Source organism: Bos indicus, chromosome 17, assembly GCF_029378745.1.
Source record: "Bos indicus isolate NIAB-ARS_2022 breed Sahiwal x Tharparkar chromosome 17, NIAB-ARS_B.indTharparkar_mat_pri_1.0, whole genome shotgun sequence".
In the NCBI taxonomy this organism is placed as follows: domain Eukaryota; kingdom Metazoa; phylum Chordata; class Mammalia; order Artiodactyla; family Bovidae; genus Bos; species Bos indicus.
The window spans coordinates 263,628-507,420 of record NC_091776.1 but is presented as its reverse complement, the minus strand read 5'-3'; the positions used below and the strand labels follow the sequence as shown (position 1 = coordinate 507,420).

At 39.9% G+C, this 243,793-nt stretch overlaps 1 protein-coding gene and 1 pseudogene across 3 annotated transcripts; one reads left to right on the top strand and one right to left on the bottom strand.

The window, feature by feature from the left end:
* Positions 1 to 4,050: 4,050 nt before the first annotated feature.
* Positions 4,051 to 177,063, bottom strand: KLHL2 (kelch like family member 2). Of its 3 annotated transcripts, XM_019977499.2 has the most exons (15): positions 176,805 to 177,063; positions 163,454 to 163,579; positions 133,954 to 134,060; positions 112,084 to 112,205; positions 84,190 to 84,352; positions 36,914 to 37,023; positions 28,799 to 28,915; positions 27,447 to 27,596; positions 21,374 to 21,491; positions 11,720 to 11,917; positions 11,230 to 11,331; positions 9,827 to 9,955; positions 9,050 to 9,190; positions 6,792 to 6,935; positions 4,051 to 5,172 (listed from the first exon to the last, which is right to left on the bottom strand). In XM_019977499.2, exons 1-15 carry the CDS (start codon positions 176,828 to 176,830, stop codon positions 5,144 to 5,146), a joined length of 1,782 nt encoding a protein of 593 aa, XP_019833058.1. In that variant the 5' UTR covers positions 176,831 to 177,063; the 3' UTR covers positions 4,051 to 5,143. The 3 variants fall into 3 exon arrangements, with proteins under 3 accessions (XP_019833058.1, XP_070625044.1, XP_070625045.1); XM_070768943.1 differs by lacking the exon at positions 163,454 to 163,579; XM_070768944.1 differs by lacking the exons at positions 133,954 to 134,060; positions 163,454 to 163,579; positions 176,805 to 177,063 and adding an exon at positions 130,854 to 130,963.
* Positions 177,064 to 201,192: 24,129 nt separating this feature from the next.
* On the top strand, positions 201,193 to 201,568 carry LOC109571042 (large ribosomal subunit protein P1 pseudogene; annotated as a pseudogene).
* Positions 201,569 to 243,793: the final 42,225 nt, after the last annotated feature.

The window sequence follows — 243,793 nt, the reverse complement described above, 5'->3', positions numbered from 1 at the left end:
TTTTCACTCTCCACTTTCACTTTCATCAAGAGGCTTTTTAGTTCCTCTTCACTTTCTGCCCTAAGGGTGGTGTCATCTGCATATCTGAGGTTACTGATATTTCTCCTGGCAATCTTGTTTCCAGCTTGTGTTTCTTCCAGTCCAGCATTTCTCATGATGTACTCTGCATATAGGTTAAATAAGCAGGGTGACAATATACAGCCTTGACGTACTCCTTTTCCTATTTGGAACTTATTACATTAAAGATATATTATTTTTGATATTAGAGAAGATGCAAGTATGTGAAAGGGTCAAATGATTACTTTAAATCTTGGAGATTTAAAACTGAAAGGAAACATAGATATAACTCCAAAAAACAAAACAGAACAGAAATATGCTCAACCCAGTTCCTTCCAGTGAAGAATTGGGAGGCTTCTTCAAACAGAAGGTAAGCTCAAACAGGGGCTTTGTATCAACCTAGAGGGGTGGGATGAGGAGGGAGATGGGAGGGAGGTCCAAAAGGGAGGGGATATATCTATGGCTGATTCATGTTAAGGTTTGAAAGAAAACAACAAAATTCTGTAAGGCAATTATCTTTCAATAAAAAAATAAATTAAAAAAAAAAGAAATGGGCAGTTCGGAGAACTTCAACAATAGTGGTAATTTATTGAAACACATCCCTTTGCTGACAAAGGTCCATATAGTCAAAGCTTTGGTTTTCCCAGCAGTCATGTACAGCTGTCAGAGTTGGACCATAAAGAAGGTTGAATGCGGAAGAATTGATTGCTTTCGAACTGTGGTATTGGAGAAGACTCTTGAGAGTCCCTTGGACTGTAAGGAGATCAAACCAATCAATCCTAAAGGAAAGCAACCCTGAATATTCATTGGAAGGCTGATGCTGAAGCTCAACTTTGGCCACTTGATATCGAGAACTGACTCATTGGAAAAGACTCTGATGCTCGGAAAGATTAAAAGCAGGAGAAGGGGACAACAGAGGATGAGATGGTTGGATGGCATCACTGACTCAATGGACATGATCGGATCAGATCAGTCGCTCAGTCGTGTCCGACTCTTTGCGACCCCATGAATTGCAGCACGCCAGGCCTCCCTGACCAACACCAACTCCCGGACTTCAATCAGACTCACGTCCATCGAGTCAGTGATGCCATCCAGCCATCTGATCCTCTGTCGTCCCCTTCTCCTCCTGCCCCCAATCCTCCCAGCATTAGAGTCAACTCTTCGCATGAGGTGGCCAAAGTACTGGAGTTTCAGCTTTAGCATCATTCCTTCCAAAGAAATCCCAGGGCTGATCTCCTTCAGAATGGACTGGTTGGATCTCCTTGTGGTCCAAGGGACTCTGAGTTTGAGCTAATTCCAGATGTGGAGGAGTGCTGATAGAGAAAAGCCTGGTGTGCTGCAGTCCAGGGAGTCTCAAAGAGTCAGATACAATTTAACTGCTGAACAACATGGAGGGTCTTTGGTATTTCAAGCACACTACTATCCATCATTTCTTTCAAACTCCACAATAACCTTGTAAGTGATACACTTTCATTGTTTTGTTGTTGTTGTTGTTGTTATTCAGTTGTGTCCACTTCTTTGGATCACAGAGAAAGCAAGGGAATTCCAGAAAAACATCTGCTTCACCGTCTACACTAAAACTTTTGACTGTGTGGATCACAACAAACTGGAAAATTCTTGAAAGAGATAGGAGTACCAGTCCACCTTACCTGTCTCCTGAGAAACCTGTATGTGGATTAAGAGGCAATAGTTAGAACTGGACATGGAACAGACTGGTTCAAAACTGGGAAAGGAGTATAACATGGCTATATATTATCACCCTGCTTATTTAACTTATATGCAGAGTCCATCATGCGAAATGCCAGGCTGGATGAATCACAATCTGGAATCAAGACTGCTGGAAAAAATATCAACAATCTCAGATATGCAGATGAAACCACTCTAATGGCAGAAAGTGAAGAGGAACTACAGAGCCTCTTGAGGGTGAAAGAGGACAGTGAAGAAGCTGGTCTGAAACTCAACATTAAAAAAAACTAAGATACAGATACTTATGTTGCCATTTTAGAGAGCACAAAATAAGGGTCAGAGGTTAAGAAATGTGTTTAAAGTTACAATTAGCAACTGACAGATAAGTTAATTGCTCAGTTGTTGGGACTCTTTTGTGACCCCACAGACTGTAGCCTGCCAGGCTCCTTTGTCCATGGAATTTTCCAGGTAAGAACACTGGAGTGGGTTGCCTTTCCCTTCTCTAGGGGATCTTCCCCACCCAGGGATTGAACCCAGGTCTCCTGCATTGCAGGCAGTTTCTTTACCATTTGAGCCACCAGAAGAGCCAGTAACTGAAAGAAGGGGATGCAAACTCAGAGCCATCTGATTCCTATGCCCATGAGCCCTGCAACACTTACACTGCTTTTTTTCCCTTTAGAATTGTGAAGCCAGAATTAGAATGCCAGAAACTTGATTCAAAGTGTGATTCTACAGTACCATCTAGCCTTCTCTCCGAAATCAGACACAGTCAGCCATATAAACCAGTAGGAGGGAATCTGTTCAACAAACTGAAACAACAGGCAGGCTAATCCATTATATCACTATGTACTATGCTAACTCATCTACAGCTGAGATTATAAATACATGGGCCCTTAGGCTATCTTTAGGGATGGTAATAAAAACCCGGAATCATATACCAGAGTTCATGGGAAGGGAAGTGAAAATATACACATCATTTATCTAAACCCAAATCATCACTGCTTTTAGTTACGAAGGTGCAGAGTCAAGTGGAGCAAGGAGCAGAGTTGCTTTAAAATGTATTTTCATGGAACTAGCCTTGAACTCTGCTCATATCTGGTGGTTCTCCTGGCAGGATAAGACTTCTGACCTCTTTTCTGGACAATAATCAAACAAGCCAGGAACACTTGTATAAGCTTGAAGAGAACAAAACAAGATGTTTCAAACTGGAGAGATAAAGACTGGCATAGAGGGGAGGGGAATAAATTCAAATCCTTTGAAATCAAGAGTTATGAATCTAGTTACTAAACCTTGGCAAACTGTTTTATGGTATAGCTGTAGAGCTTATTAAATATTTAAGGAGAGAAAAGATAAAGAGGTATCTGACATGCTAAGTATTTAGAACTTTGTCACCCTAGGAGATTGTATTTTAAGAAAAGCTTTAAAAATTTTTCGATAAATCGTTAATTGACTAATTCATGGAATATTAGTGTTTGGAAGTGATCAGGAGAGATGACTCTTTTTTTGGTGCCACTGTCTGAAGTACTTAACAGTGCTCCAAGTTCATTAGATCCTCAACATGTTTGTTGACTACGGATGTGCATGGAGCAACACTAATGCAGAAATTTATTTTCATAAGGTGAGCATAGGCTTTTGCTTTTCCTAATTATTTATAATTCCACTTACAATGGAAAATTCAACTAAGTTGGTAATAATAAAATAAAGGTGGTTCTATGTTTAAATGCGACTCTATTAACTACACAGAACTTTCATCACAGGTATAATTCTCTCCTCTTATTGACTGTTCTGGCAAGAGCTCAGGTCTACTACCTTCTAAATCCCCGAGGAACAGCCACCATATCCCATCACCCCATCCCATCTCCTCCTCCTGTGTTCAGCACCTCAGGTATCCACCCAACTTCCCTATGTCCATTTCCTCAATTCCTTCAATTTGGTATCAAAACCACAATTTATTTCTCAGTTGTGTCAGAGTAGATATTTTTCCTTTGGCTTCCTTTTGATTCAGTGCTATTTCTTTTACTTTTATCTTGTGTCCTGCCCATATTAGGGAGAGAACACTATGAAAACTTTCAGTTTTACCAATCCTTGGGAGATGTTCTCCTTGATAATTAAGGTAGTTTTTTCTTGGAGAACAGTTTTCAGTGACTTTAGTTCAGTGACTTAACTGACTTGCCCTGTAGGTTTCTTTGACAACAAATTTTAAATACTGATTTATGAAGTAGAAAATGCAAATTTTATAAAAGAATACAAGAAGTGAACAGGCAACTTTCTTAATAACAAACTAGATAAAAATCAAGGACAACGTGAAACAAATAATATACAAACTTTTATTCAAAGTTAATTCAATAAAGACATATTTTGGTCATTTTGAAGGTGAGATTAATTGAAGATCTCAGAAAAACTATCTTATCAATGCATATGGCTACTCACAGAAAGTTCTCTCTTCTGTTAATAGCAGCTAAATTTATACACACACAGAAAAAATCCTTAAGAGCATGCAAATTCAGTTGAATTCCATACATTCATTATATTCATCAAAAACCTGCAATAATGTTCATGCCAAAGTGTTAAGAAAAAAAATTTGAAATTCACACCAAAACATGACCAATATTAAACCAAAGAAAATAATAAATAAGCATAATTTATATTTTATTTTAAAAAGTTTGGCATCACACAAGTATTCAAGAGTGTTACACCATGTTCATTCCTCAGAAGTGGCATTTTAAAGTGTTAAGCATTGTTAAATATCAAAAAATACAACTCTGTTTTACAATGTAGTACTGGCATAATTCAAAGTACTGTGCCAATTATAAATAGTATAATCAAGTTTCAAACATCTTTTCAAACATATTTAAAGGAAAGCATATAGACATACATTTATATGCATACAATTTATTATACTCATGTAATCAAACATATTTTATAAAAGCAAATGGTTTTATCCCTCAACTAGTTTATATACTTACACAGAGTTTAATACCTGTTCAAAGATTTTCAGTTCCTGTGCATACAGATTTTCAGAAGAAGGAATAAAGATAAAATTTAATTTTACAAGAACACATATTACTTTATCCCCCTTCACAAAATAATCCATAGTTATTCAAGGTTGATAACTACTCTTTGTGAAAGCAACTGTTGTCCAAAGACTACAGAATAATACTGCAATCCAAGTTTCTTATTAAAATTCAGTCAGCTGCTGCTCACTGCAGAAAAAGCCTACACGGTGCATCTACCAAAAATAATCTTCAGTATCTGAGGCCTAGAGAGGCAGATGATCTTATCCTCTGCAGAGACTTAACGTGCAGCTACAAGTGGAGAAGTACTAGACTCTCAGTAACTTCAGAAGTACTTGTTGAAGTCTGCTTCTCATGTGTAAATGCGCCGAAAATGTCCTTTAGGCTCATAATGGTTTATCAATAACTGTGACCCCTGAACAAAGAAACAAAAAAAATAAAACTGAAGTCACAGGAAGCATTCTCTGAGAATATCTTGAATTTTTTTATGTTATAACTTAAGTGACAAGGACTGAACAGATCATGATGTTTCAAAATCTCTAAGAAACTTTAATATTACTATCATTTTAATCTAAATGACAATGAAATCTTTGTTTAAAAATTATGTACCAAAACTATGTCAGACTATTTAATCCAGAACTCATCTTTTGCTCTTCACAGTTATATAATGAAGGGAAAACAATTTTACTCAAGAAATACTAAGATCCACCTAATACTAAAAGGGACACAAAGAAATTTGTGAGAGTGATGAATATTCATTATCTTGATTGTCGTGATGGTTTCATACATATGTCAAAACTAATAAAATTGTACACTTTAAATATAAGCTATTTATTCTATATCAGTTATATCTCACTAAAGCTGTTTTAAAAAATTTTACATAATTTTGATGAATGCTATCCTGGAAGCTTACTGTATATAGTTCTATTACATGTTGTTTTGGATGATACATAAATAACAGTGATGGTTAATTAGTATAAATTTCTTTTTTCTCCAGTAGTAAATCAGTATTAGAATGTTACTGAAACATTCTAATATTTAAGGCAATATAAATATAGATACCAGAAAATTCATATGCAATAGTTTTAAAGGCTCATATTATAAGAGTATTACCATTTTTCTTATGAAGAGAATGGACCAAAATGATTATTTTATAATTCAATCAGTGCTGTGCTTAAAAAAAATTACTCTGTAGCCTCACCATAATACCATCACATGGAGCCCTGCAAAGGGAGATTTCTTTTAGCATGCGTGACGAGTTGCTCAGTCACGTCTTGACCCTTTGAGACCCTTTAGACTCAGCCGATCAGGCTCCTCTGTCCATGGGATTTTTCAGACAATAATACTGAAGTGGGTTGCCATTTCCTCCTCCAGGGGGATTTTCCCAACCCAGGGATCGAAACTGTTTCCTGCATTGCAGGCAGATTGTTTACCCCGTGAGCTATCGGGGAAGCTCCCATATCTTTTAGATATCTGAGTAATTAAAGCCTTGCTACATAGTTAATTCCCTTCTACAATGGAAATATTTGTAATTTTGAATACAAATGACCGCTGCTGCTACTGCTGCTAAGTCGCTTCAGTTGTGTCCGACTTTGTGCAACCCCATAGACAGCAGCCCACCAGGCTCTGCCGTCCCTGGGATTCTCCAGGCAAGAACACTGGAGTGGGTTGCCATTTCCTTCTCCATTGTGTGAAAGTGAAAAGTGAAAGTGAAGTCACTCAGTTGTGTTCGACTCGTAGCGACCCCATGGACTGCAGCCCACCAGACTCCTCCATCCATGGGATTTTCTAGGCAAGAGTACTGGAGTGGCTTGCCATTGCCTTCTCCGAATACAAATGACTACACAATGACAAAAGAATATTAGTACCTTATTTTAGAAAATACATATCTGACATTAATTATTTTGAGAATAAGAAGTAAGATATACTTTGAGAAAAGACTTTCTTCTTATATGAGAAAACCATTCTTAATGGAAAAATCATAATGATTTTGTATTATAATAGAAGACTGTAAGAAAACTGAACAATCATTACCTGCATAACTTCTCCCTGTGCTCATACAAGATGATACAACTGTCCATTTATCAGTTGTTGGGTTATAATATTCTACTGATGCCAAGTTACAGGAACCATCATCCCCTCCAACTACGTATAACAGACCATTAACTGCACAAACTCCTTTAAAAAAATTAAACAGAGAGAAAACAATTATTTAAAAAATTCGGATGACTATAAATGGCTCTGAACGTGTCTGGTCAAGTGATCCAGATATACTTACTTCTGTGTAAGAGGCAGGAAAAGAAGATGGGGGAAGCTGAAAAGAATTCCTTTATGCAAGGAATTTCTCTAATATCAACTGTAAGCTTCTATTCAAGTTACTTATACAGCAGTTGCTCTATATATGCATTATTTCACTTAATCTTCACAATAACCTTTATAGGCCAGAAACTATTTTATTTCCCACTTTATTAAAAACAGTAGAAAATTTAAAAGTCAAAGAAGTTTAGTAATTCTCCCAAAGTCAGCTTCTAAGGAAATCTTAAGGAAAAAGAGAAAATAATAAATATATATATTCGTAGAAGGTAAAAATGATTCTGAATTTTATTATACTGACTAGCTAATTATTTTATCTTCTTTAAAGGGAGAACAGTATTATTTATTTATTATGAGAATACTATGTTTTGTTCTTTTTTGGAAAAATTCAAAACCCCTAGAAAAGTACAAAGAAGAAAAGACCACCACTAATCTTATACCACTTGGAATCCCGATCACTGAAATTTTGGCTCTTTTCTATGCATATATTCTCAGACTCTTTTTTAACCCCAAAGTAGTTCATGCTACATAAGCTACTTTTTACACACTCACACCAAACAATATATACCTGGATATTTCCTCAAGTTAATAAATACAGATTTATATTATTTTTAACGGCTGCACGGTATTCCATGTATGCTGCTGCTGCTGCTGCTAAATCGCTTCAGTCGTGGCCAACTCTGTGCGACGCCATAGACGGCAGCCCACCAGGCTACCCCGTCCCTGGGATTCTCCAGGCAAGAACACTGGAGTGGGTGGCCATTTCCTTCTCTAATGCATGAAAGTGAAAAGTGAAAGTGAAGTCGCTCAGTTGTGTCCGACTCTTCGCGACCCCATGGACTGCAGTCTACCAGGCTCCTCCATCCGTGGGATTTTCCAGGCAAGAGCACTGGAGTGGGGGGCCATTGCCTTCTCTGATTCCATGTATGATACTACCATAATTCATTTGTCTTTTATTTTCAGCTTTCTTGCTCTTGTTGCAAATAAATTTCCTAATCCAGGAAGCACAAGCACATATGCTTTTGTAACTTCACATGTGCTAGGGCCCAGATTTGTGGGGTTTTACTAGTTTTGGACTATCCATAGCTGAGAGAGCTTTAGTACTTCACCTAGTACCACTGACTGGATGAAGTACAAGAGGTCAAGTGAATTATATATTTTGTTCTGCTGAGTGAGTTCTTGGAGTCCCACATACTTATCTTCCTTAGTGATCCCATTTAAAGTAAAGAGAAATAGGAAGAGCATTTCTGGGGTGATGGAGGGTGCATCTTGCAACATCAATCAATGGTACACAGTGATTCTGAGAATCATCAGGATTATTTTGGATTATAGGACCTGGCATGAAGACAATGGCATTTTTAAGAAGATGAGCATTTCCCCAAAAGACTATCTAGCTATCCTGAGTCTATTTTCCTATTTCCTATTTCTATTTCCCTTCCATGGATTTTCTTTTTAAGATAGTACTTCCCTGGTCTTGAAGACCTCAGGTTTCTTAAAATTGCTGTCGTTGTTGTTTTAGCTTTTCCATTCTCTAGAAACCCTGAACTGTATTAAATTGTGGTTGCCTTCTTTAGGCTTCCCCTCCAGATTCAGATAAACAACCAGCTTTTTAATCTGGTATAAGTATTTACTTAACTAGACTAAAGTCCCTGAAAACTGGACTCCAAAATATGATACAGGCAGACATTCAAAAATGTCTGTGGTACAAAAGAATGAATTCAAGTATCACATAGAGTTCTTTTTCTAACTTAGTATTTATGGTCATCACCAAAAGGTAAGCTCTGATGGAAGGATGACATTAAACCGCATGCCTCACATCATGCTTGGCATTTACTGCCTATGATCATTGTGAGTTTCTGCCTTTACAGGGCAAATCTATTAGGAACTCAGATCAGTAGAAGAACAACGGAAATACACAGTGATATCAGTAAAACTCTGAATACAATTCAATACAAATTTCATAATCTTAAATTAGATACCTGCATTTCTTCTGCACATGTTCATATCTGCAACCTGTCTCCATGTGTTGGTGGCAGGATCATACACTTCAACACTTTTTCGTACTAAAGGGCCATCATGACCCCCTACAGCATACAATAAGTTGTTTAACACACCAACACCTATAAAACACACAAAACCAACCTATAGTAGTAGAGTAAAAGGGTCGGGAAATTTGTAACATTTTAGGGTTTATTCAAATGACTTGTAAATAAAATTTCTGAAATTATTCATATTAAAAATCAAGATTAAAGCATTCAACCTAGAAAACAGAAATGAAAATAATTACAAATGAGAATCTTAGTAAGAACTATTGTTATGGTCAAATACAATAAAAATAATGTCTAGGTGAAAACAGAGGGAAGTCCTTTACAACAAAACCCTTTGAAAACAACTTTCATGATAAAAGGAAATCAGTATTAAGAGTATTAAATCTGTAAGAAATGGATATGAAGGGAGTTGATTATTAAGCAAGTTCTCCAATAAGCACTAAAAACAAAAACCTAAAAGTAATGCCAAACAATATGAATAATTAAATGAAACTGAAGAAGCCTTTAATATAGCACATGAGAAATTTTACAAAGTGAATTTAAGTGCATCTACCTACCACTCCACCTGTATAATGCAAAAGACATTTTAACAGTGTCACTAGAATCAGTATACACTTTCTGATAATATAAAGAGATGTCATTATTTCACTTGTTTAATTCTTTTCCATCATTTTTGTGTTTCAATTGCTGAATGAGGTTCCTATTCACCTGCTCCACTCCGTCTAGTGCTCATTTCCGCTATATAGGTCCACTCATTTGCCGTGGCACTGTAGCATTCTACTGTGCTGAGACACTGACGTGAAGCTCCATCATAACCCCCAACAGCATAGAGCAGACCTAAACATGGAATCACAAAGAAAGTCAAATTCATAAACAGCTATTTTTCCAAGTCATGAAATGTTGAATTTTCCTCCATGGTAGCAGAGTTGACCTTTAAAGTATTACTGATTTTTATGAACTATTTAAAATCTTGCCTAATGGTGATAGGTGGAGTTACCAAATCACATTATAAAGATCTGTAGAATATACATGATATTAATTTAACACTTTCATCAATAATCTGACAGAAAAGAAAGTACATTTATTATATCTTTGGATAACACTAACTGCTAAGTGAACAATATCCTAGAAAACCAAATTAAATAGCAAAGTTATCTTGTATGTGTGCGTGTGTGCTCAGTTGTGTTTGACTCTTACAACCTCATGGACTGTAGCCCGTCAAGCTCCTCTGTCCATGGGATTTCCCAGGCAAGAATACTGGAGTGGGTTGCCATTTTAAAAAAGTAATATTAGGAGTCAGTACAGTATACAATGAAATTATTATTTGCTAATAAAAAGAAATGAGGTATTGGTAAATGCTAAAGCACGAATAAATCCTGAACATTATGCCAAGTCAAAGAAGCCAGCTGCAAAAGGACAACATACTCTATAATTTCATTAATATGAAAATGTCCATAAGTGGAAAATTTATACAGAGGCAGGAATGTAGGGTAGTGTTTGCCAAGGGCTGGGAGGATATGGATGATAACTGAGGGCAATAGGGTTGCTTTGGGGGTAATAAAAATGTTCTAAAATGAACTGTTATGACAGATGCACACCAAATTGTACACTTTACTGAGTGAAATGTATTGTATGTGAATTAAAATACAATACATCTGGTTTAAAAAAAAAGTCAGTGCAGAGAATTATACCCACCATGGAGAGGTAGGTGGGAAGCCACAAATCTGCCCAACAAGTAAAAAAAACTCATACTTACAGCGCTAATTCTTTGGGGGAACAAAGTAGCATATACACAAATAACTGTGGCAACCCATCACTTAAAAGTTAAACAGCCCTTCTCTAGATGTAAAACTTCATATTCATGCCATCTGGTTTGCTTCCCAAATGATTATACTAAGATCAGTTAATAATTTTACATACGTTATACAAAGAGATGAGAAAAAGAGGGAGGGAGGACAGAGAGAGGCCAGGGGGCAGGCAAAAAAGGACGACTAACATTTCATAATAACCACTGTATGTTTCCCTTTTAAAATCATTTGCTTGCCCATTTAGAAAACTGGGGTCTGGGTTACTGGAAGAAACACTCTTAACCACCAGAAGGTTGCCCGCACCTCCAACAACACCGACACCCACACTGCTCCTCCTGGTGTTCATGGGAGCCACGTGGAACCACTCGTTGGACTTGATGTTGTATGCTTCCACGGAGGACAGCCCTGTAATGAACAAAGCACAATGTGCTTCATCTCCTCCTCAGGTTCCTTATATACACATTAGGGAAATACTTCAGTTGCATTAAAATGGGCTAACATCCAATTATATGATGAAGAGAATTAATTTCTTTTCTAGAGAACACCTACACAAGCGACTGACATTCACTGGCTTTTTAAACTTGAGAAGATGACTGATACTGAAGCATGAGAAAAACATATACTCAGCACTCTTAACATCATTTAAAGGAATTCTGGATGGAAATTTTAAACTTATGGTTATAATACCTAGTAAAACACTCAACTCACTCCTAACTATGCCAGGCCTTGTTCCATAAATATGATTGCTATGTTAATTTCTAACAGTAATTTAGAAAAGATGAAAGAAAATTGCCTGTACTCCCGTCAAAGCCTCCCACCGCATATAACAGTCCATTCAACACAGCAGCCCCCAGAGTGCTTCTCCGGTCTCGCATGTTAGCAACGCTGGTCCACTGATCTTTCACAGGGTCATAAGAATCCACAGTGCGGACCCTCAAGGAACCATTAAAGCCACCAACAGCAAAAACGAGTCCGGCCATGTAAACCATCCCTGCAAAAGAAAAAAAGCAGTTAATAGTGAGTGTGCAACTCAACTGCTGCTGCTGCTGCTGCTGCTAAGTCACTTCAGTTGTGTTTGACTCTGTGCGACCCCATAGACAGCAGCCCACCAGGCTCCCCCATCCCTGGGATTCTCCAGGCAAGAACACTGCCACCACCTAAAGACTGCATTCCAAACAGTCTAAAACTGTTGTCAGATTTTAAGTTCCCCTAAGGAGAAGCTTGGCTGAATAGGTCCTAAGAAACACTATTCATTAGTGAGAATACAGAACAATAACTAGATTGTGCTCCTTTCTGCTATGAAAAAATGCAATGGCATGGGGTGAGGTATTACTTTGACTCCTGACTTTTTCAAAGATATACACAGACTTAAACAATGAGCAAGAATTTTCCAACCAACTGAACATGTTTATATTTAATTTGCATAATGTGCTTCTAGTTTATCATGTTAGTGGGCTAAATCTGGGGTTAGCAAATTATAGCCAGTAGGCTATTTCAGTAGAAGCTCACTGAGCTGAGAATGATTTTTACATTTTTAAATGGTTGAAAAGCAGTCAAGAAGAAAAGAATATTTCATGATACACAAAAAGTTACATAAAATTAAAATTTTAGTATCCATAAATAAAGTTTTATTGGAACACAGCTCCAGACATTCATCATGCTGCTTTCAACTATGGTGGCACTTGATTAGTTGTGACAAAGATTATATAACCCACAAAGCCACAAATATCTGCTCTCTGGTCCTTTAAGAAAAAGTTTGCTAGCCCCTGGGCTAGTGAGGTGCTGGGGGTCCCTAGGTGGAGAAACTAAATTGCAGACTCTGGATTTCACCACTTCTTCACCTTCCCAAACTTTTTCGTGCTGCTGTCCTGTTCTGAGAAGCTCCTCTTCAAGTTGGAAATCCCAATGAAAGTTACATATTTTCTATGAGGCCTTCCCCAAACCACTAATCCTGAAGGGATTATCACTAACTCCTGAACCACCAGAGCAAATAACATCTATTTCAAGGTCAATAAATCTTACACATTTTGCAGTATCATTGTAAAACATTCTTCAAAATATCTGATCAAGTGCTCTTCAAAAGGGCATGAAAATACAGACAGACTATGGAACTGTCACAAGTCAGAAGAGATTAAGAAAACATGACAACTAAATGCAATATTACAAGGATCAAAATGGCAAAGCAGGAGGAAATGGAGCTCATCTCACCCACAAATGCATCAAACATGCATCTACATGTGGAACAACTCTCACAGAAAACTGACTGGAAACTGGCAAGAGATCTCTTTTACAACCAAAGCTGCAAGGAAGGTTTCCATGTAACCAAGGAGGATGGGGGGGAAAAAAGGCATTCAGAACAGGCCTAGCACACCTGAGAGGGAGCTGTAAAGAAGGAAAGGTTCACATGGGCAGGACCTCGTCCTAGGGAGCCCCCCTTGCTTGCTGCAAGGTCTGCTAGGACAAAGAGAGGGGCTGGAGGTGTTACAGATGTGGGTTCCTGGACTCTCTAAGCAACAGAAATTGATAAGAGGCCAGATCAGGAATTCACGCAGGCCTGAATATGTGGGATATGTGCTTAGCAAAAGGGAGCAAAAACAAATAACAGGTTTCCTTGCTCACTCCCTGAAGAGAGGAGAGCTGATTTCTTAAATGGTGTGAAGGTGAGAGAGGATTGGTGGGCTGCACAGGGCATGTGACTTAGATGGTCTGCCCACCCCTTGGTAGTGTTGTGCACAGGACCCTGCTTTTGCTCCCAGCATGTCAGACGTGGCAGTTGTGTTTTAGCCTTGTTCATAAGTGCCCTGACTATGCATGTGTGAAGTGGGCTTCCCTCATAGCTCAGTCAGTAAAGAATCTGCCTGCAATGCAGGAGACCTGGGTTCTATTCCTGGGTCAGGAACATCTCCTGGAGAAGAAAATGGCAACCCACTTCAATATTCTTTCCTGGAGAATGCAGGAGGAGCCTGTTAGGCTTCAGTCCATGGGGTCGCAAGAGTTGGACATGACTTAGCAACTAAACTACCACCAGAGTTTCTTTATATTCTGCTGCTAAGGGTGTTTCCAGATATAAGGACTACAGAAAAGGATGCCATGTCCCAGGTCCCAGTCTGTCTCAAAGTGGCCTGGTCTTTGCTCTTGAGGAGTGTATGGGTGCTGGTTTACTAGCAATCAGAGCAGAGACACCCTGGAGCTGATCACTGCAACCTCACCATGCTTCCCTGTCTAAATTAAAATGCACAATGGGTGGGGATGCCAGTACACACAGCAGCTAGATGCTGAATCTTGGGCAGATGGGCCCAGGTTGAGGACTCAGTCTATCTGCACGGAAACAGCTTGGAGGGCCTTGTGTATGGCCTTATTGAATCTCAGAGCCCACTGTCAGTACTCACACAGTGAGGGCAGGTCCAGCCCCAGCGGATACTCTTGGTGTATACACTGGGTGACACCACAGAAACACATGAAACAGAAACAGTCCCTGGGGAGGAGTACATAGGGGTTCCTTTTCTGGATGGAGCACTCTGGTTCTGCCCATCTGACACTGAAGCTTGGAGCCAGATCTAAAGCAGATAGGTCCTGGGAGAGGCCTGTCACAGAGGCAGCCCAAGTATCAGCAGCAGCACAACCATCTTGATTCCTGCAGCTACAGCACCCTGGCCCCAAGCACCAGCCTACCCCATACCACACACCATAGCCTAGCAATAGATCTGGGATGAACGCCATGGAGAAAGGGACATGACCATGGGCTGTTTCTAGGCAGAACCACAAATGACTGCACAGGGGTTCACACTGTGACTGTATGATCCTCACTTGCTTCTAGAGCTCACTTCCTTTGGGACAGAGCAAGGGCAACGGTGCCATATTGAGCCTGAGACTCAGGGCTTCTACTCAAACAACGGGGAGGGGGGCAGATCCAGCCCCTGACAAGGCTGTGATAGCCAAGAAGAAAAGAGGAGGCCCCACTCAACATCTAGAGCAGGTTCTGGACACAACAACTCCAATCACATCTCCTTATCAAGGGTTAACAGCCAGCACATTCTGAGGAGAGATGTGGCTGGCATACAGACCAGAAACAGCCCTCACACCAAAAGTATTGGACTTACACAGTCTACACAGGGATTTGACAGCTCTCTGTGTACGTGCTTCATTGCGTTCGACTCTTAGTGACTCCACAGATTACAGCCCACCAGGCTCCTTTGTCCATGGGATTTTCCCAGCAAGAATACAGGAATGGGTTGCCATTTCCTTTTAGGGGATCTTCCCAAGCCAGGGATTGAACCTGAGTCTCCTGCATGGCAGGCAGATTCTTTACTGCTGAGCCACTGGGGAAATCCTAATAAGTACATACCTATCAATAATTACTTCAAATGTCAATGGGCTAATCAAAAGACATATAGATTGGCAGACTGAATGACAACAATAAAAAATATAACAAGAAATTACACTGTATTGCCTACAAAGAGACCCACTTCAGTGTGAGGGACACAGAGATTTAAAGCGAAAAGATGAAAAAAGATACTTCATGCAAATGGAAATGACAAGAAAGGAGAGGTTGTAATACTCATATAAGACAAAATAGACTTTAAAAGTTCTAACAAAAGACACAGAAGGACATTATTTAATAATAAAGGGATCAATATTGGAAGAGGATACATGTACCCAATATAAAATTAAAAAAAAAAAATACTAACAGGCATAAACGAAGAAATTGACAGGAATATAATAATAGTAGGAAAATTTAATACCCCACTGCTATCAATGGACAGACATTCCAGACAAAAAAATTAAGGAAAGAGGGACCATAAATAATACAACACATTAGTTGGATTTAACTGATATCTATAGGACACTACATCCAAAAATACCCAAGATATACATTACATTTTTTTGAAGTGTGCACAGACCATTCTCTAGGATACACCATACACTAGGTCACAAAACAAGCCTCAACAAATTTAAGAGGACAGAAATTATTTCATGTATCTTTTCCGACCACAATAGTGTAAAACTAGAAATCAACTACAGAAAGAAAACAGAGGAAAAAACATATGGAGATGAAACAACATGCTACTAAAAAACCAATGGGTCAATGATGGACTCAATTAAGAAATCAGAAAATGCCTTGACTTCAAAGGACAATGATAACAGAACCTTACATCCTATGGGATGAAGTAAAAGCAGTTCTACAAGAGAAGTTCATAGCTATAAAGGCATTCCTCAAGGAAAAATTCAAACAGCCTAACCTACCAACTAAAAGAATTAGGACAAGAAGAATAAACAAAACTCAAGGTTAGCAGAAAGAAAAACAACAAATGTTAGAGAGGAAATAAAGAAAATGAAGATTAAAAAGAAAAACAACAGAAAAGATCAATAAAGCCAAGAGCTGGTTTTTAGAAAAGATAAGCAAAAATCAACAAACCTCTAGTTAGGCTCCACAAGAAGAGAGCAAATCCAAATAAACAAAGAAGAAAAGAAGAGAAATAACCACCACAGAAATACAAAAAAATAAAATAAAATCATTAGAATACTGTGAACACTTACATAATGACAAACTGGACAGCCTAGAAGAAATGGAAAAGTTTCAAGAAACGTGTTGCTGTTTAGTCGGTAAGTCATGTCCAACTCTGGTGGACTATATGTAGCCCACCAGGTTACTCTGTCCATGAGATTTCCCAAGCAAGAATACTGGAGTGGGCTGCCATTTCCTTCTCCAGGGGATCTTCCCAACACAAGGACTGAACCCACGTCTCCTGTATTACAGGAGGATTCTTTACCACTGAGCCACCTGGAAAGCTCAGCCAAAACTGAAGGAACAGATAACAATAGAATCTGTAATAAAAACAACTCCCTGCAAGCAAAAGTCCAGGACCATACAGCTTATCTGTGTTCCTCAAACTATTTCAAAGTGAGGAATACTTCCAAAGTTATCCTATGAGGGCACCATCATCCTGATACCAAAACTAGACAAAGATACTACAAAAAAGAGAAAACTACAGACCAGTATCTCTGAAGAATATCGATGCAAAATTATTCAACAGAATATTAGCAAACCAAATCCAGCAATACAGAGAAAGGATCATATTGATGTTGCATTCATTCCAGGTTAAAAAAGATGGTTCAAGATAAGTAAATCAATCAATATGATACACCATTTAACAAAAGGAACCAAAAAAACTAGATGATCATATCAACAGACACAAAGAAAGTATTTAATAAAATTCAACATCTACTCATGACAAAAAAATCTCATTAAAGTGGGTATAAAGGGAACATATCTCAAAATAATAAAAGTCATTTATGACAAATCCATAGCAAACATAATACTCAACAGTGAAAAGCTGGAAAACTTACTGCTAAATTCAGGAAGAAGACAAGGATGCCCACTTTTACTGCTTCTGCTCAATACTATATTGGAAGTCCTAGTCTTATCAGTCTGACAAGAAATAAAATGTATCCAAATAGGAAGAAAAGAGGTAGAACTGTCATTATTTGCACATGATGTGACATTCTCTATAGAGAACTCTTAAGACTCCACAAACAACTATTAGAACTATTAAATAAACTCAACAACATGGCAGGATACAAGATTAATACACAGAAATCTGTTGCATTCCTTTACACAAACAATGAAACATCAGAAAAACAAAGTTTAAAAGATAAGTCCCATTTGAAATTCCAACAACCTAGGAATAAGCGTAACCAAGGAGGTGGAAGATCTATATGCTGAAAACTATAAAACAACAATGAAGGAAACTGGAGATGATTCAGAATTGGAAAGAAATCTCTTGCTCTTACAAAAATAATATTGCTAAAATGACCATACAATTTACAGGTTAAATGCAATCTGTAATACTCAGGACAGTTTTCAGAGACTAGAACAAACAATACTAAAACTTATATGGAACCATAAATGACCCAGAAATGCCAAAGAAATACTGAGGAAAAAGAATAAAGCTGGAGGTATAACTCTTCTAGACATCACACAAAACTACAAAGCTACAGTAAACAAAACACTATGGTAATGGTAAAAAACAGACATATAGATCAATGGAAGAGAACAGAGAGCCCAGAAAAAGCCACATACCTATGGTCAATTAATCCAACAAAGGAGACAAGACAAAGCAATAGAAAAGAGACAGTCTCTTCAACAAGTAGTGTTGGGAAAGCTAAACAGCCACATGTAAATCAATGAAATTAGAACACTCCCTCATATCACCTACAAAAATAAACAAAAATGGTTTAAAACCAAAATGTAAGACATGTTATGCCTAGAAGAAAAAACAGGCAAAACATTCTTAGAAATAAATCACAGCAACATTTTCTTAGAGCAGTCTCCCAAGGCAAAAGAAATAAGAGCAAATAACAACAACAGGACCTCAGTTCAGTTCAGTTCACTCGCTCAGTTGTGTCCGACTCTTTGCGACCCCATGAATCGCAGCACTCCCTGTCCATCACCAGCACGACCCCATGAATCGCCAGGCCTCCCTGTCCATCACCAACTCCCGGACTTCACTCAGACTCATGTCCATCGAGTCATTGATGCCATCCAGCCATCTCATCCTCTGTCGTCCCCTTCTCCTCCTGCCCCCAATCCCTCCCAGCATCAGGGTCTTTTCCAATGAGTCAACTCTCTTTGCATGAGGTGGCCAAAACTTAAAAATTTTGATTTTTAAGGAATCAAAGGAAACCATCACAAACACAATCACAGCAAAGAAAACCATCAACGAAATGAAAAGGCAACCTATGGAATGGGAGAAAACATTTCCAAATGATGCAACTGACAAGGGGTTAATATCTCAAATATACAAACCACTCATACAAGTCAATACAAAAAGAAAAAAAAAAATCAACCCAATCAGAAAATGGGCAGAAGACCTAAACAGACATTTCTCCAAAGATAAATAGATGGTCAACAGGCACATGAAAAGATGTTCAACATCTGAGATTATCAGAGAGATGCAAATCAAAACCACAGTGAAGTATTACCTCACAGTGGTCAGATGGCTTCATCAAAATATCTACAAATGATAAATGCTGGAAAGGATGTGAAGAAAAGGGAACCTTCCTACACTATTGGTGGGAATGTAAATTGGTACAGCCACTGTGGAAAATGGTATGGAGTTTTCTTTGAAAAACTAAAAATGCAAACTACAATATGATCCAGCAATCCCCATCCTGGGCATATATCTGGAAAAGATGAAAATTGTGATTTGTAAAGGTACATGCACTCAGTGCTCAGAGTAGCACTATTTACAATAGCAAAGACATGGAAACAAACCAAGTGTCCACCAACAGATGATTGGTTTAATGTGTGTTACATATACAGTGGAATATTACTCTGTCATAACAAAGAACGAAATACTAGCATTTGCAGCAACATGGATGAACCTAGATAATATCATACAGAGGTAAGTCAGAAGACAAATACTACGTGACATCACATATGTGGAGTCTAAAACATGATACAAACAAATCTACATACAAAACAGATTCACAGACACAGAAAACAAACTTATGGCTACCAAAGGGGAAACGGGGAAAGGGATAAATTAGAAGTGTGGGATTAACACATACATACTACTACACATAAGGTAGATAAGCAACAAGGATTTACTGTATTCAATGTCTTGCAATAATGTATAATGGAAAATAGTCTTAAGATAAACATAAGTGAATCATTTTGCTGTATACCTGAAACTAACACAATATTGTAAATCAACTATATTTACTTCAATTATAAATACATGCATGCATGCAATGTGAGGTCTTGATTTACTTCAATTATAAATACATGCATGCATGCAATGTGAGGTCTTGAAACAGAATAGAAACATTAACACAAAAAATTGTAAAATACAGTAAGCCTGTAGCTTAGGTAATAGTAATATACCAATACTGATTTCTTAAGTTTTGAGAACTATCACAGCTATATATTAATACTATGAATTATACACACAAATAATTTTTAAGTAAGACTTTTCTATACAAGAAAGAAATCCATAAGCACAAGGACAAAAGTCTAATGGTACAGGAACACATAGAAAGTAATAGTGTTACATGGCAAAAATAACACAAAAATAATGCAAATAAAGTCAAAAGATTAATACAAATAAATATTCACACCGCAACTGACAGGAAAAAAGGGCCACTCTCCTTAACATATCAAATCAATAATAAAACAATGGCAAAAATCATGAAACCATGAACTGACCATTTAGAAAGATGTTTAACTTTCCTCAAAATAGAAGTACAAACTAGATGTGAAAGAATTTTTCACCTACCAGCTTGCAAAACTCAAACATTTAATTATAAGGTGTTACAGGGGCTCCCCTGATAGCTCAGTTGGTAGAGAATCCACCTGAAATGCAGGAGACCCCATTTTGATTTGTGGGTTGGGAAGATCCCCTGGAGAAGGGATAGGCTACCCACTCTAGTATTCTTGGGCTTCCCTTGTGGCTCAGCTGGTAAAGAATCCACCTGCAATGCGGGAGATTTGGGTTCAATCCCTGGGTTCGGAAGCCTGGAGAATTCCATGGACTATATATAGTCCATGGGGTTGCAAAGAGTTGGACACGACTGAGTGACTTTCACTTTCATAGGGTATGTAGGGAAATTAGTACCTTCATATTTACTGTTAGTGGAAGTAATAATTAGCATATCTTAAGATACCTTTTTAATAATTATTCCATTTCTAGAGTTTTATCCAACTTAAATCTATTAGCACACATACATAATGATATATGTATAAGGAATTGCAGCACTGTTCATAAAGATTAAAAACAATTTTAAGGTTCAATTAAAAACTAGTAAAAATTATACTACATCCAGAACCCCTCCTCCCACATACTAGACACCTATAAAGGAATGAGTTAAATCTATCATCTTATATAACAAGCTCCAGGATGTACTGTTAAAGGACTACCATAATAGAAATGTTCTGTTACGCTTACAACTCATTTTGCTATGAGAGACATGAATTTACAGATCCAGGTTTGAGTCTCAGAAAGAATTCTTAGAAACTGCAAACGTCTTTTTCTGATTGCAGTTTTGGCTAAACTAAGGTCCATTTCAACAAATGCTTGAAAAGCAGATGGCCTGGAAGAAAGCAACTGTGGCTTATAGCTAAGTTAGGAATTTCTTAGCAATAAGTGTCCCAAGCTAAAGAACTGCTTCTCAATACTTCAATAAAGGTAACTAGGAAAATATCCAGCAAATTGTTAGCTACTCCACCTTACATAAGAATCAGAAAAATATGTAAATTAAAGAAAGAAGCTGCTAACTTCATCAATGTCTTGTGAGTTGTATGAGGCTCCTGAATCACTGTTTAATCACATAGCTATTTTAATCAAAGTTTTTCCAATAAAGATTCTTCTAGTTAGTAAGATAAGACCTGAGAGGAAACTCCCAATGACCCAGCAATAGGGAAATGATCACAATGCATCATGCTTACCTGCCCTACATCTCCTAGAAGGCAATTCTGCTACTTGGTGCCATCTCTCTTCTTTGAAGTCATAGCATTCCACACTTCGAATAGCCTTTGGTGCTTGGCCCCCAACCACCACCATTAACTGGAAGGGCAGAAGTATAAGCACTTGAACAAATAACTACTGCATACTCAGGGATTTAAAATGTCTTACTGACACAAAGACAATGACATGGAGAGTATTAGGATGAAGATGGTAGGGTGAGCTGGGGGAAAACAACCACCTAATAAACATTTAATAAACATCACCAAGGAGGCACACATATGTTAGAACTACAATTCTATTTTCTAGCACATTTAGTCAAAAATAAGGATATCAGAAACTAAAATAAGTTTCTGATCCTTCAAGCAAAAGCAGTATTTAAGCCAAAAACAGCAGGCAATCAGCACTGGCAAGGCTGCAGTATGTCATAGGGCTTGCTAAAAACTAGATCCCAGCTTTGTAATGACTAGGGATTAGATCTCCACAACCTAGGAGAGCAGACAAAAGTGAAATTTATGTTAGTGGGTAGATGAGGTGAAGAGGACAGTATGGTATTAAAAGAAAGATGGAAGAAGAAAAAAAAAAAAAACTACTGAAAAAGGAGCACTAATTAAATTTAAATTCACGAGAGAGTACAGATTCCTAGATATCAAGTAAAGAGATCTCCATGGATGTCCCACAAATAAAACAAACAAGAGGCCAGATAATGGAGATACTAGAAATCATAACAAATGAATGAGCAGAGAATAAGTGAGTTCAACTCAATTCACCAACTATTCATTAAGTGTCTATCATCTGTGTTTAATCAGAACTGTGCTAAGGTGTTCTACATAAGAAATATAAGACATGGTCTCTATCCCTAAGAGCTTATAGATTTCACTAGGGAGACAAGATTCTAAAGTAGTTCAAGAATAATATACAATTATATATGATTATAGACATTAACTGCTATTCCTGATCAGAAATGTAGCCATAATTTAGTAAAAACTTCCTGGAGCGGGGAGAACCTTTAGAGATAGATGGGACTTAGCAATCAATGTGTTTGTCTTTTAATGAGCATAAATGAGCACACTGAGTACTCTTTGGATAGCTGTCAATTCAGAAGAATGTAAAAGTTAATGATGTCACAATTAGAACACTGTAAAGAACGGCAGGGACATTTCAAGCAGAAAGTTAGATAAGCACAGGAAAAAGAATGTTCAAAAGAAACACAAACTCAAACAGAAGATGGACTGTTTCATAGACACAAAAAGGGGAAGTTTGCACCGTGACTGAGCAATGGTCTACTTGTACTTAAAACTATAGAAAAGATGGGTACACAGAAATCAAAGTAAGTCCTATTTCCAAAAAGAAGCTTATTCTAGTAATTTACAGGAAAGGAGAAAGAATTTTAAAGGTCTTAAAAAGAAGATCGGATACAGCACAAATATATAAGATTTTTCAGACCTGTCATTCCCCTAGTGTTGAATGCAAATAAATAAAAGGCAGAATTAACGAAGAAAATCTGCATTACCCTTCCTTACTATTCTTAAAGGAAAAAGAGGAGGGGGAGAAGTTGTGAAATCACAGAGGTGCAACAGACAGTAAGATCAATCCTGTATCTAGGGATCTATAGAAGATCTATCTGTGCTTAAACTTTTAAACTCTGCCCAGCAGTTACACAATAGTTAGAAGAGGCTTGGTTAACATCTGATGAAGATCAGTTAAAAAAAAATCTCTAAAGGGAATACTTTTCAAAAAATCCTTGAGAAACATAATAGTTGAATAGATTTCATGATTTGCAACTATGAATCTTATGATTTCCATGCAACATTTCACTTCTTGTAGATCAAAATGGGAAGGGAAAATGTGCTACTGATTACAGAGAAAGGTAGTAATATCTGTCCTTTACTCGCCCAAGAGAAGTAAAATGGGTTGAGGATTTGGAACTCCAAAAATCAGAGATAACCAGGAAAGGAAGAATGTATAATGGGAAGACGAGAGCAGGGATATTTGTATGAGATCAAGAGACAGTGCCACTACCAACAAAAATGTGTCATGACTCTGACATCCCAATTGTTTTTAAGAGACAGCTGGTTTCACATGAGAAACACCATACTTATGCTGCTGCTGCTAAGTCACTTCAGTCGTGTCCGACTCTGTGCGACCCCATAGATGGCGGCCCATCAGGCTCCCCCGTCCCTGAGATTCTCCAGGCAAGAACAGTGGAGTGGGTTGCCATTTCCTTCTCCAATGCATGAAACTGAAAAGTGAAAGTGAAGTCGCTCAGTCGTGTCCGACACTCAGCGACCCCATGGACTGCAGCCTACCAGGCTCCTCCGTCCATAGGATTTTCCAGGCAAGAGTACTGGAGTGGGGTGCCATTGCCTTCTCCGACTTATTATGCTAATATAAAGGAATTGAAAACTATGAAGACATGTGTATGGAAAAGTTAAATATGACATATTTAAGGAAGGTAAGAAGTAGGGAGTTAGTTATACAAAATCAAGTGAGCATTCTGAAATGTAGATCAATTAAACTTTGTTCTTTCATTTTCTTCACCTATTAAATATTAGTTTAGTTTAAATTGCCTCCTGAAATATCAAATTTAGATATCCTGGGTAAAATAAGGAAAAATAGAAATAACATGATAGCATTTACAAAAATACAGATTCCAAATAAAAAAAGAAGCTAACAATAACATGTGGTGTTATAGTTAACCCTAGTGGTCCAGTGGTTATTGTTAAGCCTTGTCGTCCAGTGGTTAAGAATCTTCATTGCAATCCAGGGGATGTGGGTTTGATCCCTGGTCAGGGAACTAAAGTCCCATACGCTAAGAAGCAACTAAGCCCACACAACACAACTACTGACAAACAGTGGAAACACTGACAGACTTATTTTGGGGGGCTCCAAAATCAATGCAGATACTGACCACAGCCATGAAATTAAAAGACGCTTGCTCCTTGGAAGAAAAGTTATGACCAACCTCGATAGCATATTAAGAAGCAGAGACTTTGCCAACAAAGGTCCGTCTCGTCAAGGCTATGGTTTTTCCAGTGGTCATATATGGATGTGAGAGTTGGACTATAAAGAAACCTGAGCACCAAAGAATTGATGTTTTTGAAATGTGGTGTTGGAGAAAACTCTTGAGAGTCCCTTGGACTGCACAGCGATCCAACCAGTCCATCCTAAAGGAAAGCAGTCCTGAATATTCACTGGAAGGACTGATGCTGAAGCTGAAACTCCAATACTTTGGCCACCTGATGCGAAGAACTGACTCATCTGAAAAGACCCTGATGCTGTGAAAAATTGAAGGCGGGAGGAGAAGGGGACGACAGAGGATGAGATGGTTAGATGTCATCACCGACTCAATGGACATGAGCTTGAGTAAACTCCAGGAGTTGGTGATGGACAGGGAGGCCTGGCGTGCTGCAGTCCATGGAGTAACAAAGAATCAGACACAACTGAGAGACTGAACTAAACAATAACATATAGTAGCAAAACATACACAGTTTTTCATTATACTGTCCAAATCCATGAGTGCCTTACACAACCCCAAGATAGTTTACTGAAGATACAAAACTAATGTCTGAGTTATAAAAAGATTTATCTTATGCAAGTACGTGTGAGTCCACAGAATCAGAGACTAATAGGTCACTGTCATAGTAGAAATATTATCTGTTATTCCAGGACTGCTACCACATTTTGTCTGATGTGTCTTATTGTGATTATAATAAAGTGCGTCATTACTGTTAATCATGTTGCCTCATTCTTAACTATCTAGTTAGAATTAATCTTGAATATAGACCCTCTAAGCATCCAGTAGAAGCACTTTTCAAAACTATGTGCAGATAAATAAACTTTCAGGAGAGACTATGCAAATACAAAACTAGCAGCAGTATATCTCCCTGCTACCTGTCAGGTCTGCCACCCTACTCTCCAGTCACCCTGAGAGAGCAGAAGAGAACCTTCATGGATTGGCATACCCACCATGAAATCAAAGCTAAAGAACTGAGAAATCCAAAGTTTAATACAGTTGGGAGGGCCATCCAAACCCATTGGCAGAGAAGAGCCCAGAGACAGTGTCAACTGAACAGATGATCACAAAAGAGAAAATAATTGACAGGATTTCACCAAGAACTCTTTAGAATGTTTTTAAAAGTAGCATGCTTATTACAGAAATTAGAAGAGAATTAGTTTTCACTCTAAAGGTTAAGGCATAGCTAAAGACAGCAAAGCTAAAGATGCCAGCTAAGGGAATATACAGGTTAAGAAGAGACCTTTTAAAAATATGAAATGTTTAAAAAGTATTAAAGATAAGACAAACCTTTTAGAAGGAAGTTACAAAGACCAGCATAAAAGAAATAATAATTCAAATGGGCTAAGGCTATAGATGGCTTTTATAAATCTGTATTTTTTGGTAAGAACAAAAACTGACACCAAACAATATGGACAGATATGAAGTAATGAAGACTTAATAGAGATGACTTCTTATAAAAGGAGGTAAAAGGTATTTGGAAAATGTAAACACTTATAAAATCAGCAGACCCAGATGGCATGCATACTAAGGTATTAAGGGAACTAGCTAATGTACTTACTGAGCCACTTACAATTATTTTTGAAAAATCTTGGAGAACTGAGGAGAGATCAGAAAATTTAAAAACGGCAAATACCAATTTTCAAAATAGGGTAGGAAGTGAGTGCCTTGTAAATATCTTTTAAGTGACAATAATTTTCACTAAAACTTTAGAATATTTTGAGAAAAGCATTCAAATTTCTAGGAGCCTATGAAAATGATGAGTAACACACAGAGGGACATTAAAAAAAAAATCATGCTAAATTTGAATCTATATGATCCTAGATCTCATCAGATGCTATTTGCCAAATTACTTGTTTTGGTTTAGATAATAAACACAATAATATGGACTGACACTATAAATGGACTATAAATGGACTATATTGCTAAGTGGGTATTTCTAATGAGGAATCACCAGGAAGAGTACTGAAGTCCATTTTAAATTAAAATATTTACTAATAATTTAGAAAAAAGGAGGGAGTAGCACTGGTAAAATATAGTCAATTCTAAATTGAGAACTCTTAACACTGGGCAAAACAGAAAAACACTACTAATATGAATTTGAAGCAATTAAAATGTAGGCTCAAAAAAAAAAAAAAACTTTGAAAAAATACTAAATAAAAGTATTAAAGTGAAAGAATATAAAAGATATAATTTAATGGAAATATAAAAACAACTAAAGATGATGTAAGAAAACAGTAGACAACAGATTAATTATAATTTCTTAATCCATCATTGCCCCCAAACACACGAGAGCTAGAAATCAATACATAAATAAAAGTATTATATTATGTATGGATCATTTTGATCAACCATACACAAAATGGTGCTTAAAGTGCTGGCCTCCTAGTACTATAAAGATGCACACAGAGCAGAAGAAACTGCAAACAGAAAGACAGAAATGAGGGGTTATTTGTAAAGAAAATTTAATCAGTAAGAAATGAATGGCTTCAACTAAAAAGATAAAGGTAGAATACAAACTTTCACATAGGAAATTTAGGAACACTGGAGATCTGGGAAGACATCTGGGAAATCTACACTGAAATGGCTATGTATGATGTGTGAGTGAACCATCAAACTGTGTACTATTTGTACACAACAGACAATAGGAGGCAACAAAAGGAACAAGCTAGCATCCTTAGTTGTAAGCAATTCTGTGAAACTACTCAGTTTTCACTTATCACCCAAATATGTAGCTTACAAAGAAATCTTTAGATCTACATACTCTGATTATCTTCTCTGCTGTTAACTAGAGCTGAAGAAACTCAGAAGGGATAAATACCAGTGGCCTCTGTTCCAGAAGAGCAGTATCATGTGGTTTGTAAAGATTAAATGAGTCAAACAACACCCACCCTCCACAGACAAAATCAAAAAAGAAGTTGAATTACATATACTACAATGAATTCCTGGATACATGGAAATTCAGATGAGTAAAATAAATTAAGAGCCTCATTATGGGCCTTTCAGATGAGATAGTAACAGATAAGAACAGCAGATCCTACTTTGGGAAGGTTCATGGGTGTCCTCAATCGGGTCCGGATGCTCTTCATTAATATACGCTGCTCTGTAGGTAGCAGATGGTACTTCATAGCTTCAATGAGGTAATCTTTGCAAGCACTGCTATTCTTCACCAGTGCTTCTTCCTCAACCCTCTGAAAGAAGAAATCAGACTCACCCTATGAGGGGATAGCTAATTCATGATAAAATGACAAAGAAACAAGAATAAGAAAAAAGAATAACTATCTTCTGATTCAATCTAAAAGTTTCAGAGGCAAGCTTATAAATATCACTAAAAAAATGCTTGACTATCTGGTCTACAGAGAAAAATATATAAATAATAAAGAAGAACTGCAATGAAAATCATATACTTCAATGTCAGTTATAGAATAATCTTTAGTAGTACTATGTTCATCTATTTGTTATCTTTAAGCCAAATTAAGAAATAGTTTAGGCCAAACAGTAAGAAAAATTAGAAAATTGAGATAATGAGTCCTTCAAGCAGGGGACGTAATATTATAAAGACAACCTTTTAAAACTTGAAAAAAAAAAATCCAGTAAAGGGATTCAAAATACTTTATAACAATGTACCTATACCACAAATAAATCTTGTCCCTCCTATCCCTATCCTCAAGTGCAGGATAGGTTTCTTGTTTTCTTTTTTTTTCTGTTCGTTTTCTTAAAGGCAGAGTACCAGTGATTACACATATGACAACAAGTAAACAAGCTTCAAACAATTCTAAAATGTTCAGATCTAATGCTAATAAAGAAATGTTTCTTCATATTGATAAATGGCAGAAACTAACACAACACTGTAAAGCAATTATCCTCCAGCTAAAAACAAATAATTAAAAAAAAAGTTTCACTGGATGGCTTTAATTATAAATTAAAATGTTGAAATGACCCTAATATAAAGGAATGCTAATAATACAACAGTAAATTTAAAATTTTTCAGAGACTACTAAAGATCCATTTATTGCTATTTGTTTCAAATAACCTGGTTTTCTTCAGCTTAGAATTCCATTCTATTCCATTCCATTCACTAATTAGAGGAGGCTATTAGAAGGAAGGCAAAAGAGATGCAGAAATGACACAGAACTACAGATGTGGTTTCTGCATGTACTCACATCACCACAGACAATGCTTCCACAAGCTCCAGTACTTGCTTATGCAAACCAGATACTGGGGAGAAGCAAACTTTAAGACCAGGAAGCAGCCCAAGAGGTAGCAGTTGCCAAGGACATCAGGCATATTTACTGCCCTATGCCCAGTTGCCACTGTGTAACAAGAATCTACACACTGTTGCCCCAGGGACATGGTGCTAGTGCATACTTATGTGTTATGCAAATACTTTTACCTGAACTAAATATTCCCGAGGAAGCAAAGGTAACCGTACATGTTCCATCAGCCGAGCCATAAATTCTTGCCTTACATCCTTGTCATGATTCACCCAAGCTATTACTGCTTCAAATACCTTGCAGAGAATATGAAGGAAAGAAAAGTAATGAGTTATGTACCAAGGTGTCTGAATAAAATATAAGGAGATTACATTTTATATAACACTCTTGCTAAGACATCCAGGTTTTATCAATGGTTGAAGTTTTTCAAATCATGACTATGCTTTTGCTGTTCAGTTACTCAGTTGTGCCCAACTCTTGTGACCCCATGGACTGCAGCACGCCAGGCCTCACTGTCCTTCGCCGTCTCCCCAAGTGTAAGCTGCAGGGGCCAGTCTAGAGGAAGAGGCTCAGTGTGGAACCTGTTAAACTTTGCTCAAACTCATGTCCATTGAGTCAGTGATGCCATCCAACCATCTCATTCTCTGTCATCCCCTTCTTCTCCTGCCTGCAATCTTTCCCAGTATCAGGATCTTTCCCAGTGAGCTGGTGCTTCATATCAGGTGGATGGCCAAAATACTGGTGCTTCAGCATCAGTCTTTCCAATGAATATTCAGGGTTGATTTCCTTTAGGATAGAATGGTTTGACCTCCTTGCTCTCCAAGGGACTCTCAAGTCTTCCCCAACACCACAATTAGAAAGTATCATTTCCTCAGTGCTCAGCTTTTCTATGGTCCAACTCTCACATCCATACATGACTACTGGAAAAACCATAGCCTTGACTAGATGGACCTTTGTTAACAAAATAATGTCTCTGCTTTTTAATATGCTGTTTAGGTTTATCATAGCTTTCCTTCCAAGAAGCAAGCATCTTTTAATTTCATGGTTGCAGTCACTGTCTGCAGTGATTTTGGAGCCCAAGAAAATGAAATGTCCCTGTTTTCACTTCTTCCCCATCTATTTCCCATGAAATGATGGGAATGGTCGCCATGATTTTAGTTTTATGAACGCTGAGTTTTAAGCCAGTTTTCACTCTAGCACCACTCTATCCATGCAGCCACTGAGAGGGTAAAAGGCAGGAAGGCCAGGGGTCTCCAAACTAAGGAAATAGCCTGCAAGTGTCAGACATTTTTATCTCTCTTAAGCGGCAGGAGGAAACAAACTATCAATATTTTTTCCTTCTCTATACAAATTTAAAAGGAGGTTTCTCTTAAAATACTGTGTTGCCATAATGATACCTGGTTTCACCTGAAGTTAACTATTCTCAAACCTAGAAATAGCCAATGCCTTTTACTTATGGAAATGTTTGTCTTAAGCTATGGCAATGGCACCCCACTCCAGTACTCTTGCCTGGAAAATCCCATGGATGGAGGAGCCTGGTAGGCTGCAGTCCATGGGGTCTCGAAGAGTCGGACACGACTGAGTGACTTCACTTTCACATTTTCACTTTTATGCATTGGAGAAGGAAATGGCAACCCACTCCACTGTTCTTGCCTGGAGAATCCCAGGGGCAGGAGAGCCTGGTGGGCTGACGTCTATGGGGTCACACAGAATCGGACATGACTGAAGTGATGCAGCAGCAGCAGCAGCAGCAGCAGCATGCTAATGTACTATGCATTTACCCCCAAACTCTGTCTTCAAGTTGGTTCCGCCTGTTGGCTCAGAACTTACTTGACAAACCAGTATGTTATACTCAGATGTTGTTTCCCTAATCTATATAAATGAAACTATTTGTATGGTGATCTGCCCTTCTTCAAGATTCAAATTAATCATTTTATGGCCCAGGATGAAACATTTGGTGCCAAGATTATCCCAAAATACATCTTATGGGTGAGGGGCCTGGTGCCATGCTGAGTTTTAAGACATTCCTTTCTTTCATTAACAGACTGCTAGTGACTATATAACATCCAACTGAAGACTAGCTGGGGGGTACTCTTTCTGCCCCCTTGTGATGCCTATGTCAGAAGCTTTCCCTATCTCCTTTATACTTTAATAAAAAACTTTATTACACAAAAGCTTTGAGCAATCAAGCCTCGTCTCTGGCCCCAGATTGAATTCTTCTCCTCCAGTGGCCAAGAATCCCGGAGTCTTGCATGATTCAACAACAACCTTTCACCACTGATGGACATTCAGGTTGTTTCCAAATCTTGGTTATAGTCAAAAATGTTACAGACAAAGGGGAATGTAGATATTCCAAGACTGTTTTCATTTCCTTTGGATATATACTCAGAAGTGGGACAGCTGGATCATATGATAGATCTACTTTTAATTAAGTATGTACTTTAATAACTAAGCTTAGTACTTTTACATATTTAGTGAGTACTTTTTGCTGGGTAGATAGAGTGCCTGATTAACTATGGAATGAGGTTCGTGACATCGTACAGGAGACAGGGATCAAGACCATCGCCATGGAAAAGAAATGCAAAAAAGCAAAATGGCTGCCTGGGGAGGCCTTACAAATAGCTATGAAAAGAAGAGAAGTGAAAAGCAAAGGAGCAAAGGAAAGATTTAAGCATCTGAATGCAGAGTTCCAAAGAATAGCAAGACGAGATAAGAAAGCCTTCTTCAGCAATCAATGCAAAGAAATAGAGGAAAACAACAAAAAAGGAAAGGAAAAAAACAAAAGAATGGGAGAGACTAGAGATCTCTTCAAGAAAATTAGAGATACCAAGGGAACATTTTGTGCAAAGATGGGCTCGATAAAGGACAGAAATGGTATGGACCTAACAGAAGCAGAAGATATTAAGAAGAGATGCCAAGAATACACAGAAGAACTATACAAAAAAGATCTTCACAACCCAGATAATCACGATGGTGTGATCACTGACCTAGAGCCAGACATCCTGGAATGTGAAGTCAAGTGGGCCTTAGAAAGCATCACTACAAACAAAGCTAGTGGAGGTGATGGAATTCCAGTTGAGCTCTTTCAAATCCTGAAAGATGATTCTGTGAAAGTGTTGCACTCAATATGCCAGCAAATTTGGAAAACTCAGCAGTGGCCACAGGACTGGAAAAGGTCAGTTTTCATTCCAATCCCAAAGAAAGGCAATGCCAAAGAATGCTCAAACTACTGCACAATTGCACTCATCTCACACGCTAGTAAAGTAATGCTCAAAATTCTCCAAGCCAAGCTTCAGCAATATGTGAACCGTGAACTTCCAGATGTTCAAGCTGGTTTTAGAAAAGGCAGAGGAACCAGAGATCAAATTGCCAACATCCGCTGGATCATGGAAAAAAGAGAGTTCAAGAAAAACATCTATTTCTGCTTTATTGACTCTGCCAAAGCCTTTGACTGTGTGGATCACAAGAAACTGTGGAAAATTCTGAAAGAGATGGGAATGCCAGACCACCTGATCTGCCTCTTGAGAAATTTGTATGCAGGTCAGGAAGCAACGGTTAGAACTGGACATTGAACAACACACTGGTTCCAAATAGGAAAAGGAATACGTCAAGGCTGTATATTGTCACCCTGCTTATTTAACTTCTATGCAGAGTATATCATGAGAAACGCTGGGCTGGAAGAAACACAATCTGGAATCAAGACTGCCAGGAGAAATATCAATAACCTCAGATATGCAGATGACACCACCCTTATGGGAGAAAGTGAAGAGGAACTAAAGAGCCTCTTGATGAAAGTAAAGTGGAGAGTGAAAAAGTTGGCTTAAAGCTCAACATTCAGAAAACGAAGATCATGGCATCTGGTCCCATCATTTCATGGGAAATAGATGGGGAAACAGTGGAAACAGTGTCAGACTTTATTTTTCTGGGCTCCAAAATCACTGCAGATGGTGACTGCAGCCATGAAATTAAAAGACGCTTACTCCTTGGAAGGAAAGTTATGACCAAGCTAGATAGCATATTCAAAAGCAGAGACATTACTTTGCCAACAAAGGTCCATCTAGTCAGGGCTATGGTTTTTCCTGTGGTCATGTATGGATGTGAGAGTTGGACTGTGAAGAAAGCTGAGCGCCGAAGAATTGATGCTTTTGAACTGTGGTGTTGGAGAAGACTCTTGAGAGTCCCTTGGACTGCAAAGAGATCCAACCAGTCCATTCTGAAGGAGATCAGCCCTGGGATTTCTTTGGAAGGAATGATGCTGAAGTTGAAACTCCAGTACTTTGGCCACCTCATGCGAAGAGGATTCATTGGAAAAGACTATGATGCTGGGAGGGATTGGGGGCAGGAGGAGAAGGGGACGACAGAGGATGAGATGGCTGGATGGCATCACTGATTCGATGGATGTGAGTCTGGGTGAACTCCGGGATTTGGTGATGGACAGGGAGGCCTGGCGTGCTGCAATTAATGGGGTCGCGAAGAGTTGGACATGACTGAGCAACTGAACTGAACTCACCAAGTACATTATCTAATCTTCTTGAACTTCAGTAACAGAGGTGATAATTTGAAGATATATGACCTAATTCATTGTTGACAACCTTTCCAAACTGAACTTGCTTCTACTAGATTAAAATCTAAAGTCCCTTTTGAATAAAGCACCCAAAATAATAAAGCAAAGTGATACCTGTAATAACAATCATCTACTCTTAGCATTTTTGGTTTTCCTCTGGGTTTGCAAAATGCTGGACCACATACTTCTAAATAATCTGCAGAACAGATTAACTTTCTTTCATCATAATAGTAGAATGTATTAAATGTGATATTTAAAATTTTAAAAATCTAAATAATGACATTAAACATATACCTATGAAAAAGTTAATGAGCTATTAAGAAGATGGTATTTAACCACATAATTTCCTTCCAGATTGATGAGAATATAACCCAATAATCTTTAAAGGGTTATAGAAAATGTTTGATGATATGTAAATGAATAACTGGAGAGCAAAAATTAGGTTATTGTACTGCAAGTATAGAGCAAGACACTAAAAATAATCTACACTATAATTAACATGCTTCTTCAATTCATTCAGTCCACAAGTACCTTTATGTGCCAGATGCTAGAGATTAAGAGGGTCTTGCCAATTTTATCTGCTATTTCTTGGTTCTGTTCTCTCTTCTCCACCTCTCTTTCTGCCACCCTACACCAAACAGATCTTACTGCACACTGGTAACTTCAGCATCCTCCCATCTGATCCTCACCCAACTTCTGATCTATTATGTATATCACCATTTTAGAGTTAGTCTCTAAAAATGGTCCCTAGTAAAACCATTTCTCTAGTATCCGTACCTTATATAGTAACCTCACACACAGGAATCTAAGTTGGCCCCGAGAAACCAACAGGGAAGGTTGTGGAGGCAGTATTATGGAGTCATATTTGTTCTGGTGTCTTGAAATGCTCCTTTGAGGGGAAGCCAGATGTCATGTAAGAAGTCTGATTACTGGTGGTGAGATGCCATGAGAGATCCAAGCCAGTTACAAAGAATAAGTGGGTAGAACAATACCAGCCAACAATCGGCCCAAGAGCCAGACAAGTGAGTGAAGAAACTATCCTGGGTGTTCCAGACACATAAGATGCCACGTGCAAAGGGACTGAAGCCTCAGGAATGTGGCTCCAGTTAGAACCATGCCACCTGTCAAGACAACCCAGCTGAAGCCCCAGGCCCTGTAGAGCAGAGACAAACTGTCCCCATGTGCCCTGGATGAATTCTGTTTGCAGATTGTGAGCCTAAGAAAATGGTCGGTGAGGTTGTTATATAGTAGTAGAAAACCAGAATAGTATCCATGACATGTTTGCCGCTAAGTCGCTTCAGTCGTGTCCGACTCTGTGTGACCCCATAGACGGCAGCCCACCAGGCTCCCCTCTCCCTGGGATTCTCCAGGCAAGAACACTGGAGTGGGTTGCCATTTCCTTCTCCAATGCATGAAAGTGAAAAGTGAAAGTGAAGTCACTCAGTCGTGTCTGACTCTTCTCGACCCCATGGAGCACAGCCTACCAGGCTCCTCTGCCCATGGGATTTTCCAGGCAAGAGTACTGGAGTGCGTTGCCATCGCCTTCTCCAATGACATATCTACAGAGTAGGTATTATGGCATTCTCCTACTGCTAAGAACTCTTCAGATGCTCTTTATCACCAAGATAAAGTCAATTTTCTTTAACAAGGCTCAGGAAGTATTTTATGTCATCTCCCATCTTTTCTCTAGTCACTGTGCCTACACACACACACTCTGGGCCTACACACACACGCACACACCGTACCTACACACACTCACACTCCGTGCCTGCACACACACACACACACACACACTCCATGCCTGCACATACACACACTCCGTGCCTACACACACACACTCTCTGTGCCTACACACACACACTCTCTCCGTGCCTACACACACACACACTCTCTGTGCCTACACACACACATTCCGTGCCTACACACACACACTCTCTGTGTCTACACACACACACACACACTCCGTGCCTACACACACATACACTGTGCCTACACACATACACGCACACAATCTGTGCCTATACACACACACACACACACACACACACACTCTCTGTGTCTACACCCACACACACCACTCTGTGCCTACACATGCACACTCTCTGTGCCCACACACACACACTCTGCCCACACACACACACAAACTCTGTGGCCATACATACACACTCTCTGTGCCTACACACACAAACTCCATAGTGCATGTGCACTATGCTGCTGCTAAGTTGCTCCAGTCGTGTCTGACCCTGTGTGACCCCAGAGATGGCAGCTCACCAGGCTCCCCCATTCCTGGGATTCTCCAGGCAAGAACACTGGAGCGGGTTGCCATTTCCTTCTCCAATGCATGAAAGTGAAAAGTGAAAGTGAAGTCGCTCAGTTGTGTCCGACTCTTCGCAACCCCATGGACTGCAGCCTACCAGGCTCCTCCGTCCATGGGATTTTCCAGGCAAGAGTACTGGAGTGGGGTGCCATTGCCTTCTCTGGTATAGACACTACAGTATAAACTATAAAGATACACTATAAACTCTAATCTTACTAAACCAACCAAATGCAATCAATCTTTCACATCTCTTTATATTTGCATATTCTTTTCCCTCTACCTGGGCTTCCCTTTTCACTCCCACCCATCCTATTTCCCTGGAAAACTCATACTCACTTTAAAAAAACTCAGATCATACACTGGAGTCATGCTAAATGCCAATCTTTATCCAAGGAATGACTACATGCTCCTATTGGATCTTATACAGCATTCTGTGATCATGTATTACCTCACTGGTTGTTCTGCTGGTCATAACTAAAGAATTTTATGTTGTCAATCTTCTTATATCCAGAATTCCATAGCAATATCTGGTACACAGTAGAAACTCAACACACATCTATTAAACATGAATAGCAGTGTCTTCCTCTATATTTCTGGGATGTTAAAAGATTATACATTTCACGACATTCATGTATTTTTTCATTTGGTAACTATTATGAGAAATGTGTCTTGCCCCCAAGCAGGATGAATATCCTTGAGGAAGAGAACTAAAGTTTATACAACAAAGCATATAAAAGAAAAACTAAAGTTTTACTTCATCCAAACACAGCCTGTGCATAAACTTCCGTGCCCTGATTTGCACAAGGTATAAACCCTATCCAAAGAATAAAAGCCACTGAGAAGCTTCTCTCTCCACAGATATGAAAGGTGCAGGTGGCTGACAGAGGCGACTTCCAATTTGGAGAGACAGGCTATACAGCCAGACAAAGGAACTGCAGATGGCTCTGTAAGGGGAGGGGGGAGAAAACGCAGGGAGAATACTGTGTAAGCTGCAGGGCCCAGTCTAAGGGAAGAAGCTCAGTGTGGAACCAGTTAAACTTTGCCACCTGGGTGTCTTCCAACTCACAAGATGATGAATTCAGTTTGGTTCGAGAATATTATGTTTTAGATCACAATTATTCCAGGTATCTATCTAAGCTGTGAGAAGAAATCCAGTTCCCAAAATGTCCTTTGTTTCAGATAGTTTAATGTGTGCAAGCTCTTACTGTGGGGTCCAGTACAAAACTTCAGTGTCTAAACAGTTAGGGAAGCTCCTATGGAATGAGAAGACAGTCATTTACACAACCAACAAGTCAACTAACTGAGTTTCTCAACTTCTGATCAAAGATAACTGGCTGTCACAAAACAAAGCAAAAAAAGGAAAAAGGAAAAATACTATATCACTGTACACCAGAAAAAGAAAAATACACGTACCTTCTCTTCTGAAGAAATGGTAAGTTTGTCACTTGAGATTAAGCTGCACACTTGTTCAATGCCAAGGTTGAGAAATTCTTCACTGAGCACGACATCTGCAAAATGTTGCTCTGTTTGGAGGTTACAAAGAGAATTGATTCTATTATCATAGTTTCAAACTACTTAGAGAAGAAGAGGTTTTTCTTAATCTAACCTATGAATGAGAAAACCAAGTGCATTTCATAAGTGAGAACTAGTAATTAGTAACAACTCAAACAAACTCAGTGGCAGCCCGGGCAAGAAGGCTGTCTGACTGTACACTCAGATGGACTATTTTTATTTTATTCAGTTCAGTTCAGTTGCTCAGTTGTGTCTGACTCTTTGCTACCCCATGAATTGCAGCATGCCAGGCCTCCCTGTCCATCACCAACTCCTGGAGTTCACCCAGACTCATGTCCATCGAGTCAGTGATGCCATCCAGCCATCTCATCCTCTGTCGTCCCCTTCTCCTCCTGCCCCAATCCCTCCCAGCATCAAAGTCTTTTCCAATAAGTCAACACTTAGCATAAAGTGGCCAAAGTACTGGAGTTTCACCTTTAGCATCATTCCTTCCAAAGAAATCCCAGGGCTGATCTCCTTCAGAATGGACTGGTTGGATCTCCTTGCAGTCCAAGGGACTCGGCAAGAGTCTTCTCCAACATCATAGTTTAAAAGCATCAATTCTTCGGCGTTCAGCCTTCTTCACAGTCCAACTCTCACATCCATACATGACCACTGGAAAAACCATAGCCTTGACTAGACAGACCTTTGTTGGCAAAGTAATGTCTCTGCTTTTGAATATGCTATCTAGCTTGGTCATAACTTTCCTTCCAAGGAGTAAGCGTCTTTTAATTTCATGGCTGCAGTCACCATCTGCAGTGATTTTGGGGCCCCCCAAAAAAACAAAGTCTGACACTGTTTCTACTGTTTCCCCATCTATTTCTCATGAAATGATGGGACCAGATGCCATGATCTTCGTTTTCTGCATGTTGAGCTTTAAGCCAACGTATTGACTCTCCTCTTTCACTTTCATCAAGAGGCTTTTGAGTTCCTCTTCACTTTCTCCCATAAGGGTGATGTCATCTGCATATCTGAGGTTATTGATATTTCTCCCGGCAATCTTGATTCCAGATTGTGTTTCTTCCAGCCCAGCGTTTCTCATGATGTACTCTGCATAGAAGTTAAATAAGCAGGGTGACAATATACAGCCTTGACGTACTCCTTTTCCTATTTGGAACCAGTCTGTTGTTCCATTCCAGGTCTAACTGTTGCTTCCTGACCTGCATATAGGTTTCTCAAGAGGCAGGCCAGGTGGTCTGGTATTCCCATCTCTTTCAGAATTTTCCACAGTTTATTGTGATACACACAGTCAAAGGCTTTGGCATAATCAAGAAAGCAGAAATAGATGTTTTTCTGGAACTCTCTTGCTTTTTCCATGATCCAGTGGATGTTGGCAATTTGATATCTGGTTCCTCTGCCTTTTCTAAAACCAGCTTGAACATCTGCAAGTTCATGCTTCACATATTGCTGAAGCCTGGCTTGGAAAATTTTTAGCATTACTTTACTAGCGTGTGAGATGAGTGCAATTGTGCAGTAGTTTGAGCATTCTTTGGCATTGCCTTTCTTTGGGATTGGAATGAAAACTGATCTTTTCCAGTCCTGTTGCCACTAGGGAGTATTTTAGAGTTAAACATCTATTCCTTATGTGTTAATAAGACTATCAGTATTGAAATTTGTAAAACCTTTTGTAAAATCAAATGAACAGCATGATGTATTACACATTTGAATGTATTATGTAAAATATCAGAGGGCTTTAGAACATAATGATGTAAGGAGAGGAAGCTGCTTTATTTAAAAACTAAAGACTAAACTAAACAAACACATCTTAAAAGCTCATCAGTCTGAATATAAGACCATTATTTAAAAAAACAGATTTAGTTTATGATATAGATAGCTCTGGGCTATCCTGGTGACTCAGATGGTAAAGAGTCTGACTGCAATGCAAGGGACCCAGGTTAGATCCCAGGGTTGGGAAGATCCCCTGGAGGAGAGCATGGAAACCCATTGCAGTATTCTTGCCTGGAGAACCCCATGGACAGAGGAGCCTGGCGGGCTATAGTCTATGGGGTTGAAAGAGTCAGATAAAATGGAGTGACTGTCCTTTGGACTGCAAGGAGATCCAACCAGTCCATTCTGAAGGAGATCAGCCCTGGGATTTCTTTGGAAGGAATGATGCTAAAGCTGAAACTCCAGTACTTTGGCCACCTCATGTGAAGAGCTGACTCACTGGAAAAGACTCTGATGCTGGGAGGGATTGGGGGCAGGAGGAGAAGGGGACGACAGAGGATGAGATGGCTGGATGGCATCACTGACTCGATGGACATGAGTCTGAGTGAAGTCCGGGCATTGGTGATGGACAGGGAGGCCTGGCGTGCTGCGATTCATGGGGTCGCAAAGAGTCGGACACGACTGAGTGACTTAACTGAACTGAACACTTTTACTTTCATAGATAACTCTGAATACTATGTAAGCAACTTATTTGGGGATCAAGTTATATACTATTTTATATCCTCACCTCCATTCCAGAAACCAGTGAGATTAACAATTCTTAAAAAACCAAAAAAAAAACCACCCAAACAAAAAAACACCTTTCTTTGAGTGAAGAGAGGGGAAGAGAGAACTATTAACACAACCAGTAACTTAAAAACTTAAAAGTAAATAAATAAATAATCATTTACAAAGTATCCTTTCCTCCACACCCAGCTCTCATTTTAAAGTGTGAACTCACAAGTAAATGTGGTTTTCAAATCCCAGCTCTGCCATTTGCTAGCTTGTAAAACCCTGGGCATGTTTTGTAATTTCTTTAAGTCTTGGCTTCCTCAACTGTAAAATGGGGATAATAAAAATACTTTACATAAGAAAGAATGCTGTGAGAATTAAATACCTTAATAGCTTATAAATAAGCATCTATAAAAGAAATGGCAACCCACTCCAGTATTCTTGCCTGGAAAATTCCATGGACAGAGGAGCCTGGCTGGGCTATATACAGTCAAAGGGATCGCAAAGAGTCAGATAACAACTGAGCATGCACACATGCATATGGTAAATGGTAAAGGTCCGATAATTCAGCTCCTACTGTATTGTGATACCTATGTTCTAAAGTAAAAATCTGCCAGGAATTGTAGGTATTTTCTAGGTCTTTACAATTAATTGTATTCTACTAGCAATTTATTTCAAAGGTTTTTTTAAAGAAGATTCAAGTACATGTTTTAACATACCATAAAAATGAATAGTTGGCTTCCCTTGTAGAAAACACAGGGCAAACCATGTCCCCAAGACTGAAGACATTAAAAGGAGAATACAGGGAAGTGCAGTTGATTGGAGCAGAGACTCACAAGTGGAAACCGTATGGGAACTGGTGCAAGTGTAGGAAAATCTCAGTGTGGAAATTTAAGCATTAAAAACACCATGGGGACCCAGTCACAGGGGGATTCTACAATACCGGGAGATTTCCTCCAGAAGCTCAAACGTTTCCACAGTAAATATGAGACAAGAACCACCTGTAGCTTCTGTAGGGAGAGGAGAAATGAAACGATTTTGAAATACCCAATGTATTGTGTTCTTAATGTTACCGAATCGCTAAGTCTGTGGGTCTGATGCACAGAGACACCTATCAATACTAAAACATTAAGAGTTTGGAACAAAGAAAGGTTTATTACAGATTCATACAGGGAGATGGGTGGCTCACACCCTAAGAACCACAAAGTTACTGAAAGCTTTTAGCAAGCCCCTTTAAAAGCAAAAACTGAGGGATGGGTAGTTAGTTGTTGCAAACTTCTTGGTGTCAGATCCTTTGCTCTTGAGGTCAGGTCATTGTCCGGTAACAATTTTCCTGTAAATGTCTACCAAACGAATGTTATTTGTTTATTGTTAACAGAATAATGTTACTCTGTCCTGACGATAGCAAAGTCCCAAAGCACAACTTTCACCCTCCAAGGTCACAATCATGGCTAAGAGGAGGCAGAGCTCAGCTACAGCTCCTCAGGGCCAGGTTCCCCACACACTGCCCACCTGTCACCCCTGAGGGAGCCGGGCATCCAACCCATCTGGCCCTCAGTGTCCTCAGGCTGCCCAAGTAGGGGAGACCAGGTCTCACAGACTGTGACCCAGACAAACGGACACTGCTATTAGGTCACAGACGGGTTCACTGCTGCCTCAAGGCCTGGGCCTCGGCGTGGAGGGGCTGAGTGAGGGCTCTGGAGCCCTGCAGGACAGAGTGTCCAGGTTGCTCCCTGGGCCCACCTGCTCACCCGTTGGCCCAAGGCTGGGTAAGCTAGAGGGCCTCCAGGAGAAGGCCTGAATCTCTTACCTCACTCTTCACCTGATGACCACCACACCACTGAACCTGGCTGAATCGCTTCCCTAATGGTCCCTCATTGACAGTTCCTTGTGGGCAGGGCCCACTGTGCTGCTGACCAATAGCTGGGCAGGACAGTTGGTTGCTTGGGGTGGGGAGGGGGCAGTGAGGTGGCACCAACAAATGGCTGAGTAAGACCTGTTGCCTAGTAACAGGGTGGGGAATAATGACAACAGCAATGGCTGCCTGCTAAGGCCTGTGCTCATTCTGATCTGTTACATTAACAAGATCTGCCCTCAGGAGAATCCAGTTAACCAGAGCCTAACTGACTGAAGTTAGAGAAACACCCAACTCCAGCCCACTCTGCCCAACCAGTTCCACCTAGGAGGGAGAAAGAAACCAGAGAAACACTTGTGAAGCTTAGTCCAGAGCCAAAAGCTCACTAACAAACCCTTCTAGTCATATATAGAAGGGTTCTTTCCCCACATCTCACTGCCAGATCTCTAAAGGCCTGTTTATAGCAGTTCACTGGGTACGTCACAAATGGCTATCAAGAGAAGAATTATGAGGCATTCCAAAAGGCAACTTGAAGAGACAGACCAAGCATCGGAACCAGATATGGCAGGGATGCTGCATTTATCAAACTGGGAACTTAAAACACAATTTAACAACTATGATAAATTCAGGGTTTCCCTGCTGGCTCAGACGGTAAAGAGTCTGCCTGTAATTCAAGAGACCTGGGTTCAATCCCTGGGTTGGGAAGATCACCTGGAGAAGGAAATGGCAACCTACTCTAGTATTCTTGCCTGGACAATTCCACGGACAGAGGAGCCTGGTGAGCTACAGTCCATGTAGTCTCAAGAGTTGGACACGACTGAGTGACTAACACTTTAACTTTCACTATCATGATAAATATGCTCAGGGCTCTACTGGATAAAGTAGACAGCATGAAAGAATAGATGTGTAATGTAAACAGAGAGATGGAAATGTCTAAGAAAAAAATGAACAAGAAATGCTAGAAAACAAAAACACTATAAGAAAAATGAAGAATGTCCTTGATGAGCTTATCAGTAGACTAGACAGGGCTGAGAAAAGAACCTGTGCCTTTGAGGATAATGGTGGATACATGTCATTATACATTGTCAAAACTCACAGAATATACAACACAAAGAGCAAACCATAATAAATACTATGGTCTTCAGTTAATAATAATGTATCAATACTGGCTCAGAATCTATAACAAATACACCACACTAATGTAAGATGTTGAAAATAGCAGAGGCTGTAAGAAGAGAGAGCACACAGGAAGAACTCTGCTCTGCCCCTCTCTGTCTATAAACCTACAACTGCTCTAACAAATTTTACTGAAAAAAGAGTGCACTAATAAAGAAAAACAGAAATGAATACTTTGTAACTGAATCTGTAATAAATCAAAAGTCAATGGAAGAAAGTAAAATTGGTATGTGAAAGACTACAAACTAAAGATTAAACTTAAATACCCAATTTGAAGAGATACCTAGTCTTTATAGCATATTACTTCACAACAGTACTTCAACACCTAGCATGAAATATTTAATAGGGTTAAAGATTTTAATAAACCATCATGATTAATTACAAAGATCATTTCTACACCTAAAATAAAATCCTAATTTTCATGATCTCAAAAGAAACTGACACAAAAAAATTACTTCAGAAGTTTTTATACTTTCTTTTTAAAGAAATAAGGAAAACCTTTTTTCAGTGGTTGGATCTGTGTTTCAAAGAAAAAAAAAGCACAAAGAGATCCTTTGTATTTAAAGTTCCCAAATAAATTCATTTTAGCGGAAATCTGGCAAATAGCATATAAACTCATATAAACTTTAAAATGCTTGTGATAACAAATTTGAAGTTCAAAGATAAATGTGTTAACAGCTACTGAATAAAAGACAAGTGAATATAAGCCTCTCTACTTCCTAATCATAAAATATTTCACTTCCAAATACAGGTCTGTAGTGATTTTACACTAAGTTCCTTTTATAATTTTAAAATCTGAATCAAAGAAAGAGGTTACCTCTACATACTTTTGACATGGGAAAAAATCCCTAATGAAAGTGAAAGTGAAGTTGCTCAGTCGTGTCCAACTCTTTGTGACCCCATGGATTGTAGTCTATCAGGCTCCTCCGTCCATGGGATTTTCCAGGCAAGAGTGCTGGAGTGGATTGCCATTTGCTTCTCTGGGGATCTTCCCGACCCAGGAATCGAACCTGGGTCTCCCACATTGCAGGCAGACGCTTTACTGTCTGAGCCACCATGGGAAAAAATCCCTAATAGTAACAAATATATTACTTTTCCAAATCATGACTGTACGGGTTACTCTAGCCTCTGCCTCACCAATCAAAACAATGGACTTGCTAAAAAATAAACCAGGTGACTTTTTAAAAATAAATAACTATTCATTAATAAATTTTGAAGCAAGGGCACTAGTAACCTATCCAAAGTCAAGTTTGGGCTCTGAATTCATCATGTACTCTTCATTAGTAGTACCCAAGACAGTCTGGTCATAGTGAAGAGTGCCGACAAAATGTGGTCCACTGGAGAAGGAAATGGCAGCCCAGTCTAACATTCTTACATCGAGAACCCCATGGACACTATGAAAAGGCAAAAAGATATTTCAACGCAATATGAGTCTCCCCACCCCAGTTGGAAGGTGTCCAATATGCCACTGGAGGGCTTCCCTGGTGGCTCAGAGGGTAAAGCACCTGCCTGCAATGTGGGAGACCCGGGTTCAATCCCTGGGTCGGGAAGTTCCCCTGGAGAAGGAAATGGCAACCCACTCTAGTATTCTTGCCTGGAGAATCCCATGGATGGAAGAGCCTGATGGGCTACAGTCACAAAGAGTTTGACACGACTGAGCGAGCTCACTTCACTTCACTTCAAGTAAGAATGAAGTGGCTAGGCCAAAGCGGAAACAACAGTCAGCTGTGGATGTATCTGGTGGTGAAAGTAAAGTCTGATGTCGTAAAGAACAAAACTGCATAAGAACCTGGAATGTTAGGTCCATGAATCACGGTAAATTGGCTGTGGTCAAGCAGGAGATGAATGAACATCAACATCTTAGGAATCAGTGAACTAAGGACAGGAATGGGCAACTTTTATAATAATTCAGATGACTATTATATCTATTATTGTGGGTAAGAATCTCTTAGAAGAAATGGAGTAGCCCTCATAGTCAACAAGAGTCAGAAAGGCAGTACTTGGCTGCAATCCCCGTTCGCAAGGCAAACCATTCAACAACACAGTGTGTATTAAGCCACTTCAGTCATGTCCTTTCGATGCTATGAACTATACCCTGCCAGGCTCCTCTGTCCATAGGATTCTCTAGGCAAGAATACTGCAATGGGTCTATGCCCTAACCACTGATGCCAGAGAAGCTGAAGCTGATCGGTTTTATGAAGACCTACAACACATACTAGAACACCAAAAAAGATTCATCAAAAGATTCCTACAAGAGTAGGAAGTTAAGAGATACCCACAACATGCAAGTTTGGCCTTGGAGTACAAAATTAAGCAGTGCAAAGGCTAACAGTACTGTCAAGAGAACACACTGGTCATAGTAAACAACCACTCTACACATGGACATCACCAGATGGTCAATACTGAAATCAGACTGATCATGTTCTTTGCTGCCAAAGATGGAGAAGCTCAGCAAAAAGAGCTGACTGTGGCTCAGATCATGAGCTCCTTATTGCAAAATTCAGGCCTAAATTGAAGAAAGTAGGGAAAACCATCAGGGCATTCAGGTAGGAGCTAAGTCAAATCCCCTATGATTATACAGTGGAGGTGACAAACAGATTCAAGGGACTAGATCGGACAGACAGAGTGCCTGAAGACCTATGCATAGAGGTTCATGACACTGTACAGGAGGTGGTGACCAAAGAAAAAGATATGCAAGAAGGCAGAGTGGATGTCTGAGGAGGCTCTACAAATAGCTGAGAAAAAAGAAGTGAAAGGCAAGGGAGAAGGGGAAAGAAAAGAAGTGAAAAGCAAAGGAGAAGGGGAAAGATATACCCAAATGAACAAAGAGTTCCAGAGAACAACAAGAAGAGGTAAGAAGGCCTTTTTAAATAAACAGGGCAAAAAACAGACGAAAACAATGGAATGGGAAGACTAGAGATCTCTTCAAGAAAATTAGAGATATCAAAGTGTCACGCGAGTGTATGTTCCTCGGTTCTTTGTCTCGTCACAACAAAGATTTGGAGCAACGGACATTAAAGCCCTCGGTGCATCACAGCTCTTGGGTCTTGGACAAACAGTGCTACAGCTCTTAGGCAAATCAGTGTTACAGCTCTATTTTATTTAGAAGATAGCAGGAGAGTGAGAGAGAGAGAGAAAAAGAGAGAGAGAAGAGCGCACGTACGCAGGAGAGAGAGGGTCCATGAGAGAGCGCTTTGGCTCCTCCTTTTATATATTTTTTTTCCTCCACCTGGGCCTGCCCTATGCAAATTGGGCTTAGCCAGGAGTGCTATTTGTTCTGCCTGAAGTCTTCACTCTGGTCCTTGGACCTCCCTTTGACCTTCCTTGTCTTTTAGCCACCACCATTTTGGACTCCTTTTCCCTATTCTACCTACCTAACATTCCCCCCTCAAGAGATGGGAGGCCCAATTCTTTGGGAATAGGGGCGTCGAGGTCTTTCTGGCTACTTCCTGCTGAACTGGGGCGGCGAGGGGTATTGGGCCTCCCCCTCTTGCTAGTCTCAAGCCTCAGATTACCCCCTCGTGAAGGCTCACCTCCCACAGCTCCCGAGCTGTCTGGTGCTCCTTCCTCGTACCCAAACGTGCCCCCATATCCGGGAGCACCTCCTCCACAAAAGCCAGCTCGAGTACGTCCCTTAGTTGAAACTGGAGGAGAATTCGGACCAACCTGGGTCCATAAGCCCTTCTTCCTCTTAGAACTAAGGCAGATCAAACAAGACCTGGGAAGTTATACAGATGACCCAGGCAAATATATAGATACATTCCAACATATTACCTTGGCCTTTGACTTGATGTGGAAAGACATCATGGTCATATTTAGTCAAACTTTATCTGATCCTGAACATACCAGGGTCTTAAAGGAAGCCCGGAGGTATGCAACAGGGCTCCACATGTCCAGTGATAGATACCCAGTAGGGGAAACTGCAGTCCCCTCGTCTGATCCTAATTGGAATTATAATGACCCTGAGCACATCTGGGAAAGAGATAATTTTCTAATCTGTGTGAAGGCAGGACTGAAAGCAGCCCAACAAAAAGTAATTAGCTATGCCTGGGTCTCAGCAATAACTCAGGAGCCCAATGAGAACCCCACTGCCTTTCTGGAGAGGCTAAAGGAGGCACTCCAAAAGTTTACCAACCTGGACTTAGACTCTTACGAGGGACAGGTGATTTTAAAGGACAAATTCCTGTCCCAATGTGCATCAGATATCAGAATTAAGTTATAGCAGCTACAACAGCAGGACCCTGCTGCCTCTTTAGATGAGATGGTCCAGACAGCCACCAATACCTTTTATAACAGAGAACAGGAGAGGGAGGCCAAGGCCCAGGAGAAGGAGAGAAAGAAAGAGACAAGGCATGCCCAGATGCTGGCCGCCCTCCAGAGAAGCCCTATGGCAAACCCCGAGTCCTTGAGGGACAAGGCACAAGACACATGCCTGATCTGAAGACAGGCGGGGCATTGGGCCAAAGAGTGTCCAAACCGTGACAAGTCTCCTAGAACGGTTTGCCACAAATGCCATCAACTGGGACATTGGGCGGCACTCTGTCCTCGGGACCCAAGAGCCTCAAGGTCAAGCACCAAGCCTACCCTCACGATGGTTCAAGAGGACTGAAGCGGCCCACTCCAGCCAGCCCGCCTGTCACAGATAACCATCACAGGGCTGGAGCCGAGGGTGCAACTGGATGTGGCAGGTAGGTCCAAGAATTTCTTGGTTGACACAGGGGCTACCTACTCTGTCTTGATCTCGTACTCCGGAGCCTTCTCCTCCCAAACCTGTACCATTTTGGGTGCTACAGGAAAAGCAACTACTAAAAGATTCACCCGAGCACTTCTTTGTTGCTGGGATGGACAAATATTTTCCCACCAGCTTCTGGTGGTCCCTGAGTGTCCTATCCCCTTATTGGGAAGAGATATACTCACTAAACTGGGGACCACCCTTGTGATGGGAAGTTTTTCAGCCCCTAGAGCTCTACAGCTCCTGGTTACTACTGAAGAACCCATTACACCTTCAATAGAGAAGGACCAAAACCTATGGGAAGACAAAATTAACCCCCAGGTGTGGGATCAGGGGATTCCTGGACGAGCCCACCAAGCTGAACCGGTCATCATTGTCCTCCAAGATCCTACTCGGTTTCCTAACCGGAAACAATATCCTCTCAAAAGAGAGGCTCGGGAGGGACTACAGCCTTTAATAAATAAATTCCTTGCTTGTGGGCTACTGGTCCCTACCAGTTCACCATGTAACACCCCAGTCCTTTCAGTAAAGAAAAAAGACGGAACCTGGTGAATGGTTCAAGATCTCCAGATCATAAATGAAGCTGTAGTTCCCCTCCATTCCACAGTACCCAATCCCTATGTAATCTTGGGAGAAATCCCACCCAGTGCCAAGTGGTTTACTGTCTTGGATCTCAAAGATGCATTTTTTTACATACCACTGGCTAAAGAATCCCAATACCTTTTTGCCTATGAGTGGGAAGCCCCAGGAGAAAAACACCAACAGATGACTTGGACAGTATTACCTCAGGGGTTCAGAGATAGCCCCCACCTGTTTGGACAGGCCCTTAGCCGGGATCTCCTAGATCTGGACCTGGGACCTAATGGGAAAATATTACAATATGTAGATGACCTACTAATCTGCTCTCCAGATGAGAAAAGTGCCCAACAACATGCAATTCAGGTTCTAAACTTCTTGGCAGAAAGGGGATATAAAGTCTCCTGTGCTAAGGCACAGATGGTCGAGACAAAGGTCACTTACCTGGGAGTTCATATTACACACGTGTCCAGGAGGCTATCCTCTGATGGGGTACCAGGAATCCTCCAGTTGCCCTCCCCCACTACTCGAAAACAACTGCGAGCTTTCCTGGGGCAAACTGGTTATTGTAGAATCTGGATACCCAACTATGGTCTAATTGCCCAGCCTTTATATGAAAGCTTAAAGGGACGAGATGATTCAATCCCACTGATGTGGGGAACTCCTCAAAAGGAGGCAGAGGCTACACTAAAACAGGCCTTAACTCAGGCACCTGCCTTGAGGTTGCCAGACCCAGAAAAAGCATTCCAACTCTATATCCATGAAAGAGAGGGAATAGCCTTAGGAGTGTTAACTCAAAGGTTGGGATCTGAGCCCCAGCCTGCAGCTTACTTATCCAAGAGGCTCGATCCAACTTCCCAAGGTTGGCCCCCCTGCCTTTGAAATCTTGCAGCTATTGCAATCATGATAGAAGATGCTTTAAAACTCTCCTTTGGGGGCAAACTATTTTTTACCAGCCACCAAGTAAAACAACTCCTAAGTGGGAGAGGCCACTTATGGATGTCTGATCAAAGAATCCTCAGCTATCAAGTAATGCTGATGGAAAATCCAGGCCTCACTATATCCCCTTGTGAGGTTCTTAACCCAGCCACCCTCCTACCTACCCCTGAGGGCTCTCTCCCGTTTCACTCTTGTCTAGAAACCTTGGACCACTGAACAAAACCCCAAGAGGGATTGTCAGAAGATCCTCTAATCAATCCTGAGGAAATCTGGTACACTGATGGAAGCAGCTTTGTCTTGGATGGAAAAAGAAGAGCCGGGTATGCAGTAGTCTCCAATTTTGAGAACACAGAGGCTAAGCCTCTGCCACCAGGTACTTCAGCCCAATTAGCTGAGCCCATAGCCCTGACTCGAGCTTTAGAGCTGGGAAAAGGAAAAAGGATAGCCATTTACACTGACTCCAAGTATGCCTTTCTGGTGCTACATGCACATGTGGCTGTTTGGAAAGAAAGGGGCCACTTGACCACCCAAGGGTCCCCAATCAAATATGGTGATCAGATTCTTCGACTCTTGGAGGCAGTCCATCTGCCCACTGAGGTTTCAGTCTCCCACTGTAAAGGACACCAAAAAGGGAACACGGAAGTGGCACGAGGGAACCAAGCAGCTGATCGGGCAGCTAGGAGAGCAGTATTACAGAACCATGACCTAACAGGGATTGCCACCTTAGTTCCACAGACTAATTTGCCAGAAACTCCTTCATATACTGAAGGTGAGACTCTTAAAGCTAAGAGCGAGGGCTTTCAAGAAGATCATATGGGGTGGTTCCAAAAGGAGGGACTCCTTTTTCTGCCTGGAAACCTCCAATGGAAGTTGGTTAACTCCTTACATGCCACTACTCATTTAGGAGAAAAGGCCCTCCAAATATTACTAGAAAGGTCCTTCAGAGGAACAGGCCTCCAAACAACTATAAGACAGGTGGTCTCCTCTTGTCCCATTTGCCAAATAAACAATCCCCAAGGAGCTCGAAGACCCCAGCTGGCCCAGCCCATCCAACGACGTGGGGCCTACCCAGGAGAGGACTGGCAGATGGACTTCACCCAGATGCCAGTTTCTCAAGGGTATAAATACCTATTAGTTATGATAGATACATTCACAGGATGGATTGAAGGCTTTCCCACCTGGACTGAGAAGGCTGAGGCGGTGGTAAAAAAACTGCTCCATGAAATCATTCCAAGATTTGGTCTGCCCAGGTCATTACAAAGTGACAATGGGACATCATCTACTTCTATGGTCACCCAAGGAGTCTCGAAAGCATTGGGCATTACTTACTATCTCCATTGTGCCTGGAGGCCTCAATCTTCAGGAAAAGTAGAAAGAGCCAATCAATTCTTAAAATCATCGATAAAAAAGATAACCCAGGAGACCTCCCTGGGATGGAAGGAGGCTTTACCAATAGCTCTCCTCCACACCTGCATTGCCCCTAAGGAACAGGTTGGTCTTAGTCCTTATCAGATGCTATGTGGGAGACCTTTTGTTTATGTCAATGACCTCTTCCTAGATCCAGAGGTTCAGACCCTCCAGTCTTATACCATGGCCACTGGGCAATTCCAACAGGATATACGCTTGTGGGGGTATGAACCAGGACCCAAAAGATTCTAAAGAGTCACCACTATATGCTCCAGGAACTCAAGTCCTAATTAAAGTCTGGAAAGATGGGTCCCCAAAGGCTCAACTCCAGCCCACATGGAAGGGCCCCTACCCTGTAATACTTTCTACCCCCACAGCAGTCAAGGTACCAGGAAATGACTCCTGGATCCACTACTCACGAGTCAAGCCGTGGAAGAAAACAGAAGAGAACACTCGATACACCTGGGAGCCCCTGGGAGATCTCAAAACCTATTCAAAACTACCAATGAGTGCCATTCTAATGAAAACCCCCAAAATATGGTTTCTGGGGATAAGATTTCTCAGGATAACTCTAAGGAGCCAACACAGCTTGACAGAGACCGTACTCCAAGATAGACAGGAGATAGATCTTCTGATCCCTGAACAAGGAGGGACTTGAGCTATCCTGGCGATGTGAATTTAAAATTGACCAATGCCCCCACTAGTCCTTGTCATGCTATATTGATGATGCTTATGATTATTCTATGTACTGGCAATTGTATAACCTGTTTTGTCTCTGCCCAGGTCAACCAGCTACAACATGCAGTGTCAGTTCAACAAAGATATAAAACTACAGCTGACCACGGAAAACATCACACACCCTTGGACACCGCTATAAGGACTCTGAGGATTGAGACTAGCAAGAAGGAGAGGCCCAATACCCCTCGCCACCACAGTTCAGCAGGAAGTAGCCAAAAAGACCTCGACGCCCCTATTCCCAAAGAATTGGGCCTTCCATCTCTTGAGGGGGGAATGTTAGGTAGGTAGAATAGGGAAAAGGAGTCCAAAATGGTGGTGGCTAAAAGACATGGAAGGTCAAAGGAAGGTCCGAGGACCAGAGTGAAAACTTCAGGCAGAACAAACAGCACTCCTGGCTAAGCCCAATTTGCATAGGGCAGGCCCAGGTGGAGGAAAAAACATATAAAAGGAGGAGCCAAAGTGCTTTCCCTCGGACTCTATCTCCCACGTGCGCGCACGCTCTTTCTTTCTTTCTCTCTCTCATTCTCCTGCTATCTTCTAAATAAAATAGAGCTGTAACACTGATTTGCCTAAGAGCTGTAGCACGGTTTGTCCAAGACCCGAGAGCTGTGACATGCCGAGGGCTTTAATGTCCGTCACTCCAAATCTTTGTTGTGACGAGACAAAGAACTGAGGAACATACACTCGCGTGACAAAAGGAACATTTCATGCAAGGATGCGCACAATAAAGGATAGAAATGGAAAGGACATTAACAGAAGCAGAAGCGATTAAGAAGAGGTGGCAGGAATACACAGATGAACTATACAAGAAATGAGCTGGATAACCACAATGCTGTGGTCACTCACCTAGAGCTGGACATCTTGGAATGTGAAGTCATAGGCCTCAGAAAGCTTTACTATGAACAAAGCTAGTAGAGGTGATGGAATTCTAGCTAAGCTATTAAAATTCCTAAAAGAAGATGCAGTTAAAGGGCTGCACTCAATATCCTAGCAAATTTGGAAAATGTAGCAGTGGCTACAGGACTGGAAAAGGTCAGTTTTCATTCCAATCTTAAAGAAGGGCAATGCTAAAGAATGTTCCAACTGCCATACAATTGTGCTCTGTCAGGAGGCGCATTAGGCATTACTGACAAAATGGAGGCACGGTCCCCAGCCCCCTCTCCTCATTCCGCAGGCACAGATTCCAGGATGAAGGAGTTAGGCCTTGTAATTCTGACTTGTCTTTTCCTCTCCTCGGCTGAGTAGACCGAAAAGGAATACTAAAGTGCTTATTGTTCTTGAGAGGAGCATGAGAAGGCACAAAGCCTTCTGCAGCATTGATAATTGATAATAATTCATAAAGTTAATCATTGACATTTGTTCAAGGACTTTTACAAAAGAGTGTTCCAGGATAAGCACATAGGCCATAGCTTGAGGCCATGGGAGGGATTACTATCTGAAGCTTATTTGTGAGGAAAATGTTTATGGCAAAGGAGTTTACTGAATTTAGGGCTTAGAAATAATTAAAATACTTAGAAGTTAAAGATTTAAGGAATGTTGTAAAGTTAGCATATTTTACTATAGCTTATAGAAGTTAGGAATTTTTAGAGACACTATAGCTAGAAGCCTTTTTTAAGAGATAGTGAGCTCAGGATGTTAGGGGCGAACAGGACTTAGGAAGATAAGTAGTAAACTGAGGAATGTAGCATGAGTTACAATGTAATCACAAGTTAACTATAGGACACATTAGAAGAGGTAGATAATAGATGATAAGGCTGATTCCCAGAGAATCACTGAAGCAGGAACTCTGTTTGAAGAGCAACAGCGATTTATGGATATAATAAATCTGGGAGAGGGGGAACTGAAAATGTCAAACCTCTGGCCTAAAGTTTTTGTAAAAGTATAAAAGAGAATCTTAAACTTGAAATAAACAGGCAGTCCATAGAAAAATGAGAGGCTGTCTCATCGCTGACACCATTAATCTTTTCAGGTTGAATCCCTGGCTACTGGAGTTGGACTCCAGCAGTGCTCATTTCAGATGCTAGCAAGATTATGCTCAAAATCCTTCAAGCTAGGCTTCAGCAGTATGCAAACCCAGAACTTCCACATGTTTGGAAGTTCTGGAAGCAGGGTTTGGAAGAAACAGAGGGATGAGAGATCAAATTGACAACATTCATTTGATCATGGAGAAAGTAAGAGAATTCCAGAAAAAACATCTACCTCTGCTTCATTGACTACACTAAAGCCTTTGACTGTGTGGATCACAATAAACTATGGAAAATTCTTAAAGAGATGGGAATACCAGACCACCTGACCTGTCTCCTGAGAAACCTGTATGAGAGTCAAGAAGCAACAGTTAGGACTGGACATGCAACAGTGGACTTGTTCAAAATTGGGAAAGGAGAATGACAAGGCTGTATATCATCACCTTGCTTATTTAACTTATATGCAAAGTACATCATGAAAAGCTGCAGGTTGGATGAATCACAAACTGGAATCAAGACTGCCAGGAGAAATATCAAAAACTTCAACACGCAGAGGATATCAATCTGATGACAAAAAGTGAAGAGGAACTAAAGAGTTTCTTGATGAAAGTGAAAGAGGAGAGTGAAAAGCTAGCTTAAAACTCAGCATTCAAAAAATGAAGATCATGGCATTGGTCCCATCACTTCATGGCAAGAGAATGGAAAAAAGTGGAAATACTGACAGATTTTATTTTCTTGGACTCCAAAATCACTGTGAACAGTGATTACAGCCAAGAAATTAAAAGATGCTTGTCCCTTGGAAGGAAAGCTATGACAAACCTAGGAGTGTATTAAAAGGCAGAGACATTACTTTACCAACAAATGTCTGTATAGTCAAAGCTATGGTTTTTCCAGTAGTCATGTAGAGATGTGAGTTGAACCATAAAGGATGAGCACCAAAGAACTGATGCTTTTGAACTGTGGTTTTGGAGAAGATTCTTGAGAGTCCCTTGGACTGCAAGGAGGTCAAACAAGTCAATCCTAAAGGAAATCAACCCTGAATATTCATTGCAAGAACTGATGCTAAAGCTGAAGCTCCAATACTCTGGCCACCAGATGCAAAGAGCTGACTCACTGGAAAAGATTCTGATGCTGGGAAAGATCAAAGGCAAGAGGAGAAGAGGGTGGTAGATGATTAGATGGTTAGATAGCATCATGGGCTCAATGGACATGAATTTGAGCAAGTTTTGAATTGTGGTGTTGGAGAAGATTCTTGAGAGTTCCCTGGACTACAAGGAGATGGAAACAGTCCATCCTAAAGGAGATCAGTCCTGGGTGTTCATTGGAGGGACTGATGTTGAAGGTGAAACTCTAATACTTTGGCCACCTGATGTGGAGAGCTGACTCATTTGAAAAGATCCTGATGCTGGGAAAGATTGAGGGCAGGAGGAGAAGGGGACGACAGAGGATGAGATGGTTGGATGACATCACTGACACAATGGACATGGGTTTGGGTGGACTCCGGGAGTTGGTGATGGACAGGGAGGCCTAGCATGCTGCAGTTCATGGGGTCGCAAAGAGTTGGACACGACTGAGTGACTGAACTGAACTGAACTCTATTTGACAGTATCAGTCTTCAAATGTTCTGCTGTATTAATTGGCAGGCAGCATGACAGAACTCTTTGTGAAATACACCACATGTGCCCAGAAACACTAGAATACTGGTGTAGTCACTGAAAGGCACTCTGGGACACTTTAAATGTCTTTGGTTACAAAAGTTTGTCCTGTGAAAAATATTTTTAATTTAATGTCATTTAATGTGAGGATTTACTGATCTTTCCCACTAAACTTGAAGATTCCACTTACCTACCTACAGCAATTTACACAATTTGTCTTGCCTGATCATCCCACAGGCCAACAGGACTTGGGGATATCCTAGGGCCACTATCCCGGACACAATCTTCACTAAACTGTTTCCAAAACAGCTTATACTTGACATTGCCAATAATCTGCTACTTTATATATTCTGAAGCCTTGGTCTCCAGTTCCTATCGGGATTTTTTGTTGTTCCTCATTTGTGCTTTGAAGTCCTTTTTTTTTTTTTTAAATATTTGTTTATTTTTGGCTGTGTTGGGTCTTTGTTTCTGTGCAGGCTTTTCTCTAGTTGCAGTCCACAGACTTCTCATGTTTGGGCTCTAGGGTGTGTGGGCTTCAGTAGTTATGGCTCCTGTGCTCTAGAGCACAGACTCAATAGCTGTGACACACAGGCTTAGATCTCCAAAGCATAGGATCTTCCTGGACTAGGGATTGAACCTGTGTCTCCTGCACTGACAGGTGAATTCTTTATCACTGAGGTGCCAGGGAATCTCCATATTGTTTCTTATCAGGCCATGTTTGCTCTGGATGATCCTACCAACCTTAAAAGTTTAACCAATTTATTCAGTATCAAGCTAAAAACATTGAAAGCATCCATTCTTTATGATGTGATGGTATTAATAAGGACTTCAGCTGAAAGTGAAGCTCCAATACATCAGCCATCTGATGTGAAGAACCGAATCATTGGAAAAGAGCCCAATGCTGGGAAAGATTGAAGGCAGGAGGAGAAAGGGATGACAAGAGGACGAGATGTTGGATGGCATCACCAACTCAAAGGACATGAGTTTGAGCAAGCTTAAGGAGATGGTGAGGGACACGGAAACCTGGTGTGCTGCAGTCCATGGGGTCGCAAAGAGTTGGACACGACTGAACAACTACAAATGTACTATTGGAGTTGGTTGGGTAGTATTTTGCTGAGGATTTTTACATCTATGTTCATCAGTGATTTTGGTCTGTACTTCTCTTTTTTGTGTGTGATATCTTTGTCTGGTTTTGGTTTCAGGTGCCCTCACAGGATGACTTTAGAAGTGTTCCTTCCTCTGCAATTTTCTGGAACAGCTTGAGAAAGACAGGTGTTAACTCTTCTCTAAGTGTTTTATAGAATTCACCTATAACGCCATATGGTCCTGGACTTTTGTTTTCTAGAAGTTTTAAAAATACTGATTCAATGTCATTACTTGTAATTGACCTGTTCATATCTTCTATTTTTCCCTTGTTCAGTCTTGAGAGATTATACTTTTATAAGAACGTCTGCATTTCTTCTAGGTTGTCCACTGGATTGTCATATAGTTCCTTGAGGTAGCCTCATAATGATTTTTTTGCATTTCTGTGGTGCTGGTTGTAACTTCTCCTTTTTCATGTCTGATTTCATTGATCTGGGTCCCTTCTCTTTTTTTCTTGATGAGTCTGGCTAAAGATTTATCAGTTTTGTTTGCTTTTTCAAAGAACCAGCTTTAGTTTCATTGATCTTTTCTATTTTTTTCCTTTAGCCTCTATTTTATTTATTTCTGCTCTAAACTTTATGATTTCTTTCCTTCTACTAACTTTGGGTTTTGTATGTTTTTCTTTTTCTAGTTCCTTTAGGTGTAAGATTGGGTTGCTTATTTGAAACTTTTCTTGTTTCTTGGGGTAAGATTGTATTGCTATGAACTTTCCTTTAGAATTGCTTTTGCTGTTTCCCACAGGTCCTGGATCACTGTGTGTTCATTTTCACTTGTCTTCAGATATATTTTTTTAAATTTCATCTTTGATTTCTTCACTGATCCATTGATCGTTTAGCAGCTTACCATTTAGCCTCCATATGTTTACATTTTTTAGTTTTTTCCCCTGTAGTTAACTTCTAATGTCATAGTATTGAGGTCAGAAAAGATAAGGAGATAAAAGATCTGTACTTGGAAAACTATAAGACACAGATGAAATAAATGAAAGGCAACACAAACAGATGAAAGATATGCCATGATCGTGAATTGGAAGAATAGTGCTAAAATGACCATACTACGCAAGGCAATCCACAGAGTCAATGCAATCCCTATCAAAACAAAAGGGCATTTTTCACAGAACTAGAATAAATAATTTTAAAATTTCTATAGAAACCCAAAAGACCTCCAAATAGCCAAAACCATCTTGAGAAAGAAGAACAGAGCTCAAAGAATAATGTTCCCTGGTTTCAGACCACACTACAAAGCTACAGCAATCAAAATGGTATGCTAATGGCACAACACACAGAGATCAATGGAACAGAAGAGAGGGCACAGAAACCCACACACTGATGGCAATTAATCTATGACAGAGGCAGGAATAAACAATGGGGAAAAGACAGTCTCTTCAATAAGTGCTTCTGGGAAAATTAGACAGCTACATGTAAAAGAATAAAATTAACACTCTCTAACACCACATACAAAAATAAACTCAAAATAGATTAAAGATCTAAATGTAAGAAACGACACTATAAAACTACTAAAACAAAATAGGCAGATTACTCTTTGACATAAATGGCAGCAATATTTCTTTTTTGATCTGTCTCCTAAAGCAAAGGAAGCAAAAGCAAAAACAAAAGGGACATAATTAAACTTGAAAGCTTCTGGACAGCAAATGAGACCATCAACAAACTAAAAAACAACCTTCTGAGTAGGAGAAAACATTTGCAAATAATATGATCAATAAGGGGTTAATATCCAACATATATAAACAGTTGATACAAGTCAACATCAAAAAGACAAATCCAATTAAAAATGGGCAGAAAAACTGAACATTTTTCCAAAGAAGACATACAGGTGGTCAATAAACACATTAAAAATACCCAACAGTGCTAATCATCAGGAAATGCAAATCAAAACCACAATGAAGTATCAGCTCACACTAGTCAGAAAGACTATCATTAAAAAAGAACACAAATAACAAATGTTGGCAAGGATGTAGAGATAAAGGAATCCTTGCTCACTGTTGGTGGAATGTAAATTGTATATTGGTGCAGCCACTGTGAAAAACAGTATGGAGGTTTTGCAAAAAATTAAAAAGAGAACTACCATATGACCTACCATAGGACCTAGCAATTCTGCTCCTCGGTAAAGATCAAAAAAAAAACAAAACAAAAAACAAACCTCAAGAACACTCATTTGAAAAGATCCATGCACCCCAATGTTCAAGAGTGCATCATTTACAATTGCCAAGGTATGGAAGTGACCTAAGTGTCCATCAACAGATGAATGGATGAATATGTGGGGTGTGTATATATATATCTATATATTTGTATGTATACACACACACACACAATGGAATTTACTCAGTCATAAAAAAGAATGAAAAATTTCCATCTGCAGCAAAATGAATAGACCTGAAAGGCATTATGCTTAGTAAAGTAAGTCAGAGGAAGATAAATTTTATATGATTATCACTTATATGTGGAATCTAAAACATACAACGAACTAGTGAATAAAACAAAAAGCAACAGACTCACAGATTTAGAGAACAATCTAGTGGTTATCAGAGGGGAGAGAAAACAGGGGAAGGGTAGGGAGAAAAAGGTTATTATATAAAATCATTTGTGGGAAACTTTTTGTATGTGTGTGTGAATGTGCACATGTGTGTTACTTACAGTTTTATTTTATTACAGCAAAAGGATAGCGATTAACATCAGCCAAAGGAAAAAGCATATAGGGAAGAGTCCAGAAAACTAAATTCAGAGCTTCCAGTTGTCTTTTTCATAGAATCAAGACAGCATGATTCTCCTGGTAATGTGAAAAAAGCATGAACTGTTGCCAAACAGGAAACCCAACCAAGCCTTGGTGTCAAGAGCCTTAAATATCTTGCATGCATAGTTGCCTGCCCATCAGGGCTGATCTGACCACCTCAGCTTCCAATCCTGAGGAAATCAAGCTGCAGGACTGAAAGCCCACACCCTTCATTAAGTTGTGGGTGTGGCTCTGAGGCCCCAGGCAAAGTTGCATAATTACTATCTGACTATCTAATTACATAATTACTATCACAAGGCCTTGGAGTAAACGAAGACATTCCTATCAGCATAACATTCCAAGGGTCTAGAGATTACCTCCTAGAAACCGAGGCAAAGAAGAGATATTTCTCTGCCTGAGGTTCGAATCTTTACTGCACAGGCTGTACCTGGCCTTTACCCAAGGCTCTTTCAGAGCAAAATATATTTGTCTGGGAATCTACTTTCAGTATAGCATTTATAGGACATAACAACAGTAAAAAACAAGCCTATCTTATAAAGCCATTACATACATTTTCGTATTTTTATACCAACTTCTTTGATCTACCTCTATTTGTACTTCATAATAAACTTAGCTGATGGTTAGCTGAATCAGTTTTCCCTCAAACTACTCATTTGCCATCACTTGATGATATCTCTTGGCTCATTGTTGAACATTATGGATTGTTCCGGTGAACTGAACTGTGTCCCCCCCAAATTCATATTTTGAAGCCCTAACCCTCAATATGGTTGTATTTGGAGATAGATCCTTCAAGGAGGTAATTAAATTTAAATGAGGTAACAAGAGAGCCTTAAATGAATAGGACTGGTGTCGCTATAAAAAGAGGGACATGCACAGAGAAAGTGCTGTGTGAGGACACAGTGAGAAGCCGGCTATCTATAAGCTGGGATGAGAGGTCTCACCAGAAACCAACCCTACTGGAAGCTTGATCTTTGACTCCTAGTCTACAGAACTATGAGGAAGAAAATTTCTATTGCTTAAGTCACCCAGTCTATGGTATTTTGTTATGGAAGGAAAACTTCTGAAAACTATAAAGCATGACAGAATTTAAAGAATCTTTTATTAATTAAAAATAAACACTTTTAAAATTTGTATGGAAACACAAAACACACCAAATAGCCAAAATAACCTTGAGAAAGAAAACTAAAGCTGGAGGAATTAGGCTCCCCATACAAGCTCTACACAAACAAGATGAAAAGGCAATCCTCAGAATGGGACAAAATATTTGCAAAGAAAGCAACAAACAAAGGATTAATCTTTAAAATATACAAATAGCTCATGGAGCTCAACATCAAAAAAATAATCATCTCAGTCAAAGAATGGGCAGAAGACCTAAATAGACATCCCTCCAAAGAAGACTTACAGATAACCAACAAACATATGAAAAGATGCTCAACATCATTAATTATAAGAGAAATGCAAATCAAAACTACAATGAGGTATCACCTGACATGGATCAGAATGGCCATCATTAAAAAGTTACAAACAATAAATGGTGTAGAGGGTGTGGAGAAAAGGGAACGCTCTTACACCACTGGTGGGAAGGCAAACTGATACAGCTACTGTGGAGAACAGTATGGAGGTTCCTTAAAAAACTGAACACAGAACTACCCTATGACCCAACAATCCAACTAATGGGTATATACCCCAAGAAAATAATAATTCAAAAGGTCACATGTACCCCAATCACTGCAGCAGTATTTACAATAGCCAAGCAATGGAAGTAAGCTAAGTGTCCATCCAACGACAGACGAATGGATAAAGACAATGTGGTACATAAACACAATGGACTATTACTCAGCCACCAAAGGAATGAAATAGGGTCATTTGTAGAGACATAAATGGGCCTAGAGTCTATTATACACAGTGAAGTAAGTCAGAAAAAGAATAACAAATATCATATATTAATGGATATATATTCCCTGGTGGCTCAGACAGTAAAGAATCTGCCTGCAATGTGGAAGACCTGGGTTCAGTCCCTGGGTGAGGAAGATCCCCTGGAGAAGGGAATGGCAACCCACTCCAGTATTCTTGACTGGAGAATCCCTTGGACAGAGGAGCCTGGTGGGCTATAGCCCATGGGGCCGCAGTCAGACACAGCTGAGCAACTAACATTTTCACATAGAATCTAGAAAAATGGTATAGATGAACCTATTTCCAAGACAGGAATAGAGACACAGACCTAGAGAAATGACATGTGGCTAGGGGAGGGAGGGTAGAGTAGGACAAATTGGGAGGCTGGGATTGACATATACACATCACCATATGTAAAGAGTGAGTGGGAAGCTGCTATAAAGCACAGAGAGCTTCACCTGGTGCTCTGTAAGGACCTGGGAGGGGTGAGTCAGGGAGTGGGAGGTTCAAGAGGAAAGGGAGAAATGTAAACATACAGCTGGTTTACTTCATTGTAAAGAAGAAACTAACACAACATTATAAAGGAATATATTCCAATAATTTTTAATATCTACAAAAAAAGTATGTGAGCCTATTATATTATTTTCAAAAGCATATAACATGTCTCTCTACTTCTTTGCAACCCTTGCACTATAAGAAAAAAATTTTTTTGTGAAAAACAGTTTGTTGATTCAAGCTTCTGACAAAGTATGACTGGAAACTAAGAACAGAGGAGGGAATTAATTATTACTCAGTTAATGAGAAAGTACTAATGAATGGCCAAGAGAACACATACAGAACATCTAAATAATGTACTAATAAACTCTTCTCTAAACTACATTAGGGTGTGCTTTAATCTACTACCTTTACTGTGTGTGTGTGTGTGTGTGTGTTTGTGTATAAAGTGGCTTCAGTCACGTTCAACTCTTTGTGACCCTGCCAGGCTCCTCTGTCCATGGGATTCTTCAGGCAAGAATACTGGAGTGGATTGCCATGCCCTCCTCCAGGGGATCTTCAAGACCCAGGGATTGAACCTGAGTCTCTTACATTTCCTGCATTGGCAAGCAGGTTCTTTACCACTATCTCCACCGTCATTCGCAAAGCTTATGCTGAAGATGATAGTTCCACTGTTGCCATGAAACCATCCTTCTTTTTGATCGTGGGTTAGGACAAATATATATAGAGTAGTAGTATCACATGCAAAAGATGTGCAGAAAAACGGCACATCTGTCCAGGTGCACAGACATATGCATGCCACAATGGGTTCAATAGCCTTTTCCAAGGAATATTCCTGACCCAGGGACTGAACCTGGGTCTCCTGCATTGCAGGCAGATTCTTTACCATCTGAGCCCTGTTAGCCGGCCACACTTCACCACAATTTAGTTTTATGCCTCAAAATGCTTTAGAGTAAGAAGAATCAAGAGTAGTTTGTTTTAAAGTACCTATAACCAATTATCTGGAACTAAAGTAAAGCAAGCCTTGTCATTTGAATAGCAAAGTTTAATTCTGTATCTGGTGAAGAAAAAAACAAAAACAAAAAACCTGTTGTCACACTTGAAAGAGAAAAAGCAGCTTTACAAAGTTGCTACAAGAACATATAAAATCCAAACCACACTTATAAAGGGAGTCTCCTGGCCATCTCAAAAGGAAGAGCTTTGGGTGAGACGATCACAAATGTTACTCAGCTAATGCTGAGAGCTAATTGTTAGGTAGGCTGATAAAGAGTCTGGGGCCCTCAAGGAGGTAGGGGTCCAGAGCTCTCAAGATGGAGAAAGGGCAAATTTTTTTTTTTTTTTCCTACACTGCTTTCCCTTAATCACATGAGATGTGTTTTTCTTAAACTCTAAGTTGTAGTGACAACAATCTTTAAGACTAACTTTCTTTAAGACCAGAGTGATAATTACACAACAAAACAACTCATCTTAAACTATGTAACAGAAAATTGGATTAAAGATTTACTAAGCATGGCCATGCCCATCAGAACAGTTTCCCCCTCAGTCAGTCTCTCCCACCCTGAAGCTTCCATAAGCCTCTTATCCTTCTCCATCAGACAGACTGAAAACCACAATCACACAAAACTAACCAATCTAATCACATGGTCCACAGCCTTGTCTAACTCAATGAAACTATGAGCCATGCCATGTAGGGCCACCCAAGACAGATGGGTCATGGTGGAGAGTTCTAATAAAATGTGGTCCACTGGAAAAGGGAATGGCAAAGCACTTCAGTATTCTTGCCTTGAGAACACCGTGAACAGTATGAAAAGGCAAAAAGACAGGACACTGAAAGATGAACTCCGCAGGTCAGTAGGTGCCCAATATGGTACTGAAGATCAGTGGAGAAATAACTCCAGAAAGAATGAAGAGACAGAGCCAAAGCAAAAATAACACCCTGTTGTGGATGTGACTGGTGATGGAAGCAAGCTCCAATGCTGTAAAGAGAAATACTGCATAGGAACCTGTAATGCTGGGTCCACGAATCAAGGCAAATTGCAAGTGCTCAAACAGGAGATGGTAAGAATAAACATTGACATTTTAGGAATCAGTGAACTAAAATGGACTGGAATGGGTGACTTTAGCTCAGTTCAGTTCAGTCGCTCAGTCGTGTCCGACTCTGCGACCCCGTGAATTGCAGCACGCCAGGCCTCCCTGTCCATCACCAACTCCCGAGTTCACCCAAACTCACAATCATCAAGTCGGTGATGCCATCCAGCCATCTCATCCTCTGTTGTCCCCTTCACCTCCTGCCCCCAATCCCTGATAGCATCAGAGCCTTTTCCAATGAGTCAACTCTTTGCATGAGGTAGCCAAAGTACAGGAGTTTCAGCTTTAGCATCATTCCTTCCAAAGAACACCCAGGACTGATCTCCTTTAGAATGGACTGGTTGGATCTCCTTGCAGTCCAAGGGATTCTCAAGAGTCTTCTCCAACACCACAGTTTAAAAGCATCAATTCTTCAGCGCTCAGCCTTCTTCACAGTCCAACTCTCACATCCATACATGACCACAGGAAAAACCGTAGCCTTGACTAGACGAACCTTTGTTGGCAAAGTAATGTCTCTGCTTTTTAATATGCTATCTAGGTTGATCGTAACTTTCCTTCCAAAGAGTAAGCGTCTTTTAATTTCCTGGCTGCGATCACCATCTGCAATGATTCTGGAGCCCCCAAAAATAAAGTCTGACACTGTTTCCACTGTTTCCCCATCTATCTCCCATGAAGTGATGGGACCAGATGCCATGATCTTCAGACGACCATTATATCTACTACTTTGGGCAAGAATCCCTTAGAAGAAATGCAGTAGCCATCACAGTCAACAAAAGAGTCTGAAATGCAGTACTTGGATGCAATCTCAAAAACGGAATGATCTCTATTCATCTCCAAGGCAAACCATTCAATATCATGGTAATCCAAGCCTATGCCCCGACCAGTAATGCTGAAGAAGCTGAAGTAGAATGGTTCTATGAAGACCTACAAGACCTTTTAGAACTAACATCCAAAAAAGATGTCCTCTTCATTATAGGGGACTGGAATGCAAAAGTAGGAAGTCAAGAGACACCTGGAGTAACCAGCAAATTTGGCCTTGGAGTACAGAATGAAGAAGGGCAAAGGCTAATAAGAGTTTTGCCAAGAGAATGCATTGGTCGTAGCAAACACCCTCTTCCAACAACACAAGAGAAGACTCTACACATGGACATCACCAGATGGTAAACACTGAAATCAGACTGATTATATTCTTTGCAGCCAAAGATGGAGAAACTCTATTCAGTCAGCAAAAACAAGACCAGAAGCTGACTGTGGCTCAGAACATGAACTTTTTATTGCCAAATTCAGACTTAAATTGAAGAAAGTAGGGAAAACCACTAGACCATTCAGGTATGAAATGAATAAAATCCCTTACGATTATATAGTGGAAGTGAGAAATGGATTTAAGAAACTAGATCTGATAGACAGAGTACCTGAAGAACTATGGACGAAGGTTCATGACATTGTACAGGAGACAAGGATCAAGACTGCCCTCAAGAAAAAGAAATGCAAAAAAAAAAAAAAAAGGCTGTCTGAAGAGGTCATACAAATGAAGAGAAGTGAAAAGCAAAGGAGAAAAGGAAAGATATAGCCATCTGAATGCAGAGTTCCAAAGAATAGCAAGGAGAGATAAGAAAGCTTTCCTCAGAGATCAATGCAAAGAAATAGAGGAGAACAATAGAAAGGGAAAGACTAGAGATCTCTTCAAGAAAATCAGAGATACCAAGGGAACATTTCATGCAAAGATGGGCTCAATAAAGGACAGAAATGGTATGGACTTAACAGAAGCAGAAGATATTAAAAGGTGGCAAGAATACACAGAACTATACAAAAAAGATCATCATGATCCAGATGATCACGATGGTGTGATCACTCACTTAGAGCCAGACATCCTAGAATGTGAAGTTAAGTGGGCCTTAGGAAGCATCACTACGAACAAAGCTAGTGGAGGTGATGGCATTCCCATTGAGCTATTTCAAATCCTAAAAGATGATGCTGTGACAGTGTTGCACTCAATATGCCAGCAAATTTGGAAAACACATCCATGGCCATGAGACTGGAAAAGGTCAGTTTTCATTCTAATCCCAAAGAAAGGCGATACCAAAGAATGCTCAAACTACCACACAATTGCACGCATCTCATATACTAGTAAAGTAATGCTCAAAATTCTCCAAGCAGGCTTCAGCAATACGTGAACCGTGAACATCCAGATGTTCAAGCCTGTTTTAGAAAAGGCAGAGGAAGCAGAGATCAAATTGCCAGCATCCACTGGATCATCGAAAAAGGAAGAGTTCCAGAAAAACATCTATTTCTGCTTTATTGACTATGCCAAAGCCTTTGAAAGTGTGATCACAGTAAACTATGGAGAATTCTGAAAGAGATGGGAATACCAGAGCACCTGACTTGCCTTTTGAAATCTGTATATAGGTCAGGAAGCAACAATTAGAACTGGACATGGAACAACAGACTGGTTCCAAATAGGGAAAGGAGTCTGTCAAGACTGTATATTGTCACCCTGCTTATTTAACTTATATGCAGAGTACATCATGAGAAACGCTGGGCTGGATGAAGCACAAGCTGGAATCAAGATTTCTGTGAGAATTATCAATAACCTCAGATATGCAGATGACACCACCCTTATGGCAGAAAGTGAAGAACTACAGATCCTCTTGATGAAAGTGAAAGAGGAGAATGATAAAGTTGGCTTACAGCTCAACATTCTTATGGCATCTGGTCCTATCACTTCATGGCAAACAGATGGGGAAACAGTGGAAACAGTGGCAGATTTTATTTTTGGGGGCTCCAAAATCATTGCAGACGGTGACTGCAGCCAAGATATTAAAAGACACTTACTTCCTGGAAGGAAAGTTTTGACCAACCTGCTGCTAAGTTGTTTCAGTCGTGTCGGGCTCTGTGCAACCCCATGGACTGCAGCCTACCAGGCTCCTCTGCCCATGGGATTTTCCAGGCATGACCAACCTAGACAGCATATTAAAAAGTAGAGACATTACTTTGCCAACAAATGTCTGTCTAGTCAAGGCTATGGTTTTTCCAGTAGTCATGTATGGATGCAAGAGTTGGACTATAAAGAAAGCTGAACACTGAACTGTGCTTTTGAACTGTGGTGTTGGAGAAGACTCTTGAGAGTCCTTTGGACTGCAAGGAGATCCAACCAGTCCATCCTAAAGGAGATCAGTCCTGAATATTCACTGGAAGGACTGATGGCTGAAGCTGAAACTCCAATACTTTGGCCACCTGATGCAAAGAGCTGACTCTTTTGAAGAGACCCTGATGCTGGGAAAGATTGAAGGCGGGAGGAGAAGGGGACGACAGAGGATGAGATGGTTGCATGGCATCACTGACTCAATGGACATGAGTTTGAGTGGACTCCAGGAGTTGGGTGATGGACAGGGAGGCCTGGCGTGCTGCAATCCCTAGGGTGGCAAAGAGTGGGACAGGACTGAGGGACTGAACTGAACTGAAACTACGTAACAATGTATCCTGCTGGAGGACTTGTTTCTCCTTCAGAAGAACCTTCTGACTAATCCTGTTATCTTAAAATGTATGTTGTGGGAGTGGGTCCTATTGTTAGTTCTAATCTTGTTAATTTAAGATGTATGCTATGGGAGTGGGTCTGTGAAAGTACATAAGGCCTTGATAAGACTAGTTAGTGGGCCACTCTCTGTCCCCCTTCTCATGTCTATGTCAGAAGCTTTCTCTGTCCCTTTTTGTACTTTAATAAACTGCTACATAAAAGCTCTTGAGTGATCAAGCCTGGTCCCTGGTCCTGAAGCTAAATCTTCTTCAGAAATCACAAATCTGACATCATTCACTGTAAGTTATCAGTGCTAGACAATAACAATACAGCAAGCTATTTCTCCAATATATATATATATTTTTTAAAATAATATGGTTTCCTAACAATACCTTTAACGAATGAATAAAATCTTGCAATATGTTTCTAAAACATTGAAATAACATAAGCCTGGCATGACTGACAGTAGCAGTTCTAAATTTAATGATTCTTATATGCATATTCAAATTTCTAGGCACCAAAAGCAACTGAAAACATGTTTGGGTAGAAATATGTTCAAAGGAACTCTGTAGGAAGAAAGGCAAGAAAATGGTTAGGGCTAACTATTTGTTATTTTATATTCTTTAGAAATTTTTTCTTAGATATGACAACAAAAGAACAGGAAACCAAAACAAAACTAGACAAATGGGACTATATTGAACATAAAAATGTTGTGCATCAAGACACAATAATCAACGTGCAAAAGCAACCTACTGGAATGGGAAAAAATACTTGCAGATCATACATCTGATTAGGTGTAATATATTAAAAATATAAAAATAACTCCTACAACAGCAAAAAAAAAAAAAAAAAATCTGATTAAAAAATAGGCAGAGGATCTGCACAGACGTTTTTGCAAAGAAGATATACAAATGGTGAACAAGCACAGGAAAAGATGCTCAACGTCATTAATCATCAGAAAATATAAATCAAAGCCACAATGAGATATCACCTGACAACTGTTAGAATGACTACTATCAAAAAGACAAGTACTGATGAAGACGTGGAGAAAAGGGAACCCTCCTGCACTGCGGATGGAAATGGTAAACTGGTGCAGTCACTGTGGAAAACACTATGGAGGTTCCTTAAAACATTAACAGTAGAACTACCATATGATCTAGCAAACCCACTGCTGGTATATATTTGAAGGAAATGAAATCACTACTTGAAGAGATATCTATATTATCATGTTCACTGTGGTGTTATTCACAATAGCAAACATATTGTTGTTGCTCAGTCGTGTCCAACTCTTTGCAACCCCATGGATTGCAGTACGCAATCCTTACATATCCTGTCTCCCAGTTTGCTCAAACTCATGTCCATCAGGTCGGTGATGCCATCCAACCAGTTCATCCTCTCTTGTCCCCGTCTCCTCCTACCCTCAATCTTTCCCAACATCAGGATATTTTCCAATGAGTTGGCTCATTGCATCAGGTAGCTAAAGTACTGGAGCTTCAGCTTCAGCATCAGTCTCCCAATAAATATGGAAACAACCTAAGAGTCCATTAGCAAATGAATGAAAAAGGATGTGATACACACACACATACACACACACACCTACACACACACATTACTTATGAAGAAAGAAGAAAACTGTGCCATTTGTAACAACTTGGATGGACTTTGAGGGCATCATGCTAAGTGAAATAAGTCACATGAAGACAAATATCACTTATATGTGAAAGCTAAAACAGTCAAAGCAATATAAACACAGTAGATTGGACCAGTTACCAGGGCTTGGAGGGGTTAGGTCAAAGGGGACAGTCTTCTAGCTAGAAGGTGAATAAGTTCTGGGGATCTAACATATAGAATGGTGATTACCATTAACAATAAGACATTACACAGCTGAAAGCTGCTAACAGAATAAATCTCATGTACTCAAAAAATCAACAGTAATTACGTTTTGTTACTGGATTGTATGAGATCATCATATAATTTAGATATCAATCCCTTACAGATACATGATTTGCAAATACTTCCTCCTACCTTGTAGGTTGCCTTTTCATTTTGCTGATTGTTCCTGTTGTTGTGCAGAAGCTTTTTGGTTTTTATAAAGTCCTATGTAGTAATTTTTGCTTTTTTTTGCCATATCTGAAAAATTGCTATCAACACCAATGTGTTTCACAAAAACTCTCTGTTTTCATCTAGGAGCTTTATGGTTTCAGGTCTTATTGTATAAGTCTCTAACCTATTTAAGTTAATTTCCTTAAGTGATGTAAGATAGGGGTCCAATTTTATTCTTTTAAGTATCCAATTCTTCCAACACCATTTACTGAAGACATGTGATATCCCTCATTGAATATTCTCTCACTCCTTGCCAAATACTGGTTGGCTATATATGAGGGGGTTGTTGCCACGTGCTCGATTCTGTTCCATTGGTCCACATGTCTATATTTATGTCACTATCAGCCTGTTAGAGTGCCACACTCAATATGCCAGCAAATTTGGAAAACTCAGCAGTGGCCAAAGGACTGGAAAATGTCAGTTTTCATTCCAATCCTAAAGAAAGGCAATGCCAAAGAATGTTCAAACAACTGCACAATTGCACTCATTTCATGTGCCAGCAAAGAAATGCTCAAAATTATCCAAGCTAGGCTTCAAGAGTACCTGAACTGAGAACATCCAGATTTTCAAGCTGGTTTTAGAAAAGGCAGAGATCAAATTGCCAAGATCCAACTGATCATGGAAAAAGCATGAGGATTCCATAAAAACATCTACTTCTGCTTTATTGACTATGCTAAAGCCTTTGACTGTGTGGATCACAATAAACTGTGGAAAATTCTTAAAAGAGATGGGAATTAGGCACCTTACCTGCTGTTTAAGAAACCTGATTGCAGATCGAGAAAAAACGGTTAGAACCAGACATAGAACAATGGACTGTTTTCAAATTGGGAAAGGAGTACGTCAAGGCTGTGTATTGTCACCCTGCAGAGTACATCATGAGAAATGCCAGGTTGGATGAAGCACAAGCAAGACTCAAGATTGCTGGGAGAAATATCAATAACCTCAGATAAGCAGATGACACCACCCTTATGGCAAAGTGAAGAGGAACTAAAGAGCCTCTTGATGAAAGTGAAAGAACAGTGAAAAGCTGGCTTAAAACTCAAGATTCAAAAAACTAATATGGCATCCAGTACCATCAGTTCAGTTGAGTTCAGTTGCTCAGTCGTGTCCGACTCTTTGTGACCTCATGAATCGCAGCACGCTAGGCTTCCCTGTCCAACACCAACTCCCAGAGTTCACTCAAACTCATGTCCATCGAGTCGGTGATGCCATCCAGCCATCTCATTCTCTGCTGTCCCCTTCTCCTCCTGCCCCCAGTTCCTCCTAGCATCAGGATCAAGTGGCCAAAGTATTGGAGTTTCAGCTTCACCATCACTCCTTCCAATGAACACCCAGGACTGATCTCCTTTAGGATGGACTGGTTGGATCTCCTTGCAGTCCAAGGGATTCTCAAGAGTCTTCTCCAGTTCAAAAGCATCAATTCTTCTGGGCTCAGCTTTCTTCACAGTCCAACTCTCACATCCATACATGACCACTGGAAAAACCATAGCCTTCATGGCAAATTGATAGGAAAATAATGGAAACAGTAAGATACTTTATTTTCTTGGGCTCCAAAATCACTGCAGATGGTAACTGCAGCCATGAAATTAAAAGAATTAAAAAAATTCTTCCTTGGAAGAAATGCTATGACAAGCCTAGACAGCATATTAAAAAGTAAAGACATTACTTTGCCTGCAAAGGTCCATCTAGTCAAAGTTATGGTTTTTCCAGTAGTCATGTATGGATGTAAGAATTGGACTATAAAGAAAGCTGAGAGCCAAAGAACTGATGCTGTTGAATTGGTGTTAAGAGAAGAGTCTTGACAGTTCCTTAGACTACAAGGAAATCAAACCAGTCAACCATAAAAGAAATCAGCCCTGAATATTCATTGGAAGGACTGATGCTGAAGCTGAAGCTCCAATACTTTGGCCACCTGATGCAAAGAACTGACTCACTGGAAAAGACCCTGATGCTGGGAAAGACTGAAGGTAGGAGAAGGGGTTGACAGAGGATGAGATGGCCAGATGGCACCACTGACTCAATGGACATAAGTCTGAGCAAGGTCCAGGAGTTGGTGATGGACAGGGAATCCTGGCGAGGTGCAGTCCATGGGGTCACAATGAGTCAGACACCACTAAGCCACTGAACTGAAATGATAGATTTTGGTATGGTCCATTTTCATTTGCTTCAAGATATTTTTCAATTTTCTTTTTGATTTCTCCTTCTTTAGCTGTTTTCTTTAAATTTCCTTTTGATCTACTGGTTGTTCAGGACCGTGTTGTTTAATTTTCACACATTTGTGAATTTTTCAATTTCCTTCTGTTAACGATTTCTAGTATTATACCACTATGGTCAAAAAGAATACTTGTATGGTTTTAATTTTCTTAAATCTGTTAAGACTCACTTTATGGTCTAGCCTATGGTGTATCCTGGAGAACATTCTGTGTGTGCTTGAGAAGAATATATCTTTTAGGTCCATTTGGTTTAAAGCTTGGTTGAAGTCTAGTTTCCTTGTTGATAATCTAGATGATTACCCATTGTTGAAGGTGGGGTAATGATGTCCCTGAAAATTATTTTATTGTTGTCTGTTTCTCTTTCCAGACCTTTGAGGATTTAATACATTTCGGTGCTCCAAAATTGCGTATACATATATTTATGACTGTTATATCTTCTCAATGAATTGAACCCTTTATCATTATATAATGACCTTTTCTGTCTCTAATTACCATTTTTGACTTAACATCTGTTTTGTCTGACATCAGTATAGGTACCCCTGTACTCTTTTGGCTTTCACTTGCATGAAGTATCTTTTTCATCTCTTCACTCTGAGCCCGTGTGTGTGTCATCAAAGCTGAAGTGAGTCTCTGGTAAGTACCATATATTACTTTTTGTTTGTTTGTTTTTTAAATCCATCCAGCCACTCTATGCCATTTGACTGGAGAATTCAATCCATTTATATTTAGCAAAATTATTGACAGATAAGATATTACAAATTCCATCTTACAGTTTTCCGGCTGTTTTTAGTTTCTTTGTTCTCTCACTGTCTTCCTTAGTAAACTAATGGTTTTCTGTGGTTGTGCATCTTTTGTGTATCTAGGTTTTTGCTTTGCTTTGTGGTTTCCAGGCTTACATAAAACACCTTATTGATGTAACAATCTATTTTATGCTGATGACAAATTTAATCACATACAAAAACTACTCTTTTACTCCCCTCTACCTTTAATGTATTTTGATGTATGGTTTACCTCTTTTTATATTTTATATTCATTAACAAATTATTATAGCTAGTTAATTTTAATACACTTGTTCTTTAATCTTATACCATCATTTTAGAGTACTAGAGTATTCTTAATTTGATTATATACTTACCTTTACCAGTGTGTTGTATTTATATTTTTATACATTTTCATGTTATTTCATGTTATCATGTTAGTTGTATGTGTATTTTAATGCATTTTCATTTTATTAATTAGCACCCTCTTATTTCAGCTACAAGAAATCCTTTCAACACTTCTTTTATGGCAGAACTAGTGGTGATGAACTCCTTCAGCCTTTGTGTCTGAGAAATCTTTCTCCTTCATTTGTGAATCATGGACTAAAGAAGGAAGGTTTCTCCTGGCACTAAGCTGTGCTGCCACATGGTGAGGGGACACAGGTGAAGTCAAACTGCTTTTTTCAGCCTCTTCAGTGTGTCCAAACATGTGTTGATATTGTTTTTGCTCCAATGGAATGCTAAATCGTCTCCTCTGGAAACCCAGATTTCCACAGAAGCTCCCTCATCTGTGGGAACAGTCTAGATCAGTGTTCTCTGGGTGCTCCCAGACTGCAGTCAAGAGGGGCTAAAACTGGTTCACAGATCACTTGAGAGCCACAGCCAGGACCAAAGTCTGCCTGCCTATTGCCTAATGCACAGTGGGCAAGGCTCCTTCTGGGTCCCTTAATGTATGGTGATGGATCCCACAGCTGCCACAAAGACACTCATTTGTGGGTGGATACAGGATATTTGGTGCATAGAGAGGGAAGACAAGAATGAGGGATGTGTTATGCTCATGACTAAAAAAATGTTTTTAACCGTGTGAAATATTTTTGATTGAAATTTTAAAAACAAAAGGAAAAAAAAGTCACCTAACTAAGCCTAACTACTTTCTGTCCCCAGTGAGAAAGATTAAGTGTTGGTACAGAGAATTAATGCATTTTATTGTGTTCACTTCAGTGACCAAACATCTCCTATCCTCCCCTACTTGGGCCACTGCCCTACCTTGCTGGCCTTCACACCAAAATTCTTTAGGGCAGACCTTAGTACTGACGCCTACATACTGATGCACACACACCTTTTTCTGTGGTAATACGGCCTCTGGCCCCCTTTCCCATCAAATTGTTCTTTGGAAGTTCTTTTATTGAGATTAGTATAATCTGTCTCAACCCTTGTGCAGTGTTTCACCTAAGAACTCTTTCTCCTAGCCTGGATTCTATAACACTTCTTTCTACCTTTCTAACTACTCTGTCTCTAACAGTTCCCTAAAACTAGATGTTACCTATGGTCCTGCCTGCCCTGACATCCCCTTCCATTCTCTGTTCAATCTCCTTTAATCATTCCATCCACATTTGTGTGTGTCCCAGTTATTGTCAACTTGTCACCCCAGTATGGTTGTTCCCAGACTCAACCTCTCTCCCAAACCCCAATGAATGAACTTCCAGCCATCTTTAGTCTCTATATGATCTGTCTAACTGTCATGGCTTTTTTAAACAAATAGATCCACCCCTGTATCATGCACCTGCAACATATAAAAGCAGTTTTCTAAGATTCACATTATTCACTGCCATAGATCACTTATTTTCATCTGTTTTGAGTTCTGTGATGTTTTTTAATCATTATGCATCTTTCCATTGATGGCACTGCTTCACTTCTTGGCTTGAAGCTCAACAAAGATGCTCTGGCTGAGTCTACTGATTGTCTCCCTCAAAACAAATCAAGGTCTTCTGCTGGCCAAGCTGTCTTTGGCTACTGCTAATAATCTTGCCAAGTGTGAGAACCTCTAAATTGATAACACATTTCACTGCTGACTGGCCCTTGAGCAATCAAGACTAAAACCCATCTACACCTTCCTCCAGACACCTGCCTGATCTCTTGTGTTTCTTTTGGGTATCAATGGCTTCGTTACCCGCACTGACTCCAAATCTAAATTGTCTCAGTCACAGTTGATTCCTCACTAGTCCCTCCTCTTTTTATTATAGTAAAAACATAAGACAATTTACCACCTTAACCATTTTTCAGTTCAGTCCAGTCGCTCAGCTGTGTCTGACTCTTTGTGACCCTGTGAACCGCTGTCTAGGTTGATCATAACTTTCCTTGCAAGGAGTAAGCGTCTTTTAATTTCATGGCTGCAATCATTATCTACAGTGATTTTAGAGCCCCCAAAAATAAAGTCTGCCACTGTTTCCCCATCTATTTCCCATGAAGTGATGCGACCTCATGCCATAATCTTTGTTTTCTGAAAGTTGAGCTTTAAGCCAACTTTTATCAAGAGGCTCTTTAGTTCTTCTTCCCTTTCTGCCTTAAGAGTGGTGTCATCTGCATATTGAGGTTATTGATATTTCTCCTGGCAGTCTTGATTCCAGCTTGTGCTTCATCCAGTCCAGCATTTCTCATGATGTACCCTGCATATAAGTTAAATAAACAGGGTGACAATATACAGCCTTGACGTACTCCTTTTCCTATTTGGAACCAGTCTGTTGTTCCATGTCCAGTTCTAACTGTTGCTTCCTGTCCTGCATACAGGTTTCTCAAGAGGCAGGTCAGGTGGTCTGGTATTCCCATCTCTTTCAGAATTTTCCACAGTTTGTTGTGATCCATACTGTCAAAGGCTTTGGCATAGTCAATAAAGCAGAAATAGATGTTTTTCTGGAACTCTCTTGCTTTTTTGATGATCCACCAGATGTTGGCAATTTGATCTCTGGTTCCTCTGCCTTTTCTAAAACAGGCTTGAACATCTGGAAGACCACGGTTCATGTACTGTTGAAGCCTGGCTTGGAGGATTTTGAGCATTACTTTACTAGCGTGTGAGGAGGACAACTGTGTGGTAGTTTGAGCATTCTTTGGCATTGCCTTTCTTTGGGACTGGAATGAAAACTGACCTTTTCCAGTCTTATGGCCATTGCTGAGTTTTCCAAATTTGCTAGCATATTGAGTGCAGCACTTTCACAGCATCATCTTTTAGAATTTGAAATAGCTCAACTGGAATTCCATCACCACCACTAGCTTTATTCGTAGTGATGCTTCCTAAGGCCAACTTGACTTCACATTCCAGGATGTCTGGCTCTAGGTGAATGATCACACCATCATGATTATCTGGGTTGTGAAGATCTTTTTTGTACAGTTCTTCTCTGTATTCTTGCCACCTCTTCTTAATATCTTCTGCTTCTGTTAGGCCCATACCATTTCTGTCCTTTATTGAGCCCATCTTTGCATGCAATGTTGCCTTGGTATCTCTAATTTTCTTGAAGAGATCTCTAGTCTTTCCCATTCTATTGCTTTCCTCAATTTCTTTTCATTGATCACTGAGGAAGGCTTTCTTATTTCTCCTTGCTATTCTTTGGAACTCTGCATTCAAATGGCTATATCTTTCCTTTTCCCCTTTGCTTTTCGCTTCTCTTCTTTTCACACCTATTTGTAAGGCCTCCTCAGACAGCCATTTTGCTTTTTTGCATTTCTTTTTCTTGGGGATCCCTGTCTCCTGTACAATGTCACAAACCTCCGTCCATAGTTCATCAGGCACTCTGTCTATCAGATCTAGTCCCTTAAATCTAGTTCTCACTTCCATTTTATAATCATAAGGGATTTGATTTAGGTCATACCTGAATGGTCTAGTGGTTTTCCCCACTTTCTTCAATTTAAGTCTGAATTTGCCAATAAGGAGTTCATGATTTGAGCCACAGTCAGCTTCTGGTCTTGTTTTTGCTCACTGTATAGTCATATTTACCCACTTTTAAGTATGCATATAGTTCAGCAGTGTTATGTATGCTCACACTGTAAAGTGTAAAACTGTGTACCCAGTAAACAACTCTTCTCTTCCTCCATCCCCTCCTCTCTATAACCTCTAAAATAAATTGCTTCTCAAATCCTGGGAATCCTCAATAGTAACTCTGGAAAGTCATAAGATTTAGTGATACAAGGGACCTGACCACAACTTCCGTATGAAAGAGTAATCTCTAAAATGTTCACATTCAATGGGTATCTGGCTATCGTTTGCAGACATGAGCAGAGAGCAAAGCAGCCACATCACCCTTGAGCACTCACTACAAGCTTCTTTATGTTGCACTAAAATCTTTCTCCTTAATTTTTAACACTGATTCTACTTATACTCACCACAGAACAAGGTTAAGCTCTTTCTCTCATGAAATTCCCTCAAACTTTTACAGAGAACATTATATTCTCCAGAATTTTACAAATTCTTTTGACTACTCCTTGTAAAACATAGTTTCAGGTCTTCAACATCATCCTGGCTCTGAATTCAGTGCTTCAGTTCATCACTCTCTCTTAAAACATGTAATTGAAAATGAGCTCAATTTCATAGATATAATCTGACCTGGGTGGAAGAGAATGAGATAATCACCTTACATCTTTATAGATATAATTACATTTCTGATTGCTATTGAATCCACGATCAACAAAAACCCTAATATCTTTGGACTGGTTTGGCCAATATATGCCTAATACTTGTCACAAGGGCTTCCCTGGTGGCTCAGATTATAAAGAGTCTGCCTGCAAACTCTTTACCATGAAATCTACAAACCCAGAGACCCATGTTCGATCCCTGGTCAGGAAGTTCCCCTGGAGAAGGAAATGGCAACCGACTCTAATATTCTTGCCTGTAGAATCCCACGGACGGAGGAGCTTTGCTGACTACAGTTCATGGGGTCACGAAGAGTTGGACACAACTGAGCAACTGAGCAACTTCACTTCCTTCCTTCCTTCCTTCCTTGTCATAAAGCTGAGATAAGAGATTCTTCCTTTTCACTAAATGAATTGTTATTCAGATTTCTGTATCTCAGTAAGGCATAGTAAAATTGAGCAGCTACTGCACATTGGCAATACATATGCACCCACTGAAATGTACCTACAAAGCTTTACCTAAAATGTAATGCTGAAGGGCAGAACATTTCAGTCTAGTCTATTTCCTGTACTTATATCCAGGGTCAGTTCCAAGATCCACAACCTTCTCTCTATCTTCACTACCCTAATTCTGTTACCAACCTTACTTACTCTTTCCAGTCCTCCCACCCATATGTTAACAGAATATTCTGTTTATGGCACACAGCTTTTATTGTGGTATTAGTGATTTGCCTCTACTAGTTTCCTCTGCCACTGAGTAAAGCCAACCAGTAATCACACTGCCATTTGATGATCAGTTCCTTCTCTCTAAAAGAGCATGACTCCCAGCAGTATTAACTATGCTATAGCCATGCAATTTACATTAAACATATATATTATACATATATAATGTACACAAGCATTCTTCCTTATATATAAGAAATCTCTTCACTCTGTAGAGCAACTGAATTTTCCTGTTTTATTCCCTCCTACAAATAAAATTAGTTTGTCAGAAATGAGAGATACTCATTAGGATTTATCACACCAGGTCTAAAAGGCTCAAGTCGCTCATCTCAAATTAAGCTGATGAAGTCAACAATACAAGCCCAAAGTTCTTTTTGTTTTGCACCCTCTGATAAGAAACAAAGTAGTCTTCATACCTGATTTCTACACAACAAGAACCTTTTTGATCAAAATTAAATACCAAGAGGGGTTCATATAATTCCTCTATACTCCATCTAGGGCAGAATCCTATCTGAAAAGTGAGGTTAAGTGACTGGATAACAACAGTATTTTAAGTCCACAAACAGCTTACCTCTGAGAAAGTGTTCTGGGGAAAATAAAGATATCTCTAGTCTTCATTTTCTTAATTAATACAATTAAAGTGTTAGACTAGATAACTGCTAAGTTCCCAACTAGGCTAGCACTCCATGAGTCTTTCATTCTGAATACTTTTAGTTTCTGCTGCTGCTGCTGCTGCTGCTAAGTCACTTCAGTCATGTCCGACTCTGTGCGACCCCACAGATGGCAGCCCATCAGGCTCCACCGTCCCTGGGATTCTCCAGGCAAGAACACTGGAGCAGGTTGCCATTTCCTTCTCCAATGCATGAAATTGAAAAGTGAAAGTGAAGTCGCTCAGTCGTGTCCGACTCCTAGCGACCCCATGGACTGCAGCCTACCAGGCTCCTCCGCCCATGGGATTTTCCAGGCAAGAGTACCAGAGTGGGGTGCCATTGCCTTCTCCAACTATTAGTTTCTAGGGGTGAAAAAACCCATATATGTATCTCCAGCAGCCCCCATTAACACACAGTTTGGTGAAACCTGAGAACAGCTAACTCATGTCAGCTAGAAAAACTGTCAACAAAGCAAAACAGACTGCGTATAGTTAACTAGGACATAAATGAGGACTATAATGAATTTAAGAATATAAAAATGATTAATTCTTTTAAGAGCTGTCATTTAAGTCAGCAAACAATCAAGCAGCGGTGCACATCAAATGCTTTCATTATCTTCCAAAGGAAGAATTTTCTTTAGTAGTACATTAACATAGCAATAGACTTTCAATAAACAGCATCTACTCTTTATTATGAATATCACAAAGTCAAGGCTGGTGACACCATTATTAGAACCACTCTCTCAAGTTTCTTTCAAGAGGGCTGTTTCCAAAATCATGAGTTTATTTTGACAGATGTTTACCCCAAGTAGTGATTCCTAGCCTAAATTATAGGAATGCAAAAATGACTAATGGAAACTGACAGCAGAAGAAAATGTCATGGGATGAGCTCTCACAGAGAATAGAGCATAATCTGGATATACTAAAATTGGGTGTGAGTTGACTATTACTGGCCAATAAACTCCTTGGAATCAGGGGTTAAATCACACTGAACCTGTTATCATCCACAGCAGTTCAGGCAATACCAGGCACACAGACGGTAGTTTTGAAAGGACTGACTACTGGGTCTAAGCTCAGCAGCCAAGAAATAACTAGAAGAATTGGGACCAGAGAACACAGATTTATGAAGAAATAAAAGAGCATGAGGGCAGGAAATGCTCAGCATTGGTAGTTTATGGTCCCCAGAAAGGTTGATACCTTGGAGCTCCAAATGGGAACAAGGTTCAAAATGACCTAGAGTTGTGTGACAAATGGGTTTATGGAAGGAAGACAGTAGTCACAAGGAGGTAGGAAGAGGGAGTCTCAGTAGAGACAACAGTACAGATTTTGAAGTTGCTGGCAGCAAGAGAAACAAAGTGCAGAGGGAAGGAACAACGGAGGCCTGAAGGCGTAGAGAGAAAATAGGCTGCAGAGAGAGTGCTGCAGACTGACTGCGAGCCAGTGCAGAACTGAGGATGGTGACAGTGAGAGAGGAACAGTCTGGAAGTCTACCCTCCTACCCACCTTCCTGGTGAGTCACTCTCTTTAAGGGGGAGTACCACTTAAAGAAGTTTGCCCCCAACAAACAGGTAGGGGAAAAAGCAAAGTTTCATTTAAGATAACGGGAGAGAGGGCACACATGAAAACAGCTGGCATATAAAAATGCTTGATCATCGCACAAGCACAGTGGGAAGGCTAAAGTAGGGCAGTATGGGGTTCATGGACAGGCCTAGGATATACAAACAGATAATAGGGTTAAGTGCAAGGAGAATGAGAAATAAACTGAAAGCATGTCAGAGACAGGAGAAAGGGACTTCTTCACAGGTAGCTTTATTACAGAGGAATGCCAGGTTCCTCAGAGTTTCAGCTGGTTTGAAAATGAGAGTAAATATTTCCCCAAAGGTCAGTTAGAATCTATATTAACCAGCTTCTCAGATTTTTAGTGTGGTGAGTGTTGAGATGTTGGAATGACTAAGAATCTGGAATTTATTGCTTCCCTTAAATTTGTTAGAAATTCTCACAATTCAACCACTGGTAACTTTTGTTTATCAACAAAGAAGGCTGAACAAAATTTGTATTTCAAATTAAAATCTAACTTCCAAAAGCATCTTTTACTGAGACTATTAAAATGCACCTGAAGTTGTAAGTTCAGTTTTTATCTCCTCTATATTTTCAGTCCAGCAAAAATGCTCAAAGTCTTAATGATTTGGGGAATGAATTAAATATAGACATCACTCAAAACACATCAGAAGAGTCCACAAACCAGCATTCTCCAAACAAGGCCACACTCTTAGGAGATGTGAAAGTTTTCATTTTTAGGTATACAGCAAAAATAATTTCATACAGCTTTTTAGCTAAGAAAACAACCACTCAAGAACATAACAAAGGTTGATTACAGTCCAGAACACCAGGCTTCAATATGCAGGTCATTTTGCCTGGCTGGTCTGGTGACCCTTGATTGTTCATGGTTTGAGGCTCTTCACAACCCTAGAAAATAGCATGGGCCAGGGCGTGGGGCTGGGACTGAAACCAAGGGAGGGGGGCACCAGGCTGGGCAGAGCAGACTCTCCTGCACTGCTCAGACCTCTTACCTTCTCCACCTGGTTTCCCACATTTTTCACTTTTTCTAAAGATGCTGATACTAAGAAAAACAAGCACCACTCACAGAGATTCCCATAGAATATCTTCACTCTTCTATTATACCTGCACAATTTAACTATAATGAATACAACAGAGCTCATTCCCAAACTCCAAGAGAAAGGAATGATGCAGATCTTGTGCCCAGAGCCCTGGTGAATTTTCAGAGGATAAGGATGCTCCAGTCTCAACACACAGTTATACCTTAGATCAGAAAGTACGCTGAGGTCATGTAACTTTCTTTACTTTCCCACCCTCTCTCTCAACCTTCTTTCTCCCCTCTCCTTCTTTCCATGTATGTATGGACGTCTATATGCATTAACTTGTCTATTGCTCTTTATTTCTTCCTTTCTTTCTTTCTTGCTTGTATGTCTCAGACCCTACTTAAAAGCCTAGGAGAGGGGAAAAAAGTTAAGATTTTAACTTCCATCTATTACCATTGTTATGGAAATACCTTCACTCTCCTAGATCTATTCACATGTTCTAATTTGAACTTGAAAGCAATTTAGGTGTCTGGGTAGGCCTCTGGACACATAAGTACTTGAATTGTAAAAATAAACGAGGAAGGGATTGAAAAACAATAAGGCAGAAAAAGAGAACTCTAGGTATTTTCCTGTGTTGACTCTTTACCTTCTGTTTGCTTAAGATAAAAACAACATTCAGATATTTTCATTATGAAGAACTACTTTAGTATTATACTGGATTATTTATTTTAGAAAGAGCATCCCAGGTGGCTCAGTGGGTAAAGAATTCTGCCTGCAATGCAGGAGACATGGATTTGATCTCTGGGTTGGAAAGATCCCCTGGAGGAAGGCATGGCAACCCATTCCAGTATTCTTTCCTGGAGAATCCCATGGACAGAGGAGCCTGTGGGTTGCAAAGAGTTGGCCATGACTGAAGTGACTGAGTACACACACACATTTATTTTAGAAAGTTTCCTGCAGCTAGTTATCAATACACCAAAGTTATGGAAACAGCTTGACTATATGAAATTGGTCACTGCAATTTTATTTCTTTATAAGTATAAGAAATATGTAGATGAAATAATATGACTGAATTGCTCCAAAATAATACAAGAATTCAAAAATTCATCAAGCTGTAGATGTCTAATTTGCATACTTTACATGTTTACTAGTCTGCACTAAAAAGTTTACAGAAAAAATTATAACATAGGAAAGAGAAGTCAAGAAGGGTGTAGTTAAAATAAAATTATTCATGAATTGACAACTCTCAGTGTTGGGTAGTGAGTACTATTCCATTTTTGCATGGTTGCAACTTTTCATAATAAAAGATGCTGTAAAATGTTACTTAGAAATGAGCAATTTTAAGATTCAGATGCATGGTATGAGATGCAGTACATCTTTTAAAATAAGACTGATTATAGTGTGTAAATATGATAAATCAAATTTTATTTGTAATTTTGTTGAAAGTGATAATTTTTTCATAAAAAATTCTTGGCATAATTATGTAGAAAGAGTCTGTATACTAAGATGTAGAGGTGTTGTAATTCTAGTAGAAAATTGTTGACATTCTGTCATAAACTACAATAAATTTAAAACTGTAAAGAAGAGAAAGAAATAATAAAATATTATTGTATTCTAAAACACAGTAAGTGAGTTTGTTCTGATGTGAGTAAAACTAAGAGTTCTACCACAGCATGAGAACTATGTATGGAAATTTTTTGCATTAATCCTACTTTATTCCTTCTCTTTCTATCTCTTAAAACTCAGTAACATTGATCAAGTACGAAGGACAACTAGCAGTCCAAGAAAGATATTAACTAGAGATTGCTTTATGTAGAAAAAACTATCCAAAAAAACCGCACAAAGCCTCTTTGGCTTTCGTAATATAAATCACTTAGAACAGGTGCATTATGTCTAGCAATTAACAGGTCTAATGGATTTCTATTTAGCTGAAGAACAGAACTGGCTGCACTGGAGAACGCATCAATAAATACAAATTTGTGTTTGGTTTTCTTAAAATACCTCATCCCACTCAAAAGAACTATATGAATATTGCTACATGTTATAATGTATTGCCCAACTTACAGAAATTACATTCTAAAAGTTTATCTGTAATTAAGCATTCTGGGACTCAGATCACATTTTCCCACTGAAACAATTTTACAAAGGGTAGTTAAGCCAATCAGGCCACCCCAGAGAAATCTATAAATTTCAAAATTACTGGACCTGGTATGGTTTATTGCAGCACTTTTTTTCCCCCAACTAACCCCTTTGTACTACTATTACTTTGATAAACGCAATAGGGATTCTAGGAATAAAGCTCCTGTCAGATACTCTGCCTTGCATGAATCTATGTTCCTTAGTTATCAGAGTAGGCAGAGTGGAGTAGAGTTTAGATGAGGGGCTTTTGCATTTGAAGGGTACAGGAAGTTGGGGCCCTACAATTTACTAAGGGGCAGCAGTCTTGGAACGTTCTTTAGTAACCTGCTTCTACTGGGTCTCACAGATACAGGGTGGAGATGTGGACTGTATCTTTCACCAGGTTTATCATCTAGAAAATGTTTTTTTTTTTATTAGAAACTTTTTAATAATCATTTTTAGTATGAGTTTTTTAAATGTTTATAAACTCAGAGCTAAATAAATTATAGGTTACTCCTGTGTACTTTAGCTACACCCAAAGCTGTGACAATAATCTGCTCCGTGACTGGACAGCCACAGGCCTCTGCCCACTATAAGGAGAGGATGCCACCAGGAGGTCCTGAAAACCAGCATTTACTCTAAGCAGAGGGCTGCCTCTAGTTGAAGTCAACATTTCTCCTCTACTCACAGTCAACTAGATTTCATTGCTTTGAAAATGTTTAAGCCAAAATCATTGCAAATGGTGATTGTGGCCATGAAATTAAAAGACGCTTACTCCTTGGAAGGAAAGTTATGACCAACCTAGATAGCATATTCAAAAGCAGAGACATTACTTTGCCAACAAAGGTCCGTCTAGTCAAGGCTATGGTTTTTCCAATAGTCATGTATGGATGTGAGAGTTGGACTGTGAAGAAAGCTGAATGCCGAAGAATTGATGCTTTTGAACTGTGGTGTTGGAGAAGACTCTTCAAAGTCCCTTGGACTGCAAGGAGATCCAACCAGTCCATTCTGAAGGAGATCAGCCCGGGGATTTCTTTGGAAGGAATGATGCTAAAGCTGAAACTCCAGTACTTTGGCTGCCTCATGCGAAGAGTTGACTCATTGGAAAAGACTCTGATGTTAGGAGGGATTGGGGGCAGGAAGAAAAGGGGACAACAGAGGATGAGATGGCTAGATGGCATCACTGATCTCGATGGACATGAGTTTGGGTGAACTCCAGGAGTTGGTGATGGACAGGGAGGCCTGGCATGCTGCAATTCATGGGGTCGCAAAGAGTCAGACACGACTGAGCGACTGAACTGAACTGAACTGAAGCCACAAGTTGTTTTCTTGGATACAAGAAAAGGTTGCAAAAAGCAGGGATAAAATGACTTAATTTCATATGTAAACACTTTTTTAAACCCTATTAATTTGACAGTGTGAAAGAAAAACATAGAGATTCAATATTTGCATAAAATGATCTACTCTTATCATTTAGGCCTAATATCATGTACTTCTGCTGCTGCTGTTAAGTCGCTTCAGTCGTGTCTGACTCTGTGCGACTCATAGATGGCAGCCCACCAGGCTCCCCCGCCCCTGGGATTCTCCAGGCAAGAACACTGGAGTGGGTTGCCATTTCCTTCTCCAATGCATGAAAGTGAAAAGTGAAAGTGAACTTGCTCAGTCGTGTCCAACTCTTAGCGACCCCATGGACCACAGCCTACAAGGCTCCTCCATCCATGGGATTTTCCAGGCAAGAGTACTGGAGTGGGGTGCCATCGCCTTCTCCGAATATCATGTACAGTTTATGTTTTTCTTTAAAATTCAGAACTCTATGAGTATGCTTCAATTATGCAGTGCTATAATACCAGTATAAGATTTTAAATGTATTTTTTTAATGTGCAGATCTAAAAACATGAGACAAATTTCCAGAAATCACTATAGAATCATATTAGAAATCAAGAGTTTCAGATTCTTCCTGTCTCAAATTCAGTCAAGATTTATTCCACTTGCCTGCATAGGTGTTGGCCTTGTTTAGGAGGTCCGTGCATGCGTGCATATCAGCAAAAGCCCGGATTCCTAAGCAGTTGACAGGGTGAAGCTGAGATTCCAAAAATTCACAGCAAGTCTTCTTCACATCCTGTAACTGTAACAGACCAGCTGCTGGGAGAAGTACCTGTAACACAACAAGTGAGCATGCTTATCCGACTGGCTAGAAGTTTACTCTTCATTGTGTCTACAGAGAGCTCAGGGATTCAGCCACAGCTCAATATCTGCACCCAGACCCCAGCATCCCATAGAGAAGTAATGTAACTATTATTTGCAAAAAGGATGATGCCTCCTTCCAATCTCCGTAATATCTATGGAATCTTTCAAAGGTCTCTTCTTGGTCACAAGAATATAAGAGACATCAGATTATACTAGATTAACAATTCTTTTCATAGATCTAAACAAATGTTCCTTTGAATTTTAAAAACATAAATTATTAGACTGCTAGGGGGTGCCATGGTTCCATGAAAATGATTTTCTTCCCTTAGAGTAGTCATGAGATTCAGTGATTTGTGAAGAAGGGGTGAGCACAGAGTAATAATACTAGAGTGGCTTGCCATGTCCTCCTCCAGGGTGTCTTCCTAACCCAGGAATTGAACCCAGAACTCCCACATTGCAGGCAGATTCTTTACTGTCTGAGCCATAAGGAAAGCCCACACCAAAGCTTCATCTTTTTGTTATTCCACTAAGTAACACCACAAACTACTTTCCTTAGCAGGGTAGAACGATTTAAAACTCAACAGTCTAAATGCAAGCAACTTCTTTGAAATATATGTGCTAAAAAAGAAAACAAAAGGAGTAATTATTTAATAATAACTTTTTAATTTATATTTTTATTTCAGTATCTCCATAAGACTCTGTATTAATTAGGTTATTCTTTGGGATTTAATCAGTGTCTTCACTATAAATATGATATCCAACACAATTACTTTTCAAATAGGCCAATAATGGACACGTTTTTATTTGTACGTAAATTAGTACAATGCTATGTAAAGGACCATACTGGAAAGTCAAATTGGAAAACTTTATAAAAAAGAAGCTGGCAAATCCTTCTATAAAAGCCAAAAAGGTGTGTGTGTGGGGGGGAGGGGACTATTAGAACAACAGTCAATTTTAGAAAAGGTAACCTGGGTATATTAGCATAAAAATTAAGTTAAGTTCTAAGTTCCTTCAGGAACTGATTTTCATATATTCCAAGCTGCGGCCCAGAGAAAATGAGAAAAGAGAGTAGTTTTAAATATCCTTCAAAATTTTCCTAATGTATGCACTAAGTCCTAAATGTAGAAGAGAAAAAGTGCATCTTTTGTCTTTCTGTAATACAAACTGCTTTATTTTCTTAAAGGAACCATAGCAGCTTTAACTCTCTCAGCTAAAAACTGTGTGTGTGTCCACATATACAGTCAAATAGTCATGAATCAAGGATGAAGAGGACAACTTTTTGTGTTTTTTAATTCAACTCCACCAACTGAATAACTTTTCTCTGAAAATTATGAAAACAGTATTTGGTGATAATGCCTTTTCTTTCTGAATAGGAGAAATAAAGTGCAAATAACTCTGTTTATACTCAAATCTTTTATATAATATGGATAGTGTGCTTCATTATGTTATGGGAATGAATCTCCATGGAAGGCTGACAATTTGCAAACTGGAGTTTTTCTACAGTGGTATAATTATGCTCTGAAGCAATGTAAAGTACATTACATGACGCTTAACTGTGCAGCCATTTAATTCAGCAAATACATATATTAAGAAAGTGGTCTTCTGTGTAAAATTCAATCTCTGTGAAACTTGTAAAAATGGTAATGATCACCCATCTAATCAGCATTTTCCCAGAGACACCATAGTGTAATATAGTATAATGCAAACTGCTTTGTAATACAGAAAGATGGGAATCCTTGAGGGGGAAAGCAGTCAAGAAGAAGCAAGTTCACCCACACATTATTGGCAGACGTGTACACTGGTTCAATCTCCATGAAGAGCAATTTGTCTATTTAATCAAAATTACAAATGCATATATCCTCCAATACAGCAATTTAACCTACAGATACACTGAAGAAAGAAAGTGAAGTTGCTCAGTGGTGTCCGCCTCTTTGCGACCCCATGGACTATAGCCCACCAGGCTCCTCTGTACATGGAATTTTCCAGGCAAGAGTACTGGAGTGGGTTGCCATTTCCTTCTCCAGGGGATCTTCCCGACCCAGGGATCAAACCCGGGTCTCCCACATTGCAGACAGACGCTTTACCATCTGAGCCACCAGGGAAGCACAGATACCTAACATATGCACAAAAGCTCACACATACACACCACATTTATTACAGTATTATTATGGGTAATAGCATAAGTTATAAAAAGCCTAAATGCCCACCATAAGGAGACTGGTTAAACACTGGTGTTCATCCATTCAATGGAACACTCTGTATACATTAATGAGAAAGCTATATGAATAGGACAATTTCTAAGATTTATTCTTAAATGAAAAAATATCAGCAACTGGTTGATACTATGCTAACATACAGGTTTCCCAGGTGGCTCAGTGGTAAAGAATCCAGCTGCCAATGCAGGAGATGCAGGTTGGATCCCTGGGTTGGGAAGATCCCCTGGAAGAGGAAATGGCAATCCACTCCAGTATTCTTGCTGGGAAAATTCCATGGTCAGAGGAGCCTGGCAGGCTACAGTCCATGGGATTGCAAAGAGTCAGATGCAGCTGAACACACAAACACACATGGTAAACTATACATACCCACTCACATTTATATATACATCTATAAAAAAAAAAGCAGCTATAGTAGACTTTTAAAAATTTATTTTGCTTCCCCAATTTCAACTTCATGACTACCAAGACTAGACCTATCCAACAGGAGACTGAAACTCATAAAACTGTTGAATCCCAAATCTGGAAAGGATATAATAAGTCATGTAGGCCATGGATATAAAAGTTAAATTGTTGCCCACATGGTTAGAAATTCACATGTAGTTATTATGGTGGCAATACACACCATAAATGTTAGTAAAATGTAGAAAATCAATTTCTTTATATTTTCCTTTTATCAATAAATCCATCAAAATGCCTCAGTTTTATGATACAATTTTACTAGGACTAAACTTCAATAGAGAAGCAAAAAGCAAAGGAGAAAAGGAAAGATATAGCCATTTGAATGCAGAGTTCCAAAGAATAGCAAGGAGAAATAAGAAAGCCTTCCTCACTGATCAATGCAAAGAAACTGAGGAAGACAATAGAATGGGAAAGACTAAAGATCTCTTCAAGAAAATCAGAGATACCAAGGGAACATTTCATGCAAAGATGGGCTCAATAAAGGACAGAAATGATATGGACCTAACAGAAGCAGAAGATACTAAGAAGAGGTGGCAAGAATATACAGAAGAACTATACAAGAAAGATCTTCATGACCCAGATAATCACGATGGTGTGATTACTCACCTAGAGCCAGACACCCTGGAATGTGAAGTCAAGTGGGCCTTAGGAAGCATCACTACGAACAAAGCTAGCAGAGGTGATGGCATTCCCGTTGAGCTATTTCAAATCCTGAAAGATGATGCTGTGAAAGTGCTGCACTCAATATGCCAGCAAATTTGGAAAACTCAGCAGTGGCCACAGGACTGGAAAAGGTCTGTTTTCATTCCAACCCCAAAGAAAGGCAATGCCAAAGAATACTCAAACTACCACACAATTGCACTCATTTCACATGCTAGTGAAGTAATGCTCAAAATTCTCCAAGCCAGGCTTCAAGACTACATGAACCATGAACTTCCAAATGTTCAAGCTGGTTTTAGAAAAGGCAGGAACCAGAGATCAAATTGCCAACATCTGCTGCTGCTGCTAAGTTGCTTCAGTCATGTCCGACTCTGTGCTACCCCATAGACGGCAGCCCACCAGGCTCCCCCGTCCCTAGGATTCTCCAGGCAAGAACACTGGAGTGGATTGCCATTTCCTTCTCCAATGCATGAAAGTGAAAAGTGAAAGTGAAGTCGCTCAGTTGCGTCCAACTCTTTGAGACCCCATGGACTGCAGCCCACCAGGCTCCTCCATCCATGGGATTTTCCAGGCAAGAGTACTGGAGTGGGGTGCCATCGCCTTCTCCGCCAACATCTGCTGGATCATCAAAAAAGCAAGACAGTTCCAGAACAATATTTACTTCTGCTTTATTGACTATGTCAAAGTGGATCACAACAAACTGTGGAAAATTCTGAAAGAGATGGGAATACCAGACCACCAGACCTGCCTCTTGAGAAACCTGTACGTAGGACAGGAAGCAACAGTTAGAACTGGACATGGAACAACAGACTGGTTCCAAATAGGAAAAGGAGTACGTCAAGGCTATATATTGTCACCCTGCTTATTTAACGTGTATGCAGAGTACATCATGAGAAACGCTGGGCTGGATGAAGCACAAGCTGGAATCAAGACTGCCAGGAGAAATATCAATAACCTCAGATATGCAGATGACACCACCCTTATGGCAAAAGTGAAGAACTAAAGAGCCTCTTCATGAAAGTGAAAGAGGAGAATGAACAAGTTGGCTTAAAGCTCAATATTCAGAAAACAAAGATCACGGCATCTCATTCCATCACTTCATGGCAAATAGATGGGGAAATGGTAGAAACAGTGACAGGACTTTATTTTGGGGGGCTCCAAAATCACTGCAGATGGTGAGTGCAGCCATGAAATTAAAAGATGCTTACTCCTTAGAAGGAAAGTTATGACCAACCTAGACAGCATATTAAAAAGCAGAGACATTATTTTGCCAACAAAGGTCCATCTAGTCAAGGCTATGGTTTTTCCAGTAGTCATGTATGGATGTGAGAGTTGGACTATAAAGAAAGCTGAGTGACAAAGAATGATGCTTTTGAACTATGGTGTTGGAGAAGACTCTTGAGAGTCCCTTGGACAGCAAAGAGATCCAACCAGTTCATCCTAAAGGTAATCGGTCATGAATATTCATTGGAAGGACTGATGTTGAACCTGAAACTCCAATTCTTTGTTCATCTGATGCGAAGAGCCAACTCTTTTGAAAAGACCCTGATTCTGGGAAAGACTGAAGGCGGGAGGAGAAGGGGACGACAGAAGATGAGACTGTTGCATGACATCACCGACTCTATGGACATGAATGTGAATAGACTCTGGGAGTTGGTGATGGACAGGGAGGCCTGGTGTGCTGCAATTCACGGGGTCGCAAAAAGTCGGACACGACTGAGCGACTGAACTGAACTGAACTGAATTTGTCTGATGAAGAAACTTAATCCTAGAGAGGCCAAAAGATCTGACCAAGTTCCACAGCCTATCAGAAGAGAGCTAGTGTGTGCTGTAACTGCTTAGTCGCCAAGTCATGTCTGTTTGTAATCCCATGGACTGTAGCCGGCCAGTCTTCTTTGTCAATGGGATTTTCCAGGCAAGAATACTGGAGTGAGTTGCCATTTCCTCCTACAGGGGATCTTCCCAACTCAGGAATTGAATTTGCATCTCGTGCATTGGCAGACAGGGTCTCTACCTCTGCGCCTTCTGGGAATAAGGATATATTCAAATTCACTAACTCTTTGGTCTAGTATTCTTTCCACTACCTTCATACCCATCTGTAAGTATGAAGTGCTTGTCTAATTTCGAAATCTGCAATACTGCTCTTTTCGGTAGAATAAAGATGATGGGCTTCCCTGGTAGCTCAGTGGTAAAGAATCTGCCTGCCAATGCAGGGAACATGGGTTTGATCCCTGGACTGGGAAAATCCCCTGGAGAAGGAAATGGCAATATATTCTATTATTCTTGCCTGAGAAATCCCATGGACAGGGGAGCCTAGCAGGCTATAGTCCATAGTGCTGCAAAAGTATAGGACACAACCACAGCAACAATAAAGACGACAATCACTTCAATTGCATTCTTGCAGTTGCTTCCATTTACTGAGTAATTACTACGTCAGGCACTTGACAGGCAACAACATCTCACTGAAATGCTATGTGAACAGCTGCCAACAGAAAGCTTCTTAGAACTTCCTGAAATTGGTTTTGTTTTGTTTTTTCAAATTTTTAACCTGTGGTTTGTTGAATCAGCAGATGTGGAACCTGAAGATATGAAGGGCCCACTGAATTAAAAGAGATGAATAGTTAATGACTAGGACATTTGTTCCTGATATATTTAGTGTAAAAAAATCTAATTTTTAAACAGTTCCCTTTTTGTAAGCACACATATACATGATTACAAAGACAGTACTAGAGGAATAGTCCACAATTGTTATTTGGGATTACCTGTGGTTAACAGTAGTATGGAGGCTTTTCTATTGTCTTCTTTTGATTTCTATTTTCTAAAAGTTCAATAATATATCTGTACCATTTAAACAGTCACATTCTAATGAAAGTCAGGGAGAAACAAGTAAAGAAATGCCGTTCTGGGAACTTTCCTGGTGGTCCCGTGGTTACGAATCCGCCTTCCAGTGAAGGGGTTCAATCCTGGGTCTGGGAACTAAGGTCCCACGTGCCATGTAGCAACAACTGAGCCTGCGAGTCACAACTAGAGAAATGCCTGCGTGTCGCAACTAGAGAATCCTGTACAGAGCAACGAAGATCCTACCTGCCACAACTAAGACCCAATGCAGCCAAAGAAAGAAATGACTTCCTGGATCTCTAGAATTCTAGCCAATCTCACAATTGTAAGGGGAGCTGTTTATTTAGTGACTACCACACTCACCAGGGACTACCACAGTTTGGCCTGTCCTCTGAGTATTGTGAGGCTGAAAGACCTTTAGTCTTTCTCAAGCTAGTGTTTTGTAGAGCCATAAGAGGTTCTACACGTTCCTCTTCTTGTCCATATGAATAGCATCTCTTTAAGTGCTCAGAGGAATATGATAGCTGATTAAATAAACTTAACTTCATATGTCACCGTTTTGTTAAGCAGAAAAAAAATTTTCCATCTAGATATGTTGATTTCCAGTATATGGAGACACATAAAGCCTAAACATCTTATACTGTGGAGATGTTTTCTTTAACGAACAAAGAAGTAGGGGGAAAGCTACCAATGATTCCTGAAGACAAGTGGAACATCAGACATGGAACACACCCGAGCCAAACAATAAGCACCCAAATGACATCTTACACCAGCTGCACATTTTAAAGTAAGAAGCTTCCATCCTACTTCACATTATCTGACAAGCCAAATTATATATAAGATGTCTTGCTTAGACAAGTACACGCCTTCTGCTTGGCTATTAGGATATGCAGTTTATTTTTAGCTTGGGCACCTACTCTATAGAGTAAAATAATTTATGTAGTAAATCTTTTAAATCTTGAGCCTTTAAGGGATGTTTATTAGAAGACACTACCACAGGGTCTGATTATTCCATAGATATAAGATTTCCAGATGTCTGAGAATGATGCTTACATGATGCTCACAGTTCAGTCACTGTTAACATTACAGTTAGTGCACTGCCAAAAAGCAAATTTTTATTAATTTTGCAGCCATCTTATAACCGTATCAGAAGAACCTGTTTGTTTTAAAGTGCCAGGGCCTTGTATGCCAGGAATAATGTGAAAACAAGGAAAACAGCTATCCAAAGGGCATGAGCAGAGGGTAGAAATTATCCCCAAAGTTAAAGAAGCTATGTATTGTTAGACTAAAAAAGCCTCATTATGAAATATAACCTATAACTTTCATTAGCACACCTCTTCTAAAATCTGGGATTTCCCTGGTTGCCCAGTAGTTAAGGTAGTGGTTAAGGTAGTTCCCCTGGTGGCGTCTATCTGCCTGCAATGCGGGAGACCCGGGTTTGATCACTGGGTCGGGAAGATCCCCTAAAGAAGGAAATGGCAATCCACTCCAGTACTCTTGCCTGGAAAATTCCATGGACTGAAGAGCCTGGTTGGCTACAGTCCATGGGGTTGCAAAGAGTTGGACACAACTGAGCAACTTCACTTTCACTTTCTTTCCAATGTTAAAGAGTCTGCTTGCCAATGCTGGAGACATGGGTTCCATCCCCAGTCTGGGGAGATTCCACATGCAGCACTGCAACTACTGATTCTGTGCTCTAGAGTCCAGGAGGTACAACTACTGAAGCCCACGCACCCTCGAGCCCTTGAGCCCATGCTCGGCAACAAGAGAAGCCACCACAATGGGAAGCCTGTGCATTGTAACAAGGTAAACTTGACTGGCTGCAGTAAGAGAAAGCCCCATGTGCAGAAATGAAAACTCAGCACAGCTGAAAAATTAATAATAAAAATTTTAAAATAAATAAAAATTAAAACCTCCCTTTAGTCCCCAAGTTACAAGTAAGTCATATGCCACAACTTTATTTTTGTAATTGGATATGTGACACACCTTGCACATTTACTCATAGAAACAGTATTACAAATAGTTACAAACCAAAATAGCAATGAACACAGTATTACTTATTGATGGCTATGACCTCAGGGGGCAGTAGGTGCAATGAAGAAAGAAGAAAGTTTCCTTCCTCTTTGTGGGATGTAGGCCTGGCTGGGGACAGAGTTTTGAAATAGGAAATGTTTGTCTCTGGCATCCTGCCACCTCATTCGCACTGTGCTGTGTGTGTGTTCAGTAACTCAGTCGTGTCCAACTCTTTGCAATCCCATGGACGGTAACCCACCAGGCTCCTTTGTCCATGAGATTCTCTAGGCAAGAATACTGGAGTGGGTTGCCATGTCCTTCTCCAGGGGTTCTTCCCCACCCAGCGATCGAACACACGTCTCCTGCGTCTCCTACATGGGCAGGTGAATTCTTTACCACTGAGCCACCAGGGCTTCCCCTCATACACACTGCTATGTCTCAAAGCCCTAAAGCTGGGTCACAGGCAGCCAGCTCTCTGCTCTGTGCACCCAGCTATGATTTTACACCCCAATCTGTCTTTCCTGCTAAGTGTTTCATTTCATTCTCTAAGTACACCTACCTCACCCCCCAATACATCCCATACCCAAGCTTCATCCCTTGGGATAGCTACTGCCAGGAGGGTCAAAAGAAAAAACATCTTATTATTAATTCATATTTAGAGTTAATAACATATCACCTTCCAGGAAAAATTTCTTCCAGAGGTAAAAGCTTTACAAGCAGCTGACCCTTATGCAGAACATATTTGTAATTGATGTCATTTCCAGTGATATTATAAATGAGGGGGAAAGGCAAAGGGAGCACACACACAAAAAATATGGGAGCAATACAGCTTTCAGACAGAATGAAAGTCCCTCTTATACTACCCTTTTCATAGCTGCTGGCTCAAATTTACAATGAAGACAGCATCTGCCTGCAGAGTTATTGAAAAAATTTTAAAAATTGGTCAACCATTCAACACTGCCTGACACATGACCAGAGTAGCACATTAGCGCTGATTCAAGGCTTCTGTTATTTGAACATTCAGTCCCATTACAATGAAATACCATAATTTATTCTCCCTCACAAGACGACATTCTATGCCAGATCATTCACAATAAACATAAAATTGCTTTCTTTTCATATCAAATATTCTAAAAGTAAAAGATATAATCAGGGACAATTTGGAAAAAAGCAACACAATATACAAAAATAGGAAATACATTTGATACCTCACTAGTCATCAAATAAATATAAATTAAAATGAAAGTATTTTATGACTATTGATTAAAAATGATTAACATCAAACATTCAAGTCAAAGTATAGTAAGCCTTGGCCCCTAGCTCATTTCTGCTGTCACTGTAAACTAGTCAGTTCTTTTAGAAAGGAAATAGGCAATAGTCATCAAGAGTTACCAAAAAAATAAAAATTTAAAGTCTTTGGCCCTGAAAGTATGTTCTGGGATTCTACCTTGAGAAACAGTTCAAAAAATGAAATAGGCTCTACGTCCATGAATTCTACTTTAGCATTTCTTATTAGAGTATGGGGGAAAAAAGCTAAAGGTTTAATAGTATGTCAATTTACTAAACTAGGCTACACTCACGTAATGAAATATTATAATCAACGACAATGAAGACTAATAATGATTGAACACACTAAAATATTTGCAATAAGATACAATCATATTATAAAAGTAAATGAATATACAGCTTTAACCTACAGTCACATTAAAAAGAGTTTAATAGACATCAATTACATTTGCTTTGATCTCAAGGAACATAAGACAATGCTGAACAAACAAAACACTGAACATTCCCACATGATTCATTTTTCCTGACACACAGTGGAATAAATAAAGAGGGCCTTCCAATGCCAGCTTGCCTTCCCACCCTTGCATCCATCATTTGCATAACTGGCAGCTTTGGATCTGAATCTAATCTTATCTCTAAGCAGAGAGAATGTCTTAGCTCTAATTAAGCAGCTCGATCCACTGGACATTTATTTCTGCCCACACTGATGTGGCCCTGGACACTAATGCTCTGCTCTCCAGACCTAGTTCTAGTTCACGTGCCCCTTGATGCCTCTATCTAGGGTTGTTATCCCAGTGGACCCTACATTACTATGCACTGACCACTTCTCCAAGAAACTAAAATCGTGCTCAGAAGATACAGAATGGTTGTTCTCAGGTACCTTCCTCCTGTCCTGCCAGGACTTCTTGCTTGTCTCAGCAGCCTCTATTTATCACACAGGGCCAGCCTATCTTACAGGCGTTCCCTCATTATTCTCTGACGATTGTTTATCAAGCTTCTAATTAATACCAATCACTAGTCTAAGTTCGGGGGATTGGGAACTGATCAGCCCCTCTAGAACCTGGATTCTAAAAGGGAGTGCTTACATTTAGTAGGGGCATGTGGAGTTGCCATCACTCAAGTTCTTCTGCCCTTCACAGTGGTCTCTGGATCTCAGAGTCTAAAGTTCACAGGTATGACAGCACTTAGGAGCCATAGATATTAATCCCCAATCTGTTACTGAGTTCCTGTACAGCTTCAGGGGCAGACTGGAGTTATATGAAAAGAATGGAGAATGGAAACTACTCACAAGCTCCAGAGTCAGAGAGCTCTGGCCTTGAAGGGTGTATGAGCAACATACTCACTGTGTCACCCTAGAAAGTCAAACCAAAGTTGCAAATTATTTGATGTGTAAAAAAAGAAAAAAAACAACCCTCTGTTTAGGATATTACAAAAACTAAATGAGGTCAGCATTTCAGCATTTAGCAAAGTAACTGGAACACAGAAGGCAGGTAACCCCCTCTTCCAAAATGAATATTTCATTCCAGTTTTCCTATCATTACTCAGAATTAATCCACTTCAATCTCCTTTCCTTTAGTCTCTCCTCTCTAAAATCAATACAAACAAAAAAACATGACTGCTGATCTCTCAAAAAACTGAATGTATGTTTTACTCCTATAGGTCAAAATTCTCTTCTGTATCTCCATCTGATCCTCCAAGATTCTTCCTTTCAACAACCTCAGAATTTCACAAATAATTACCTGCAAAACCAGAACTTAAGCTGGTTAAATCATGGCTGTGAGGTTGAGGCCTCAAGTTACTATCTAAACAAGAAAATAGGAATTGACAAGTGCCCCCAGTGGGCCTCAAAAAAAATTTTTTTTAATTAAAATAGAAACAAGTTTAAAAGGCCATGATTATCAGTTAACTCAAAGAACAGACTATCTCTTAACATCAGGGACTAAGGACAACTCTGACTTTTCAAAGGTGCTGCATATATTTACAACTATGAATGATAATCACCAAATTAACTGCCAAATATAACTGTCAAAACAGTTTATATTCATTGTCTCTTTTGTGTGTCAGTCATCTGGCCTACAAACAAATAATCATCCAAAGCATTATAAATACAGGATTGGGTTAAACTTTCATTCAAACGTGCTTGAAAATTGGAAAATTTTTAAGTGAATAAAGAAAATCTCAATATGATCCATTTGAGAAGTCCTTTAACAAGGGTTCATTATTTTTCCACCAACAAATATTTCTTCCTTGTTCCAAAATCTATAATGTTGATTAAAATGGGAAAGTATTTTATCCAACCATCACTGTTCAGTAGGTTCCACAAAATAGTTAATGGGGAACAATTTCACATGTGTAATAAAATAAGTAAGGCCTTAAGCAAGATCTCTGTCTTAAAAGAAAAACGGGGTCATGTGATGGCACAGCATGACTCGCTTATATACTACACCCTCCTCTTCCTCTCCTTCTTGCTCCTTTTGTCTATGCCTATTACTTTTCCATCGTCTTTGTAAATTGTTTTATGATCCACAAATTACCAAATTTATTTCAATAGGATTTTTTTTCAATGATGAAGAGATTGCTAATTAAAGATTTTTTTGGTTTTGTTTTTTTTTTTTTGCTAAATATAATGCTAAATCAAAACTCTCTCCCACATAATACACTCTTATTCCTTAAATAAATAACTTTTTTCAGGTACATGTTATTTTTCATCAGAAATTATTCTATACTCTCTCCTCTCAACTCCGTCTGCAATCAATATTCATACATCCTATCTCAACTTTGTTTCTCAAAGCCTAGACATAAGAAGAGATTCTAAGATAAAATTAAATTACTGTTGGAGAAGGAAAAGGGAGAAAATACATGATAAGAAAACACATGTGAAGCAAACCAAAGAAAAAAATAAAAACATATTTAATAGGCAATTAAGTAACATCATCCATCTTAATCACAGCTTCTACCTGACCCCAAATAGCACTTAAATTGTAGCATTATTGTTAATGTTCCTTATCAGAGTGCTTTAAGTTTTCTTCATAACAGCCAAAAAACTTTAAACATATATTCATCAACATAGTGAAAGTGAAGTGTTAGTTGCACAGTCGTGTTCAACTCTTTGGAACCCCATGGACTGTAGCCCACCAGGCTCCTCAGTCCATGGAATTCTCCAGGCAAGAATACTAGACTGGTAGCCATTCTCTTCTGCAGGGGATCTTCCTGACCAAGGGATGGAACCCAGGTCTCCTGCATTGCAAGTGGATTCTTTATCATCTGAGCCACCAGGGAAGCCCTTACCTGTATACATGGAAAACTGCAATAAATACACACAACAGAATACTCGGCATATTTATTAAGAGAAACAAACTACTGGAATGTGTGCTAATATAAGTGACTGTCACAAATGTTATGTTGTGCCAAAAATGTCACCCTCAGAAGAGTACATTCTGTGTGACTCTATTTATATGAAGTTCAATAGGCAAAACTAATCAATTATAATAGAAATCATATCACCCTAGATTTGGGGTGAGGGATTTACAGGGAAGAGGCTTGAAGTTATAAATGCTCAATATCTTGATCTGGGTGTGGTATACGCATTTGTTAAAACTTAGCAAACTGAAAAGTTAAAATCCATGGAATGTGTTCCCCATCCTGAACCCTCCTCCCTCCTCCCTCCCCACACCATCCCTCTGGGTCGTCCCAGTGCACCAGCCCCAAACACATGTATACTAATTAAATAATTTTCTATTAAAGAAAAAAGAAAAAAAAAGAAAAAAAAAATCCATGGAATGTAAGCTACAGCCCATGAAGTGGTGGAAAATGATTGCTTCAAGCAAATGCTGAGATTAACCAAAGGTCAATGGAAGGTTTCTATAAATTATGAAACACATTTAATGGAAAATAATAATCCTATCTGATAGAATCCAAAATAAGAATGTAACCCGTCCCCCCAAATCAAACATATTTATATGACCAAATTTCTACACTAGTCATTATAAAGTTAATTTAAAACAGCAGCTTATAAATACATGTTAGTGACACAAAGTAAAATAATTGTAACTTATACATCCCAGAGGAAGGCACAAGTACACTTAAACTAGAGGAGCACATTAATTTTACTAACCTGACAAGGGATTAATCATCAAGGTTCAAAAGGTAAAAAATTTTATGTAAATAATGCTAGAGTTTATAAAACCTTTGGCTTATCTCAAACCAAATATGCCAGAATCACAGATAAATTAAGAACTCCAGACTAAGCACTTAAACTGGTTTGGTGAGACAGACTCTTCCCTCACACTTGCCACGTGCCTGATGCAAACGTGCTATCTCCCATGCAGGCTCCATACCTAAACATGAGGCAAAGATCAAGGAAAAAAAACCCACATGATAAGGATTTTGACTTATTTCTAATTTTTCTCATCCCTGCTCAAATTATTCAATATTGTTTATAAGATGCTAAATCATAATCAGGGTAGACTTATTTTTTATTCATCAAGATATATACCTCATATATACCACATGAAGCTTCTTGAAACATGAACTGCAAAATGATTCAACTGTCGACATCTTCAAAGATTATATATTTCAATGATATGAAGCTATAATAAGTAACATAATTACTAATGCTTCTGGAGTAACTAGCTTTTCTCCAAACAAGAACTTAACCACTTCAAGTGTGATGTCCATCTAGCTCTATAGGATGTTCTTATAATAAAGCTTCTAGATTTTCTCAAACTAGCTGACCCCAGTGATTTTTTCCATATTAAATTTTGAATAAGTTCTTTATCTGTTCTGTATCTTAACGTATATAGAGTAAAACATAATTTAACTGGCATGACTAAAAACTGGATATTCTCACTAGTCAAATATTTTGATTAAAATTATGAGGCTTACAGAGTTCTAACTAAAAACACAATAAAATATAACTAAGATCAGACTCAAGCTTCCCTGGTGACTCAGATGTAAAGAGTCTGCCTGCAATGCAGAAGATCTGGGTTTGATCCCTGGGTTGGGAAGATCCCCTGGAGAAGGAAATGGCAACCCACTCCAGTATTCTTGCCTGAAACATCCCATGGATGGAGGAGCCTGGTGGGCTACAGTCCATGGGGATGCAAAGAGTTGGACACAACTGAGCAACTAATACATAAGCTCAAAACTCAACTGTAAGTAATTTAAAATTTTACATTTTAAATTCACCATGTTTTGCCTCTAGATAATAATAATAAACTAAAAGTATCACTATTCCAGTAAAGTGATAAAACACTAAGTTAACAGATTTCTAGGTATTAGAATATCAGATAAATTCACTCCCATAAGACTTCCATTGCTATACCATAAACAACCACTAACCCTAAAGGTATGATTCAATGCATTTTTACTATTTTTTAAGTGTTAACCATGTTTTCCAAGCATATCATCTACCAAAAATCCTTTTAGACACAAGGCACTTACTCTCTATTTCCTAAGAGAAACAGAACTTGAATGGAAAAACAGCAAGCGTTCCGTAGATTCTGCTATAAGTAACTCTAGCCACCATAGTCAAACCAATGGAAAAGGCTGTTATAGAAAACAGTACCACAATCAATACCAGAGTGCTATCTCCAAACTAATCCAAATATATAAGACTTGTTGGGTGGAGAGGAAGCAATAGCAAATTATGATTCTTTATTTGAGGGAATCACAGATAATATATGCTGATTATAAAGAGTGAAAATATAAAGAGTAAGGGAAAGATGACATGAGCGCTTTTTATACAGTGATCCCAAACAATCTCAAATGAGTTTCTCCTCAAGGACTCAAGTCCTTTACTGCTGTCGCATTTTCTGGCTAACATCCACTGTTGTTGTTGTTTAGTCACTAAGTCTTATCTGACTCTTTTGAGACCTCAAGTATGTAGCCTGTCAGGCTCCTCTGTCGATGGGATTTCCCAGGCAAGAATACTGTAGTGGGTTGCCATTTACTTCAGCACGAGACCTTCCCAAACCATGTCTCCTGCATTAACAAGCAGATTCTGTACCACTGAGCCACCTAGGAAGCTTAACTAACATCATAGAACATCTTAGTGTTTTTAGAAGTGTTAGCTGTGACATTTTACAGCATTTCTATGAGGTAGTGAATCATTATTAGCCTCATTTAATAGTTGTACATCAGACAGAAAATTTAACGTCTTACTCAAAGCCATTATTGAAGTTGATAGTGAGTTCATGATTTCAGCTTTGAATTCTAATAGGACAACAACTATCAAGAGTCTACTGACTCCTGAAGTTTCCAGCAGAGAGTCAATCTACAGGTTTCTTATTATCTTCTAAGTTGTTCAATGATAATTTAAATATGCAGTATTATATACTCACTAAATAATTTTATGCTAAAATGCCACTGTCAACATCTGGTAAACTATTCAGTAGATGTTTTTTCACCTTGGAGACGAGCCTTCCTTTACTAAACTCCTTTGGTATTCGGACAACTTCTACATGTGGGGCTGAGAATGGAAAATGATCATTCATTCAAAATAACTAAGGGCAGATCTCAAACATGACTGTAACCAAGCTTACACCATGATTACGAGTATAGTTACAGTCTCTCTCAAAAGAAATTATTTTAGAAATTATTTTGACATAAGGCACAGGAACAGTATGAAAAGGCAAAAAGATAAGACACTGAAAGATGAACTCCCCAGGTCGGTAGGTGCCCATTATGCTACTGGAGATGAGTGGAGAAATAACTCCAGAAAGAATGAAGAGACGGAGCCAAAGCAAAAACACCACCCAGCTGTGGATGTGACTGGTGATGGAAGTAAAGTCCGATGCTGTAAACAGCAATACTGCACAGGAACCTGGAATGTAAGGTCCATGAATCAAGGCAAATTGGAAGTGGTCAAACAGGGAATGGCAAGAATGAACATCAACACTTTAGGAATCAGCAAACTAAAATGGACTGGAATGGGTGAATTTAACTCAGATGACCATTATATCTACTACTGTGGGCAAGAATCCCTTGGAAGAAATTGAGTAGCCATCATAGTCAACAGAAGAGTCTGAAATGTAGTACTTGGATGCAATCTCAAAAACGACAGAATGATCTCTGTTCATTTCCAAGGCAAACCATTCAATGTCACGGTAATCTAAGTCTGCCCCAACCAGTAATGCTGAAGAAGCTGAAGTTGAATGGTTCTATGAAGACCTAGAAGACCTTCTAGAAGTAATAACCAAAAAAAAATGTCCTTTTAATTATAGGGACTGGAATGCAAAACTATGGAGTCAAGAAATACCTGAAGTAACAGGCAAATTTGGCCTTGCAATACAGAATGAGGGATTCCCTGGTGGCTCAGACGATAAAGCATCTGCCTGCAATGTGGGAGACCCAGGTTGGATTCCTGGGTCGGGAAGATCCCCTGGAGAAGAAAATGGCAATCCACTCCAGCACTCTTGCCTAGAAAATCCCATGGATGGAGGAGCCTGATAGGCTACAGTCCATGGGGTTGCAAAGAGTCGGACACGACTGAGCAACTGAAGCAGGGCAAAGGCTAAAGGAGTTTTGCCAACAGAACACACTGGTCATAGCAAACACCCTCTTCCAACAACACAAGAGAAGACTCTACACATGGACATCATCAGACGGTCAATACTGAAATCAGACTGATTATATTCTCTGCAGCCAAAGATGGAGAAATTCTAGACAGTCAGCAAAAACAAGACTGAGAGCTGACTGTGGCACAGACCATGAACTCTTTATTGCCAAATTCAGACCTAAATTGAAGAAAGTAAGGAAAACCACTAGATCATTTAGGTATGACCTAAATCAAATCCCTTACAATTATACAGTGGAAGTGAGAAATAGATTCAAGGGGTTAGATCGGATACACAGGGTGCCTGAAGAACTATGAATAGAGACTTGTGACACTGTATAGGAGGCAGGGATCAAGACCATCCCCAAGGAAAAGAAATGCAAAAAAGCAACATGGCTGTCTGAGAGGCCTTACAAATAGCTGTGAATAGGAGAGAGCGAAAGGCAAGGAGAAAAGGAACAATATAACGATTTGAATGCAGAGTTCCAATGAATAGCAAGGAGAGATAAGAAAGCCTTCCTCAGGGATCAGTGCAAAGAAATAGAGGAAAACAACAGAATGGAAAAGACTAGAGACCTCTTCAAGAAAATTAGAGATACCAAGGTAATATTTCATGCAAAGATGGGCTCAATAAAGGACAGAAATGGTATGGACCTAATAGAAGCAGAAGATACTAAGAAGAGGTGGCAAGAATACACAGAAGAACTATACAAAAATGATCTTCACGACCCAGATAATCATGATGATGTGATCACCAACCTAAAGTCTGACATCCTGGAATGTGAAGTCAAGTGGGCCTTAGGAAGCATCACTATGAACAAAACTAGTGGAGGTGATGGAATTCCAGTTGAGCTATTTCAAATTCTAAAAGATGATGCTGTGAAAGTGCTGCACTCAATATGCCAGCAAATTTGGAAAATGCAGCAGTGGCCACAGGACTGGAAAAGTTCAGTTTTTATTCCAATCCCAAAGAAAGGCAATGCCAAAGAATGCTCAAACTACCACACAATTGCACTCATTTCACATGCTAGTAAAGTAATGCTCAAAATTCTCCAAGACAGGCTTCAACAGTACATGAACCATGAACTTCCAAATGTTCAAGCTGGTTTTAGAAAAGGCAGAGGAACCAGAGATCAAATTGCCAACATCCTCTGGATCATTAAAAAAGCAAGAGAGTTCCAGAAAAACATCTATTTCTGCTTTATTGACTATGCCAAAGCCTTTGACTGTATGGATCACAACAAACTGTGGAAAATTCTTAAAGAGATGGGAATACCAGACCACCTGACCTGCCTCTTGAGAAATTTGTGTTCAGGTCAGGAGGCAACAGTTAGACCTGGAATGGAACAACAGACTGGTTCCAAATAGGAAAAGGAGTACGTCAAGGCTGTATATTGTCACCCTGCTTATTTAACTTATATGCAGAGTACATCATGAGAAACGCTGGGCTGGATGAAGCACAAGCTGGAATCAAGATTGCCGGGAGAAATATCAGTAACCTCAGAAATGCAGATGACACCACCCTTATGGCAGAAAGTGAAGAGGAACTAAAAAGCCTCTTGATGAAAGTCAAAGAGGAGAGTGAAAACACTGGCTAAAGATCAACATTCAAAAAACCAAGATCATGGCATCTAGTCCCATCACTTCATGGCAAATAGATGGGGAAAGAGTGTCAGACTTTATTTTTCAGGGCTCCAAAATCACTGCAGATGGTGACTGCAGCCATGAAATTAAAAGACGCTTACTCCTTGGAAGAAAAGCTATGCCCAACCTAGACAGCATATTAAAAAGCAGGGACATTACTTTGCCAACAAAGGTCCATATAGTCAAACCTATGGTTTTTCCAGTAGTCATGTATGGATGGGAGAGTTGCACTATAAAGAAAGCTGAGTGCCGAAGAATTGATGCTTTTCAACTATGGTTTTGGACAAGACTCTTGAGAGTCCCTTGGACTGCAAGAAGATCCAACCAGTGCATTCTAAAGGAAATCACTCCTGAATATTCATTGGAAGGACTGATGTTGAAGCTGAAACTCCAATACTTCGGCTACCTGATGCAAAGAGCTGACTCTTTTGAAAAGACCCTGAAGCTGGGCAAGACTGAAGAAAGGAGGAGAAGGGACGACAGAATATCAGATGGTTGGATGGCATCAACAACTTGATGGAAATGAATTTGAGTAAATTCTGGGAGTTGGTGATGGACAAGGATGCCTGGCATGCTGCAATCCATGTGGTCGCAAACAGTTGGACACAACTGAGTGACTGAATGAAGAATAAGAACTTTTCCCAACAATTCGTACAATGTTATTAATTATAGAAACATTATTTAATTTCCATCTGGAGACAGATAAGAGTTCAAAAATACTAGTCCTCTACCCTCTGGTTGGAATTTTGGCCTAAGTAAGAACTGTGGCTGGTATACCAAGTTGGCCACATTTTCAAGAGTGTGAGGGTAGGAAAGACAACTACTAGAATATCAAATGTTCAGAAATGGGCTATCTGAAGAGAAGTTTTCTGGATATCACACAAGGTGGAGATACATTAGACTTGATGGCACTGAATCAATATTCCTTACTAGAAATGTATGTTTGATAGTGGGATGACAATTCATTACAGCCCTCTCTTACCCATCAGAAGTAACTCCCATGCCCCCCGTGACTTCTCTGTGATTCCACATTAACTACACAATCCTCTGATTACTAATGCTATCACTAGGGACCTAGATCTTAGAAGTGATGTACACTGGACACTACACACATCTATAGTCACTAGAAACACTCAATTAGCTGTAAAGTAATAGGTTGTTTAAGGTTCTCAGGACAGGAGCCTTGTCTGTCTTGCTTGGTATTGCATCACCAATTCCTGGAACATTATCTGGCATAAAATAGATGTTCCATAGATTTTTAATGAACTATTATTGAAAACTGAAATTTATCAGAATCAATACCAGCAGTGGAAAATACAAGCAAGCTCAAAACCTTAGAAGAATGAAAAGGGAAGAGCAAGTCATGCATGAACAGCAGTATAATGGTTATTAATCTGTATATGAACTAGCCTGATCTAGTTGCAGACCGTAAAAGGCTTAGATCTTCAACTTCAATCCTAAACTAATCCTGACCAAGACTGCAAAATTTATTAGTAACCTAATCAGTGAGTATGGTCTGTCATTAAACTTGCTGTTCTAAATACAGAAGGCTCCCCAACACACCCTCAGGCTTACTAAGCCACGTGTGGCCCTAAAGCCCCATAGGACTGAGCATAGTCCCAGACTCTAGGTTTACAGTCTGTTCCCTAATGGGAATACGGACATGACAATACCAACCTACTTACCTCTGGTAATAATAAATGCCTAGCCCTTACTAAGCCTCTTTCCAGACAAGCTAGAACCCAGAAGCTTCAGGCTTGAATCACTGTTCACTCAGGGCAGCTCTTTCTGGATCATCAAAGACACTGTCATCAGTCTAACAGCAGGTATCACCACCACAAGACCCCATTGCCATTCATCCTGTGGCACCTCATTTATAGCTGAATTTATCACTCAACCTTGAACATTTCAATTTGGAATGCATACCACTCTCAACTTCAAGAGATATTTATCGAGTACTTGCCCCTGTCCCACCCTGGATCAGCACCCTTATTCCTAGCTCCATTCATTTCTGGCTCAAACCTCAATCCAAACTGGACTTTTAATGAAGTCCCAGCATGTCTCACCCCTATATAAACCAGTTATCCAACCACGATGTTCCACAAGCTCTTACATAAGAAAGAACAGAATCATGCCCTCTTTGCAGACAGGCTCAGAGAAGTTAAGGACTTTGAACAAGGTTACACAGTGTTTAAATAGTAAAACCAAGATTCAAATCCAGCTTAAAGTCTATACTCTATTATTCTTGTAGCATCAGAACCATAAGCACAGGCCAGAGTACTCAGCAGATATTCCGTCAATGTCTGTTTAACTGACAGGATATCTTCAATGCCCATTTTAAAATAAATTTTCATCAACGGGCATCTCATCTCAGTGTTGATCTATCCAATGCAGAAATATAGAAAGAGTATCCTTTACCAACCCCCACTTAACTAGTGGCCTGACTGACCAACTCTTCCAGTCCTCTGTGCACTCGAACAGGCTTGCACACTTCTACCTCTCCTCTTAGCTGACACGCAATTCATCAACATATGCATGTTCTTAGATATGTTTGGGATATATGCACTTGTTACTGAAATAATTCAAACAACTATGTAATCCAATGAAATGTGAGTATAAAAAGAGTGCTTTTATGTGAAATCTAACTTGATTGCTTTAGAATGGTTTGATCACTATGTTACCACAAAAAAAAATTTTAATCAAATTAGACGTGTGAAGAAAGTCAGAGAAAGTCTATAGTCCGAAGATGACTTTGCACTGAAATTTCTTTTCAAGTGTCTCAGTTCTTTTTCTAACTTTAATTTAATTTTATTTATTTATTTTTGGCCATGCTAGGTCTTCGTTGCTGTAAACAGGCTTTCTCTAGTTGCAGCGAGTGGAGGGCAGTGCACAGGCTTATCCTGTTCCAGAAACATTACTTTGTCAACAAAGGTCCATATAATCAAAGCTATATTTTTTCCAGTGGTCATGTATGGATGTGAGAGTTGGACCATAAAGAAAGTTGAGCACCGAAGAATTGATGCTTCTGAAGTGTGGTGCTGGAGAAGACTCTTGAGATTCCCTTGGACTTCAAGTAGATCAAACCAGTCAATCCTAAAGGAGATCAGTCCTGAATACTCACTGGAAGGACTGATGCTGAAGGTCCAAATCTTTGGCCACTTGATGCGAAGAGCCGACTCATTAGAAAAGACCCTGATGCTGGGCAAGATTGCAGGCAGGAGGAGAAGATGATGACAGAGGACTAGATGGTTGGATGGCATCACCAACTCAATGGACATGAGTTTGAGCAGGCTCCGGGAGATGGTGAAGGACAGTGAAGCCTTGCCTGCTGCACTCCATGGGGTCGCAAAGAGTCAGACACGACTGAGCAACTGAACAACAACATCATCCTGTTGCAGGGCATAAGCTCGAGGGCGAGAGGGCTTTGGTAGCTGCAGCAGGCGGGCTCAGCAGTTGCAGCTCACAGGCTCTGGACTGCAGGGTCAGTAGTTGCGGCACATGGGCTTAGTTGCCTCATGGTATGTGGATCTTCTCGGGCCTGGGAAGGAACCTGTGTCCCTGCACTGGCAGGCAGATTCTTAACCAGTGGACCACCTCTGTTTCCCAGAGGTGAGGAAACTTGAGGAAGCCCTCAAGTTTCCCAGTTCTTGCTGTACTTTAAGAACAAGCATGTGTCTCTCCAAGCAGCTGGCTGTACTTAATTCTACAACAAAATACTGGCATAATTTATAAAGTAACATGTTTGGGGTTAAATATTTAGGGTAAACAAGTGCTCTTTAATAATTTCTCCACTTCGACAGCCTTTTTTTTTATTAAGTGCTCAACTGTATCAACAGGCATCCTACCTACCGTGGAAGCCCTTCCTGTAATATCCTCCTTTTGGGAGCCCTCAAGTAAAAGGCTCGACAGTGACACACCACTGACACTTCTGATCTCAAACAGACATCCTAGTCTACACCACCAAGAAAATGGACACAACCATGTTCAATTTTCTATTGTACTGCTGCTGCTGCTTCTGCTGCTGCTAAGTTGCTTCAGTTATGTCCAAGTCTGTGCGACCCCATAGACAGCAGCCCACCAGGAACCCCCGTCCCTGGGATTCTCCAGGCAAGAACGATGGAGTGGGTTGCCATTTCCTTCCTCAATGCATGAAAGGAAAAGTGAAAGTGAAGTTGCTCAGTCGTGTCTGACTCTTAGCGACCCCATGGACTGTAGCCTACCAGGCTCCTCCATCCATGGGATTTTCCAGGGAAGAGTACTGGAGTGGGTTGCCATTGCTTTCTCCCTCTATTGTACTGAGATTGTGTTAAACATTCCAATGTGTTTCTCTTAAAAAACTCTTGCTTAAATTCTGTTCCTTTTGAAAAGGGATGAGCTTTTCTATCTCAAATAATTTCAGTTTATGCAACACACAAGTTTCATGAACTGTTTAAAACCAATCCATTCAAAATTATATCAGATGCTTCTTAAATTCTGGTATGATAAAAGTTTTATTGTAAACAGAACCTGCAGACAAACTCTCATAATATTAATTTGGGAACAAAATCATTTACTTACATTGGTACTGAAAAACTCTTATCTACCTTTAGCAAGTCAAAACAAATATCCAAAAGCTGAGAAGTAAAAATGCATGTAACAAAATGAAAAATTTAGCAATAAAGTAAATGCTTTTAAAAATTCAGTATCCTTTAGGATTCTTCAACATGTTAATCAACACATCAAATGAAGAATACAAAAGCTTCAATAATTTGGGGGATACAAAAGGTTTTTTTCAGTTATAAATGTGCTTTTATTTTTGAATTCACAAACTTTTTAAGTAACACTAGTAGTTAATGACAACTTAATAGGTGTTGTGTGATGCTGAACTAATTACTTAACCCTCCTGAGCTTCCTCATTTGAAAAATGGAGTAGTAATACCTATCTACTATGCTGATGAATATCAACAAAGACATGTAAAATGCCTAGCATACAACTGAAAATAAACCCATGTAAAAACCCTTCATACACACACACACACACACATACAGAGTCAAGTATTTTCAGTGGGGGAGATAAGGGGAGACAAAGTACAAGAATTCTCTGAACATGTACGCAAAACTCTGTGCATATATGCTTTAGTGCACTTGGGGAAAAGTTCACAGTTTTTCCTCAGCTTCTCAAAGATTCCATGACCCCAAAAAAGTTTAAAAGCCTTTGGCTTTATTTTCTGTTCCTAGATTTATAAAGTTTATAAAATTTGATTGGATACTCTAGACACAAGTAATTTAAATTATTCAACAGCAACAACAGCAAATAAAAGTTCAACTAAAAGTGTGGTCATGGTAAAATATTCTCCTTCTATTTCTCTTAAAAAAATTCACTTGACTCAAATTATTAAAGCAACTACTCAAAGTCAAAATCAAAATTTGAAAACCTAAACAAAAAACAATAGCAATACCAAAAAAAACCTTAAACAGTCAAAATTTAAAACCCTATTATTAATACTTATAATAATAAAGTGACATTTATTCCTCCTTTAGAATTAATTTTTCAAACTACTTAATTCCTTCATTCCAACTCAAAGTTAACAACCTTCACTTCAAACAGCTTTTTTGTATATTTAAAATTTGCATAATAAGGAGACTGTACGGTATCAGAGAAGTGACCATTAAGTAGGAATCAGGGAAACCAGGGTTATGGTCCTGCTCTGTCACCAGCAGACTCTATAAAGACAGCTGTAAAGAGTCAGTTGCTCAGCATTCTATGGCACTAGGTATGATTCTATATGAAACATGCAATCCCAAAGTAGAATACTAAGATACCTGGTATCCTAAGACTATATTACTAAAAGAGAAATGTACAAAAGGAAGTTTACCTACCTACCTGACAAAAGATATGATTCTAGGTCTCATGAGAAAATCTATCCACAACAATAAACCTTTGAATTACAGAAAGTTCTATCCCCACTGCTAGCACTTTCAAGGCAGATATACTCAGAGCAGGGCTTCTAGTTAGGACCATTGAAAACTCCAGCTTCACATGAATAAGAACACCATATACCTCCCCAGAATTGTTTCTTTCCTTAAGGTGAAAAGCATCTAGAAGAAAGATCTCCAAAGCGCAGACAGACAAAAATACACAAAATAGAGGAAACTGCAGTTTAGCATATCTCAATAGTTAAGCCCTTACTTTGTACTTTATTTTTAAAAATACTTGTTACAGAAAAGGTAGCTTATTTTAACCAACTTTATTTCCAAACTGAGTTTTCCAAAACAAGTATTTTTCAATGGAGCGTAAAATAAGGCTTTATATACCAAGATACCCCTACATCCCGCTTCCAAAAAACAACAAAACAATACAACCAAATACAACTCTTTGAATGTATTCCTCTAAGAGTCAGCAATACACACAAAGGCAAATTAGCAGGACAAAAGGTTTTCTGAGAGGTGTGATGACTAACACTTCAGGACTGGAACGTGACAGCTATTAAAAGAAACATGAAAGGCGTTCCCAGTTCCTCACAGGCCAATGTCTTTATTGCAAGAATTACTACAAACAGCATTCAGGGCTGAATTCACACAGTCCAGTCTTCTAGGCCTAAACCAGCTTTTGTAATTTTACCCAGGTGACACATTATGTGAATCAAAGAAACCAATCAGTAACTCATTTACTAAAGGACAGATACAGGGCACAATGAGACTCTGCACTCAAACTAACACAAAGAAGGGACAAAAGAAACCCAAGATCAGGGTTCTTGTTGAAATAATGCCCCAGAATCCAGCAAATAGCATTACTGGTACAGAAAAGATCAGAATGAGATAACATGTACCAAACATTTCCTCCATGTTTAAAAAAATGTTCACAGAGCATCTGATTCACACCTTAATATATGACTTCAGGCTCAACCAAGGCTTTTCAAATGCTTTACCTTATGAATGGGACTTCCAAGCAGAGGTTTACTGAGGCTATCTAGGAAAGATCAGAAGGAGGCCTTACCACTGCCAATATTTAAAACTTAATAACACCACGTCCTAACAAGTTAAAATGCAAAGTCTTCAGTCTCCCAACTCAAATATTCTGTGGCATATTTCATATGCCATGATTACATAGGGACATAATTACAAGGAACAAAAAAGATTTCCTATTTGTGCAAGTAGAATTTAGAGAGATTATTTCTTAAGAAGTTAGCCCTGGTTCTTTTTACTATCCTCAAAACACAGTCAATCTATTGGAAGGAGTATCAATAAATACAAGCTTTTAGATGGCAGTCTGGCATGTCTATCAGAAATCAAAACATGCACGTACTTTTTGATCCAGCAATTATATGTTGAAGAATCTATCCCATGAAATTTAATGCAAATATAAAAATGCTCATTCACGGCAACATTTTTTGTAAAGTTGAAAAATCATGTAGCTAACTAACACATGGGACATCCCACCAAAGAAAGGAGCTGGACCCATATGTATTGACATACAAAGAATTTCAAGACACCTTGCTCAGTGAAAGAGCAAGTTACAGAAAAGCAGGTATAGTAAAAATATACTTTTTTGTTGTTGTTTTTATTTTATTTTTTTTATAAATTTTATTCCTTTATTTCTCATGTGTTCCCCATCCTGAACCCTTCTCCCTCCTCCCTCCCCATACCATCCCTCTGGGTCGTCCCAGTGCACCAGCCCCAAGCATCCAGCATCGTGCATTGAACCTGGACTGGCATCTCATTTCATACATGACATTTCACATGTTTCAATGCCATTCTCCCAAATCTTCCCACCCTCTCCCTCTCCCACAGAGTCCATAAGCCTGTTCTATACATCAGTGTTTCTTTTTTGTCAGGAAACTTATGTATGCGCGTGTGTGTAATCGCACAGAAAACAGTCTTAAAGATTAACAGCAAACAGAGCCTAATCTTTAGGGAAAGAACGTAAATCACAGAGTGGGATGGGTAAGTACAAAGAGAAGTATAGTTTTAAACAGGGACTTTTACTTTCTACTCCACTATACACCTGTATTAAACATTTGCATCATACATATAAAACATTGATTCTTTATAGAAAGTAAGAGAGATGCAATGTCAAATTTTAGCTGAACTGTAGAATCACTAACAGAGGATGCTGAAATTGTCAAAGAAGTAAGAAGGCTCTTGGGCATCAGAAACACCCTTTACAGACTTAACCTTCCAGGAAATAATGGAAAATGTGGGCAGCACTGACCAGTACTTATGAATGAACATGTCATGTTTTCATAAAAGAACAAGCATCATTCAGAGAACTAAGGGCTTTGTGTCTTAGAACTTTAAGAAAAGATACTGAAATCAGAAACATTATTAAAAAGCTATAATCATTCTCTTAAAAACACAGTTATAACAACAAATTCTGTTACTTTGGTACTGTTGACTACAAAATATAGTCAGAACCTCAAATAGAGTTATTTTATTTGGTGGGAATATTTAGGACTTGGAGTATAGGAGGCAGCATCTCAGTAGCCCTGAGAGTGCTCCAAGGAGGCAGGAGGGAGAGAGTCAGGCTATCTATAAGTTTGCCACAAAGGGGCAGGCAGTCTGAACATCAAAAGATTATTGGTAAGTAAGAAAAACCAGATATCAAGTTAATGAATTTAGCATTCTTCTATGTAGGGAAGGTGCGAGGGTCCGAGATTATTGAAGTCATGCCTTTCATACGCATCTCAGCTATCTGGGGTCAGCATCCAGCATATTTACAGAGATCTTTTTCTCGCTCTTGAATTCCCTTGGGGCCTTCTGGTTCACACAGGAGGGCTGTAATTGCTGATGACTGTGACATCCTTAAGTTCCTTGTGCAGGGAGTGGGGCCGCTTGTCAGGAAGCTCAGGAATTCATGGCTGCTGCTTGCCGGCATCACTTAGAAATTCACATTAGAGGGCCAGAATCTCAGATAGCTGTGGCACTGTTTACTGATATGGCAGGGGACATTCCACTTCACAATACAAAGTATCTATGTATAGGTATGCTTTTTTGCATTAGAAAACTGTCATGTGTGAAGAACCAAATGGTATAAGCTGTCACCCTTACCTGTACATTCTCTTCTGTCACCTGAATCTCTGCCGTGTAAACATAGTCAATCAGCATCCTCAGGGTCCAGCCATCCACCTCCTTGATGCGAACTCTCTTTGCTCGGCTCTCACTCATCTCACCTAAAACATAAGGAGCATTGTTGACACTGCACCAGACACCCAGCAGGAAGACCAAGGCCAGGCAGATGGCCAGCCACTCACTGTACTCAGTAGGCAAAATGGTCAGCCCCTTCAGCAAACCTACAACATTCCCTTGCTGCTGCTGTTGCTGCTAAGTCGCTTCAGTCGTGTCCGACTCTGTGCAACCCCACAGACGGCAGCCCACCAGGCTCCCCCGTCCCTGGGATTCTCCAGGCAAGAACACTGGAGTGGGTTGCCATTTCCTTTTCCAATGCGTGAAAGTGAAAAGTGAAAGTGAAGTTGCTTAGTCGTGTCTGACTTTTAGCAACCTCATGGACTGCAGCCTACCAGGCTCCTCCATCCATGGGATTTTCCAGGCAAGAGTACTGGAGTGGGGTGCCACTGTCTTCTCCAACAACATTCCCTTACCTCCCGTAAAAGCTTACCTGAACAAACCATACAAGGTACCTCTGTTACCCACTTATACCTGAAAATTACATCATGGTGATGAATATGCCACATGTCCAACTGCATGAACTCTTAACACCTGTGGCATTATAGATTCACAGCCTGATCTGTCCATGCCGTTTTTTGGTCCATGCTGTGGATAAACAATGTCATCTGCCGTACCAGTCAACAAAGGATGTTGCAGCCATCAGTCACTGCAGGCCACCCCAGACTGTACACCATGAGGGAATTCATAATGGGGGGAAAAAAAAACAGGCAAACGAATACAAATAAAGGAATTATTTCAATGAGCCCAGACTCGTGTATCTTCTCATACATAGAAAAGCACTAAATTGACTTGTCTGGTTTTTCATCTTTAGATGTTCCGACTACCTGGGTTTTTTTTTTTTTTGCAAAAACTCCTCCATATCCTGGCTCCTCTCTTATTTTTTCAGATCATTCCCTCAGAAAGATCTGAGAGGCTACCCCCTGGGCTCCAAAAGTCCAATGAATAAAACATAATCTTCAACTTCTAATGTGTGCATTTTTTTAGTTGACAATGCTTTAAAGCAGTTTCTTTCCCTTTTGAATTTCGACTCGTGAGTAGAACACAGTGTTACCTAGTCCCATCAGTTCATGGCAAATAGATAGGGAAACAATGGAAACAGTGACAGACTATTTTCTTGGGCTCCAAAATCACTGCAGATGGTGACTGCAGCGATGAAATTAAAAGACACTTGCTCCCCGGAAGAAACCTAGAAAGCATAATAAAAAGCAGAGACATTACTGTGCCAACAAAAGTCTATCTAGTCAAGGCTATGGTTTTTCCAGTTGTCATGTAAGGATGTGAGAGCTGGACCATAAAGAAGGCTGAGGACTGAAGAATTAATGCTTTTGAACTGTGGTGTTGGAGAAGACTCTTGAGAGTCCCTTGGACTGCAAGGAGATCCAACCAGTCCATCCTAAAGTAGATCAGTCCTGAATATTCACTGGAAGTGAATTCACTGGATGCTGAAGCTGAAGCTCTAATACACTAGCCACCCGATGCAAAGAGCCAACTTGTTAGAAAAGACCCTGACGCTGGGAAAGACTGAGGGCAGAAGAGGACCACAGAGGGCAAGGTGGTTGGATGGCATTGCCGACTCGATGGACGTGGGTTTGAGCAGCTCCGGGAGATGGTGAAGGACAGGGAAGCCTGGCGTGCTGCCATCCACGGGGTCACAGAGAGTTGGACATGACTGATCAACTGAACAACAACAATTTATTACTAAAGCCGGATGCCTTCTACATCACTGCACTAAAGACTTAGTACAAGACCTCCTTCCTACTACCCATTGAACTAGTTAAGCATTCAGGGGTCCTAAGTAAGATGCTCTCTTATGGAAACAAATGGAGAAGCAGAAAAGAGAAGGGATTGCTTCTAAACCCAGGGGACTTATGAAGAGTTAGAAGCAGGCTTGGGCACACATGCATGGACATACAATGGCCCAAGAACAGGAACACATAATCACTGGTGAAAGAAAACTCAGTCAAAAACGAGACAGTCTAAAAATAATGTTGAGCACTAGGGGACACCTTGGCAAAAAGGTTTAGTTCTACATTCATCAGGTTTTGATACCGTGCAGGGTCCTGTGGGGCTCCTGGTCACAAGGCCTTTTTGTCCTCCATTTCTTTCATTATAGACACAGCCTTTATTCAGCCTCCATGACTTTCCCTGAGTTCCAATGGGAAGATTCAAGCAGTTGTTAATTATGGAAAGGAGGTGAAACAGTCAACAGCAGCCTTGGGGCAAGGTCCTATTTCCGCATCAAAGGATACACACAGCAATATTTTTTAGCTATTTTGCAGATACTGAAATTCCCTCCGGATGACAGAGGTAGATGATTAACGATGGTACGTCGCCCACAAGCATGTAGATTCCAGGCCAGTTGAACCTGAAGTTTGATGATGCTGACTCCTACTAATCTCACTATCAACCCATCAGAATATCCACTGATAATGCCCTCTTTGAACAATTATTACAGAACTTCTCCCTTTCCCAAGAAGGGACACGTGGTTTTGCAGGCATGAGGCCACCGTGTCATCCTTTGCTGGCAAAGCAATAAAGCAATTCTTCTCTACTTCACCCAAAACTCTGTCCCTGACATTTGATTTGGCACCGCTGTACAGAGAAGCCAAGCTTTCAGCATCAAAGATAAAAGAAGTATGAAAACAATGCCATCATCCCTTGCCTGTTAGAAAAACAACACAATGGTTTCCAGATTTCTTGAAAATTTGTTTCTTTTTCAGGTACAGTATACTGTACCATCTTTGCTTAAGTCTAGTCAAAGCTATGGTTTTTCCTGTGGTCATGTATGGATGTGAGAGTTGGACTGTAAAGAAAGCTGAGTGCTGAAGAACTGATGCTTTTGAACTGTGGTGTTGGTGAAGACTCTGAAAGTCCCTTGGACTGCAAGGAGATTCAACCAGTCCATCCTAAATGATAACAGTCCTGAATATTCATTGGAGGGACTGATGCTGAAGATGAAACTCCAATACTTGATGTGATGTGAAGAACTCACTCATTTGAAAAGACCCTGATGCTGGGAAAGATTGAAGGTAGGAAAAGAGGACAACAGAGGATGAGATGGTTGGATGGCATCACCAACTCAATGGACATGAGTTTGAGTAAACTCCGGGAGTTGGTGATGGACAGAAAAGCCCGCCATGCTGCAGTCCATGGAGTCGGAAAGAGTCGGGCACAATTGAGCAACTGAACTGAACTTATACTGTACTGTAAACTATCACAAAAGCCTAGAGAAATCCATAAGTATACAAAATTCTTTTGCAAACTTAAACACTAGAAAGAGATAGGTAGTAAAGGAACAGTAGTAAAGAAGACAGTAGTAGAGAAACCGCCTGCCAATGCAGGAGACACAGGAGACCCAGGTTCTATTTGTGGATCAGGAAGATCCTCTGGAGAAGAAAATGGCAACCTACTTCAGTGTTGCTGTCTTGAAAATTCCATAGACAGAGAAGCCTGGCGGACTACAGTCCATAGGGTCACAAAGTGTCAGACACAACTGAGCACAGTACACATATTTAACTACCTGCTTCCTTGGAGATTATCTCTCACAAGATCTCAAAAAATAGCTGTTCTCCTAAGAGCTAAAATATCTGAAAAATTACTATGTTACCTCCTGGAGTGAAACATCCAGTGGTATTATAAGGGAAGAGAGAAAGTTAATGATATGCTTCTGTTACATACTAAATGCCAGGAAGACAAAGTATTGGGCTATGTGTCTGCTGCCTCAGCACTTTTTTTCCTTTCCAGAAAAGGAGGAAAGCAAAGAATACGGAAACATAATTCTTAACTTACATATAAGGTACCTTCCTTTGTCCTACTCTCTCTGGACCTTGTAGCTAGATAGGATTTGTGTCATCTAAAAGTTCTTTTGTGACAAACATGAGAATACTTTCCTAATTCCTACTTGGACTTTAACAAAAGGCCATTCTTAATTCACCTCTATGGCCCCAGCGATGTGCAAAAGCCCACAAGGCCTGGTGTCACACAAGCATAAAGCCGTGTACTTAGTCCTCAAGGAGTAAATTCATTCCTCAGGACTCGGGCACAATTTAGACAAAAGCCAATTTGACTTTAATTTATATGTATGATTAAAAAATTATCAGTTATCTGCAAGCTGTTTTTCATATTATAGTTTCTAAGGTGTTGCTGTAAGATGCACCCCACACCACTGACTGTGATGCTCAAAGCCTCCAGCTCCTCCCATTTAAACCATGCAGGCCCTGTCCACGTTCCACCCCTGCCTCACCATCTAGTCTCCTCTCTGCCACTTCCAGTCTTAATTTATATAAGGAAGGAACTTTGTATAGCTCTCCACACACATCTAGCAACTTCCTACCTTACTGTCTTTGTCAAGCTTCACCATCCGTCTCCTCTAGTCCCTCATTCCCCAGGCTAACTCCCACAGAGTCTTCAAGACTCAGCTGGAACCTCTCCAAGTAGGCTTATCCGCTGATAACCCAAGGCTAGGTTAGGCTCTTACCCTAGGTTACCTCCTACAAATCCACTGTCATACTAACATCTGGTTCTCCCCACCTGGATTCTTAAGCCTCTTGAGAGTACAGATAATATCTTTCTTACCTCTGTATCCACAACACCTGACCTATGGCAGATATCCAGTAAGTAATGGCTGGAGACATAAAAGACTAGAAAAGTGAGAAGTAAAACAAGTGCCAATTTGAAGTGCAGCACCTTTCAACACAATTAGCACTGGGTTGGCCTAAAAGTTTGTCCAGTTTTTTCAGTGAGCTGGCTCTAGTAGCACTTAGTTGTCTTTAACTTCATTTGAAAAATTTTGTTAGCTTGTATTATGTATTGCAACCCACTCCAATATTCTTGCCTGGAGAATCCCATGGACAGAGGAGCCTGGCAAGCTACAGTCTATGGGGCTGCAAAAGTCAGACATGACCAAGCACATACAGTACAGTACAGTATTGTGTATTGTATATGTGATATCATATCAGCATGCATTTTAAAAAACATTAAAATTGGTGAATTATTGTATAGCCATTTTAATACTGAAAAAAGGAATACTTTCAGCATACTACTGCAACTGAAACACAACTAAAAATGCAACTAAAAAAAAAAAAGATTTTTGCAATGTATAGAGAAAGTGTTATGACTCAGCAAATATATCAAAAGTGATTCGTGAAGTTTTGTGCTGGAAATTTCTCGCTGGACTATGTCTCACAGTTGGGTAGACCAGTTGAAATTGATTGACACATTAACTGAACACAATCAATATTACATCACATAGGAGATAATCAATATACTCAAAAATATCCAACCTAAGCACTGAAAACCATTTGTACCAGCTTCATTATATTAATTTTTTGATGTCTGGGTCCCACATAGTTAAGTGGAAAAAAAAACCCTTCTTGGCAATATTTCCACCTGCAATTTTCTACTGAAATGTTAACAAAAACGTTTCAATTTTAAAACAAATTGTGATGAGTGGTGAAAAGTGGATAATGTACAAGAATGTGGAATGGAAGAGATCATAGGGCAAGAGAAATGAACCACTACTAACCACGCCAAAGGCCAATGTTCATCCAAAGAAGGTGATGCTGTGTATATGGTAGGACAGAAAGAGAATCCTCTATAATGAGCTCCTTGGAGAAAACCAAATGATTAATTCCAACAAGTACTGTTTCCAACTAGATGGGAAAGTGAAAGCAACACTCGAAGAAAAGCATTTGGAATTAGTCAACAGAAAATGCATAATCTTCCATCAGGATACTAATACATAAGCGTGTGTTTCTTTGATGACCAGGCAAAAACTGTTACAGCTTGGCTGAGAATTTCTGATTCATCTGCCATATTCATCAGATATTGCACCTTCAGATGTCCATTTATTTTAGTCTTTACAAAATTTTCTTAACTAAAAAAATTTCAACTCCCTGGAAGACTGTAAAAGGCATCTGGAACAGTTTTTCACTCAAAAAGATAAAAAGTTTCCTGAAGATGGAATTATGAAGTTGTCGGAGAAATGGCAGAGGATAATGGAACAAAAAGTTCCAGAGACTAGCAAGGAGAGATAAGAAAGCCTTTTTAAGCCAAAAATGCAAAGAAATAGATGAAAACAAAAGAATGGGAAAGACTAGAGCTCTCTTTAAGAAAATTAGAAATACCAACCAAGAGAACATTTCATGAAAAGGTAAACAAAATAAAGAACAAAAACAGTATGGACCTAACAGAAGCAGAAGATATTAAGAAGAGGTGGAAAGAACACACAGAAGAACTATACAAAAAAGATCTTGATGGCCCAGATAACCATGACGGTGTGAACACTCACTTAGAGCCAGACACCCTGGAATGCAAAGTCAAGTGGGCCTTAGGAAGCATCACTACAAACAAAGCTAGTGGAAGTAACGGAATTCCAGCTGAGCTATCTCAAATCCTAAAAGATGATGCTGTCAAAGTTTTGCACTCAATATGCTAGCAAATTTGGAAAACTCAGCAGTGAGCACAGGACTGCAAAAGGTCAGTTTTCATTCCAATCCCAAAGAAAGGCAATGCCAAAGAATGTTCAAACTGTTGCACAATTGCACTTATTTCATATGCTAGCAGAGTAATGTTCAAAATCCTTCAAGCTTCAACAGTATTTGAACCAAGAACTTCCAGATGTACAAACGGGGTTTAGAAAAGGCAGAGGAACCAGAGATCAAATTACAAACATCCAATGGATCATAGAAAAAGCAAGAAAATTCCAGAAAAACATACTTCTACTTCATTGACTATGCTAAAGCCTTCGACTGTACAGACCAAAACAAACTGTGGAAAATTCTTAAAGAGATGGGAATACCAGACCACCTGACCTGTCTCCTGAGAAACCTGTATGCAGGTCAAGAAGCAACAGTTAGAACCAGACATGAACAGACTGGTTCAAAATTGGGAAAGGAGTATATCAAGGCTGTAATTGTCACCCTGCTTATTTAACTTATATGCAGAGTACATCATATGAAATGCCAGACTGAATGAAGCACAGCTGGAATCAAGATTGCAGGGAGAAATATCAATAACCTCAAATATACAGATGACACCACCCTCATGGCAGAAAACAAGAGGAACTGAAGAGCTTCCTGATGAAAGTGAAAGAGAAGAGTGAGAAAGCTGGCTTAAAACTCAACATTCAGAAAACTAAGTTCATGGCATCCGGTCCCATCACTTCATGGCAAATAGATGGGGAAACAATGGAAACAGTGAGAGACTTTATTTTCTTGGGCTCCAAAGTCACTGCAGATGGTGACCACAGCCTTGAAATTAAAAGACGCTTGCTCCTTTGAAAGAAAAGCAATGCCAAACCTAGATAGCATATTCAAAAGCAGAGAGATTACTTTGCCTACAAAGGTCCATCTAGTCAAAAGCATCGTTTTTCCAATAGTCTTATATGGACATGAGAACCAGACAATAAAAAAAGCTGAGTGTCTTTGAACTGTGGTACTGGAGAAGAATCTTGAGAGTCCATTGGACAGCAAGATCAAACCAGTCAATCCTAAAGGAAATCAACTCTGAATATACACTGGAAGAACTGATGCTGAAGCTCCAATACTTTGGCCACCTGATGCGAACAGCTGACTCATTAGAAAAGACCCTGATGCTGGGAAAGATTGAAGGCAGAAGAAGGGGACAGCAGAGAATGAGATGGCTGGATGGCATCACCAACTCAACAGATACAAGTTTGAGCACATTCCAGGAGATGGTAAAGGTCAGCAAACCCCAGTGTGCTGCAGTCCACAGGGTTACAAAGAGTAGGACACAACTGAGCGACTGAACAACAGCAATGGAACAAAACAGTGATGACATTGTTCATAAAGTTCTTGGTAAAAATGAGAAATGTGTGTTTTATTAGGTTGGCCAGAAAGTTCATTCAGGCTTTTCCATAAAATCTTAACAGAAAAATCCAAACCAACTTTTTAGCCAATCCAGTATTTTTACTTAAAAACCAAAGGAAGTTTTTGGCCAACCCAGTAACACTTAAGTTATTGTGTTCTGGCTTTGAAGGATTTCAGGCATCAAACATTTACTGAAAAGTTACTATACAGGTTGAGCTAAGCACTTTGACTAGTGAACACTGTACTTTTCTTGAGAAAAGAAATGAAGACCTCCAAATTGTAAACGTTTATGGACACACGTATGGACGTAAACATTTCCATCTCAAGGACCATAATCGGGACTCCTGAAGCCCAGAACAAACTGATAACTGTGTTTACCCATTCTGAAGTTCTAAGAAGTGAATAGATATAAGAGGGCAAATCCTAGGATCAATAAAAAGTGCATATGATTCTAACTTTAGTTACTACCTAGCACACAAAAACTGAAAAAATAGTAAAAGTATAATACAGACTTTATACTATGCTGAAACACTAAGACTTGAATGACAAATTACAGCCACATTTAATAAATAAAATGTATTCCATTACTCTTCAAGTTACATGTGTCAACCCCTCCAATCATTATTGCTCTTTAGCTTTTAGGTTACAAAGACACTACCAACATATTGGTATCTTCCTTCTGGCAAGATGACCCGAATGGCCCTGCCAGGCACTGGCTATGGTGGTATGATACAAAATTCCCCAATTCTATAACTAATCTAAGGCAAACATGGTACCTGCATTTCCCTGCCAATTTGGCTCTAGTTTGAATAACTTCTGGAACAGGTCTCCTACTTCCTAAAAGAAAACAGGAAGAGATAACCCTTTTCCTTCCTTGAGATATTAGTCCACTCTAGTAGGCATCTTGCATTCATGGGGGAAGCAATTAAAGGATAAAATTTTTAGTGAGTACAGCTTGGTGATAACACAGACAGATGAGGATCCTTGGTGACCAGCTCACTTTCTAGTTATGAGAGAATGTATTTCCTTGCTATTTAAACCACCTTAAGGGGAGTTCTCTGTCATATGCAGACTAAAGACATATGCACTTTATGTGCAATACCCTATTTAATGTTCTTTACAGCAGTCAGCAATATAAGAAACTTTGTTTCCTCTCTGTCTAACCTTTCTTCCTTTCTGAAAGACTAGGATAACACCCAGCACACAGAAGGTGCTCAATGAGTACTCCTTGATGAAGGAAAGCACAAATCTTAAGACAAATATAACATGCTTGCAACTTTTAAAAAAACTCACATCTTACACAAATGATAATCTCTCTTCCTATTCTAATTTACCTTACTAAATGATGTTCAATGTGACAAAAGAAAATGATCAAAAAGCACTCCCCAAAAAGAAGAATGAAAATAATTTCCTATTTCCCACTAGATTTCAGATATTTTAGCCTGTGGCACAAAAGAAGCCTCAAATACATGTGTTAAGGAAAAGGGCATTCTAAATGTCACATCTGTACACAAGCAAGTAATTTTAAAACACAAAAACCCAGGATTTCCCTGGTGGTCTAGCGGTTAGGACTTCACACTTTCACTACAGTGGGCATGGGTTTGATCCCTGGTCATGGAACAAAGATCCCACATGCCACCATCAACCAAAACAAAACAAGCAAAAAAAGATAGATAAATGAATAAAAACACAAGAAATCAATTTGATATATTCTTTTTCAAGTAACAGTTAAACAACCTGGCCTTAATCTAAACTTCACAAAAGAAAAACCGGTGATACATCACAAAATTACTTTTCACTTCCCTTCTTCTACCAGAATACTTGGAACTAAGAAGAGTAATAGAATTCTTTTTTAGGTGATATAATTTGAATGAAAATTTTTCTGAGTTTAAGGGAGATGAAAAACAAGGGCCAAAAAGAGTATCTGCAGAGTCCCCATTTCTAAATAGGCAAATCACAAGGAACAAGAGGAGTACAAGGTAGCCCTGTGCCACTGCAGACACGTCTGTGTATAGCTGATCACTGAGCCAGAGGACTCAAACATCACAGCACGTAATAGCATGGAAGCACGCCAAGGTCTACTTGTGGGCCTCCTCATATTTTTTATGAAAGATAATATAAATACAGTAGGACTTCAGACAGGAAAACAGACAAACAATGGGTTCATAGTCTAGCAAATCTTAAATACATGTACACTAAACCCCCCAGACCAAATCTCCATGTCTTATTTTACCTAATCTTTGCCAAACTGCTATTTAGTGGATTCAAAAGAAGAAAATAAACAAAGATTGCCAGAAAGGTAAATAATATCTACTACCAAAGAACCATAAAATCCTAGCCTACCAAGTACATGAAAAGATGCTCAACATCATTAGTCATCAGGGAAGTGCAAATGAAACTATAAGAGATGCCACTTCACATCCATTAGAATGACCACAACTGGAAAAAAAAAAAAAAAGAGTAACAAATGTTGGTAAGGAAGTGGAAAAATGGAAACACTTATACATAATGTAGGAATATAAAATGATGCAGTCACTTGGGGAAATAATATAGCAATTTTTAAAAAGTTAAATATAAATTTACCACATAACCAGACATTCCACACATATGTATCTATCACCATGAGAAATAAAAATCTGTGTCCACACAAAGAACTACATGTGAATGTTCATAGAAGCATTAGCTATAATTGCTAGAAACTGGAAACAATCTAAATGTCCATCAGCTGGTAAATATATAGTCAAAATTTGCTGTTTTCATACAATGGAATCTACTTAGCAATAAAGAGGAACAATCTGATGATATATACTACAATATGGATGAGTCTCAAAAATAATACATAGGGACTAAAATGCTATAAAGTTGATTTATGGTGATGGCAGTACTACTGAGTAAATTTATTAAAAATCACTGAAAATTACAATGTAAAATATGCCTCAATAAAATTGTAAAAGTCACAATCAAGGTACTCAATTCATATTTTATATGTGCCAGAAATTAACATAATATTCCCATTTTGCACCGTTGCATAACAATCTAAGATTTGACCAAGTATTCTCAGGCAGAAACAGGCTGAACTGCAAGAAGTACCCAGCTACCAGTTAACTGAGACATTAGGAATACTTATAGAATCAAAACATCTTCAGGGTCCCATCCCCATCGTTACGCATAATTCAAAAATTGCATGTCAACTAAAATATGAAGAGGTGAGAATCATTAGGTTAAAAAAAAAAAAAAAAGGAAGGATGAAAGAAAGAAAGAAATGAGGGAAGCTGAAATGTAGTTTAGATTAAAAAGTAAAGAGGGAAGAAAAACAGAGACATAATGAGATCTCCTATCACCAGCATCCATGTCTCTGCATGTCAAAGGCTCAGGGAGTTTCGAGACTCTTAAGTGTTATCTTTTGAAGGGAAAGGAAACCAACTCTGATCTTGTAATTTTAAATTAATCATTACATTTTGTAACTGGAAAATAAAATCTTTATCAAAAGAAGTCTACTTTAAGACATTTTCAATCTTTTACCCTTACAACAACCTTTAGGAATTGAGGGTAAAAAATAATAATGATAACCACGAAAATGCCAATATTAATTGAACATTTTCTATGTGTCAAATAAAGGACAACCATACATGATCTCATATAATCTTTATAAGAATCCTAGGAAGTAACATTATTATGCTCATTTTCCAAAAGGGAAAACTGAGGCCAAAACTGAAGAAGAGACTAATGATCCCAGATTCAGTAATTCTAACAAAGACTTGAAAGAAGGCACTTTACTAGGGAACTCCTAAATTAGGCCAACACAAAGCAGATCAAATACTGCTTTTACAAACCTAGAAATTCTGTTTGGAAAAAATCTCCAGGAGTAATAAATAAGACAGTCATTGAAGTGAAATTAGGACATAAAAATGTGACTAGTCCCTCTATAACTTTTCTAATCAGCCTCAGTTAAAGGCACCATCCCCAAATCACTTGCCCAATATGGCTCACAACCCCTCTACTGTTTTTCCTACATTTGTCTTTTTTATAATTAATTAATTTTATTTATTTATTTATTTATTTATTTATTTATTTATTTATTTATTTATTTATTTCGTCTGAGCTGGGTCTTTGTTGCAATGGGCTTCTTGTTGTCCTGGCTCCTCTTGTTGCAGAGCACAGGCTCTAGGTGTGTGGGCTTCAGTAGTTACAGTGCATGGGCTCAGCAGTTGCAACACAGGAGCCCTGGAGTATGGGCTCGGGAGCTGTGGTGCTGAGGCGTCACTGCAGCATATAGAATCTTTCCAGACCAGGGATCAAATCCATGTTCCCTGAACTGGCAGGCAGATCTTAACCACTGGGCCACCAGGGAAGTCCCCTTTCTTACATTCTTGATTATTTAACTCAGTTCAGGAACAACAAGAATGTAACAGGCTGAAAAGTGAGGTGGTCTCCAGAGTCCTCACTACTCTCAAAACACCAAGCCTATTCTCTCCACATTGCCTCTGCACTTTTTTTTATGTGTATAAACCCTTGGTACTCATTACATTTCAGGAAATGTCAGATCCCCATCTCTCAACACTGTCCATCATAGTCCTCACCATCTGTATTACTGCTCTGAACAGATCTTCCACAAACTATTATGTATTTAAAGGGTGCACATCTATTAATACATGCCATGCTGTTAGTCTGCTTGGATTGTTCAACACTTGCACCTTGACCACTCTAATAAACCATCCTTTAACAAAAAGCAAAAAAGCATAAAAATAAAGTGTGTACAACTCATTTCTCCAATGATATTAATAAATTACTGGTACAAAAAGTGTGCTAATTTTGTTTATTACCCCTTAAAGTATCTAGCAAAATGTTAGACATAGGAAATATTTAAGTTTCTAAAGTATGAATAGATTTACATTTGGGCTTTCTTCTATAACTATGTATTTACAAGCATTTGTTTGTTCTATCAATAATCTAAGACTATAAGCTCATTGTTGGAAAAGATAATAACTTCATTTTCTTCAACAGTACTATACTGGATGTTTCGATTTTGTTTTCTTAAGAATGAAGTTAAGGGAGGATGTGGCCAGGTGGCAGAGTAGGAAGACCTGGAGCTCACCAGCTCCTACAGACACACCAAATTACAACTACTCACAGAGCAACTATAAATGAGAATGACCTGAAAACTAGCAGATATCTCCCACATAAAGACATAGAGAAGGAACCACAATGAGAAGGGTAGAAGGGACAATGACAAGACCTAGTCAAGATCTAACTCACCTGAATGAGCAACCCACAAACAAGAGTATAATCACAATTACAGAGGTTCTCCCCAAAGAGCAAGGGTTCCGAGCTGCACATCAGGGTCCCCAGCCCAGGAATCCTACATCAAGAAGACAAGCCACTACAATATCTGGTTTTGAAGGCCAGAAGGGCCTGCGTGCAGGACAGCAAAAGGGCTGTGGGAAAGACTCAGCTGTTTCAGGGATGTGCAGAATCTCATACACTCAGAGACCCAGGACAGAAGCAGCAGTTTGAAAGAAGCCTGGGCTAGACCTACATACTGATCTTAGAGAGGCTCCCAAGAGGCAAGAGATCACCCTGAGGGCACCAATGCTGGTGGCAACCATTCTGAGGATGTCATTCTACCACAAGGACACTGGTGCTGGCAATGCCATTTTGGGATCCACCCGATAGACTATTAGCTCCAGGGGCTTATCTGCACACCAGCAAGCTGGCAGCAGCCCTGTGCCCCAACCAGGGTCATGCAGACAGTCTCATGGGAAGCCGACCCCAACCTCCAGCCTGACTACAGCCACTACGCAGGGCACAGTCTTGCAGCCAACCGGGCCAGAAACCAGGAATCTGCCTACCAGACTGCCCATAGGACTCTTTCCACCACAACAGAAGGAGTCACACGGTCCTTATAGGGGGCACCCTAAGAACATATAGCTCTGAAATAGGAGGGGAGCAAGCTACTGGGCCCTACAGGATGTCAACTATATAAGGCCACTTCTCCAATATCCAGAAATATAACGAATTTACCTGATAAATACAGAAAATTTGACAAAATGAGGAGAGAGCAAAATATGCTCTACACAAAGGAATAAGACAAAGCTTCAGAAAAAGAACTAAAAGAAATGGAGGCAGGCAACTTACCTGATAAAGAGTTCTCATTAATGATCATTAAGATGCTCCATGAATGTGGGAGAAGAATTAGATGAACACAGTGAGAATTTTAAGAAAGTTAGAAAATATAAAAATAAACTGAACAGACATGAAGATAAAATACCCAGAAAAAAGAAACTGGAAGGAAAAGTATTTTAGATGATACAGAGAAGTATAATAGCAACATGGAAGACAGAGTAGTGGAAATCATCCAAGGTGAACAGGAAAAAAAAAAAGAATTTGAAAAAAATGAGAATATTTAAGAGACTTCTGGGACAACATCAACCATACTAACATTCGTATTATAGGGGTACCGGAAAAAGACAGAAAAGGGCAGAGAAGTTACTTGAAGAAATAACAGGTGAAACTTCCTTAACCTAGGGAAAGAAAGAAACATTCAGTGAGAGGAAGCAAAGAATCGCAAACAAGAGGAACTTAAAGAGGTCCACACCACAACACGTTGTAATTAAAATGGCAAAAATTAAAGATAAAGAGAAAATCTTTTATCAGAGAAATGCAAATCAAAACCACTATGAGGTACCATTTCACACCAGTCAGAATGGCTGCGATCCAAAAGTCTACAAATAATAAATGCTGGAGAGGGTGTGGAGAAAAGGGAACCCTCTTACACTGTTGGTGGGAATGCAAACTAGTACAGCCACTATGGAGAACAGTGTGGAGATTCCTTAAAAAACTGGAAATAGAACTGCCTTATGATCCAGCAACCCCACTGCTGGGCATACACACTGAAGAAACCAGAAGGGAAAGAGACACGTGTACCCCAATGTTCATCGCAGCACTGTTTATAATAGCCAAGACATGGAAGCAACCTAGATGTCCATCAGCAGATGAATGGATAAGAAAGCTGTGGTACATATACACAATGGAGTATTACTCAGCCATTAAAAAGAATACATTTGAATCAGTTCTAATGAGGTGGATGAAACTGGAGCCTATTATACAGAGTGAAGTAAGCCAGAAGGAAAAACATAAATACAGTATACTAACGCATATATATGGAATTTAGAAAGATGGTAACAATAACCCTGTGTACGAGACAGCAAAAGAGACACTGATGTATAGAACAGTCTTATGGATTCTGTGGGAGAGGGAGAGGGTGGGAAGATTTGGGAGAATGTCAATGAAACATGTAAAATACCATGTAGGAAACGAGTTGCCAGTCCAGGTTCGATGCACGATGCTGGATGCTTGGGGCTGGTGCACTGGGACGGCCCAGAGGGATGGTATGGGGAGGGAGGAGGGAGGAGGGTTCGGGATGGGGAACACATGTATACCTGTGGCGGATTCATTTTGATATTTGGCAAAACTAATACAATTATGTAAAGTTTAAAAATAAAATAAAATTAGAAAAAAAAATAAATAAAAATCCAATCATGGCCATGCACTTGGACCATTAAAGTCGTGTAATAAAAAAAAAAAAAAGCAGCAAGAGAACACCCCAGACTGTCAGCTGACTCTTCAGCAGCAACTTTAGCAGGCCAGGAGGAGTGCCATGATATTCCAAGTGATGAAACAATAAAATCTACACCACAAATGTTCTACCTGCAAGGCTCTCATTCAGATTTCAAGGGGAAGAGGAAGAGTATTCCAAATGAGCAAAAGCTAAGAGAGTTCAGTACCACCAAACCAGCTTTATAAGAAATGAATTCAAGGAATTTCTCTAAGTGGAAAAGACAGACTCCAAACAGAAACATGAAAATTCTTACATGTAAAGGCAAACAAATAGTAAAAGTAGTAGATAAACAACTTAAAAGCTAGAAGGAAGGTAAAAAGGCAAAAATAGTAAAATCATTTATAGCTACAATAAATAGTTAAGGGGTATACAAACAAAAAGATGTAAAATATGACAAAAAACATTAAATAAAGGGAGGTAGAAATAAAAATGCAGGGCTGTTACAATGCATTAGAACTGCAGAGATCTTCAATTTGAAATAATCACATATATACATGCACAGGTTGTTATATATGAACCTTATGGTAACAACAAAAGAGAATCACCAGGGATTCCCTGGTGGCTTAGTGGTAAAGAGCCTGCCTACCAATGAAGGAGACACGGGTTTGATCTCTGGGCCATGAAGAGACCTCAGATGCTGTAAAACCACCCCACATGAGCCACAACTGCTAAGCCCACTTGCCACAACACCTGAAGCCTGCATGACTTAAAGCCCGTGCCCTGCAACAAGAGAAACCACTGCAACGAGAAGACCTCTCACAAAAATTAAGAGCAGACCTCACTCGCTGCAACGAGAGAAAAGTACACACAGCAGAAAAGACCAAACAGCTGAAACAAATAAATAAATCTTTTAAAATTAATTAAATTACATGATATTTTAATAGGAATATTAAAGAAAAAGGAACAAAAGAAAACCATAAAAATGACCAGAAAACAATTAACAAAATGGCAAGAACTACAGATACATCAATAGTTTAAATGAAAATAAACAAACTGCTCCAATCAAAAGACAGAATGGCTGAACAGATTTAAAAAATAAAACCTATCTGTATGTTTCCCAGGTGATGCTAGTGGTAAAGAACCTGCCTGCCAATGAAGGAGACATAAGAGACGTGGGTCCAATCCCTGGGTCAGGAAGATCCCCTGTGGGAGGACATGGTAACCTACTCCAGTATTCTGGCCTGGAGAATCCCCATGGACAGAGGAGCCAAGAAGTCTACAGTCATACAGAGTTAGACACAACTAAAGCAACTTACCACACATATATGCAACCTACAAGAGACTTACTTCAGATCTAAAGATACACCCAGACTAACAGTGAAGAGATGGAAAAAATATTCCACATAAACCCAAATGAAAAGAAAGCTGGGGTGGCAGATGTATATCAGACAGGACAGACTTTAAAACAAAGATGTTATCAAGAGACAAAGACAGGCATTACCTAACGATCAAGGGATCAATCCAAGAAGATATAACAACTGTAAATGTATACACACCCAACATGCATGCCTGCATGCTAACTCACTTCAGTCATGTTTGACTCAGTAGCCCACCAAGCTCCTTGCTTCATGGGATTCTCCAGGTAAGAATACTGGAGTGGGTTGCCATGCCCTTCTCCAGGGGATCTTCCCAACCCAGGGATTGAATGTGCATCTCTAATGTCTCCTGCACTGGCTTCTTTACCACTAGTGCCACCTGGGAAACCCAACATAGGAGTACATAAATAAATTAAGCCAACAGGATTACAATAATAGTAGGGGACTTTTAACACCCCATTTATATCTGCAGACAGATCATCTGGAAAAAATATCAATAAGGAAACACTAGCCTTAAATAACACATTTGACTAGATAAATTTTCTATGTATATACAGAATACGGGCTTCCCTGGTAGCTCCTATGGTGAACACAAGAGACCTGGGTTCAATCAGAACATAAGCAAAAAGCAGCAGAATACACATTCAAGTGCACAAAGAACATTCTCCAGGATATGTTGCCACAAAACAAATCTGAATAAATTTGAGATGACAGAAATCATATCAGTAGTATGAGAAGAAAAATCAATAAGAAAAAAAATGAAAAAGCACAAACACATGCAGCCTAAACAATATGCCACTGAACAACCAACAGGACACTGAAGAAATCAAAAGGAAATAAAAATCTGGAGACAAATTAAAATGAAACACAATCCAAACATGATACAATAATCCAAAGTCTATGGAACACAGCAAAAGCAGTTCTAAGAGGAAAGTTTACAGTCATACAAGCCTACTTCATGAAATAAGAAAAATCTCAAAGCAATCTAACCTTATACCCAAAGGAACCGGAAAAATTAAAGTAAACAAAACCTAAAGTTAGTAGAAGGAAAGAAATAATTAATATCAGAGCAAAAATAAATAAAGACTAAAAACCAGAAAGATCAATGAAAGAGCTAGTTCTTTGAAAAGATACACAAAATTAATAACTATTTAGCTAGACTCATAAAGACAGGGCCCAAATAAACAACTGAGAAATTACAGGTGAAACCACAAAAATACAAAAGATCCTTAGAGATTACCGTGAACAAGTATACATCAACAAAATGGGCAATTTAAAATAGATGTATTCCAAGCAATATACAATCTCCAAAGACAATCAGGAAGACACATAAAATATGAAGACTGGTTACCAGTAATGAAACTGAACCAATAATTGTGAAAATTACCGACAAAGAAAAACCCAACACCAATAGGTGATATTCTATCAAACATTTAAAGAGTTAATACCAACTCACGCTATGCCAAAAAACTGAAGACAAAGGAACACTTTGGAATGCATTCTGTAAGATCGGCATCACCCTACCAAAACAGGCAAAAACACCACCCCAAAAATAAAATTACAGGCCTGTACCATTGACGAACACAGGTGCAAAAACTCTCAAAATATTAGTAAACTGAAATCAACAATGCACCAAAAGAATCATATACCGTATCAAGTAGACTTTATCCTAGAGATATATGATTAAAGATGATTTAATACTCCACAAACCAATCAATGAGATATACCACTTTAACACACTGAAGAATAAAAATGATATGATCATATCAATAGATGCACAAAAAGCTATTCATAAAATTCAATATCCATTTATGATAAAAAAAAAAAAATCTCTAGAAAGTGAGCACAATATATATATTGTGAACCTACCTCAATATAATAAGGCCATATATGACAAGCCCACAGTTATCATACTCAATGGTGAAAAGCTGAGAGCATTTCTTCTAAAATCAGGAACAAGACAATGATGTCCACTCTTGCCACTTTTATCCAACATAGTTTTGGAAGTTCTACCCACAGCAAACAGAGAAGAAAAATAAATAAAAGGAATCTAAATTGGAAAAGAAGAAGTAAAACTGTCAATGTTTGCAGAGGACATGACCATATATAGAAAATCCTTATAATGCTACCCAAAACTATCAGAATTAATTTAATACATAAACTCAGTAAAGATCTAGAATAAAAATGTAATATTCAGAAACATGCTGTGTTTCTATACACTAATAACAAACTATCAGAAAGAGAAATTGATCACATTTACAATTTCATCCAAAAGAATAAAATACCTTGGAATAAATACAACCAAAGAGGCAAAAAAACTTGTACTTTGAAAGCTATAAGACATGGATGAAAGAAACTAAAGACAACAAAAGCAAATGGAAAGAATACTATGCTTATGGGTTGGAAGAATTAATAAGGTTAAAATGATCATAAATCCTAAAGGTAATCTATAGATTCAATGCAATCCCTATCAAAATACCCATGATACTTTTCACAGAACTAGAACAAATAATTCTAAAATTTGTCTGAAAACACCCCAAACAGCCAAAACAATCTTAAGAAAGGAGAACAAAGAGGGAGGTATCATGTTCCCTGACTTTAATTTATATTACAAAGGTACAGTAATCAAAATAGTCTAGTATTAGTACAAAAAAGAAAAATACATGGGTCAATATAACTAAATAGTACAGAAATAAATCAAAACTTAAATGGTCAATTAATCTCCAACAAAAAAGGCAATGGGGAGTAGACAGTCTCTTCAATAAATGATACTGGGAAAAGTGGACAGCTACATGCAAAAGAATCCAACTGGATTGCTGTCTAATATCATGCACAAAAATAAACTCAAAACGGATTAAAGACTTAATATAATACCTGAAACCATAAAATTCCTAGAAGAAAGCATAGACAGTACGATCAAAGCAATATTTATTGGATTTCTCTCTTCAGGGAACGGCAACAAAAGCAAAAATTAACACATGGGACTACATGAAACTAAGAAGCTTTTGCACAGTGAAAACTATCAACAACTAGGAAGGCAGCCTACCAAGTGAAAGAAAGTATTTCCAAATGAACCATCCAATAAGGAGTTTCCATCCAAAATAAACAAAAAACTCATACAACTGAACATCAAAAATAAAAATGGCCAGAGTACTTGTATAGACATTGCTCCAAAGAAGACATACAGATGGCCAACAGGCATATGAAAAGGTAGTCAGCATCACTAATAACCAGGGAAACACAAATCAAAATCAGAATAAGATCTATATCATACCTGTCAGAATGGCTGTTTTCAAGAAGTTAACAAATAAGAAATATTGGTGAAGATGTAAAGAAAAACACTTGTGCACTGTTTGCAGGACTATAAACTAATACAACCACTATGGAAAACAGTATGCAGGTGCCTCAAAAAATTAAAAATACAACTACCATATGATTCACCAATTCAACTTTCTTCACACCTGAAGAAAACAAAAACAGTAACTGGAAAAATATGTGCACCTCTACATTTATTGCAGCACTGCTTACAATAGCCAACATATAAAAGCAACCTGTGTCCATTGATAGATAAAAGGATAAAGAATATGTGGTATATATACAATGAAATATGAATAGGCATAAAAAAGAATGAAACCTTACCATTTTCAACAACACGGATATATCTAGAGGATATCATGCTAAGTGAAATAAGTCAAACAGAGACTACAAATATTACATGATTTCATATGTGAAATCAAAGATAACAAAACAAACAAAATAAAGTGAAAACAGAATCAACAAACACAGAAAACAAACAGGCAATTGACACAGGTGAGCACGGTGGAAAGGGGGAGAATTAGGTGAATAGTTAAGTGATACAAACCCATAATTATGAAAAGAATAAAGTCATGGGGATGTAATACACAACATAAAGACAGTGATACTATAGTGATTCTGTGTGGGGATACGTGGCTAAAGGACTCATATAGTGATCATCTAACCATTTCATAAAGCATGCAAATGCCAAATCATTAAACACTGCTCTTAAAACAAAATATTGTACATCAACTGTATTTTTTTAAAGGGTTTAAAGACAGAAAAATGAATTTAACGGCTTCTAGTGTGGCATTAGTAAACTACTTTTTTTTGTCCGAAATACTAAAATTATTCTATGTATTTTTATAACTAAGTATCCACTCTATTTTCTTATATTGCTGAATCAAAAGGCATTTACTAAACATTCATTTGTTCACTATAAACAGTGATGAGGCAAATGTGAAAATCCTTTGAAGAAATGCAGAACAGTAAAAGCAATTTACTTTCGTCAAAATAAGAAAATGCTAAAAGCTCTTATAAACTGCAGGGAGGCAAACTTAGCCAATATATACAAATATAAATGCAAAAGGGGGAGGCTGAGCATAAAATTGTACTTGTATGTAATGTACACATGTATGTACACAACATGGTAACAATAATGAAAAACAAAGATGAAGAGTAATTTAAAACAAAACAACAGCATTTTCTTCTACTACAATGCTTAATTTCATAACAATAAAATGTTAATAAGAAAAGAAAATGTGGGACTTCCCTGGTGGCACAGTGGTAAGAATCTGCCTGTCAATGCAGAGGACAAGGGTTTGATCCCTGGTGCGGGATGATTCCACATGTTATGGAGCAACTAAGCTCACGTGCCACAACTACTGAGCCTATGCTTTAAAGCCTACGAGCTGCACCCACTGAGCCTGTGTGCCGCGACTACCGAAGCCTGCGTACCTAGAGCTTGTGCTTTGCAACCAGAGAAGCCATCACAATGAGATGCCCGTCACTGCAATGAGAGCAGCCCCTTCTCACCACAACCAGAGAAAGCCCTCGTGAAGCAAGGAAGACGGAGTGCAGCCAAAAATAAGTAAATATAAAAAAAGAAAATGTGGAAAGAAAAGCCCAAATCTGTATACATTTTATAAACGTCCATAACCAAAACATTTCATACCTGTAAACATGGCGTGAAAGTAAGGACTACAGGCAGCCAGCACCACTCTATGAGCAGAAATTTCCATGTCTTCGGCCACAATCGTGACATCACACAGCAAATTCTGACTGTTTATGAGAGAGAGAAAAAATTTAAATGATAACAACAATAAATGCACTGAACATCCTATGCAAAACCTTTACAGTGAAGCCCCAATTTTCTGAAGACTTAACTAAAAACTGCCATCCTTAAAAATGAGTTCCCAAACATGAAGCACAAATAAAACAGCCATGACATAGGCCAACATGCCTTTGCCCTCACTCAGAATTTTGCTTGTGTTATCTCAACCTAATGAAAGTTACTGGCAGCAAATTATCAATGGAGTAGGAAGGGGAAGTTGTTTATATTAAGAACTGCATCAGCAGAAGTGGCAGATGGTGGTATGACACTAAGACGAGACAAAATAAAACACACAGAGAAAACTAAATTGGGTCAAAGTACCAAAACTATACAGACACAGGAAATGTCCTGGGTCATGAAGCAAAGGTAGAGTTATATTCAACTACTTGCTACATGAAAGGCATTTGAGCATTTGAAGTTTAACTTAATGAGAACATTTTCCAGTGCAAAACATCTCATTCTTCAATGTCAGAAAATATTATCACACATAAAATTAAAAAGAATTTTGTTACCTTAAAAGTTATTCAGTACATATAATTACACTTCCAGTTCTAAAATATCCATTTTAATGGATATGCATTTTAATGCATTCAAAAACATGCAGTAAACACTTTTCACAAGCTATATAAGCTGCTAGATGAAATGCTCCAGCTAAATAAGAATGTCACTGAGTATCTTTTTGGGGTAAAACTTTGCTGGCACTAATTTCAGAAAAAAGAAGAGGACTCTACCAACCTTACTGGCAATCACGTCACTAATGACTGAAACAAGGTGTGATGAGCCGAAAGTCCTTTCTGCACGTCAAATATCCTGACACTGAATTCATGAGTATAGTGTACCTAGGTGACACTAGGCCTCCTGCTAAACTATCCCCATTCCCCACAAGGGTGCCTACCAGCTTCTGCAATTTCTAATAGCTTACAAGAAACATTTTCACAGGAGCTTAACCCAGTCGTTGAGTGTTCCATTTCCCACACCACTTTCAAACTTCTTTCTGTGCTGTGCTATGAGCACTCAGTCGATTTAGTCATTTTCAACTCTTTGCAACCCTATGGACTGTAGCCCACCAGGCTCCTCTGACCATGGGATTATCTCAGCAAGAATAGTGGAGTGGGTTGCCATTTCCTCCTCCAGGGGATCTTTCCAATCCAGGGATCTAACCTGCGTCTCCTACGGTTCCTGAATTGGCAGGTGGATTCTTTACCACTGAGCCACCTGGGAAGCCCTATCTCTGTGGAGTTCACACCAAAACTTCTGAAGATCCTACTGGTACTCACATTCCCTCCAAGTCTAGAAGAAACTGTAAGAAAAGGGGCCAACCCAGCCACAGTGAGGACAGCATCCCAGAGATAAGCTCACTGTGCCCTGTAAGCTGAAGCATGGGTGAGACATGATGAGACATAACCTGTTAGGCTCCAGATGTGGCACATCACTCTCTGAAATTCCTCCAGATCAATGTGGAAAACTGACAAAGTCCACAGTACACTCTGAGCAGTTGAAACCACTCTGCAATTCTATGAATTCCATGGGTTCTCAAGTAAGCAGGAGGAAGTCAGTGGTTTTTCGGGAAGATGTTATGCGGGAGCTCCACCCACATGTATAATTTCACTTAGACCTTATCAATATCTTATGCTGCTGCTGCTGCTAACTCACGTCCAACTCTTAGCGACCCCATGGACTACAGCCTACCAGGCTCCTCTGTCCATGGGATTTTCCAGGCAAGAGTACTGGAGTGGGCTGCCATTGCCTTCTCTAATCAATATCTTATGAGGTTCATGTTATTGTAATTTCTACCCTTAAAATGTATAGCTGGGGAAACCAAGGTAAAGATGAATAAGCAGTCTAAAGTCACCACTAGTGGCAATGCCAGGATTCAAATCTAAGGAGTCTGGTTTACAAAACCATCTAAAGTTATGTGATTTTAAGACGTGTTAAAGCTTGAATAAAACAGGGAATAGAAAGTATAAACAACAGCCATTTTTTATTAGACATACTGTACACCAGATACGATGCAGAATTCTTACGTATAGTTTACAAAAGGCCCAGTTTTAGTGGGTTTTTAGCACTACCACTACAAAAATAGTTAGAGAAGTCAAATTCAACAAAGCACTGAAAGATCTTCTCTGCCCTTAAGGAGACTAGCAGAAAGGTCTGACAATGCAAGGATTACAGAACAAAGTAGAAAGTGCCAGAGGGAAGACGCTAGGAGAACAGGAGAGCATCTAAATCAGACTCGGGGTCAGAAAAGGCACCCTGCAGCTACTGTACTTAGCTGAGTTCTAATCACAGATAAGTGTTACCTGGATGGAGAGGAGCAAGAGAATCTCACACAGAGAGAAGAGCAGAGGCTACTGGATGGAGACCTTAAGTAGCAAAGTACTACGGGGAGTGTGGCACAAAAAGAGCATGTGAGAAGAGGGATGCTGGGGTGAGCAGAGCCATCCAGGTTTCCCACCATAACCATCTCCACACAGCTCAAACGTGAGTCAACTGCATCTTTATGTCTCTTGTCCTTTTGTCAATAATCCTTCCTAGTGCTCTAGTTTCAAAACGGAACTTAAATGGAATTACACTGAACACCTCAAAATCCCGTAATTACACTCAGCTTCAATTATAATTACTCATTGATCCAAACCTTTTATCACATAATTATCTTGGCCTTACTGGCTACTGGTAAGATAATTAATATAAATTAGTTGCTCAGTTGTGTCCAACTTTTCAACCCAATGGAGTATAGCCCACCAGGCTCCCCTGTCCATGGAATTCTTCAGAAAAAATACTGGAGTGGATAGCCATTCCCTTTTCCAGGGGATCTTCCTGACCCAGGGATCAAACTGAGTCTCCTGCATGGCAGGCAGATACATTACCATCAGAGCCACCAAGGTATAATAGTAGCTTATTAGCTGATGTTAATTAACTAATAAGATAAAAACAAAGGCAAACCAGTATGAAGTCACACCCTGGGATAGGTCACATGGAGTGTAATGCCACATTATAGATCAAAGACATGCTTAGTTTTAGTATTCAATTCCAGCAATAACATATTTTTAAAACAGTACTTGCAGACAAGAGAGATTTGACCAATCTTCCTATCATTCAGCCAGTTTGTGTCTACTGAATGTAGACACATTCTTATCTTTTCAAGTGTGCATGCTCACAAGAAGTTGAATGACTTTGGATGAGGAGAAGAGAGCTACAAATAAAACCCAGCAATAAAAATAACAGAAATTTGTTTTAGCCATCCATACCCAAAGTATACATGGTGAGTTTATATTTCTACTATGAGAAATGCTGGACTGGAAGAAACACAAGCTGGAATCAAGATTACCTGGAGAAATATCAGTAACCTCAGATATGCAGATGACACCACCTTTATGGCAGAAAGTGAAGAGGAACTAAAAAGCCTCTTGATGAAAGTGAAAGTGGAGAGTGAAAAAGTTGGCTTAAAGCTCAACATTCAGAAAACGAAGATCATGGCATCCGGTCCCATCACTTCATGGGAAATAGATGGGGAAACAGTGTCAGACTTTATTTTTCTGGGCTCCAAAATCACTGCAGATGGTGACTGCAGCAATGAAATTAAATGATGCTTACTCCTTGGAAGGAAAGTTATGACCAACCTAGATAGCATATTGAAAAGCAGAGACATTACTTTGCCAACAAAGGTTCGTCTAGTCAAGGCTATGGTTTTTCCTGTGGGCATGTATGGATGTGAAAGTTGGACTGTGAAGAAGGCTGAACGCCGAAGAATTGATGCTTTTGAACTGTGGTGTTGGAGAAGACTCTTGAGAGTCCCTTGGATTGCAAGGAGATCCAACCAGTCCATTCTGAAGAAGATCAGCCCTGGGATTTCTTTGGAAGGAATGATGCTAAAGCTGAAACTCCAGTACTTTGGCCACCTCATGCGAAGGGTTGACTCATTGGAAAAGACTCTGATGCTAGGAGGGATTGGGTACAAGAGGAGAAGGGGACGACAGAGGATGAGATGGCTGGATGGCATCACTGACTCGATGGACGTGAGTCTGAGCAAACTCCGGGAGTTGGTGATGGACAGGAAGGCCTGGCGTGCTGCGATTCATGGGGTCACAAAGAATCAGACATGACTGAGCAACTGATCTGATCTGATGTGAAATCTAATGAGGCAATTGACTAAAAAAATTAAAGTCTTTCAGAATGAAGGTATAAAGTTGCTAATTAAAATCTGCACTTATTCACTCATTCATCAAATATCTAAAGTGCATACAGGGCACCAAGGACAATGTCAGTTAATTAACTAGTAAGATAAAAACAAAGGCAAACCAGTACGAAGTCACACCTTGGGATAGGTCACATGGAGTGTCATGCCACGTTATAGATCAAAGACATGCTTAGTTTTAGTATTCAATTCCAGCAATAACATATTTACCACATGTTCACCACAATAAATAAGACAATGCCCATGACAGTAAGGAATCTACCCTGGAGGCTGGCAAAGAGACAAGCTAACAGACACTTACAAAATGAAATGACAACTATTAGGGCAAGTGTGGGAGGTTGGAGTACACAGCACACAAGCCAAGCCCTAACATACAGGAAAGCTTCGGAAAGAGAATAACTTCTAAGGGCTCATGTCTGGAGAAGAACAGGGGTTACACAGGCCTCATATAAAACTCAAATGATACAGAAAAAAGATAGACACTCATCTCCCAAGTGAAACATCGTAACAAATGGTCCTTCTCAGGAAAAAACTCCTTTGAAAATAAATCATACCCAAATATATCAACACACTCTTTGGTTTTCAGGTATCAAAGGAGTGAATTCCTAAGACTGGAAAACCCTATTGTTTCTATATATATATATATATATATATATACAGAAGCCTTCCCTACACTGGGAAGGCATTCCAAGACCTCCAGTGGATCCCTAAAACCGCAGATGGCACTGAAACCTGTATGTACTGTTATTTCCATACATATATACCCATGATAAAGTTTAATTGATAAATTAAGCATAGTAAGAGATTAACAACAGTGATAATAAAACAGAACAATAACTATACTGTAATAACAGTTATGTGAACGTACTCTCGCTCTTCCAAAATACCTTACTATACAAATTTAATGTGTTTTCCATCTTAACTGAGCAGTTATCATGCCCTGTGGCTATAACTTTCACAGTTTGAGGTGTGACAGCAAAATTAGCACAAATTTCTTTTTCGTCTTTCACAATTTCACAAATGGAAGGTTTATTCTTACCACAGATCTTAGCAACCTCAGCATATGATGTTTTTTTCTTAAGAACATTTACACTTTTCACTTAAAGCTTTGGCATTTCTGAATTGCCAGGATCACTTCTCCTGCACTTGGGGCCATTATGAAGTAAAATAAGGGTCACTTGAACATAAGCACTGCAACAATCAACCTAACAACCAAGAGAGCTGCTGAGTGACGAATGGCTGAGACACACTGGGCAGAGGGGTGAGTCCCATTTCAAGCTGGAGCAGGCAGGACAATACCATCACACAACCAGAACAGTGCTCAACTTAAAACTTATGAATTTTGTTTCTGGAATCTTCTATTTAATATTTTCAGACTGTAGTTGACCACGGTAACCAAAACCTTGGATAAGAGTGGACTAATGTATATCTTCTTAAAGTTAGAATGTGCCATTAGGCTCTGAGGTATCTAAAATAATTGGTAGTTTCAGGAAACAAGAATTTACTTTCGACTGGAGGTGGGGGTGGTGGAGAGATTACATAGCATCTGTTCACCTTTCTTCCTCAGGTGCACAGGAAGAGGCAGACTCAGAGCTGGTTAAGCTGCTTCATCAAATGCTGGCTGCTTAGCACAAGAGGAGGTGAGATAGAAAAACAAGCTGTTTTAATTAAATCAGTCATATTTAACCAAACCTCCTATAACTGATTATGTCGTTCAACAGACAAGCGAGATGTAACCTAGCTAAAATGTCAATAATCTTGAAGAGCAACACAACTCCATAACAAGTGGTAGCACCATCAACTTTTTCTCCTTAAAACAATGATGGTTAGAATGGGAATTTCTGTAGCAGTGAAGCACAAGGAAAACCGAGCTGCTGGTTCACCACCACATTCAGAGTCCTGAAAAACAGCAGAGATTGTACCTGCTGAGATTTCAAAGCAAAATAAGAAAGGGTGATGGCCAACTATGGTCAATGATTTAGAAAGTGCCTTAAACAAGAACAGGATCCCAGAATAGAGAATTTCACATAGAAACATGTCACAAGAAGATGTGGCAAGAAGCACATTACTGAGTATTTATAGAGAAGGGAAGGTAAAGAATCCAGATTTAAGGACTTCTAAGAATACTTGGTCATAGTTAAGAGAGAAAAAAAAAAAAACACCAATAATTGGAAATAAAGTGAAAGAAGATATGAGCAACAGGGAAAAGATAATAGGGATGAAGCAAAGTGGAAACATGAGGATTTTACAGAGAGGAAACAGTAATGGTAGAAGTGAGTTCTGAACACGTGTGATGAAAAAACTACGTGCAGAAAAAGGAAAATATGTACAAGGAAAACATCTTCATTAAAAATTATTTTAAAAATCTGATGAAATAAAATATGAGCTAGATATCCTTGCTGTTACTGTTGATGCTGTTCAGTCACTAAGCTGTACCCAACTCTTTGCAACCCCATAGACGGTAGCACACCAGGCTCCTCTGTCCTCCATTATCTCTGGGAGTTTGCTCAAATTCCTGTTCACTGAGTCAGTGATACTATCTAACCTTCTTATTCTCTGCTGCCCCTTTCCTTTTGCCTTCAACATTTCCCAGCATCAGGGTCTTTTCCAATCTGAGTACACCTCATTGGAAAATGAGGAGTGAAGAGCAATTAGTAATAGCTCCAGAAAAGATGAAGCAGCTGGCCAAAGCAGAAATAACACTCAGCTGTGGATGGGCCTGGTGGTGAAAGGAAAGTTGATGCTATAAAGAACAATACTGTATAAGAACCTGGAATGTTAGGTCCATGAATCAAGGTCCATAAATTGGACATGGTCAAACAGGAAATGCCAAGAGTGAACACTGATATCTTAGAAACCAGTGAACTGAAATGGATGGGAAAAAGCAAATTTAATTCAGATGACCATTGTATCTACTACTGGGAGCAAGAAATGGAGCAGCCCTTGTAGTCAAAAGGAGAGTATGAAATGCAGTACTTGAGTGCAATCTCAAAAATGACAGAATTACCTTGGTTCATTTCCAAGGCAATCATTCAGCATCACAGTAATCCAAGTCTGTGTCCCAACCAGTGATGCTGAAGAAGCTGAAGCTGACTGGTTCTATGAAGACTTACAATGCCTTCTAGAACTCACACCAAAAAATATGTGCTTTTCATCTTAGGGGATTGGTATACAAAAGTAGGAAGTCAAGAGATAACCAGAACAGGCAAGTTTGACCTCAGAGTACAAAATGAAGCAAAGCAAAAGCTAACACAGTTTTGTTAAGAGAACATGCTGGTCATAGCAAATACCTTCTTCCAACAACTCAAGAGATGACTACACATGGACATCACCAGATGGTTAATACTGAAATCAGATTGACTCTACTCTTTGCAACTGAAGATGGAGAACCTCTATACAGTCTGCAAAAAGAAGACCTGGGATCAGATCATGAGCTCCTTATTGCAAAATTCAGATTTAAGTTGAAGAAAGTTGGGAAAACCACTTGGGTATTCAAATATGACCTAAATCAAATCCCTTATGATTGTACAGTAGAGTTAATGAATAGATTCAAGGGATTAGATCTGGTAGACAGAGTGCCTGAAGAACTGTGGACAGAGGTTCATAATATTGTACAGGAGGCAGTGTCCAAAACCATCCCAAAGAAAAAGAAATCCAAGAAGGCAGAGTGGTTGTTTAAGAAGTCTTTATACAGATAGCTGAGAAAAAAAGTGAAAGTCAAGGAGAAAGGGAAGGATATTCCTAACTGAATGCAGAGTTCTAGAGAATAGCAAGGAGAAATAAAAAGACCTTCTTAGCGAACAATGCAAAGAAATAGAGGAAAACAATGCGGAAGACGAGAGATCTCAAGAAAATTGGAAATATCAAGGGAACACTCATATAAGAATGGGCACAATAAATGATAGAAATAGTAAGGGAACTATCAAGCAGAAGAGAATAAGAAGTGGTGATGAATACACAGAAGAACTATACAAAAAATGTCTTAATGACATGGGTAACCACTATGGTGTGGTCACTCACCTAGAACTGAACATCCTGAAGTATGAAGTCAAGTGGGCCTTAGGAAGCATTACTATAAAGCTAGTGGAGGTGACAGAATTCCAGCTGAGCTATTTAAAATCCCAAGAGTTGATACTGTTAAAGTGCTGTACTCAGAGTATCAGCAGATTTGGAAAGCTCAGCAGTGGCCTCAGGACTGGAAAAGTTCAGTTTTCATTTCAATCACAAAGAAGGACAATGGCAGAGAATGTCCCAACTACTGTATAACTGTGCTCATTTCACATGCTAGCAAGGTTATGCTCAAAATCCTTCAAGCTAAACTTCAACAGTACTTGAAATGAGAAATTCCAGATGAACAAGCTGGGTTTAGAAAAGGCAGAGGAACTAGAGATTAAATTGCCAACATTTGTTGAATCATGGAGAAATCAAGGGAATTCCAGAAAAACATCTGCTTCTGTTTTATTGACTATGCCAAAGCCTTTGACTGTGGATCACAACAAACTGTGTGACATTCTTAAAGAGATGGGAGTACCAGACCAACTTACCTGTCTCCCGAGAAACCTGTATGTAGACAAAAAATAACAGTTGGAACTGGACATGGAACCACTGACTGATTTAAAATTGGGAAAGGAGTATGAGAAGACTGTATATTGTCACTCTGCTTATTTAACTTATATGCAGAATGCATTACATGAAATCCCAGACTGGAAGAAGCATAAGCTGGAATCAAGATTGCCAGGAGAAATATCAACAATCTCAGATAGGCAGATGATACCACTCTAAAGGCAGAAAGTGAAGCGAAACTTAAGAACCTCTTGATGAAGGACAAAAAGGAGAGTGAAAAAGCTGGCTTGAAGCTCAGCATTCAAAAAACTAAGATCATGGTATCTGGGCCCATTATTTCATGGCATTTCCTTCCTCCTCATACCACACGCCTTCTGACTTGGGGAGGCTCATCTTCTACTGTCATATCTTTTTGTCTTTTCATACTGTTCATGGGGTTCTCCTGGCAAGAATACTAGAGTGTTTTGCTACTACCTCCTCCAGTGGACCACGATTTGTCAGAACTCTTCACTATGAACAGTTTATCTTAGGTAGCCCTGCAGAGCATGACTCATAGCTTCACTGAGTTACCTAAGCCCCTTCACCACAACAAAGTTGTGTTCCATGAAGAGGTGATCAGTTCAGTTCAGTTCAGTCGCTCAGTTGTGTCCGACTCTTTGTGACCCCATGAATCGCAGCACCCCAGGCCTTCCTGTCCATCACCAACTCCCGGAGTTCACTCAAACTCATGTCCATCGAGTCGGTGATGCCATCCAGCCATCTCATCCTCTGTCGTCCCCTTCTCCTCCTGCCCCCAATTCCTCCCAGCATCAGAGTCTTTTCCAATGAGTCAACTCTTCGCAAGAGGTGGCCAAAGTACTGGAGTTTCAGCTTCAGCATCATTCCTTCCAAAGAACACCGAGGGCTGATCTCCTTTAGAATGGACTGGTTGGATCTTCTTGCAGTCCAAGGGATTCTCAAGAGTCTTCTCCAACACCACAGTTCAAAAGCATCAATTCTTCGGCGCTCAGCTTTCTTCACAGTCCAACTCTCACATCCATACATGACCACTGGAAAAACCATAGACTTGACTAGATGGACCTTTGTTGGCAAAGTAATGTCTCTGCTTTTTAATATGCTATCTAGGTTCGTCATAACTTTTCTTCCAAGGAGTAAGCATCTTTTAATTTCATGGGTGCAGTAACCATCTGCAGTGATTTTGGAGCCCCCAAAAATAGTCTGACACTGTTTCCACTGTTTGCTCATCTATTTCCCATGAAGTGATGGAACCAGATGCCATGATCTTCGTTTTCTGAATGTTGAGCTTTAAGCCAACTTTTTCACTCTCCTCTTTCACTAAGGGGTGATACTCTTAGCTATAATTCAAATGAGAAACATCAAGGTAAGATCTTCCAGTTTTCTGACTTTTAGGAGGGGAATCTGAAGGCAAACTCTGAAGCATGCTAGTGGGAAATCAGCAATGCCACAAAACAGAAGAGAAAAACAGAAGCAAGTTCACTTACTACCATCCATTCTTCACATCTTTGAAATGTTTAATGATTCTATCCATGGTCAATAAATACCACCTAATAGGAAATCTATCACAAGTGCTTAAGATACACTGTAGAAGATTATAAGCTAACTTGAGACTGTTAGCTTCAAAATGTCTCTTAAATTTTCTTAAATAAATGAGTTTGCTTGAGTTAGGGCTCTTCCCAACTACTCTATCCTTCAAGGAATGTTTTATATTCTACTTTAGTACAACAAGAAAACAAAAGAAGCTAATAATGTTTTACTATAGAAACATATGTATATATACACACACATATAAGTTAGGAATTAAAAAAAAAATTCACACCCTGTGCAATTTCCTAAAACCTTTTAAAAAACAGTAATATGCAATATAAAGCTATGAAGTGAAAGAAAGCCAGCCTCATTTCAGTTTATTGTTTAATTCACTTGTGACCTAAGAAACAAAGTACAAATAACCAAAGAAGAGCCAAAACTCAGTGTTTTCATAGATGCAAAACAGATACAATCTTAGTAGTGATCTGTGTCCAGGATGTCTCAAGTCCTAAGGGAAAACTACAATAAGCAATCCCTTAAGACAGACCTTAGGCTCTTATGTTTATCCTATCTTCTAGAATGTAAAACTGTTATAACTGAACAATTAAATAATTACAACTTCTGTGTGATATACAGGCAAACATTCAAACTTCTTCAATGATTTACTAAAAAGTTTCAACTCCTAAATGTAACTTAAGGATCAATATTTGTTGCTGTTATTTAGTCACCAAGTCATGTCCAACTCTTTTGAGACCCCAAGGACTATAGCTCACCTGGCTCTTCTCTCCATGAGATTTCCCAGGCAAGAATACTGTAGTATATTACCATTTCCTCCACCAATGGATCTTCTTGATTCAACGATTAAAGCCACATCTCCTACTTAGCAGGTGGATTCTTTACCACTGAGCAACCACAGAGGCCCAAGGATCTATATTAGCTTCCTTCTCAACAAATAATAGGTTGGCTCCCACTAATACTCTTTGAAACTTTTAAAATTCAAGTCCAGTCTTATCCCATATCCTAGAAGACAGTCGGGAGAAGGCAATGGCAGCCCACTCCACTACTCTTGCCTGGAAAATCCCATGGGCAGAGGAGCCTGGTAGGCTGCAGTCTATGGGGTCACTAAGAGTCAGACATGACTGAGTGGCTTCATTTTCATTTTTCACTTTCATGCACTGGAGAAGGAAATGGCAACCCACTCCACCGTTCTTGCCTGGAGAATCCCAGAGACGGGGGAGCCTGGTGGGCTGCCGTCTATGGGGTTGCACAGAGTCGGACACGACAGAAGTGACTTAGCAGCAGCAGCAGCAGCAGCAGAAGACAGTCATTTCTGCTTTCTTTATTTTAAATGCAAAACGTTAAATCCAAGAGTTCTCTTCTGGTTACCTCAAAAAGCTCACAGTGTAATGTCCTCAAGTAAAGGTGTACTGGGGATACAGCCTGTTTCTCTGTCTACTTTGTAGGCCCAATACACTCTGTTGCATATGTTAAGCACTCTGTAAAGGTTACGGCTTTGCTTTTGAAAATGTTAGTGTGTTAGTGCTTTGAAAAACTCCTCCCTTTGCCAAGCCACGTCTAGGAAATATACAGAGCTGACTTCCCCACCAGAGATGTGTTTTTGTACCAGACTCGCTCCGGTACTCTTGCCTGGAAAATCCCATGGATGGAGGAGCCTGGTGGGCTGCAGTCCATGGGGTCGCTAAGAGTCGGACACGACTGAGTGACTTCACTTTCACTTTTCCCTTTCATGCATTGGAGAAGGAAATGGCAACCCACTCCAGTGTTCTTGCCTGGAGAATCCCAGGGACAGGGGAGTCTGGTGGGCTGCCGTCTATGGGATCGCACAGAGTCAGACACGACTGAAGCGACTTAGCAGCAGCATCTTTCACTACACTGAAAGGTTGTTCCTCTGACATCACTAGCTTTACAATGCTACACCCTGTCTCAGAAACCTTCACTGATTCCCACTGCCCTGGGAATTAAGTCCCAATAAATCATCATTTAAGCCTACCATAATTTTGACCTTTTCTACAGACTCCCCAACATGAACTATTTTGATGCACGTTACCAAACAAGATACATTTGGCCCGTCCCTAGTTTGTGCAATTATCTAGACCAGGAACTGCCTTTCGTCTCCAGTACTTTTTATGAATCCTACTGCACCCCTATCAGGCCCAGCTAAAATCATTTCTGTGAATTTCTCTTGTGAGAACCCTCTTCAGAACCCACATTTTGCACACAATCTTCCACCACCTAATTCTCTTCTCTACATCTCCTGCACAAAGGGCATGGGCAATGTCAGACACTGGCTCTGCTGGCTCCCACACAGCCTTCCAGACATGCTAGCTGACTTCAAAGGAGAACTAGATATCTATAAGTACTTATTGAATACACTGTTTAGAAGTAACCTCAGGGTTTTTAAACAAAATAATTTTGAGTTATTCAAGCTCATATTGAGATAGGACATAGAGCTATATCTGGGCCTCTGAAGTAAAAGAAATGAAAAACTAGTTTAAAGAAAAGGTAACACTTCACTTTTATAAGCTTAAATCATAATTCTTAACTTAAATTAAAATTCTATAACTTACTCCTGGTCCTTCTATTTCCACAACCATACCTTACGCCAAGTATAATTAGAAGAATAGTGAGGTGACTTTTACTTCTAAAACTTCACTTTCATCAGTCAAATGTTCATAAAAACACCCCAGTGTACAGCTGATATTCTACCCATTAGAAGTGACAGCCCAAAAGCAGAATGGTGAGAACAAGAAGCTCTCCCTTCCCAGAAGTCAGGAAACTACTCTCAGCTACCCATTTCTGGCAGCAGGAAGTTGATGCAAGAATAGGAAATAACTAAAGATTTTCAGCTGTACAAGCAATAGACCTCTTTAGAGTTTTTTAAAGAATTACATAAAATTTGCAATAAGGGGTAAAAGAAAAGCGAATGACATTTTTTTAAAAAAAATTTCTAACGAGCCCCAAAGAGAGTTCATTTTTTAAAACACTAGTGGTCAGTGATTTCACTTAAACAATCCTTGTTGTGGACCTGGCAGTGAAGATTCAGCTATTCAAAGCTTATCTTTCTTTCTGAAAACCAGTACCAACTATTAGCCTGCTTATATGCTAGCTACTGAAATGGTACAACACAAAGAACCAAAGCAGACTGTCCACAGCCACACAATTCACGGCCAAAATGGGACAAACAGTTGAATGAAGGGTAAAGCTAAATAATCCTTGAAAGAGACAAGGGCACCATACAACCTGCAGGGAAACAGGAGAAAAACCTCATAGGCTAAGAAAATGTCAGGGAAGCAATGAAACTTAGACTACATTCCATCCACTCCCCTCATAGTTATGGCTCAAAGAGGTAAAACAACTGGCAAGGCCAAAGACTTCGTCCCAAAACTTGGGTCATCTTCCTCAGGGGAAGGTGAGCTAGTGTGGCCTTCCCAGTAGTTAAGCGAGTCAGACCTTCATCAGCAGGGGCCTACACATACATAAGTGAAAAACCAGGCTACCAATTCCATAGAAGCTGGGGGAAAGGTAAGAGGAATAGGCCTATTAAAAGTCAACCTTTACAGACTTTTCAAAGAAAAAAATGTCTCAACATAACCACACTATTTTTCTTACTTTTATTTCAATGTCACTTAATAACTACCACACTTTACATCCCAATAACTATTTTTCCAACCAGACTGACTGAAACAGCAGGGCCAGACCTGCTGGATTATTCCAACTATGTTTTCTCCCCAAAACTAAATGAAAACCTACTGATTGAAACTGATGTCAGAGCAGCACTAGGAAACAAATCAAATATCCAATATTCAGTTTAACTTTCCCTCATCTTTCTCTCTCCAATCCACTCTCCACCCAGCAGCCAGTGTGTTTTGTTCAAAATACAAATCTGATCATGCCATATCCCTGCTTAAAACTCTACAATGGCTTTTCCCATGGCAACTCCTGATAAAGACCAAAATGCAGAAAGCTCTAAGAATGCTGGCCTTCACGAACCCACTCAGCCTCCTCTCTTGCCATGATACCCGACCCATCTGACTCCAGCTACGCATTAGCCCCAGTAGGAGGCTGGCTCTCTCCCACCACAAGACTTAGATATTGCCATTCCCTATGCCTAACTTCATTTCCTTATTTCTCTTTTCCTTCTGATGACAGCACAATTATTCTTATCCTCTCAGGGAGTATTTCCCTGACCACTGTTATCTATCTTCACAACCCTCACTGTAGCAGTTACTGCCATTAAAATTTGCAGTAAATTATCTGTATGATTGTTTCATTAATGCCTGCTTCCTATAATCAATCATAAGCCCCATGAAGGCAGCAGCCATGTCTGTTTTGGCTCACCACTGTTATCTCTAACACCCAGCAGATGAATATTCATTGAATCATGAGCTTAATTAAAGAAGCAGCAAACAAATGATGGAACAAAACAAAGGATCACCTTTCAAAACACAACACAGAGATTAAAGGAAAGTTTAAGTCACTCCCTTCTTAGCCCAAGCTTTCAAATATATGTGCTTTCACAAAGGAAATGATGGGAAAACATATACCTTTCACAAAATGCTAGGAAAATAATACCAAGACGGTTCATTCATACTTCAGTCTTCTAATTAAAAAAGCTACTCACTTTTCATTCAACACTTAAAGTCACTCTTTTCATTGCAACGACTCAAGTATTTGAGGATACTTTAGCAATGGGCAGGTCACTACTGCCTAAAATCACTAACACTACTACCACCATCATTAAAGAGAGAGTTATATTTTTTTCTATCTAAAAACTTTCCCATATTTCATGCAGTGGAAACAAGTAACAGGGGTAGAAAGACTGATATCAGACAAAACAGACTTTAGAACAAAGTCTATAATAAAAGACAAAGGATGGCATTATATAATAATAAAGAGATCATTATAAGAAAAGAATGTACTACTTATTAACATATATGCACCTAATGTAAGAACACTTAAATATATAAAGCAAATATTAACAGACACAAAGGGAGATATGATAATAATACGGTAACACTCAATTGACATCAGTGGACAGATCATCCAGACCGAAAAATCAATAAGGGAACAGCAGTCTTAAATACCACATTGGACGTAATGAGTATCTGAAAGACATTCCATGCAAAACACCAAAATGCACATTCTTCTTAGTGCATTTAGAATGTTCTCCAGGATAGATCACATGCTAGGCCACTAAACAAGTCTTAAAACTCTGGCAAGATACAAACCCAACCAAGCAATCTTTCTAACCAGAACAGTGTGGCACAAGAAATCAAATACATGGGGAAGGAGGTGGGAGGTATATTCAAGTGGGAGGGGACATGGGTAAACCTATGGCTGATTCATGTTGATGTTTGGCAGAAACCAACACAATACAACTTCCCAAAATCTATAGAAGGCAGTAAAAGCAGTTTTAAGAGGGAAATTTATAGTGATACAGGCCTTACTCAAGAAAACAACCTACTCTACACATAAAGGAATTAGAAAAAGAATTACAAAGCCCAAAGTCATAAGGAAAGAAATAGTAAAGATCAGAGAAAATATTGAGTGAAACAGAGACAAACACACACACACACAAACCAATGAAACCAAAAGCTGGTTTTGGGTTTTTGGGGGGGTTTTTTGGTTAAAGAAAAATAAAATTGATAAACTTTCAGCCAGGCTCACTACCAAGAGAGAATCCAAATAAAAAATTAAAGTGGAAAAATAACAATCCATAACACAGAGATACCAAAAAATCTTAAGAGAATACTAAAAGTAGTTGTATACTAACAAATTAGATAACCTAGTAGAATGGACAAATTTCTAGAAACATACAACCTTCAAAGACTGAATTAAGAAAAACCAGACAATTTCAACAGTGAAACTGAATCTGTAAAAAAAAAAAAAAAAAACTTTCTGCAAAAAAAAAAGTTCAAGACATGATGGCTTCACAGAAGAACTCTACCAAATATATCAAGAAGAAAGAGCTAATACCTATCCTTCTCAAATTATTCCAAAAAACTGAAAAGAAAGGAACACTCCCAAATTGATTCTATGAGGACACCATTACCCTGATAACAAAACCAGAAAAAGACACTACAAAAAAAGAAAATTATAAGCTAATATCTCTGATGAATATAGATGAAAAATACCCTCACAAAGTATTAGCAAATCAAATTCAACAATATAAATAGGATCACACACCATGATTAAGTGGAATCTATTCCAGGGATGCAAGGATGGTTTAATATCCATAAGTCAATGTGATATACCACATTAACAAAAGGAAGGATAAAATTCACATGATCACCTCAATAGATGCAAAAAAATATATTTGACAAAATTCAACATCTATTCAATATAAAAAAATCTCAGCAAATGTGGATAAAGAAACATATCTCAACATAATTAAGGCCATTTATGATAAATCCTCAGCCAATGATTAAAGCTGAAAGCTTCTGTAAAATTAGTGACAAGAATGTTCACTCTTGCTACTTCTATTTAACATAGTATTGTAAATCCTAGTCATAGCAATTAGACAAGAAAGAGAAATAAAAGGACTCTAAATTGGAAGGAAAGAGGTAAAACTGTTACTACCTGCAGGTGACATGATACAATACATAGAAAACCCTAACATCTCAACACCAATAAAACATTAGAACTAATAAATGAATTCAGTCAAGTTGCAGGAAAGAAGACATCTCTATTGCTTTTCTATACACTAATAATGAACTATCAGACAGAGAAAGTAAGAAAATACACTCATTTAAAATCACACCAGTCTCCATTTAATAAGGACACCAGTCATACTGAATGACTGGTCCTTCCTACCCCAGTATCTCAGCAACAGCCCTGTTTCTAAACAAACACATTCTGAAGTACTGGGCATTAAGATGTTAACATATGAATGTGTGTGTGGGTGATGGTGGGGGGGAACCTGAACACAAGACAGTGCCATACCTCCAGTCCAAATACAGTTGAGGGGGTTACTTTCAAGATGGCAGAAAAGTAAGATGAGACCACCTTCCTCCAGACAAACACATCAAAAATACATCTGCATATGAACAACTCCTTCAAAACACGTTCTGAACCCTGGTAGAGGAACCCAGACTTCACAGCTCATCTTCACAGAATGAGGCAGGGTAAAAGACAAAAGAAAAAAAGAGACAAAGGAATTTGGGACAAGAACCTGGGCCTTGGGGAGGGAGCATAAAGAAGGAAAGGTTTCCACACACATGGAAACCCCCTCTCAAGTACAAACTAGGAGAACTTCAGAGCCTCAGAGGGGAGTGCAACAGCAGGCGCTTAAAAGGCAAAACAGAATTCAGCACAGAGATCAGTGCTGACCAGCACTTCCCAGCCTGAAATATATGTCTACATGGCCACTGGTGAGAGGAGGCTGGGTACTGAGGGTTAAGTTTCAGGGGTCAGGTTCCAGGAAGAGGACTGGAGCTGACTGCTGTGAAGATACTCTGAAGAGGGTAGTATAGCAAAGCTGAGAATCCAGGGAAAAGCCTCAACCTGCTGGAGAAGCAAGGGATCATTGTCACAGGGACACAATAGCTCTGCCAGCACAAAGACAGGAGGACTTGGTCTTGGCAAGTGTCACAGATGGCACAAGCCATGGCTATGAACTGCAACCCCAGAGGTAGAAATGTTGACTACCTGACACCAAAGAAGAGCACCAGAGGCAGAACTAGCCACAACTTCAATTTGTAATCCCAGAGGAGGAATGCAGGCCACTTGGCTACCACCAAGAATACCAGGGCCAATGGAAAAGACATCACTGCAGTCCCAAACCACCAAGCTATGAGCAGGCACAGGTCATTATCCACACATTCCTGGGAGCCTATGCAGATATGCTCTGCCAAGGGACCCACAACACGGGGCCAATTGCCCTGAGGGAGCGCATGACCTGCCTCAGAATGGCAAATTCCCCCAGGAATCAGCAACAGCAGGCACATCCCACAAAACCCAATTGTGTCTCTTGCACCCCTCCATCTCCTCAGCCCGAGTAAACAGCTGAACCCTAGTAAGTAGCAACTTTCGGCCCCTCTCATACAGGCAGGAAACAGTCACAGGAGGGCAGCCTACAAGCAGAGGTGGGTCCAAAATCAAAGCTGAGCACCAGGGGCTGTGTGATCTAAGAGGAAAGGAATTCCTCCCTCCAGCCACAGGTACAGCAGATTAAATCCCCAGGATTAGTTTGAGCCTGTGGACTTTGGGGCCAATTGTAGACTTTGGAAGCAAATACAAGCTGTCGTAAGACCAGATCTAAGTCTGAGTTGACCCCACAGCACCCACAGCAGGTCCAGAGAACTTCCTAGAAACACTGGAGAGTTCCTGAGTTGGCAGATTGGCAGGAACTCACTGTGTAATGAGGACAGTGGAGGACATTCCTCTTACTACTACTTTCTCTCTGTATATATAAATAATTTTTCTTCTTCATACTGTTCCATTGTTAACTCGTTTTCATTATTCCTTTAATTTTGGTTTTACTTATTCCTCTTTTAAATGTGTCCATCTTAAAATCATTTTATTTCTATTTTTACAGTACTCTCATGATATTGCATTTTTACCCATGTTTTTGGTTTGGTATTTTTGCTAGTCTAATTTTAAGTATTTGTTTTCACTTATGGATTTATTGACTTAACTGTTCTCTTTCATTTTTTGGTTCCTGTTTACATTCTTTTTTCTCTCTCTCCCCTGTTCTCCTTGTGAGTGTATGTTTATAAGTGTGTGAGTTTATTTAGCAATTTCTTTGACCATTTCTCACAGGGTTTTGTCTGTCTGTTCCTTGTATGATTGTTGACTTTCTTTTGTTTTATTTTGTTTTCTTTTTTCTCTTCTTTCTTTTCTGTTTTTAAGTCCCTTTCTTTCTTCTTCTCTTCTATGCTGTGCAGCTTGCAGAGTCCTAGTGCTACAGTAAGGCATTGGTTCTAGACCTCGAAAGTGGGAGACCCAAATCCAGGATGTTGGACCACCAGAGAACCCCCAACCCTGTGGAATATTAATTGGCAAGAGCTCTCCCAAAGGTTTCCATCTCAACACTAAGACCATGGCCCACCCAAAAGCCAGCAAGCTCCAAAGCCAGATGCCTCATATCAAATCATTACCAAAACAGGACACAACCCTGCCTATTAGCAGATAGGCTTCCCACAGACATACCAAGCCCACAGATATCCCAAAACACAACAATGGAAACAGCACTGCCCTTCAGAGAGACAGTATCCAGCTCAAAGCACTAGAACACAGGAACTAGTTCACTCAACCAGGAAACCTTCACAAAAGCAGAATAAGTGAGGAAGAAGAATGAGTAAGTGAATGAATGAATAAGTGATCTGGGAGACAGAATAGTGTAAATAACTGAAGCATAGCAGAATAAAGAAAACCAAATGAAAAGAAGACAGTCTCAGAAACCTCTAGGACAACATTAAATGCACCAACATTTGAACTAGAGGGATACCAGAAGAAGACAAAAAAAAAAAAGAGAATGAAAAAATATCTGAGGAGATAAGAGTCTAAAAGTTCCCTAACGTGGGAAAGGAAAATAGCCACCCAAGTCTAGGAAGCTCAGAGAGTCCCATACAGGATAAACCCGAAGAGAAACACGCCAAGACACATATTAATCACACTCACAAAAACTAAACACAAAGAAAAAATATTAAAGCAGAAAAGTAAAAGCAATAAATAACATATAAGGGGATCCCCATAAGAATAACAGCAGATATTTCAACCAAACTCTGCAGGCCAAAATGGAGTCATAGGATATACTTAAAGTGATGAAGGGAAAAAATCTACAACCAAGATTACTGTACCCAACGATGATCTCATGCAAATTAGATGAACAAATCAGAAGTTTTACAGATAACCAAAAGTTAAGAAAATTCAGCACCACCACATCAGCTTTAAAAAAAATGCTAAAGGAACTTCTCTAGAGAGGAAACACAAGAAAAAGAAAATACAAAAACAACCCAAAACAATAGTGAAAGGGAAAAGTGAATAGTGAAAGGAAAAAATATATATCATTACCTTAATGTAAACGGATTAAATGTTCCAACCAAATGACACAGACTGGCTGAATGGAAACAGAAATAAGAAGTATATGCTGTCTACAAGAGACCCACTTCAGAGCTGGGGTCACATACAGACTGAAAGTGAGGGACTGGAAAGATTCCATGCAAAAGGAAAACAAAAGACAACATAGCACCAATACTTGCATCAGATAAAACAGACTTTTAAACAAAGGTCAATACAAGAGACAAGGAAGGACATAATCATCAGGAATCAAGCAAAAAAGAAATAGGAGCACCACAATACATTAAAGCAAATGCTAACAACTATAAAAGGGGAAGTAAGACAGTAACACAATAATACTAGGGGACTTTAACACCCCACTCACACCAATGGAGATTATCCAGACAGGAAATTAATAAGGGAACACAAACATTAAATGACACATTGGACCAGTCAGACCGAACTGACATCTACAAGAATTTCATCTGAGAATAACAGAATTCACTTTATTCGGATTACATCTTGGATCACAAATCAAGTCTGGCTAAATTAAAAAAAACTGAAATTATATCCAGCATTTTTTCTGACTACTATACTGTAGGGTTAAATATCAACTAGAGTAAATAAACTGTAAAACACAAACACATGGAGGCTAAACAATATGCTTCTGAATAACCAAGCGATCACTGAAGACATCAGAGGAAATCAAAAAGTACCTGGAAACAAATGACCATGAAACCATCACAACCGAAAACCTGCGAGTGAAGGCAGTGCTGAGAGGGACATTCACAGCAATACAGGCCTACTTCAAGAAACAAGAGAAACATCAAATAGACAACCTAACCTCGCACCTACAGGAAAAAAAAAAAAAAAAAAAAATCTCCCTTTTAATAGAAGGGGAAAAATCATGAACATTAGAGCAGAAATAAATGAAAAAGAAATGAAGGAGACAATACCAAAGGTCACTAAAACTAAAATGCGATTCTTTCAGAAGATAAACAAAACTGACAATCTATTATCCAGACTCATCAAGAAAAAAGGGAGAAGACTCAAATCAATAAAATTAAAAGTTAAAAAGAAGTTACGACAACACAGAAATACAAAAGATCATAAGAGACTGCTACAAGCAATAAAATGGACAACATGGAAGAAAGGGACGTATTATCAGAAAAGTATATTCCTCCAAGACTGAATCAGGTGGTCGTGGTGGTTTAGTCACTAAGTCGTGTCTGACTCTTGCAACCCCATGGACAGTAGCCTGCCAGGTTCCTCTTTCCATGGGATTCTCCAGGCAAGAATAATGGAGTGGGTTGTCATTTCCTTCTCCAGACTGAATCAGGAAGAAATAGAAAATACAAAAGATGAATCACAAGCACTGAAATTGAATCTATCGTCAAAAATCTTCCAACAAACAAAAGCCCAGGGCCAGACGGCTTCACAGGTGAATTCCACCAAATATTTAGAAAAGAACTAACATGTACCCTGCTCAAACTGTTACAGAAAATAACAGGGGAAGGAAAACTCCCAAACTCATTCTATGAGGCCACCACCATCCTGATGACCAAAACCAGACAAAGATACCATAAAAATATTATAGGCCAGCATCACTGATGAACATAGGTGCAAAAACCCTCAAAAAAATTCCTGCAAACAGAATCCAACAACATGTTAAAAGGATCATACAACATGATCAAGTGGAGTTTATCCCATGCATCCAAGGATTTGTCAATATACACAAATCAATCAACATGATACACCATATGAACAAACTGAAAGATAAAAAACACATGATCATCTCAATACATGTCGGAAAAGCTTTTGACAAAATTCAACAAGCATTTATGATTAAAAAAAATTTTTCAGAAAATTGGCACAGAAGGAACCTACCTCAATACAATAAAGACCATATAAAACAAATCCACAAAAACATTATTCTCAATGGTGAAAAACTGAAAGCATTTCCTCTAAGATTACGAACAAGACAAGGGTGCCCACTCTCACCAGTATTATTCAATATAGTTTTGAAAAGTCCTAGACACAGCAATCAGAGAAGAAAAAGAAATAAAGGGAATCTGTATTGGAAAAGAAGAAGTAGAACTCTCATTGTTTGCATGTGACATGACACTACACATAGAAAAACCCCACGTTTGCAACCAAAAAACTACCAGAGCTAATCAATGAATATAGTAAAGTTTCAGGATATAAAACTAATACAGAGAAATCCCTTGCATTCCTGTATACTAACAATGAAAAATCAGAAAGAGAAATTAAGGAAACAATTCCATTCACCACTGCAACAAAAGAGTAAACTAGGAATACACCTACCTAAAGAGACAAAAGATCTATATACAGAAAACTGTAAGACACTGATGAAAGAAATCAAAGATGATACCAACAGATGGAGAGATATACCATGTTGTTGGATTGGAAGAATCAATATTATGAAAATGACTGTACTTCTTAAAGCAATCCAGATTCACTGCAATCTCTATCAAAACGCCAATGGTATTTTTCACAGAACTAAAACAAAAAATTTCACAACTTATATGGAAACACAGAAGACCCCAAATTGCCAGAGCAATCTTACCAAAGAAAAATGGAGCTAGAGGAATCAGGCTTCCTGACTTCAGCCTATACTACAAAGATACAGCAATTAAGACACTATGGTACTGGAACAAAAACAGAAATACAAACTAATGGAACAAGATAGTAAGCCCAGAGATAAAGCTACACACCTATGGGCACCCAATCTTTGATAAAAATGGCATTAATATAACAATGGATTAAAGTTTCTTCAATAAGTGGTGCTGAGAACACTGAACAGCTACATATAAAAGAATGAAATTAGAACACTTCCTAATACCATATACAAAAATAAACTCAAAATGTATTAAAGACTTAAATGTAAGGTCAAAAACTATACAGTTCTTAGAGGAAAACATAGGCAGTGCACGCTTTGACATAAATCATAGCAAGATCCTCTTTGACCCACCTCCTAGGGTAATGGAAATAAAAACAAAAATAAACAAATGGGACCTAATTAAACTTAAAATCTTTTGCATAGCCAAGGAAACAATAAATAAGATTAAAATCAACCCTCAGAATGGGAGAGAATAATTACAAATGAAGCAACTGGCAAAAGATTAATCTCTAAAATATATAAGCAGCTCATTATCAGAAAAACAAATAGCCCAATCAAAAAGTAGGCAGAAGGCCTAAACAGACATTTCTCCAAAGAAGACATATATATGGCCAATAAACACTTGAAAAGATGCTCAACATCACTCTTTATTAGAAAAATGCAAATCAAAACTACAATGAGGTTATATTACCTTACACCAATCTGAATGACCATCAGCAAAAAAAACTAGAAACAATAAATGCTGCAGAGGATGCGGCGAAAGAGAAGTTTCTTGAAGTGTTGGTGGGAATGCAAACTGACACAGCCACTATGGAGAGCAATATGAAGATTCCTATAAAACTAGGAATAAAATTACCATATGACCCATCAATACCACTACTGGGCATATATCCTCAGAAAACCGTAATTCAAAAAGACACATGTGCCCCAGTGTTCACTGCAACACTATCTACAGTAGCCAGGACATGGAAGCAACCTAGATAGGACGTGGTACATATATTTAATGGAATACTATTCAGCCATAAAAAAAACAAATTTGAGTCAGCCATAGTGAGATGGATGAACCCAGAGCCTGTTATACAGAGTGAATTAAATCAGAAAGAAAAAAACAAACATCATATATCAACACATATATATGGAATCTAGAAAAACAGTACTGATGAAGAACCTATTTATAGAGAAGAAAAGGGGATGCAGATGTAGAGAACAGACTGGCAGACACAGTGGGAGAAGGAGAGAGGACAAACTGGCAAAGCAGCACTGACATATATACAGTATTACGCATAAAATATGTAACTAGTGGGAAGCTGCTGTATTAAAGACGGCCCAGCCTGGTTGGTGCTCTATGACCATCTAGAAGGCTGGACTGAAGGTTTGAGAGAGGCTCAAGAGGGAGGGTGCACATATATATGTGTATATATATAATATATATAATTATGACTGAATCTCGTTGATGTACCACAAAGACCACCTCAAGACTGAAAAGCAATTATCTTTATTTTTAAAGATAAAAATAAATTAATTAAATAAAATCACACCAAAAAAATAAAATGCCTAAGAATAAACTTAACTAAGGAGGTGAAAAGGTTATACTCTGAAAATTATAAAATACTGACAAAACAAAAAGAAATAGATGATACAAAGAAATACAAGATATCCCATGTACATAAGTTTTGAAGAATTAATATTGTTAAAATGTTCACATCATCAAAAGCAATCTATAAATTTAATTCAATCCCTATCAAAATACTCATGACATTTTTCACAGAACTAGAGTATATAATCCTAAAATTTACATCAAACCACAAAAGACCCTGCACAGCCAAAGCACTCTTGAGGAAAAAAAAAAAGAACAAAACGGGAAGTATCACACTCCCTGACTAAAAGGTTATCATCATCAAAACAGCATGGTACTAGCACAAAATCAGACACATAGATCAATGGAACAGAATAAAGAGTCCAGAAATAAAGTCGTGCATCTGTGGTCAATCTACAACAAAGGAGGGAGGAATACACAAAGTATAAAAACCAGTCTCTTCCACAAGTGGTGCTGGGAAAACTGAACAGTTAACATGTAAGAGAATGAGATTAGAACAGTTTCTCACACTTCATACAAAAAAAAACTAAAAAACAGAGACCCCAAACCATAAAACTTCTAGGAAAAAACATAGGCAGAACACTCTTTGACACAAATTGTAGAAATATTTTTTGGATCTGTTTTCTAAGACAAAGGAAACAAAAGCAAAAATAAATGGGATCTAATTTTACTTAAAAGCTTCTGCACAGCAAAAGAAATCATTGACATATGATAAGACAACCTGCTGAATGGGAGAACATATTTGCAAATTATACATCTGATAAACTGTTATCATTTATATAAATACGTAAACAGCTTATACAATATCAAAAACCTGATTAAAAAATGAGCAGAAAGTCTGAATAGATTTTCCAAAGAAGATATACAGATGGTCAAAAGACACATGAAAAGATGCTTAACATCTGTAATTTTCATAGAAAAGCAAACCAAAACCACAATGAGATATCATTTCACACCTGTAAAAATAGCTACCACCAAAAAGTCTACAAATAACAAATGTTGACAAAGATGTGGAAAAAAGGAAACACTCCTACACTGTTGGTAGGAATATAACTTGATACAGTCACTATAAAGAACACTATGGAGGTTTCTCAAAATCTTGAAAATAGAACTACCAACAAGTCCACTCCTGGGTACACATCTGAAGAAAATGAAAACACTAATTTGAAAATGCATGCATTTGAATGTTCACAGCAGTATTACTCATAATAACCAAGACACAGAAGCAACTGAAGTGTCCATAACAGTTGAATGAATAAAGATGTGTTTTATCTATACAATGGAATACTGGATAGTGGTGATATATATGTGTGTGCTCAGTCACGTTCAACTCTTTGCAACCCTCTTTGTACCCCACCAGGCTCCTCCATCCATGGGATTTTCCTGGCAAGAATTCTGGAGAGGGTTGCCATTCCCTCCTCCAGGGATCTTCCCAACCCAGGGATCAAACCATGTCTTTTGCACTGCAGGCGGAATCTTTACTACTGAGCCACCAGGGAAAACCCCACAATGGAATACTACTCAGTCATATAAAAGAATGAGATTCTGCCATTGACAACATGGATGGACCTAGAGGGTATTATATAAGCTAAGGAAAGTAAGTCAGACAAAGAAAAATATTCTACATGGTTGGAAAAGACTCTGATGCTGGGAGGCACTGGGAGCAGGAGGAGAAGTGGACAACAGAGGATGAGATGGCTGGATGGCATCACTGACTCGATGGACACGAAATTGAGTGAACTCCGGGAGCTGGTGATGGACAGGGAGGCCTGGTGTGCTGCAATTCATGGGGTCGAAAAGAGTTGGACACAACTGAGCGACTGGACTGAACTGAACTGAACTTATATGTGGAATCTAAAAAAGAAAACAAACTAGTGAATATAGCAAAACAAAAACAGACTCAGGTACAGAGAACAGACGTGGTTACCAGTGAGGAAAAGGAGGGGAGAGAAGGGACTGAGGTGGGGTATGAGAAATATAAACTAGTATGTATAAAATGGCTAGAAATGCAAAAAAGCAAAATGGCTGTCTGGGGAGGCCTTACAAATAGCTGTGAAAAGGAGAGAAGCAAAAAACAAAGGAGAAAAGGAAAGATACAAACATCTGAATGCAGAGTTCCAAAGAATAGCAAAAAGAGATAAGAAAGCCTTCCTCAGCGATCAATGCAAAGAAATAGAGGAAAACAACAGAATGGGAAAGACTAGAGATCTCTTCAAGAAAATTAGAGATACCAAGGAACATTTCATGCAAAGATGGGCTCGATAAAGGACAGAAATAGTATGGACCTAACAGAAGCAGAAGATATGAAGAAGAGGCGGCAAGAATACACAGAAGAACTGGACAAAAAAGATTTTCATGACCCAGATAATCACGATGGTGTGATCACTGACCTAGAGCCAGATATCCTGGAATGTGGGTCAAGTGGGCCTTAGAAAGCATCACTACAAACAAAGCTAGTGGAGGTGATGGAATTTCCAGTTGAGCTATTTCAAATCCTGAAAGATGATGCTGTGAAAGTGCTGCACTTATTTGCCAGCAAATTTGAAAAACTCAGCAGTGGCCACAGGACTGGAAAAGGTCAGTTTTTATTCCAATCCCAAAGAAAGGCAATGCCAAAGAATGCTCAAACTACTGCACAATTCACTCATCTCACATGCTAGTAAAGTAATGCTCAAAATTCTCCAAGCCAGGATTCAGCAATACATGAACCGTGAACTTCCAGTTGTTCAAGCTGGATTTAGAAAAGGCAGAGGAACCAGAAACCAAATTGCCAACATCCGCTGGATCATCGAAAAAGCAAGAGTGTTCCAGAAAAACATCTATTTCTGCTTTCTTGACTACACCAAAGCCTTTGACTGTGTGGATAACAGTAAACTGTGGAAAATTCTGAAAGAGATGGGAATACCAGACCGCCTGACCTGCCTCTTGAGAAATTTGTATGCAGGTCAGGAAGCAACGGTTAGAACTGGACATGGAACAACAGACTGGTTCCAAATAGGAAAAGGAGTATGTCAAGACTGTATATTGTCACCCTGCTTCTTTAATTTACATGCAGAGTACATCATGAGAAACACTGGGCTGGAAGAAGCACAAGCTGGAATCAAGATTGCTGGGAGAAATATCAATAACCTCAGATATGCAGATGGCACCACCCTTATGGCAGAAAGTGAAGAGGAACTCAAAAGCCTCTTGATGAAAGTGAAAGTGGAGACTGATAAAGTTGGCTTAAAACTCAACATTCAGAAAATGAAGATCATGGAATCTGGTCCCATCATTTCATGGGAAATAGATGGGGAAACAGTGGAAACAGTGTCAGACTTTATTTTTCTGGGCTCCAAAATCATTGCAGATGGTGATTGCAGCCATGAAATTAAAAGACGCTTGCTCCTTGAAGAAAAGTTATGACCAACCTAGATAGCATATTGAAAAGTAGAGACATTACTTTGCCAACAAAGGTCCATGTAGTCAAGGCTATGGTTTTTCCAGTGGTCATGTATGGATGTGAGAGTTGAACTGTGAAGAAAGCTGAATGCCGAAGAATTGATGCCTTTGAACCGCGGTGTTGGAGAAGACTCTTGAGAGTCCCTTGGATTGCAAGGAGATCCAACCAGTCCATTCTGAAGGAGATCAACCCTGGGATTTCTTTGGAAGGAATGATGCTAAAGCTGAAACTCCAGTACTTTGGCCACCTCATGCAAAGAGTTGACTCATTGGAAAAGACTCTGATGCTGGGAGGGATTGGGGGCAGGAGGAGAAGGGGACGACAGAGGATGAGATGGCTGGATGGCATCACTGACTCGATGGACGTGAGTCTCAGTGAACTCTGGGAGTCGGTGATGGACAGGGAGGCCTGGCGTGCTGCGATTCATGGGGTCGCAAAGAGTCGGACACGACTGAGCGACTGAACTGAACTGAACATATTGTACAGCACAGGGAAATACAGTCATTACTCTGTAGACTTTAAATGGAGTATAAACTATAGAACTGTTGAGTCTCTATGTTGTACACCTGAAACTAATAACATAAATTAACCATTCAATTTAAAAAATTTTAATAAAAGTTTTCTTTTCATATGCTTTGCAATGATAAGTTAGAAACCCTAGACTAGCCAGTCCAACAGAAATATAATGCAAGTCAGAATTTTCTAGTAATCCCATTTAAAAATAAACAACTGAAATTAATTTAATAGAATTAAGTAGAATTCTATTTAACTCAAAATATCCAATATTATAAAATAATAAAAATCATTTCTAAATGTAATATTTTTAAAACTTATATTTTACATTTTTTTTGTAATAAGTCTTGAAAATCCATTATGTATTTTCCATTTACAGAATATCTCAAACAGACTAGCCGAATATGACTAGTGGCTACCATATTGGACAGAGCAGCCTTATACCATTCACACCTCTGATAAATTACTTGCTCTTTTCCTTCCTTTAAAAACTCACAGAAAAAGCTTTAAATGTTCTCTGTAGCAAACAAAGCAATCATGAGGGACAGGGAATATATTCACTATGTGCTATATGCTAAGTTGCTTCAGTCAGTCTGATTCTGTGCAATCCTATGAACTGCAGACTAGCAGGCTCCTCTGTCCATGGGATTCTCCAGACAAGAATACTGGAGTGGGTTGCCATTTCCTTATTCAGGGGATCTTCCTGACCCAGGGATTGAACCCACATCTCTTAAGTCTCCTGCAATGGCAGGCAGGTTCTTTACTACTAGCACCACCTGGGTACCCCTATACACAACTGAAAAATAAAAGTATGTTAAATAATACCTTCTTAGTTCATTCATGACTTTAAAAGCTTTCTTCATATGCCAAGGATTCACTGTCACCGGGCAGTGTTTTTCAGTATTATCATCTTTTGAATCGAGAGACTTCTGATGACCCTGATTTGTGCATCTGTTCGTAAGAGAAAATAACAAAACACAGAAAAAGATCTTATTAAAGATAGTTTAGTTCAGACTTATCAGGTTACAAGAGATACAATGATCACACCTCTCCCCCACTTACTTAGAGGAAGTCTCACAGTACATTCCAACATAGGACTAAACAACAATTCAGAACACTTTCTGATGGTCACTGTGATTTTAACAAAAAAAGTAGGTAATTACCTCCCTGGTGTCAAAACTCTCTCAAAGATGAGCACAGAAAATTCAGTAAAATGGTTCAGCAGATACCTTCAAAAGAAATGCTGAGAAATGATCTTCCCTGTTGGAAATTAACCTGCTTTTTACATTCTGCAGTAGGCCTATTTACAAACCAAGACAGGAACTGGTTCATATTTTATACATACTTCAGAAGCTTAGAATCTGAACTGAACTTTGTTCTCTATTGCAAGGTTATTTACCACATGTATTTCACACCTACTTTAATTCTTTACTGAGTATTAACTTATAGGCAGGCTTTGTACTCTATTTTGTTTCTTTAATCCTCATAACTCTGTAAGCTAATTACTATTATCACCAAAAAACATAAAAAGAGACTGAGGCAGAAAATAATTTGCGCAACTTGGTAAATGGTAGAGCTGGATAAGAGTGTGGCCAGTTTGACTCTCAAGTCCATTCTTTTCACTAATGTTAGATACCATTTCCTGCATTAAGCAGTGGATAGTTAATTCCATAGTTATATGGAATTTGTTAAGAGTACAAAGCTATTAGTATGGCTGTGTAAATTATTATTTCAAGATCTGGGAACCAAAAAAATTAACAAATAAAATCAGGGTGCCATTGTGGGGAGGGTTAACCACATATGGGCAGACACAAGGAACTTTTTGAGATGGTTGCACAGCTCTAGAAATTAACTAACAATTATAATGGCTGAATTTTACAGTATGTAAATTATACCTTAATAAAGCTATTAAATAAAAAAATTAGGATACTAAATTAAGCCCAAAAAAATACATTCTTGTATATACATCACACACAGAACAAAAGGCAAACATCATTAGTATTGCACCATTTCTCTTCATGCCACTTCTTTTCCTAACGATAACTCATTCTTTAAATATTATTTTATTACTTCAGCATCTAATTTTTGGCACTATGTACCGAGCACTATTCTAGGCACTAGGCCCTAGGAACCTTTCAATAAACAAAACAAAAATTCCTGTCTTCATGGAATTTGTAGCTGGGGGCGGGGGCGGGGGGGTGGGGGTGGGGTGGGATAATTATATACACAACAGACCAGTAAACAGCATGTTAGAAGATAAGAACTATGGAAAAAAGAAAATGTGTCGGGTAAAGAGAGTCAGGAATAAGGGGGTGATGGAACTTATAGTATTAAACAGGGTGATCAGGGCAGGCTGAATTGAGAACTGAGATTAGAACAAGGACCAGGAGGTGGGAAATGGCCAAGACGGAAGAAATAACTAGAGCACAAAGGCCACTATGCACTTCATGTGTTCCAGGATGTGAGAACAGGGCTGGAGAATGGAGCCCAGATTGTGTGTCTACTCCAAGGCCTCGTATATGTGTGTGTGTGTCTACTCCGAGGCCTCATATATGTGTATGTGTGTGTGTGTCTACTCTGAGGCCTCATGTATGTGTGTGAACACACAGAGGGATGAGTTACACCTGGCCTAAGAGAAAGAGCTAGTAAGTCTAGAAGCCAAGAGAGAAAGAACATCTAGATCTGACAGAGGAAAGCGGGAACACTCCTAATAGTATGAGACATATTCTCATAATGCCATTTCTACCACTACTTCATTAAGAAAACAGTAGGAAAAGGGAAAATTATGTAGATACATACAACCTACACAAACTTTCTTACCATGTAACACTGAATACCCACATACGTAGCAAGTTGACGATATTTATATATGCTTCAAGTTTAATTACTTAAGCTTACAACAGAGGGAAAATACAATATTGAAGACTGGCAAAACTATCACATAAGGCCTTTCAATGCTCACAATGGAAACAAAAGCAACTCTGCCATACAAAAAATATCATTAAGAGTCATGAGTATTTATATTTGCTAAGAAATTGGAATTAAAACTTACTGCATTAAAGAATTCACTTTAAGACAGATACCATTCAACAACCAATGTCTATATTGCTGTTTTCTTAAAGCTATTTTTAGCTCTTGCTTTTCTAATGTACTCCAGAAACTCTGCAAAGAAAAGATTCTATTCAAAACCTTAAAAGAATAACACTGCTTCTTTTAAGTATTGTCTGTATTGAAAGTCCCTTTCAAATGAAGAACCCTGCCAGAGGTCTACATTTCTGACACTAAACTCCTTTCCACAATTTTCTAATTCCTATTTGATTTTGTGTCAGATGGTCTCTGGTTCAGAAGCAGAACTGAGTAACAGAAAACAACACAACATGTCTAAAACTACAAATGCAGAAGAGGAACATCCACTAGGAAGCAGTCAAATAGGAGGGAAAGGTTTACCTTTTAAGTTACATTATAAGTGCAGTTGGAGTAGGAAATAACAACCCATTCCAGTATTCTTGCCTGGAAAATTTCCATGGACAGAGGAGCCTGGCAGGCTACAGTCAGTTCAGTTCAGTTGCTCAGTCGTGTGCGACTCTTTGCGACCCCATGAATTGCAGCACGCCAGGCTTCCCTGTCCATCACCAACTCCCAGAGTTCACTCAAACTCATGTCCATGGAGTCAGTGATGCCATCCAGCCATCTCATCCTCTGTCATCCCCTTGTCCTCCTGCCCCCAATCCCTCCCAGCATGAGAGTTTTTTCCAATGAGTCAACTCTTCACATGAGGTGGCCAAAGTACTAGAGTTTCAGCTTTAGCATCATTCCTTCCAAAGAAATCCCAGGGCTGATCTACTTTAGAATGGACTGGTTGGATCTCCTTGCAGTCCAAGGGACTCTCAAGAGTCTTCTCCAACACCACAGTTCAAAAGCATCAAATCTTCGGGGCTCAGCTTTCTTCACAGTTCAACTCTCACATCCATACATGACCACTGGAAAAACCGTAGCCTTGACTAGACGGACATTTGTTGGCAAAGTAATGTCTCTGCTTTTCAATATGCTATCTAGGTTGGTTATAACTTTCCTTCCAAGGAGTAAGGGTCTTTTAATTTCATTGCTGCAGTCGACATCTGCAGTGATTTTGGAGCCCAAAAAAATAAAGTCAATGGGGTCACAAAGAATCGGACACAACTGAGCACACACACACAGAAGTGCAGTTACACCTTCTCCTTGCTTCCCTTGAGAAGCAAAGTGCTAACCTTTTCTAGAAAAGCTCCTCACTATGAAAACCTTTAAAGTATCTAAAGGAGATACTTTTTGAAAGTTCTTTCACTTTTAAGTCTTTCCCCCAACTCTACATCCCATAACCAGTGTTAAAATTACCCAGCAGCCTGTTGTTACAACACATACTCTACAGTTGTTGAGGTCTCAAGGGTTTGGATCCCAGAACACTTCTAACAGGCAATCCTGAAGCCTTCCTTCCATGACTAACTTTTCTACAAACTCCCAGTTGTAGGCAAGCTTGGCTTCTCAGACCACCTTTCTAGCTCTGCTTAAGAACATACTACTACTAATAACTGATTCTCAGAGAGGAAGCCAATAAAGACTTTTATATGGGTTGTCTTCTTCAAACAGTCAGGATTCCACAATCAAACAAAGGTTTAAGCCTACTGCAAAAATTTTGAGGAAATCTGTGAAATAACATAGTTTCCTTAGATGCATATTATTTGTTCTGGAATAGCACTTTCCAGGGAGAAGGAAATGGCAACCCACTCCAGTATTCTTGCCTGGAGAATCCCATGGACAGATGAGCCTGGTGGGCTGTTGTCCATAGAGTCGCACAGAATCGGACATGACTGAAGTGACTTAGCGGCAGCAGCAGCATTTTCCAATGGAGGATGGAGGGGATAGAAGGACTACATGACCCAGGCAATTTTTCTAAACTACACATAATCACCCTTCTTCCTGTGAAGATTCAGGCAAGTCCCTTTTACAGGTCTAAGTATACCAGAATGACAGCATCTCCAGGAATAGAGGTGAAAGGCAGCTATGTATAATTAAAAAAAAGGGGGTGGGGGGAGTGATGTAATATGCTCCACCACCCACTTACCTCCTACCACAGGACAATCATCTCAGATTGAGAACAAACACATTAGGAAACAGTGGTTGTTTACGCTTTCAAGGTTTTCTTGGTGGAAATAAGTCTGTAAGTCATGTGAGTGATGCAGCTGAAAAATTTAACAGTGGACCAGACATTTTCACATTCAAGACAAACATTCAGCTCCTGGGTGGCCACTATCTTTGCTCTTTCCTTTGCCTGTTCGCCTCAAAAGCTGCAAGATTCCCCTGCCTGCAATGTCACCCACCATTACTCACAAATTTCTGCCAAGTTCACGTCAGAAGCTGTTGTTTTCAAAGTCACCATCCGTGATGTACCGCTATGAAGTTTGTCCATTACTTTATATCTCTTCTATTTTCTCTGCTGTCTTCTAAGTACACTTGGATTCAGAAGCTGATTACCGTAAGAACACTGCTCCCATAACAAGTCCAGGATATGAGAAGTAGAGACGCAACCGTAACTCTCATTTTAACATGTGTTATGCCACCTATAGTTTCCCAACAAAATACCCTCACATCCTTCACCTCACCCAAATAAACACCATGTTACTTAGAGGCTGTAAAAGTGGAAGGCCTTCTCCACCGGAAACATTTTGGTTTGTGGTAGAGTTGTGCTTTCAGATTTTGCAATTAGGTACAGGCAAAAAAACATGCTCTGCAAATTTCCTTCAAGTGCTTAGAATTTAAACTTTTATTAGGTACACACCCAGCAGACTATCCATAATCTATGAACATATGCTTGTATTACCAAATAATGTTAACATCTGCCCTACAGACATCTAAGAACTTGAGTTAGACCTTCAGGACGGAGACTTTTAGAACTGATTATGAAGCATCATGTGATTAAAAAACACCTCCCATCCAGCCACAGAACACCTTACAGACGTCATAACAAAGGCACTGAATACATTAGCATAGTAGATACACTGCTAAAAGTTATATTTCCAATTTCCCAGAGGAAGAAAGAAAAAGTCTAGAAAAGCTGACAATGCCCAATTTTACTAAAATGGCTTACCACTTAAAGCAAAGTGCTGACCCTTCTGGAGGACAGAATGGAGGCTTACACACCGCCCTGTACTCCCCCAGGATGTGGTGTGCAAAACACCCACATGATGTGAATGGGACTCTTAGGTGGAGAGATGAAGGAAGCTCTCAGATCAAATGACAGTAAGAGCTGTAAAATGCGCTGCTTCAGTTCAACCTTGCTCCCTCTCCCACTTTCCCTCTTACCTACATGACAAACAAGAGAACAAGCAAGCACTTTTTGTCCCTGACAGTGACTACTACCAGAAAAGTGACCAGGGTAAAAAGCCCTGCCTTCTGCAAGATCAGTCTTATTTTAAATAATGTATTAAAAACAACTAACAAAGTTACTGTCAGAGTGGCATATATGTGAGATACTAAAATTGGGAGGAGTTTGATGATCCATTTCAAACATTTCCATGTCTTTTATCACTCATATTTCTGACCTATCTTTTGCGATGTTTCTCATTACCATCACTTGGTTGGTAAGAGGGCAGCAATATGATTTGGCAATTCAGTTGACTGGGCTACATTTTCCAACATTTGACTGAAAAGGCACTAGAAGAGGAGCAACATCAGCTGGAAAACATGAACCACAGTCCTGGCCTGTGCCAGATACTAACCAAGTGACCTTGGATTAGTCACTTAGCCTCTCTGGGCTTTAGACTGTGTACTTAAAAAATAAGGTTTTGTTATTCTACAAATCTGTCTAGTAAACATCATATGGAAGTCGAAGATAGTAATACCTCACTTATAAGCCTCAGGGAGCCATATAAACACTAAACACTATGTGAAAATAAACACATAGTTAAGAAAAATGTTGGGGTTAGAAACTAAACTAAGCATGAGATATATTTTTAAGAATTTTCTTGGCCTTCCTCATTCTTAATTGTAACACTAAATTAAAACTTACTGACAATACTCCAAACCACACCACCACTGTTAATAAATCAAGCAGGGAGGCACTGCCTAGACACCCACTAATGCCCTATACTAGGCAGAGTGAGAAATACAAAAGATGCCAAACACAGATGCCTTCTCCAGTTACCAGCTAAGACAGGAGACACTTCAGAAACCACCAGAAAACAGCACGAAGTCAGTACACAAGTGCAAGATTATGGGCTACCAATTATAAACAGTATAGGAATTGCAAAGAGGAGCTACAATGAGCTGGAGTAAACATGGAAGACTTTGTGAACGGGACAGGACTCCACCTGGGCCTTCAGTTCAGTTCAGTCGCTCAGTCATGTCTGATTCTTTGCGACGCCATGAATCACAGCACGCCAGGCTGTCCATTACCAACTGTCCCGAGTTGTCACCCTGTCCATCACCAACTCCCGGAGTTCACCCAACTTAGAGGATTTCTAAGTTGCTTTTCTAAGGAAAATGCTGGAAACTTCTGGCCTATGATAAGGCAGACTTTACTCTAGGAGGTTAAGGCACAAAATAATTTTGAACATATAAGATAAGCCAAAATGATGGAGGGTTGAGACTTCCTGGCCTCAGTCTTTGCAATACCTGGTTTTGTAAAGTCTTTGACTTGACTCTAGATGTTAGACGGTCAAAACAGTAGGTGAACTGAAAGGTGATGAGAGACAATCCAGGTATCAAGGGATGAAATCCTGAGTATCATCAGAGTATCAGCAATCAGAATGGACACTTGAAACCAATAATGTACAGTTCCTGGGAGCTGATAAAATGTGGAGGATAATTAAAGAAAGAGAAATCAAAGACCATTTCAAGGCTTTGGGTATCCAGGACCAAAAGAATGATTATTCCATTGAATAAGTGGAGATGTTATAGACGGAAGTCAATTTGAGAAAAAGATTATGAAAACTCAGTTTTAGACATGCTGAATTTGATGTATGCGCTAAGGATAAGTGTACAGTAAGAAGCTTAAAATTCAAAACTGAGGCAAAGATCTAGAGATCAGGCTTAAGATACAGAGCCACAACTCAGTGATAAACAGTTGATTGAAAAGAAGAACTGGCCAAGGTCTGTATCTGTGAGAAACAGTTACTGCCAATGAACAGAAGCCTTCTAAGCCAAAACAGTGATGAGAGAGAAATTAGAGTCACAGTCTCTCCTCTATTTGATAAGCTTAGGAATGTAACTTAACCCCTGAAAAGTAATGAGATCTACTTAGTAAAAAATCCTCCTGCAATGTGGGAGACCTGGGTTCGATCCCTGGATTGGGAAGATCCCCTGGAGAAGGGAAAGGCTACCCACTCCAGTATTCTAGCCTGCAGAATTCCATGGGCTGTATAGTCCATGGGGTCGCAAAGAGTTGGACACGACTGAGCAACTTTCATTTCCACTTCACTTCCACACTTAATAAGCTAGGCTACTGACAATATTGAATGAAATAAAGTAATAAAATTAAGTAAATCTCATTTAACAACCTAAAAACAAGAGCAGGAAACCAAGAAAAAGTAGTGTCAGAGGGAGCAAGGGCCTGTTTTTCAAGACAGGATCAGTGATCAAAACAATACTGTAGCAAATGCCCACAGCCTGAAATGTGAGAGAGAAAAGCACATAACACAAAGTACTCAGAGTCCCCCCTCTGGAGTAATTGTATCATATATTTGTTTACTGTCAGTTTAAACCATGAGGAAAAAGACTGGTTTGTTTTCTGAGATATTTCTTTGGGAATATTTACTGGGTGCTTGGTCACCAAAGGCACCCAATAAATATGGGGAAAAAAAAAAAAAAACCTCCCTCAAGTTGTTGTAGTTTAGCCGCTAAGTCATGTCTGACTTTGCAACCCAATGGATGGTAGCCCACCAGGCTCCTCTGCCTGTGGGATTTCCCAGGCAAGAATGCTAGAGTGGGTTGACATTTCCTTCTCCAGAGGATCTTCCCAACCCAAGGATCAAACCTCCATTGGCAGGAGGATTCTTTACCACTGAGCCACCAGGGAAGCGTCATAAAACCAAATGTATTCAATTTAAGAAGCATCCTTTAGCCTGAGATTATGTCCTTCTTTGTCTTTGGGGAGAAGCACTAAAACGGTCTTTCTTTTACAAAAAGATGATAGTTGATAATTATAACTTTTTTTTTTTAACTTGACAAAACAAAAAACTTAGCAATTCTATGTCGGACTCTAATTTTTTTTTTTTTTTAATTTCTCAGTCAATTCAGTCGCTCAGTCATGTCTGACTCTTTGTGACCCCATGGACTGCAGCACACCAGACCTCCCTGTCTATCACCAACTCCCGGAGATTACTCAAACTCATATCCATTGAGTTGGTAATGCCATCCAACCATCTCATCCTCTGTCGTACCCTTCTCCTCCCACCCTCAATGTTTCCCAGCATCAGGGTCTTTTTCAACTAATCAGATCTTCACATCAGGTGGTCAAAGTGCTGGAGTTTCAGCTTCAGCATCAGTCCTTCCAATGAATATTCAGGACTGATTCCTTTAGGATGGACTGGTTAGATCTCCTTGCAGTCCAAGGGACTCTCAAGAGTCTTCTCCAACACCACAGTTCAAAAGCATCATCTTTCTTTATAGTCCAACTCTCACATACATACATGACTACTGGAAAAACCATAGCTTTGATTGATGGACCTTTACTGGCAAAGTAACATCTCTGCTTTTTAATATGCTGTCTAGGTTGTTCATAACTTCTCTTCCAAGGAGCAAGCATTTCATGGCTGCAGTCACCATCTGCAGTGACTTTCGAGCCCAAAAAATTAAAGTCTGTCACTGTTTCCCCATCTATTTGCCATGATGTGATGAAGCGATGGGACCAGATGCCATGATCTTAGTTTTCTGAATGTTGAGCTTTAAGCCAACTTTTTCACTCTCCACTTTCACTTTCATCAAGAGGCTCTTTAGTTCCTCTTCACTTTCTGCCATAAGGGTGGTGTCATCTGCATATCTGAGGTTATTGATATTTCTCCCAGCAATCTTGATTCCAGCTTGTGCTTCTGCCAGCCCAGCGTTTCTCATGATGTACTCTGCATATAAGTTAAATAAGCAGGGTGACAATATACAGCCTTACATACTCCTTTCCCAATTTGGAACCAGTCTGTTGTTCCATGTCCAGTTCTAACTGTTGCTTCCTGACCTGTATAAAGATTTCTCAGGAGGTAGGTAAGGCGGTCTGGTATTCCCATCTCTTTAAGAATGTTCCACAGTTTGTTGTGATCCACACAAAGGCTTTGACATAGTCAATAAAGCAGAAATAGATGTTTTTCTGGAACTCTTGTTTTTCAATGATCCAATGGATGTTGGCAATTTGATCTCTGGTGCCTCTGCGTTTTCTAAATCCAGCTTGAACATCTGGAAGTTCATGGTTCATGTACTGTAGAAGCCTGGCTTGGAGAATTTTGAGCATTACTTTACTAGCGTGTGAGATGAGTGCTATTGAGCAGTAGTTTGAGCATTCTTTGACATTGCCTTTCTTTAATGGCACCCCACTCCAGTACTCCTACCTAGAAAATCCCATGGATGGAGGTGCCTGGTAGGCTGCAGTCCATGGGGTCGCTAAGAGTCGGATACGACTGAGCGACTTCACTTTCACTTTTCACTTTCATGCATTGGAGAAGGAAATGGCAACCCACTCCAGTATTCTTGCCTGGAGAATCCCAGGGATGGGGGAGCCTGGTGGGCTGCCATCTATGGGGTCACACAGAGTTGGACATGACTGAAGTGACTTAGCAGCAGCAGCAGCAGCAGGACTGGAATGAAAACTGACCTTTCCCAGTCCTGTGGCCACTGCTGCGTTTTCCAAATTTGCTGGCATGTTGAATGCAGTATTTTCACAGCATCTTCTTTTAGGATTTAAAAAATTTCAGTCAGTGAAGTCCAAAAATATGAGAACCTCTGCTCTAATTCAACTAATTTTCTGGCTTTCCAAATCCCTCAGAATACAGTCAACAAGATGGTAGTCTGCCTATGCTGAACATCTCTAATGTTCAAGAGCTTCCAGTGATGTGGAATCAACTGAAAAAAGATACAGTTGTATATCCGAGGCATGTTTACTTAGCTTCATGAAGAAAAAGCAAAAAACCAAAGCCTGTAGGGAGAAAGCTAACTTGTGAAAGAAGGCCAGTAGAGAAACGAAGACCAAGAAAACTTTTTAGTAAGTTCCAAAGGATGCTTCTGTACTATACTCATAGTCTTCCCTCAACTTAGTGATTATGAAAATCTTCACAAAAGTAACTATAAAGGCTAAAAATGTATAAAACACTCCTGAAGTCAGGGGTGATCAGCTTACATTTGTTTTTCACACATCTCAGTACTGCCTGAGACAACTCATTTGCTAACCTATATAAATTTTACTTGAACACTTTTCAGGTTCAATCAGAGGCAAATATCCCATGGTTTTAATATTGCCCAGACCCAAAAATATAACAGAATCTAAAAGACACATATACTCAAGGATGCAAAAAACAACAAACAGAGATATAAAGTCCATGACAATCAACATGAGAATCAAAGAGGATGAGAAGAGCTTGAAGGCAAGGAGTAGAAAAAGAAAAAAAAAAAAAAAAAAAAACCTAATCTCAACAAGCCCATCTAAAGGAACCAGAGACCTGGATACAGTCGCCTCCAACCTTCCAAGACGTAACAGGCTGAAAAGGAGCAAGGTGGGATTTGAAAATGATGCAAAACTGGTTGTTAAAAAAAACCACAAGCAAAAGTATAATACTCCAGTAGAGACAGGCATTTCAACTATTTGGAGAAACAAATATTTGCACAAATAAAAAGACATTCATACAAAGAGGATGTGAGTCCCCACTTCCAACCACATCATCCAAAGCACATAGGTCCCCATCAACCAACTTTCTTTGCAGTTCTGCTCAGGCTAAAAATTTAACCTTATGAAAAGCTGCGCCCTCTCAATAACCCACACTGGCCTCCTAGCCCAGTTCTAGCACAGCGAGGCCCAGCAAAGTTCCTTCCCTAAAAATTGTCATTTCTCAAATCCAGCACCCATGAGTCAGTGCCGAAGGAAAAAACAAAGTTATTGGGAGCGGAGGCAAAGAGGCCAAGGGTGGGAAGAAAAACTATTTTTGATGTACAGAAAGGTAAAAAATCCTCCTGCTAAGTCGCTTCAGTTGTGTCCGACTCTGTGCAACCCCAAAGACAGCAGCCCACCAGGCTCCCCCGTCCTTGGGATTCTCCAGGCAAGAACACTGGAGTGGGCTGCCATTTCCTTCTCCGATGCAAGAAAGTGAAAAGTGAAAGTGAAGTCGCTCAGTCGTGTCTGACTCCTAGAGACCCCATGGACTGCAGCCTACCAGGCTCCTCTGTCCATGGGATTTGCCAGGCAAGAGTACTGAGTGGGTTGCCATTGCCTTCTCTAAAAACACTCCAGTTCTGGAATTATAGTATTCCTAGATAGACCAAATGAAAATAAAACCTATTTCTATTTATCATTAAATGAACAGAAATAAATGTCTACCAACTTAAGCCACCAAAGACTGAAAGGAGTTTTTTGGTTTTCTTTAACTTTCTTTCACCCCTGGTTTTCCATTACATCTCAGCCTCTCATTGTTGCAGCACTACTGATGAAGTCTTAATAGCAAAGAACTATGCTGGACACTAAAATTCTGCTTGGTTGATCTGTATTAGATTCAGTTTATCAGTATTTGCACGCACACATTTATTTCATTTTTCATTACTTATATTTAAATGATGTGTAACGTTCTCTTTTCCTCCCTTCAGAGCCTGCTTTCCCACACCTTTTTCTCATCTGCATTCTAAGGTACTCCTTTTCTTTCCTTTAGTTCACTTTGCTTCCGAAGTAAAACAGGGTCTGCAGGGAACTGATAAAAACGGGGCAGGTTTACGGCAAATAATACCCTACCTAAGATATCCTCTATACCATGTGTTGTCTACCATCAGGTAGCAATTCCTTTCATGCCTCTGAGCCTGAGCAGAACTCATGTGCTGACGCTATGCTCACATTGTTGATGCTAACAATCACCATCATGTTTCCTAGAGGTTCAGGAGTGTTCCCAAACCTGCTGAAGAACATGAACAAATCACAAAGCCCTCAAAGCCACAACCATCATCAAGCAACTGAGCTCCTGTTCCTACCAGTCCAGGAATTCAAGAGTCTCAGGTACTCCTTAATCCCCATGACCTGGTTCTACTAAAGCTAAAAATTCTGTAAGGCATTTTTATAAACTGTAGTTTCAGAATTTTATTAGCTCTCCCAAAAGGACTCAACACCAAACAAACTTCCAGCCCAAAACAAATTTGGCTGACATTCTGTCAAATAGCTATAAAAGGCTGCTGTCATACAACTGCCCTGAAGTGAAGCTGGCCAAATGTAAATGAAAAATGATAAAGCTCCAAGAATAAGCTGTCATAAAAAGATACATGGTTCCTCAGAAGAAATTTGCTGGCGGTTTGAAACGTCAGATTCAAAGGGCTCTTGTCCCTTTATAAAGATTAAACTAAAGAAAGTAAATCAAACTTGAAATGTTCAAAATTCCTGGGGATTAATAGTCCATTTTTAACAAAATGCTAAAAGAAAAATCTTGTATTCAATAATGCAGTTTCTTCAATGTCTCCCAAGTAACTGTTCAGCTTATTTTGGAAGCAATTTTGTTGCAGGTCTTGAATGTACTTGGGTACCAAGGAAAAGACACCTGTGCCTGGCAGGTCGTACACTACTAATTCGCCCAAGGTGCCAGAGAAACAGAAGATGCTGTGATTTCTAGATACGATTGTCTGCAATGCCAGGTAAAAGAGGTCACATGCCCTGTACAGCCGCGGCTCAGCTTTTTCCGAGCGATGTGCAAGCTCCTCGGACAAAATTTTGCTAGGAATTCGGAGAAACAGGCAAGCTGAGAGGAATTCCTCTCGGCACCGGTGTCTGTACTTTGCAGCTTCCTTTTCCGACGGCCTCGCGCTCATCCTGTGTCTCCATCCCGCCGATGCTCGGCCCTCCCTGGGCTCCAGCTAGCCAGCAGAGGACCCTCCCTACAGCCCCTCGCGGCGACGCCCCGCCCGCGGGTCAGCTGGGTTCCGCCTGCCGCCCGGCCCGGCCGCTGCGGCCCCGCCCGCTGCCCTTCCGCTCACTCACGCGGGAGGCCGCGGCGGCGTCTCCATGGCGGCTCCTCTCGGGCTTCAGCTCTACGGCGCCCGCCGCCGCCAGCACCATTCCAGCTGCGGACGCCTGCCCCGCCCGCCCGTCGCGCCGCGTCCCATCCGCCCGGGCGTCAGCCCTCCGCCGCCCGGCACCCGCGCCTGCACCGGCACCCGCTCCAGAAGCGGCCCCGCTAGCCGGCCCAGCTCTGCAGCCGCACTTCACGGGCGCTCTCCGCCTGCCGGCGATGCTGGGGGCGGAGCGGCAGGAGGGCACTTCCGGGTGTGACGCGCCCTCGAGACCCCGCCCCGCCTCTTCCTGCCGCCGCCGAGTGGGTTCCCAGGGTGGGTTCGCCGGCCCGAACCCTTGAGCGGGAGACGTGAGGGCGGGGTCTGGCCGGAAAGCGCGTGGTCCCGGCTTTTGGCGTTTCTGACTGCTCCACTCCACAGGCGCGTTTGTTTTGTCCTCTAGCAGTTTGCCGCCAGGGAGGCGGGAGGAGTGGGCGTAGCCGATCCTTCCTTTACAGATAGTGAAACTGAGGCAAGAAGAAATGTCTCGCCTGTCCAGAGTCCCAAGCAGGATCTGGAGCCTCCCTTCTCAGGCTGTGATCCCCTCGTTGCACTTACTGGGAGAGATCTGCAGCACTGTAATAGGATGCAGAGAAAAATTGGGTATCCGTGCCCGCGCACCTGCCTGCCATGAAAATACCGAATAGTCAGGTGAGGAGACCGAAATGGTGGCCAAGGAGTGAAGTCGCTCAGTCGTGTCCGAGTTCTTTGCTATCCCATGGACTGTAGTCTTCCAAGCTTCTCTGTCCATGGGATTTTCCAGGCAAGAGTACTGGAGTGGGTTGCCATTTCCTTCTCCAGAGGATCTTCCTGACCCAGGGATCGAACCCAGGTCTCCTGCGTTGCAGGCAGACGTTTTACCCTCTGAGCCACCAGGGAAAGGCCTCTCAAAATATGTCATGTAGAAGAGATGGAAGAAAGCGAAACTTGAGAAAGCGAATCAAAGAATGCTCAGGGCAGAGGGAAGAGCAGTGCAAAGACTCCTGGACCTTGAAGAAATGAAAGAGTACAGTGCAGCTGATGTTTCCCCCAAGTATGCCGCTGTGCAGTGGTAGGATCTGGGAACTTGTTAGAAAGGAAAATTCTCGAGGCCCATTTCAGATCTGAATCAGAAGTTCTGAGGATGAAGACCAGCAGCCTGTGCTGTGACAAGCCTTCCAGAGGATACTAAAGGTTTAAGGACCTCTGTGGTATCTGAAGCAGTCAGGACAGGAGACAGTGGAAGGAGATGGTGTCCCATGTGTAGTGACAGATCAAATAGGCCTGGTAGGCCTTTGAACTCCACTCCAGTACTCTTGCCTGGAGAATCCCATGGACGGAGGAGCCTGGTAGGCTGCAGTCCATGGGGTCGCTAGGAGTCGGACACGACTGAGCGACTTCACTTTCACTTTTCGCTTTCATGCATTGGAGAAGGAAATGGCAACCCACTCCAGTATTCTTGCCTGGAGAATCCCAGGGACAGAGGAGCCTGTTGGGCTGCCGTCTATGGGGTCGCACAGAGTCGGACAGACTGACGCGACTTAGCAGCAGCAGCAGCAGGCCTTTGAAAAGATTTCAGCTTTTATTGAAAAGAGAAATAAATGCTGTGAGCAAGGTGATCTGATCACTAAAAGGATGACTTTGCTGGGATTTGTTTTAAAATCCTCCACCAAAAAAGGGAGGGTAGGGAATGGAAGAAAGAAGATGGCAAAAAGTGTTAATTTTTGTTGCTGAGTGATGAGTGCACAGAGTTAGTCATTTATGTGTAAGCTGAATCTTCTGTTGCTATATGAGCCACAGATGCAAGAAAGCAAACAAAAAATTACCTGCTGGGATGATCAAAGTGATAGAAGTTTATAGATTCTGATTTTTCTGAAAATATAAAGCAGATCAGAATTACTGATAGATTAAACATGAATATAAGAGAGCAGAGTGAAAGATGATCTCAAGTTTTGGTCTGGGCCCTTGGGAGAGTGGAGTTGACATTTACTGAGATTGAAAGATGAAGAAGAAACAGATTTTCCGTTAAGTATCCATGTGTAGATAGGTGTAGACATTTAGATACCTGGAGTGGGCATAACTGTGGGCATTGTCACTATATAGATGGTGTTTAAGGTCTGATTAAGATCAACTATATAATATAACTAGAGAAAAGAAAAGACCAAAGAGTGAACCTGGGGCCCTCCAACACTAAAACAATAAGATAAGGCGGATTTAGCAAAGGAAACAGAAAAGGGAGCAGTAGTGAAGTAGGAGTAATGTCTTGGTAACCTACTGATATGTGCTAGGAAAACACTGTATCTAGTAGAGCTCACCCCTCAGTAACTTGGTGGCATTGTTGACCCACCATGAGGAGGGCATACGTAATTGAGTTATTTAACTAGTGTTAGTAATGGTTTTCTTCAGATCTAAAATAAAACTTCCTGCTTTATAAGGTCATTGTAAGAATTAAAATAATCTATTTTAGGTATATGGCACTGTATATAATGGAGTCCCTTCATAAATGTTCATTGCTATCATTCATTTCAGTTCAGTTCCTCAGTCCTGTCTGACTCTTTGGGAGCCCATGGATTGCAGCACACTAGGCTTCCCTGTCCATCACCAACTCCCGGAGCTTGCTCAAACTCATGTCCATCGAGTTGGTGATGCCATCCAACCATCTCATCCTCTGTTGTCCCCTTCTCCTCCCAACTTCAGTCTTTCCCAGCATCAGGGTCTTTTCTAAGGAGTCAGTTCTTCACATCAGGCGGCCAAAGCACTGGAGCTTCAGCTTTAGCATCAGTCGTTCCAATGAATATTCAGGACTGATTTCCTTTAGGATGGACTGGTTGGATCTCCTTGCAGTCCAAGGGACTCTCAAGAGTCTTTTCCAACACCACAGTTCAAAAGCATCAGTTTTTCAGCATTCAACTTTCTTTATGATCCAACTCTCACATCCATACATGACTACTGGAAAAAAACATAGCCTTGACTAGAAGAACCTATGTCAGCAAAGTAATGTCTCTGCTATTTAATACACTGTCTAGGTTTGTCATAGCTTTTCTTTCAAGGAGCAAGCATCGTTTAATTTCAAGGCTGCAGTCAGCATCTGCAGTGATTTTGGAGCCCAAGAAAATAATGTCTGTCACTGTTTCCATTGTTTCCCCATCTATTTGCCGTGAAGTGATGGGACCAGATGCCATGATCTTAGTTTTCTGAATATTGAGTTTTAAGCCAGCTTTTTCACTTTCCTCTTTCACTTTCATCAAGAGGCTTTTTAATTCTTCTTCACTCTCTGCCATAAGGGTGATGTCATCTGCACATCTGAGGTTATTGATATTTCTCCTGGAAATCTTGATTCCAGCTTGTGCTTCATCCAGCCAGCATTTCACATTACATACTCTGCATATAAGTTAAATAAGCAGGGTGACAATATACAGCCTTGTCGTACTCCTTTCCCAATTTGGAACCAGTCTGTTGTTCCATGTCCAGTTCTAACTGTTGCTTCCTGACCTGCATACAGATTTCTCAGGAGGCAGGTCAAGTGGTCTGGTATTCCCATCTCTTTAAGAATGTTCCACAGTTCGTTGTGATCTACACAGTCAAAGGCTTTGGCCTAGTCAATAAAGCAGAAGTAGATATTTTTCTGAAATCCTCTTGCTTTTTCTATGATCCAGTGAATGTTGGCAATTTGATGTCTGGTTCCTCTGCCTCTTCTAAATCCAGCTTAAACATCTGGAAGTTCTCAGTTCATGTACTGTTGACACCTATCTTGGAGAATTTTCAGCATTACTTTGCTGGTGTGTGAGATGAGTGCAGTTGTATATTAGTTTGAACATTCTTTGGCTATCATTGCTATCATTATTTCTACACATTTACGTGACTATCAGTTATACTTGATTCAGTTGGGAACTGAAGTTAAGTGCTAGACCCAAGAGATACATACTAACTTAGATTTGATCAAACCTTTGGTCTGACTTTTTTCTTCTACATGCAAGTAGAGTGAATAGGACTGTTTAATCAGCCATTTTAGGAGCTGTCTCAGGACAAAACAAAAACAAAATTCTTCTAATGCTTGTGTGTCTTCCCACCAAAATAATGTTATAGGTACAAATAAATACTGAAAAGTGAGGCTATATCTATCTGACAAGTGAGCACACAACTCCAAACCATAGCCAGTTTCACATCCTCCCCTGGATTATGTCTGGTACAATTCTGTTTAGTCCAGTACAATTTTATGGTTCTTAAGGGATCCAATTCAGATAGCATGTGAAATGTTTACTCAAACCTTTTCTTTTTCACACCCATCCCTAAATTCATAGGCCTGAGAAAGAGTACTTTTTTTTTTTTATTCTCAAGCTTGCTAAGAGTTAAAGATCAGCCCACATGCTCTAGTATTCCTAGTGTGATGGTCATTGTGCATTTTAAGATGGTCCATTTTCCTAATTCAATTCTCTGCCCTGACTCCACTCCCTGCAGAGAAGAGAAAGAACCAGGTCCACAGCTCAATATCTCATCTGTGAGTCTTGAAGCAATTTGAAAATTTGTTGGTTTATACTGAACCTTTGTTGTTTTCTGAAAAGACAAAAGTGATAGGACCTTTGGCTTTCAGACATAAGCATACCTGTTTAAGAAAAGTAGCAATTTATGAGCCCAGTTTCCATTTTCATCTTTGTATGGGACAAGTAACTGCACAAAACTGGTCCTTGGACAGATACAGTCTCAACAGTTAACCTCATCTCACCAAACACAAGAAAAACGAACAAACCTTGGCAAGATGGGCACAAATCCATCTGTCGGGGAGAGGGGGGAGACTTTTATTATGTCTTCCTTTATATGTCAGTTTCACCATTTTCTGAAGTAAAAGATTATGAGGCCACCAAAGACTTCCAAATGCTTTGGAAGGAACTTTAAAACTCTTAGAGGAAAACATAGGCAGAATACTTGATGACATAAATCAAAGCAATATCCTCTATGATCAACCTCCTAGAGTAATGGAAATAAAAACAGAAGTAAACAAGTGGGACCTAATTAAACTTAAAAGCTTTTGTGCAGCAAAGGAAAATATAAACAAGGTGAAAAGACAACCCTCAGAATGGGAGAAAATAATAGCAAATGAAACAACTGACAAAGGATTAATTTCTAAAATATACAAGCAGCTCATATAACTCAATACCAGAAAAACAAACAACCCAATCAAAAAGTGGGGAAAAGACCTAAATAGTCATTTCTCCAAAGAAGACATACAGATGGCTAACAAACACACAAAAAGATGCTCAACGTCGCTCATTATTAGAGAAATGCAAATAAAAACTACAGTGAGATATCACCTCACACCAGAAAGAATGGCCATCACCAAAAAGTCTACAAATGATAAATGCTGGAGAGGGTGTGGAGGAAAGGGAACCCCCTTGCACTGTTGGTGGAAATGTAAATTGATACAGCCACTATGGAAGACGGTATGGAGATGCCTTAGAAAACTAGAAATAAAACCACCATGTGACCCAGCAATCCCACTCCTAGGCATATACCTTGAGGAAATCAGAATTGAAAGAGACACTTGTACCCCAATGTTCATTTCAGGACTATTTACAATAGCTAGAACATGGAAGCAACCTAGATGTCCATCGACAGATGAATGGATAAGGAAGTTGTGGTACATATACACAATGGAATATTCAGTTCAGTTCAGTTGCTCAGTCGTGTCCGACTCTTTGCAACCCCATGAATCGCAGCACACCAGGCCTCCCTGTCCATCACCAACTCATCCATAAAAAGGAATGCATTTGAGTCAGTTCTAATGAGGTGGATGAACCTAGAGCCTATTATACAGAGTGAAGTAAGTCAGAAAGAGAAAGCTAAATATCGTATACTAAAGCATATATATGGAATCTAGAAAGATGGTACCGAAGAATTATTTTTTGGGCAACAATGGAGAAACGGACATAGAGAACAAACTTATGGACATGGGGAGAGGGGAGGAGAGGGTGAGATGTATGGAAAGAGTGACCTGGAAACCTACATTACCATAAGTACAATAGATAGCCAACGGGAATTTGCTGCATGTCTCAGAGAACTCAAACAGGGGCTCTGTATCAACCTAGAGGAGTGGCATGGGGAGGGAGATGGGAGTGAGGCTCAAAAGGGAGGGGACATGTATACCTATGACTGATTCGTATTGAGGTTTGACAGAAAACAAAATTGTAAACCAATTATCCTTCAATTAAAACATAAATAAAATTTATTTTTTAAAAAAAGGCCAAGACCACCAAAGACTTCCTATCTCCATTTCCATTGGCATAAGAACTAATTGGACATGCTGAAGTGTTTGACTCCCTTCTCAGGTTATTAGCTCCAATCATCTACCAGTTTTTATTGAGATGAGCTCTTGACTCCCCCACAGAGGGATGTGATCTTATTAATTTAGAAGTCTATTCACTTATTACACTTTTGAAATAGAACAGTTGCTGTATTAGTATTCATTACCTAAAGTGAATGGAAGTAATTAGAATATACCACTGGTAAATATGCCAGCAAATTTGGAAAACTCACCAGTGGCCACAGGACTGGAAAAGGTCAGTTATCATTCCAATCCCAAAGAAAGGCAATGCCAAAGAATGCTCAAACTACCGCACAATTGCACTCATCAAACACACTAGTAAACTAATGCTGAAAATTCTCTAAGCCAGGCTTCAGCAGTACATGAACTGTGAACTTCCAGATGTTCAAGCTTGTTTTAGAAAAGGCAGAGGAACCAGAGACCAAATTGCCAACATCCGCTGGATCATGAAAAAAGACCATGAAAAAAGGAAGAGAGTTCCAGAAAAACATCTATTTCTGCTTTATTGACTATGCCAAAGCCTTTGACTGTGTGGATCACAAGAAATTGTGGAAAATTCTGAAAGAGATGGGAATACCAGACCACTTGACCTGCCTCTTGAGAAACCTATCTGCAGGTGAGGAAGCAACAGTTAGAACTGGATATGGAACAACAGACTGGTTCCAAATAGGAAAAGGAGTATGTCAAGGCTGTATATTGTCACCCTGCTTATTTAACTTCTATGCAGAGTACATCATGAGAAACACTGGGCTGGCAGAAGCACAAGCTGGAATCAAGATTGCTGGGAGAAATATTAATAACCTCAGATATGCAGATGACACCACTTTTATGGCAGAAAGTGAAGAGGAACTAAAGAGCCTCTTGATGAAAGTGAAAGAGGAGAGTGAAAAAGTTGGCTTAAAAGTCAACATTCAGAAAACTAAGATCGTAGCATCTGGTCCCATCACTTCATGGGAAATAGATGGAGAAACAGTGGAAACAGTGTCAGACTTTATTTGGGGGGGCTCCAAAGTCACTGCAGATGGTGACTGCAGCCATGAAATTAAAAGACTCTTACTCCTTGGAAGAAAAGTTATAACCAACCTAGATAGCATATTCAAAAACAGAGACATTACTTTGCCAACAAAGGTCCATCTAGTCAAGGCTATGATTTTTCCATAGGTCATGTATGGATGTGAGAGTTGGACTGTGAAGAAAGCTGAGCACCGATGAATTGATGCTTTTGAACTGTGGTGTTGGAGAAGACTCTTGAGAGTCCCTTGGACTGTAAGGAGATCCAACCAGTCCATTCTGAAGGAGATCAGTCCTGGTGTTCTTTGGAAGAAATGATGCTAAAGGTGAAACTCCAGTACTTTGGCCATCTCATGAGAAGAGTTGACTCATTGGAAAAGACCCTGATGATGGGAGGGATTGGGGGCAGGAGGAGAAGGGGACAACAGAGGATGAGATGGCTGGATGGCATCACCGACTCGATGGACGTGAGTTTGAGTGAACTTTGGGAGTTGGTGATGGACAGGGAGGCCTGGCGTGCTGCAATTCATGGGGTTGCAAAGAGTCGGACACGACTGAGTGATTGAACTGAACTGAACTGAAAGTGAAAGTGAAAAAATTATTTAGTCATGTGTGACTCTGTGACCTCATGGGCTGGCTCTATAGTCCGTGGAATTCTCCAGGTCAGAATCCTAGAGTTGGTAGCCTCTCCCTTCTCCAGGGGATGTTTCCATCCCAGAGGTTGAACCCAAGTCTCCTTCACTGCAGGCGGATTCTTTACCAGCTTAGCCACAGATGCAACCATGCAGAGGAACAAGTCTGCGACACTAGCTGTTAAGTCAAATCAGATGGTTCAGTGGAACTAATGACATGACCTGGCAAGCACAAACGTCACATGGCAAGAATCTGGAAGCAAAGAATTGCTCCTGTAAAGACTTAATTTCACCAAAGGATATAAAACAGTAAGAGTCCTTGTAATTCCTACCAATGTAATGGTAGCAAGATGAAAAGCATCACTCATTCAAAACTGATATTACGGAATTCCCTGGTCATCCAGTGCTTAGGACTGGGTTCAATCCCTGGTCAGGGAATCAAGATCCCGCAAGCCACATGGACAGAAAAAAAAACAAAAAAAAGGCATATTAAAGAAGATGGAGACATTCTAAAAAGTCTTATTTTTTATCCTAAAGGGTTAGTCTAAAATGCATTACTTGAGTTGCTTTTCTAATTTTAAATCAGGGTTTTGCTTTTATTCTTTTGATTTGGAAGCAGCTTAGTGTACAGAATATATTATGAGGCATTTCAAGTTATTTTTGTCAGACTTTGCTATATTGCAAATGGATTTTTCAATACATGAAGGTATTTATTACAGGCTTTGTGGTGTTAAATGGGGGTAATGTTAGTCTGCTCGAGACCAGTAGAAAATCTTTAATTGAAGGAACCTTTCATTGCTATGAGTCCAGTTTATTCTACAAATGTCACTTCCTTGTTTTTGTAATCTTTAAGATACAAATCTTACTTCCAACACAACACACCTGCCTGTTATCCTGTATCAGACATTCCTGGAAAAATGAAAGCGAATTGTTTTCTGTAAAGTACAGGAAATATCCCCAAATAGACTTCACACTAATGTATATCGGGTAAGAAGTTTCTCTGCACTTTTTTAAGAAAAGGAAATTTGCTTAATCTATTTTTACTTGTATATAGTTATATGGTATCTATTTATATAGTCTGGTGATGTAATACCTCATTATAGAATTACCCAGGACTAAACATCATAAAGGTCCATCTAGTCAAAGCTATGGTTTTTCCAGTAGTCATGTATGGTTGTGAAGTTGGACCATAAAGAAAGCTGAGCACCACAGAATTGATGCTTTTGAACTGTGGTGTTGGAGAAGACTCGCAAGCCCCTTGGACTGCAAGAAGATCAAACCTGATCCTAAAAGAAATCAGTCCTGAATATTCATTGGAAAGACTGATGCTGAAGTTGAAGCTCCAGTACATTGGTCACCTGATGCAAAGAACTGACTCATTAGAAAAGATCCTGATGGTGGGAAAGATTGAAGGCAGGAGGAGAAGAGGACAACAGAGGATGAGATAGTTGGAAGGGATCTCTGACTCGATGGACAAGAGTTTGAGCAAGCTCTGAGAGTTGGTGATGGATAGGGAAGCCTGGCATGCTGCAGTCCGTGGAGTTGCAAAGAGCCGGACACAACTGATCAACTGAACTGAACTGAAACACCACAAACCTCCTTCTACACAGTCAGCAATGCTGGAAGAAGAGAAAGCAAGTAAAAGCACTTGACAAATTATACAAAGCATTATGAGCTTGGTGTCATTAATCTCAAGTTATATACATACACATACTCTTCTACACACAGTTTCTGTTTATCCATCACTTATAATTGTTAATAGCATGGAGCCTAAGCTAAATTGTGAAATAAGAGGTATTTTTGCCATTCTCCTTTTCCCCAGTGTTCCTTTTTTTCATTTTGGCATCTGTATATCTATCATTTGTGACCCTCACCATCTGCAGGACTCTACTATCTTCTCTTCATCCCTAATCAAACTTCGAAGTTATCTAGTATCACTTAGAATGATTAGTGGATTACACTATAACACAAAGGGGTAATATTGGTATTGTTTCATGTTGTTATTATTTTAGCCAAATGATATGTTTATACCCTATCCCCTAGTCTTATTTCTCCTAGAATGCTTTCCAGTGCATTCTACATTATTTCAATAACAACATTTTTGACAATAAAGTGTATGTCCTTTTCATTAATAGAGGTATTTCTGTATAACATTGTCAAAGCAATGCTTTAATAAAGGACCACTCTGAGAGAGAGGAAAAATATTCTTCTTAAACTCTAGACCTTTTGAGACCAAATCTCTAAGAGCCTGTATTTTTTTGTTGTTGTTCAATTTGTTCATATGGTAATGTGAAAAGAAAAGTCTTGAGTTTCCACATAAATCCTAAAATTTGAGCTTAGCCCAAGTCTTGGAATTATTTTTGCAAGTAAAGATCCTTTGCCAAGAAATCCTTTTTCATTCTTAATCTGGTACTAGTCAGCTTCTGGATGCAGAGAAGCATGTTTAATGCAGGATCTAAGTAGTTAGTCAATTCCTGAGGCAACCATATTTCTTCATTTTTCTTCTTAAGATCTTGGTAAGGATCCAACCCAAGGAACAGAATTGAATCCATGCTGCATGTATATGAGAACTATTCTTCATTGAACTAAAAATGAACCTAAGGTGCCAGTTTGAAGTCTTTGTTAAAAGCCAACTAAAATTAAGTCAAGAGAAAAATATTCCTAGTCATATTTTCTGAGGCAAAATGATTCAGGCAATCTTATGTATTATATCAACTTATTTTCTATGCAAGTCAGGGGAGATACTGATGACCTGTTTTAAACTTCAGCTACCTCTGCACCAGTACTCCCTAAATTCCTTTCCTGTTTTATGTTTCCCCAAAACTGTTACTGCCACTGGAAAAACTATGTGTTCTACTTTTTTTTTTTTTTTTTCATTTATTGCCTAACTTCTCCCTTGGAATGTAATATCTATGAAGCATGGATTTTGTCTTCTTAGTCATTGCTAAACCCACAGGGCCTGGAAGAGTACTGCAAATAGTATGTCCACAGCAATACTGTTGGATGGACAAACTGGCATGGTTGTGTACACCAACCAAAAAGTTTACCTCCAAAAATATACATTTTAACTCAAGTTCATGCAATGTGCATTTTAACAGCTATAAACTACATGTATGTGTTAGTTTTCTTTTTACTTTTGGAAGCATAAAATCAGTGCTCCCTGGAAATAAGGAAAGTGAAAGTGAGAACTATTCTCACTCAGTCATGTCTCTATATAGGTTGGCATCCCAGTATTGCTTACTTAACTTTTAAGTTTTAAAGTTGTGCAAATAATACATGATTACATTCTTATAGTTAAAATTCAAACCGTAAAGTGAAAGTATCCATCTACCTCTCCTCAAATCCTCTATGTAAACAGAAATTACACATATTAACAGTTTTATGTATCTTTTCAAACATTTTTCAACACAGTTACATACATGTGTGGTACATATAAAAATACATGGGTTTGTATTTGTTTGCTTCACATAGGTGGAATCATGCTGTGTGGTACCATTTAGCCTGTTAGCACCTGCTAAGGAAACCTTACTGCCAATTTGCTGTAGCTTTGGGACCCAGGCAGGGAGAGCTGAGCTGCCAGCTGCCAGTGCATCCAGGATTTTAACTGATGCTAATTTCAAGCATCAGTGAACAGGAAGATTGTGAACATCAGAAGTTTGGCTGATGAATCAAATAGTACCCTGCCAGATAAACACTCCATTGCATCTTAGTACCACAGATAATTTTCTCCTCTTCTCTCACCAAAGCAAACATACTCTTTTGGAAATTTCATTTTTACTCTAATCCTGAGGGAGCAAGATTCAAAGTCACTACTTCCTCAGTATAAATTAGTTTTTTAAAATTAGATTTACATTTCCAGAAATCTTGAGTGTTTCTAGATTCTCTATTTCTTTTTTCACATCTTTTGTTTCAATCTGTAATTTCTCTCCCCATATTTTTTCATCCCATTACATCATCTAAAAAGAAGGCTTTCTCTTTCAAATTCAGGATGTGAGGAAGGTCTTGAAGAGATGAATTTGATGAATATCTGTTCATTTTATGTTGCTCAAGAGCCACTGAAATTTTTTTCTTTTGTGTTTTGGTTCCTGATTAAACTTCCCTAAAACTCAAGTAATAACATGCCCATTTATAATGTTTACTTTAAAGCATATTTAAATATTGCAGTAACTTGCATTTTATTTAGCACAATCTACTTTTAAAGTTCTAACTGTAAGAAGCTATATATGTTCATAATTACAGTTTATTTGAATGTGTAGTATTTTGGGAACAGTGAAGTACCATATTTTGGGGAGGTGGAATGAAAACAATTTATGTATTTTTAAATGAACTAAAGTTTTTTTAATGTTCACTGTCTAGAGTAATTTTAAAATTCATTATTTCTATTTTATATCATAATCTGTGAATTAAAACATCTTTGTACAATAGAATCTCACTAATGTGGTTTTCAAAATCCGTGTCATATGGCCACCACTAACTACTTTGTAATTGTTGTGATTAAATCGTCATTGAGAGATTTCTCTTATACTGAATTTAATGCCAATTAATTTTTGCAAATAAGTGAAAATGTCCTTCAAATGACTAGCTAAAAATTATTTATATTTCCTCAAAAACTTGTTATAGTCATGTTATTAGGAAAAGATAGCTGAAGCCATTTTGAAAACTCACCAGATTTATTCATCCAATTTCATATGGGAGTATGACCAGATTGAAAGGCATTCAGGCAATATTTCAGAATTTTCTCCAGTAACTCATTCTATACTTTTATAGTCCTTTTTAAGATTCAGCATCTAGCTCTGTTTGCTTTGGGGATATATTCAAAAAATAACCTGTCTGGGAATAGCTTGCCCACCCTGAGGAAATGAGATATACATACTTAAAATTATAGGGGAATATGATTCATGAGTGAAAAGATAATTTGGGGGTGAAATTATCCCAGAAGCACTTTCTGGAAGAGGTATAACTTGAACTGGGTTTTGGGAAATATATAGGATTTGTATTAGTGGAGAAGAAAGGAAGCAATTTCCTCATGTGCTGTGTCACTTCAGTCATGTTTGACTCTATAGACTGTACCTTGCCAGGCTCCTCTGTCCATGGGATTGTCTAGGCAGGAATACTGGAGCAGGGTGCCATTTCCTACTTAAGGGGATCTTTCAACCCAGAAATCAAACCCATCTCTCTTCCATCTCCTACATTGGCAGGTGGGCCGTTTACCACTAGCACCACCTGGGAAGCCCAGTTTCCTCATACAGGGAAGGAAAAAACAATTGGTGGATCTGGCAGAAATATCAGATCTGCCCTAACTGGAATTGAACCTAGATAGCATATTAAACGGAGAAGGCAATGGCACCCCACTCCAGTACTCTTGCCTGGAAAACACCATGGACAGAGGAGCCTGGTAGGCTGCAGTCCACGGGGTCACTAAGAGTGGGACAGGACTGAGTGACTTCACTTTCACTTTTCACTTTCATACACTGGAGAAGGAAATAGCAACCCGCTCCAGTGTTCTTGCCTGGAGAGTCCCAAGGATGGGGGAGCCTGGTAAGCTGCCGTCTATGGGGTCGCATAGAGTCGGACACGACTGAAGCGAATTAGCAGCAGCAGCAGCAGCATTAAAAAGCAGAGACATTACTTTGCCAACAAAGGTCCATCTAGTCAAGGCTATGATTTTTCCATAGGTCATGTATGGATGTGAGAGTTGGACTGTGAAGAAAGCTGAGCACCAAAGAATTGGTGCTTTTGAACTGTGGTATTGGAGAAGACTCTTGAGAGTCCCTTGGACTGCAAGAAGATCCAACCAGTCCATTCTAAAGGAAATCAGTCCTAGATGTTCATTGGAAAGACTGATGCTAAAGCTGAAACTCCAATAGTTTGGCCACCTCATGCAAAGAGTTGACTCATTGGAAAAGATTCTGATGCTGGGAGGGATTGGGGGCAGGAGGAGAAGGGGACGACAGAGGATGAGATGGCTGGATGGCACCACCGACTCGATGGACATAAGTTTTAGTGAACTCCGGGAGTTGATGATGGACAGGGAGGCCTGGCGTGCTGCGATTCATAGGGTCGCAAAGAGTCGGACACGACTGAGCAACTGAACTGAACTGAGATGAGTTTGGACAGGTAAAGCAAGGTGTTTTCCCAAATCCTGAGTTGGGGTGTTTTAAAATTGATCTAATAAGCTAAAAGACACTGAAGCTCTTTAACAAGGAAGTAAAATATGCAAGCATTACTTTAGTGAGATTTTTTTCAGCTGAAGTGGAAAGACTTGTTGGGAGATTTTAGAAGGAATGGCTTTGTCTAAGATATATTACACATGCATCAAAAATATTTAAAAAATAGATATGTCCTGTAATGACAATTCTACTCCTAGGAATTTATCCTAAAAAAGTTATCACAGATGCACATAGTAAGTCATCTGTCAGAATATTAAATCAGTATTTCATACAATAATAAATTGGAAATTTAAATTGACCAAAGAGTGACTGGCCAAATACTATAATACCACCATATTATATAGGACTATTAAAATTGTTACAAGATAAGACTATTTAATGTTGTAGAAAGATGACACTGTTGGAAGGAAAAAGGAAGTTACAAAATATTCTGTATCGTATGAATCTAGGCATGTGCAAGGAGAAAAATGTGCACATGTGTGTTGTGTTGTGCATGCATCCCTGTGCATAATGAGTAAATTGAACAAATATGAAACACTTTAATTATATGGAAAATGCAATTTTTGTCCTTTTCTCCTTTTCAATATGTTTTCATTGATATTATCTTTTCTTGCCAGAACATGAAGCATTAAACAGGCTCATCACTCTTAGAAAATAAAAAAAACCGTTCAGTCAATCATAGTTCTAGCAAGCCACAGCTCAGTCTTAAGTAATACTCAAAATTCCAATTTTAGCTTTGTGTTAATCCTTCTTCCTTCCTCAACCTTCAACAACTTCAGTCTGAAATGTTGTAGGGAAGAAAGTTGAGGAGGGGGTGAGATACCTTTGTAAAATGCCTCAGATGACTCACCAGAAAATTTGAATTTTAGAACCATCTCTACAGCCCAGACTAGTAATTCAACCTCTCCAATGTTTCATTACATCTTGTGAAAAATGGAACTAATAATACTTGGCCTACCTATATCTGAGATTTATTATGAATATCAAATTATATCATAGAAGCAGCATTATTTTGAAGAGTCAAAGACTGTTTTAATAGTGTATAATCAAATGCCAAATTCAGACTTAAACTGAAGAAAGTAGGGAAAACCACTAGACCATTCAGGTATGACCTAAATCAAATCCCTTACAATTATACAATGGAAGTGAGAAATAGATTCAAGGGATTAGATCTGATACACAGAGTGTCTGAAGAACTATGGACAGAGATTCCTGACATTATACAGGAGGCAGGGATCAAGACTATCCCCAAGAAAAAGAAATACAAAAAGGCAAAATGGCTGTCTGAGAGGCCTTACAAATAGCTGTGAATAGAAGAGAGTGAAAGGCAAAGGAGAAAAGGAAAGATATACCCATTTGAATGCAGACTTTCAAAGAATAGCAAGGAGAGATAAGAAAGCCTTCCTCAATGATCAATACAAAGAAATAGAGGAAAACAATGGAATGGGAAAGACTAGAGATCTCTTCAAGAAAATTAGAAATACCAAGGGAACTTTTCACGCAAAGATGGGCACAATAAAGGACAGAAATGGTATGGACCTAACAGAAGCAGAAGATATTAAGAGGTGGCAAGAATATACAGAAGAACTATACAAAAAAGATCTTCATGATCCAGATAATCATGATGGTGTAATCACCAACCTAGAGTCAAACATCCTGGAATGCAAAGTCAAGTGGGGCTTAGGAAGCATCACTATGAAAAAAGCTAGTGGAAGTGATGGAATTCCAGTTGAGCTATTTCAAAACTTCAAAGATGATGCTGTAAAAGTGCTCAATATGTCAGCATATTTGGAAAAATCAGCAGTGGCCACAGGACTGGAAAAGGTCAATTTTCATTTCAATCCCAAAGAAAGGCAATGCCAAAGAATGCTCAAACTACCGCACGATTTCATTCATCTCACACACTAGTAAAGTAATGCTCAAAATTCTCCAAGCCAGGCTTCAACAGCACATGAACCATGAACTTCCAGATGTTCAGGGAAGATTTAGAAAAGGCAGAGGAACCAGACGTCAAATTGTCAACATCCGTTGGATCATTGAAAAAGCAAGAAACTTCCAGAAAAACATCTACTTCTGTTTTATTGACTATGGCAAAGCCTTTGGCTGTGTGGATCACAACAAACTGTGGAAAATTCTTAAAGAGATGGGAATACCAGACCACCTGACCTGCCTCCTGAGAAATCTGTATGAAAGTCAGGAAGCAACAGTTAGAACCGGACATGGAACAACAGACTGGTTCCAAATTGGGAAAGGAGTACGACAAGGCTGTATATTGTCACCCTGCTTATTTAACTTCTATGCAGAGTACATCATGAGAAACACTGGGCTGGATGGAGCACAGGCTGGAATCAAGATTGCCGGCAGAACTATCAATAACCTCAGATATGCAGATGACACCACCCCTATGGCAGAAAATGAAGAAGAATTAAAGAGCCTCTTGATGAAAGTGAAAGAGGAGAGTGAAAAAGTTGGCTTAAAAGCCAACATTCAGAAAACTAAGATCATGGCATCTGGTCCCATCACTTCATGACAAATAGATGGAAACAGTGACAGACTTTATATTTGGGGCTTCAAAATCACTGCAGATGGTGACTTAAGCCATGAAATTAAAAGATGCTTGCTCCTTGGTAGAAAAGTTATGACCAACATAGACAGCATATTGAAAGCAGAGATGCTACTTTGCCAACAAATGTCCATCTAGTCAAAGCTATGGTTTTTCCAGTAGTCATGTATGTATGTGAGAGTTGGGCTATAAAGAAAGCTGAGCACCAAAGAATTGATGCTTTTAAACTGTGGTATTGAAGAAGACTCCTGAGGGTCCATTGGACAGCAAGGAGATCCAACCAATCTATCCTAAAGGAAATAAGTCTTGAATATTCACTGAAAGGATTGATGTTGAAGCTGAAACTCCAATATATTGGCCACCTGATGCGAAGAACTGACTTATTGGAAAAGACCCTGATGCTGGGAAAGATTGAGGGTGGGAGGAGAAGGGGACAACAGAAGATGAGATGGTTGGATGACATCACCGACTCAATGGCCATGAGTTTGAGCAAACTCCAGGAGTTGGTGATGGACAAGGAGGCCTGGTGTGCTGCAGTCTATGGTGTCGCAAAGAGTCGGACATGACTGAGTGACTGAACTGAACTGAACTGAATCAAATGCAACCCACTCGTCTAGCAATCTAAAACGCAAATGCCCACAGGCAGCCAGGAAGTTAACCTAAATGAGCAGATGAGGCCAAGGGTAAGATAATAGGACCTGGCTTCTGCCCTTGATACAGAGTAACAATGGTAGGAAAGATGGAGAACTAAAGACGGAGCACTCAAGAAGTTCCTCCTTGGATCTGAGCGGCTATTGCCAATGTTTCTATATCCTCTCATATTTCAAAGGAAACCCCAAATTCTGATTTTTATGTGAGATCTTCTCATTTTCCATTGTTAATAACTAATTTAAATATCAAATACCACATAGGCCAACAATGTGTAAGTTGAACTAATAATGAATAAGGGCTAGATTCAGTCTCTAGGATATTGCTTCATCATTCTGAACAAGTCTGTAAACAACTTGAAGGCAGATACCTTGACTTTTCCCTCTGTGGTCTCAATATTTCATACAATGTCTGATATATTTGGTGCTTAAGAAATGCTGGTAAAACTATGGATGCATGCTGCTAACTATTTCTGCAGGTGAAGGTGTCTAACAACTCAGCACTGCCTTTGGCTTTGTGCATAGGGTTCTTTAGTTTTTCCTGAATTATTTATTCATTTATTTATTTTGGGTTGCCCTGGGTCTTCATTGCTGTATGTGGACTTTCTCTAGTTGCAGTGAATGGGCTTCTCATGCAGTGGCTTCTCTTATTGCAGAGCACAGGCTCTAGGAACATGGGCTTCATTAGTTGCAGCATATGGGTTCAGTAGTTGTGGCGCACAGGCTTACTTGCTCCACAGCATGTGGAATCTTCCCTGGCCAGGATTGAACCTATGTCCCCTGCATTAGCAGGTGAATTCTTAACCATTATACCACCAGGGCGGAGAAGGCAATGGCAACCCACTCCAGTACTCTTGCCTGGAAAATCCCATGGACGGAGGAACCTGGTAGGCTGCATTCCATGGGGTTGCGAAGAGTTGGACACGACTGAGAAACTTCACTTTCCCTTTTTACTTTCATGCACTGGAGAAGGAAATGGCAACCCACTCCAGTGTTCTTGCCTGGAGAATCCCAGGGGTGGCGGAGCCTGATGGGCTGCTGTCTATGGGGTCGCACAGAGTCAGACACGACTGAAGTGACTTAGCAGCAGCAGCAACAGCAGCAGTACCACCAGGGAAGTCCAAGGGATTCTTTATGTATGTACATTTAACTGTAACAATCCTTCTTTGTATTTTTTCCCAGTTTGTCAAAGTAGAGTAGGAAAAGGGCATAGAAGAAAGCTAAAGGAATAGATAGAAAATAAGAGACCAATGTGAGCAAAGAGAGAAGTTTAAATAAAACCATTAGATATTTAGTTATTTCTGGTGCTGTATCCTATAAGGAGGTTAGACTGGTCTGATTGAAGTGAATGGATTTAACTAAATTTAGATCAATGAGAAGAAAAACAGCACCTTATTTAGGGGATGTGAGTGTCTCTGGGGTGATGGACAGCAGGTAGTCAGAGACTTCCTGAGGGTGTGATGTTATTTCATTGAATGAATGCTTATTGAATATTTACTGTGGAATACATCAGCAAGCAAAACAAAGGCCTCTCACCTTCATGGGATTTATCTTTAGTACAGAAGACAGACAATTGACATAAAAATTAGAAAATTATGTGACAGTTGGCTAGGGTATAGTCCTTAGTTATATGGTTTCCTAGATAATCTGGGTAAGGCTGATTCAATTAGTTGAAAGACCACGAGAGCTGAACGGAGGTGTTCCTAAGAACATGAAATTCCCCTAATGGATTGCAGTTTTGGCTCATGTGGGCAAGTTTTAGCCTGCCCTTCCTGACAGCTTGCCCTGTGGATTTCAGACTTGCCTAGCCAACCCCCACAGTTGCAGAAGCCAGCTCCTTAGATATATTTCTCCTTCTGGTTCTGCTCCATTAGTGGATCACTGACTGATACAAAAGGTGGTAGGATCCAGGGGTGAGTGGGAGTGTGACCTGATAGGTAGGAGCAAGTTGCAGTATTACGAGATTCAGCAACTGCTAGAACAAAGTCCCTAATATAGGCAGCTTTGAAGAAGGCATCCAGTGTAGCTGTTGCAGAGTGTAAGCATAGCAGGCAGATGAGAGGATGTCAGGAGGTAAGGGTTGAAAGCAGAGGGCTTAGACATTTTAATGACCTTACATTTTACTTGGAGAGACCCAAGAACAATTGCCCAGTTTTGAGAGAGGGGTGCATAATCTGACTTATCTTTTTAAAGGATCATTTACATTTTAAAAGATGACTCTGTTGAGAACAAACTACTGGATGGGGAACATGAGAGCAGAAACAGGGGAATCTGATGAAGTGCTCTAGTAACTCAGGCAGCATGATGTTTGAACTGAGATTCAAAGACAGTCTTGACATTCAAGTGGTTCACCGTTGATTGCTTGCTGCCCATACCATACCAGTTCTTAAACATTTTTAATATCCCTCTGCTCAAGGGACAAGGAGGAAGTAGGCAGTCAATGAAAAGTGAAACATGAAAGTTTTAGTCATGTGCAAAGGCACAGGAATATAAGAAGGCTAAGCACATTCACAAGTCTCCAAGATCACCATTATGGCTGGAACCATTGATAAAGAATAATAAATAACTACTGACATAAACACAAACTATCCCACACACTTCTCTAAATACCTTTTATGTACCATAGAAAAACTCATTTATCTTTGTATCAGCTAACTATTGTTACATAAGAAATTGCTCCAAAACTGAATAACTCAATCATCACTTAATTGCTAAAGATTCTGTGGGTTGGCAATTTGGATTTAGTTGGTAAAATTCATCTCTGCTCCATATAGTGTCACCTGGAAGCATTCATGTGTTTACAATCACTTGGCAAGTTAGCCAGACTGACTAGTTCCAAATGGCCTCATTCACATGTCTAGTAGTTGACCAAGGGAAGGTGGGATGGGGGTGGGTTAGCTGAACAGTTGTCTCTCATCAACCAGCAAGTCTACCCAGGCTTCTCCAAGTGGTGGCTGCATTCACAAAAGCAGCAAACGAGAGAGTGTAAAAACACAATGTTCACACACTGATCAAGCCTCTGCTTCTGTCTTTGCCCAAAGAGGCCACATGGTGAAACCAAATCAATATCACAGGGGATCTCACAAGGGCATGGGTTCAGGGAGGCATGACTCACTGGGTTTGGCAGTACTTCAGCACCGAAGAATTGATGCTTTTGAACTGTGGTGTTGGAGAAGACTCCTGACAATCCCTTCAACTGCAAGGAGATCCAACCAGTCCATCCTAAAGGAAATCAGTCCTGGGTGTTCATTGGAAGGACTGATGCTGAAGCTGATACTCCAATACTCTGACCACTTGATGCGAAGAGCTGACTCATTGGAAAAGACCCTGATGCTGGGAAAGATTGAGGGCAGGAGGAGAAGGGAACGACAGAGGATGAGATGGTTAGATGGCATTACTGACTCAATAGACATGAGTTTGGGTGGACTCCGGGAGTTGGTGATGGACAGGGAGGCCTGGCATGCTGCGATTCATGGGGTTGCAAAGAGTCGGACACGACTGAGAAACCGAACTGAACTCAACTGAACAGCGATCTACCAGTCTTCATTAAGAGCCCCAAGAGGTATGTCTTGTTAATATATCCATTTTTCAAATGAGGAAACTGAAGCCAACACGTGTTGTATACCCCATACCCAGCAGGAAGCAAGGCCAAAGTCTGGACCCAGTCCAGCTCCAGAGACTGAGGAGAAACCAGGCAGTGGGTCCAAGGGGTGATGGGCCTGGAACACTCTCCAGGTCAGTGTGACTGTGATGGAGGTCTGGGCTGCAATGACCAGAGGACTTGCAGGTGGGATACCTGAGAAAAAGGAGAGAATAAAACTTTAGCCAAGAAATGGAGTCAGGGTTACAGACTGGGAGAAGAACAAACCTCAAACCAAACTGTAGAGGCAGGTGATGGCATAAATGGAAGCCAGCACCAAGGAAGGTGAAGGGAATAGAGTGAGAGCAGAATGTTCTTTATGTGTCTCATTGTTCTACAGACAAAAGGGGTACACTTAAAAGTGATGTCTGTGTGTTAATTTTATATCCTGCAACTTTGAGGAGGGATGTGGGAGGGGGGTTCAGGATGGGGAACACATGTACCCCCATGGCTGATTCATGTGAATGTATGGCAAAAACCACTACAATATTGTAAAGTAATTCACCTCCAATTAAAATTAATTAATTAATTTTTAAAAAATAAAATAAAAGTGACGTCTTGTTTTATAGCAATTTATCTGAGTCATGGTCATCACAGTAGAAATAAAATTCTGCTTTACTCCTTTTTATGAGGGTGTGGGTATATGTAAAAACTGGGAATAGTGAATGTACTGAAATACCAGTGAGCAGCTCTGAGCAGCTCTGAGTGTATTTATAGATGTCAAACACACGAAACACGCCCACACCACACACCCGCTTCCAGGGATCCAGAAGGTGGGGAGATTAATACCAAGTGTACATGGGCGGGCTGTGCCCCACATGGCTGTGCAGGGCATCATCACTTAAAGATCCTCTAGAGTACCCTTTCAGGGTTTAGCAAAGCCATATGATGAATGATTGGAAGGCTTGAAAACAAAATTATTTTGAATACAAGGTTTTTCTTCCTTCAAACACAGGCCCTGTCATAATCTGCTGAATATCTTAAGACATGTTCTTTGTGACCTCAGATGAATGGATAAATAACAGGATGAGAAAATTCTCTATCATCACTATTAACAATAAAATATGTTGATTTTCTGATCATGGATATCTTATTTTTAAAAAAGTAATAAGTTCTCTAGACAGAGCTGCCTGGATCTGCTGGTGTGAAAGGCAGAGGTCCATAACAGGAACAGGAAGAATGAGCATTCAGATCAGAGGGCGCTTCTTGACTTCCGATGCTCCAAGGTTTGAGAATAAAACCCTTAAACTTGAGAATAACTTCTAACCAATAGTAGTCTAACCAACTAAATAGTTGGTAAATAGGCAATTTACCAACTAAATCCAAATTGCCAACCCAATAGTAGGCATGAAAAATAGAGGCCCTGCTGACCTTTTGATTTGTCATCATTAGTGACAATGAAGACATTGTTTGCCAGAGAAGTTGTCACTTTTTCACTGCAGAAAAAGAAGGGAAATAAATTACTGTGAGACCCAGGCTTAGGATAGTACAAAAGACTGAGGGCATCTGCTTTTCTGTGAAGTGCCCAGAACAGAAAAGATTGGCAGAGACTCAGAAATGCTTGCTATGGAAGAGAACACAGGCATGTCCTAGCCTTTCCTAGACCAAGTGTGCCTCAAAGATTTTGATGCACTAGACATCTACTGAATGCCTCCTTTCTGCTGCCTAGCAAACAAGGAATTCACCGGTGAACAAAAACACAGCTTCTTCCTCAAGGAAATGATAATCCAGCTTTTCTTTCCAGGACTTTGCAGCAACTAAAGCATATTTGTTTTATTTTCATTTTTGTCTGTCACTTTTCTTGAAGGAAAGTTACACAGCTCAAAATAGCCTGGAGTTAAAACTCCCCTTGGGGTCCTCCCCACCATTCTATGCAAAACAAAGAACTCTCTCACTTGAAGAAAAAAATGGAATTACGGTTGATTATGCCCAGCTCCCAGCCGGTCCCAGCCTCTGGCCGATCTCCAGAATTCCTTGCCCCAGCTGTTTAAGAGATAACTAATCCGAACAACCTTGGAGAAGAACATGCCCCCTTTAGACAGTAGATTTCCATATATATACTTCCTCTTTTCTTGGGTTAGTGCAGCAGCTCACTAATCTGACTGCTGCCCCTTCTCACCTCATTAAAGGTGATCTGTTCCTGTAAAGTGCCCGTCTCATTCTTCGAACCTCACTTTCTCTAATTTCCTTACCCTACACTTCTGCCACTAGTTTCTTCAGAAATTTGATAGGTGGTGGACTTGAGTTTTTATTTCTAGTCTCTCATGTCTAATTTCTCGGGAGAAGAGGCAGATTAACAATGTTACCTCTTAGGACTTTTCAGTGACTCACTTGTCAAGGTTTCTAAATTCACAAAGGCTCAGTGACAAGAGAAGACATCTCATTTTTATAATTCCTCCTTTAGGTATAAGCCATCTTTATTTAAACATGATTTCATAATGAGTCCTTTTTAGCATAATAATAATAGGAAAAAATTATAGATGCTTCTTTATTACCTTTAAATTCCCTGTCAGTCACTACACATGACTGCTGTGGCCCTGTGACATGAGCAGTCATGCTATGTCTGTGACTGCCTGTCACTCAAAGGGGAAACCAGAGAAACGCTGAATGCATCTGGCTTCTGGTCTCCTGTACATCCTGGGATTTCATTTTATTTTTTTCCCTTTTTTGATCCTCTGAGGGAAAACCTTAAGCTTCTGGCCAGGTTCATAGGAATAGAGAGACATTTATGAAAGTCATTTACTGAAAAGAAGGAAAAAGGGATGGGGCCAAGATACATTTCATTATTTTTCTGGAGCAAGACAGCCCTCTATGTAGAACAGCCTTCCTGTCTGCACAGACATCGGTAGTGTCCTGAAGGAGATGTAAGGTTCTCTCCTCCAGCACCAGTGGGCCTCAGGGGAGAAGCAGCCCAGGACAAGGGGAAAAAAATGACAGGATGCCAGGACAAGCAACACAAAACTGTTGCTCTTCTAGTTTCAGAGTCCAATCATCTGTGGAGATTCAGAGGTGAAAGAGAAAGGAGGAAGGGATGGTTTTTGAATTGAGCCTTGAAGGATGGATGGTGTTTCCACTCAGAGATGACGAATGGTGAGAGATAAAGATCTGCTTCTGCTGTGGTGTGAGCTTGTGACTTCTGTCTCCCCAAGATGCAGTATCATCCACTCTTAAAAATGAGGACTGGGACTTCCCTGGTGGCCCACTGGTAAAGAAAAATCCACTGTTCAGCTTTCCTCCGCTGCCGTTAAGGTGTTCAGTCCTTCCAAGGAAGCTTCCACCATTTTACGTTGAGGTCCTCACATCAACTGGCGACTAGCACTGCACCTGGCAGCCTCCAGCTAGCACTCACCCACACCATGGTCCCGGTCTTGGAGCTCGCCTGCATCTATTCAGCCCTCATTCTGCACAACAATGAGGTGATGGTCATGGAGAATAAGATCAATGCCCTCATTAAAGCAGCTGGTATAAATGTTGAGCTTTTCTACCAGGCTTGTTTGCAAAAGCTTTGGCCAATGTCAACATCAGGAGCCTCATCTGTATGGTAGGGGCTGGTGGACCTATCCTGTCCACCACTGCTGCCCCAGCTGAGGAGAAAAAAGTAGAAGCAAAGAAAGAAGAATCTGAAGAGTCTGATGATGACATGGGCTTTGGTCTTTTTGACTAAACTTCTTTAGTAACACATTCAATAAAAAGCTCTTAAAAAAAAAAAAAAAGGAATCTGGCTTCCAGTGCAGGACATGGTTCGATCCCTGGTCAGTGAACTAATACCCTACATGCGGCAGAGGCAACTAAGCTCTGTGGAACACAGCAAACCAACTCAGTGCTCTGTAGCCAGCAGGACCAACTAGAGAGCCTGCACATTGCAACTAAGACCCAACAATAGTCAAGTAAATAAATAAATGTTTAAAAATAATGATAAGTAAGTAAATAAAGTAAAAATGAGGAGTGGAGAGTATGGAAGGTTTTCCTTACCTCAGCTCTTGTTCCAGTGTGCCATTCAGATTACAGCTGCTGCTGCTGCTAAGTCGCTTCAGTTGTGTCAGACTACGTGCGACCCCATAGATGGCAGCCCACCAGGTCTCCCGTCCCTGGGATTCTCCAGGCAAGAACACTGGAGTGGGTTGCCATTTCCTTCTCCAATGCATGAAACTGAAAAGTGAAAGTGAATAAGCTCAGTCGTGTCCAACTCTTAGCGACCCCATGGAGTGCAGCCTACCAGGCTCCTCCGTCCATGGGATTTTCCAGGCAAGAGTACTGGGGTGCCATTGCCTTCGCCACAGATTACAGCTAACCATGCTTTTTCCCACCTGCCTTCCATTTTATGCCACATTTTGTCTTCCTCCGTTTGCTCCCATTTATCCTCTTTATGTTAATAATGAAATGATTACAGCTTATGTAAATGTATGTGGGGGAGCTGCTCAAGCCTGTGTTTTACTGGGTGGTTCCCGTACCTGCTCCAGCCTTACTGAGCTCTACCTTGTTCTCCTCACTTCCAAAGAACGTTTTGGATTCTTACCTTTATCTACACCATCTCCCAATACAGTGCTTATGTGGAGAAAGAATCAGATCGCGGGCAGCGGCGCCCATGGTGGGCAGAGGGGTGGGGGTCACAGACTTGAGCTAGCCGCTGCCGCCTGGGCTCGGGGTGTTCCCCTCTCGCCGGCGGGGCCATGTTGGTCTGGATGGCACTCCGTGGGCGTGCTGTCCTCTGTGGCCCTCACTGGCTGCAGGAACTTTTTTGGCTCTAGGTCGTGGGGTGCAGCGAGGAGAGTGCAGGGCGCAGCTGGTGGCGCGGAGGCGAGAGCTGGCTGGGGGGCACTGAGCGAGCGAGTGTATGCACCGCGGACCTGGTCTCTGGGGGACTGTGACATGACAAATTAGTCTGTCCAGGATCCAAATCGGAAAATCTGTGTCCTGTGGAAAGATACAAGCATACCCTTGCCCATAAGTTAGCAACACATCTGGCCCTTTTCATTCTCTGGTAAGGAAGTCTTTTCACTTGACCAGGGGCCAAGTCGAAACCCTTTCAGGAATCTAGGGTCTCATCATTGTAGTCTGCCCCTGTGTGTCTACGTTTAAATGATTAATTACAAACAAAGCATGGTGTAGAACATGATGTGAAGAGGAATATTTAAATTTTTTTATCTTAATTTAGCTATCTGATTTTTTAAAGTCTGGTGTGTCCTTTCCATTATGGTTTGACCTTGGGGAATGTTAAGTATTCTTGTTGAATGTACTATGGAAAATTGTTGACAAAATGTCTTAAAAGCAGCAGAAGTATAAGCTGGGCCATTATCTGTTTTTATCCATTCGGAGAGTCTTATTTGGGAAAAGCATTCAAACAAGTGTTGAATTACATTTCTTACTGCTTCATTTGATCTAGCAGAGGCTATAATAACACGAGAAAGGGTACCCACGGTAACATGCACAAAGGACAGTTTTCCAAAGGCCAGGATATGAGTTACGTCCATTTGCCAGAGAACATTAGGCCTAAGGCCTCCGGGATTTACTCCTAATGGTGGAGATGGATTAAATATTGGACATAACTTAACTATTTGTCTAGCTGTTTCCCTAGAGATATGAAATTCATACCTTAAACCAGCTACATTTTGATGGTGAATTTTGTGAGAATTTTTGGCCTTGTCAATCTTTTTATGTAAGTTTAAAGCAATTACTTTAGTCAATGCATCTGCCAAAGCATTTCCTTCATGTAAAGGGCCAGACAAGCCAGAATGGGCTCTAATATGTCCCACAAAATATTTTTTATCTCTGTGTTTAATCTCTTTTTGTAAATCAGATAACAAGGAGAAGATAGTAGTTTTATTTTCTGGAATATTAGCAGTCTCAATATAAGGAAACAACCCTACAATATATCAGGAGTCAGTCAAAAGATTGAAGGTGTGGTCTCTTAAATGTTGAAAAGCCTAAATAACTGTTTGTAACTCAGCCCTGACACTTTATTTCTTTGATTTAAAAGATCTTTTAAAGGCCTTGGAGCTGTAATTTCCTGCACCTAAAAGGCTAGATCACTAGATCCAAATGCTCTGTGGCCCCTAGCTTGAGAAGTCAAGTTTTTTCCTGTCTGATAATAAGGTAAAAGCAAAAGCTGTGTTACTCTTTGACCTTTATTAATTTGCAGTTTTGGTAGCCGGCGAGATCAAAACTTTAATTTCCCCAATATAATCAGAATCTACTACACCAGGCACCACCGAAATTTCTTGAAAAGAAAGTGAGGTATGCCCCAGCACAAATCCTACAATGCCCTCAGGTAGGGGGCCAGCCACTCCCATTGGAATTGGAGTAACCAGCATGTCAGGGGTTAATATTGTTGCTAAATCCCCTTACCGTTTTGCTTCTTTCCTAGCCTGGGTGAGGCCCCCTCTGAGGGGATTTTCTCTAAGGAGCACGCTCTGCATATTGTGCACTCTTCTGTTTTAAAAGTTCCTTTGTTCAAAAAACTTTTTATCTTCCTCAGCCTTAGGCAATGCTTCGGGAGGCTTTGGGGGCAAAGTGGGTAACTCCTGGGCCCTGGGAAGCGCTAACGGAGGTGGCGGCGATTGCCTTAACTCAGAAAGTGGTGGATAAGTTTTTAAAGGTTTGCTGGGGGGGGGGGGGGGGGGGGGGGGGGGGCTCGCCAGGGTGCCCAGCCGCAGCGTCCCGCAAGCCCTCTCCTTCCTCGGGAGGTAGAGCACAGTCTCCCTCCTTTTCTTTGTCAATGGCAGAAAATATGATCTGCGCAGAAAGTGGAGACCCACCACCACCCACCACTATAGCCTCCCCCATAAGCTATCTAACAGCCCCATGACGGGGTCCAGGACATTTTTAATCACATTCCACAGAGCAAAAGCATCTACAGGAACCCTTTCTGGCCCAAGTAAAGTATAAAACAAACGTAGAAATTTAGACAGTCTTCCTGTGCTTTCTTTAATGCCTCTATGGGCTAACATGTGAAGTAATATTTCAAAAACATTTGTCTATTTTTAGATGCAGAGAAACCCATTTTTCTAGAGAATATTCTTATTCATTTTGTACACTCTTCACCCTGCCAGCAGTTAGGCAGGTACGATCCCAACCACCCCGCATTATGGTCTCAAATTATTTACCCTTCAGATTCACGAGCAGGATCTAAAGCGTCCCTAATCATGTTCCATAGAGAAAAGGTGTCAGTGGGGACTTTTTCTGGGCCATGCAAAGTGTAATAAGTTTTTAGCTGTTTTCCTACCTTTTCCCAAGTATCTAGGTTAACAGTGCCCTCTTCTGGAAACCAAGGACATTGCTCTTGTACAAACGTAAAAAAGGGTTGAACACTAGCTTTCTTAACTTTAATCCCTCTTTTATTTAACAAATGCAAGATTACTCCTAGAAAGAGTTGTTCTTTTGATTCGTTGTTACCCGTGTCAGAAATTTCTGTCTCGTTTTACTTCTGTTTATGCAAAACGATTCCACTACCCACTCCTCCTCACCCTACCTATCTTATGCAGGGGGGGTCTGCAGCACCCTGAGTGGGGTCCTAGCCATCCCGAAAATTGAACAATGGGGAGACTTACCTTCGGGAGCCTGTTCCGGGTGCCACTTACCGGGGTCCGGCCCCGGCAGGATCCAGGAATACCCTCAGGATGACGGTGTTGGCAAGAGAAAGAAAAGGAGAGAAAAAGAGGCTTGATCTTCCTTGGTTTACACAGAAAGACAATAAAGCTCCTGACACGGAACTTGCTTTGTTCACAGAGGCCGCAGGTGCCCTCTTGGTGGGGTGAGGACGCAAGACGCCCTCTCCCCCGTGAAGACGCAGGGTGCCTTCCCAATCGGGTTTTAGAAGCCCAGGCAAAAAAGTGAACTCAGAGGGTCTCTGTGCTCCACGGAGTCAGCCTGAAAAAAGAAGAGAAAGAGAGAAGAGAGAAAAAGAAAGAAAGAATGACATGGGGAGACCAAGCTTCGGTCAGCAAGGCCCACAACTTTATTTTCAAAAGGAACTTTTATACCCTCAGTTGTACATAGATGAGAATGTAGGGTGCAGAGTCATGCAGGGTCAGCCGCCCTGACCCTTGTTGAGACCAGGCTTTCTTTCTGCAAACCTATCCTATACAAAGGCTTTATGTGATTTACATCATCTTCTGGCCAGGAGGCCTGTTAACATTTTATAACTCTTTGTTCTGATAAAGGTTAGTCAACCAGAAAACTTATTTTCTCTAAGAGTAATTTTTCTAAAGTTTGGCGCCACTCTCCAAAAGCACTAGATAAAGTTGCATTCCTATAGGGCAAAGGTGCAGTGGGGTATAACAAGGGAAGAATTTATTACCTCAAGGGTCTAAAGTTGTTAACATCAAGGCTTCTACTTATTTTTCCTATATACCAACCATATTAATTAATATACTCCCAAGGACACAATGGGTAAGGAATAAGGAAACTTGGCAGCAAGCATTGGCTCACCAATGAAATCCTTCACCAGTTCTATTCTAATAATTTTAACTCCTTGAAAGGCTCTATATTTTTAGAATGTTTTAAGCTTCCCATGCCTCTCGTGGTTGGGAGGCTGTAAACAATCACATGCATAGTTGTAAGAGTCCAGATAAACCTGTCAGGCAAGTTAGAAAGCCATCTGAGGGGTTTGGATTGAAACACTCCTATTATGCCCAGGAGACTTAATAAGTAGAACTCTAAGTTGATTTCCTTCAGGGAAAGGTGGTCAGGGATAGCCCCATGTTAATGTCAGAGGAGTTGGTAAAAGTCATAAAATAGTAAGACAGACAGATTCTGGTTTTGGGGTAGATGCTCGAGCAGGTCCAGGGGTCCCTTGAGTCCTGATTCGCCTTGCCCATCAGGTCTCTTCCGCATTACCTTGTCATGGGTGGGATCTCCCGTGCTGGCTCCCGGCATCAGATAAATATTCATTAGGACTTCCCTTGTGGCTCAGCTGATAAAGAATCCGCCTGCAATGTGGGAGACCTGGGTTTGATCCCTGGGTTGGGATGATCACCTGAAGAGGGGCAAATATACATTAGCAAAATAAACCCACAAAGTTTTCCCAAATCTTGTTTAATATCAACGAATATTCTAGAATTAGCTAATCAAATTGTAAGGAACTGCCATTTGGACTGTTTTCCACCAGGTTTGTAGACATGACAATTACCATTCTTGTGTGATAAAGGTAATAAAGAGGATACCAGTAATATCTCCTTAAAGAAATCTAGTGTTTAAGAAGATGAAATAATTCTATAACGGCAAGGTCACAACCTTTGTACTTTTTCTGAAGAAAGTGTGTGCTAAGTAAATTATTAGTGAAAAAAATTCCAGAGGGCACTATTAGCCTTCCTTCAGAAGATGCAACACCCTTGATATTGTGTGGCAGCACTTATTTGCATGTTCAATTCAGTTCGTCCAGTTGCTCAGTTGTGTCCGACTCTTTGCGACCCTATGAATCACAGCACGCCAGGCCTCCCTGTCCATCACCAACTCCCAGAGTTCACTGAGACTCACGTGCATCCAGTCAGTGATGCCATCCAGTCATTTCATCCTCTGTCGTCCCGTTTTCCTCCTGCCCCCAATCCCTCCCAGCATCAGGGTCTTTTCCAATGAGTTAACTCTTCTCATGAGATGGCCAAAGTATTGGAGTTTCAGCTTTAGCATCAGCTATTTGCGTGTAAATGATAGCAAATTAAAAATGACTTTTATCTGTGTGTTAAAGAAATTCCCAAGAACACCTTCCTTGGAAGTTTTGTGGAAATTAGCCCATGTTCCAGGGGACCTTTAAAATACAAACTTGTAGATCTCAAAAATAACTTTATAAATCAGACTTTGATTCACTTGAGTCTTCCAGATGACATTTCTGAATAACTATGGTAAGTAACTTTACCCACCTATGAGTGATTTTTAATGGAGCATATTTGAACCTAAATAAGTCATCCCTGACAGGCATCACTGTACAGTGACCCAGCTGTACCACATAGCCTGCAAAGCAAGGTCATGAGAAACCTGAAAGATATGAGGGTTTTCCTTTTAGAAGTGACTCTTAAAGTGTGTTCCTCTGTGGGATATAGGCATAGAGTCCCTGTTTATTCTCCAAGGACTGTATTTCTCTAGCAGTTCAGAGAAATTGCTGTGAGCGTGAAATGTGTGTGTGCCTGCTCTGCTGCTTGTCTCCAAATAATACATGCTTTTGGACACTGTTTGTAATTCTAGTTTCTGGCAGCTGTAGACTTGTTACCTTAAAGTGCTAAAGTTCTGTGCATTATAGTGAACAGTGTTTTTTATTGATTACTATGGCACCCCACTCCAGTACTCTTGCCTGGAAAGTCCCATGGACGGAGGAGCCTGGTGGGCTGCAGTCCATGGGGTCGCTGGGACTTGGACACAACTGAGCGACTTCATTTTCACTTTTCACTTTCATGCATTGGAGGAGGAAATGGCAACCCACTCCAGTGTTCTTGCCTGGAGACTCCCAGGGATGGGGGAGCCTGGTGGGCTGCCGTCTCTGGGGTCGCACAGAGTCGGACACGACTGAAGCGACTTAGCAGCAGCAGCAGTATACACTTAATTGTATTATGATCTATTGTTAAAGATTCTGTGTTTCTTCATAAATGTAAAATTTAATACAAATTTTTAATTTTCTCTCCCTGTCTTCTAGAGCTTGATTGTTCTCTTGCACAGAGCTGTCTCCATTTCCACCTCTTCTCTCTCTGCCTCTCTTTGTTTCTCTTTCTCTGTCTGTCCCTCCCTCCCTCTCTCATTTTGTCATCTTTACTTTCCCAGTCACCTTTAGGCACATTTAAAACCCTCAACCTTTTGTAATCACCACTTGGCAAGGGTTATGTTTCTGTGTTTCGGATCTGAAGCACAGTGCCATGATTTCAACTGAACTTGGCCTTGATTAAAGCTAATCAAGTTGCAGTTCTGCCTTCCAAATTCACAGCTTGCTGTGAGCAGACAGGCGTGGGAGGGGAGGAAACTGGAACGCCGGGTACTGGAGATTTCCCCATTGCTCTGTCACCTCTTCTAACAAGAAAGTTTTCTTAAGATTCCAGCTAAATGACCAGTTCTTTTAAAACCTTCCTTCTTTGACAATAATGTTCATTGTTGGGACTTCGGTAGTGGTTCAATGAAACTGCCTACAAATGTGCACATGGGTTTGATCCCTGGTCTGGGAAGATTCCGCATGCTGTGGGGCAACTATGCCCCTGCACCACAACTACTGAGCCCGCATGTTGCAACTACTGAAACTCACAGGCTCACAGGCTCTAGAGCCCAGGCTCTGTAACAAGAGAAGCCACCACAATAAGCCCTCAAACCATAGCTAGAGAGTAGTGTCTGCTCACCACAACTAGAGAAAGCCCTTATGCAACAACGAAGACCCTGCACAGCCAAAAATATAAATAAATAAATAATGTTCAGTATTTGTTAATGCTTCTCAAACTTCTAAAATCTATACACCTAGTTTTTCCAGAGTCTTACCTTCTCTAGTCTTATTTAAAAAGTAGAAGTATTTTCCCCAAATATAAAATTATAATTGAATTTCCCCCCCACTTAGATACACCTAAAGCTTCTCAGCTAGCTCTGAGTGAAGAATGTGGAGGTTGACTGTCTACCCTCCCACATGGACCTCTTTGAGAATCACTTGTTGCCGCTCTGCTGCTCCCTGGAGCTTGATTAGTAAATCTGCCAAAACTGAAAAGAAATTCTAAGGAGTAAATTGTTGTAGATACCTCAAACTGCATTGAACCAAGAGCTGGGGCAATAAAATAGGAACTTAGTTGGTCCCTGGGGAAAATGTTCAGATTTCTTAGATGCTCTGCAGTTGGTACTAGAACCTTGCAGTAATGATTTTCAATTTGTAACTAATAAAAAATAGCAACCCACAATAATCCTTGTGTTTCTAGTCGAGCAAAATGGAATTTAGAGAGCTCTTTGGTTAGTCTAAATGATTTTTCTATTTTCAATCCCTTTTCCAAAATATGTGGTTCTGCATTTCAGTTTTTATAGTAAACTGGCTTATACATATTTCTAAAAAAGTGAGACCCAGAAGTTAGTGACTAATGGATAAGACTGAGCAATACTGAAACAAAGTGGTAAGGTTGCCTTCCTAGCATTCATATGACCCTGGGAATATTGGTGTTTCTAAAGCTGAGGTTTTTTTTTTTTTTTTCCTTTTCTTTTCTCACCTTTCTTGGTAAAGCATATAAATTGAATTTGTCTATGAATTCAAAACATTGAAAGTATTTAAGTTTACACACGCTTTTTGTTCGTGGGGTTATATTTTTCCTTTTATTTATCAATATGCAATAAGCACATACATAGCATTTTCCTCCTTTCCTAAAAATGATTATCAGTTATGTCATTAACCCTTACTGCCCCTCTGTGGAGTAAGGCAATTCTCTTTTATTTTTTAATTGGACTGACCAAGTTCTAGAAATAAGAGTATGTCCAAACTAATCAGTGAAATAGTGCTGAAACTGGAAGTAGAAATCAAGACATCAGGAACCTAGAACTTCTCAAAGTTGTAATAGAATGTAAAGTTTGACTCAATCTATATAGTGTCAAGGATGCTTAACACAAGATTTTCTTAGAGGATGCCTGTTGGCATCATTACATGAAAAAAATTCCCAAATAAGTATGTGTGAACCACAAAGCATACATTTATTGTTTCCAATAGTATGGAGATCTTACCTAATAGCTGTTAGTGTTCAGAAATGCTTCAGGTCAGGGAAGGGAAAACCAAATCTACTTCTAAATCTATTCTATTTCCTCTGGAACATAATACCCTCTTGAAATATATTTGATACTTCTATTACCAAATACTGTTTCTGGCAATGTTGTGCTACGTATTTGGCCTCACCCAATACTATTTCCTGATACTGTTTTATTGTTCTCTGATACATTTGTCCTCTGACTGCAAATGTAAGTTTCCTTCATGAGAGGCAGTGATGCTTTTCCTGACCTTGTTTTTAGATATTTTACCACAGAAATATGTACCAATTCAAGAGATTTAATTTGAACAGTGAATGTCACTTTTGAGAATAAATGTGATAATTTGGTGATAGACTGTTTTAAAGGGATACGCAGATGCTGGGTGAACTCTCTGAAGCTATGCTGTTGAATATAGAGTTGGACTTGGTACAAACCACTCTGTACTAAATCCCTCCCAATATCTCTTCTACCCTGTGCGCTTTTTCATACTTTTCTTTAGACTAAGGGTGTTTTTTAAAATTTATTCTTTAATTGGGATAAAATTGCTTTACAATGTTGTGTTGATTACTGCTATACAACAATGCAATTTGGCCATAATTATACCTATATCACCTCCCTCCTGAGCATCCCACCCCTATCCTCTCACCCCTCTAGGTCATCACAGAGCACCAGGCTGAGTTCCTTGTGTTATACAGCAACTTCTCAGCAGCTATCTATTTTTACACATGGTAGTGTGTATATTAGACTAAGGGTGTTTTAAAGGAGAAATGTATTGGATTTAATCACTGCTTCTATACCTGTGCAGACTTCTAACACATGCATGCCATGCTGAAAGAAGTTGCATTTATGGTCAATATATGAAACACTAGCTTACAGTTTTTAAAATGATACATGCTCATGTATCAACAAAATTCAAACATGATAGAGATGTACAAAGAAAAAAAATTTAAATATACAGAAAAAATTAAAATGTACAAATTCCCAGAGAAAGCATGTGACATCAAGGGACATGCAAGTGTTTATATCTGATAAAAAGAGTGCCTAAAGAACTATGGATGCAGGTTTGTAACACCATACATGAGGCAGTGATCAAAACCATCCCCAAGAAAAAGAAATGCAAAAAGGCAATGTGCTTGTCTGAGGAGGCCTTACAAACAGCTGAGAAAAGAAGAGAAATTAAAGGCAAAGGAGAAAAGGAAAGATATACCCATATGAATGCAGAGTTACAAAGAATAGTAAGGAGAGATAAGAAAACCTTCCTAAGTAATCTAAAGAGCCTCTTGATGACAGCGAAAGACAGAGTGAAAAAGCTGGCTTAAAACTCAGCATTCAAAAAACTAAGATCATGGCATCCAGTCCCATCACTTTATGGCAAATAGATGGGAAAACAATGGAAACGGTGACAGACTTTATTTTCTTGGTCTCCAAATTCACTGCAAATGGTGACTGCAGCATTGAAATTAAAAGACACTTGCTCCTTGGAGGAAAAGCTTTGACAAACCTCAGTTCAGTTCAGTCATTCAATGATGTCTGACTCTTTGCAACCCCATGGACTTCAGTTTATCTATGACAAACCTAGACAGCATATTAAAAAGCAGAGACATTACTTTGCTGACAAAGATCCATCTAATCAATTCTATGGTTCTTCCAGTAGTCATATGTGGAAGTGAGAGTTGGACCATAAAGAAAGCTGAGCGCTAAAGAAATGATGCTTTAGAACTGTGATGTTGGAGAAGACTCTTAAGAGTCCCTTGGACTGCAACAAGATCAAACCAGTCCATCCTAAAGGAAATCAGTCCTGAATATTCATTGGAAGAACTGATGCTGAAGCTGAAGCTCCAATGCTTTGGCCACCTGATGCAAAGAGCTGACTCATTTGAAAAGATCCTGATGCTGGGAAAGACTGAAGGCAGGAGGAGAAGGGGACGACAGAGAATGAGATGGTTGGATGGCATCACCGACTCGATGGACATGAGTGTGAGCAAGCTCCAGGAGTGGTGATGGACAGGGAAGCCTCGTGTGCTGCAGTCCATGGAGTCACAAAGAGTCAGACACAACTAAGTGACTGAACTGAACTGAAGTGACAAAGCAAAGAAATAGAGGAAAACAATAGAATGGGAAAGACTAGAGATCTCTTCAAGAAAGTTAGTGATACCAAGGGAACATTTCATGCAAAATGGGCACAATAAAGGACAGAAATGGAATAGACTTAACAGAAGCAGAAGATATTGATAAGAGGTGACAAGAATATACAGAAGAACTATACAAAAGATATCTTAATGACCCAGATAACCATGATTGTGTGATCAGTCACCTAGAGCCAGACATTCTGGAGTGCAAAGTCAAGTGGGTCTTAGGAAGCATTGCAACAAACAAAACTAGTGGATGTGATGGAATTCCAGTTGAACTATTTCAAGTCTTTAAAGATGATGCTGTTAAAGTGCTGCACTCAATATGCCAGCAAATTTGGAAAACTCAGCAGTGACCACAGGACTAGAAAAGGTCAGTTTTCATTCCAATCCCAAAGAAAGACAATGCCAAAGAATGCTCAAACTACCACACAATTGCACTCATCTCACATGCTAGCAAAATAGTGCTCAAAATTCTCCAAGCAAGGCTTCAACAGTAAGTGAACTGAGAACTTCCAGATGGACCTTCCTCATAGCTCAGTAGGTAAAGAATCTGCCTACAGTGCAGGAGATCCAGGTTCCATTCCTGGGTTGGGAGAACCCCTGGAGAAGGAAATGTCAACCCACTTCAGCAGTATTCTTACCTGGAGAATCCCATGGATAGGGGAGCCTGGCAGGCTACAGTCCATGGGGTCACAATAATCAGGCATGACTGAGTGACTAACACTTTTACTTATTTCAAGCTGGATTTAGAAAAGGCAGAGTAATCTGAGATCAAATTGCCAACATCTGTTGGATAATAGGAAAAACAAGAGAATTCCAGAAGAACATCTACTTCTGCTTCATTGACTATGCTAAAGCCTTTGACTATGTGGATCACAGTAAACTGGAAAATTCTTAAAGAGATTGGACTACTAGACCACTTTGCTTGTCTCCTGAGAAACTTGTATGCAGGTCAAGAAGCAACAGTCAGAACTGGACATGGAACAATAAACTGGTTCCAAATTGGGAAAGGAGTACATCAAGGCTGTTTATTGTCACCCTGCTTATGTAACTTCTATGCAGAGTGAAAAGTAAAAGTCGCTCAGTTGTGTCTGATTCTTTGTGACCCCAGGGACTACAGTCCATGGAACTCTTCAGGCCAAAATACTGGTGTGGGTAAACTTACCCTTCTCCAGGGGATCTTCCCAACCCAGGGATCGAATCCAGGTCTCCTGCATTGCAGGCAGATTCTTCACCAACTGAGCTATCAAGGAAGCCCACGCAACTTACATGCAGAGTTCATCATGTGAAATGCCAAACTGGATGAATTACAAGCTGGAATCAAGATCGCCGGGAGAAATACCAACAACTTCAGCTATGCAGATGATACCACTCTAATGGAATAAAGCAAAGAGGAATTAAAGAGCCTTCTGATGAAGGTGAAAGAGGAGAGTCAAAAAGCCAGTTTAAAACTCAACATTTAAAAAACTAAGATCATGGTATCCAGTCCCACCACTTCATAGCAAGTAGATGGGGAAAAAGTGGAAACAGTGGCAGATTTTATTTTCTTGGGCTCCAAAATCACTGTGGACAGTGGCTGCAGTCATGAAATTAGAAGACACTTGTTCCTTGGAAGAAAAGGTATGACAAACCTAGACAGCATATTAAAAAACAGAGACATCACTTTGCCAACAAAGGTCTGTGTAGTCAAAGCTATGTTTTTTTCAGTAGTCATGTATGGATGTGAGAGTTGGACCATAAAGAAGGCTGAGTGACTTAGAATTGATGCTTTCAAATTGTGGTGCTGCAGGAGACTCCTGAGAGTTTCTCAGACAGCAAGGAGATCAAACTAGCCAATCTTAAAGAAAATAAACCCTGACTATTCATTGGAAGGACTGATGCTGAAGTTCCAATACTTTGACCACCTCAGGCGAAGAGCTGACTCATTGAAAAAGACCCTGTTGCTGGGAAGGATTGAGAAGTGGCTTATAAAGGATGGGATGGTTGGACAGGATCACTGACTCAATGGACATGAGTTTGAGCAAACTTGGGGAGATTGTAAAGGACAGGGAAACCTGGCATGCTGCAGTCCATGGGGGTCACAAAGAATCAGACATGAGTGAGCGACTGAACAACAATCATATACTATGTCAAAGTCAATTTCTTTAAAATAATGTTGTTGTTCAGTCACTCTGTACAGTTCATGGAATTCTCCAGGCCAGAATACTGGATGGGGTAGCCTTTCCCTTCTTTCTCTTCCCAAACCAGGGATTAAACCCAGGGTTCCCACATTGCAGGCAGATTCTTTACCAGCTGAGCCACAAGGGAAGCCCAAGAATACTGGAGTGGGTAGCCTATCCCTTCGCCAGTGGCTCTTCCTAACCCAGGAATCGAACTGGGGTCTCCTGCAATGCAGGTGGATTCTTTACCAACTGAGCTATCAGGGAAGAATGCATCTCAATGAAGTTGTTAGTTAAAAAAAGAATTGTATGAGGGAAAGGTATTGAAATGAAACTAGAAATAGGAAGCAATTATTTACTCCATTTTCCCCTCTTTTCCAAAAGCTAGCCTAGGAATTTTGAAGGCCCCCTTTCAAAACTGAAGCTTTGGAGCAAGAGGTGCAAAGAACTCTCTAAATGTCTTGACTAATGTGCACTGAAACTTGTATGAGGTTTCCAACTTCCAACCACAGACCTGCACAGTAGTTTAATTTTTCCTGATCTTTAAAATTTTGATAACAAAGGCTTTATATTTTAGAAGATAAAAGCTGAAAATATATTTTCATAAATCCAGCTGCTTTTTGTGTCTTACTGCTATTGCAACAAAGGTAAGAACAAATCTCCTGGGAGTGGGTTGGCAGAGGGAGGGGTGGGAAGGATCTGCAGAGGTTAAAATGAAGGGGAGAAGTGAGAGGGTCAGATATGTTTGTCAGAGAATGGTGGTCTAATTCATGAACATTTCCTCCAGGCTCTGCCCCTTCTTGGGAAGGCTACTGTCCCTGTCGCCAGACCTCAGAATGGTCCTGAGGCATCAGGTCCTCCTCACCATCCCTGGAAGGGCATGTCAACTCATGAGCATCACTCATCAGTGAAGGCCCAAGTCACTCTTCTTGCTGTTGTTGTCTAAAAGATCCTGCTGTTTTACATAGTCAGTCAGAGTCTGGTCTAGAGAACTTTTAGGACAATGTAATCAAGTTTGTGTTTAATACTGAATTCTGAATTTAGGAGGGTATAATGAACACTGACTAATTTGGAAATTATGGTACTATAAGGAGTAGTTACACTGATTTTAATTCTCACAAATTAAAAATTCTACCTATGTTTGCCCACACCTAGAATCAATGTAGATTCAGCAGTATGTCTTCAAGAAACTTGGATTTAGCTTTTGAAATATCATTTTAAAGGGTTATATTACCCAATAGCTGTTAGGGAAGGGTACCTGCCTTAAAGATCTGCTTTGAGAAATAAAAAACGTGTGCAAAGTACTTGTTTTTTAAACAGTAGGTTCTATACTACTACTACTTCCACCACTACTAGTAGTAGCTTAATAATACTTGTGTAAGCCACTCCAGTACTCTTGCCTAGAAAATCCCATGAATGGAGGAGCCTGGTGGGCTGCATTTCATGGGGTCGCTACCAGTCGGTCGCGACTGAGTGACTTCACTTTCACTTTTCACTTTCACGCAATGGAGAAGGAAATGGCAACCCACTCCAGTGTTCTTGCCTGGAGAATCCCAGGGACGGCAAAGCCTGTCTATGGGGTCGCACAGAGTCGGACAGGACTGAAGCGATGCAGCAGCAGCAGCAGCAGCAGGGCTCTTTATGTCCTAGTCTAATATACCTGGAGTCTATCATTTAAACAAGGCTCTTTATGTCCTAGTCCAATATACCTGGAGTCTATCATTTAAACAAAAAGAGAGAATTCCTGGTAATCAATCTAGTAAGGAGTTGCTGTTGTTGTTTAGTCCTCTGTCGTGTCCAACTCTTTTGCAACCCCATGGACTGTAGCTCACCAGTCTCCTCTATCCACGGGATTTCCCAGGCAAGAATACTGGAGTGGGTTGCCATTTCCTTCTCCATGGAATCTTCCTGACTCAGGGATTCAAACTCATGTCTCCTACATTTCAGGTGGATTTTTTTTTTTTTTTAACCACTAAGCCACCAGAGAAGTCAATAAGGAGTAGCTAGAGCATTTATTATGATAATAAGTGTCCCAGAAGGGAAAATGTTACAAAATATGTCTTCAAGGATGACCCATTACCAAGATTTTCTCATAAGAGCAACATTTGACAGATGTGGCAGCTGAAATATCATTTCTTATTAGTCAGAAGTGCGTCCCATGGACACCCTATATGGAGGAGGCTGGCTGGGAAGGTCAAGGCTGTGGTTCAGGTTGGGTTGGCCAACAGCATTAGCTCCATCATCCTTCTCCTCACTCCTTCCTAACCGCATTGAACTCAGTGAAGTTTAGTGATGGGGGAGAAGCACAGAGATGTTTGCAGGCTCATAGAAAGGAAAGAATATCTGTTTCACAAATTACCTAAAAATTAGTTTTTACTTATAAAAGCTTAATGGTTTGAGAACAAAGTTAAGGATTTACACTATGCAATTTCAAGACATTATAATGCTACAGTAATCAAGAGAGAATGATATTGAAATAAGGTGAGATGTAGATTAGTGAAATAGAATAGAATGTTTAAAAATAGATCCATGCAAAATATGATCAAGTGATTGCCAACGAAGAGGTTGAAGCCAGTTGATCAAAAAATAATTGTCTTTTCAACAAACATTAGTGTCACAATTGGACTTTTGTATGGGGAATAAATTAGCCATATACACATAAACAAATATTAACTTGAATTAATGTAAAAGCTAAAACTGCCAGAAGAAAGCAGGAGAAAATCTTTGTGATTCTGAAGTTGGCAAAGTCAAAGTACAAACCATAAAAATATTTGATAACTGGACTTCATCATAATTTAAAACTTTTGATCATTAAGAAAGATGGTTAAGAAAATAAAAAAGCAAGACAGAAAAATTCTGAGTTTCCTTTCTTACTAGTGATTTGGGAATGGAAGGTAAATTTGCACACATTCTGAAGATCAATCTTCAGAATTGTACTTGGAGTACTTAGTTAAGTACACATACAGTCAGTGACTCAGCAGTCCCCCCAGGTATATACCCCAAAGACATTCTCACACAGGTCTCTGAAAGGATGTATATATTAATAGCTGCTCTCATTGCAGTACTGATGGTGTTGGAGATGATTGGAAGCCATCTAAGTATCTGTCACTGGAGGAAGAGATCAGCAAACTAAGGTGGATATATAGCTTGAAGTGTGACAGTTAGAAATAAAGGACCAGAGGAAAAGAAACAGCAGGAATTATCCCAACACCTGTGCTGGCTACAGAGAGCAGAAAACAGAATGAGATGGACCATGCTTACTATTATGTAAATAAAAAATCAATTCAGTTTAGTTCAGTCGCTCAGTCGTGTCCGACTCTTTGCAACCCCATGAATCGCAGCACGCCAGGCTTCCCTGTCCATCACCAACTCCTGGAGTTCACTCAAACTCATGTCCATCGAGTCAGTGATGCCATCCAGCCATCTCATCCTCTGTCGTCCCCTTCTCCTCCTGCCCCCAATCCCTCCCAGCATCAGAGTCTTTTCCAATGAGTCAACTCTTCGCATGAGGTGGCCAAAGTACTGGAGTTTCAGTTTTAGCATCATTCCTTCCAAAGAACACCCAAGGCTGATCTCCCTTAGAATGGACTGGTTGGATCTCCTTGCAGTCCAAGGGACTCTCAAGAGTCTTCTCCAACACCATAGTTCAAAAGCATCAATTCTTTGGCACTCAGCTTTCTTCACAGTTCAACTCTCACATCCATACATGACCATTGGAAAAACCATAGCTTTGACTAGATGAACCTTTTTTGGCAAAGTAATGTCTCTGCTTTTCAATATGCTATCTAGGTTGGTCATAACTTTCCTTCCAAGGAGTAAACACCTTTTAATTTAATGGCTGCTGTCACCATCTACAAAACATATAATCTCACACAAACAGAAAAAGGTACCTTAACCACACTAGAGATGAGGTAGGGATGTGGGAAGAGGGTGGAGAACAGGTGTAGAAAATGAGGATACAAGGAATAAACAGAACAGGAAGAGTTGAATGAAATCAAATAGCCCATATGAAAACAGTGAATACTGTAGGGGAGGAAACATAATTTTCCCTCTACCTTTCTATGTTCTTGGCTGAGACCCCTTTTGAGTTAAAAAAAAAAAAAGACAGATTAATGGGAGAAAAAAGCAAGTTTAGTTACATGAGTACATACAGGAGCCCCACAAAGATACAAGACTTAAAGAAGTGACCAAAGCAGGAAGCTTTTATGCCTTTAGACAAACGAAACAACTTGTGAAGAATCGACAAGAAAAGGAGGTTTGGCCTAGGAGTAGCATAATGGTGAAAAAGTAACAGTTTTGTTTACATGGGCTTCTCAGCCCTAAATTCCATCTGGCAATAAGGATGCCTTCCACTCTCCTGGTACATGGGGGTATGTTTCACAAGAGAGATTTATTTTTTGTTTTTACAACAGAATGTGAGGGATGGTTCAGAGTGACCCTTCTGCTTCTACCATTTTCTTGAGCTCCTTGAGTCTAAGATATTTATATATCAAAGTGCCATGTTTGGGAGCAATGTATCCTGAACCCCAATAATTACTTAGCATGAAACTCAATAAATGTAAGTTTTACTTCTTTCCTACATCCTTTGTACACACTGAGGCACAAAAGAAGGAATTGGGGGTAAGAGAAAATTGAAAATCCCAAACATTTGGTAGGGGTGCAAATAAATACAACAAGCATGTTAGAAAATAATTTGCCAACTTTTTAGTGAAGTTGAAAATGTGCATAATCTGGATAGCCCTTCAGTTTCATCTCTAGACTATCCTGGAGAAATTCTTACATATGTGCATCTGAAGATGTGTTCAAGGATATTTATTATAACATCACTTGTGACAGTGAAAAATTGGAAACCTCCCAAATGTTCACCAGCCTGTCACTGGATCAGTTTTGAAGTTGTGGATAAGAAACATTAGGTCTTTTGTCCCTGGTTCCTGTTACAGAGCTCCTAAAACTCTTGGGATTTCCTGAGTGATGGAACTGTATTTTGGCACTCACTAGGAGTCCTTTTGGAGAAGGAAATGGCACCCCATTCCAGTACTCTTGCCTGGAGAATCCCAGGGATGGGGGAGCATGTTGGGCTGCCATCTATGGGATCACACAGAGTTGGACATGACTGAAGCGACTTAGCAGCAGCAGCCGGAGTCCTTTTTACAGCATTCTTGAGTTAATGCTAATGAAGTGACTTAGGATGGGGAGACCCACCTACAGACTAGGGGAGAGAGAGAGGAGGCATTAGAGACTGAACTCTATAAAAATTCTTGAACAAGCAGATTGGAAAGCTTCTGGGTTGGTGCATATATTACAGTGCTAAGAGGGTAATATGCCTTGAGAAGCACACAGCACAGAGGCATGCCTCTTCAAGCAAGAGGCATGGAGGCAATATATATATATATATATATATATATTATTTTATATACTTGTGAATGTGTCACTTCAGTTATGTCCGACTCTGTAACCCTATAGCCTGTGTCCGCCAGGCTCCTTAGTCCATTAGATTGTCCAGGCAAGTATACTGGAGTGGGTTGCCCTGCCCTCCTCAGGGGATCTTCCCAACCCTGGATCTAACATGCATCTCCTGCAGTGCAAGGAATTCTTCACCACTGAGCCGTGGGGAGCCTGTTATTTTTACATGTCATGTTATTCAAAGAAACATTAGGTCTTTTGTCCCTGGTTCCTGTTACAGAGCTCCTAAAACTCTTGGGATTTCCTGAGTGATGGAACTGTATTTTGGCACTCACTAGGAGTCCTTTTGGAGAAGGAAATGGCACCCCATTCCAGTACTCTTGCCTGGAGAATCCCAGGGATGGGGGAGCATGTTGGGCTGCCATCTATGGGATCACACAGAGTTGGACATGACTGAAGCGATTTAGCAGCAGCAGCCGGAGTCCTTTTACAGCATTCTTGAGTTAATGCTAATGAAGTGACTTAGGATGGGGAGACCCACCTACAGACTAGGGGAGAGAGAGAGGAGGCATTAGAGACTGAACTCTATAAAAATTCTTGAACAAGCAGATTGGAAAGCTTCTGGGTTGGTGCATATATTACAGTGCTAAGAGGGTAATATGCCTTGAGAAGCACACAGACACAGAGGCATGCCTCTTCAAGCAAGAGGCATGGAGGCATATATATATATATATATATATATATATTATTTTATATACTTGTGAATGTGTCACTTCAGTTATGTCCGACTCTGTAACCCTATAGCCTGTGTCCGCCAGGCTCCTTAGTCCATTAGATTGTCCAGGCAAGTATACTGGAGTGGGTTGCCCTGCCCTCCTCCAGGGGATCTTCCCAACCCAGGGATCTAACATGCATCTCCTGCACTGCAAGCGAATTCTTCACCGCTGAGCCGCTGGGGAGCCTGTTATTTTTATACATATCACACCTGTTACAAACTTCAAATCTGAAAATGTTGCTATAATCATGGCCTCTGTTCTCCGGCGCCAAATGGCAACAGAGTTTTGGGTGAAGTAGAAAAGAGTAGCTTTTATTGCTTTGCCAGGCAGAGGGGGCCACAGTGAGTTAATTCCCTGAAGACTGCGTGACACACCCTGGAGGAGGCAGTGAGGAGTTTTATAATGTTCAAGGAGCAAGTCGTGATCAGCTTGTGAAGTGTTCTTGGATTGGTTGGCATCAACCTTCTGGTTTCAACCAGTTTAGGGTCTATGTTCTTGTAGTCAGCAGTTTTCATCCGGGGAGGGGGGGCGGGGTCTCCTTCCCATAAAAACAATTTAGGAATGTATGTAAGACCTTTATATCTTTCAGGAAACTGAGAGTTTGGCGATTCAGTTATGTGGCAGAATTATAAATTGTTACCAGTTCCTTAGCCCAACAGCTATTCTTGTTTCTATATCTTCACATTTTCCAAACATTAATTCTTGAGTCAGCATTTTGTTTCAAAGACAAGGACACAGGGGCATGTACTCAGTTTCAAAAACAACTCACTCTCAGTTCAGTTCAGTTCAGTTCAGTACCTCAGTCGTGTCCGACTCTGCAACCCCATGAATCGCAGCACGCCAGGCCTCCCTGTCCATTACCAACTCCCGGAGTTCACTCAGATTCACATCCATCGAGTCAGTGATGCCGTCCAGCCATCTCATCCTCTGTTGTCCCCTTCTCCTCCTGCCCCCAATCCCTCCCAGCATCAGGGTCTTTTCCAATGAGTCAACTCTTCGCATGAGGTGGCCAAAGTACTGGAGTTTCAGTTTTAGCATCATTCCTTCCAAAGAACACCCAGGACTGATCTCCTTTAGAATGGACTGGTTGGATCTCCTTGCAGTCCAAGGGACTCTAAAGAGTCTTCTCCAACACCACAGTTCAAAAGCATCAATTCTATGGCACTCAGCTTTCTTCACAGTTCAACTCTCACATCCATACATGACTACTGGAAGAACCATAGCCTCAACTCACCCTAGTAGATCCTATTTAATTTTACAAAAAAGAAAACAAATTTGCACCTGTTGTTGTTTAGTAGCTAAGTCCTATCTGACCCTTTTGCAACCCCATAGACTGTAGCCCAGCAGGCTCCTCTGTCCATGGGATTTCCCAGGCAAGAATAGTGGAGAGGGTTGCCATTTCCTTCTCCATTATACTCATTAGGATGGCAATTAGTTTTTTAAGTGTCAGTGAGAATGAGGAGAAAAGGGAAAACTTGTGCACTGCTAGTTGTTCTTGTTCAGTTGCTCAGCTGGGTCTGACTCTTTGCAACCCCATGGACTGCAGCACGCCAGGCTTCTCTGTCCTTTGCCACCTCCCAGAGCTTGCTCAAACTCATGTTCATTGACTTGTTGATGCCATGTAAGCATCTCATCCTCTGTTGTCCCCTTCTCCTCCTGCCTTCAATCTTTCCAAGCATCAGGGTCTTTTCCAAAGAGTCAGCTCTTTGCATGAAGTGGCCAAAATATTGGAACTTCAACTTCGGCATCAGTCCTTCCAATGAATATTCAAGGTTGATTTCCTTTAGGATTGACTGGTTTGATCTCCTTGCAATCCAAGGGAATTTTAAGAGTTTTCAAAGGAATCAGTTCTTTGGTGCTCAACCTTCTTTATGGTCCAACTATCGCATCCATACATGACTGCTGGAAAAACCATAGCTTTGACTAGATGGACCTTTGTTGGTAAAGTAATGTGTCTACTTTTTAATATGCTGTCTAGGTTTGTCACAGCTTTTCGTCCAAGGAACAAGTGTCTTTTAATTTCATGGCTGCAGTCACCATCTGCAGTGATTTTGGAGCCCAAGAAAATAAAGTCTCTCACTGTTTCCATTATTTCCGCATCTACTTGTCATGAAGTGATTGGACCGGTTGCCATGATGTTAGTTTTTTGAATGTTGAATTTTAAGTGAGCTTTTTCACTCTCCCACTAGCACTGCTTGTGAAAATGTAAAATATTGCAGCTGCTGTGGCAAACATTTTGGCAGTTCCTCAAAAAAATTAGACACAGAAATGTGATATCAACCAGTAATTCCTATTCTAGGTGTGTTCAGTTCAGTTCAGTCACTCAGTCGTGTTCGGCTCTTTGCGACCCCATGAATCGCAGCACGCCAGGCCTCCCTGTCTGTCACCAACTCCCGGAGTTCACCCAGACTCATGTCCATCGAGATCAGTGATGCCATCCAGCCATCTCATCCTCTGTCGTCTCCTTCTCCTCCTGCCCCCAATCCCTCCCAGCATCAGAGTCTTTTCCAATGAGTCAACTCTTCGCACGAGGTGGCCAAAGTACTGGAGTTTCAGCTTTAGCATCATTCCTTCCAAAGAAATCCCAGGGCTGATCTCCTTCAGAATGGACTGATTGGATCTCCTTGCAGTCCAAGGGACTCTCAAGAGTCTTCTCCAACACCATAGTTCAAAAGCATCAATTCTTCGGCGCTCAGCCTTCTTCACAGTTCAACTCTCACATCGATACATGACAACAGGAAAAACCATAGCCTTGACTAGACGAACCTTTGTTGGCAGAGTAATGTCTCTGCTTTTGAATATGCCATCTAGGTTGGTCATAACTTTCCTTCCAAGGAGTAAGCGTCTTTTAATTTCACGGCTGCAGTCACCATCTGTACTGATTTTGGAGCCCAGAAAAATAAAGTCTGACACTGTTTCCACTGTTTCCCCATCTATTTCCCATGAAGTGGTGGGACCGGATGCCATGATCTTCGTTTTCTGCATTTTGAGCTTTAAGCCAACTTTTTCACTCTCCACTTTCACTTTCATCAAGAGGCTTTTGAGTTCCTCTTCACTTTCTGCCATAAGGGTGGTGTCATCTGCATATCTGAGGTTATTGATATTTCTCCTGGCAATCTTGATTCCAGCTTGTGCTTCTTCCAGCCCAGCGTTTCTCATGATGTACTCTGCATATAAGTTAAATAAACAGGGTGACAATATACAGCCTTGACGAACTCCTTTTCCTATTTGGAACCCGTCTGTTGTTTCATGTCCAGTTCTAACTGTTGCTTCCTGACCTACATACAAAGTTCTCAAGAGGCAGATCAGGTGTTCTGGTATTTCCATCTCTTTCAGAATTTTCCACAGTTTATTGTGATCCACACAGTCAAAGGCTTTGGCATAGTCAAGAACTGCCATATGACCCAGAAATCCCAGTGCTGGGATACCAAGGGAATATTTCATGCAAAGATGGGCTTGATAAAGGACAGAAATGAGATGGACCTAACAGAAGCAGAAGATATTATGAAGAGGTGGCAAGACTACACAGAATAACTGTACACAAAAGATCTTCATGACTCAGATAATCACAATGGTGTGATCACTCACCTAGAGCCAGACATCCTGGAATGTGAAGTCAAGTGGGCCTTAGAAGGCATCACTATGAACAAAGCTAGCAGAGGTGATGGAATTCCAGTTGAGCTATTTCAAATCCTGAAAGATGATGCCATGATAGTGTTGCACTCAATAGGCCAGCAAATTTGGAAAACTCAACAGTGGCCACAGGACTGGAAAAGGTCAGTTTTCATTCCAATCCCAAAGAAAGTCAGTGCCAAAGAATGCTCAAACTACAGCACAATTGCACTCATTTCACACTAGTAAAGTAATGCTCAAAATTCTCCAAGCCAGGTTTCAGCAATACATGAACTGTGAACTTCCAGATGTTCAAGCTGGTTTTAGAAAAGGCAGAGGAACCAGACATCAAATTGCCAACATCTGCTGGATCATCGAAAAAGCAGGAGAGTTCCAGAAAAGCATCTATTTCTGCTTTCTTGACTATGTCAAAGCCTTTGACTGTGTGGATAACAATAAACTGTGGAAAATTCTAAAAGAGATGGGAATACCAGACCACCTGACCTGCCTCTTGAGAAATATGTATGTAGGTCAGGAAGCAACAGTTAGAACTGGACATGGAAAAATAGACTGGTTCCAAATAGGAAAAGGAGTACGTCAAGGCTGTATGTTGTCACCCTGCTTATTTAACTTATATTTTGAGTATATCAGGAGATACCCTGGGCTGGAAGAAGCACAAGTTGGAATCAAGATTGCGGGGAGAAATATCAATAATCTCAGATATGCAGATGACACCACCCTTATGGCAGAAAGTGAAGAGGAACTCAAAAGCCTCTTGATGAAAGTGAAAGAGGAGAGTGAAAAAGTTGGCTTAAAGCTCAACATTCAGAAAACGAAGATCATGGCATCCGGTCCCACCACTTCATGGAAATAGATGGGGAAACAGTGGAAACAGTGTCAGACATTTTGGGGGGGGGGGCGGCGGCTCCAAAAATCACTGCAGATGGTGATTGCACCCATGAAATTAAAAGATGCTACTCCTTGGAAGAAAAGCTATGACTAACCTAGATAGCATATTCAAAAGCAGAGACATTACTTTGCCAACAAAGTTCCATCTAGTCAAGGCTATGGTTTTTCCAGTGGTCATGTATGGATATGAGAGTTGGACTGTGAAGAAAGCTGAGCGCCAAAGAATTGATGCTTTTGAACTGTGGTGTTGGAGAAGACTCTTGCGAGTCCCTTGGACTGCAAGGAGATCCAACCAGTCCATCCTAAAGGAGATCAGTCCTGGGTGTTCATTGGAGGAACTGATGCTGAAGCTGAAACTCCAATACTTTGGCCACCTGATATGAAGAGTTGACTCATTGGAAAAGACCCTGATGCTGGGAGAGATTGGGGGCAGTAGGAGAAGGGGACGACAGAGGATGAGATGGCTGGATGGCATCACCTACTTGGTGCACATGAGTTTGGGTGAACTCCGGGAGTTGGTGATGGACAGGGAGGCCTGGTGTGCTGCAATTCATGGGGCCACAAAGAGTCAGACACGACTGAGCGACTGAACCGAACTGAACTGATGGCAGTTCTATTTACAGTTTAAGGAATCTCCACATTGTTCTTCATAGTGGCTGTACCAGTTTGCACTTCCACCAACAGTGGAAGAGCATTCCCTTTGCTCTATACTCTCTCCAGCATTTTTTTTTTTTTTTTTTTGCTGGTTTAAAATAACTTTTTATTGCCCAGGATATTTTTTTTCCCTTGTGTCATATTTTGTCTGTTTTATTTGTTTTTCTTTTCTTTTTTCATAACTATAAATTCAAGCTTAGGGAAGCTTGACTTTGTCTTGAAAAACAAAACAACAAAGCTTTCATATCATTTGCAACCTGGTCCCATTAGAAGAGACAGGTGGGTTATCTTGTAAGAATTATTGTTTGTAGACTTTTTGATGGTGGCCATTCTGACTGAGGTGAGATGACACCTGATTGTGGTTTTGATTTACATTTCTCTAATAATGAGTGATATTGGGCATCTTTTCATGTGTTTATTAACTATTTGTATGTCTTATTTTGAGAAATGTCTGTTTAGTTCTTTGTCCCACTTTTTGATTGGGTTGTCCATTTTTCTGTATTGAGCTGCATGAACTGCTTGTATATTTTTGAGATTAATTCTTTGTCAGCTGCTTCATTTGCTATTATTTTCTCCCATTCTGGAGGCTGCCTTTTTACCTTGCTTATAGTTTCCTTTGATGTGCAAAAGCTTTTAATTAGGTCCCATTTGTTTACTTTTGTTTTTGTTTCCATTACTCTGGGTGGTGGGTCATAGACGATCTTGCTATGATTTATGTTAGAGAGTGTTCTGCCTATGTTTTCCTCTAAGAGTTTTATAGTTTCTGTCTTACGTTTAGATCTTGAATGCATTTTATTTTTGTGTATGGTGTTAGAAAGTGTTCTAATTTCATTGTTTACACATGGTTGACCAATTTTCCAAGCAATGCTTGTTAAAGAGATTGTCTTTTCTCCATTGTGGTTTTTTGCCTACTTTGTCAAAGATAAGGTATCCATAGGTGCATGGATTTACCTCTGGGCTTTCTATTTTGTTCCATTGATCTATATATCTGTCCTTGTGCCAGTACCATACTGTCTTGATGATGTAGCTTTTTAGTATAGTCTGGAGTCAGGAAGTTTGATTCCTCTAGTTCCATTCTTCTTCTCAAGATTGCTTTGGCTATTGCTTTGACTATCAAGTTTTTTTTGTTTGTTTGTTTGTTTTCCTACAAACTATAAAGTTATTTGTTCTAGTTCTTTGAAAAATACCAATGGTAGCTTGATAGGGATTGCATTGAATTTATAGATTGCTTTGGATAGTGTACTCATTTTCACTATATTGTTTCTTCCAATCCTCAAATATAGTATATTTCTCCATCTATTTGTGTCATCTTTCGTTTCATCAGAGTTTTATAGTTATATATATATATATATATATATATATATATATATATAAAGTATTTTATTCTTTCTTTTGTTTCCTTTATTTCTCTTTCTGTGTTCATTGTTACTGTATAGGAATTCAATGGACTTCTGTGTATTAATTTTATACCTTGCAACTTTACTATATTCATTGATTACCTTTAGTAATTTTCTGGTGGTGTCTTTAGGATTTCTATGTAGAGGATCATGTCATCTGCAAAGAATGAGAGTTTTACTTCTTCTTTTCCAATCTGGATTCCTTTTATTTCTTTTTCTTATCTGATTGCTGTGGCTAGGACTTCCAAAACTATGTTGAATAGTAGTGTGATAGTGGGCACCCTTGTCTTACTCCTGATTTTAGAGGAAATTCTTTCAATTTTTCACCATTGTGGCTGTTTGCTGTGGGTTTGTTGTATATTTCTTTTATTATGTTGATATATAATGTATTATATATATTATATATAATAATATATATTACTTGTATGCTTGCTTTCTGGAGAAATTCTATCATAAATCGGTGTTAAAATTTGTCAAAGGCTTTCTCTGCATCTATTGAGATAATCGTATGGGTTTTATCTTTCAATTTGTTAATATGGTGAATCACATTGTTTGATTTGTGACTATTGAAGAATTCTTCCATCCCTAGAATAAAGCCCACTTGTTCATGATGTATGATCTTTTTATTATGTTATTGGATTTTGTTTGCTAGAATTTTGTTGAGGATTTTTACATCTATGTTCATCAGTGATATTGGCTTGTAGTTTTCTTTTTTGGATGGCATCTTTGGTTTTGGTATTAGGGTGATGATGGCCTCATGGAATGAGTTTGGAAATTGACCTTCGTATGCAAATTTATAGAATAATTTGAGTAGAATAGGTGTTAGCTCTTCTATAAATTTTTGGTAGAATTCACCTGTGAAGCCATCTGGTCCTGGGCTTTTGTTTGTTGTAAGATTTTTAATTACAGTTTCAATTTATGTGCTTGTGATGGGGTCTGTTAAATTTTCTATTTCTTCCTGGTTCTGTTTTGGAAGGTTATACTTTTCTAAGAATTTGTTCATTTCTTCCAAGTTGCCCATTTTATAGACATATAATTGCTCATAGTAGTCTCTTATGATCTTTTGTATTTTTGTGTTGCCTTTTGTAATTTCTCCATTTTAATTTGTAATTTTATTGATTATTCTCCCTTTTATTCTTGGTGAGTCTGGCTAATGGTTTATCTATTTTAGTTATCTTCTCAAAAAACCAGGTTTTAGTTTTGTTGGTCTTTGCTATAGTCTTCTTCATTTCTTTTCCAATTATTTCTGCTCTGATTTTTATGATTTCTTTCCTTCTACTAACTCTGGGATTCTTCTGGTTTTTTTTTTTTTTTTTTTTCCTAGTTGCTTTAGGTGTACAGTTGAGTTGTTTGTTTGGTGTCTCTCTTGTTTCTTAGGGTAGGCCTGTATTGCTGTGAGCCTCCCTCTTGGCACCGCTTCACTGAGTCCCATAGGTTTGGGTTGTCATGTTTTCATTTGTTTCTATGCATATTTTTATTGGCTGTTTTGATTTCTTCAGTGATCTGAAGCATGTTGTTTAGCCTCCATATATCTGAGATTTTTATACTCCGCCCCCCATAGTTGATATCTAATCTTATCACGTTATGATCAGAAAAGATGCTGGAAATAATTTCATTTTTAAAAATTTACCAAGGTTAGATTTATGGCCCAGGATGTGATCTATCCTGGAGAATATTCTGTGTGCATTTGAGAAAAAGGTGAAATCCATTGTTTTTGGGTGAAATGCCCTGTAGATATCAATTACGTCTAACTGGTCCATTGTATCACTTAAAGTTTGTGTTTCCTTGTTAATTTTCTGTTTGGTTGATCTATCCATAGATGTGAGTGGAGTATGAAAGTCCCTTACTATTATTGTGTTGCTGTTAATTTCCCCTTTCATACTTGTTTGCATTTGCCTTACGTATTGAGGTGCTCCTCTGTTGAGTGCATATATATTTATAATTGTGATATCTTCTTCTGAATTGATCCCTTGAGCACTATGCAGTTTCCTCTTGGTCTCTTATCATGGTCTTTATTTCAAAGTCTATTTTATCTGATATGAGTATTGCTACTCCTGCTTTCTCTTGGTCCCTGTTTGCATGAAATATCTTTCCCCAGCCCCTCACTTTCAGTCTGTATATGTCCCTAGTTTTTTTTTTTTTTTAACTTTACAGTATTTTATTGGTTTTGCTATATATCAACATGAATCCACCACAGGTATACACGTGTTCCCCATCCTGAAACCTCCTCCCTCCTCCCTCCCCATACCATCGCTCTGGGTTGTCCCAGTGCACCAGCCCCAAGCATCCAGTATCCTGCATTGAACCTGGCTGGTGACTCATTTCATATATGATGTTATACATGTTTCAGTGCCATTCTCCCAAATCATCCCTCCCTCTACCTCTCCCAGAGTCCAAAAGACTGTTCTATACATCAGTGTCTCTTTTGCTGTCTCATATACAAGGTTATTGTTATCATCTTTCTAAATTCCATATAATGGATAAGAAAGCTGTGGTATATATACACAATGGAGTATTACTCAGCCATTAAAAAGAATACATTTGAATCAGTTCTCATGAGATGGATGAAACTGGAGCCTATTATACATAGTGAAGTAAGCCAGAAAGAAAAACACCAATACAGTATACTAATGTATATGTCCCTAGGTTTGAGATGGGTATCTTGTACACAGCATATACAGGAGCTTTGTTTTTGTATCCAATTGTCCAGTGTTTGTCTTTTGGTCAAAACGTTTAACCCATTTACATTTAAGGTGATTATTAATAAGTATGATCCCATTGCCATTTACTTTGTTGCTTTGGGTTCATTTTTATAAACTTTTTTTGTGTTTCCTGTCCAGAGTAGATCCTTTAGCATTTGCTGAGGAGCTCATTTGGTGGTGCTGAATTCTCTCACCTTTTGCTTGTCTGTAAAGCTTTTGATTTCTCCTTCATATCTGAATGAGATTCTTTCTAGGTAGAGTAGTCTTGTTTGTATGTTTTTCTTTTTCATCACTTTATGTATATCCTACCATTCCCTTCTGGCCTGAGGGTTTCTATTGAAAGATCAGCTGGTATCCTTATGGGGATCCCCTGATTGTTATTTGTTGCCTTTCCTTTGCTGCTTTTAATATTTGCTCATTGTATTTACTTTTGTTAGTTTGATTAATATGTGCCTAGGGGTGTATTACCTTGGGTTTATCCTGTATAGAACTCTCTGGGTTTCTTGGACTTGGATGGCTATTTTCTTCCCCATTTTAGGGATGTTTTGGACTATTATCTCCTCAACTATTTTCTCATGCCCTTTCTTTTTGTCTTCTTCTTCTGGGACAACTATGATTCGAATGTTGGGGCATTTAACATCGTCACAGAGGTCTCTGAGTTTGTCCTCATTTCTTTTAAATCTTTTTTCTTTTTTCCTCTATGCTTGATTTATTTCCACCATTCTATCTTCCACCTCACTTATCCTCTCTTCTGCCTCAGTTATTCTACTGTTGGTTCCTTCTAGAGTGCTTTTAATCTCAGTTATTGCATTGTTCATTATTTGTTGACTCCTTTATTTCTTCTAGGTCCTTGTTAAACATGTCTTGAATCTTCTCTATCCTTCTCTCTATTCTGTTTATCTGTAACTCCATACTATCATTATTCTGACTCCTTTTTCAGGTAGACTCCCTATCTCCTCTTTGGTTTCTTGTTTTTTTTTTTTCTAATTTTATTTTATTTTTAAACTTTACATAATTGTATTAGTTTTGCCAAATATCAAAATGAATCCGCCACAGGTATACATGTGTTCCCCATCCCGAACCCTCCTCCCTCCTCCCTCCCCATACCATCCCTCTGGGCCGTCCCAGTGCACCAGCCCCAAGCATCCAGCATCGTGCATCGAACCTGGACTGGCAACTCGTTTCCTACATGATATTTTACATGTTTCATTGCCATTCTCCCAAATCTTCCCACCCTCTCCCTCTCCCACAGAGTCCATAAGACTGTTCTATACATCAGTGTCTCTTTTGCTGTCTCGTACACCGGGTTATTGTTACCATCTTTCTAAATTCCATATATATGCGTTAGTATACTGTATTTATGTTTTTCCTTCTGGCTTACTTCACTCTGTATAATAGGCTCCAGTTTCATCCACCTCGTTAGAACTGATTCAAATGTATTCTTTTTAATGGCTGAGTAATACTCCATTGTGTATATGTACCACAGCTTTCTTATCCATTCATCTGCTGATGGACATCTAGGTTGCTTCCATGTCTTGGCTATTATAAACAGTGCTGAATGTTCATCTTGGGTTTTTATCATGTTCCTTCACTTGCTGAATATTTCTCAGCCTTTTCATTTTTCTTAGATGGCTGTGTTTGGGGTGCCCTTTCTTCAGGCTAGAAGGTCATTGTTCTTCTTAATTGTGGTGTCTGCTCCCTGTAGGTGGGGTTGGGTGAGTGTCTTGTCAAAGTTTCATAGTTGGGGGATCTTGTATCTGAATTCTGGTGAGTGGAGCTGGATCTCTTGTCTCTGGAGTGCAAATTAAGTGTCCAGTAGTGAATTTTTGGTTGTCTATTGGGTTGACATGTCTTTGGGCATCCTGTTCAGAGTTGTGTTCCTATTTGCCGCAGAATTAGAGTGGTGTGTCTTCCACTGGAATTTATTGGCTCTTGGGTGGAGCTTGGTTTAAGTGTAGGTATGGATACTTTTGGGTGAGCTCTTATCTATTAATGTTCCCTGTAGTTTTGAGTTTTCTGACGTTCTAAAGTCCTGGAGTTAAGGCTTCTGCCTCTGGGTTTCAGTCCTTCTCTTACAGTGGCCTCAAGAAGTCTCCATTCATACAGCACAAAGGACAAAACCCATAGGCTAATAGTGAAACAACTTTCCACAACAAGGAACACCCAGAGAGATTCACAAGGTTATGTAGAAAATAGAAGAGGTAGGAGGGAGATTGAGTTGACCGGGAGAAGAAAAGGGATAGTTAAAAGGTGAGAGAGCAGTCAAGGCAGTAATCAAATCCCTAAGTGAAAACGGATGCTGAAGATCAGATTCTTAAAGGAACAAATTGATAACAAATCTCAAAAAGCAAAGATTAAAAGCCTAGAATAGTGGTTAGACTCTCAAAAATATAAATATATATTATATATATTTAAACACAAAATATAAAAATTCAAAACAAAATGAATCACAAAATTAAAAAATATATATATGGAATTTTTTAAAAATAGGATTTTTTTGGAAAGGTATTAGTAGGCTATAAAAATGAAAATTAAAGGAGTAATAAAGAACTAAAATTTTTAAAATATTAAAAAGTGATAATATAAAAATATATCTATGAATTTCTCTGGAGCTGTTGTGGGCAGTATGGGATCAGTTCAGTGTCAGAGAGTACCTTGCTGTGGTTTGTACTTGTTCTCAAGGTCTATAGTGAGTGAAAAGTGAAGGTTACTCAGTCGTGTCTGACTCTTTATGACCTCGTGGACTATAGAGTCCGTGGAATTCTCCAGGCCAGAATACTGGAATGGGTAGCCTTTCCCTTCTCCAGGGGATCTTCCCAACCCAGGGATCAAACCCAGGTCTCCCACATTGCAGGTGAATTCTTTACCAGTTGAGCCACGAGGGAAGCCCTTGCCCCTCAAATGCACAGTCTCAGCATTAGCTGCAGGGTTTTAATCTGTTGCACCTGTCACTTCTAGAGCAGTTTCCAACTTCTCTGTTTATTTTGGCTTCCTCTGTTTGCAAATCTCTTCAGTGTTTAGTTTCTTCCCTGACACAAGGGGGTGAAGTGGTCACTTATTTAAGCTCACCTTTTCAGTTGTTTTGGGGGAGGAAGGGGACACTTCAAACAAATACTGCTGGCAAGGGGTCATGCTCACAGTGGATGAACAACACTGGGTTTGCCTCAGTTCAAGGTAGAGTGTACTTCTCAGGTCCGTACTGCTCAGGCTCCAGGGTGCTCTGCAAGGGTAGTATCCCAAGTGAGTCCTGTGTCTCATGCAGTTTCCAGGTCTAAGCTGCTCAGTTTCTCAGGTGCTCCGCAAGGGCACAGACCCAGATCGACTGTGTGTTTTGTGCCCTTTCCAGGCCCAAGCAGCTCAGGCGACCAGGTGCTTGGTGAGTGCACTGTCCCATGTGGGCCTTGTGTCTTATGCACCTTCTCGGTTCTGGCTGCTTGGTTCTTGGGTGTACTGCAAGGGCACAGTCCTAGGTATGGCCTGTGTCTCCTCTGGAGACCTAATCTCAGGCTGTGAAATTGCTGGTGGAACCATCCATGATCCAAGGAAGACATGGTTATCAACTGGCAGCCTTCTCATAGTTTGGTGGAAGACGCAGTGTCTGGGGCCAAGATTGCACTAGATCCTTGTTTTCTGGCTCTGGCTGTCACACACCTGTCTCTCTGCCTCTGGGGAGGAAAGGCCCTAAATGGCAGCTGGCTTGCTCTCCTTTGGTATTTGCTAGAGCACAATCTTTTTTTCTGTGAGCACGCCAGGGGTCATCATGTGGTGTTAGTGTCTTTCACAGGAAAGGTCTTTTTGTTTGTTGTTTCTCTGGTGATCCCATAGTTTGGGTTGCTATATCACATTAGATCCCTCAGATTGTCCTCAGGGCATTCAAATCTGGTCCTACCCTAAGGACCAATGATGCAGCCTGTGCCTCCCTGCCCAGTTCCCACTAGTGGTTGCATACACGAGCATCTGAACCACTTTTCCACTGGTAGTTGCAGTTAGGCACATATTCTGTGTCCATCCCCCCACCTCTCTTTGCCCTCTGAGATTCCAAAGCTCCCCACAGACACGCCTGTGAGAGGGTTTCCTATTGTGTGGAAACTTCTCCTTCACAACTCCCTCCCAGGATGGGTCTCCATCCTTAAATCTTTTGTTTCTGTTTTTGTATTTTATATTTTGTCCTACCTCTTTTTGAAGAGGTTGGGCTGCCTGTCTAGATACCTGGTGTTCTTTGCCAGCATCCAGTTGTTTTGTGGAAGTTGCTCAACATTCAAATGATCTTTTGATGAATTTGTGGGGGAGAAAGTGGTCTTTCCATCCTACTCCTCTGTCATCTTGGGACTGCCCCCCTCTTATTTTTTATGCAAGAAATCCAGTCAGAAATCAGTGAATTAGAGCAATAATGTTAGGCTTGTACTCTTTCACATGAGAACAGAACCTACTAATTGCTATGAAGTTTACCTTCAACTGTGCTTTCAGTAGTTCGCCTCAGACTACCTCATAGGCAGAGTGGAGGCATAGAACATTATTTAGGTAAACCAAGCCCCAAAAAATAACTGGAAGGAAAAATGTATTCTCTAAAAATACAAGCTAGCTAAGTCGCTTCAGTCGTGTCTGACTCTGTGCGACCCCGTAGACAGCAGCTCACCAGGCTCCTGCATCCATGGGACTCTCCAGGCAAGAGTACTGGAGTGGGTTGCCATTGCCTTCTCCAATGCATTAAAGTGAAAAGTGAAAGTGAAGTCGCTCAGTCATGTCCGACTCAAAAATACAATGTAGTTACTAATTTATACAAAATGAGTTCATCTATTTTTTATTTTAAGGCAGATTTTGTTCAGGACCATTGTGATAAAATAGGTACTATTACAATGGGATTTTACAGTGGGGGAGAGAGGCTAAACTCAACTCCAAATAAGCATGGATAAGCAAGATTTTATTAACAAGGAGGAAGGTGGGGGTCATACACAGATTGATTGTAAATATGCATTTCATCCACCAATTGTTTATAAAAATTACTTTTATTAGGTATTTAATATTTATGTAATAATATGTGTGTAATATTAGTTATAAAAGTGAAAAGAATGCTTAGAATTACATGGAAAAGATTGAATTAAATTGAACATGAACTTAATAAATTGCCTTAATATTTGGAAAATTTTGGAGAATTGTTTTAATGGACTACTATCTCCACTTGACACTAAATGGATTGAGGTGTCAACAGTCTGCAGACAGACTTCAAAACAAACATTTTAGTATTTCTGATTTTCATCACATTCACATATTCAAGACCAGATATTCTTTGGCCCAGGAATGTGGCTCTAGGAGGGCTTAGAAAGCTTTAGTGCCTTCTCTGCAGTAAGGCTCATTGTATTTTTGTTTCCTCACTGTTTTTTCTCAATACTTAAGTACACTTATTTCTAATATACTACTTATACTCACACACATATGTTTTACCATCAGTTTTACTCCTATCATTTAAGTTCAGTGCAGTTCAGTTCAGTCGCTCAGTCGTGTCCGACTCTTTGTGACCCCATGAATTGCAGCACCCCAGGCCTCTCTGTCCATCACCATCTCCAGGAGTTCACTCAAACCCACGTCCATGATACCATTGGTATCATGGAGTCGGTGATACCATCCAGCCACCTCATCCTCTGTTGTCCCCTTTTCCTCCTGCCCCCAATCCCTCCCAGCATCAGAGTCTTTTCCAATGAGTCAACTCTTCGCATGAGGTGGCCAAAGTACTGGAGTTTCAGCTTTAGCATCATTCCTTCCAAAGCACACCCAGGGCTGATCTCCTTTAGAGTGGACTGGTTGGATTCCTAAATTTATTTATTTGACATAATTACTAAATTTTCTGTCTTCATAAAAAGGATTTCTTTTGGATCTACATTAAGCTTTTTTTCCTTATCTTTTACTTAGATTTACTTTTCCATTCTCTAATATATTTTTCTAAGTTTAATAGTGTCTTAGTTTCCTGACTAAGAACTACCTTGAGTTTGGTATTACAATGGTTAGAGTCAATCTTTGCCTTTTCAATAAGTGTACATACTGTCCTAGCTAGTTTTTGGTTCAGTTCCATCCATTTAGCATTGCCCCTCTTTCTATAGTATATTCTCTCTTTTTGCACTTATCTTTACACATTTTAATCCCCTTAAGGAAAAAAGCTCATATTTATATAGTTTTACCCAGAGGTTAAAAAACTCATGTAATTTGGATTGCTCAATCTTCAGCCTTTTTTGTAGACAGTCTTGGAAACATGACTGCATTGCAATGTAGTATGCTATGTGTTACTTTGATCTCTTAAGCTATCAATGGAGAATCAAGGTTCTTCTATTAAACTTAGCTTATGGAATTTTAACTCAGCCCTAAAACTGCCTTAAAATAGATGAATAATCTTCCTTGGAGGCTCAGATGGTAAAGAATCTGCCTGCATTGTGGGATACCTGGATTCAATCTCTGGATTGGAAAGATCCCCTGGAGAAGGGAATGGCAACCCACTCCAGTATTCTTGCTTGGAGAACTCCATGGATAGAAGAGCCTGGAGGGCTACAGACCATGGGGTCACAAAGAGTTGGATACGACTGACTGATTAACTCTTTTAAGCAAACAGTAGCGTGTATATAAAGAAAAATCAGTTCAAAAGGAGAAGGTTACAGAAGGATCATATAAAGGAAATAACTTGGGGAATCAATAATTTGCTTATCTGATATTATTGTCTTTGATTATTGATTCTACTCATCATTCTGGCTGCCTATGTTAGATTTGTGGTTTTGTTCCTTAGGAAAGCTCTTCTGGACCTGCATATGTTGGAAGCAATTCCACAATGCCTGGGATGAAGATCAAAAAATAAATAAATTAATTAAAATAATTGTAAGAATTCAAAATCTTAGGGAACAACATGCTAATTTGGATACATGGTAACTGAAGTTTGTTACTTCCCTCTCTTCTGGCTGGCCTTCTTATCCACTGAACAGCAGGTGTCTCTGGAAGTGTCTTTGCTTTCTGGAAAAATAAAGTTGCAGACTTAACGACCTTTCCTGCTGCAAGACACAGACTCTTTTGAAAAGTTATTGTTCTTTTTAAAAGAGAATGATAGGTTTACTCCACTGTAACCAGACAGAAGAAATAAAGAAAGAAAGAAAGAAAAAAAAAGAGTCCAAATAGGCAGATTTGTGGGTTTGGTGTCAGAAAGATGAAGAAGTTAAAGTCTTATGGTTTCTGTCTTCTTAGTGAACAGATTTTCACAATGGAGTATGAAGTAAGTGCATCACCTAGAGTGTGAATATGCAGGAGCAGGTGTGAAGGTTTGCAGAAAGAGGAGGGTATAGAAAATAATCATCCCACCTAAAGGAGTGGGAAAACTGGTCAATAGGAATCAGTGTGATTGGTAGGAAAAATCGTCATGAATTTAAAGTGAACATATTGACCTGGGTTGTGTGGTCCCCAAATGTCCAACTGCTTAGGTGGCAAAACCAGAGGGATTCCCTGATTGTGTCTCTCCTCAACTCAGATGAATACAAAGGATGTGGGCGGGGGCGGGTGGGGGGGGGGGGGCGGATGCGGACAGGAAGTAAGACCATGGAAGCCAAACCAGCAAGAAGGGAGATAGGTGAGAGGAACCTGAGATTATGGTATGGTCCAGGGACTGGATGTCTTCATGAATAGAAGAATGGGGGTTACTTGGCCACCTGAGCTAAAATGAAGGAGGTGGTGGTTGCAGAAGTGAGTATTTGAAAACAAAATTTCAGAAGTGAAGATATTTTTTGAGATTGATATCTTGATTGTGACCATGGAAATTGGCATGTGGTATCAAGTACAGGAAAAAGTCATTGGAGATGTCTTGGATCCTTTTTAGCCTTATAGTTTTAATTGTTTATTAATATGCATAGAACATTGATTTTTATGTTTGTTCTTATATGTGATGACCTTACCAAATAATCTAATTAGTTCTGATTATTTTAAAGTTGATTCTCTTGGATTATCTAGGGGAGTAATAATATTACTGGCAAACAGTGACAGATTTCCAATAATCTTACTTTATTCTTCCTGTCTTATTGAACTGACTAGAACATTCAGCAAAATGTTGAATGTGTGCATGCACTGTCACTTCAGTCATGTCAGACTCTTTGTGACCCTATGGACTGTAGCCTGCCAGGCTCCTCTATCCATGGGATTCTCCAGGCAAGACTACTGGAGTGGGTTGCCATGCCCTCCTCTACTATTTCATCACTAACTGTGGTGCTGGCTATGACTTTCTGATATATGCTGTTTATCAAACTGAGAAATTTCCTTTTATTCCTGGTATATAAGGTTTTTGTTTTACTTCTTGATATGAAATTGGGAGTGTGCACTATATTTTATCAAATACTTTTTCATCATTTATGAAGTTAAACATGTTTTTCACCTTTAATTTCTTATTATAATGGATCTTAGTATATTAAAATGCAGATGCTATTTGGTTCATTTTAACAAATCTTTTTTGAGTGCTTACAATAGTCCACATTAACCTATCTAAATCTCTGCCCTCAATGAATGGATAAGGAAGTTGTGGTACATATGCACAATGGAATATTACTCAGCTATAAAAAGAAACACATTCAAAGCAGTTCTAATGAGGTGGATGAAACTGGAGCCTATTTTACAGAGGGAAGTAAGTCAGAAAGAGAAAGACAAATACTGTATATTGACACATATAAGTGGAATTTAGAAAGACAGTAACAATGATTCTACATGCAGGGTAGGAAAGGAGACACAGATGTAAAGAACAGACTTTTGGACTCAGTGGGAGAGGGTGAGGGAGGTATGATTTGAGAGAATAGCACTGAAACATATACATTACCATGTGTAAAATAGATGACCAGTGCAAGTTCGATGCATGAAGCAGAACACCCAAACCCAGTGCTCTGGGACAACCCAGAGGGATAGGATGGGGAAGGATCTGGGAGGGGGGGTCAGGATGGGGTGACACATATATACCCATGCCAATTCTTGCTGATGTATGGCAAAACCCATCACAATATTGTAAAGTAACTATCCTCCAATTAAACTAAATTAACTGGGGGCGGCCCTAAGATTGTGAAGAATAGGACAGGGAGACCACTTTCTCTCCCAAAAATTCATCGAAAGATCATTTGAACGCTGAGCAAATTCCACAAAACAACTTCTGAATGCTGGTGGAGGACACCAGGCACCCAGAAAGGCAGCCTATTCTTTTGAAAGGAGGTAGGGCAAAATATAAAAAAAAAAAGAGAGACAAAAGAGTTAGGGATTGAGATCCACCTGGGGGAGGGAGTCCTGAAGGAGGAGAAGTTTTCAAATACCAGGAAACCCTCTCACCAGTGGGTCTGTGAGGAATTTTGGAATCTCGGAGGGCAACATAACCAGAAGGAAAAAAAAAAAAAAAAACCACAGATTACATGGCTAGCCAGGACTTCCAGAAGAGAGGTAGCCTGGATGCTTGAGTCTGCCAGCAGTGAGCAAGAGATGAACAGGGAGGCATGGTTTGCATGTGTAGGGCGGAGACTGGGGCTGAACGCCCTGAGGACAATCTGAGGGAGCTAACATGAGTAGGCAACCCAAACTGTGTGAATAGCCAGAGAGAAAAAAGAGAAAGAGAGAGAAAACTTTCCCACGAAAAGCTCTGAGGTACAACCTGGCCCATTCACAGAACAAAGGATTGAGCAAATACCAGAGGAGAGCTAGCCGGCTGTGGACTGGCCCCTCCTCCCACTGGAGGCAGAGAGGCAGGCAGGCGACAGCCAGAGCCAGAAGGCAAGGGGCAATCTCAAACCCAGAAATGGCATCCTTCACCAAACTGTGAGCAGGCTCCTAGTTACTAACGAAGTCTTCCTGGGACCCTGGATGGTTGACATCCACCAGGAGGGTCACAGTCAGAGATCAGCTCCCTAGAGGAGACACACAGCACACCTGAGATGGCGCTCTTGAGGCAAACACAGGAAACCAAGGGGCTGGGACCGGGGAGGTGATAAGATGCACCACCCAGCTGGGAGAGTGTGCTTGCCAAGCACCTAGTTGCCTGAGCTGCTTGGACCTGGAAAGGGCACAAAACGCAGGCCCAACTGAGTCTGTGCCTTTGTGGACTACCCAAGAACCTGAACCTGAGCAGCTTAGAACTTGGAAGTGCACACAATCCAGGGCCCGCTTTAGACAGTTCCCCTGCAGAGCAACCTGGAGCCTGAGCACGGTAGACCGGGAAAACACACATGCCATAAGCTAGGGCAAACCCAGTAAGGCCCAGACAATGATATCAATTCCCACACATGCCAGTGATATTTGTTTGCAGTGTTCCTCCTTCCCCACAGCACAAATGAACAAGTTAGCTTAATAAGTGACCAGATTCACCGCTTGTGTCAGGGTGGAAATTAGACACTGAAGAAACTTGTAAACAGAGGAAGCCAAAATAAACAAAGAAGAGGGAACTGCTCTGGAAGTGACAGATGCAACAGATTAAAACCCTGAAGTTAGCACTGACTACATTGGAAGGGGCCGATAGACCTTGAGAAGAAGTATAAGTTGGAACAAGAAACTATCTGAAAATGAACTGACCCCACACTGCTCCCAACAGCTCCAGAGAAATTTCTTGATATATTTTACTATTATCATTAAAAAATTTTGTTAAGTTCTTTATTGCTCCTTTAATTTTCATTTTTATAACCTACTATTACCTTGCAAAAAAAGAGACCCTATTTTTAAAGCAAATTTTATAAATTTTTTAAAATAATTTTTGTGATTTTTTTTAATATTGTATTTTTGAGAGTCTAACCTTTACTCTAGATTTTTAATCTTTGCTTTTTGGTTTTTGTTATCAATTTTGTACTTTTAAGAATCCAATCTTCAGTACCCATTTTTACATAAGAGTGTGCTTACTGGCTTGATTACCCTTTCCCCCTTTTGATTCTTCTTTTTCTTCCCCAGGTCACCTCTATCTCCTCCCTCCCGCTTCTCTTCTCTGCCCAACTCTGTGAATCTTTTGGGGTATTTTGGGCTGCGGAGAACACTTAGGAAACTGATTACTAGCTAGATCTGTCTCTCTCCTTTTGACTCCCCCTCTTCTCCTCCTGGTCACCTCTATCTCCTCCCTCCCTCTTCTCTTCTCTATGTAACTCTGTGAACCTCTCTGAGTGTTCCAGACATAGGGGATTGATTACTGGCTAGATTGCTCTCTCCCCTTTTGATTCCCCCGCTTCTCCTCCTGGTCACCTCTATCTCCCGCCTTCCTCTTCTCTTCTCCATGTAACACTGTGAACCTCTCTGGATGTCCCTCACTGTGGAGAATCTTTTCACCATTAACCTAAAGGTTTTATCATCAGTTTTTTTTGGATGGAGGAGTCTTGAGACTACTGTAAGAATAAGACTGAAAGCCAGAGGCAGGAGGCTTATATCCAAAACTTGAGAACTCCAGAAAACTCCTGACTCCAGGGAACATTAATCAACAAGAGCTCATCCAAAAGCCTCCATACCTACACTGAAACCAAGCTCCACCCAAGAGCCAACAAGTTTCAGAGCAAGACATACCAAGCTAATTCTCAACAATGCAGGAACATAACCCTGAGCATTAAAATACAGGCAGCCAAAGTCACACCAAACCCATAGACACCTCAAAACTCACTACTGGACACTTCTTTGCACTCCAGAGAGAGAAGATCGAACTCCACCCACCAGAAAACCGACACAAGCTTCCCTAACCAGGAAACCTTGACAAGCCACTCATACAACCCCACCCATAGGGAGGAACCTCCACAATAAAGAGGAACCACAGAAGATGGCGGAGGAGTAGGACGGGGAGAACACTTTCTCCCCCACAAATTCATCAAAAGAGCATTTAAACGTCGAGTAAATTCCACAAAACAACTTCTGAATGCCGGCAGAGGACATCAGGCACCCAGAAAAGCAATCCAACTCTTCGAAAGGAGGTAGGAAAAAATATAAAAGACAAAAAAAGAGACAAAAGAGGGAGGGACGGAGTTCCGTCCCGGGAAGGGAGTCTTAAAAAGAGAGAAGTTTCCAAACACCAGGAAACCTTCTTACTGCCGAATCTGTGCCGAGCTTTGGAAGCACAGAGGGCAACATAACAGGAAGAAAACATAAATAAACAATTAAAACTCGAAGATTGCGAGTCCTACGGTAACTCCCCCAGCGGAGAAGCAGCGCAGACGCCTGCACGCGCCATTAGCAAGCAGGGGCTGGGCAGGGAGGCGCAGCGTGGGCTGCATCACTTAGAGTAAGAATCTGGCCTGAATACCCTGAGCACTATCTGAGCGAAATAATTTGGGCTAGCAAACCAGACTGTGGGATATCTACCATGCGAAAAGCCAGCCCTAACCTAAGACCGCCAGGCCCGCGCACGGAACAAAGAATTGAACAGAGATAGCCGGCTGCAGACCTTCCCCCTCCGGTGACAGGCAGCCAGAGCCGGAAGGGGGCAATCGCAGCCCCAGAGAGACATTATCTATAAAACGGTAAGCAGGCTTCTTTGCTAACTAAAACTTTTTGGGGGTCTGGACGGTTAACATCTGCCTGAGAAGGTGCGCTGGTTTTACACCCAGATAACTGAGTGGCGGGGAGGCGATAAGTCGCAGCATTGGCACTCGCCAAACACCTCATCACTTGAGCTGCTCAGACCTGGGAAGAGCACAAAACTCGGGCCCAACTGAGTCTGCACCTCTGAGGACTACCCGAGTGCCTGAACCTGAGCCGCTTGGACCTGGGAGGTACATGCAACCCAGGTCCAGCCTTGGATTGTTCCCGGCGGAACAACCTAGAGCCCGAGCAGTGTGGGCAGGGAGGCTACACGCGTCGTGAGCGGGGGCAGACCCAGTGTGGCTGAGGTACTGCGAGCGCACGCCAATGTTATTTGTTTGCAGCATCCCTCCCTCCCTCCCCACAGCGCGACTGAACAAAGAGAAGAAATACAGCTCCACCCATCAGAACACCGACACAAGCTTCCCTAACCAGGAAACCTTGACAAGCCACCTGTACAAACCCACACACAGTGAGGAAAAGCCACAATAAAGAGAACTCCACAAACTGCCAGAATACAGAAAGGACACCCCAAACTCAGCAATTTAAACAAGATGAATAGACAGAGGAATAGCCAGCAGATAAAGGAACAGGATAAATGCCCACCAAACCAAACAAAAGAGGAAGAGATAGGGAATCTACCTGATAAAGAATTCCGAATAATGATAGTGAAATTGATCCAAAATCTTGAAATTAAAATGGAATCACAGATAAATAGCTTGGAGACAAGGATTGAGAAGATGCAAGAAAGGTTTAACAAGGATCTAGAAGAAATAAAAAAGAGTCAATATATAATGAATAATGCAATAAATGAAATTAAAAACACTCTGGAGGCAACAAATAGTAGAATAACAGAGGCAGAAGATAGGATTAGTGAATTAGAAGATAGAATGGTAGAAATAAATGAATCAGAGAGAATAAAAGAAAAATGAATTAAAAGAAATGAGGACAATCTCAGAGACCTCCAGGACAATATTAAACGCTACAACATTCGAATCATAGGGGTT

Bases quoted from the DNA above. Each gene is read 5' to 3' on its own strand.
- KLHL2 (XM_019977499.2), bottom strand. From the start codon at position 176,830: ATGGAGACGCCGCCGCGGCCTCCCGC. The intron at 163,580-176,804 runs GTGAGTGAGCGG...TCTTACGAACAG, and splicing joins ACGCCGCCGCGGCCTCCCGC to ATGCACAAATCAGGGTCATC. The intron at 11,918-21,373 runs GTAAGCATGATG...TTTCTTTTGCAG, and splicing joins TTCTAGGAGATGTAGGGCAG to GGATGGTTTACATGGCCGGA.